A 288,358-nucleotide genomic window follows, 5' to 3' on the forward strand; every position below is an offset into this window, starting at 1 on the left:
AAAGATCTTTATTAATTGCATTTGAAATTTGTCATTTCAATGTAAATACGCAGGTCATCTATGTACCCATGGTGCTTTTTATCTCAATCCTCTTAAAAAAAAAAACAGAAAAGGCTTAAACTTCACAACATTCCTGTGAGGCAGGTAAATCTTTTCATAAAAGGATTATTTCACCCTTTACTGAGATACAGGCACCTCCAGGGTGAAACACTGTGGTTGTTTAACTGCCTGTAGCCACACAACACAAGAAGTGAGGGGACAGGAAATGAAAACCATCCTATCCAATTTAATTTTAAGGAGAAAATAGATAGGCAGAATGTAAGGTTCACAGCTGGGATTTCACCAGAGTAGAGGAAATAATACACCTTAGAGAAAAGTGGCACAGTATCTTTAGTGACTGTAAGTAGCAGACTCTTGGTTTTATACTTTATCTGGAAGACAGAACCCTCTGCAGGTCATTGCTCCTCACGTTGTCCTGTAATATCAACATGGGAATTAGCGTTAGAAGGGAAAATGCAAGCTACTAAATTACCATTTTCCCTTCCTGAGGAATCTAGATATTCCTTAGAGCTTCACTGTGCAAATACCGCCTGGGCATCACTGATGAGTTATGACAGTATCACAGTGCAAGGTGGCAGAATGCAGCAGATGTTTGAAAGTGCCATTGCAGAAAAACGCCAGAGGAAAGGTTATCTACCAAAAATGTTTATTCCTTTTCCCTAGAGTCTCACAACCCATATCTGCTGGTTTATCTGTAGTTCTGTAGTGACTAGAAATGTTTAGATGTCTTAGGAACATTTGGGTAATTCTCCCCATCTGGGAATGGGCTTTTGCATTCAAGGTACCAGCTGAGGATGGAGAAATGAGAAATTACACTTTACAGCCCTGAAGGGGCCCAAAGGTGTAAGCAAAAGTAAAAGTAGCAGCAACGGGGACAAAAATACATAGTTTGGTCATGGTTGATTGAAATGGAAGAAACTGGAAGGAAGACGAGGACAAAGAGTAAAAACTTGCTGCATTTGGGTTGCACTTGTCTTTTCTGAGAGTTACCATGGAGCTGTGGCCACAGAGCAATTACTTTTTGCAGCTAAAGAGAGAAATAGCTGCGGCTGCGAGCAGAGCCTGTCTGACGAGGAGGGCCTGACTGCTGGCAATGGGGATGGGATGGGGCAGGGGAGCAGAAACAACCAAAGAAATCCTGCCCTATTACAGGGGTGTTTGATTGCAAGAAAATCAGGATTTCACTCAAGGCATATTTTTATGAGGGGGAAATGAGGAGGCAGGGTGTTTTGTTCTCATTTGTATACTTGTATCCTTTTCTTCCACTAGGTGTGTATTTGGCTTTAGCTTTCAGCGGTACAGTCCTTCAATAAATGGTTAAGGCAATATTTTGGACACATAAAAGGAAGGATGAAACTCATTTATGGACACTCTGCTTTGTACCCTTTCTTTATGGTTAAGTTTGAAAGGAAACCAAATGTCTTCTTCTGTAAACGATTAATCAGGAGCCACAACAGCTACGTTCAGAGCTTGAACGACCTCTTTTTCTGCACACCTTTTCCATAAATCATACATTTATTTCTGACTTCCCTGGGTAAACCCAAGCAATCTGCTGTGCTGTTTGTGGGTGGCCTTCATGCCTCCCACGTTAAGTGACAGCTATTTCCAAGCCTCCCCAGGACATTCTTCTTAGGTTAGGAAGTCTGCAGGGCTACCGGGGACCATGGCGAGAAGGTGTGTGTTGTATCACACATGCAACTTCTATGCATTCCCAGCAAGAGGAAATGATTTTAAACAGCATAGTCTGCTTGCTTTGTATGGGCATAAAGCTGTAAAATGTTCTGCAGTTTAGAGAGGACAACAGCTCTGATAACTGTGGAGATTTCAAATAGATATTGATTTCGGAGTTATACAGAGAAGAGCCAGTGTTATTTATTTCCTGCTCAAAAGAAGTGAGAGCTGAAATACCCATTGGGTGATGAAAATAAAATCCCCTGAGGGTGCAGGCACAAAGACATTGACCAAGTCAGTCTCTGCGTTGCAGAGGAACATTCAGTTGGCAGCCATGGCAGCAGTGCCCACTGCAACCGGGTCAGCTTCCCGGGCCCAGGGTCAGTCCTGCAGCAACAGAAAGTGGTGAGGGTTAGATACGACTAAGAAGCATTGAGAGAAGCAATGGCCAACTTGCCTTCCAGTGGTCAGTGGTGAAGGCCTTCACCTTGCCTATGAAGTGAGAAGCAGATGGAGATGCGCCAAGAGAGGGGGAGGAAAGGGAATGGTTCTGCTAATCCCTGAATTAGCACAAGAAGAAACAGAGATGTGGCCTTGAAGCAGAGAGGATACCGAGTTTAAAATGGTGGAGTCCAAGATGTACAGTTTTCACAGGACTGCCAAAACACGAAAGCTAAAGATGTGTAAAATTATATGTGTTATCTGTAATTCAATTTCAGTATTATATACTGGAAATTAGTGATGATATAATAGCCATGGAAAGGTCTCCAGCAACTGGGAGTGTAAAAAAATTAACTTAGCTGTCTTTCCTTTGATTTCATAAATGCCAAGGTCTGTCATATAATTCTCTAATAGATAGAATACTTGTTTTGAGTCCATGATCTAATGCTCAGAGGGGATACTTGAAATCGAGCAGCTGAGACAGTGAGAAAGGAGTCAGTTTGCGTGAGAAACCTAAAGTGATTTCAATGGAGTTTTGCAGAATAGACCAAGCTGGTGTTTCTTACAGATTAGTCAAGTGATGCCTGGACCCAGCGTGAATCAAATCTTCTCACAATTTCTTTGATTTATAGTCCCATCTCCTTCTCTGCTTTCCTACTATGTGAGCTTCTTTATCTTCTACTCCGTCTGGTACTTTGTTTGCCTTCTCTTTAGAGAGAGAGAGAGAGAGAGAGGAAAATGGTCTGAGGACTCATTACTTTATCCCCAAGGCAACATTGGAATGAAGACAAGGGACATCATTGTTGAAAGACAGTAAAATGATGGGATGTAATGAGAAATACACTCAGGGAATGCCAGCTAATGCTCACAGCCCTCTCAAGATAGTTGTAGCACAGAGCATCTTGCATTTGTCACAACCAATCATCCTGAAATCATTATGGTACTTAACAAATGAAGAGTTTATAGCAATGCATATTTTATTATATGCTCAATGAAGAATGCAGAAATAAGTACTGCAAAGGCAAAAGAAGTTTCTGATTAAGATCAATAAAAAATTCAGAATGTTAAAATAGGACTGTGGATAACCTGAGATGTTGTTTCATATGAGTATCACTTAGTTGAGATAACTAGGACTCCCTTCTAAAACAGATCTTTTGAAGCATATTGACCAAATACTAGCTTCTTTAGGAGTTTTATAGGTCACTTGGTTTTACTTAGTTTTTTTTAGGTAGCCAAACAGGTGCTGTCATCAGAAGGTGTAATGTGAAAGAGTGCTGTGATGTGTTAGCCTGGAGCCAAAGGGAAAAGGCTCAGCAGAGGCACACTCAGTGTGGTCAGGACACAACATCTTACATCTATGCAAAGGTAACCAAGGGGTATTTCAGATCATTTCTCAACTGGGAGCACCATGGGAACTTAAGGGATGAAGAGAAAAGCAGAGAGGTTTCAGTCCTGTGAAGGACAGAGAGGGTCTCACCACCTTTTCAGTACAGCACAGAAGTAGCTAACTGACACAATTAATACATTTTCTATAAGGTGCAAATACTAGTGACATTTCTGTGTTTTTTTCCTATTATTATTCAGAGCCACACTACCCAGCAGCTGCAGCTTCCAGAGAGTCCAGCTGAGGCTCAGCACTATGAACTAATCTCAGTGTACCTTCAGGCATCGTTTTAGCTAGCATCTCTCATTCTTTTAGCTTAGCTAAGACAAAAGACTGTCTTCAGAGTCTGGCTCCCCTGTTTTATGTGGTTAGGAACATGCAGGCAAACTTATACTCATGAAGAGCTACATGACTAAGTGACAGGATCTGCAGACATTGAAGCACCTGCTGTTCTGTCAACCCCTCCTTTGGGATGAAAAAGGAGAGGGGGTTGTTTCAGTCGGACTTCCCAGCTCTGCGGTATGAGTAGAGGGAGGCAAGAGAAAAGGGCAATCTGCAGGCTCCCCTAGACGGTCTGTGTATCCTCTCCTGCAGTCAACATTTCGCTTGCTGGCACTTCCTCTCCCATGCCCCTTCCCCATACATCTGCTCATACAGCTGCTTGACTGATCTTACCTACCAATGCCTCATATTCTTACCACTGAACTATCTAGGAGGCAATACTGCCATTTGCACAACTTTGCTTATTCCAAAGACATTTATAGTGTTTTTCTCTTACTAGTTACTACTCTTTGTTACTCTTTCACTTTCTTTATCTTACTCTCTTACTGCTTACTACTCTTGCGCTTCTCTTTGGTTAGAATTTAACTGAAGTTCAGTCCGACACCCAGTAGCAACCCGTGTAACAAGATTTTGGACTACACCTGAACCCATGCAGTCACTTGCCAGCTCCCTCAGACTTTCTTCAGTAGCCTGATATAACTTCTTCCCATGGTTTCGCAGATTGACCAACTCCAAGACAACGTCTCTTCTCACTACCAGCATCATTGGAGACGCACTGCACCCCCAGCCACCTCTTTTCCTAAGCCACAAAGACCAGTAGTGGTGGGTTGAATAACTTGTTTTCTTAGGAACGTTCAACAAACTCTTGCCCTTTGATTTCTTGCAGCTCTTTCTTCATGGCTGCTTCTTCAGTGTGCTCTGATGAACAGGTAGCATTTTTATATGGGCATACAGTGGCAGACACTTCCCTATGGCTCACTAGCTCTTTGAACAGTTTGGCAGCAATTCCATACATGTGCTAGTCTTTTCATTCACTCTTTTTTCTCCTGTTTCTCCTTGAGTAATGTCATTTTCATATAGTGTTTCACTAGCAGCTCGTCTAGCATCGGCTGATACATAGTAGTACAGTATTTCCATTTTCAAGAACCTATTGCTGTATATAATAGGAATCCTTTCATCACACAGCATTCTCTTTCATCTTTGTCAGTCCCTGATTCCAGTCCAGTGACCTTTTCAGTTCCCTTTACAATGAGCCTGTTTACAATCATAAACCATTTCTTGCTTTCATCTCACTTGCCTCATCCATTTCCAATCTCTTCCCTTGCAAGGACAATGTCACGTCACATCTCGTCGCTACGTTGTTACCTCTTTATTTGGAACTGGTCTTGTATTTCTTTTTTCTTTTCCTTTCACCCCTACACACTGGAACCTACAGTAGGATCACTGTGAAATTCAGAATTTTGGCACTTCTCCTCCCAGTGGAAGAAAGCACAAAGCTAGGACAACTGAAGCTCAGCCAGAATCATGCTACCACTGCAGATTATCGCTACAGTGTTTGATCCAGTGAGATTCTTTCAAATTCTTTTGCAGTGATCTCTCAAACATGCAAGTTCAATTTTATGTAAGTGCTAAATACAGCTGTGACTTCTTACTTTTCCTTTTAGTCATAAGCTGTATTTCACATTCCTGTGTGGCAAAAAGGAGATTTCTGATTGAAGAGCAGCTCAGCATGTTGTTCCTGTAATTAACACAGAAGAAAACTCAAATCTTGGTTCAGAAATGCTTGAATGCCTTCAAACACAGGGATGTTCTGACAGCTGGGTATCCAGTGGGAATTTTGGATAAGAAATAGATACAAATGGAGTCATTTTTCTTCAGGCTTTTGCTAATTAGGACAGTGGATGAGTGAAGCGGGCAGCATATAACTCAGCCAAATGGTACACAGGTCTTTTATTTATAAGTTTGCTTATTGGCAGCAGTAAAACTTCGAGAGAACATTGCCAGCAGAGCGACACACTGAATATTAATCTGTTAATCTATTGATCTATTATTCCTCTTCTGGAAGAGGCCAAATGCTACATAAATTTGAGTTGCTGCTCCACCACGCTGATTTTTGCCATATTAGAATCATAGAATCATAGAATCTTCATGGTTGGAAAGGACCTTTGAGATCATCGAGTCCAACCAAACAACCTACAATCTCTGCCACTAGAGCATGCCCTGAAGTGCCACATCTAGACATTTTTTAAACACCTCTAGGGATGGTGACTCAACCACCTCCCTGGGCAGGCTGTTCCAGGGCCTGACCACTCTTTCAGTAAATTAATTCCTCCTAATACCTAATCTAAACCTCCCCTGCCGCAACTTCAGACCATTTCCTCTGGTCCTGTCATTATTTACTTGGGAATTTGTCTTGGCATCCATTTATTTTGGTGCCTACCAGGGCATCTCAGTCTAAGAGAGTGATGAAGGCCCCAAGACAGAAATCCAGAAGCTGGGGACTTCCAGGTACTGGTTTGCTGCACCATCAAAGGTGGTATCTAGAGTAGGTGTATGACTACAGTCCTCATCCACTTAAATCTTTGTGTTAAACACTGAATGAGAAATTGTTTTGCCTGGAATTAGAATGGCAAAGTTATCCCTGAAGTCTTTGTGCATGTAATATTCATTTATTTTTAAATGGGTGTCTAAGATTAGCCTCTTAGCAGAATAGATTGCTGTCCCAGGGAGCTTATAAAAAACCCATGTATTTACATTAAGCAGCAGGTGAACAATTCCACTGCTGAAAGCACCTTGGCTGCGTTTGAAAATAACTCCTCCTTTCTGACAGTACATGTTCCTGGTTCCTTCCTTATATACATCTGGTGATATTATGTAGATGCCTGTATCTGAACAGATCTTTACATTACCTCTTGGCTGGTGACTGCTTAACGTTTGTATAGGTGAAAAAGCAAAAGGCTTTGAAATTTGACCTTCAAAGTGGTTTCAGATTGGTGTCTCAGGCCATTTTTTTTTTAAAAAACAGCTTTTAATTTTGACCATTAAGTAATTGGGACTTTAAGGTTAGGATTTTAGTGTCTGGATGATGTATCTGGAAGCAAAGTCAGGCAAGGGGTTGTGTAGATATCAACATTTAAAATCCACAATTAATGATTCCAGCAAATTAAAGGACACAAGAAATAGGTTTCATTCTCTCTGACTTTAGTTGTCTGAAAAATAAGATGTAATCTATGTTGTCCTGCCTTCTTCAGTCAATGGAGAAAGATGGCATCTTCAAAATGCAGTGTGCTCTGACTAAAGTACATGACTAATCGGTGACAAGAAGTTAAATCAAATGTCAAAATGCTCTAAAGCTTCCCGTCTGAGTTAGGCGAGATGAATTGCCCTCTGGAGTTTCCTGCCCTAGTCCTTTGACTGTGAAGCCTAGATAGGTAGCTAGCTAAGTCTACAGGCCAAATTTTTGATGGTTGCGCTTAAGTGTGATGAATCCTTATCAGAAATTATAGCTATGAAAATACTGCTCAAACTAGATCCATTTTGTGTATCTGGCTCTCCGTACTGATAACAGCATCTAAAAGCGAGAGATCAACTGAACAGTCCCTCTGAGAGTAATGGCTCCTGGTTCATGCCCAAAGTGCACAGTGGGATGTGAATAATATGAAGCATTTTGCTTTGTGTCACAAGCTCAGCAAAACCTTTGGAAACTTCATCCATAGCAGCATCTGTTGGCATAATGAGGCACCAGGTTAGTTGCTTTCAGCAAGTCCAAACCATGGTTTAACCTTGAGGGTGGAACTAGTCATAGCTTTATGTTGAATAAATTAGAGTTTGATTTTCTATTGAATTTACAGTATATTCAAGCCCTTACGTTTTCCAACTTGCAATTCCCTTGCATAACCAAGCGTCTCTGCTTCAGTTATTGTTGTGAGAATGAGTTGTTTAATATTTGTGAATCTCTGTACATGCTGAATATTGAAACATATGAACACCTCGCAGAGTTGAGAGTGAAGCACTGAGCATTACATAATTCTGTATTTAAGGTCTGTTAAGGTACTGTCATATCACAGACATAAATACACCATCAGTTGTGGCTGCAACTACATCCTGAAGGCAAATTACTTCTGCAGAGGATTCCATGTTTTCCATAAATAGGTAAATAAGTAAAGTCCAGATGATACTATAGTTAATCCAAAGTGTAGATACAATTTTGTTCATAGCACTTCGCCCAGTCGGCAGGGTTCTAGAAGGATGCCCAGCCTTCCTTTGGTGAGAAGACACCAGAAACAATCTGGGATATGGAAGATTCCCTTTTGGGCTTACAGAGTGGTCTGTGCAGTGCCCTGCTTAAGTGAACAGAATTAAAGCAGGTGCTTAACGGCCCCAGATTAAATAGGGATCTAAAAAACTTATCTCTTCACACAGAGTTGTATTAAAGAATTACATGTTCTGAGTGAGTCTGCAGAAACATCCCAGAACAGCCCACCAGCATTGCCCACAGGGTCACAACAAACCCCACAGGGACAACGAGCAACTTTTAGCTAGAAATCTTCAAAAAGCAAAATGCTGCTGTCAGCCTGTCTCCTCAGATAGATTATCACTAATTTTAAAATAAATTATATTACTTTCCCATCTCTCTGTAAATGGACTGATATGGTTTTGGTTCTGGGAAGCTGAGCTGTGTGTCAGCTGTGTGCATTACTGAAGACTAATCACTGCACACAAAATTATAACACACAATTAAACTTTGAATGCAGTAGTAAAACGGTTAGGTTGTTCTTGCCTTTTTTCTTTTTCTTTTTTGGAAAGCTGTTTTATTTTCTTAGTGCTCTCCTGTGCTCACGTATTCTTTTTTTCTTTGCAACAGTGACTTTTGGGATGAGGCCTGAATCTTGCTGTAGTGGATCTTCTCTTATACACTTTGCATTAGCAATTTCCTGCTTCACTGCTCCTCCACTATGAGACAAGCTTTAAGATTTAGTGATCATATACCAGAGTTGAATAACAGCACTTCCATTTCCTTTTACAAAAATTGGCATCTCTCTTGCCTTTGGAGAGCCTTAGTCACCCAGATGCACCTAAACAAAAATTGTAATGGAGAAAGGAAAAAGTGGCATCAGACTATTTAATGGCGGCTCTTAGGCATCTGTATTTTTAGGAATATAAGAACAAAGAAGTTGATGCATTTGCATTCAAAGGGGATTTTTTCAGCCACAGTAGTTCAGTAAATATCACTGGGGTTTTTTTGCCTTCCTCTCTTGGGTAGGTGTTGTCTGCTTTTTGCAATTCTGCTTTACTAGGGGAGGGATGTAGGAGGGTGGTGGTGCCCTTCATCTCTCCTGTTCTCGTCTGGAAATTCACTGCAGTTGTGTCTTTTTGCCTTTTACTTAGGTTTTAAACATGGGGAAGCTTTTTATGGCTCCTGGAGACTGCTGGTTCAACACATCCTTTCTGAGCCAGGCAGCTGCTGTTGGAGGCCTGTCCTTCTGAGAACTGGACTCATTGATTCAAATGGTTTCTTCTAGTCATGTTTTGTGCACCTGTGCTACTACAGTATAAGGATGACTGGCCAGATAAAAGATCTGTTTAGCCTGAAAGTCTGCCTCTGACAGTAAATACTGAAGGAAAGTGTATAAGAACAAAGTTTCCCAGGTGCATGTAACCAGCGATTTAAACACTGACTGACCTAGAATGGTGCAGCTGGGCTATTGTCGCTATTTAATAGCACCTGGTGTCTCTGTCTTCCATAAATTTGTCTCTTTTTCAGTCCTTTAAGATGTGCAACCTTCACATCCTTTGGTCATGAGCTCCAGAATTGACTTATATCTTGACTTTCACTTGCATTCAAAAATACTACCTTCTCAGTTCACTGGGTGATCATTTCTTCTTGAATTGAGAGAAAGATTGCAAAATCATTGCCTGCTTACCTTCTCCACATCATTTTGTTCTTTGCCATTGGTTTTACTAACAGAGGAGGTGGTTTGCAGAGGCTTTCTTTATGGGGAAGCTGTAATACAGTGGTGATCTTATCTTTCTCTGCAGCTCTCCTACTTCTGTTAAAGCCATTTGCAGATAGAGTGAGCAGACCTGTGCACAGTCAACGATGGGGACATAGTAACCGTTTGTGAGTGAGGTATTCAAGTTTTCTGACTTCTTTTCTCTTTATTTAAAAAAAAAAAAAATGCTTAAGGTCTATTTGTCTGCATAATTTCCACTGACTGTTAAGCTCAGCTTTCCACACACCTCTTTCCTGAGTGGAAAGAGCTAGTTTAGAGCACATGCTTAAATAAGGGTCTGCCTTTTAATTTACTGACATTGAACTGCACTTTACATTTTATTACCACTTTATATGCAAGCCACTCTGTAAATGAGATCCCTTTGCAACTCTTCACTGCCATCTTCATTTTTTCCTATCCTGATTAATTCTGTATTATGATGGCGTGTAAATCTTGGCACATCACTACGATGATCCTTCCAGACTGTTTGCAAATATGTTGAGCGCTGCAAATGCCTGCACAGATCCCTATGAGCCTGATGGCTAAATGCCTCCATTGTGAAAAGTTTGAATTCATAGCAGGACCTCCACCTTCCTCCAGGCCAGCTTAGTGTTTTTAAAGCCCTTACAGAGAAAATTTGACAAAACTTTTTCAGAAAGCCACATACTCCTACTGCACGCAGTATTCTTGTCGACATATTAATTGACTCTTCAAAGCAATGTAGTAGATTTACGAAGCATGACTTCCCACCACAAAAGCTGTACTGGCCCTTTTCCAACATATCATGTTTATTTCTGCATCTATAAATTCTGTTCTTTAATATAGTTTCTACCAATTTGCCTATGATGGAAAACAGATTCCTAGGTTCATGTTGGCAACTATTTAAAAAAATTTGCATCACACTTAACATCTCTGACACTGAGACCAGTGTATGTTTTAAGTTACGAAATGGAGTTGACTCTTCAGTAGTTTCATACATTAATTTCTTTAGGAGTCACAAGTGAACGTTATTTAGTCCTGGAACCTTATTTGTTACAACTTATTTTATAATTTGTTCTGAAATCTTTTTTTTCTAACATTTCAGTTTGAGACAGATCATCATATTCTTCCCCCATGTAAAGCACTCTGGTGCCTGAGCCTCCCTCAGATCCTCCACCATGAAGAGTAGTGGAAAAATTCATTAAACATTTTCAGCCTTATCTTCCATGAGCACTCCTTTTACATCTTGATCATATATCTGCCTGACTAACTAGCTGGCAGGCTTCCTACTTCTGAGGTGTTTAAAAAGAGTTTTTTATGAAACATTTTTGTGCCTTCAGCAAATTGCTCCTAAAAATATTTTGGGCTTCCTTATGGTTTCCTTCAAACTTGCCAGTTTTTATGAGCTTCTCTTTTCCTCCTTGGATGAAACTTCTTTTTTTGTTCTTTTTACTTTTAAAATCTTTCTTCACATCCTGTTGTTTACTATAACTGACTTGTGATTTTGTTCCTTTTAAAGTTTTTTGATGGTTGTTATTGGCTTACTAAGAGCCTCTAACTTGGCACCTTAAAACAATTTCCACACCACGCAAAAATGTTTACCCTTTTGCCTGTTACCTTTACGCTCCTGTTCCCTAGCATTCTCTTTTTTAGGTAGGTCCCTTCTTGAAGTCAAACACCATTCACGTTAATTCTTTCAACTCTTTTGCTCCTATGGGCATAGTCACTGTGCACGTAATATAAGGATATATGATGGCCCTTTTGCAAGCCTCTTTGAAGCAGGCCAACTGCTTGGAGCTGGGTCAATAATAGCTTTTTCTGGTGTGGGCTCTCTAAGCTGTTATGCTATGCAGTCACAAGTGGGCAATGTCTGCTGTTTTCTAAGGCAGTCCTGAGGATAGAACACAGCAGGTACCTCTGACGCCCTTCTGCACAACAGCAGTTGCCTGGGACCTTTGAGCACCTCTAGGAAGGTTCTTCAAACTCTTAACAGCTCACTGACCTGGCTTTATCACACACAGTATATGACCCCATCCTGCCACTGTACTGAAAGGGTCCTGCTTGATTTATCCACCAGAATTTTGCAGCAGAAGGAGGGAAAGTCTGAAGTGAATGGAAATTCAGGAGCAGAAGTCTTTCCCCAGGGCATCAAGTCCAAAGAGGAAAGAGTTGTCATCAAATGCCAAACATTTATTCCTTACGACTCCTAAGAAGGAATCCTTGTTTTTCATTTCCCTAGCTGTGGCCATGAGCAAAGAACAGACCCTCCCAGTTATTCCCTGAGAGCTCTGTGCTTTCAGGCCTTGTGTTTATCAAGGATGTTCCAAAGCTTTGGATGCTCCAGCTCCCAGCCCATCTCAGGATAGTTTGAAACTGGGCACTTAGCAGTTTGCTCTCAGTTCTGGAGTGGGGCCTCATGTCATGGACAGGGGTACCTGCTGCCTGTGAAAGGACTGGGAAATTACAGGTAGTCTGGGTGTTTGAATCACCTCGGCGTGTCGTCATGGAGGTGAGGCAGCTCTGCCTCCAGGGGTTGTCAATGCATATAGTCCTTTCTTAGTGAGAATTTATGAGTCCTCTGAGGGACAGAGGGGAGAGAGCATCCCTTCAAATAGCATGGCAGTCAGATAGATACCTCATGCAGTGGGAGGCTCAGGTGCCTTGCCAGAGCTCTGGACTTGGTGAAGAGGAATGCTATTTGTTTGGACAGAGAGAGGCATAACATTACAGAGGATTGGAAAGAGTATGTGCTTTTTCACAAGCGTTGACTTTCCTTGAGTTTTATTTTAAAAGTTCTTTAGAACTTTTTAGATGAATCAATGACTTGATTCTAGTTTGGTTTTGCTTTCCTTCTTATATAGAATTCAGCTATTCCAAAGAGTTCAAAAAATTAACCTTTTTGCCTTTGCTATTTTGTCAGCCATGCTTTTAAGTGCACCTTTTCTCTGGCTGTGAGCATGGCACTGGAAGTATTTTAGAGTACACTTTAGTCCCCAGCCTAAAAGAATACACTTTCTCACTTTGACATCTATACTGTCATGGTCCACAGCTACCATATCCTCATTGATGTTGTATAAGAAACTGTAGAAGCCTTCAGAGGTCCAACACTGTTACACGTGGCATACAAGTCATTGGCCAGTTGTCCATGGCATCAGAAACTGGATTATCTGCATGCTTGACAATTGAATCTTTCTGTAGCGTATCTTCTTTGCAATGTAAGATAAAATTCCTTGTCCTCTGACTAATATCCTTGGTGCAAAAGAATATGTGGACATCCTACGGTCCAGGGAACCCATTTACTGGAGGTGTTCACTGTTCTTCAGATGGATGCTGCCCTACCATAGGACTGTTTAGTAGCACAGATGCTGTTAGCACGCAGCTGAGATTGCACTATGATGTCTCTGTGAGTATTGGTAGTGCTCCTCTGTTTCCCCAAGTTCCTTCCATTTGTCACATTTACCAGGCCCAGAAGCTTGGTTGCTGTGAGCACGCCCCATCTGCTCAGAGGGCAGATAATTGTACAGATGATACCTGTGCATTAAGTGAATCAAGTAGCTTCCTCTCTCCTTCTGGTCTCTTTAGATAGTTTGCTCCAAGCTTCTACAAAGGAGATAGTTAATTAAGGGTAATTAATCTACTGTTGCAGTGCCCAGCACTCAAATGGAAAACAAATAACTACCTATTTCTCATTCTCTCAGACCAGCTTTATACTGGATCCAGTTAAACATTATTAAATCTGTGGATTTAATTCACACTAGGAGTTTAAACTACCATCCTCAAGGATTTACTAAATTTTAGTCAGCAAGGGCTTAAACCGAACAAGTTCTAAAATTGTAAGTCTGTTTTATCTAAGTACACTCTGCCATGCTGGCAATGTTTTAAATTTAGCTGAACTTAAAACCTAATTGAACTATGCAATTGAACCCCACCTTAAATTTGAAAGTAATGCCACCTTAGGACTAGCTGATCTCTGGAATCCAAATGTACTCAATGTGTTTTACTGCAGTGTTTGAAACTAGTCAGCTCAGAAAAGCAGATTTTATTCTAAACAGTCTGTTGTTATGGCACAATATATACTATATACTATATATCTGAATCTGGAAATATCCAAACTTGAAAAAAATAGTGCATCCAAGTTCTTATGTGTACATAGATGCCTATTTAGTTAGCATGTGCTTGGCTAAGAGGATCATCATTCATCTTGAGACTATCCTCCAGATCTGTAAAGACAAAATGAGATCTGCAAGCCTCAATTTACTTGGGGAACTGGAGTGATCATGGCCACCTTGTTAGATTTAAACACCATTGCTGTTTAAATCAGGCCTCTGTCAGCATCTGATAGTGTCCTTAAATCTATATGTGGATATAAAACCATGGACACATCTTATGTCCTCAAGAGGAAGATGAATCTTCTGAAAATGTGCTTCTTGCAATTATGTTTTATGATCCTATTACCTTATGAGTGGTACACTACATAAGCTCAGCACCTTTGAAAACGGCATAATATATACTATCGACAGATGACACGAAACAACAGATTCGTCAGCACAGGTCTGTAAGGAGTATAGGCTGAAAAGTAAAAGATGGATCTGTCAGTAAGGTAAATGGTTGATTCTCCAAAACAGGAATCCCGATTTAAGGCCTGCTGTAGAGCACTTGGCTGGCACTGCATGATCATCTGAGACGTAATTATCCAGGACTGATTTTAATCTCAAGATTATTTTCATGCACTTGTCATTTGTGAGTTTCATGGATTTTCAGACTCACGGAAATTGATCCACTTGATTCCCCTCGGTTTAATTTTTGATGTCCTCCAAATGTCTTTGCCATCACTGCAAGCTGAGATTGGCAGTTTCACAGTAGGGTGTGGGGTGAGCCAGACTGGGGAACTGGACTGTCCCATCCATGAATCACAGTTCATGGTACCAGTCTGAGTGTGAGCTGATCTGCAGCTGTTGCTGGTGTCACTGCCATTGCTGCTGACATCCCTTTGCCCTGTGTACTTTTCCTTCTCAAAGGTATGCCTTTCCTGTTCAAAAAGGTAATGTTCTCTGGGATATGTGTCAATGAAATGGATCAATTCTATTTCTGGATGGTGTATATTTCTTAACTTCCAGCTTTAGGAAGACCACTGATCTGTTGATGGAAAGCGCCTACCACCAAGGTACTAGGTGTATGTGTGCAAGGTGGTGTTCTTGTAGCAATGCGGAAGGGCTCTGCTCAGGAGCCATGATGCCATTGCTGTGAGTGTGATGTGATAACATAGCCTCAGATTGCAGCAAGGGCAACCCTGGTAGGCTTAGGAAAACAATTTTCGCAGTGAGAGTGGTCAAGCACTGAATAGGTTCCTGCATGTGGTGATGCACTTGGTTACATTGTGAAATAAGAGCAGTGGTTTAAACCAAAAAGTATGTCCTTGGTGCTAAATTACATGGTGTAGACATAGAGCAATGGTAAAGTACTTTGACATGGCCTGTTGCAAAGCCTGCCTGGGAGTCTTTCTGCGTACTGCTTTGGGGCATATCCTTTGAGTAACACCCAACTATCAGCATCAGGTGTGACGGGTGCAACTCTGTACCAGCAGAAGCTGGCATTTTGTTGTGGCAGGGGCAGAGGTTGTTCAATATATAAGATGAAAAACTCTCTTCCTGCTCTCAGTTTGTTATCTTAACGTTATAGGCTGCTGCATGCGTAATTGGCTGCATATCTTTGGAGAATGTGAAATTTAATGTCGGATGTATTTTGCAGTATTATGCTAAGCCACAAGGTGGCACTGGAAGATTGTAATAATCCAGTGTAATTAAGCCCCCGCGACGCACCCCTCGTAACTCTGACAGAGAAAGCATGAATTTTTACATTAAATCCTGTAAACCATGGGAACTGGTTATTTCTCTTTCTTCTGCTTTTTGGCTTCACTTCCCAGCAATTTTTTAGTAAAGTTTTCTCAAGACTAAAATGGAAATGCATCTGTGTGCAGTATACCTATTGCAACGCCACAACAAAGTAACTTGACAAAATCAACACCTCTTTGTTTTTAAACATGTATTCATTAATACTGATGATCCTGACAGCTGTCTCTCTTTTTGTAGCTAAGTATTCGTACCTCAGCAGCAACTGCATGCAAAAGTAGGAATTTCATTTCCTCTGTAATTTCTTTGATATGTTGCCTGAAGCTTTCTCTTGTAAAGATGAAAACCTATTTCAGGTTTTCATCAAAGGTGAAAGTTCTTCCAAGATTTGTCCATTTCTAACAAAGGTCTCACAATATTCTAGTCCAAAATATCTCACTTTGTTTCAATACCAAATGTAGGCTTGTGTAAGCAAAAGCAGTTAACTATTGTGTTGCTATTACAGGTGAAATTTGACACGTTTTCACATGGTTTTACAAAGTACATAGCTCCTTCCCATATGCTCACATTTCTTTTTTATTCTCTAAATACTGAAAATAATTGAGCTGGTTCGTAGCTGAGTAAAGTGACAGGATGCCATCCCCTTGAGTGGGCTGATGTGCGACTGAAGGGTGTCCTTTACACCTATGAATGTCTGAAACACAAAAAACAATAATGAACAAGTCTGAGGGAATTCTGGTTTTACTTTTGCATACAACAAAAATGCCCTAATTACTGCAGGTGCAATGTAAAATCCTGAGCCTGAAGTGCAAACAGCCTTGAATGGTTTTAAAGATATTCGTTGCTGGCCTTAACACCTGACCACATGAAATCATTTGCTAGATGAGGGTCTTAGACAAAACCTGTCCTTAAAAATTCTTGTAATTGCAAGAGATATCCAAGCAAGACTTCTCACAAAGGCTCATCTCCACCTATTTTGAAGAGGCCTCAAAACTTTCATTTATCTGAACGGGAACAGACTGGCTGCCGAAATTTAAAGGTCTAAAACATGAAAGGCAGAGTTGTTTCTGAGTTTTTTCCTGATATCTCATTTTACCCTGTAGGAAAAATGATACTAAGTTATGTCATTATGCAAGGTAAAATATCCCACTCACTTAGGTTCTGCTACTCACTGAGCTCCTAGCAAAATCAGTGGGGTAGGTAGTTTACAAGCTCACCACGAAGTAAGAACAATCTGAAAGGGTGCAGAGTTCCACATATTGCACTGAATACTCTCCCAGGAGCCCATTTCTTCTTAGCTACAGCCAGCAGCAACAATATTTGGCATGAAGAGTCCAGTGTCTGAGCTCAGCTCTCAGGCTGTTCTGACTGAGATCATTTATCCCTTTATCAGCTGGTTCCTTAAAAGAGAATAAGCTTCCTTTTGGACACCAGCAATTCTAGTCATTCACCGCCTGTGCTCCCCTTCCTGATGTCAGCAGAGCTCTGAGATTCTTTATTGCAATGTGTAAAAGCTGTAGCCCCAGTCCAGCTCCCTGTGAACAGGTGAGCGTGTAGCAGAAGACCCAGCACCATTGCCTGTCGGCGTTGCTCGAATGTGCTTCGCCGAGGGAAAGACACTAGATCTCTTTTCAGTGACAGCAACGCTGTGTCAGGGAGTTTATTCCTGCTCATGATACAGAACAGGTGACTATGCTGCTTCAGAAGTTGTGGCAACACAGTGTCATTTTGGTACAGGTGATATAGAGCCAGGATGTCCTACCCTGCCAGGCTTTCGGGGAGAAGTTTTGCCATTCTTCCTAATTCTCCGTGGAGTGGCCTTCTGCCCTGAATGCTCCTAGTTTGTCCAGCTTTGGACAGGGCTCAAGCCTTGATGAGCAACGTGCTCTCAGGAGCCCAAGAGAAGCTGTTCCAACAGTGCCCTGGGCTGTGAGCATCCCTCCTTCCTCTGGACCTGCAGGCAGCCCAAGAAGCCTCTGCGGACTTCCCTGCTTTCTTCCTTGCCATCACACAGAAAATGAAGACAACTGACCTTGCAGACACTCTCCCACATCAATTCCTACTTCAAGACAATTTAACTCTCATATTTTACCTCTCTTGTATAAAGCCTTCCCAGATGACATTATATGCATTGTGGTTTTTTGCAATTAAAAACCATACACATGCACACAGAGATTTTAATAAAACTTTTGTTATCAAGTTTTATTATTTCAACAAGTGTTGCTGTCAGCTAATAATCCCTAGAGTGGACATCATGAGGTATTCCAATAATTGGATTTTAATTAAGAAATTCACTTAGTCCTACACTATTTTTGAAATCTAATTATGTCTTCAGGAAACTCACCCAAGTTGTGGTATTTTGTGGGCAATGTACAGACTCAGTACAGACTCCTTACATAACTTAAAGTTCTTTTTTTTTTTTTTTCTTTTCTTATGGGTATTATTAAAACTCTTCTATTTCCTGTATTGCCACTGTAGAAAATTGTCAAGATCTAATGGATGAAATAAATGTGGAATGCAAATACAAATCTCTATTATACACATTATGTTAGAAAGGAAGGTTAGAAAGCTTTTTTACTGATTATATTCTTGATGATCTTGAGATTTTTTTCCCCTATTGGATTTAAAGGCATTATTCATGAGAAAATCCTGTAGATAAACTTGGCTGTAAATTTTTTTCATATAGACAATAATTTATGTCTCACCTCATCTCAAGTATTTTGGGAAAAATCCTGAGTATATATGTGCACACTGAGTGTCACCTGGAATGAGTCTAGTGAAGCCTGTAGGCTTGCTTGTATTTATATCACAGAAGACTGAGTGATCCAGACACTGCTGTTTGTACGTTACATTTTAGTCTTCTTTGATACTGAACGTCACATCTCACTCCAACGTTGTGCGAGTTCTGATGACACAGCAACAGGAGAAATAATTAAGACCATAGTGAATTCAAGGCATTTCTCTTGAAGTGGTTGGAGTATTCCTGTATTTTTCCATATGGAATACAGAGTAACACCACTTCATGGTATGTCTTTGACTGTAAGTAGGCAGAAATCAATGTAATAAAAATAAAAGTCTCGCAGAGATATTTTTATATTTAGAAATATGAATGGTACATACAGTCATATTCTGACCTTGAAAGAATGGAAATAAAATGTGACAAGAGACTCTTTGTAGTAGTAACCATAAAAATACTCTGCTCAAACATGAAGATTTCCTTGAAACAAAAGAAATCTATTTAAAATGTGAAGAGGGGAAGGGATAAGAAGAGAAGGTCTGATGAATTAATGGTTGGCAATATGAAGAACATTTCAGTAAGATTATTTACATGAGTGATATGAGGCATCTGGCCTGTACGCTGTATAGTACAAATATAGAAAAGCTGTGGAGGCCATAATCTGTCATTGTAGTGCATATGCAACTCCAGTTGAATTCAATAGTACTTCAACATGCATATAGATGAGATTATATTTGCTTATAGCACAGGCTGATTTTTTATTTCAAGGCAGCCATTGCTAATGTCTTAATATGCACTTTACAGAGATGGGGCAAAACTTTCATTGACTTTAACAGAGACAAAATTCCCAACTGAGGCATTGGCTGTAACCCTGAAACACTGAGAAAAAAATCTGTTTGAAAGGAAACCAAAAAATGGTGGTTAAGATGTATCAGTTTTTCATCTTAGACTTGCTTCAGCCCTTAGTACTCTCGCCCACCTTTGCTTTCTTTGCTTTACTTTCTTTTTTCCAAGCATTATTTCCAAAATAAGAGACATGGCTTATATGAATAGTATTGCATGGATTTCAGTTCTATTTACTATTTTTATTTCATACATAACTGCCCATGTTTAGGCAGGTTAGCTACGTTGTGCAGTAAGTTTAGCACAGTAATTTGATATTTATCATTGCAGCATTGTATTTTCTTCTAGTGCCTCAAGCAATTAAACCATGTGCCCATCTTCTGTTGGAACCTGTAGCGATTATTAATCACTTGCCATTGTCTTTGGCTTTTCTGCTTGTGACCCTTTCAGTTCTGCAAGCCAGGAAGATATCTTCACAGTAATAGGAAAGATGTCTAAAGGTTAGAATGTATTTCAAAGCTTTAAAAATAGTCCACTTGCATTTCAAAGTCTAATTGGACTTTTTAAAAGTCCATTAGTAAACCTGGAATTTGTGATTCTTTAAAACTGCACTAGCTGACACTACCTTGCTGGGGACCTTATTGCTGAGATTACAAATGGCATCCAAACGGTTGAAATTAAAATTAACTTTGAAAAAACTAATATTCCACTTAAGCTGCAGTAGCAGTATTACAGAATCAGATAAAAATCAAAAGACTGTGTCCGAAAATCCTGAATGTCAGATTTTCATAAACATTGCATTCCCTTTGAAAAAGTATCACATGTTCACCGCTGGGATACTTTGGAGCCTGCTTTTCTTTTCTTTTCTTTTCTTTCTTTCTTTCTTTCTTTCTTTCTTTCTTTCTTTCTTTCTTTCTTTCTTTCTTTTCTTTCTTTTCTTTTCTTTCTTTCTTGGGGAGGAAATTTTAGTGGGCTGAAGTAAAGAGTAGCCATGCTTGTGATTCCTGCAGAGCTGGGATTTCCTCCACAGTGCTTCCCTAAATGAGATGTAAGGATCTGGATGAGAAAGACTGGGAGGACCTCCTTCTATTTGACCAGATGAAGGAATAATTCTTCTCCAAGAACTACTTCCTTGTCACCTCCAATATGAAGACATTAGTGATAAGACCTTGGAGAAACTGAATCAAGTTACACAGACCATAGAGTTGAATCATTCCTTCTTGAAGAGCAGATGTTTTCCCTCGTGAAGAAATGATGTCTTCCTCAGGAACATGACCCACTGAAATCTGGCAGACTTTGCATTTGCTTTTCCTGCTCCATGTTAACCTGGCAATCTCATATCTAAGGTAAGGGTAACTGTGCTGGGTCTAAATAGCAGCTTATTGCAAAGGTCAGCAGTACGCTCCATGCCTCTTATGGCAAGTTTGTTCTACAAGAAGAGGGCAACATCCATCTCTCTCTCAAAGCATGGACAAAGGCCCTCACTTGCAGGGAAGTAAGACTGGAATAGATAGGAAGGAGGGAGTTGAAAGGGAAAAGTCAGCTGTAGTTTTTTATTTGTTACCCATTTGAAACAAGAAGTCCCTAGGCAGGTTGAGCCTGCAGTGTAATGCACAGGCTGTCTGGAGGGGCAGGATGACAGTATGATTCCTTGCAGGCTGCACGCTTCTGTTCAAAGCTGTGACGTGAGCATTCCACATGTCTAGCAGAGTGATGGTGCTGGAGACATATGGAGGTGTCCATCTTCCAGGTGTTTGGAGCAGAAATGGCCATGGGGGAAGCTCTGGTGCAGCTCTTTCAAAGAGTGCTCGTTACCTTCCCTCTGCTTTCCCCCCTCCCCTTTTATTACAGTGTTCCAAGCTCAGACCCCCCAAATTAAAACAGTATTTTACAGCTTGGTACTGAAGCCTCAGATTGCAGATATTAATTACCAGTACGTGCTCTGAGGGAAGCAAGGATCTGGCAGGACAACTGAAGTCCTCTTTTTCTCTCTCATTTCCCTCTCTGTACAGCACACTGGCTTTCTTCTTGGTTCCCCTTTGGGAGGTGATAAATCTGAGATTTGCTATCGAGCCTGGGCATCTGGTAAGGCTACCCTGTGCTGTTGGTATCCTCCCCTTCACCCTGTCCCAATGTCACACTGGTAATTATATGATTTGGGGGATGGAAGAGGGTAGGAAAAACCCCCATAGGACTCCTTGTAAAGAAGAAGGAAAACAAGGTCGATGAGACCTTTCCCTTTGCATGACAGCTGGCGGGATTAGCCACAGCACTGGGCAGGCATGAGCTTTCCAGCTTCACTCCGAGGGACTGTCCAGCTACAGGTTCCTGCTTGCGGGGGAGAAGCAACCCTTTAATCCCAGAGTTTGGCTCCCGCAGCCGTCACCCAGCTCTGCTCCAAGATCCCGCCGCCTCAGTGCCCGGTTTGCGGGCGCCCGCTGCCTTCACGGGCTAAGCAGCGCTGTCGTTGCACGGGACACCCCTGAGGGAGGTGGAAAAACTAAAATGAAAGGAAAGAAAGCGGAAAGAGATGCTCTCCCGGGCTCCTTCCAGGCGCTGGGCAGACAGCCGGCTCCCGTGGGCTGGCGGAAAGGGAAAGGGGCGGCAGCGCGGGCAGCGGGGCAGGCAGCGCGGGCAGTGCCGGCGCCCCAGCAGAGGCAGGCGGCAGGGCGGGCAGGACAAGCAGCCCGGGCAGTGCAGGCAGCGCAGGCAGCTCGGGCAAGGCAGGCAGTGCAGGCAGCCCGGGCAGGGAAGGCAGCACAGACAGGGCAGGCAGCGCAGACAGGGCAGGCAGCGCGGGCAGGGAAGGCAGCACAGACAGGGCAGGCAGCGCAGGCAGCGCAAGGCAGCTCACGCCGCCCGGGGAGGGCTCTGATTCATCACCCCTTTCAGAGGAGAGGATGGGACGCCGCTAAACTCCCCTTTCTCCCTCCTCCCTTCCCCCCTCGCCAAGCAAGCCCCCCCTCTCCTCCCCCCTCCGCTTGCTCTTTCTCTCTCCCCAAGCAGTGAGGCTCGGACAGTGCTCGGCTCCAGCGCTTTATTTTAAGATGATCGGCCAAGGTCTTTGCAGATAGATTTTATCTGAAGTTAAATAGCAGGCGCTCGCCGCTCCCTCGCCAATAAGTCATTTTTAATAGAGACAAATCGCCCTGGACGCCCCGGAGCGCCGGTGCCGCCGCTCCTGCCCGCGCCCCCCGCCGAAGGCGAGCGGGCAGCTCGGGCAGCTCCCTCCTCCCGTAAGTGTCCTGCTCGGCGGAGCCGGAGCGCGGCCGTGTGCGGAGAAGGGGAGGCGCGGGGGGGAGAGCCGGCCAGCCGCCCCGCTGCCCTGACAGTGCCTGCGCCGGATGCACAGCGGCCGCGGGACCCCTCGGTGCGGAGCGCGGCGAGGAGATGCGCAGGGGCGGCGGGCTGCGCCGCGGCGCTCAGCCCCTCTAGGCTCGCCCATGGAGCACCCCGCGGAGCCCCGGCCGCCGTCGGACCCCCCACGCCGTACGTATCCCCGCCGCGGCCCCCCCGCGGCGGCGGGGCTGTCCGCGGGGCGCGGGGGCGGAGGAGGGCTGGGGCCGGGGATGGGGGTCGTCGCCCGTCGGGGCGCCCCGGGGCTCGGCCCCGGCCGGGGCAAGGCACGGCGCACCTTATGAGCGGCGGAGGGAGGTGGGCGCTTGTGGGGGTAGGCAGAGCTTGCTCGGGGGTCCCGGAGGCGAAGCTCTCCGCCTCGGCTTCAAGCGCCCAGGAGCATCCGGAGCCCCGATCCCAGCGTCTCCTGCCCCTTCTCCCCGCTCCGGCGCCGCTCCGCTCGCCAGCGCGCTGCCGGGGCTGCGCGGCGAACTGGCGGGCGGCTGCCGCCCGGTCCCCGCCGAGGGCGCGCAGGCAGGCAGGCAGGCAGGTCTGGCGGTGGCACCCCCGGGCCGTCCCAGCCCACACCGCGGGGCTCTCCCGCCCAGTAAAAGGACTGAGCGCCGGGGAGCGCTGCCTACAGGCGCTCTGCAGCCAGCCCGGACCGTGCGATCACTTTGCTCTGACGCTGGATTAACTCGATTTTAATCGTTTTTTGTTTCCCCCACCCCCATCCACACACCCCATCTCCTCCTTCTCTCCCGCCCCCCCGTCCCTACACACCTCTCTTCCCCCCTTGTCTCAAGCCTAACCTTGTCGTGTGGTCATGGGGTCTATAATTTCATTTTTGTCTAGGCTGGTGAGAGCTCTGCTTGTTCTGTAAAGTGGATGTCAGGTGGATCTATGTTCTGGAAGGAACAAAGAGGCAGCGAAGGCAGCGCGGGGGAAGTTTGAGCGGCGAGGATGCAGGCTGTGTACTGGTACGCGGTCCTTCTGCTGCAGCCCACCCTCTACCTGGTGAGTGCCCCCGGCGCCTCGCACGGCCCGGGGAGGGGGGAGCTCGGCGGGGAGGAGGGCACCAGCCTGGCGGAGAACGAACAAACTCACGGCAACGACCGGCGCCCCGCAGCCAGCCCTGCCCCGTCCTCCCGGGGTCGGGCCGCGGCCGGGAGGTGCGGGGCTCAGCCGGGAGCTCTCGGCGGGGCGCACGGCGCGGGGAGCAGACCCGTAACTTCTCCTCCGCGAGGAAGGGGTGCCCCGCCGGGCTAGAGCAGGGTCGGGGGCTCCCCAGCCGGGTCTCCTGGTGCCACCTCCCGGGCCCGGTCCCCTGGTGCCTGCGGGTGCACCGGACCTCCGCCGCGGGGGCGCCCGCCCAGGCTGTGGGCTGGAGGCAACTTCTTGCCCTCTGCTCCCTCCTGAGGGTGGGACTCCCCCCTGGAAGGGGACCCCGCCAGTGTGCCACTACGGGCGCCGCGGCACAGGCGTGACGAACACAGCTAGTATTTTCCGCGTGAAGTGTCATTGACTTTCTTAGCAAATCTCCTTTAAGATTACCGGGGGAACACGAGTAAACAGCGGCGTTATCTCCTTTAACACACACTTTATTCCCCCTGCGATGGCAAGGAACAAAAAGCAGGCAGGCTGCTCCTTTGTAGCCCGCACCCTCGCTCCCCAGCGACGCATCAAGCAGGCAAACGCTTGGCGGGACCTCGTCCCGGTGGCGGCGGGGGAGGGAAAAGCCCTTTTTTTTCCAGGTGCGCTGCCGAGAAAATCACCCCAGCACGGGGGCAGGCGACGGCCCGGCCGCGGCTCCGGCTCCGCGGCCGCCGGGCGCTGCCTGCGCCGCCGCTGCCTGCGCTGGCGCGGCCTGGCCGCCTGGGGGCGCTGCGGGGCAGCGCGGGGCGGTGGCGCGCGACCGAGCGGCGGGACAGCCAATAGCGAGCCGGGCCGGGGAGGGGCGGGGCTCGGCTGCGCGCGCGCCTCCCGCGGCAGCGCAGCGCCCAGCGCGGCCGCGCAGCGACGGCGGGATCGCGCCCGTCCCGTCCCGTCCCGTCCCGTCCCGTCCCTTCCCTTGCCCCTTCCGCCAGCCCCGGACGTGGCTCCCGCCTGGGGGCCTCTGCCCTCGCCCTGCGGTGCCACGTCTGCCGCGGACCTCTCTCCTCCCCGCGAATTTTATAGCCGGGGGGGAGCGTGGGGGGGGTGGGTTAGGGGGAGAGAAGGGGGGAGGAAAGCGGGGAGAAAAGTGCGTGGCAAATAATCTATCAAAAAGCCGGAGCGAGATCGATACGTCGTGTTAAATTTTAAATGTGTTTGCTGGCAGTTAAACTGCTCTCGACTCATTACAACAACAGTGCTGGATTTATTCTAATGCGCTGCAGTCTGAACAACAAGCGCATTAATTCTCCTTTAATTGTAAACTGGGAGCATTTGAAAACCATTCAGTGTGCAAATTATGCTGATTCAATTACCGTTTAGTTACAGACTTCATTACCTGAATGCTTTTTTTTTCTTTTCTTTTTTTTTTTTTTTTCCGAGGGCTTGGCATTGCAGAGTAAAAGAGATGATTTTCCAGCTTCCCTCGAAACAATGCGAAATATGATGCAAAAAATAAAAGAGAATAAAAGACAGGCTAGGAGGAGGGGATGCGCTCTTCCACTGGGCTGTGTCTTCTGCCAAAACACCCGGGGGGGGATCCAAAGGATTTCCCTGTCTAACCCGATTCTTCTTTCCGAGTCAATACTTCCACGTTTATGCCAATCTCTCCCTATTCTCTGTGTTTAGGGAGTGACTCCGAAAGTTTGCGTTAGGCCATCGCGTGATAATAAACTGTTTATTAGCATCGAAGCATGAAGTTTTGATTAAAGCTTTAATGCCGTGCCACAAACCAGCAAGGTGCAACACTTTGTTGCACCCATCCGTGTGTGCGTGTCGCTCTGTGTGGGCTAGAGCGGTTTCAATTAGGAATTAAATTTTCAGTTCCTAACCTGTTAGGAAGGGTAAATGAAACAGGCAGCACAATCAGCTTCCTATGGAGTTTCTTAAAAAATCCTTTTTTTGAGAGAGGTCAATAATATAGGAGAGAGGGAAAATAGGCTGTTCCCCATTCCGCTTGAATTAGGCGGGATTCAGTAGTAGTGAACAGCCGCGGCGAGGCTGCCTCGAACTTACTCATTTACAGACACTCGCTGGCTTGTAATTTCTCTTCACCCAGCAAACCACTGCTCCTTTCCCCCCCCACCCCCTCCCGTTAAACCTCTTCGTAATGAAATCTTGGGAAAAAAAAGTGCTTCTGCTTTTCTCTCCCTTTTTAATAGAGCCATATGCCATCCAGCCTTATTGCCTGAAATTTATAGAGGTCACGGCCAACCAGAATGAGTAGGAATTTTGCTGGGGTAGAGATGGTTCGTCGTATTATGTTTATTGATAAGAACATTAGTTAGCCTCTGTGAGACGTGCATTTTCTCCTTGTTTCGAGCTGTGCAGTGTATTGAAAATGTTATATTTGATTTGCAGTGGGAGTGCATTTCCTTTGGCCTAAACGGATAACATAGTACTTATTCGGTAGAATTAGGAGTTAACCTTTAAAGCCTTGCAGTTATTTTGTTTCTTCAGATTTAGAGAGCTGCAGAAATTGTTCAAAGAGCTACATTCGGTCTTATTTACCACAAGACTCCACTTCACCGCTGTTCTTTCAAAAGCATCTTAGTCCTATTCTAATGGATAATGTTTTCTTAACTAACAGCGCTGCGCCGAGCTCAAAATCGTCATTAAGGAAGCATGTAAATATTAAGAAAGACAAAAAAACCCGGAGATGGTAGACTTTTCTAGGTTTGAGCTCTGTCTGTTTATAAGGACACCGGGGTTTTACACTACTCCCTTAATGGAAACCTTCTCTTTTAATTCCTGCCTAGTTGCCGGTGAATTTCCAGTCCGACACCACAGGACAATAAAACGCCAGGCTGTTTCATTTCTTTCTTTTTTCCTGAGTGGAAGCAACATGCCGTAGAAGCGACTACAAAACGCGCGGGCTGCTGGCAAAGACGGCAAGGATCCTAACTACTTATTTCTCAGTGGGACAGGTCGAGCATGGTCCAAAAGGAGGAGGCAGATCGTTTCCGTACCGGCTGCTAAGGAGCCCCTTCCTGCGGGCGGGGACCGGCGGGCTGCTGTCCGACAGCTCCCGGCGGCGGCGGCGAGCGCTCGCCCCGTCCCGCCGCTCCCCGGCCGACGGCCGGATCCTGCGCATCCCGCCGGCTAACCCAGGGCGCCCGGGCGGCAAAACGCCTTGCGGGTTGCAGGATTTTACCCTCCAACATGTTCACAGGCTCTGCCTTTGCATGCTCTAGGGGGAACTTCCCGCACGGTACAAGGAATGATAACATGCGCCTGTTTTGCTGGGATCGCCCTGGTTTGAAGAGACTTCATCTCACTACTTAGGTCCTCCTTACCCGGAGTAGCGGGTACGGAACTAAAACAGTCGGAATTTTGCGTTGCGTGCTGCTAGGGTAAGGATCCCTCTCCCTCTCCCCCGCCCCCAACCCCCCCCGGATCGTTACCTTTTCCCAGTCAAGTGTTTCTTTCACCGATGGGTTTGTAAATTAGGATATACACCAGCGCTGACTGGTAGAGGGTTTTAACTCCGTGCGGAATTTAAGCAGCGCAAGAGCAAATGAAGGGGTGTTTTTCACACGCCCCCCCCCCACTCCCCCCGAGGAGGGCTGCGAGCAGGTTGTTTCGCGGGGGGAGCTTCTCTGCGCGGCGCTTTGTCAGAGAAGTACAGCTGCGGGGCTCCCGGGGCACCTTGTTTTACAGGGCGATGGCTTTGACAGAGGGTCTTGGAAACAGCCTGCTCACCTCCTCCCCGTGCCGGGATGGGATTTTAAGGTCTGTTCCACACCGTCACTGTAGTTTGGAGGCCTTCTGACAGCCGAGCGGAGCTTTCCTGCAAAAATGTTGTGAATAATAGAGGTTTAAAATTGTCCTCAGCGATGGCACACTTGGTACGGTGTTTGCTGAGGGGGTAAACAGGAGGTTGGTGGCTCCAGAGTTTGTGTACATTTAATTTCGCTTTGTGTCGCACTGTTTGCGGTCATTTCACCCCGGTTAATGAAAGCTATGGAGAACGTGAAGAGATATCACGTGCCGGCGAAGATAAGTTGATTTATTTCCTTCTTTCTTTTTTTAAAAGATAGTTGCTGATTGTGTCCTACTTTGTCGTGGGAGGAAAAAAAACCCCACCCTCTATAGGCAGCGAAGATAAAAGAAACAAAAAACAAGAGAGAAGGCATTGCCCTATCATAATCACCACCCACAGTATTTTCTCAGAGGCATTTGGTGCTGAAAGCATTCTGGTATTGCTTCCCCCCCCCCAAATAAGCGATTTCTTGCAATTTTCAATTTGACGTCGAAGGCAGGGAGAGGAAGGAGGGGCGGGAGAACGCTTGGCATGGAGGGAGAGAAGTGGCTTTTTGTGCGAGAGAGTTTACGTAGCCTTGAGATGATCCCGCTCCCTCTTTCTAAAAGAGTTTGAGAAACGCTTTGACGGTGGTGTAGGGGGAGTAATTTACCCTTTCGGAAGGTAAAGCACGGGAATAGTAACCGGACTCGGAGCTCATTGAGGCGAAACAAACTTATCTGCGGTGTAGGTTGCGGTTTTGGTTTTTTTTTTTTTTTTGTTTTGTTTTCTTTTTTGTTAAGCGGAGGATGGTGCAATCTTTTCGGGGCTTCCTTCCTTCCTGACCACCAGGGACCTGTGCTAGGAGTTTAAGAAGGGGTTTCCCCGCACTGAAATTTCTTTTTCTTGGTGCTTAGTACACACTGTTTTCATTTTTTAAGTCGCTGGAGAAAGCAGTCTGGAACAGATTTCACTTTTTAGGGAGGCACCTGAATATAATCCAATATCCCCGCCTCCATTTGACTAGCCAAATCTTCCAAGTCGGTACCTAGAGGTATCCATTTTAAGCTCTTTAATATTTCCCTGTGTCTCTAAACCGCCATTTTAATTAACAAAAAGCCAATTTCCCAGTCGTCTTGGAAAGTGCGGTGAAGCAGGTTAAGAAACCAATTGCTCGGAATGGCCAGCACTTGGAGAAAATGAATGTGTGAGCCATCCTTCCCTCCCTAGGATTGGCTTCTGTTCTCCCGATTTGGCTTGGGTGAAGTTATGCTGTGATTTATCAGATAGTTTAACACCCAACTCGCTCTTCTTGTAAGTCAGCATTAAACCACCTCCTGGGTGCTTTGTAAATACAGCTTTAGCATTTTTTTCATGCAGCAGATTGACATGTTGACGATTCTGCTTTAAGGAATGTGACAATAAAGTGGAAAACCAAAGGCTGGCAAGCACTTCATCAAGGATAAAAAGGTTCTGCTGTAAGGATGTCACTCAATTTATTGTGAAAGTCGAATGAATTACGTTTAATGAAAGTGCTCCCCAGATGAATATTACCAGCAATTTCCTGAGTTGGCTCTGTCAGATTGATATGAGGAAATGCCAACCCATATCAAAAAAGATCTCCAATCTCAATTACTATGCAAGCTTTCGAAGAGCTCCTTTTTATTGATATGACATATATTGGCGGGTTCTCAATGCTGTGGAAACTGCTCTCTGTTCATCAGGACAGCATATTTCCCAGTTTATTGTTTAACCCTACTTTTTTCTGGCTGTTGTTTAAACTTCTACGAGTGCCCTTCTTTTGGAGGGGAAACACCTCCCATGCTCTTTCGCTTTCTGTGACCTAGAGAGACCAAAGTTGTGTGTCTGGCAGAGAGCAGGGGCGATGCTTATTGCAGGAAGTTTGTTCAGCCTGGATGGACAAAGCCGAAGGTCAAGAGAAATAACTCGTCTGAGACAATGGCGTTGGATCCCCTCATTTTCTAGGCGACAATCCAGAGCACGGTACTATTTGTTAGGACTAGCAACCCAGTATTCCCGCCCTTTCTTCCTCATTCCTCTAGGGCTTCTTTGGGCAAATTAGAAATTCACTAAGCCCGCGAAGAGAGAGAAAAGCTCTTACGTCGCCTCATCTACATAAGAATCGACTTTGTGAGAGGCTTTTCTGTTCTATTTTAACCACTATGATACCGGCTGCTTCTTAGGAATACAGCTTCTTTTCCCAGAATCCATCTTGCTGGGCTTGCTTGTGATTAAAGGAGGGAATCCGTCAGCTTTCCCCCTTCTCTTTCAATTTTTAAATCGCAGAGGAGAGAGAAAGAGACGGTATTGAAGGATAACCGGGAGGTGCTCGGTACTCTGCAGCAGGACGGGGACATTGGCACCTTCACGCGTGGAGATGCAGCATTACAGAGGAAGTAGAAAGAGCTTGTCCTTGTCACATGTCGGGTTAGTTTGGGTTCCCATTTTCCTCTTTGTCACTGGATCCAAGTCTAAAACTTTCTTCAGTGCACGATTAGTCCACGTGATTTTACATTTTTTTTTAAGGTGTGTCTTTTCCCCCCTCTGCCAGAGATGCTGAATGTTTGAGCCGCAGAAGGCTAGTGCAAACGCTGCGGGGAGAGCGGACAAGGGCTTGCAGACGGACTGGGACACGGCTGACTTTGAGGTGCGCTGCCCCGCGGCTGCCACCCCGGCCCGGGGCTGCCGCTCCCCGCTTGGTCCGCCGCGGGCAGCCCCGGCCGCGCTCCAGCGCCGTGCAGCACCCTGGAGAGCTCCCGGAACTGCAGGGCCGCGACAGCAGCACCGCGGACAGCGCCCGGCCCCGCGCCTCGCCCCTCCCCGCCCCGGCGTGGGCGCCGGTCGCTGTGCGCTGCCGGGGACCGCGCCGGCCCTCGGAAACTCCTCGTTCATAGCGCCCCTGTCTCGGGCTAGTCAGTGTTTCGGGCCGCTGCTGCTCAGACCTCGCCCGAAACTCGCTGTGGGCTCGGGGTTTTGCTGCCTGCGTTAGTTTTCCTGAAAGAAGAAGCAGACGGGTGGACAAGCAGATCGATGTATTTACTGTTGCTGCTGACTGGCTTTCTTTTAATGGCGAAGCAGCTGCTTTATTTTCTGTGGAAAAAATTACCAGAGGGGCAATACATGAGTGTGGAGGGGAACAGAGATGTGATCTTGGCAGGACCAGTCTGGGGATCAGGAATTCTGTTCTGGGATGCTCGGGGTTGTCTCATTCCATCCCAGGACCACAGCATCCTCTCCTGTTGGAGGAAGACCAGAGACATCTGAGAGCATTAGAGTCAAAATGGTCTGTGGGACGTGGCTGACACTGAGACGTGAGAGCAGGGAGTGATTAGTTAATAATGACATTTCCCATCCTGTGGGTCATGGCAGGAGTGTCTCTCAGACATGGTGTAATTTTTGGGGTAGTGTCACTCTGTGAGCCAGATCTTGCTCCTTCCACTTGCTTGTGTTCTTGCAGCCAGTGCTTGGGGTATCTCCCAGCTCCCTCCTTACTTTCAAGAGGAGATAATCGCAGGCAAGTGCCTCCACTCCTGTAAATCCCCACTCACTATCGACAGAGCTGTCCTCTAGAGGTCTGCTGCCTGAAAAGCACTTGTCAATGAAACACTGACTTTTGACAAGGCAGGTGTAAGTGGATGACTGATGGAGTGTCCTTCATTAAAGGAATGTGATGGGAATTGACTGGGCTGAGAGGAAAAACAAGCCACAATCCCCACTAACCCTCCAGACAAAACCATAAGCCATTTATTCCTGATCCATATTCTCCCATGAATATCAGTGGGGATTGTGATGCTTTTGCTAGACATGAACATTTTCCAGTCCCTTTTGATTACACCATGTCCCCGTGCATGGTGCCTGGAAACTGTGTTGTCTGCTTCAGAGATATTGCTTTTATCTTCCAAATGCCACCCTCATTAATGTCAGTGTCTCACAGTCCAACTAGTGACAAATGTCTCAGGGACATTCATCTGCCTTGCACACTGCATCCATCTCTCCAGGTGCCTTGCCTTTTCCTCTCCAAGGAGTGGTTTAGTAATATTTTCTTCCTTGCCCCCTGTGTCTGCTGTGAAATGATTTCTCCACTAGTTGGTCTCTGTCCTGTCCGTTTACGTGTTAGTTTTGGCAGTGCCCTCTGGGGTATCACCTCTCCTGTTAATCTGTTTCATCACTTTGATGACAGGTTAACCAGTGGATGGAAAGATAATCTGCTCTTTCCACATCAGCAGATTGTTGAAGGGGGAGGAATTAGGCTCTTTTGCTTTCTGGAAGCCTACAAAATTATACCAGTGCCCTATTTTCCTCAATTTTCATTTTCTAATCCAGGCTTGATGCAAAAACTAAAGAATGAAGAGCCTAGTTGTTTCTTATTGTGTGTGCTTGTGATTGTTCTGTTGTTTTTGTTAGGTTTTTTTTTTCCTGAACTTTTGAAAAGCTGATAAGTAAAAGATACCTGTGCTATTTCTTTGTATATTTCCTTAAACTTTGGTGATAGCTGGACAGGATCCCAAGGATCTTTTACCAGCAGAGCTGACAGCCTAAACAATACCAGGAAAGAAGTGATCTAGTAGCCTCAGTTCTTATATGTGTTTAAGATATATTAAATTAATATTATTTATTTAGAAAGAAAAGTAAAGAGTCACTTAAAATCTGACCAATACAGCATCCTCAATTGAAAAATGGAAGATGCTACTTACCTTCGTAGTTAGGACACCTGATACTTTGATCCAGAAAGCCCTGAACTTAGTGATGATTTCTAACAATTCCAGTAGTTTTGGATCTGGCCCTGTGAGTACAGTGATTCTGCCTGGTACTGCATACCTATGTCAGAAATAACATAGGTAACATTACAAATGATTAGGGGCTAGCATGTCTTACGCCTCTGCCCCTCCTGCCGGCGCCCCCCTCCCCCCATGTCAGCCCTGCATTATGTGGGACTGAATTTTCAGCTGTCAGTATTTCCTGCATTTGTCTTAAGGGTGCGTATGAGCCCCTGGGCAGATGGAAAAAGGAAAAAGAGGACACACTCTACCCATATATTGAGGCCACCATTGAAAAACAAAGACAGATCCTATGGCCCGATCCTGCAGTGTTATACAAGGGAGGATTCCTATGTAAAGCAATGGTTTACTAATGCAAGGAGGACAGATTCTGTCTCCTGTTGAAGATTAAGTAGACATTTCTATCACTGAGGATTGCTTGTCATTATTCAGATGCCACTTCAAATTGAAAGTGTAATTGGAGTTCTTAAAAATTTTTAACTAATGGAATTTATGTTATGGGTAGTTCAGACCACCTGTACCATAATCTTTATCTGCACACTCATTTTTATAAGCCATTCTTGATGGAACTTTAGAAAAACAATTCTTCTGCTAGGCTATTTTGTCAAGAAATGTTGTCATAGGCCTTCAGGTATATAAAACTGCTTATATAAAATTAATGGACTGCTTTTTATATTTACAATCTCATCCATAGCATTTGAGCTCTTGCAAAAGAAGGCATGGGCTTAAAACAGGAATAATATTAAAGCTGTGTCCTCACGGTTGTTGCACAGTCAATAGCAATATTGTAGAATATTGGTCTGTTTAAAATCAGAATGTTAGTCCATAATTTGACTCTAATTTAGAGTAATTTCTGTTGTCACTTTCTGCAGCTACTCTGTATTGCATACAGAGTTTTTTCTTAATGCTTATGTGGAGAATGCTTTGCATCCTGAGAAGATTTTGTAAACAATATTGCTAGGTAAAACATAGCAAAAATACTGTCGCTTTATGGAGGACAATTGCTGAGTGAACAGATCTTTAAAGAGCAGGAAAATAAGGAGGAGCACAACTACAGAGATGCAACATAAAAGATGTGCATTATAAATAGTACATCAAAACCTTCACCATTAAAAAAAGATGGGTTCCATCCTGCTGCCTTCCTCTGTAATCAATATTACCTTAACAAGGCCCACCATTTTACATTCCTACTTATTTCTTCTAAAGCCCCATTTACTTAATTGGCTTGCTTGTAGTAGATGGTAGTGTAGTACCTAGAAGTGCAAGACTATGACCCTTTAGTAACGCTACTTTTTAATATGTGAATTATAAAACTTTGGGATTTTGAGTAGTTAGTTGCCCAAAACATATCCTTAACTTCAGTGGAGCCACTTCTGTGAGTGTTCACTTGGAGTGAGTAAGGAACGATATTGTCTGGCCCTTGATAAGACAGTGTTCTGTGTGAATCATCATCTGCTGTATCTTCAGCTTCTTTGTACTGAATCAAATGGTGGTACCTCTTCCATGTACCTCCTTACTCTGTGAACAGCTCTGCTGGCTCTCCTAGCGCTACTCATTGGAATAAAATCCTGTCCCACAGAATTATAAATATATCAGAATGTAGGTTGTGTTTGCATCTTAGATGCACAGAATATTTGCTAGCTAGAGCAGAGTGTGAGTCTTGGGAAAGTTATTGGGTGGATTAGCAGATTGTAATGATATGGTTCAGTCTTGCAGTGTAATGCAATCCAAATGAATATGGAAATGTGTGACTAAGTACATTAGAGGAGGTGCGAGTGCTGCTTTTATTCTTCACAATTTATGGAATATTCTAAAATTGTGGGGTTGTAGCGGGTACTACAGAGTAGATACCAATGATTTGTAACCACTTTTTAGAAGAAAACCACAAGCTTAACTGAAGTCAGGAGACTCGCTCATATAAGCTTCAGTGCTTTACTGAACTAGGACCATAAGCAAGTGAATACAGTATGGTTTTTGCACTTTTGTTTTTACCATATAAAATTTTCTTCTTCCATGTCAAAAAAGATCATGCATCTATATCTTTATGAATGTTACAAAGTAATATTTTTGCCAAGAACTTGCTGAATTTACCTCTGTGCTACTTAGGATCTATTACAATATTATGCGTATAAGTAAGCATTACACTACCTGTCATCCCTTATCCTAAACATATTTTCCTTATTATTTTCACAATAATTATTGGATAATAAAAAGGATCCAGTAACTATTGGGTAACAATTATTTTTTTGCTTAATTCTGAAAATTTGGAATAATGATTTGTGACTTTGAACACTGATTCAGCTTCTTAAGAAATAGTGTGCAAAAAGTCTTTATCTTTGAAATGAAACCAAAGTTACGCTTTTCAAATAAATAGTTCTTTTTTTTTTTAATGTGTTTTTGAGGTATTCAGGCACCACCACTTACTGTTTTCTAGAATTACAGAGAGATGCAAATGGTGGCATATCTGAGAAAGCCATGTGTGGCCTGTATGCGGTATTATATCTGTGCTCTAGATTTGAAGTCTAACTGCTACTGATGTACATTTTTTGCAGACCACTGCAGATTCTTTTTTCCATTCAGAAGAAAAAGGTACTTGAATGTTGACCACATAAGGCAAAAAACACACCCTTATTTATTCTTCCATGAGAAACTTGCATGTTGATTTAAGACCATTCAGACTCATGAGAACTTTGCCATTGATTTCTCTGGTCATAAAATGGTGTCCTTCACTTGATAAATATTTCAGGTTTTACAAGGTAGTTGGGAATGATATTTCATTACATTTTAGCTTGAGTTTCTTTGTGTGAATTGGCTATTCATAGGTAGCAAAGGAAGGAAGAAGTAAGCATTTTTAATAAATGGGAAAGAAAATGTGTGTATGGGTATCTGGTATTCGTTGCTGTTGGTCTGAGCAACTTAGTCCCCTGTGAAGTGAAAGAGAGCTGAGTGGGCTCTATACACTTTAATTTCTAGCATTGTTTCTGTCATTGTGGTACGCTTTAGTAAATTTACTGAGAAGAATGTCGTCCTATTTTTGGTCTGCCATGAGACCCATCCTTTAGATCCAAGTCCTTTTGTTCTCATGGCTCAATGGCTGTAGTACTCCTTCACCTAGAGTAATGACTACATCATTTGTCCCTAAACTTTTATGTTTTGTTTTATCCAAGTGGCACAGTGTTAGTAATCTATGTCTGGCAAAAAAATGAGTCTGTGCTGCCAGCTGTTATAGGTGGATGATTTGCTTTAGCTCAACAGGTGGAGCTGTGACTTTGCTAGCCTGTTGATTCAGGCTAAAATTCAGCTAGCTGGACTGGTCCCTGACTCAATTTTGCTCAAGTATTTTATATTTCCTAATTTTTCACCTGTGTTTCCATTGCTCATGGAAAGGTTTTAACCTCCTGACCTGTAAAACACTTCAAGTAATGAGAGGTATATGTGCTCACGTATTCATCAGGAAAAGTTGTTCATTGGTGGAAATGTGATGGTTCCAGGGGGCTTCTATGGAAGTTTATTTATACCCCAGCTTTGCATATTAATGGAGAAATTAGACTAAGTCTGAGACAGTATTTCCACTTAGCCCTCTTTGACTATGGGTCACTTTGCATGATTTATCTAAGATTAATTCCTGAATTCTAGGAATTTTCTGTGCTCTGCCTTTTTGTTAGGACCTCAAAGACTGTAGAAATGTTTGGAATAATTCTCTCTTTAGCATGTTTAGAAAAGGCTGGTTACAGTGGATTTATGTTAATAACTTATGTAAAAATAGCAAACTCATTGCTTGTACATCCCATAATTCTCGTCATAGACTATTTGCATCTCCTATGGGCCATGGTCCATGCTGCCTTTTTTTCCTTGATTTAGCTGCAACTGATCATGCGGTGATTGGAGTAATGTATGAAGGCTCATTCTGTGTTGGGAAAACGTATCACAGAAAAACAGGAGAGTGACTTGAAATGAGTTGAGATAATAGCACGAGGATCCACCTATAGAAGTTCTTACTCCTCAGAAGCTTTCAGCTCTCCTCTATTCTCATCCTTTTATATTTGTTTTTCAACATACACCTGTGTAAACTTGTTTTGTTTGATGAATGTTTAGAGAAGGATTGTTTCCATATGGATTTGTGCATCCCTTGGTAAGTCAGTGATTCAAACATAATAGTAGATGTTCACTAATTGCATCAGGAGTGTTCCTGATACTACACTTACAGTGGCAAAGTCAGTTAGGGGAACAAAGACAATACTAACTGAAGATTTCAAGTCACACCATCGCCAGTAAAGAAATAATTATTGTGATTAGATGAAGCAAAGAGCTTCCAAACAAATTCCAGATTAAAATATGCCAAAAACATTCACTGCATGCTCATGAATACAAAAAAGCAGAAATCAAAATGGAAGAGGCTATTTCATGAACAGAAATGTAGGGTAAATTAATCAAATAAATTGTTTGCTATTAATAATGTGACCGGCTACAGTCAGATTCCAATAAATATTCCCAGTGGGGATGGAAAATCTACCCAACTGAAATTACATTGATAAATTTATCCTAGTTTTCAATGCCTTCTGAGTATGCGTTTAGGAAACAAAAGCTGTCACAAAGATAGCCTGACAGAAAATGGACTCAGCTATTTTTTTTTAATTGAGATACTTCTCTTTGACAATGGAAATGATTTTCAGGTTACTTAAGGACATTAAATGTATCACTACTTTGGTAGAGAATTCTTAGCAGAAATGTCACCATAAAAGTGACCTCCAATGGTTATAAAATAAACTTGAAGTTATGCTCTTTTGTTTGTTTTCACAATAAGCAAATGTGATATGGGAGCTACATTTTTGAAAATCATATAGTCTAACCTTTTTAGTACCTAAGAAATGTTTACTATGGTCACCCCTACTTTTGCTAGAGGACTTGTTGGGAGTAGTAGGGAATGCATGTTATTAGTTCTCATGCCTGAAGAAAGAGGTGGTTCATCTTTAATGAAATCCTGTTAGTTCTAAAATATGAATGAGTCACTGAAGTTGCATAGAAATAAGTACAGCATCAAAAGGCAATCCCAGCACAAATTCCTTCTTAGAAATCAAAACAAAATCTGAAAGAAAACAGAATCTCAATAAAGATTCATCCTGTACCAATTGCTTAGCTTTCACAGTCTTTTCTCCTTTGATGTCTATTTCTACAAAACCCTGTATCCTCTAAGCCTGGACCTCTATTTCATTCTTGGCTACTTAAGAGTCGTTTACAAAGCATCTGGCGTTATTAGTGACTGAGTCAGTGTTACCCACAAACCTAAGACTCTGACTTCAGTCACAGGCTTGGTTCAAGGCTGAACTCTTCACTTAGGGGCTTTTTTTGCTCTATTCCTTTGAGCACAGTAAAGAAACATTGCAAATGTCCAATGAAATGACTGTGCAGAAAGTTTCTTTTACATGCAGTATTCTTTATTCTTCTTTGTTGTCTGCTATCACAGCTTCTAGCTTTAATGGGTTAACTACTTCATATTCAATTACTTCATAATTACTTCACATCAACCATGCACTCAAGCTCTAGCTTTCTTTAGCGTGGTGATTTCAGTTCATGACAGTCTGAATATCATCTTCAGACATTTTTCAGTGTGCATGTTCTCCCTGTACAGTACCTTTTCCATAGCTGATATGGGACCATAGCAATCTTGTTTTGATCATCCTGGGCTCAACTATCAGCTTCAGTCACACATTCAAGCATCCCATTAGTCAGTTGTAAGAAGCTAACAACATGCAGCTAAGCTCTGCTCCCAGATAAATGACTGTGCCTCACATTCAGCTATCACTTCACAACAGAATTAGTATCAGCTGTGATAGTTAGACTTCTGGGTTATTTTTGAGCTTAAGTGCCACCACTGCAGCCTAAAATACCATAACTTCTCTATTAATCATGTTCTTGACTCACAGAGGCACATGAAAGCAAAAAATAGAGCAGTACTGGCCACTGGGAAGTAGTTGGGTCTGTAACACCCTAGGCTTACAAAAGAGATGGTAGGGTCATAGGACTTTTCAACTTTCTATTTCCTTTGTCCTCCATCCGTATTTTTTTCATCAGTCCAGTGGCTGAAGCCCTTGGTATGGATTTAAGAGATTCAATTTCTTCCTCAGCTTCAGGAAGTGTGAACCCAAGCCTCACAATTCTGAGGTAAATGCTTCAACTACTGCCTGGTGGAATAATCTAGGTGATTTTCCTGATTTTACTTGTTCATTGTATTCTACAAGGATCTCCTTGTAGGTAAGTTCTGAGACAGTTGTAGTATTAAGTCTCTTTCTCTTGCTCCTTGACCTTATGAATGTGAGTTCATTCATAGTGGAAGCACTTCAGTCTTTGAGAGCCCTTTATCAGAAAAAAGCTTTATTCTGATGTGAGATAAATTCTTGAACCAGAAAGTTGAAATTATGTTGTCTTACTGACTCCATTCAATGGGTGTATTAGCAACAGTAAAATAAGGCGTATAATTCTAGAAGTAGTTTATGTCTTAGAAATGTCAGCAAGTGTTTAAGTTAATTCCTTGTCTTCCTTTGATTGCTTGGTTTAGACTGTTTAGTAGCTTCTGTGAATTATGCTTTCAGAAAAGTGGTCCCAGCAGGGATCTGGGGGTATTTAACTCCAAGTTTTGAACTGTAACAGGTCCTTGGGACAGAGAGAGTGAGCATTTCACTGTAGTAATTATAGGCGCCTTCTGGATCTAGCCTGGAGGATCTTCTAAAATTGCTGATGATAAGCATAAGCACTCTTGTGCTTTCCTGTTTTTAATCTTTTTGATGGACCTCCTTTGTCTTCACGGCTACATCCAAAGCCAATTCTTGTCCTTACACTTTAAAAATCCCCTGTCAGTCTGTCATAACACAATTAATTAATTACTTCTACAAAAGTGTTTATGTGCCCAAGATCCTGAAGGCTTTTTTTTTCCCTAAGTGCAATACTCATGGTTAGCCATGGATGTATATTGTTAACTTGAAACAAGTTAACAATTTGCAGGCCACTAGCCTCGCTCCCTGTCCATTATTTTTAAGCTTATAATTGGCTTTGTTTAATGATTTGTATCTATTACTCCCCATAAAAATCTATGAACAAACTACTGCGTGCTCTTTTTATCTCTGGCCGCCTCTTTATCCTCAGTGCACCGGCAGGAACTGTCAGCAGAAGGGTAGGAGAACTTGGCTCCCGCATTTTATGTTATTGGTCTAGGACATCAGGAGCAAGGATTGCAGTGATGTTTTAGCTTGGTGTGTCTAGCTCTGTGGGCTGGAGAAAGGGAACTCTTTTTCGGAGATGAAACATATAGAAACACAACTAGCTCTGAAGGTTGAAGCATGTAAAGAATACTAGTGATTTTTAGCTGTAAAAACTGAGGTGTTTCTGGGAAGAAGTAGTTAAGACTTGAGATTAAAAACACCCAACAAACTAAGCTGGCTTTGAATGGGCATTTCAGGAATTGTAAAAATTATATACCTGACAAAAAGGCCATGCCCTACCGCATTTCAAGGGTTTTTTTTTCTCAAAAAAGGCAATATTAGGACTTCTCAAAGAAGAACTGTTTTTTTTAAAGCAAGGTATATTTTCCTGTAATCTTGTTCTCTAAACCATTTTGTGCTAAACTTTCCACAGAGACTAAACAAATATTGAGGCAGATATCTTGCAGGGAAAATTTTGCTCCAAGTGGTAAGAGTTCAGCAAACTTATAAGCAACTGAAAAAAGGTCTTATTATGGGAAGTTTCAGGCAACCTTAATCATAGCCATTGCTACTAGAACCACCTATAATTTATAGACACATGTATGCTCATAGGTGCTCTGTGTGACAGTACTTTCCAAAATGGTGTTATCCTTTAAATACCTTTTGTTGTTTTTAAATGTTGTGCTTTGGAGAAGCTTGAAGAAGAATGCAGTTATTATTATTTATGATTTCTTTAAAAACACTGCCTACTCTATAGTGGTTACAGAGCAGACTTATTTAGTAATAACTTTTTCATCATGAGGTGCATAGAAAGGGCAGCGGAAATGCTGGGATGTAAATTTAGATTTAAAAATATATATACTTTTTTTTTAATTAAGAGTGGCAGATAGCTATGTTTGGTATGTATAGAATGAAAAACGCTGTTCTTTAAATACGTAGATGTGCAGATTGTATCAAATTATACATAGATTTAATTATTTTCTAAATATACTGTTCTAGAAATATAGACATTATAGTGCTGTTGGTCCCAAAGAGCGCGACATATTTATTTTCAAATAATGCTTTTTCACCCTGCCATCTCTTTATGGGTAGACTTTTTAAATCTGTACAGCTGAAACATGTAGCTTGTTATAGCAGCTCAAACATAATTAGTGATCAGTTGGTGCAGAAACAGCTAAGGGACAAAAGAAACAGTCTTATTATTTCTTATTTCTCCATCTTAAAATAAGGAGATTTTTTCAACTGGTAAATGAAAATAGATCACCAGTGCCACCAGATCTGGGTGAAATGTACTGGTAGAACCATTAAGAAAGTCTTGCTTCATTTCAGGCTACATGTGACCTTGGGAAATCTCAGTTATGCCTTGGGACAAAAGAATTTAATGTTTCATTTTGTAGCAGTACCATCTTTCACCTTTATGTGGATTTAAAAATGTAAATAAAATTGCTTTCTGTCAGTGGTATATGTGAAGGTCACAGTCATATTAACCACAAGAATTCAGACTGCCATTTGACCCATCATTGGTTCAGTAGATAACAATGCACTCCATTCACTTCCAGTAATCTAATTTGTAAGCATTTTATAGCCCAATATTTTATGCCTAGTTGCTAAAAAGTAAGAAATAAACCTTTAAGCACTTCATTGCAGATTTATTTACAGAATAACTCTGTATCAAAAAGGGAATTTTTTTTTTTAGAATGCCAGGACATCTTGTATTACAGTCTTACTTGCAAAAATGGCAAGACTGTGTACTATAAAAAATAAGAGGAATGACTAGCAAAAGAGTTCAAGGGCTCTTTTATAATTTTACTCTTAACTTCTATGTGCTTATCTCATGCAGTTCTCTCACAGATCATCTTTATGGCAGCTTTGGCATAAGTTGTATTCTTCTAAAACTGAAAACAAACAAAAGCCACTGTGCCTTCCATTTAGAGGTGGGGATGGATAAGAACCGTTTGAATTTAGATGATATAGTATAAATGGGATTTTTTTTTTAGTTTTGGCAATGCAAGGCCTGGGAATGAGCGTGAGGTTTGTTTGCCACAATGCAGACTACCCAGGTGCCTGCAGATTTCTCTCTGGATATCTGGAACATTTGTTGGCTAGAGCTTCAGCCAGTATTAAGTCCGGATGGTTCCCTTGATCTGGCCATATGTGACTATACATACCTTCTGCTATTGCTTCCTCTCTTGGCTAGCAGACCAATTGTTCTGAGAGTGTGTAAGCTGTCATGCGTTGAGACAGAAACAAGCCCTTGAATGTGAAGTGCTGGCATGAGACTTTCCTACATGCAACTGATTCTGCTTTTGCTCAATACAAGGACTTGATATTCCTTTCATTGGAATGTGAACAATATCTTATTCTTAAACATTTCTATGCTACATTATTTAGAGCTTCCTTAGAAACACCTGATATTTGCCATAGGTAGAATCAGAACACTAGTTGAGGTAAACTGATTTGGCCATTAATTTGTTTCTGTATCAAGCAGAACACACTGAATACATGTTACCATGAGATTATCTCCACCTATTTGAGAGTAACTGGTGAAAGTTAACCACTGTTAGACTCTACAAATGCATTCTGGCAACAAAATTGTGATGGAAACCGCTTCCCAAACTCCCCTGGATATCTCCATGGGTCTCTAACAAGATCTGACTTGTGGTATTCAATGAAGATGCTGGGGACTAAATATTTACGAAAATATTCTTAAGTCTTCTGTGGTGGGATTTCATATAGATTCTTATATTAGGAGCAGGAGGAGTTGTCACTATGGCTAGTAGTGGGGAACTCAGCACCTCTAATAAAATAGAAGAGACCTCTGTAAAGAGTTATTGTAGAGAACATACTTGTGGCTCTTTCTTAAAATACAACTGCATATCCAAAATACAGACAACTAAGTGCTTGGTTAGCGTATCTTTTAAGCTAGGGGAACCGGAAGCATCCCTAGTCCTGAACATATGTAGTCGAGTTAGGAATGACGGTATTTGAGCACAGTAGTCCTGCCTTTTAAATGGACTGTTAGTATGGGTGTAGCTGTGCACAAATGTAAATGATTTTAGCTTGGAAATTGCTCACATACAGGCAAAGAAATGAACTGTAGTTGACCACACAGATAGATTCTTGGTGAGTTCTGTCCTGAACCTCATCATAAATGAAGAAGGTGAATTGTTGTATCTGAAACACAGGAGTAGAAGATCCACCTTCCTGAAATTGCCTCATCCTTCCCCTTGTCAACTGCTTTTTTTGATCTTTGCTTACAAAGGTATTTCTAGGTTCGATAAGGGTTATGAAGGCAGTGTTTATTTGTAGTATTCACAGTAAGTCTCAGCTTGAAGGAAAATATGTGAAAGCAAGCCTATGGGTCTAAAGGAAATAGTTCTTGTGTTTATTAACCAAGAGAGGATATTTTTCAGAATGGATGTGTTTAAAAGGAGTATCCTGTTAACCTCAATGAGATCTAAGAATATGTGCTGACTATAATAAAGATTACTACATGGTTTGGAGAAGTAGAGCTTATTTTTTTTCTTTTGCCTTTTTATGTCAGCCCTTTAAGGAAAAGCAGAAGCAGAAGAGAGCCCTAAGGGTTTTAAACTGTACTCCCAACATAGTATAAAAGGCAGTAAATGTGGGAAGAAAAATATAATAGTTGCCTATGCTAGACATAGTCTGATCTAAAGCCCATCAATGGAATAAGCGGGCATTTTTCCCACTGCCTTCGGACAAGTTTAACAAAGTCTTCCACCCAAAGATTTTGGAGCTTTGTAAAAAGTAAAAAACTGCTCCCCTCTCTCCTCACTCTCTCCCTCAAACAAAAAACCTCACAACAAACAAATCAGAAATGCAGGGGAGTAAAAGGTGCTACCAGTTTTGGTCACCTCTAGTTTTAGCTGTTCAGTTCCTAATACCTACCTCACTTGTCTGACTGACCAACCACAGGGACACTGGTGGTAAAGTTGGAGGTGGAAAACAGTTCTCTGCAAGTCACACACTAACCACAGGCACTCAACATAAAGAGTGGTGCTGGATACTGAGAGGGACATCACACTACAGCTATGTCTCTGTGTGAGGCAATTGTCGTATCTGCCATAAACAAGGACCTTCATCTATAACTAGGAATATTCCACCCATTCAGAGCAATTAATGGTATGATAGCTCAACACATTTAGTCTTTAACTGAAGTTGCAGACCTTATGAAAAAATAAAACAATGAGTCAGAAATAGGAGAAAAATATATTGATTTGTCAGTAATGGATTTTTTTTTTTCTTTAAAATAACCCCATGAATCCTGCTCTCATTATGCCATCTCAGATTGATGTTTTGGGATATTATGTGTTTTTGCAACTAACTCATCTGTAATAAAAGCCCCAGAGCAGAGAAATACGATGAAAAGGATTTAAAAGCACCAAACAAAACGGAATTCCTTGTGATTCCTTAGAAAGCTATTCATAGCTCATCATCGTTGATAGAGGCCTAGCAGAAAAACGATGTACAATCCCCCTTCCTGGTATTAGCAGAGCTGTGCCATAATCTTTAGATGCCAAAAGCTTTTGCTGTGTCTGACCTAGCTTGAATAGCTGGGCTGAGCTCTCTGCAAGTCTTTACACATTACTTATGTCCTTTACATATTATTTTGAAGATAATAGCAGATAAACCAAAGGCTCTTTGCACGTTTGTCCATTGTATCATTGCAAATATATTCAGGCTGAAGTTTAGTGTTAATTATTGAACTGTTCTCTACTATGAAGAAGAGGAATTGCTTGAAGTCACTTTTTTCTGATGCGGAAGCCCTGTTAGTTCCAGCCAAGCAAAACACCAAAGCATGTGCTGAACTTTGAATACACAACACAGGTTGCAGTGAGACACTTCACAAGGTTAAACATTTGATTCTGTCCTCTGCTGGATGGAGGCATATGTCCTACAGGAGTATCTCTGAGTGCTGTAAAAATGGGCTTAAGGCTAAATTCTTGTACTAGCAGTGAATTAATATTAAAATGAATTAAAATTTTCTGTCTGAAAGATTACTTTGCAATACATTGCTGTCCTGGTTTCAGTTGGGATAGCTGCTATATTTTGGATTTAGAATAATGTTGATAACGCATATTGTGTTATCTGTTGCTAAGTAATGTTTATAGTAAATCAAGGCTTCCCATAAAAAGCCGAGAGGGACCATAGGCAGGATAAGGTGGCCGAAGAAAGATTCCATACCATAGACATCATGCTCAGTATGTAAATGGGGGTTGTCCGGGGGGACAGGGGTCTGCGATCACTGCTCAGTATGGACTGGGCAACTGATCATCAGTGCCCAATTTGTGTTGCATTACTTTATTTTGTATATTCTTTTACCATTATTTTTATTAGTATTTTTTCAGCTCACAAGTTTTGGGTTTTTTTTCCGCTCCTTTCTCTCTCTCTTCTCCCTACCCTACTTGGAGGACAGGGGCAGTTAGTGAATGGCTGCATGGTCCTGGTTGTGGCTGGGGTTAAGCCACAATAATTTCTTAATATAGTACTGCCTCATTTTTCTCCACTTAGGATTAAAAGCTAAACACCTGAGCAGTGCCAAAGGTCACATGACAAACCACTACCTGAATTGTGTACAACTCTTGAGGAAATAGCCTGAGGATTTAAATTAGAAAACAGATCTAACAAAGATTACTGTTTATTGTTTTATATTGTGTCTTAGATCCTTGTTACCTAGCTTACTGATGTGTATCTGATCGATAAGAGACAGTGATGATTTTGTATGGTACAAAAGCTGAAGATCTTTGTCCTTTAGCAAGTCCCACAGAAGATTTAGGTACTATCCGAAGCAAGGTTTAAGTCGGATAAACAAATGGTTAGGGGTTGGCTTTCTAGCTATTCTTCACTTATACTGGATACTGAGAAATAATTCAGCCCTCAGGTGCTTGGAAGTAAATACTTGTCTGGTATCAGTAAAACCAGCTGTAATATAGCTTTAGTGCTAAGCCTATTGTAAATTTTAATCTATTGAAAAAACAGAGAAAATGGTGGAATGACCTTGTGTTACACATTGGCTTCTTTTTGGTCAGAGTTCTGTTTGGCTATTGTTTTTTCTAATGTAAACTCTGGTGCATATTACAAAATAACCCTGCTCAGTGCTGGAGAAATCTGATTGTCTGCTACTTGGTAGGAGATTATGAGGACAGCCCTTGGTTACACCCCCCCGAGTCTCATCAGAGATTCTATCTGATGCAGCTATAGCCTACCTCATCCCTACAGTTGGACAGGGTGTGTCTGGGGTTCTTGGTTTAGATGGAAAACGTGTCTTTCTGTCTTGCATGCTTTTGCTGCTGATGCTGGCTAAGTGTTGAGAAAAATGTAGCCCAGATTTGCCTACCAGCTCTGTTGCAAACCCTTGACATCAGACAGTTACAGTGGCTTTTGGTGGTCAGAACAACGTGCCTAAGCAAGCATGGCATCACTTTGTCTTCCCATAGTTACCATACAGGTCTGGGGCTTCTTCTGCTTAGTCCTGCCTCTACTTATCTCGCATGTCAAACAGTGGAACCAGTCCCAGCTTTATTTATTCATGCACCAGTGTTGTCCATTGGCAGTCTGCACCCACACTTAAGTGAAAAAAATCAACCAGGAGCTTGGCTGCATCTCCCTGCTGTGAATCCTGTCCAGCTCCCTCCACGTGGCTCCTCTCCCCGCTTCCTAGGGCTTTAAGGAATACATATAGAGTGATTTAGTTGGGTACAGTGGAGGACACTTATGTAGGGAGTGAATACATTCTACATGTGCATATTTGTACCAATTCCCATATCAGTCTGTTTGCTTAGCATAAATAGTCATGCAGAAGACAAAACGTGAGTGACACCTGGAAACGTACATGACCTACTTGGTCTGGTAGTAATGATTTCCCTTGTTATACAGAAAGTTCATTGTGATGATGGCTGCTACGTCTCTGCTTCTGTGATTATCCTGGTCTCAGTTACTCTTGCACATTCTCTGAATCATCATCCTTGGCTATGACTATGCATCTGGCAGCTGAAGGGACTAAAAAATCATGAGTATAAACTGTGAAAGATTATCAGGTATGCGCATACTTGGTTTGGCCTTGTTCCTCCCCTGTTCCAGGTTCTCTCACCCTCTCTTGCTTGCTCTTGGAGAACCATCTATTGCTACTCTGTGGGGCCATCATCCTTGCTTTGGGATGCCTTAGATTTATCCTCTCTTTTGTTGTTGTGTTGGAGAGAAAGAACTCTTCCCATGACTTAATCTGTCCAAATGAATCCTACCAAGTCAGGTGGTTGCTGTCCTGGGAACAGGCATGTGAGAAAAGGGCTGCCTGTGAGGTGTCTCAAGCACAGGACCAAATTTGAAATGGCTCAGGTATTGAGTGTTGGAAGGATGTGGTGGGTAAGTGCAAAGATGAATAATTAAGGCTCTATGGCTTAAAGAATGTGTTTTGATGTGCTGTTTTTTATTTGTTACATCTTATTTGAAAGTGGTCTGCATTCTATTTTTTTTTAAAATCCAGATTACTGTGCATAATTGCTTGGTCAGATGGCAATCAGTTTTGATTCAGAGATTTGCCAGGGAGGACAGGCCTTCTGTGACTAAAGATCCGTGCTTCTTTGGATCAACATACATGCACACATGAATACATACAAATATATATATGTGTATAATTGACAATTAGCTTGGCCAACTTTTGTGAAAGTCCATACCAGGAGAGGATTCTTAGCATTGCCTGTCTTTGACAGACCCTTCAGGCTGGAACTTGGTCAGCTGAGGTGTGGATCCCCATGAAACTCCATGTTTCAAAATATTACAGGGTGGGCTAAGGACAGGGTCCTTGCGACAAGTGCTATACTTGCCTTACAGATGAACCAAGAACAGAGAAAAGCACTCAGGGTGCTGCTTCTTGAGACAGTGCTTTCAGAATTCATTCTTTGTGAAGAGAGCAGTGTGGAGTGAGGTGAATGAAGGTCTTCCGTCTTGGACAACAATAAAGGTTTTTGGAGGAATAAAAATGGTGTGATTTGTTTACATGTGGCTCATCTCCTGCCTATATGACTTGCAGAAAGAACCTTGGCCTTGGTAGTGTCTGTTCTCTTACTGCCTCTGTACTTCTTTGTGTGGACTTAAACATGTGTGGTGTGAGCTCATGTGTGATGTGAACTCATACAGGTTGGACAGGAATGTGGATAGCTGCCTACAGGGCTGTAGTATGGGTTGCCCTCAGTGGGAGAAACCTAAGCAAGTGATGTAAATAGCATTGTGGTGTTCGATTCCAAGACTGTGGGCTACTTATTTTAATGGATTTTGTACTGCACATCAGCCAGGCTATCACTATGGAATATAAAGGTTATTCATTTGTGTATTGTCCCATTGGCTGGAGGAGCTTAATGCCCATTAGAAAGCACATCTAATTGTACTCCTTTTAACAGAAACCACATCAATACACTAACCCTTATCTGTTAAACGTTTCTGTGTTTTTTTGCTCAGGATTTGACCTTTGGTTTGTGGAAGTCCAACTCATTAGATAATAAATAACAAAAACAACAACAAAAATCTCTATTTTTTAATAATCAACATTTCACAATACCTACACTTTAAGAAGAACTTGTATTTTAGATTTCTACATTTTGAAAGGCTGAAAGGCCCCATCTCACTCTTTTGAAAGTCAAAAGGAGATTGCCACTAGGCAGTAAGCATGATAGATGCATAATTTGCACTTACATCCATTTTCTATCTGATCTATTTTTCTCTCTGCTATTTAAAAAGTAAATGAATGAGGAGATCAGAACTACAAAGGAGTTAACACACCAGTCTAGGGTAAAGCTTTATCTGCCTACCAGGCTGCCATGGCTCACAATAAAGTGAAGCTTCTCTTCTTATGCAAACAGTTTTAACAATCTGGAAGCCTTTGTAGGCCAAGCTGTGCAGGGATGCAGGTATTGCCAAGCAGAAATCTTAATTTCAATCGTATGCAAGGCCTACAGTGTTAATATTCATAAGGAGTTTATGAATGGGAATCAAGAGGAAATTACTTACTTCTTATCAATAGTCACTATTTCCTCTGTCTGTCGAGAGGGTTGGGGAGAATATTTGGTATCTTTATTATTAATATGTCTAGTTATTTCTTTTATAGACTTTTGGAGTGCATGTGTTGTATTACAGCACAAAGAGTGCATGTCCTCTGTGCACAAGGAACACAAAGTCCGTTATACTTCTTAATGCTACCATTATTTGGTGCATGGAACAGAAATAACCAGCATTCCCAGCTTTCTGCAGATAGAAGGATTGCTCAGCTCTCCCTAGTCCTGGGGAGGAGAATCAAGGGGTAAAGTACAAGGTTTGCAAAGGAGAGATTTGTAGGAACTCTATGACTGCCTACCCCTAAATGCTGGCTACTCTATAATGGCAAAAGGAGAGGGTGGGTCCTGGACTCTCCCTGTCCCCTGCAGTGATCACTGAGACAGGTTGGTAGCTAGGCCTGATTTACCTTCCGTAGTCATTTTAGAAGGATGCAACATGCATAGAGTAACTCATGACTTACAGCAGTGGAAAACAAAGGAAGTTTTGCCCCCTTATGCCTTCTTGAGATCACACATCTTCAGGATTTTCACACCACTTCTTGCCAAGGCTGGTGAATTTAGGACACAAATGAGCCCATTCATGATTTTTATGAAATAGATGTAGCTGTTGGTTTTCTGTATCTTAAATTGCCTGAGGCGAAACAACGGGCAGTGTTTTCCAGAGAGAGTATGTTCTGCCTGAAGGAGATCTCTGAGCCACAAATGATTAGAGGCTGGAAGGATATTCTGAGGAAATGTCATTACAGAGTTGCCTTGTTCTTATACTCTTCCCTAAGCACCTTTTGTTTGCTGGTGTTGAAAGCAGACCTTTGGTCTCGCCTATCTGCTTGTTCTTGTGTGCTTATGTGAGTGGTGGTGAATTTGCTTCACATAATGTTAGTCTCCTCTGACTGGTGGAGGAAGGAAAATGGTTTTCTGTGCCACATCCTGAGACAGAGTACAGCTACTCAGTCGGAGTCTTCTGATGTCTGCATCCATCCCTTGAAGCAGTAACAAGTATCTGAGCTGCTGCAAACTAAGTATAATCAACTCTTTGCAGACAGTTCTCTTTTCTGCAGCTAAAATATGCTCACGCAGGTGGATAATCTAATGCAATTTGACTATATTTTCCAACTTAAAGGGAGCAGGTGTCTTATCTAAGAGACATCTGCCTCTACTCCTGAGATTAAATATTCTGGTTCAGCTGATAGAAAATAAAATTGGCAAGCTCTAAAAAATTAACATTTTTCTATGACAAACTTGAGCTTGAGATTGGCCACCTGAAAAACGAGAAGCTCATTGGGACTTAATTTTCATTTGCCTTGTTCTTTTGCTGTTCAGTCAGCTTCCTTTCTTTAAAAATATTTTTAAAATGTGTATTGCTGAATAATCACTGACTCGCAAATTAGAATTATATGTACTCTATTTTCAGACAGCTTCTCGTTTTGATATGTTGTTCATCTAGCAGATCTGCATGGTATCTACAACCTCTGTGGGTTTCTAAAATCACTGTGGGAATTCTGAAATACACAAAGTCCTATTGAAAAAAAAAAAACATTCATAAGATGGTATATATATTTTAAAGCTTGAAGTTTCATCCAACTTCATAGAGAAGTTTCAGTGTGTAACTGTATTCATGACTCTTTCCCTGTTTTCATGTTCAGAGGGTGACATATCATAAAGAAAATTCAACAAAATAGAATTCAAATTCAGTAATAATTAAAAATTCAGATTTCTTTGAAACGTGCCTTTAATTACATTAAAATAGATGGATCTGATCTTCTACTGTTTAACACCGATTACGATTTATCCCTTTGTTGAACAGAACAATGATTAGAAAAACACCAGTGTATTACACTTACTTCGTTGAGCATAAATGACCATCTGAAGCACAGAATGATAAATCAAGGTCAGTGCTTATCTTGCAAATAGAAGACTAAGGAACAGCTGGTCACCATGATTGAACGCAAGATGAGATTCCTCAGTCTGTGTTTAAACAGTTCAAGTTGTAAGAGGTGGTGAGAATCCAGTATCTCCCATTTTCTACACTAGATACTTATGGGTGTTTAGTGCTTTTGAAATTAAAACAATTTTTCTAAGTACCTTTTAAAATCTAAGACTCTCAAGGGATGGGTAACTTTTCACTTTATGTTGGTATTTTAGTACTCCTTGCAAGTAAAAGATAGTCTTTGAGTCTATTTTTTGATTTAAAAAAGAAAAAACCCCTTGCTTTTCGTAGCATGGAATTCAAGTTGGTTTTGTATACTTTCATTTCTGAACACATCAAGAACACAAAAAATATAAACTTTAGGCTTCGGGAATGATCTTGTCTGCATGGGGATATGGCACTTCTACAAGAAGCATATATTTGCATTTCTATGCATTTAAAGATCTGTACTGGGTAAAATCTTGAAAATTATAAAGACAAGGAACACAACCTCTGTGAAGGTGAACAGAATAAAATGTTAGGATGTGATTTTATTTTTTTTTTTTGCAGTATTCACAATTTATGAATATAAGTATCAGCTGCAGCTATTTGATCAATTTTTGCTTCCTTCACTTCTGCTTATTAAAGGTAACTTTAAAAACATGAGCAGTGTATCTGTAAAATGCTCAAGATGATGTCAGGACATGTTGAGTGATCACAATGTTCATGTGCACAAAAGTATAGAAGAATTTCTGCATTTTTAATGTTGGATCCCTCGATAAATGTTGCTCCCCTTTAATTGTCCCAGATGAAGAGACTGAAGTGGAAAAGACTTTTCTTCTCATTATCCCTTTCCCCTTCTTTGTCTCTTTGTCTCTTTGTCTCTTTGTCTCTGTAAATAAAAAGGTATGAGAAGTGAAATATTGATTTTTATCATGTGTACAAATTATATTTTCACAAATTAAAGTAAAAACATTTCATGAAAATTATTAAAGATGTGACAAACCTACTTATACTCCATTAATTTAACTCTGTTGGGGTGAATCACAGATCTTCAATAATAAAACACAGAATTAACTAGATTTTTCAATAGTGTAACTACCTCTTTATCACCAATGACAACAAATTACAGTCCTGGTGTTTTCACAGGGTGTTGGAAACATAGCTGCGAATTTTGGGGCCAAATCTAGCCATTTCTTGTTGTTCACAATGAGAGGGAGACCAGTTTTCGCTGCATCAGCAGGTTGGGATAATGAGAGGGAAGTGTAGTTTTGGGTGATCAATGGGTTCGTGAATGGGATTGTTTATAATGAGGAAGGGCTCTGGAAGGGAAGAGCAAGTAATTTTTACTTGAATGCGCAGCATCCAATTGTACATTCTAGACACCTATGGTGAATGTGGCAGACTGTTTTGAAGAGTGTCTTATGGTGTGCATTGCATCAGAGACCTTCATGTCTTTGTGCTGACCTGATTGCTGAGTGAATTGATACACGGATGTGTCAAGAATTGTGGATGTGACAAAATTATTTGCTGAACAAGGGCAAATGGTCTGAAGTGTTCATGGAAATGTATGTCATGATTTCCTCCTCGTGTAGTCTTTATCAAATCTGTGGAACCTAAGAATGACTTCCCAGCTTCTGGATTTATGTGCTTGACCTGGCCTTTTCCTGATTTGTCTTGCACCAGTTTTATTCTTCCTCTCCATTCCTATGCCTTCACTTTCCTAGAAGAAAGAGCACATGGGCTTTAGAGAAACTTTAATCAGCTTTGGCTAGGTCCCCAACTAACTAATTGTCAACAGATACTATGAGGCGCATCCTGGAGCGCATGCATTGCGGTCTATGTATGGTCTTCGGGTGGAAGCCCTTGCTTTTCAGCTGTGCTGCTGGGATGAACAGCACAACTCAACAGGAAAAGGAGGTTGTTTTAAAGCACTTCTAATCTGTAGTTTTGGAGATTGCATGTTCCCTTGACATCCTTGTCCATCTCCACAAGGTCCCCAAAAGCCATTGTTTAGTTTAGGGATGACCTTTTATTCTTTTCATTTCCTTTACTCAGGTTAGGAGAATAGGCTAGATGCTTTTCTTTGTGTTTCTGGAAGTTCCCCATTTTGAATAGCTGCAGCAGAAGAAGACTGTGTTGTCTTTCGGCATGTTTTGCACTAATGGTGTGGCAAATGCTGTTCAAGTACAACTAAGGATCAGGGCCATATGCTAACTGTCAGACATGATTATGTTTCAGGACTATACCCACAGAAGTGAGTCCTTTGATCATATCCCAAAGGCAAGAGCAAGAGGTTCTCTCTGGTCATATTAATGTCATGCTGGTTTTCATTTATTTTTCAACCAAGTTTTTTCATTACTATGGTGAAAATCCTTATAAATAAATCATGGCGCATTAAACGACTCAGTACGCACTTAGTATTGAAAGCCTTTTAATTTTAGAATGCTTTAAAACTTTTTTAGATGACTGTACTGGAATTATATCAAGTGTTCAGTGTTCAACAGCTGTGACGTTTCTGCTGGTTCTTGTCTCTGCTGAGGAGATGCCTGAAACAACACCTTCCTGGAGAATTAATTTCCATAAAGAAGGCTGCTTACTCATGAATACCTTCTTCTAGGTCATGGTGTAACTCATCAGTAGATCAGAGGGGGAGAACTTCTACTTTAACTACCTGCAGTTCTGTTGACACAAAGATAGATGGTGTCTAATTTTGGTTATTATACTATAAGCCCCCCCATGACTGAGAAATTTCCACTTCAGAACTTTCTCTTGTGACAGATATGGAAGGAAAATACTCCTATCAGGGAAAATATGGTGCTGTATTTAACATTAATACATGTCCTGTGATTGCCCCAAAGTCAATGACATGAGCAATTTTTGGATTAAAATTATGAAGTTATGAGTAATATATACCCAGTTAATGTGCTTTCTTTTTGTAAAATCTGGAAATATGGGAGAACTCTCCATCTACTAACATAAAATCTTTTCTCTCCTTGGAAGAGAAAAGAGAAATATGTAGTCTGAAGGTAGTAATGAGTAAATAATATACCTATATGGCTCCTGAGCAAAATAAACTCTTGGTGTCTGTATTTTGAAATGGCTGCCAGCAAGTTAGTTGGAGCACGTTCAAAATCTATATGCAGATGAAGTAATGTGTTGTGACGGTCTCCCTAGTTGGATAAATACAGCTGGATGAAAGGTTTTCCGTGTAATTCAAATGGGTGCATCACCAAGAATGCTTCCAGAAGATGATGAGACTCTGGGGTGGAGTGATGCGTGTTACGGCGATATAGGCTGGATCACAGGTGTTGAGTTTTTTGGGTTTTGTGCTGAGTACAATAGGATTAGAACAATCACATCACCAGAAATGGTGCTTCCGTGAGAATATGGACCATCAAATATAGAGGGAGATTGAAACTTCAGTCTTGTAAATATCTGTACGTACCTGCACACGCAGAAGTGCTACCAAAATCAACAGCATAGGATGTAGAATGTGGATGCTCATGAATTTCTGTGAAATATACCGACTGTGATGGGTAGCATGAACCTCTTACAGATTAGAAATCAGTAAGATAACAACATGTTACTGTTATGGCTTTGTAATTTTTTTTTCTTTTCTCTTTTTTTCTTTTGTTTCACTCATTTTCATTTGGAATTTGACTATTTTTTTAAGGACTTTTACCAGTATTTTATATTCTGTTAGGTTAATTTATCTTTTTTCTTTCTTCTCCAATCTAATTTTCTTCCTCTAAAATTTTTTTCCAATACTTTTTCTCCTCATTTTGTCCTTTTTGCTGCTATTTCTCTCTTCAATGTTGGTTTTTGCTCTCGCTTTCCTAGTGTTCCTGTTTCACATCTATGTATTTGTCTTGGTTTTATGCTACTTTTTAACCATTTACAGTCTATTTTTTTTACTCCCACTTTCTCAGTCTTATGTCATTCTACTGTCTATGGCTTTTGTCCCAGGTTTCGTTATAGGTGTATGGGAAATTACAGAAAAGCAACATATAGCAATCACTGAACACAATCAAACAAGTGTTTTATGAGGGTCCATATATTTCAAGAGTACAAGTAACAGATTGCAGTAACACTAACAGATATTGCCATGATGAGGAAAGGAATATAGATAGATATGGTTTGGGATTTTTATTCTGTTTAACTAAACAACTTTTTCATAATTTATAGCTATTAGTCCATAGAAAGTGTAGTAATTGTGTACTAAAACATCTAATAAATAGGATTAACTTGATCCAATTATTTAAGTCTACAAATTGCATTAACATAGAGGAGAGTGAGACATTTTTCAAGCTGAAGGAAGAATTGCTGATGAAAGCCCTTTAATGAGGTTTGAAATACACATTCTTCTGATTTGCTTTACTCTTGCGCATTTTTTGCAGGGCTGGTTAGGTGTGAACTACATCATTAGTCTTTAAGAAATGGTCAATTACTGGGAACTGCAAATTACCTCTACCTGTCAGTGTCTCCAAAGGGAAAGCTTTGCTCATCTGCAATATGGGAAACAGGAGGGAAACTGAGTGCCATGGGAATCTCTGTATCAGCTGTGACAACAAGCAAATCTGTCTTCAAAGAAGATCAAGCCAATAGCCCTTCCTGCCAGAGTGAGGAATTTAAAAGGAAAAATGGGCAAGTTCAGAAGAGCTGCAGGATAAGACTTTATTAACAGGTCAAAGGAAACGAAATGGTAGAAAACAGATGAACTAGACGAACTAGGAGACCAGCCTACCTCATAAACTTAAGATGAACCACAAGTTGTATTCCTAAACTTGTTTTGTCTGCCCTTTCACTAGCCACTCTCCCAAACATCCTTCAAGGGTCCATTGCCCTTGTCTTCCCCACACTGTTTCAGAGTGACCCATTGCGGTACAGTTGTTCTACCTCATGTTTGGTATCATCTGGAGGCAGAGATCAGAGGCACTAGGAAAATCCTAGGGCCTTTTCTCATTTTGGCAACCTAAAATATTCTAACAACAAAACATATCCGCATGGTGTAGGAAATATCAGTGTTTTGACTTCTAGAGTTTTGGCTAGACTAACCCAAATAATTGTAGGTGTCTATTTCAGTTTGGGAGGGATTTCCTGAGACTCCACTGATCCTGTAGGCTAAATCTCCATCAGCCACAATGAAATCTTAGACACTTGGCTCACATGCACAGACCTACATGTAGCCACCTAGGTTGAGTTCAATATCCTCCTCATTCTGAAAGATTCTTGTGAACATTTCTTATGTCGCTTAATTTGGCCATTGCTGGTATAGGACAAAAGCTTTTCTTGTTTTGTTACCTGTTGGTGATTTCTTCTGGGCTTTAATGCAAGGTGAACAACTGGGGAGGTTTGTTTTGGGTGTGACCTAACACCAGAAGAACAAGTGACACAATATTTCATGTCCACCTTGCTGTTGCGGCAGGCAAAATCAGATAAGGACAGTTTTGTGGGTGAAGTACTCTGACTTAATTAGGCCAACGCAGCAATACCACTTCACACTGGCTGAGGAACTGACACAGGAGAATAGCAATATTTTCAGCAAGTCTCATCATTATTGTGGTTCCAAAATTTTTAAGAATTGGGACCTGGAGAATGTTCAGCCCTTAGCCTGGGATAAATTTTCTCTTAGGAATCATGAATTTGCTTGCTGGAAGAGTGCTGGAGTAATAGAAGCTTGTTTGTTTCCCCATTGAAACAAAGGCCCTTTTTCATGACTCTGTCTAGGGAGATGCTGTTACTTTGAAAATCTTCTTGTATTAGTCAAATATTCAGCAAAAACTCATTTTCCATACTTGGAAATTATGCTGAGTATGATGAAGAGTTTGTCTTATGGGACTGAAAACAGGATACAGCTTTTGTAGGACTGTGGAGAAAGTAATGGATGTGTTTAAAAAATAACAGAATCCTCCTATTTGACACAATATGGTATGCTAGAACAATAGATTTGCACTCCCCAAAAACATGGGAATGTTTCGTTTCTGTACTGGATCTGGTTGGGATGGAGTTAATTTTCTTCAAAGCAGCCTGTAAGCTGTGTTTTAGATTTGTGATGAAAACAGTGTTGACAACACACCATTGTTTTAGCTATTGCTGAACTTGCACAGTGTCAAGGTCATCTGTGTTTCTCACTCTGTACCTCAGCGAGTAGGCTGGAGGTGGGAAAAGGTTTGAAAGGAGACACAGCTGGGACAGCGGACCCTAACTGACCAAAGGGATATTCCATACCATGTAAGAGATACTCCATGCCATATAAAGTCATGCTCAGCAATAAAACTGGAAGGTAGTTTTGCCAAAGTAGTCATTGCTCAGAGACTAGCTGGACATTCTTCTGCTGGTGGGAGGTGGTGAGTGATTGCCTTTGCATTGCTTGATTATTTTTTTTTTCTTCTTTTTTTCTTCAATTAACAAACTGTCTTTCTTGTGACCCACGAGGTTTTTCTTGCTTTTGCCCTTCTGATTCTGTCCTCCATCCTTCTGGAAGGAGAGAGTGAGTGAGTGACGGGGTAGGGACTTAGCTACTGGATGGGGTCAACCCACCACAATTTCTCATTAGGTTGCAATTGCTGATCAATATTGAATGAGGTGTGAGCACTATTATCTTAACTTATTTATTTTTTTTAAAGTGCTTTTTTTTTAGCTTGGGTATGCTGCAGCAGATTACTTCCTCAACCACAAGTAATACTGAAGAGAGAGACTAGGAGCCTCAAATGCTGGAAAAACAAGATCCATCAGCTATAAGATTTTCATTTGCCTAAAGGAAGTGTCCCGCAGAGACCCATTGTAGAATGATCCAGGAAATGATTAAGAGCTTAAGCCTAGTATCATGTTGGAGAAACGCTGAAGTTGTATGCAGCAAACTGCAGGTGAATATAGAGTATAGCTAATGGTATCTTTTATGAAAAAACATATTTCTGCCTTTCCCTTTACTATTTTGATCACTAGAATTTGCAGAGATCACTGTTATTATGGTAATGGTACTAGCCACTAATTTGCAGTTGTTTCTAGAAGCTGGTTTGGCACCTCAGCAGGATTGAAAAGAGAAGGTATGTGAAGAGATGGTCTCTTTTTGCTGATAGCTTACACAGTAAGGCTAGGCATGGAGTCAACAGGCAAACTATAGGTATCTGAAAAAACAGAAGATGAGTCAAAAAAGATTAATATGCTCAATAGCAGTCCTTTTCCTTAGGACAGAGAGGCTGGAAAGTTCCCTGAACAGTTCCTCAATATGTGAAAAAATGTTTTTGTATAGGAATGTTGGGAAGTTGCTTCTTTATAGTAGCTTGTTGTTATACATTTCTGAAGTGTTGGGTGTCTTTTAGCTCATCGTTATATAGCACCATGCTTACAGGGATCCCATGGCTGTTATCTTGCCGTAGGAATGGAGGGGCTAGACATCATCTTAGGAACCTTAAATTTCCTAAAAGGGAGATTTGCACCACTTTTTTTTGTCCTGTGACACCAATAATTTCTGTTGAATAGATATGGAAAATTAGGCTAGAAAGCTAAATGTCATGGCCAAGGTCAAACAGAAAAGAATGGTAGAGCTGGGATTTAAACCCACTTCTCTCCCAGGTGTCTTAACCACAGATCTAATCTGACATTCTTTGTCTTCAAGGTAATTTATTTTGTAAGTCAAATTCTCGGTATATTACTCCTAAGATGTAGCAGGGTAATAAAAATAATTAAGCAGATGTTCGAATCACTAAATGAGTGTCATTTTTTGTTTAAGGCTATCCCAACATGAACTCAGATTTTAGTCTCTGGTGAAAATTTCCGATACAATGTTAGGTTTTAACATATTACCAGAGAGAAGACTATTTAGCTACCTTCAATGTATTCAGCTATTTGATTAATTGAAGGGCTCAGCAGTCAGCGGACATCTCATTAGCCAATTCACGTAGGCATGCTGTGACTATTTTGGATCACATATCCACAATTCAAATTGACGGTAAAAGTCCAATTAAAAAGTAAATGTATTTTCATACATTGTAGCAGTGGTGTTGTCATGTGGCTTGAGTTTTTCCTTTTATTCCATTCCAATTACTCATTTTAATGATGTGCTCCTGAATGTGAGAAACTAATATTCTTATTTTGAGTTCTGCTTAGAGAAATTGTCAGGCAACCTTTACCATACTGTTCTGCTCAGCTGCTGCAAAGTTGTGTACTTTGACTACATGTGCAGAGGTTATTGTGCCAGATGGTGTGGTTGTTTCTGGGATGTGAAGAACCACAGAGAGGCCCCTGAAATATATCCCTTATGTCATAAAACATCACTTTAACTGGCTTTTCAGAGATGAGACTTATAGGTAAATTAAGGTGCAGAGAGCCAAATTATATCTAACACTGAATATCAAAAAGGTCAGCTGATACATTTCCAAAGGCATTCAATTTATCTCCAGTATTAGACTACTTTTTAGCAAAATGTTCTTTACTGACACCAGTTTCTTGCTTTAGTCTACTGTTTAAAAGACTGAATGTTAATTTATCTATCAAAATGATAGTTTAAGTCTCTAAATGATGTATTTTGTTATTCATTATACATAAAGCAGAAATTATGAAATGTATTTGCTAGTACTTCAAACTAGATAGATAGAACTATACAGTTCTACTGAAGTAGTGCAAAGTTACCACAAGCATAGGTTTAGTCTGAATTACATCAGGGACAAAGCAAAGAATTAGGGAACTGTGGCTGGATTCCTATTGACCTACACCCCACCACCAAGAAAACAAATAAAAAAGAAAGTTTTCTAATGGCTTAGCTCCTTAAGCAGCCTTTGAGTTGTATGAAGCAAATGTCAGCGCTGGAATAAAGTAGTGGGCAGGAGAGGGGACCCTTTCAAATGTAATCATCGGTTCTCTTGACTGAAATCTATTATGAATCTGACATCCCCCCATGCCCCCTGTGAGAACATGCAGAGGGGAGTACAACATACTTCCATGACCAGTGAACTCTTCTAGCTGCTGTAGGGTGGGGAAATTTAGGCTCCTGCAAGTCCCTTTCTGCTTAATCCAAGGGTAGCATCTGAGCCTGCTCACCTGCAGGTGAGTTCTTGGCCTTCCTCAAAGGGCTTTGTGAGCCACACATGAGATTCCATTTCTCCATGGGTGCTTGTGTTCCAATGCCCAGCTGAGCTTCAGGATACCAGTGAATTCAGTTTTGTGTAGGAACCCTTCTTGCTCCAAGTGACCACAAACAATGCCTGTCAATATGCATATTCTACTTTTTTTTTTTCTTCATGTATATGATTACCTTTTCCCAAAGACACCTGGAACAGCACTTAGGCATGCCTACTTACTGGGCTCTGAGAATATCCACAACCGTTGAATGTCAGGGAGGTGGGCAACGAATCTGTGTGGGCTAAATCACAGCCCTGTGGGGCATATACATTTCTTAGATTTCAGTGAATAGCAGCTAACATCTGATGTAAGCTGCAGTTCTCAGAAACTATTGTAGATCTTTGTTTAATCTAACTACTCAATGTGTGGACTTGGGTGTTCACTTCAGCCTATGTATTATATGAGGAAAAAAAAGGAACAGAGAAGACTTGTCAGTGACTGCAGACTTATGAGTACAAGCTTTTTCCAATCTGTTCTGGAAATTAAAGCCTTTTTTCTTGTGTCAGTTTGTAAGCGTGTGTAATTCAAGATCCTCACATTTAGATGTTGGCAACATGGTTGCTACTTCAGTATTTTTGATGTTTCATGGTCAGCTTCTTTCATCTTCAGCATACTTCAATTACTGGCAAAAACGGCACATAAGTGCTTTGAGTAGTAAAGTTCCATTTGTAAATCCCCACACAATGAGGAGATGAACATGGATACTGTGACCAGAGTTTAATGAGAAGCAGTAGACTGATCCATTCACATTGATGCAGACTTTTGAAGTTCATCATTCAGTGTCTAAAACAAGCATTTTACTAACTAACTTGTTATATAGATTAAACTAAAAGGTTATTTTGATTAACTTTTTGTCATTTGTCATTTTGTCAGGTGAGCTAAGAAAATATCATTTAAATTCTACAGATGTTTATCTTTATTAACATCTCAAAATTTACCAGAGGGTTACTTTATTTTTCTGTGCCACATAATAATACCTTGCTGCTTTGAGGTGCACTGACTAGTCAGTCTTTTGTGTCTACCCAGTATTCATTTAAGTACCATTTATTCATTGTGATTAGTAATCAGATCTGGGTAAGAGAGATAAAACAAATGTAAAAATATTCCTCTGTCGCCGAATTATTTCTTGCTTTTAAGGCAGAGGAAAAGTAAAACAGGTCATCAAGAAATTAAATACATAAAGATCAGGGGTGAGATAATGATCTCATTTGCATTGCATTCAGGATTTGTTTTGAAGTTCAAAACATGAGATCATAAACCAGTCAGCATTTAAATACTGTCAGCTATATGAAAGACTAAATCAAAATTGGCTTTTTTTTTTTTTAATATATTTTATATCCTCTAACAATTATTTTCTGACTGGATGTTTTGTCTTTCATTTGGTGGTCTCCGAATGTGAAGTTCTGTCATCTATGTTTTAGTTTTGTTTTTTTTTTTTTTTTTTAATTTAAAAAACCCACAACAGCCAGAAATAATCCCCAAAGTCTACTGTAAATAGCAGTTAGGGGAGAGTAGAAGAGCAGAAGAGATATTGGGCAGGAAACAGAATTGCAGGTGCTAGGTTGTTCAAGGAGCTGCTGCTTTAAAAATGTTTTTCTAGTGCAGTTCAGGGCTTGACTTTGGGCAAATGAGACTTGTGCTACATCAGAGAAAAACAGAGTGGAGGTAACTGACCCCAAATACAGGTTTCCTGTCTGTTAGAAGAGATATTTTATAGGCCTTTCACAGTAGTGTTTATATCTAGTCATTTTACACACATAATATACTATTCAAACTTCTGTGAGGGCTGAAGGAAAAGAAACTTATTTTTTCTAGATTGTGGCTTTACAGTCTGACACAGAATGGTGCAAAATACACAGGACAGCTGTACTTGCCCTACACCAATAACAGACCAAAGAACAATCTGAGCCTGGTCTTAAGATGGTAGAGTGTGTGTTGGCACCTATGTTAGGAAGTTGCTAGTAAGATTTCCATCTTTACCCCTCTATTCCTTCCCCATTTAATTTCTTGGTAGAAGATAAGATTCTTCACAATGTTTTGCTGACGAGATTATTCCTCTTATCCTTCTGGTAAGGCTGGAGACGGGTTGTTCATCTTGTAGTTCCCCTTTCCCAATTACTTGGGTGAAGCCTTCTTGCTCTTTTCACAACAGAGAAATTCATATTCTGGGCAGATCCAGGCAAGGACCTATGGCTGTGTCAGGACTTCCCTTTCCTGTGTCTCCCCGAACAGTCGACCGAGGTGGTGACAATTTTAGCCTACTGTGATAAATGATAGCTCAGACAGCTCATGACTATAGTGGAGGAGGGAGCTTAAAGATATAATAGGGTAACCTTTCAGGGATGCACAAATTTGCTGAAATAAATAAAATCAGGAAAGGGCACCATATTTTTCCTTCTTTTTTTTTTTTTTTCAATGTCCAAAACTAACCCATGCCCTAGCTACCACGTTACTGTAAAGTCATTTGATTTTCCTTTATCTAGGTCATCGGTTCAAATTCGGTCCAAGATGTCACTTGGCCCAGTCTTCTGTAAATTAGACATGCTTGACTAGGGGTACTGTCAGATACTCAGCGACCATAAGTGGACACACAAAATTACATCTCTGCTTTGCCAGTATAAAAATGGAGACAGAGACAAAAACCATAGAGTGATATGAATAAAAAGCAGCTCAGGTGACTTTTTGCAGAAAGCATAATGGAGTCTCCAGTCAGTCCCACTGATAAAGCTGCTATTCCTGCTTGCAATCTATTTTCCACTGAATATAATCAGCCAAACAAACACAAAATAATCTTGTTTGGTGCAGACTGCTCTATTGGCACCTGAACAGCACCTAATGTGCCAGCTGCTGCTTTGTTTTGTTTTGTTTGTTTGTTTGTTTCTTGCTGTATTAATGGATTTTACATCGCTTTTATTATCCAGTGAAAATATAATAAAGACCATTCAGGATATGTGGATGCCAAGGTGGTTTTGTGGAGAAATTTGGATGCATAGCATCTATTTTTGGAATAGGTGATCTTTGTATGTTTTCACTTGATTACACCTGTCCAAAATATGTGGCCTGTTTACTGCTTTGAGTGGGCACCAAGGATCCGCTGTGGATTTTGTAAGGGTGCCTGCACACTACGCACTGCATCGGTTTGCAGCAGGCACTCTGCTGAATTACTGCCACCGCTCTAAAGAATCATTCTGTGCCTCTATCATAGAATCATAGAATGTGATGGGTTGGAAGGGACCTTTAAAGGTCATCTAGTCCAACGCCCCTGCAGTAAGCAGGGACACATTCAACTAGATCAGGTTGCTCAGAGCCCCATCCATCCTGGCCTTGAATGTCTCCAGGGATGGGGCCTCCACCACCTCTCTGGGCAACCTGTTCCAGTGTCTCACCACCCTCACTGTAAAGAACTTCTTCCTAATGTCTAATCTAAACCTACCCTGCTCTAGTTTAAAGCCATTACCCCTCGTCCTATCCCCAAATCACCTGCTCCCTTTCCCAAAAAACCTGCTTTCAAACATGCTAAAATTTTTAGGGAGAAGGTGAAAGGAGGAGAGCGGTTTGTGTTTTTAGTTGCATCAGCATTTCATGTAATTTCCTTTTTTTTGTTTGCTTTCACCTTCTCGATGGGCTACCTCAGGTATATCAGTACCTTCCATTCCTGGAGAGTGAAAATAGCGTGAGAAAACCAAATGTTATATTTTTTTGTCCCATAAGAGACTAATCAGAAAGAAATACTCATAAATGTGAAAGCCAAGATATTTAGGGTTCTGTTAAATTTAGTTGGACAGGCTTGGTTAACAAATCATTTACTTTCCCAGGTGAAATTAGTGCTAATTTCAGAAGCAGATAAGGGATGAATTTTAGGACTTGTAAGAATTTTTGAATAGTTGTGGAGGGAAATATCAGAGAAAATATCAGATAGCTAAGCACTGGTTATGCCCTTTTGTGCACAAAATGACTATTACTTATCAAATAATCCTCATAACTTTCACATATACAATAAGCATAGATCTTCACGTACCCTTTAGCATTTACAATGTCTGTGGGGGTTTTAAAAATCATACCATAGTAATTTAGATGGGAAAATGTGATTTATCTTGATTTTGTGTATTGCCCAGAGACCTTCCCTCAACTAATAATCAATTTCATATTTCTGATAAAAGAGTCATGCAATATGTATGGGCTTTAAAGAGTTTTAGACTGGAAGTGTTTATAAAATACTTTGGAAAAATCCTTGTTTAAAAATGTTGGGATAACAGCTGTCCATAAAACCACTGACGGTATTAAAAGAACAACATAACATTCAGACTGTTTTTATGTCTGGTAGCCTAAGCCATACAACTTAATCACAGCTACCCCAATCTCTCATTCTTTAAATTTTTAAAGTAAAATACATTTCAGGAATAAAATGGATAAATGGTTTATGATATGTGCTTAAACATGAGCAGTAATGTGAAGTGCATAAAATATATAGAGCACAAAAGTATATACAATGGTGTGTCAACCTAGGCAAACAAATAAGCATTCGAGTGCATATGCATACATGGCTTTTTGATATATTAGGATATGGAGCTTTAAAAATCATTATTACCAGTGTTTACCACTTGCTTGCTTTCCAGTCTGCATGGCTTATTGCATATTATAATTTGAAAAGATTATCTTACTAGGGTAATGAACAATAAAAAATTTGTAATTCATCCTAATAAGCTTGAATGGTAACCCACATGCCTTGGACATTTCTAGCCAGGCATAATTTATCCACATCTTTGGCTGTGAAACAGTGTGGATCTTCTTAACTGAGTCCCTGACAGATGGTTTAAGCTTTTTCAGGACTACATTTCCAATCATTTTGCCCATATTGCAAAATTGGCCTTGAAAAAGGGTAAAGAGTTGTTATGCTGCATTAACATCTCTTCTGAATTGCTTGCTGTGAAGGACATGAAAAAAGGAAGGAAATAAGAAGAGGAATGTTTAAAAAAAAACACTTGAAAGTTACAAATGTTAGACACTAGGATGATCTTAAATTTTATCCCTCACCTCAATTTGAATGTGAATGTGGTCACATTATGTGTGATTATGAAAACACAACTTTTGGTTACCTTGTTTCATTAATGATTCAGATGGCATTCATGGTGTAAGAAGTGTTAAAAGTGCTGTAATTAAAAAGACTTTCTACAGTTTTAAACCCTGCTAATGGACAGCACAATTGACTGCTCTTAAATGAACAGGGATTTCTGTGGCGCGTTTCAAGATTTGTGCTACTCTGAATGGATAGGCTCAAATATCTGCATTCATTTCTGCATGAAACATGGATTGATCCCACGTACTATGCCAAATTTTCATTTTCTTTTGCAGCTTCAGCTGACTGGCTTCTTCATATAAAGTGCTGCTCTTTTCTTCTTGCCACCTTTTAGTTTATGATAAAAATCAATGAAAGCTGAAGCCTTCCACAGCCATCTATAAAATGCAATTACTGTATACAACACACAGTAAAACTCCTGTGGTGTATATGTTGAGACATAATTTATGCCACTTACCTCCAGAGAGGTATTGATCCTGCTCTGTGAATATCTTACAAAAGGGCTGTTGAAGGCAAGCTCAAGGAAATAAGTGGTTATTGGCTCTGATCTACAATTTGATTAATAATGACCTATTTGTTGAACTCTGCTCCGTAGTGCACTGTTTTCTGTGACCGAACCTTTTACCTTTGAATATTGCCCCTGCTGATCTCCTTCAGAGGCCCACGCTGCCTTGCCCTCCCTCACGCTCACTGTGGTCTCTGTGATCCCCACCAAAGGAGCCACAGGAGAAGGCTGAAACGACCTGACAGATTTGGTTGTTATTTTTTAAATGGCTGGCAATCTTTGCTAATCCTGAAAGTGGTGGTTGCTTGTCACAGCCCACACCCATTCTGTGATGGGATCCAGTTTCTTAGATTCCTGCTGTGTATAGGAAGGAAAAGCAATTCTGAATAAGTAGTCCAGCAAGGATTCTCCAAGATACCGGGTATAAACTCCAACACTTATTTCAGCTCATGGTTTTGAGAGCGGCAGTCTAGCATATAAAATGCCAAGAAAAACCCTCAAGAGTGATACAACAGAAAGCGGGTAGATTTTACGCGAAACCTTTCAGTGTTCTGGTGTTGGGTGCACAGTGAATCACAAGAATAAACCCCTTCTGCAAGAATAAATCTCTGTTACTCAGCATCTCGTCTCAGGTAAATTCCTCAAATAAAGAATTGTTGAGTGGTGTCTCTGACCTGACAGTTTCCATTTCAAAGTTCACGTTCCTTGAGATGCTGCAAGAATGTTAGCAATTTGCTGTACTATGTGAAAAAAACATTGTGTATTCGTAGAATGAGAGTTCAGGAGAGTTTAATTTGCTTTGGGCAGAGACCTGGGTAGCAGGGTAAGCTTCTCTATTATATGATTACAGTAAATAGTTCAACTTTTTCTGACATAAATGCTCTGTTTTGGGATTTGACAGAAGTTAATCGCCTATTGTGATTGCACTGTAGTTGATGAATGCCATAGTGGGACATGACAAAATAATATTTATTGAAAATGAGAAGAATAGCCCGTTAAAGGAATAGTAGCAACGTAATTTAGGCCCAAATTGGCCTAAACTAATTCAGAGTAGAAATACGCATAATAAGGGACACCTTCTTCTCCATCTATTCATTGGTGGGGTTTTCAACAAAACATAAGCTTATTTCATCAGTTCTGGAAATGTAAAAGTGATGCTCGAATAGAAACTGAATAAAAAGCAAAGTAAAGCACAATAGCCTCATTACATACAGAGGAAAAAAAACCACAAAAACCCAGGCTAAGAAAATAAAAACAGAAACCGAATTTGATTATAAAATGCCTTTTGTTTTACTAATCATATTATTATGAGAACCTAGTCTCAGTTAAGTCAGTGCTGGTCTGTTATTGCATTCCTCAGAGCAAGGATTTCAGCCGTGATTTCTGCAGCCAGCACTGTTAGTTCCTGCTTGTGCAAAGTCTCATCGTGGTTTCCTGGCTCAGTTTCCCCATCTATGAGATGCTTTATGTCTTTACTTGAAGATAAAAGACAAAATTGCTTGACAAAATATCTGTTGAGACTATGGCATTTGACTGTGTATTTAGTAAGAGATGAAAGAGTCACTACAGTTGGAAGCAAATCAATTAGTCTAATTTCTTAGCGGATTTATTATTTTTTTCTTGCACTGTATTTTGTAAAGTTTTGTCCACTCTAGTAAGAAAAATGGCTTTTTAATATTGAAATGATGTGAATAAAACAACTGACTAAAGTTCTTCATCCAGACCGGTAGTCCAGCCCAAGTGTGGAGTGTAAGTTCAATCCATGTAGGGCTTTCTGTAAAGCTCTTAACACCATGAGTGATCTTGAGTTTTCATTTAAAAAACAGAGAGGAAGGGTAGTGAAGTGAACATTTTTAGAACCCAGCCACTGCATTTAGGAACGAATAACAAGAATTTATTTTATAAGCTGGAGAAATCATATTTTGGAAATTGCCGAGGGAAGGAAGCTTGGTTGAATCAAATGATCACAGATCGACTGACATCTGCCAATACGATTTAGCCATGAAAAAGGTCAAATGTTCCTGAGGCAAGTTGGTGAGGTATTTCTAGTGATATGGGAAATTATATTACTGGTACTTTATCTGTGAAATTATTTGCAATTCTGGTAATTCATATTCGAGGAAGGAATAAATGACTCTGGGAAATGCCAGGCTTTTTTTTTGGAGAGGAGACTAAAAGATGGCTTGTTAAGCCTACCAGAAAGGGGTCTGCTCTGTATAAATACACCTAGGGTAAATACAAAGGAGACAGTTTCTTCAGCTAAACAGCAACTTTGCCATAAGAATGAATGCCTTGTGATTGCCCATGAGTAAATTCAGGCTAGAAGTCATCTAGCCATCAGAGAAGTGGAGTCTGCAGCACCCAGCCAGTTGGAAGAGTTGAATGAAGACCTTAATTAGCATTAAGGTGGATTTTGATCAGCTTCTGAAAGACATGATGGGAAGTGGTGCTTGTAGTAGCTCATCAGGGTCCTTCTTTTTTAACTATGCCTTTTAACTCATACGAGCTAAATCCACCCATTGAAATTGATGTAATGCTGTCGACTTCAGTTTGACAGCATAGCCATAAAAGCACAGCAGCACGTAACCTAAAATGTAACTGATATTTTGCAGAGAGAACAGGAGATTTAAAAAAACCAACTTAATTACAACCAGGTCTGATGGATTCATCTGAACTCACTCTGTTTGGTGAAGGCCTAAGAGAGGGTCAGGGAGCTACCTGTGATCTTTCTGATGCCAGAAATTCAGCTAGAACAGCCTGATGCTAAAATCTCTTGAGAACATTAGATGAACCAGAGCTTGAAAAAATGCAGCCACGTTCCTTCAACAACCTTTTGACTTACTATGCACGCTGCCCAGGGAATGCAGGAGACCGTGCAACAATATCCTGTTTGGAGATTTCCTATTAATGGAAGAAATACTAAGCAGCTGGTTACATGTGCCACCTTTTCAGCTTCTGGAATGAGACCAACCTAACTGTACTTGCCAAAGTATATTCTAGTTTGGTAAGTAAAAAAAAAAAAGAAAAAAAAGACTCTATTATTACACAGTAAATGCTGAACACCTGTTATTTAGCGGGTAAGTTTGCTCTGTAAGTTTTCATTCATTTGCATCTGAATTCTGTGGTTATCAGCTGTGGTCAATGTTAGGATGATACTAAAGCATAGTTTGGTTTAGCTTGAGTGTCCCAGAAGGGCTCAGACAACCAAAATGGTGTTTATCCTCAATTTGATGAATGGCTTCTCGGACTGCCTGGTCACTGGCATGCTGCCTTGTCTGCCACTGAGATTTGGTGTGTTTGATCTACAGGATCACGATACTGGGAGAATGAACCTTCACAGTATCTAACCAGTGTCTGGCCAGCAAAGGGTCTTGATCAGGTAATTACAATTCCTGACTGGGAAATTAAATCTAATGGGAAGTAATGCTTTACCTACAGCATATCAAAACTTCACATAGGCAGAGGAAAGACAAATGGTTGCTTTGGTCTGTCATTGTCCTTCTGCTTTCCCATTCCCTGTTTCCTGACTATTGTTTTAAATTTTGGCAAAGGATTTGGATGGCAGAGCTGGGAACTGCCACAGGAGACAAGGAAGCAGCCTCTGCCAGCCTGGTATCTGTCACGATCCCCCCCCGTGCAGAGGCAATCTGTAGGCAAAGGGGAATCCTTGGGGGGCTCTGAATGCACTTTGCAGCTTGAACGTACCTCAAAGAACATTAACCCTATACTTACATGCTAAATATTACATACAGATGAAATACACATGGAGTCTGTACTGCCTGTTTCACTGGTTGGAAGTTCTACCATATTTCCCTACCCATGCTCTGGGAGTTAGACTTTGGCTACTAAAGCATACTAAGACTAATTAATTTGAAATCTTGGTCTCAGACAGGACTTAGCTTTGTGACCTAGGAAGCACCTGGCACCTGCTTTGAACTTCTATTTTTTAAATTCCATAGGCTATATATATGACATGGAATTTAGACCTTTACAAAATTTCTTGGTCTTTCATGATCTTTGTCTACCAAGTCCTTATTCATATTAATTTATGTCCTATCAGTTTCTATCTCCCATTTCAAGTGCAAAAACTGGATTTAGAGAGTATTCTTGTGGTTTATAACAATGGGAGGTTGTGATTTTGGTCTGCATTCACGTAATGGCGGTTCAGGCTAGTATGTTACTTTGATTCATCCAGGCTTAGGGTATTGACACAGTCTGTTAGTTCCCATGCATCTGCTGATGTGTGATAACTTGCCAGAATCTTAATTTTATTACTTTCAATTGTGTGACTGTATACCAGAAATCTTCTGCAGAAACTGGATCAGAGAACAAAACAGGTGTAATAACTCTGTCTTGTTTCTGAAGAAAAGGCTCGGCAGCCCAAATACAAATGGTTTGTACATCTCCCAGCCCCATTGTGGCAGACAACAGTTCCCAGGGGTCTTTAGAAGAGCGTTAGGCCTGTGCTTGCCTTAAGTACAAGATGCAGCCCACTGGGTTTGTTTGCAAGCATAGCAGCTTCTATGAAACATATTTTTCTCTTATCAAGGTTGACTCAAAGGAAAGCAGCCACCAGGATGCAAAGGGAGTCCAGCAGCAGACTGGCCCTGCACCAGCCTGAGGGCTGTTGCGCCGCTGGGAACAAAGCCAGGGCAGAGGCTAGAGAAAGGGCTGGTCACAGACGCAGGTGCCAGTGCTCAAGAAGTATAATCTGGAACTTGACAGCTGCCAAACTAGACCTCAGAGTAGCCAAGCTACTCTAGACAGAAAGTGGCCAAAGGGACCAGTAATGGCAATTCTCCAACTACAGGACAAAACCAAAGCCAAGTGAGTATTGTGATTGTACTGGTGTTTTTTGGAAGAAGAGACACCATCAGTAGAATCCTAATTCAGACACTCCCTGTTGTTGCATCCACACATTCTGAAGAGCCTGAGATTAAATGTGAGAATAAAGTGGAAACTTTTTCTTAACTCCACCCCAGTCTGGGGCAAAGGCAGAATAAAAAATAGACACCCCCACTTTCCCAAATCTTGTAATCCATGAAGGAAGATGTTCTTCAAATTAGCAACTCAGCCTTGACTGCTAAGGCAGCTGGGCACTGGCCAGATGGGTCACCCCCTTTAACGGAGTCCACTTGCTATTACACAGCATAAGGTAGGAGGTATCTAGAAGCAAACTGCGACAGCTCGGCACTTCCCTGGGGTTCGTATTAAACATTGCTAATTCTTTCTAACCTCCCTTTGGTCTGCTGCTGTGCCCGGTGCCCGCAGCTGACCTGGCAGCATTCCACCCTGCGGCTGCAGACCGACCTCTCTCAGCCGCGCCGTGGGAGGTCAGGGGCAGAGGCCTCTGTCCTCAGCCTGAACACCTCTGGTAGCATGCTCAGCTAATAAAGCTCCTGAATTGTTGTGCTGCTGTCCCAAGGGGAAGATTGACTCTGCCACCAAAAGAAGCCAACCTTTCTCAGGTTTAGTCAGGTCTCTCTGCAGCCCTTTGACTCAGTTAAGGGTGAGAATTCATGGGAGCAAAAAGAGATAGAAAGAGAGAGACAGTTTGAAGTGAGAGAGATGATGTTTTTGAAGTAAGAAAAAAAAAAGTCTGGGGAGCAGACCAGGAGAAAGATTTCCTATTTGAGAAACAAATCTAGTGTGAAAGGAGATTGATTTCTGGGGGAAAGGCAATATGAAAGCTGTTACTAGAATTGACTTTTTTTTTTCCTAGTACATCTGAAGAGATCCTTTCCACTTTATACACGCAGGACGGACCATGTGTCAAATTACAGAATCACATGGGAGCTGAACAGATCATATTCCTATGACCATCTTCATCTATCATATGTCCTTTGTCAGGCAGTTCATCTTCTTACAATTGAGCCATCATCTTAACGTGTTAAAATCAGTGTAGAAGGGAAAAGTTTCCTGCTTCCACTCCTATATGTGGAATTTACTCCACAGTAGCCTCAACCAAGTACTAAGGATGGACAAGTTACAAGCATAGTTTTTTATATGCAAAAGTGTCACTCCAGAGTGCTTTATTTCAAATCTTGGGTTACAAAAAGAGTAGTCAGAAAGCTGAGATTCCCAGTTGGTGGATCATCCACTCCCAATCCAGGAGACAATGAAATATAGCTTATATTTTTATACCTTAGTAAGCCAGGTGATTCTCTGCCTAAACATATCTGCTTCTCTCCGTTGACTACAAAGGGAACCCACTATGACAAGTTCAGTTATAGATGTTTACTTTGTAGACATCTTTAGGTAGGCTGAGTCACACTCAACAGAGTCTTTATGGCTTGATGGGAGCCTGGAGTTGAGACCCCAAATTACTAGCACAATCCTTTTCTTAGGACTTGCCTACAGCTCAGTGGGTGGAAGACTCAACTAGTTAGAGACAGTGTTCTCATTGCTTGAAAAGTTGAGTTTTACTGCAGTTTTACTGCATGTTTTACTTAGAGGGGAGCTGCATCCTGGGGTTCTTTGTTATAAAATACACAAGAGAAACATGGTGTTATTATTACAACTGTTATCACAGAATCTGATAAAACATGTCTGGAACCTATTCTTAAAAAATCCAATGATATGGATTTTACGGTCTTTTCAGGCAATCTGTTCCAATGCTTTTCTCTCCTCGTGTTAGAAAGTTTTTCTAATGCCTAATATAAAGTTTCCATATTTCATTATTTCTTGTTCTAATCCCTGTGGACATGGAGACCAATTGATTCTGATTCCTCAGCAGGATACTGTTGAAGTCTGTTATGTCATTTTCTCATAAGTGTTTCATTCTCCAGACTGAACAACTCTGATTTTGTTCAATCTTTGCTTGCAGATCACTTTTTCCAGCCCTCTAATCCACCTTGTTGCTCTCCCTGGACTGCTGCAAGAAGTTCACATCCCTCTTACAGCATAGTGCCTAAAGGTGCATAAAGTACGTTAGCGGCTTGCTAACTCTGGAGTATCTGCAGCCAAATCTTACACATGATCCTGCCTATACAACCTGTGCAATAGTTTTTGCAAGGTGGTGAGATTGTTTATTTCTGTGCAGCTTGTGATCCCCCCCTAGACCACAAACTGTTTCCTACTGACTCATTTTCCATCTTCTATTTGTACAGTTGATTACTTCTACATAAATGTAGCACTTTCACTTGTCCTTACTGAATTGCATCCTATTGATTTCAGACCACTTCTTCAAATTGTCAGGTTCATTTTTAATAGTGAAAAATGAGGTCTCCTACCTCAGAGCCTGTCTGTGCATAGTTCAGTACGGTAACACAGGAGGCAGGAAAGAATCACAGACTTTTCTCCACTTGTATTCCTGTGGGGTGGCAAGGCACAATGACTGCAGTTCTCCTGGCATGAGTCCATGCTTTGGGATAAGAAGAAGTAATCATCTTTTGTTACGGTAGAGCCTGAAGGCAAGACAAGTTTATCCTACTGTTAGAAAGTGTTTTCTAATGCTTCACATAAAGTTCCTCATTCCGTTACTTCTTGTCTTGGAAAAGGAATAGAATCATAGAATCATAGAATCATTCACGTTGGAAAAGACCCTTGGGATCATTGAGTCCAACCATCAACCCCACTCTACAAAGTTCGCCCCTATACCATATCCCCCAACACCATGTCTAAATGACTCTTAAACACATTCAGGGAGAGAGAAAAATTTATTCCCATTCCTCAGCAGGACCCTTGTTTTAGGTACTGCATTCACACGAATCAGTAAATGATTCTTGTCCTGCTAAGTTTGTAGCCTAAACAGAAGAAACCAGGAACGGAGGCAAGGACCTTAACAGGTAATGGGAAGGTGGCAAATGATATGTTGATTTTTTGGCATTTCCTAGGGAAGGGCTTAGTCAGGTGTTGATGAGAGAAATGGAATACAAAAACACAGGGGAAAAGTACACTGAACTGAAGCAAAATGAAGGGGACTGAACACGCTAAGGGCAACAGAGAGGGAATGAAGATAAAGGGGGGAGACTGTAGAAAAGAGTCAGACAAAGACAAGCCAAGAAAGTCCAACCTAATCTCTGCAGCATTGTCTGTTAAGAGATCCCCATTTTGTCTCTGTCAAGCAACACATCCGTATCTATACTCACTCTAGAATTTGTCTTTAAGGCCATAAAGCAGGAGAGGAGCATGCAGAGGAATGGAAAGGAGAGATACTAGTTAGACATGTTCTGTCAAGAGTCTCTGTGTGGAGATAAGGGTGTGTGGCTCATAAGCACAGTTTGGGAAAGTGCTAAAAGAACAGGTGGAACCTTTGAAGCTACGTTCCACACTGAGTGACGTGTCTGGCACTGTACAGCGGGCTCTTCACAAAAGAAATGCATCCTGTAGATTGGAAGAGGATGATGACACAACTATGTTTTTTTTCCTGCTGCAGAGACAATGCCTTCTGGAACACTTGCTGTGGTGTTCTTCCACGATGTCTTTAAAGCATGGTCCTTCCGTGCACCTTTAAAACTCTCTAGCTCAGTGGTTAGAAAATTGCAGTCTATTTTCAGTTGCTGACTAGTTCACTGTGAATTAAAATGGGGTGTTCAGAAGGGTGAAATCAGAACCATTTATAATCCAAGTTCTTTCTTTGTTTTTTCATTTCTTCTTCCTCTCCCCTCTCCTCCCAGACATAATTGGGACACATTAGCTTCACTGTCTCAGTTCATTAGGTCATTTCTGAAAATCGAAAATCACAGTTTTGTGTTTATTGGTGTCTTTTTACTGGTAGGAAATCATTTGCAATGAAACTACTTCTAAATTTCCCACTGTGTAGAAGACTCCAGAGCTGTTTGCTTATACTTCATCAGAAGAACTGCTGGAAATAATAGCTCTGAGTTAGGGAAAGATGTTGCCCAAGGACTATAGCTTTGATAATTAAAAATGCCGGTCCCTCATGGTGTTGAAAACCCTCAGTTCTCATGGACTGCAGAGGGTCCTCAGTTCATTGAAACATCAGGACCTAATTGTGAAGTGGTGGAGTAAGTTTTTCAGAATATGCACAAGGGCAAGTTTATTTCTGCTGCAGTATCAAAAAAACAGTGCAAGAACAGATGAACAGCATCTATGGGCTATCCAAGGGTAGTTTCTTTTAACTAGGTTGTACTGATGATGCTCTCTGCAGCCTATGATGTTTATAACAGCTAAGATCTGGTCTGTTCCTATTTACATCCAGCAGAAAATAAAAAGAATCAGAAACTGAAAATTTTAAAAGATGACCTGTAAAGAACTGACAGTTTGCCTGAAGGATGCTTTTATTGAATCTTTATACGGCCTTTACAGACCAAGAAAAAATTCAGGATTATCTCTACCGGAGAAACAGTCCAGTGATTTATATGTTAGAAGATTACAGGTAAAGGGGAAATCTGTTAATTTTGCTTTTCACAACCTTTTTACCCCAGCTTCACTTCACTCTTTTCTTTCTTCTTCAGTTCCCCTCATTCCTTTTCCTGTCAATGGTATCTCTTCCCTCATCTTTCCAAGTTAAACCTTAAAATGTCATCCTAACTTGTGGGAATAGTAAGCCAAATTACTCTATTTTAAATGGTGTCTTTGAGTTCAGAAGAACTTGCACATTTTACTCCTTGTTTAAAGATATTACCAAACGGTCACAGTGAATTTGCATGAGAGGCTGTGAGATGTGATCCTGAGTAGCAAGCCTTTAGCTAGGGCTTGTAACTGGAGAAACTGAGGACTACTCTGAACTTTCAATGTGCAGAACACTTCTGCAGAATATTTGCTTCATATTCCAAAGCCAGCCCTTGGCTTACTTCTAAGACTGAATACAGCCTGAGTAGGAACTGTGTTTGATTGCTAGATATGGCTTTGAAAGTAAACGCTTTCATTAGGACTTCTGTAATGGACTTGGAAATCTTTTAATCCAAAGTTTTGTTCCTGGAACGATTAGTTGCCTGTGCTCTAGCCTGAGGGAAAGTGCCACAAGGGAAAATGATATGAAGAATGGATGTAGATGGAGAACTGTGCCACTACCACTTAAAATTCTGTTGCTTGTCTGTGATGTTTTCAAAGAATACAAAATCATTTAAATATGCAAAAAAATTAAAATGTGCAATCCATATCAGCCATAATAAATTGGGACTCCCTAAAAGAAAGAATTTGGAAAGATAATTTGCACATTTTGTTTGCTCATTCGTTGTAATTTGTTTTCTGTGGAAAATTTCAATGGTCTCAGCAGTTTCGACTAGACTCTCTAAGTGGTGAAATTGTTACTCCTGTAACACAGGAGATGGCGTTGGCAGTGGGAAATTCAGTTATTAGTCTGAATAAGTCACTTACTGGGTAGGTGATGTTTGGGAAGGTACGTGTGACAGGTATCAAGATGGGTTATTTCCTGAGGTGTCCATAAAGTTCTGGCAAAACCTGGGAGACTATTCTGGTCACGGTCTGAACTTTTACCTATGGATTTAGAAGTCGGAAGGGAAATGAGTGTCTTTGAAATTAAGATTAAATTACCAGGAAAAAGATGCACCTCTAAGCAACAGTTTCAGTTTACCGACACATGCAGCATGGGGAAAGTATTTAAAACCTCAGAACTGTGGTGGGAGACCTGACGTAAAGACAAGGGATTTAAATCTACTCAGAACTGTAGAAAGGTTTGAAGAACAAAAAGTCGCTACAGAAGGTGATGCTTCCTCTTTGCCTAATAGGGCTAAAGCGCTACCACAGAGAAGTGACAATGTTTAGGGAGATTACTTAAAGCAGGAGTGGGAGAAGGCTGACAGGTGCTAAAGAGCATTCAGGTCAGACAAAGACATCTGCCAAAGACATCAGTCATACGAGATAAGGAAAATTACAGTTGAACTAGGGGCGGAACAGGTGCTGCTCACAAAGGAGTATCCTGGAAAGTTAATGGTATGTCAGAACACAAAGTTAAATAAAAGAGTCAAAAAATTAAATGAAACCTATACATCTTTGTGCACAGCTGAGAAGGCTAAGAAGGTGGACTTGACTGCCTCGCCGTGTGGTAAAGAGACTCCTGAAACATGGAGGAATGAAAGGTATAAATAAAATGCTTAAAAATCTGTCTTTTGCTATTCATAATGAGTAGATTAAGCCATCAAATGGTTGAGTAGTGCTACACCTGCATCATTCTGTATTCTCCAGGGAGGTATGCTTTCTTAATACATGGAAATACCTACAGGAATACTGGCTTTATCTCACAGATTACTACATTTATTACATTACCAGCATCCTGACCAAGCTATTTTGTATGAAAATACCAAAGGAGATCAATAAGATATCAACTGGTTAAAGGCCACAAAAGGGGTGACTTTGGGTATCTGGCTCTAAACTCCAAAGAATAAAACATACTCTTTTTGTAATATATGAGACTTAGTCCAATTGGAAACAGCTGAGATGCCAGATGTGACATTGATATAATTAAGCCTGATTTATTAAGTGACCATGGAGTTGGAGGCACAGTATTGGAGGCTACGTTGGACAGCTTGCTATAAATCTCCACAGTAATCAGCAAAGAGGAATAATATAACATGGAAGAAATAGAAAGATATAATACCACCACTTTATTAACTCTATACTTTAGCTGAAGCCATATACATATAAACGAGAAGAGGCCAATAGGTACACTGCAATAACGGAAAGAAGCATGAAGCAATTTTAATCTGAGGAGAGAGATGAAGTAATGAATTTTAGAAAAGAAAAAGACACGGTGAAAGTATACAAGATAGTGAATATTAATAAGAAGCTAAATCTGAAGCTTCTATTTACTTTCTAAAGATTTCATCAAAAAGGGACTTCGGTTTGAAATTGAAAGCCTCTGCAATTAAAACTGATAAAAGGAAATACATTTAAAGATAATACTTAATTAACCTGTGTCATTTATGTAGAGAATGCAAACACCCACAGTACATTAAAAAGGAAACAACAAACAAAAAAATAATCAGAGACTTAAGCCCTCAGATGTCAGCATGTTTGCTAATCTGGGGGAAAAATCTTCTCTGTGGGCAGGTTATTTTAAAAATTGCCACTTACGATTTTTGGTTTTTACTTTTTCTTGCACCCTGGATGCTGTCTAGGTTACTGGACTATCTGTGGGTCTTTTTTTAGAAAAGAGGTGAAAAGTTAGATGAAAAAATTGCAGGGGGTCCTGCAAATTTTGCAGTAAGTACTTTGATTTGACAGATGCTCTCTGAAATATCAGATTCCAAATCTTACAGATAGAATATTTTTAAAGCTCTGCTAAACTTGTATTGGGGTGATAGTGTGTACTTTTGTATCATTTTCTTTACTAAAAAATAGAAAATAATTTGCTATCCCAAAGCAAAGGACAGTAACGATGTGTACTAGTTGCTTTGTATCTGTTTTCATCATTCTTATATGTGGGCGAGGGATGGAATGAAAATTGAAAATCCTATACATATTTTGTGATTTCTTTGGGAAATGTGCCAACACGGAATAGAAAGGAATGATGGCCCTGAACCGTCTTCCCTGAATCTGAGCGTTGTTTCAGGTTTTGAGGTTGCGGCTGCTGTTAAGGATGACTTGCTGGGCTGGCATGATTGAAGCATACCAATAAGAGACAGGAAGGTGATGTGATTAGTATCTTATCTGTCTGTCCTTGAATTCCCCACTCCTGTGACCTAGTCTGCATTCAGGTAGCTTGGCTGGGGAAGTGTGTGTTGGGGGAAAGGCAGGAGAGATTACAGCAGAAGTCCATAAGGAAGTCGACTCATTTCAAGCACAACACCAGGACGCTCTTAACTACTCTGCTTTTGTGTCCCATGATGAATTCTCTAGTAATGTCATTTCAGATGATTACCTGCTGGCTATGGCTTCTTTGGCTTAGTGACATTTGTGGTTCAGAAAGCATTTTTAATGAATTTTTTTTTTTAAGACCATGTTAATATTCCACGTCCAAAACCAGATTGCCATTTTCATAGGTATAAATATATTTTAACAACTATTCTTTCAGATTTGGTTAACACCCTGCAAACTTATTTCAGGGACCAGACATAATGCACTTTAAAATCACATCAGTGTAGGTCATCATTTGGCTCTGTGAGGATATGCAGAGGACCAGGGAAGTACAGGAGCCCGTGCCCACCTCAGGTATAGTGGAGCAGCAAGCACAGCGGGCTGCTGCCTGGGTGCGAGCAATCTGGAGGTGGGGAAGCCTTAGTTGTTCTTAAGGGAGAATCAATTTACAAAATATAACTGACAGGAGATGTGTGTGGGGAGGGAGGAGAGGGAAGAAGTGATCTGCATCCTCTGAGAGCTGTCATCCCTGAGATGGAGGAGGGATTAGAAAGGGTGCTGTGACTCTTAGGCAACACTATAGTGGAGATATAGCAGCTAAGATTTTCCCCTACACTGTCAACGAGAGGAAATTCTCGGTTGGCCCTCAGCAGAGTATTTTTCTTATGAATGCATTTTTTTAGTGCATTCTCTGAATGCTTTCAATGCCAATAATTACATGTCCCTGATCTAAGAAGCTAATAATTTACTTTCGCACAGGGTACTCTAAGAGGGACAACAAAACAGTGGGATGGGGAAGACCAGAGCACCAAGGCTAGGGAGATTATTCAGAGACGGTGTGGACACAACATGGAGAAAGACTTTTTTTTTTTGTATTTACATCCATTTTATGACTGCTTTACACTGCTAAGGTAGCATAAAGAAGCCTCATGTAAATGAGTCAAACCTACATGAGTAAGTGATTAAATAGGTTTTAGCTGGCACGTGTTCTTGTAGCAATTATGGCAGAGTAGTTTTAAAGAGTGGCTGAAGTCAGTCATGATATTGGCATTGACAGCCTGGTTTGATATTGCCATGGGTTGTCAAAGGGATTTCCTCTGAACATGTTTGAGACTACTGCAGCAATTCACAAATAACCATCCTCCAAGACGGCCGATGGCTGCTCCAAAACCATTAGCCTCATGAGGTTTCTGTTACCTTGGACGTTTTGTGGGAGAAAGCAGCAGAAGCCTGCTGAATGTGGAAATGGGACATATTTCCAAAACATCTGTTGACATTATATATGCCGAGTGATTTCATTTCAAAATTGTCATGTTTTTCAACATAGGACATCTGTGCTAGTAGGCAGTATCTGTGCAGTGCAAACAAAAATGGAACTAAATGTACAATAAATATGCTCAGACAAATAATACTTTTCAGTAGGGAAGCAAACATGCAGTATAACTCCTTTATCAGCTATTCCCTTTTCTCAGGGAATTCACTTCCTCTGTTCAACAGTCTAACAACAGACCAATATATAGGTTACATGCCTCAAGCGATTCTGGGACTATAAAAGCTTTCTAGCTATGTAAAACAAGTTTGTTATCCAAGCCCTAGTTTCTACACTCTTTGGTACTTGATCTTTGCTGAACAAGTTGAATTCATAACACCAAAGGTCCACACACACACACACACAGAGCGAGGCAGGGTAGGTGCTTAGTCTGGGAGTCACAAAAGCTCACATGCTAATCACTGGGGTAGTTAACTTAGTAGGTTATGCCAAAAAATTGGGGTGTCACAAGCAACACTCCTCTATCATGCCAGGAATCAGAGCCTGGAATTGCTGCGTGCACTTAGGTATCTCTGTGACACTAGATGTTGCCCTCTCATTGCAGGATGCTACCTAATAAATAGCGTAATATTCCTAGGCTGTGATTAAGTCAGGAGAGCTCTCACTTGGACTGTCTCTGTGGATTCTGCATACTAGGCAGCACCTTCAACACTAGCTTTTTGGATGAAAATACTCTGTGCCCTTTCTGTTGAAGCTGGGCAAGTGCTTCAAATGCTCCGTCGCTATGTAAGAAGTGAGTACAATCCACTGCCATGGCTTTTCATGCAACTCAAAGCAATCTGAATGACTTAAGTTTGGTCAGACTATAGCTAGAAATTGAGGCTCCTCTGAGGTCTCAGACATTAGTGCATCTTTCTGAATTGTTAACGAGAAATGACGTATCTAGGCAGCCAGCTCAGTAAAGAGAAAGATGCCCCTGAGTTTCCTCAGTAATACATCTATAATTACCAGAGAGGCTTTTCCTTGAAACCTAAGTGGGTTAGGTAGGGTTTTCCTCAATTGCTTTTCTGATTTTAGTGACTTCAATTTTATCTGTGTTGTATTTTGGGTTCAAAGGAAGTCTGCCCATATTCCATCAAAGGCCGTGTTCCAGCTATCACATAGTGCCTCAAGGAAGGCACATGACAAGTGGCTGTGAATACAGAGTTCTCAGAGGCTTAGGCAAAGTTTTTTTTCCATCAGCACTGGAGCTCTGGCTCTGCCGCACTGTTCTGCAGGAAAGAGAGGAACAGTGAATGGGGGAGAAGGATGAGGGCACGAGGGAGGTTGAGCTACAGAGAACTAGGTTTACCCGTCTTGCTGTCACAAGCAATTGCTGAGGTGGGGGAGCCTCTTCCACTGATGAATCATAGAATGTGTTGGGTTGGAAGGGACCTTTAAAGAGCACTGCCTGATGAATTCCCGCTTGTCCTTCTGCAGCAGCAGCAGCATGTAGCTTGTGTTTCCAGGGCTTTGCAGTCGACAAAGTAGATAGAGAGGTAATGGATAGTTTTGTTGTTCTTGCCAGTCTGTTGACCTAAACAAATGCCCACTTGGCTTTTACCTAAAACAAGCCTGCCTTTGACATAGTAACACATTTATTGAGCTGAAAATAAAATGTGTTCAAAATGTGATTGCTTTGGAGGCAAATGCTCACTCTTTACAAGTATGGCTTGGAATTAGGACCAGTTTGAAAAGAATGCTGAAGCACTTGCTTTATGACAGCAGCATTTGAGCGAAGCCTTTCTTTTACTGCGTGTATAGCAATTCTCTGAAACCTTTATACGGAAAAAATGGATATGATCCATTTCTTTGAAAATCTTCACACATCCTGTGTTGACACATCTGAAACACAGAATTTCAACTTTTCACTTTGAAACAATTTTTGCTTAGATATCAAATGTATTTAAAGGCCCATTAATGTCTGTATTTAAACATTGATTCATGAAGACAATTGGAAAAAAGTTCTTGGAAGAAGATTTCAAAGTTTTGCTTCCCTGTATCAATTCAGGACAACAGGAAGTTTGAAATCTTGCAATATTTCCCAGGCTGGCAAATATAGCTCACTCTTTGCCTGACTTTATAGTGTAAAATTAAGCAAAAACCATTAAGTTTTGGTCCCCTAATTTAAATATTTAAGCAATTTGAAATGAAACCACAATTTAGTAAAGTGTACAGACTATTGTGCTGGAGGAAACTGTTTGAAAAATACAAGCCAAATATTTTTCACTTTCTTTTCTCGATCAGCTTTGGAGATCTAACCATGGTCAAAGAATGAACCAAGCAAAAAGAGCAAGAAATCAGCCTTTAGGCCTGATCTTAACAACTTGATTGATGCCTCATAGCAAACAAATCACATTAAATACTAAAAGTGAAGTTGATATTTTGGAACTGATTCCATCATCTAGCATTACAAACATCAGGAAACATATTTTATGCTGCTTGTGCTTTATCAGTAATTTTTTAGTAATTTCTTTCCTGTTCTTTAAAGGGGTTGCATTTGAGTGGACATGCTTTTAGCTAAGCAGGATAGGTTTTGCATCCTGTTTCTTGTTGGATTTCTATGTTCTTCACCTGCAGGTGAGTATCAAGTGACTTGGGACTGTCCCTTTTCTATGTCTTTTGTGTCTCCTGAGTTTTGGGTGTCATTTGCCTATTTTTGTTCCAGTTCAACAAGACTTAGAAGCAATAGTGATAATCAGGTTAGCAACTTTTTTCTAACCTTATTGCACGTGTTGGTTTTTTTTTCTGTTTCACCTGCTCTGACTTTATTGTAATAACTAGCAGATACCACTATTATATTGAGAATAATTGGTGAAGACTTACTGGTAGTTTGAGCAAGACAGATGCTTAAAGTTCATTATCTTTGTAATCTTGTGCTTTTACAATGGAATATTATATTGTAGACATTGTCCATTTCCAATGGAAATTTTGGTGAATTTCATCACACTCTTTATTTGGTCTCCTACAGTAATTTTGAAAATTGATACCCCTGTATATTGAGAGATGGGGTTCACAAGATCACTTGGACAGTTTTCTTGTTTAATGCTGTTGAAATCCTCTCTTCTCCGTCTTTACCTTCCTTCAGCTTCTCCCTAAATCTAAGAGATCACACCTCAGTCTTTAAGTCAATTAAAGCTGCTTTTGGACATGCATGTTTGAAACCTGATCCAAATGAAGACCAAGTATCATGGATGGAAATATTTGACACAGTTATGATTTAGTAGCAATTCAAAATTTATTAATGATTTGAGGTAGATCAAGAGGTTAAGTTATAGCAGCACTTACTCATTAACCAATTTAAGGATTTACAAGATGATTTAAGAAAATAATTGAACAGCGAATTAATTACAGGTTCGAAAATGGCAAGACTCACACTGACTTACTATAAGGTGTCCCAAATGAATACAGACACACATGAGCCCAAACATAGAAACACACACCACTCAAGGGGCCACACACAGCCCCACCCCCGAGTTTTTCACTGCTAGGACCAAAGGTCCCTTTGCAATAAGTGACTCCAATGAGCTGACCGGTGGCCCTTTTTACACGTGCACTGACACATATTTGGATCCAGTAAAATATAAGAACACCCACACTCACAAGAACTAATGTGTACATATAGAAGTGGATGAAAGAGAGGCTAGCCTATAGTTAAAATTTCCCTCTTCGAGTTTGGGGTAAATACTCACAGTGCATTGGCACTCCTCAGCAGGTGATAGGTGATACTTGAGGGGGTTTGACTCACCCTGGCCTTTAATCCTCAAGGTGTTTGTCTGAGCGGCATCCGAATTCAGGGGAGATGCTGGTCACAGCCCTCTGTGATCCAGAAGAGCTCAAACGGTCTCGCTAGAATCGCTGCTTATAGGGTCCGAGATAATTGACTTTCATCAGGTATTTTTCAACTCCGGCCCAACTCGGACGATGGGATATTCTGGTAATTTTCACCAGTTATGCAAGTCCAGAACTTGCCAGATCTTGGAGTTGTGCTATCACCCCTCTTTGGGCCATGATCCAGATACAGACGTGCTAGGTTGTCAAGGAATGATAGATGATCATTACTGTTTCCAAGTGATAGGGGAAGCAGGAGCCAGGCGCATTAAGGTCCTTTGTCTTTCTCAATCCATGCCTGACTTCTCCTACGTTGGTTTGTGGCCCAGGGATGGGGAATCGCACTAAGCACTGAGTAGCCAAAAGAGGCGGGGAGGGGGGTTGCACCACTGCACCAAATATAAAGCTCATACCTACAGCTGAGACCAATGGAAAAGGCATTAATTTGCTTGTCTTAGCTGAAAGGCTGACTATTAGATAAGCTGTGAAGACTGAACATATATATACACAGATATACATATACACAGATATATATTCTTTCCTTCAAAACAGGGCTTTCGTATAGATTCATTTACCACCTATGGAGCTTACCCAGACTATGGGAATCCAGTGCTCAGACCCTTGCTTGCTGTCCTTCCTTAAACATGCATGCTTCACCTCTTCAGAAGGGGTCTGTTGCTGAAGTTTTGTCTTCAGCGTCTCCTCTGTTGTTGATTGGGATGCTGTTTTTATACGTTGTATTCTGGGGTGCCCAGTTTGCCTTTGTATTGCACAGGGAGTCTGGGTTCCTTTGGACTGTGATAGGACAGCCAAAAAAGTAAGCAGGTGCTTAGACTCGCGGTGACTATTTCCTTTGGTAGACCTGAAATATTAGCAGAATATTAGCTGAGATACATGAAACAGAAGTTCTCAACTTGTGGCCTGGTCTACAGGCCCTGGATATGAAGACTTCCTTTCCTCCAAGAAACAGCTTTTGTTTTCTTTGTTTTCTGGTTCTTTTTTTTTTTAATCTCTTGTCACTAGCTTATTGCTCTGTTGTAAATATAATTACCCTCCCTAAGCAGTGTGAAACAGCTGAAAAAATTTATCAGGAGCTTATTGCAGAGAGTATTTTACTGCTTCTTAAGAGAGGCAGGAATGGTGATTTAGGTATAGTTTGAATAGCTGAGGTAAGTGATGTTTCTCATCTGAAGTACCTGCACAGCTACAAGCATTTTTTAACTTGTGCTATAAAGAAACCTTGCCACTAGTAGTCAGAGAAAGTTTGGGAAAAGTCATATTTACCTTGGATAGAGAGTATAAATGTCATAGAGTGTGCTTTAAGTTTCCTGTTGCCACTGCATAAAAACATTTACATTCAAGATGTGTTCTATTACCTGCAGTTAGGATCATCCTTGAAAATATATTTGTTAGCATAACTCTGTGGTGTACTGTATGTCAGGTTTATTGATGATGAAGAAAATGCCCTTGATATAGCATTTGTTCCAATTTGCTTAGGTATCAAATCAGTTTGGAACCTTATGTTCCAGATTTGACATAAATATATCTGCAGATATTATAGAAACGATCCTGAACTTATAGTTCCCAGGAGTTGTTTGTGATTCAGTCTATTCGACAAACAATATTTGTCTATGAAGCATAATTTATTGGGTATAGCAAAGACTTCCATGCATCTTTCACTGTGTTATGCTATTCATTGATAGTGCGAAACATATTATTGATTGCTGCAAGGTATTCTGGTAGAGTACTGTGCAAGGATTGAAGTTTACAGATTTATTATAGTATCATGCAGCACATTTATTCTTGGCATAATATCTACTAATCGTATATTATTTAGAAGACAAACATTACTTTATGAGTGTGAAACAAGACACTGCTTTAGACAAGTGCATATAAATCTTTCTATGGAAGATACCAGCTATTGGTATAAAAGGGATTTCTTTTCATGCATTCTGGAGAAATGATGTTTATCAAGGATTATTAAGGTTGAAAAATCAACCCTTCAGAATGGTAGAAAATACCAAATTGTGTATATACTTCCGAAGACCTTCAATCTTTGTAATAAGTTGCAATGAACTGTGGTAGAATATACTGATATGTTGTAGATGATCTTCAGTTTGGGATTCCTTTGAATTTTATTGAGAGGCAAAATAAGTCACGTTAAAAGAAAAATAATAATTCAAAATTTAAAATGGACTCACCACATATTAAAATGCTGTTCAGATTGTACATATTCTGGAGTGAGCTTCAGAATTATCTCAGTCATTACAAAAACTGTCCATGGGTCTACAGACCATGTCAAAATTAATGTTATTCAACTTTAAAATATTCATTGCTAACCATTTTTTTCACACTTTCCCCTTATTCTTCAAAAGAGAAAGTGAACTGTTCAATGTAGGGAAAGGAAACTCCCTTTCTTAGATCTACTGGAAGGAATGAGCCAATTTTGAAGGCTGCTGATGAGGAGCTAAATTTGCCAGCACTCTAGTCCAAACCTGTATTACAAGAAGATTCTTGGCAAATTGAATATCTGTACATGTGTGGTTTTTCGCCTGTAATGCCACACCGAGACTTGCTAATTTCTTTTCCAGTAACGGGTGAAACAAATTTGATCAGTAATTTGATTTGAGAAAACTGACTCAAATTTGATTTGAGTAAAGGAAAAGATTTTTGAAATGTAAAAAATACTAATGAGAAAGAAATTTCAGACCTTTAAGTAACTGAAAAAGAGAATGGAGATCAGAACACCCTCTGTGCATAAGAATATGTGTATCTACCTATCTTTGCTGCCCAATGAAGCAAATGAACTTCAAGTGCTGGAGATCTTATGATATACTCTGTAGAAATAGTGATCTATGGATAAAATAGTAAACAAATTTCATATATACAATAATGAGGCACTTCCTGTTGTGACATTTCACATTAAGTTTGAAACTGACTTTTGCAGCACTATGCTTAGGAAGACCAGAGCACTCTCCTGCAAATATATACCCTGTATGTAACAAAAATAGTAAAAACTTACCACCTAGTATTTTAAGGATTTAGCATAAAGTGTTTTGAAGTTTCAGCATATTATTACTGGGAACTATTTTTGGCTTCACAAGTTTTTCTTTAAAGCTTGTTAAAATGAAATCCTCTTTTCCTTCATGTCTAAAAATAAGTATAGGTAAACTCTGATTTTCTGAAGGTCATGATGGATGACTGAAATCCTCATAAAACCAAGGTTAGTTATAAGAAATTTCAGACTTGACGCAATTTTTGAGTACAAGGATTGCTATGAATTTGAATACCAAAGACGTTCAGGGCTTAGCTGCATTTCCTTCCTCTACATGAATAGTAGTGTTTATTTTTTATAAGGTGAAATTATCGTGCTTTGTCCAGTGGTCTTTGCTCTGACAATAACTATTATAAAGAAGATCCAGGCATTTCCATCCCCTCAGCAGGCATACAGAGCCTGAATAACAGCACAGTGTATGTTGCTTTGCTGCATGGAGTGGTTAGGGAATAGTCAACAGAAAGCTCATGCAGAGATGGAAGTGAGGGTCGTGAGTACTTAGAGCGGTGCTCCTAAGGTCTCTGTTTATCTTTGCAGAGGGAATGAGGGCTTTAGGGACTGGGAGAAAATGTGGTGAATGCAGACCTACCAGTTAACCTCCTGACAGTGAGTGAGTATATAGGGAGCAGTTGCTATGCAGGATTTAATCATAAGCCTCCAAAAGAGTGTAGCAGGCACGGTGAAAGCAGGCTGAAATTTTTGGAAGAATTCACAGTCTAACAGAGGTGGTTAGAAATGATTATAAAAGAACAACATCTGACAATGTTTGCCTGGCTTCTCCAGTGAATTACTGAACCAATAGATAAAGATGTGGCCATACATGCTGTTCAACTGCATTTCTGATAAGCGTTTGGTGGCATATCAGAAATGAGCTGATCTGTAATACCACAATGTATAGCTTGCATGCTTATGTCGAAATGAAACATCTTCCATGGGAAAATTCAGGATGAGAAAGTGTAAGAGGCAAGAAATTTTAGCAAATCTGATTCAGGTTGTGGTAGAGTCTACATTATTATAAAGGTCATAAAGTGTACATATATAAACATACTTTGAGAAAAATCTGATTTAAAAAGAAGTTTAAATAGCTGGATAATCAATTGGATAGAAAAAGTACGTGCAGGATGTCAGTTATAAACGTAGTACATATATAATGGTGGTCGGGAAAAAGCTGGGTATTCTGATGTGAATATATTTTGCCACATACATCTATTGTAATCGATGTCTTTGATTAAGCATCAAATACTGGGTTGTGGGGAAAAACTGTGTATGATCTTAATGAAATGTATGGTTCCAAGATCGAGCCTCAGACACTAACCCACCTGCCTGCACTGGCAAACTGTGACTGGGAAAGAGTGTTAAAAACTTTTCTAAGGTTCTAAAAAACTACCATATGGGCAAAAACTCTCCTTGATCACTGGTGTCCAGAGTGCAGATGAGATTTCTGGGAACTCAGAAATTTTGGGTTGTAGATTTCTCTGTGTTTGAACAGAAGCAGCAGAAATTAAAAATGACTCGAAGGTAACAAAACACAGGTCAAAAAGATTTATGAAATGGCAAGTAAGTTTCTAAAAAAATTAAAAAATGTAAGGAGCTTAAGCGATGGTAGGAAGGAAAGAATCAGCAATTGATGAAGAATGTTTTGAAGTCAGATATGAAAATCATCTGGTAGGGAATAAACCTACTCTGGAATACCGGATACAAACCATGTACTGATCTTGAATGTTGTTCCCAATGTTGATACTGTTTTTCAGTATAGATCAAAAAGGTAAGGAAAAATGGGGTTAACACAGAGGAGAGCTAGAAGTCTCTTGAACATTCAGTGTTTTCTGGTTAAGCAAAGCAACTGGGAAAAAAAGGGGATTGGCTAAGACACTATTTGGAAAACTTTCTCATCTTACTATATTTCAAGGGATTCAGCTATTGCTACTTGAGAAATTCTGAAAGTTAGAGGAATCCCAAAAAGCACATTTTAGTATCACATCTCAAATGATTTTTTTGGGAGTTGATCAATCAGGAGGAATTATAAGCTTATGCTCAGTAGTGACACCTTTTATGCTGCTGCAGAACATAGTGCCAGAAAAAATGGGTGGGTTGCCTAGCCTTGTTTTTGATACCTATAGCTGTTGTTTGATGCCAGCTATTTGTGTTATCTAGGGCTTCTTGAAGTCCTGGAGAAGTAAGAGCAAGGGATTACACGTGTCTCATCAGAGAATCTAAAGCTGTTGGTGTATTAAGCATAGCCAGAAACAGACACAGATCCCCAGAGAAAACTGAAAATTAGTATGTATTTATACCTAACTAAGTGTGTATTTTTAAAATTAGCATCTGTGCATAGAAGATGATGAAACATTTTCACAGTGGAATTTTTTTGAGCATTAGATTCTCTCTATGTGGCAGAAAGAATACCCGTTCTTTATGTCCAAGATGTATCATGAGCCCTGTAGGTATAAATATGTCTAGTGTTCATGATGAGAGAAAGGGATACTAAACTGGTGTATGAAATGCCTGAGATACTTGGAAATAAATTAAATTTAGTTCCCAGGACCAATAACCTGTGCAGTAATGCAAAAGTAGAAATCCATTTCACTAAATATTGGTACTGTGAAGATTGCTTGTGAAGTGCTTTTTATAAATGTAAAGCCAAACAGGAAGGCACATCAACAGCTCCTTCTGAAAGGTTCATTCCTGCCAAGGAATAAGCAGAAGCAGAATAAGTGGAAGAGAAACATTTCATTGCAGATACTTGGTTTGGTGTATGTGGACTGTGCAGATAATGCCCTAAATAGCAGACCAAGATACTGTGCAGGAGGAGGTGGAGTAGTGGAAGTACCTCTTTGATGTTCGAGTCTTAATCTGGAATTGGTTTTGATTTGATGCTTTGAGTGGCAAGACTAAGCCTATGATTTGCAGAATTGTAAAATCTATATTATTACTGGACTGTAATAGAAAAAGAAGCCAAACAGGTGATTCTCCTCTCAGCTGTACATCAAAACAGTTTAATTTACATTTTGTGCTCCTTCTCATTTAAACTAGTGACAGGTACGGGACCTAGAAGAGGAATTTGCCATTGGACACCATTTTTGTATTTAGTTGCGAATCAGGTACCTAAAAGCAAGTGTCTGCATGTCAGCTGGGAGTCTAAGATCCCAGTAAAATCAGCGGGGCTCAACTTAGTTACTTACACATAGTTATCTAGTGCCATTTGTAACTCAGATTTCCCTGCTGCAAGCTGTTGGTCCAGAAGGGCTTCGGTTTCCCATGTGTCTTATGTCACATTTACCACATTTGTGCATCTGGACAGACAAAAGCACCAATTTTAGGCAACTGAATTGAGCCTGCAGTAAGTACCGTTACTGGACCATAAAAATGCATCAAGCTGATCAGCTAGAAGATGCCTGGTCTCCTCTGCCTGTTTTCACCAGCTCTCTGTTGACTTCAATAGAAGCCTAGACACCTAGCTTGCATGTAGACACCTAAAACTATGCGTTTTAATTCCATGCAGAATCCTAGCCTGTGTGACTGGAATGGTGCTTAGGGGCTTAGTTCAGTTGCCCACACAAAGATGTCTGGTGCCACTGGAGACACTGTAGACATCTGTGATATCAGAGCGGCTTTGGCAGAAATGGACTAACAGTAGACCCATGCCCTTCTGGAGCAGCAGCTGGATGCAAGGCAGGCAATCCAAGGCTGTCCCAATGGCAGTAAATATCTATTTTTAGGCAAATGAGTATTGTTTTATCTGTGACGGTAGGAACAAGAGGCTAGCAAGTACCCTAAAAATGTTCTGTGTTAGGGAGCTATACAATTCCTCCCTTTCACCTGTTCCAGAACAGAGACAGGTTATTCGGATGCTCCACTTCTTTTTTAAAAGGATTGGTTTTGCTGAAAGATTTAGCTGACTGTCAGATCTACTTTTAAAGGAAGAAAATTAATACAATACTAAGGGTACATGGTGTTTAAGTCCATATAAAAAAGGAATCCGAAGACAATCACTCTGACAGGATTCAGCTCCAGATGAATGAACCAGAACAGTGCAGGTTCAGTCACTGCCAGGGCTAGAGCTGGGTTTGGACCAGCAGCAGCGCCCACCTGCTTTAAGGGATTCAGAACCAGAATTTTTTAGATGGTGAAAGCACTAAGAGAGCAGCTGTTCTTATGGGATTTTCTATTCTCCTGCACTTAAATCTTGGCAAAAATGTGTTTTTACTTTCATGAGGTCTTAAACAGAAGGAAAATTAATTCGTGTCCAAGTTGGCACCTGGCTTAGGACCTTAGAGTGGGTTCAGATCTAGGCATTCAAAACCAGGCACCCTGCAATGCACCAGGATGTGGGTGCATTTAAAATTCTGGAGCTGACCAATTCCTAACTCTATGTCATTTTATAACCAATTAGCATCTGTAAATGTATTATATAAAAATAATGGATAAAGCTGAATTTTTAAAATTTATTTTGCTGATGCTGAGGTTGTAGCTCATGATTATGACATCCTATATTCGGCAGTCAAACTTTTCTATGTGTGTGATATAAATAGAGGAGAAGTTTGAAATAGTGTCTCAGTCAGTGCCTTAAACTGTGGTCTCATGATTATTTTGTACGTGTCGTAAAATTTGCTGCCTTGCCCCAGATTATCAAAACTCCAAGACATATGCTGAAATAAGCATTAATACTGTGCTATCTAGAATAATAATAAAAAAATCAAAATTGCATAGTTATAACCTTGCATGTATTAAAAACCACAGTGTTACATTTGCAATGATGTTTCTACTGATGCCAAGATACAGTATTTTAATGCTATCAAGCTTAAGGAATGTGCAAAGTACATCCTCTTATCTCTCATTGCTAGCAAAAATGGCACTGCTCTAAGATCTCAGAAGGTGATTGCAGGATATCACCTGCAAGTAGGCAAATTAAAAGGTGGGAGACAAGCCAGGTTGAAAAGTCTTCAGAGGTCCCTGCTGTCAGTATGAAACTTCCAGATAAAGTTGAGAGAAATGAAATCCAGTGTTTTCTGTGGATATAAAGCCAAATTTCATCTGATGGCAAGTTTCTTTTATCAGGTGGCTTTAGCAGCTTTCAGACCTTGGTTCAAGGAGAACTGAAATAATCTGTAAATTATGCTGTAGCTATTATGGCCATTTATTCATATGGTAAAAAGGCAACATTATTCTGTCAGTAGATCACAGCATTCTAGAAGGGAGGGAGAAGACCTTGAAAAAGCAAATATATTTTCAGGAAGAATATTTCTCTCACTCTCCGCGATAATCAATAGGTTAATTAATGGCCTATTAAAAAAAGTAGAAAGATTCTATAATATTGATTGTTTTCATAATTAAAACAAAGCAAATTCTAAATATCAACAATTTTAGTGGAAATGGCTTCATTAGCATGCGGCAGAGAACATACGCCTACATTGTTGATACCATTTTTCTTGTTTAATCCATGGCAGCTATGCAAACTGGCAGCACTTAACATGATTATGTCAAGATCTCACACAAGTTAGCTCACAGCCAAGGGCTGACATGTAGAGTCAATACGCCAGGGCTAATTATGTTGATGTCAAAAAGTTACCTTTCTTTGTGCATGATAAATGTTTCATGTAGATTAAAGCATGTTTGTGTACTGTGAATTTTACCCAAAAGATTGCACCAAAAGGTCAGCAATCTTTGATGCAATTTAATTACAATATTGTTGATTATGCATGCCTTGTAATCTGATACTCTGATCAAAGTCAAGTGTGGGATTAAAAAAAAAAGTATGTATTATGACTTTTAATCATCATTTCTGCTCAATGATTATGCCTGGGAGGACTAGTACAGCCTGCATGTTAACCTTTGAAATGAATGCTTTGACTATATCCATTGTACTTCATTTTTAGTAGTTCACAAATTGAAGGCATTATCATATTTTTTTTCTGTGAGATTTTGTGTGGTCCATAGCATGCACATGTAAGGAGGAAGAGAGCTCCCAGAGAGCTTCTCACAGACTCCAGGTTCAAACTTTCTACATGTTATTGTAGTAAAAAAAATGTCCGGGGCTTCCAGCTCTCTGTTCTGATTTCATAACTTCCCCTTAACGCTAATGGAAGGCACGTTGCTTATTCTGCAGTACTTAAACTCCCTTTTTTTCTTCTCCTGCGCTACTTAATAATTTTAAAATGAGCACAGTTATTTGGTACTGCAAGCGTATGGCTTAGCTCCTGGGAGATGCATCGATACAAGTACACCAGAGGATAAACTTCTGCCTTTGTTTGTCTGGTTTGCTTCAACCTTCCTCAAAATTGCACAGCTTTTTGGCTTACCTTCCCAGAGGGAGCACCTCTGGGCAAGATAATCCATAACCTTTCCATCCTCTTCTATTATCAGGATGGCTGCTAGTTTATGCAAGTTGTAATAGTAAGGAGAATTGATATGAAAATACATCGGATGTCCCACGAGTACCCTTCAGTTTTTTCTTGATCATATTTTCATTTTGTGAGGTGAGAATGCAATTTCAGTAGGTTCATATAGTGCAAAATTGCTGATTTGTCCCCTTTTTCTTGCTGTCTGCTCCTAGTGCAGACACAGTACTAATTTCTTCTAGGAAAATGTCTGTCAGAGATTGACAACATACAAGCCGCCCGTATCTTGTGCTTGTATTTTTTGTATGGTGGAAAGGGATGCATATACTGTCAACTGGCGTGCACACCTTGAATGTGTGCAAGATAACTGGTATTCTGGAAACAGAAAAGGCGCTTTATCTGGTGTAAGTTTATCAAAATAGATTAATGAACTATTTTTTCTGTCCATGACTGAGAAACCAGTTTTTTATCCTGTTTTGATGGATAAGTGTGTTGTGGCACAGCTGAATTCTTTAATCCCTCTTTCCTTTCCTCTCCCTCCAAGTACATTTCTTCACTAATGACAGTTCACAGAAAAACTCTCCAGAGGGATATAAAATCTTGGCATCTGTATTTCTTTTTGGAAGCAAGTATTCTGAAGAGCTATCCTTTTTGCCTAATGAACCAAAACCCCAAACCTTGGATTTCATTATGGTTATGATTCCTTAACCCACTAGAGTCTCTCATCAAAATGTGGTCTCATTAAGTGAAAGAGACACTGTGCACCACTCCATTAAAAAGTGCTAAGCTAACTTGTTGTCTGACGTGAGATGAAATGAAATATAATTATTTCAGAGCTGTTCCTAGTGGACTGTAGCATACATCATAAGCTGGAAAAATATGTAAGACGGTTTAGTATTGGTTCTGGAGGCCCAAATCTGAATGCTTGTGTAAAGTATTGAAGCCAGAGAGGCATGGTCTTTTGGGTAGGAAACTGGAAAGCCTGTGTCACAGTCCAGATTCATTCTGGTGATGACTTCTGTTGCTTTGAAAAACATCGCTGCAGCTTGCATTATGTCTGGTGTTTGCACACGTATCCAGGAGGTTAGGGAGAGAGGAACCTTTCTTCCCATACATGTCCCAGTTTACGGACCCCGGGCATGAGTGCAGGCTCTAATTTCTTTCACATGAAGGGACTGTTCCTTGCGAGCGACAACCGGGAGATCTACAGAATGATTCTTGTGCTTTTGCAAACAGAAAGATCAGGTGAGCTGCAACATGCTTTGAGATAGATAGTAAGCAATGTATTTGCTCCAAGGAAGCTGCAATAAAAATTAAAGAGTGGGAAGGTGAAGAAAATACTTGCAATAGAGTGACTGAGGTGCTTTGGGAATCTGTTATCGAGGGAAAATCCAATAAAGACCAGATTTACAAACAGAAAGTCAGGGCTTTGAGTATGCAATTAAGTACCTAATTTCAGTGCAGAATTTCTGTAACTGGGGCATGTAAACTTAACTCATAAGTGGGTGTTCAGCTTGCTATCTTAGATATAAACTATATGAACATATATGTGTAGTACCTGCATATGCAAAAAACTTCATATTGTTCTGGACCCTTATTTCATGCAAAGCAAATATGGCTTTGGATTTCTATAATGTGCTAAAACTCAAAATATTCCTCCATGATTTATTTGAAAAATTGTCAGAAAAAAAATCTTGTAAATTACTTTGTGGATTTCTTGATGCACTAACGATAAAAATTGAAAGGGCATAATAGGATGAGATCTTTGTACTCTACTGCTTGCCTACCTCATCTGTGAAGGTGATATCTGAGCACTGCACACAATTATTAAAATTTTCAATTGAAGTCCTCTGTAGTTGTGAATCAGTAAGTTGGTTCTATTGTCCTGTATTACGTTGTGATTACTGTCAGCATGGTGGGGAATATCATGAGAGCATATGAGAAAAAAATGAGAATTAGCATGGCGTGTGGTATTAAACCATCTCATTTGGACTGCTGCTTATCAGAAGTCAGGAAAACATGCTGGACTTCTCTGACAAGAGTGTTCATGTTGACACAGGCATCCTATGGGTCACTGAATACTCGAATAATTCTTGAATATTTCAGCACATTTAATTCCTCAAATGCCACTTTAAACATTCCGCACAAGGTTGATACAGCTGCATAGTCAATTCTCTTTTTTCCTCACTCCAAGAATTAATTTGACTCTTCCTGTGACTGAGAACAGTACTCCTGTTTGGCTAAAACTCAAAGATTTGCAGGAAAAAGAGGAAACTGGAGAAAGAGTAATGATTTTTAGAAAGCTACAGGAGGTCTGAGTCCCAAATCCAAATGTGACATTGCTTACAATTACATAAATAGCGTTCCCATGCATTTATCTCAGCTATAACCAATAGCTAATAACAAATTATAGAGGCCCAATGTGATTTACACACAGAGGTTTCTATACGGGATTTCGTGTGAATAAAAACTACTATTATTTCTTTTTCTATTCAAAGAAAGGAATCAATCGAATTCTTGTGGAGAATATAATTTTCTTCCATTTAGTTTTAAATAGCATTAGCACAGCAATCAGATTTTGATGTGAAAGATAAATACTTCTGGACCTGGGTCTGAAAATGTACAAAACATTAGACAATAAAGAGAACAACCCCCTTGCCTTTGTATTTCAAAGGGCATTAGCATTTTGCTGTATAGGCGGATAGCTTCTCAAACTGTTTTGCCTCTGGAGTGACCTCTTCCATTATTTTTAAACTGTGTTAAATGACCTCTGAATGTTTACCAAAAAGCAGAAAGATTTAAACATTAAGATTTTATCATTATTTTAAAGACACTTTGATACCACAGTATAATAACACTACTAATCGATGATTGCTTCTGGTGGTGCTGTACCTTCCACAGTTGAAATTTCAGAGATTATTGTAAATGTGTAACAGTATGGAGAAAACAGTCTAGCGCTGTCAGAAGGGGTATGTAATAGCATTAATCCTTAAACTACATTTGAAAATACACAGGGAGACCAGCGTCCTGTAATTATAAAAGGCAGCAGTAACGATGTGACAAAGACAACCCCATGCGGTCATCTTCAGCGCTTAGAAAAAAAGGGAACCAAATAAATAAGGGCAACAATCCAGTTCTCAGCGGTGGAGGAAACATCTGCCCGTGTGTAGGTAGGCAGGGGAGTGGGCAGCGAGGGCAGGTGGGGAGAGCACCGAGAGGATGGGGAAAAAAAGGGAGAGGATGGGGAAAAAGGGGGAGGACGGGAAGGTCTGGGCATGGGGCCTGGCTGCAGCGGCCTTAGACGCTGCACCGCTGTAACTTTCGGGCTCTGAATGCTGCGTTGTAGGCTTCATTCGTCTCATTTTGTAGACGGAAGGAAGATTTCCTTTTTAATCAGGGCACGCCGCAGAAGCCAAGATGAGATCATGGCTTCTGGTTCATGATTTTTATTTTCTAACAGAGAAGGTTATCTTGTTTCTTTCTCATCCTAGGTCAGAGCACGTATACAGCACCTCACATGTCAAGTGGCTTTAATTATCCTTCTACAAGAGAGTGATTAGAAATAAAGCAAGTAGGGTTAAATCTTTGGGCTGCTACTCAGGTTCCCCCAGTCTTTCATTGGATAGATTCCTCTGACTGCAGTGAGAATATCCCTGAGAAAAAAAAAAAAAAAGGAATAAGAGCCTTTGGTTATACCTTTAATTACAGAACAGAGCTACGGGAGAAATCAACGTCACATTCATTTAAATTTGCCATATTGGAGCATACTATTGGTCTCGCTAAACCAGTGCCCTGCCTTTGTTAGCTGTGGAGATCTGAGGCGATCTTGCTGATTTTTTCACTGTTTCCTTACAGGTGGATTGCTACAGTTCCAAGTAACTGCAAGACGTGGCAGCAGCTGCTGCTGTTATTGATAAATGGGGCAGCCAGTTCGACTAGGACACACTGAGGTGCCTTTGAGGTAGTGAAATAAGAGGATTTAAAGGCGAAGCCCTAGATAGAGTGATGTATGAAGTACTCGCCCTGGTTGTGAATGGTTGCTTTATGTTGATAGCTGTGCTATAATGCGTTCACAGTAACGCGTTACTGAAGGCAACGCTGCGTACTTTGAAATGCCTGGGCAAACACTGTATAGCTGCACCCCTCATCAAGCAGACCTTAGGGCAATATCTCACCCGCTTCCCCCTCCCATTTTGGGGAAAAGATGAACTTTTTTCTGTTTGTCAGGGGACAGCTTCTTCCCAGTGGTGTGCTTGCTTCGGTTTGGTCTCCCCTCCTTCCCTCTGTCTCTTTGCTTACTGGGAGACCTGGGTTTGCTGCCCTTGCTCTTCCTCCTACAAGTGGGGTTAAATACCAGCAAGGCTCGTTCTCTTTATTGCCCCGCATACTCAGAGCTGTATCATATCGTCTCACTGGGACCCTTCCTCCAACTTTCAGGCTTTGTTATGGGCTTTTGCTGCCCTTTTCCTTTCCTGTCACTTGCAAGTAGATGTTTTTTCCTCTGTTTTTATGCTTTTGGATCTGAGGCGGAAAAGATCAATAAGACGTTCAAATAAAAACACAGTGAAAAGGAAAGAAGGAACCACACACAGAGCCCAAGGATGTGTGCTCTTTTGGTTGTAATATACTTGAAAGGCCTTTATATTTCTGTGTAAGAGGGAATGATTGCTTTTGAAGGTATATTCAAGGATATTCACAAAAAATGCTTTGTGAATATCAGAGGATGAAGACTTACATTTATAGTAGTCAATGACAGAAAAAAACTTGACACAGAAACAACTTTTCAGCTTACATGAGCTACGAAAAAGCAGTGCTGTATAAAAACATACTGTCACTGTCTGATTCAGGAGATAAGCACGGAGGAAGCAACTAGCCACATTGAAAAGGCAAACATTAGGATTAACGATTAGAGAAGACGACCATGCCATTTTGCTAGAATACCCAACAGGCTAGTTTGTATGCACTTGGTAAAGCAAAAGCTTTTGCTGATATTGTCACATTGTTTTTAGCTGACATTTTGAAGTATGCATCTATGATAAACATGTAGGGGAAATAACCTGTATTGAGATGACAGGAGATATGATTAGATCACGAGAAATCCAGATCCCTCAGCAGAGAGACGATATTCAGAACAGACTAAGATGCAACTAGACAGGTTGTGAAGAGATTAAGGTTTGCATGACACAAAGCTGTGAGCTGGTTGCACAGCATGATAGGGGCTTATAAAGCAGGCTTTCCTCCCTCCTTCCAGGAACCTTCAAATCGCTCACCCTGAAAGGAGATGATTGCTGAGAATTTAGGCAGGGTGCCTCCCATGCCTACGAGGTCGTGGCTGACAAGTGGCAGAGCAGAGCACTGATGTTGCAGCACACGATGGTAGAGTGAAACGCGGTGGGCTGGAGAAAAGGAAGTTACAGTGGGATACATAAAAAACATAAAGATGCAGGATATTCTGTTTTGCCAGTAGAAACTGATCTAGCTTGTAGACTCATTTACAGAGAGTTTGCCTTGGAGGCATGACAAAATGTGCTTGATCCTCCCCTTTTGCACACAGAACATACATGTTCTGCCGAGTTGCTGGGACTGTAGCATTCACCATGACCCATGACACAAGGTACCAGGTTGTTTGTTGTCAGTATTTCTTCATCATCCTGAATTTAAACATGACGTCTAATATTTCCCTACTTTGTTTCTTTCAGTTATGCTGCATGGACTGTTTATATAAGAGATTAAAAATAATCATTGATGCTCTCAGAAAAAAAAAAAGAGTTCTACAGTCTGTACATCTGTGTTTTGTATCCCATGTTTACTTGACTGAGATTTCAATTGATGTAAAATTTGTGCAGAAGCAATTTGATAGAGACCTGGGATTTTTATTTACTTTTTTCTCAAGTGGTAGAGGAGTTTTCAACAAAAAAAAAGTCCTGAGTGTCTATCGCTATTTAAATATTATTACTCAAATCCAAGAGACAAGATATCTCTGCAAGAAAAAAGATATTGCATTCAGTTGAATTAAACATACTTCACATAGTGAGAACCAGTGGATTATTGGGTGATATATTTATAATCATAGCAATCTCCTCTCTGAAATTATTAGGTCAAACTGCATTTTAAATTTAGGGTCCTTCGCTATGTTTTGGTTGTCATGACTCTTCACTGCCATCTCCAGATGTCTCAATAATTGGAAATAGAGTAAGGATTTCACATCATTCCTACAGGGGACACAGATGAAAGGATCAAGGCTGAAGGGATAACACATGAAAAGAAGCAGAAGGAATTATTATTGCCAAGTCCAACAAGCATTCAGAGCAGGGTGTCAGAATGGATTGACTTCAATAAAAAAAATTGCCTTAGTAACAACTGAGTTCAATGTATGAGTAAGGACCTCAGGAACTGGACTATTGTTTGATATTTCCGCAATCACTTTGCATGTCAGTCAGCATTAGTGACTGTCTGGGAAGCTGACACTGTCTGAAATAGTTTGGTTGTTAAGTATTGGCAATGGTCTGATTAGCCTTGTTTTGAAGGAGCATTTGGGGTGTAGATTACCGTCTTTATCCTTGGCTTGTTGAATGTTATGTTCTACTATTTCTCACACTTGTTGCAATCCATTTTGAAGTCTGCTTTGAATATGAATACTTTGTGGTAGTGTTACCTTCTCTAACAGCTCTTCAGCACACTCCATCCTCATTCATAACTTATTTAATGATGAATGGAAAACATTCATAACATTTAATGATGAATAGAACACATCAGTAGTACTGGATGTAGCCTGTGAACGTATTTTTTGTAGGTCTAACAGCATGTTTGGGCTTCTACAGTAACTGATAGAGTCTGAAATTATTGAAAACTCACTCTTGGATATTATGAGTTTCTTAACCCGAGTTAATTCTTTATGAGCTGCACACCAGGAGCGGGCAAGTTAGTAGGTGGCATGGAAAATTCTGCTTTTTATTAGTGTGAATATATGGAGTCTCTATTCTAGTGCAGTTGTGTTCTAATAAGTGACGATGCAAAATATTACTTTCATAAGCATGCTCCCACTCTGCATAAGCTATAGAGTTATTTATAATAATGACATTAAAAAGAAAGAAATCTTTCCTAATGGCAAAGGGAGTCCTTGAAATAGGACAAGTGATATATAATTCCCTGGCACTAGGGTTTCCCTAAGGTTGAATCAGGTTTGCCAAGATGTTGGCAGCTTATTAAGTTTCTGAACCATGGCTGCGTATGATTTCAGTCCCTTTCTCTCGCCAGCACTACAGCAACCTTTCCTTGCATCAAAGGCCACATAGGACCTTGGCTTCCCAACCTCCTCTGGGTCAAGGGGTGGACCCAGGGCGCCGAGAGGTAACTGTGTCCTCCCACTACCAGTCTTTGCAGCAGCATTTGTTCACCTCTTCTGCCTCATGCATGGCTGTTCTGTGGAGACAGCATCCGCCCTCACCTTTATCATTAGACATAAATAATTGAATAAGCTCTCTGGTTTGTAGGAGCTCTTCTGCCATCCCTCTGGCAAAGAGCTGTATCTGCAGAGAAGGGATGTGACCAAAGCCCAGATAACAGCTGGGTGCTGCAAGCTGCGCTTCAGTCTGGGAGTGGTGAGGAGTGCTACAGGAAGACCAGGCCTTTCACTTCAGGTCCCCAGATCAAAGAACTGCAAAGGGAATTTAGCTGCACTTCTGTTGTCATATCACAATTTTTCAGGGAGCTGACCATGATGGAGCACTTAAGATGCCGTCACAAAGTAGAGTAGTGTGAGTAAACCCCAAATCAGTGCATTAGCTGTGGAAACAAGAGATCTCTGCTGCCAAAGATTGTTGCTGTTGAACTTTGGAGAAGCAAAAGGCAATATAGTGCCCAGCCACCGGGTAATTTAACTCTGAATCATAGTACATCTCTCAGCAGCTGATTCCTATTACTGTCAGGAATCAAGAAAAAATTAAAACACTGCCCGTTATCAAGACACACTGTTCAGCAGAGCTTGTGAATCTAGCCATAAGCACCATTCCCTCCCTTGTGGCAGACTACAGTTACACAGGACAAAAGGTAGACTTGGATAATTAGGCAGACCATAGAATAAAGCATTGCATGTGCCTTCCTGTTCTTGTTTGCCAGGTGGATCACTTCACAGCCTTGAAATGTCTTTTCAGAAGTTCCTTTCCTTTTCTGGGCATGATCACATTCTTGTTTTAATTGATACTATTTGAACTATAGACAGATGTTAATTAGGCAATGATACAAAACCTAAAGGAATTAGGTGCCCAAATACAAACCTATGTCATACAGAATGTCTCTTTTCTGGGTGGGCTTAACATATCACACCTCATGTTTCACCACCCCATTGAGGAATACTTTCTGGGTTATTGATAGATGAGGAAAGAAGAGGACAGCTGGAGTATTGGACAATATGTCCAAGCAGACATTTTTCTGGGGAAAGGTTTAGGGAAAGAAGCATTCAGATTATATAGGCACTCAGACATGCAAGTAGCCAGCTTTGACACATAACAGTGAGGTACACATATGTAAATTGTAGTGTATTTTATATAGGAACTTTATTTCAAAAATAAGTCTGATTTATTTTTTAAGAATCAAGCACTTTAACAGGCTCCCCCACATCCTTTCTTTTGCAGTATTGCCATATTTTTTCTGCTGATGTTGCAACACTTGCACTTAATTTCTCAGCTCTTCAACACAGTTTAAAAAAGAGCTTGCAAAAAATACCAGAAGAAACAGAGTAACATGGACTCCTCTGTTTCCCCCTTTTCTCTGTCTGTATACTTAGATCTGTCTTTTCCATTTACACCTTTAAATCTTTTTTTCTGGAGGAGGTGGTGGGATTTGAATGTTCTACACAAGACCTGGCTCAACTGAAAGGACTGCAGTGAAATAGGGACACCTATTGGGAGCCTCATGTCCTAGTCACGTTTTATATGTTGCATCTGTACAGGTCAGAGCACAAAAGCTGTTACCTTTTCAAATTGTGCTTTAAATGTTCCCGTACTAGTTCAGACATTGTCAGATACCACTTTGGTTTAGCTCACATAGAAGGTAGATTCAAAAGGGCTGCAAGTTTGGATGTAATTTGTGGAGACACAATTTCAACAGATTTCAATAGCTTCTGGGTAGTTTGTGTCTTTACCATTTTTTTCTGCTTGTCTAGCCTGTTGACAAAAGCAATCTGGATTCTGGCATGAGAAAAACATCCTCTCTTTGCCTTTGAAAGCTCAGACAAAATCTGAGGTGGGTGTCCTTGAGTAAAGCAGTATGAGAACTAAGAGGAAGCTTAGTGAGCAAATGGATTAGAATATGCTTTTCTAATTTTCTTGGCATTTTACAATACACCAGAATGAATGGGGATGGCCCTACGTTTCTTAGGCTTACTTTATGGAGATGCTTTAGCTAACAAAGGACACTAAAGCACCCAGCTTTCAGTATATTATCTCCCTCCCTTCTCTGATAACTCTGCTGCTGTTGTGAAAGTCACACACCTACATTTAAGATGTTATTCCGGTGTCACCTGTTTTCTCACAGAAGATGAACTTTTCTTTCATGTTTGCAACATGCCAACCGTAGCTTAGAGATTTTAAAATGGAAACAAAAGTGACTGTGTTTTCACTGATATTTATGCTGCAGGTCTGGGGGGCAGCAAGGAAGGTAGAAAAAACATAGTGAAAAAAAGGTATGCCTTTAATAGTAATTTTTTTTTTTATAGTACAGGATGTGTTCAGTAAATAGTATATGTGAAGATGTGACTTTTATTTTTTAAAATCTAAAATTTGGATAATTTGCTACAGTTGCAGGTAGTGACTGAGGCAAATGGTGTCTGGAGCAGCACCAAGTGAACTGGCGTATTTACAGGATGGAGTTGTTCTGAGGACGCTGCTAGGAGGGGAGCTTTGCATATACATACCACAGAAAATCATAATTCAGAACCTGTGACTACTGGTTAACTCTGATGGGATAGTAAAATGGGCAAAAAAAAAATAGAAAAGCAGAAAGAGAATGTGATTGCCTGAAAGCACCGTTCCTTGCTAATGGCTTGCAGTCACTGAGGAAAGGAGAGCACAAGAGCTTCCTACCCCAAGGGCCCTGAAAGCTGTGGCTGGAAGGAAAGGCAGGGCAGAGCCCAGGTACCATGAGAGCCCTGCTCTCTTCCTGAGCCAGCGAACCTGCAGAAAGGATAGGGATGACGAGGCATCCCCCAGTGAGCATCACAGGACACTGGGCGTCTGGCCTCTTTGGTGCGTCCACTGGGCTGGGCCACCCTCTGTGAGAAACGTCTGAAATGGCTGAAATGAGGTCGATCTCTCATTTTCCACATGCTCCAGTTCTACCTGGGAATCTACTTAGTTATTTTAGCTGCGTGTCCAACAGAGAGGGTTGATACACTCTCACTACATGAACACGGGAGGTAAGAAAGGGGCTGAACACCTCTCCCCTCCATAACTCTCTGGGCACTTTCCTTAACCCCACAATGCCTGCTTTATTTCACCAACCCATTTGCCACAGACCTATTTGTTAGTGGGAAGAGACAGCTCTCTCTTGATCTACAAAAGCATTCACTGCTGCTCAGATAAACAGATTGCATTTCAAACGAACTTGAAACATGAGAAGATGACAGTTTGGGAAATGTAAAATTGAAATATGAATGGGTTATATGCTACTGTATGTGTGGGGGAGGGAAACATGATAACTGAGCATTTTAAATAGCAGGGTTCCCCTCTGTTTCTTTTCTTCCTAGTGCTTGTGGTAAATTACGGGCTTAGTACTCAGACTCCAGTGCATATTTTACCACCTTGTTTCATAAGTCTGAATACAGCATTTAGTGGGAGGACAGCCTGTAATTATGTTGTAAGTTATCAAACAAACTGCAGATGTATAAATGTGAGGGTAGGCTTAACTACTTTGTTTTGAAAGGGAACTTTAATATTAAACAAATGTGTACTTATTGGAAATGGCAGTGTTGAAAGCCTGCATTGTGAGTCTGACTTAATAAACCTAATCTTTCCCTAAAGCTCTGTATATTATGGAGGAGTAATAAGATATCTTTACTAACTTATATATTTCCTTTCATCTTAGAAAAAGGACCCCACTCCTAAAAGTAATTAATTGTCTGATTTAAAGCATCCCATGTACATGACTAGATTTGTAATGTTACCTGTACAGATACGATTGGTTGCAATAATGAGGCATGTGCATGCACAGTAGCTAGTTAGAACGTGTAAATTAAATGTTTGCATGCATTTAGAAAAAGGAAAAGTAATATTTTCTTGCATCTTTTTTTTAGAAATCCTCCTCGTAAGTAAGAATCAAGCTTTGACAAACAGACTTAGATATGAACCAACTAAAAATTGCACCTGAACCTTAGGCAAATATTTAATATTTCTCATGACCTGTGCTTTGTATTTCTTCACTTTTTACTGCCTTCTCTTTTCCTTTTTTCATCTAGGACAGAGCAGAAATGGGGAAATACCACATGAAATGCACAATTTTTAAAATAGTTCTAATCAATCTTAAAGGATGATGTGCCCTGAACCTCAATTTTTAGTCCACTTTTGTAGACACAGTAGGTTTGTATCATTCATACACACACCAGTTGAGCATGTGGATAATGGGCACTTCTGTGGGCCAATATGAACTACTCCCAAATCTTTTCAAAGTTTTCCTGCTTTTTACTTCTGAATATGAATGGGGTGCTGACAGAGGTACTGTACAGGAAATGTGCTATGAGGATAAAGGTTGTGTCAGTTGTCTCACAAAGTAGTTTAAGTGGATGAGAACGAACAGTTAGACAAAGTTTATCTCTTCTAATTACCCAAGTAACGATAATAAAAAGTCCATACATTTAAAACTTTTCTGGTATGGACAAATATGCAGTTATTGTCAGCAGGCACAAACAGGAATCGGCATGAATTATCCTGCGTTGGTGATTTGGCTTTGAAACCCAGGTCATTACTGTTCCAGTGGATTTATTTATTGTTGGCTATGCGTATTTAAGGAGCAAGGAAACAGAAGATAGCTGAGAAGATAAGTTGTGAAGAAGCAGTGTATTGTTTACAGTCCTGAGGAACAGAAGAAAGGAATGAGAGAGGACAGGAGGGGAGCAGGGAAATGGGAATCTTGTAATTCACATATCTCTCAGTGGGGAGACTGTCTAGAGACCAGGGGTGGTGGCAGATGGACACAGGGAGTCCATTCACAACTTGTACTTGACGTATTTGCTTTCTGCTGCAGTTTGACCTTTTATCTGAACATGTCAAATCACCTGCTGTGGAACCAGCATCCAGAGCTCTCATGGTCCATAAGGCTATGGATATTTTTTGCTGGTTCAGTCACTTTATACATTGTTTAATACATAAGGCATGCAAATTGTCATTACAGCCATCTGCAATTTTTTGCAAAGGTTAATGCTTTTAAAGGAATTTTATTTTTTTGATTAATCCATCCTACAGCAAATAACATGACTACAGTTTCTTGATGGAACATTTCCAATGCTGTTAAACGGACGTGATAAAGCAGGATAAAGTGCTCTCCTATTTTCTTATTTTTCTATTAGATAATAGAGATTTACAAAGAACACAGTTAAGTAGAGCACTAGTGCATGACTGTATTCATGGTTTACAAAAGCAAAGAGTTAAGGACTTGCCACAACAGCAACAACAAGTTCTAGGGAGGAGTTGGTTGCATTGCTCAACGCTTCAACTGAAAAGTAGCTCTATAAATTGGCCCTTTCTCAAGAGACCAAACAACTGCTCTCAGCTGACTGCTTTATTCATGCTGAATTCAGCAAAAATGTATTTTAATAGATGTACCTGATTGCTTTACTGATTGGACCAAGTTTCACCTTCAGCGCCTGCGGCTATGGGAGAAGACATCAGATTTGCCAACAACACCAAGAGAAATTTTCTATGGAGGTCTCAAACCTTCTCAAAAGCCTTTGAAAATTCCCTTTTCCGGTGTGTGAGAGTGAGATCTCAGAGAACATGCTCAAAGGCACGGTATAATGCAGACGAAAGAGCACGTGGCCCTGTGCTGTGGGAGTGTTAAAGACAGGGTGTGCAGCAAGGCCAGACGTAGCAGGAATCTCAGCATGTAGGATCCGATTCTGGTGTAATTTGTGACTCAGGTGCACACTATGAATCTTTTAGGTCTCACGCTGAATTTGAGGGGCTGAAAGGTTGCGAGATAATAACCATATTTGTATTAATAAACCCTTGATATAACAAAAGAACAAGACAGCAGAAATATTTTCATTTGAAAAACTATGTCATGTTAATTACACTTATTCAGTTAGGTCCTATGTGAGTTAATAGTAAAGTTCCAACAGATATCTACGGGCTTTGTATTGAGTCCTGGGGACCTGGTACTGATCCTACGTGCTTTAGTGATCAAAAGTCATCTGATCAACAGTCACAGCTGGCATACGTGTTTTTAACCTACCCCAATGGCAAAATAATGGGATTTATATTAAAACTCGAAGGAAAGTCTAAGCTAAGTGTTGTTATGCTGGATTTGAGGTCGTCTTAAAGTGTGCACATTGAGTGTTATGATGATTCAGGTGATAGTTGCTAACTTTATAAAGCTTTTGTAGCCTCTAGGTCTTAGGTCTGCACCCTCCACTTCAGTAAGTTTTTGTAACTGACTCAAAGGTAGATATCACACTTGTCTGGAGTCCTGTGTAAGAGGAAGTAGGTAAAGTCTGCTGCTTGTGAAAATGTGGTTGAAAACGGGAACATATGCCTAAGCGTGTTACTGCTAAAAAGATCTGCTGTGTATTAATATTTGTATTTTGACAGAAAGTAGAGACCTCAGCCCTAGAAACCTTTGTGTTAAGTGCTGTTCATGAACACAGCATGAGACAAATTTTGTTCTGAGTTATCTTGTGATCGGAACACCTGGTTTATTAGGAAAACTCTTCATTACTTTTAAAGAGAGGGCATAAAATCAGATATACTACAAATTTTCATGATAGAGAACATTTTAATAACTTCCCTCTGTAGCACATGGAAAGTGAAATTGTCCCTTGAAATAGCTTGCCTCTTATTTTAGTGGCAGCTGTGCAATAATTTGGAAGAAGTTGAAAGTACTACTGTATCCTTTGTTTCACTAATAGATGCATTTATTGTGCTTTTATGTTTTTATTTATGAAGATTTGATGAAATGAGAAGCAGGACTAGAGAAAGTAGGAATTATTTTTTTTGTGCAGAGTACAAATTGGGGACCAAAACGTATTGCAAACATGAATCCATCAGTGACAATCTAATTGGATCAGGATGTCTCCGAATGCATGAGACTGGCGACAGCTGCTCCGTTAACATATATTTCTAGCTATGTAGATACTGAGACACAAAAACGGTCATTTACAATCCATGAATCCCTCAATGCAGACAATGCAATTGCATTGATATCTTTAACCTCTTTCCCAGTAATCATGGAGATATTTCCCATATGGCCAACTTTCGGTATGAAACTTCTAGTAGTAAAAGTCATCCGCATATGCCAACAATCTCTGTAAGTAATAGGCCAATAACATGCAGATGCAATCACAGCCACCAACAGAGACAAGCACCACTACTGCTAGCGTAATGAAGAAGAAAACTTGATGGACATATCAAATGTATTCCTCAGAAGAACACATATTCATTCCCGAGAGGAAGGGAAAAAGAGAGAAGGCTGGCTGAATGAAGAGTTTTGGAGAGCTATTTGTACTACAGCATTAAGAGGCATTATTTATTATTACGCTATGCCACAATATCTGCAAGTAGCAGGGAAGAGAGCTGTAAGCATGAAAGTTCAATGGGGTCTGTGCTTTGTAGCATCAACCCCACTGTTGTTCTGAAAGAAGCAAGGAGAGCCGATATTGCAGAAATAATAATTGGAGAATCTGCCACTGTGGGCCAGGAGAGTCTAATTCCACTCAGAGGTCTGAAGGGCACAGTAACCAGTGTATTGAAAACTGCTAGTGGTGCACGAAATAGGCATTTTTTAAAGTCAAAAGTATATGGGGAAAGGAAAAAGATGTCAGTCACTGTGATGACTCGGCAGCTGCCCAACAACCAGTAACTAGAAATGTGTGGGTCAGCATTTGAGAGAAGTTTGTGAAATGAAGTTTTATTGGCTCTTCAGAAAAATTCATCTTGCCAAAATAGTTTTCTTATTTACTTCTCTTGAGAAACTCAGTACTTTGTCTGTATCAGATCCAAAAAAAATTGAACCCACAATCTTCCACAGCTGAATGGCAGTGGCTTTGAAAATCATAGTGTCCCTTAGATACAGTCCTGCTCCTGTTATAACTGGTTGTTCTTAACAGCTTTCTAGTGAGAATGCTCTTCTTCCTTCTAAAACACAGAATATCCTTCCACAGAGACAGAATATGTAGTCTACAGACCTCATTTTATATTAGTTCCACGTAAAATTTAATTGTAATTGATAGGAAATTTGGTCTTGGTTCTACCTCTCTGAAGTGACTGAAAGATTTGCTACCTTTTCAGTTCTTTCAGGTACCAGAGATCTTCAGATTTTCGTTTGAAGCAATTACACCCTCTGTATGTACAAAATCTGAAAGGAGCTTTTGGCAGCTTTATGATAATCCACTAGAAGGAACCTAAAATTCCCCTGAGCTTTTGCAATTATGCAATATGAATTTGCAAATTACAAAGTTCTTCTGGTTCAAAGGAATTTAGGTAAAGATCTGGGCAAGAAACTGGCAGAGATGGTAAATGTTGGAAGATTGCCCAACCTACTGCGTTCTGTGTACAGTCTATGTTCTTTCTTCTCCAAGATTGCATTGAGTTCTAAAGTTTGTAAGCACTTCACAATTAGTAATCATTTGAACTCGGAGTGAACATATTTTCTATTTATAAAATTTTCAATAGAGTGCTGTCCCATGCTTATCTTTCCTTCATATCCTAGAATAATGAATTAAAAATGTAACCTTTACATTCTGAAAAATCCTCTATAGGAGTTTGATATTGGTTGTGAGCCTGTTACATCTGAACAGTTGGGCAGATTTGGAAATTGGCATTCTGCATACTTTTTTGCCCATACAACTTTGATTCAGGATGACTTACAGAAAAAAAGCACAAAAAACTAGAGGTAAAATGTTTAAAAAAATCAAAAGGAAATGAATAATCTAGTGTATGTTTGTCTGTATCCATCCAACTGTTTCTGCAAGACACGGGGCAAACCCAATTTCAACTTTTTAAAAATCTGAAGAGGGTCTTTGCAAAACCAGGGAGAATTGTCTACCATGTCCTGTTACTCAGACTGTGTGTGTCTTGAGTTTTGAATTTTCTGTGGGTATAGGAATGCCACTGCACTTCATGCTTGATGAAATACTAATCTTCTATCTGTTTTTGGTTTTCTCTGTCAACTTCTAGGTGATTTGTATGATTTTCACTGAGATTTGCTTTTCTGCCTCCTTTGGCTCTTATTAAAATTCCACCTTGTACATAACATTTTATGTATCAACATGTACTGCAGGTCCCGTTCTGTAGAGCGCTTTCAAACCATACAAATCCTATATGATCCCCAGCACCATTCCTGAAGTCGTCAGCACCTTGTCATATTAGGCGCTTGTGGTCTGACAGGCAAGTTGTGTTTTAAAAGAAGAGAAAAGTGCCTCATAAAACTAAACACATTTGATCTTTTCAACTATTTTTAGTTTGTGTCAATCTTCTATGGCCCTGGGCAACATAGGCAAAATGCCAACCTTGGCAATCTTTTCAGACACTCTAATATGCCAAGTTCTGGCAGCAGCGCATTTTTATCAGAATTGTTTTCCAGCCTCAGTAAACTGCTTCAGATGCTGGTGTGCCTGTTATGGATATGACATCCGTGGAGACCACAATGATTGCAATCAAAAAGTAGTGGAGAAAATAGAAAGAGTTAGTGTCAGTTCTGATTCTCAGTATCCCCTTCATCATGACAATAAATTAATACGGCTCAGCTTCTGCTCTGTTAAGCCTTTTCCATAAGAACAAGGTATTAGAATCCCAGTACTTTACATTCACAGTGAAATATTCTGGGGTTACAAAAGTATTGGAAGTGTAGTATGAAATGCAAAAAAGTATCTCTGTGCAATGTCATGATAAGAATGTACATGCACAGAGGAGTCAAGGAATTCAAAGTGATGATTCTCACAGGAATTTTAACTTAGTCCCCTTTTACCTTGCAGAGAATTTCTAACACTTTGGCAGGTATTTTCAGGCCTATGTGCAGTGTGAATGTTGTATTTGCCACAGGAATCATAGCTTTGAATTGCTTGACGTTTTGGTGAGTGTGAATTTCTTAACCTAATGTCACAAAAATATTCCTTTAAAGGGTGGGGGTTTTTTTTGTCTTTTTTTTTTTTTGAGAGTACTTTCCTTCCTTTAAAAATGTAAACACATAAAAAAGCAAAAATAGTAAATTGTCATGTGTAGTATGATATTTTAAAGAAAATGGCATGGCGTTGGAGTTTTTTTAAGAACTAGTTGAATGTCTAATCAATAACCTAACCACATTTGTGTTTGCATAAGGGTAAGGTTTGATCAGAAGTACTCAAAAGACAAGGAAATTGTTTTGATTATGTTACACACATTTCAGTACTTCCCAAGATGCCAGGATGCATTTTCTACGTGTTAAGTACTTAACGCAGTACCCAGAGACTTCTTGTTGACTTCGTAGAACTTGATCAGTACCCAAAACCTCAACTTTGTAGTACCTTTAGAATACTTGTAGTCCTTTTACATTGGAGCCTTAAATCAGGATTGTTATAAATATCATGTTCTACATACTCCCATAGATGTGGCCATGACTTTTTTTCTCGAATATGTTGTTTTTATGTGTGAATGCATTTGTTTCTTATCTGCTACTTCCAACCTCAGTCAAGTATGAAATCTTCCCTTTGCCTATGTACAAACAGCATCTGAAGCTTGCCAAATAACTCTTTTTGGACTAAACAGTATGCAAAAAATGACAAGGACATTTTCTTTAAAGTACAAAAGGCAGTTTTACATGAAAAATAGCCACATTTCACTTTATTCATCATGAAAGGTGGTAAACTGTGGACTGAGCACAAAAATGAAAAAAACCCAGCTCAGATGATATTTTTGCTTCAGAAAAACAAAAACGAAACACTCAAAATAGGATTTGGCACAAAATTGCCTCTATGCTTATATTTGCTCTTCAGTTTGCTATAAAAATATGATCTTTTCAATGTTTTCTCCTTGGGAGGAGGCTCTTATCTCCTGTTTCCTTTCCAAAGGAGATTAGCGCATTAGTACTAATGCATCCTTCCCCTAAAAGAAGCCAGCAGCAGGACCAAACATGATTTCTTCCTTCACTAATCAATATGGTGGTACCATGCTATCAGCTGAACTCAGAGAGAAACAAGTCTACTCTTTGGTCCCCAGAACAGTTGTCGCAATGAGGAAACTGAAAGACAAAAGTGGACTACAGAGCCCACACTAATATGCTGCAAGGCACAAATATCTAATTTGTCAAGTGAGGTTTGGCCACGAAATTTTTGGGAACTTTTTCTCTAGGGCTCAGTAAGCAATAAATAATGTTGTCTACTCTTAGTTCCAAGTATCGGTTGTTATTGGATACTCTTGTTTGTCAGGGGACTTCAAGTGCAAGATGAACGGGCCATCCAGTGATATTCTGCTTTAATGAGCTGACTTCTCTCTCCCTGAAGGACAACCTCTTGATTCTATACAATCATGCAAAGTAAAAGAACAGTACATCTGGAGCAACAGGATACAGGGCAAAACCATGCGGGTTCCCCACCCTTTCCCCCAGTGAAGCCAAAAAGAGAGAGTGAAATATTAATGCACAGTGATATACCTCTACTAAAGCTGTTGAATGTCAGTAATCGGTGAGGCAGGTTGTTGTTCACATATGCTGTGCTGAGGGAGGGATAGAAAATTGTCTTGGCTATTCTTTGCTGGTAATCTTTTGCAGATTCTCAGATGCATGGCAGGGGGCTTGGAACTAGATGGTCTTTAAGGTCCCTTCCAACCTAAACCATTCTATGATCCTACGTTGCCGACTGGTAGATGAGCTAATTTATGGTAACGCAACACTTACGTCAATGTAGTTGAAACTGTTATACTCACTGTATACTCACTGTCTGCCCTGGAAAATTAATACTTGAGTAACTTATTGAAAACAACTGAATGTCCTGTGCAAAGGTGTATTCTCTTGGCTTTGCGGTTAGAACCAGAATCATTTGGCATTTCTCAAATCTGCTTTTAAGATGCAGCTATGATTCTTGTAGTCATAATCCTTTGTCAGATATATCAACTTCAAAAATTCTGTTTGACCTTAAAGACAGAATTAGGGCTTGATTAATATTCTGTGTATGCTTTTCTTTTCAGATTTGCAAAATTAGGAACGTAAGAAAATCTTGAAAGAGAGTTTTCATAAGAAAATCTTGTAGCAAATAAAAACACACTATAAAAGAAATTGATGCTTTGACTGTCAGAAACTTCTCATTTATAAAATACCTTTGAAGTCAACTAATGGTAAACAGAAATAAAAGTAAGTTTCAGTTATTCCAATGTAAAGCATAAGAAAGCAGACTTTATGGAGAAGTTCTCCATAATACTTCAGAGTGTGGAGACGGGAGAGCCTTCCCCTTACAGACCAGTAAATTCTAACATAGCTTCTGAATAGCTGCCATTTTATCTCTGAAGATGCCGTTCCTGCAGTACTTCTCCATGGTTGTTTAGAGCAGACAATCTTTCCTGCTCAGTTTGGCCATAGCTGACCTAACATCTGTCCCTGCTAATCTACCTGAAGGTTGACACACTTCTTCAAGCCTGAAATCTCCAATTCCTGTTTTTTGCAAGTTGCACTGTTGCCTCATAGCTCTGCAAAAGAAAGACAAACTAATATGTTGTTTTCATAATTAAATATATTCCACTTCTGAAAGTAAAGCATTTTTAGTTCCAACATACTGTAAATGTGGTGAGATGCAAGTGGTCCAAGCTGAGAAACAACTTTGCCTAGAAATTCCTCAGCTTCTGGTAATGTCATACTTAAGTGAATAAATTAAGATTAACTCTCAATGTGGCATTTGGGACAGGCTAAGGACATTAAACCTGTGTATCTCTACTGACAGTTACTACCACAGGTCAGCTGCTCTTGGGACCCTTACTAATTTTCTTCTATACTGAAACAGCTCTGTTTGTGATCTTTGAGTTATGGTGCAGTGCAAGTTGCTGCAGAGGGCAGATATTAGTGTGAATCATAAGATGTCCAGCCTGTGTCATACTGTGTCAAATTTAAAGGTAGCATCTGCCCATATAGAGAGTGACCAGATACTTACAAATACCTAAACCAAGCATACAGTGATGCCTCCCCAGAACACATCTTCACTCTCCAACAATTCGGAGCTCGAGGGCTGCCCCTGGCAGAGGATACAGAATGGTAGTTTTATGATACAGGGACAGAGCTAGGACAAGCGAGGTGACTGAATCTTCCTGGTGGATGATGGAAACGATGACCAATTCACCAAAAGGTCTAACTCCAAAGCAAATAATTTCTTCTGCAATGAGATTTAATATAATGAAAATCCTGAATTTCACATTGTTACTGTTGTTATATATGATAAAGATAAATAGACTAACAACAGTCTACACAGACCTTCCTTAAGCATATTTTAAAAAAATCAAGCATTCAGTTAATGAAAAAAAAGCACAATCATTTTATGTTTAACCAATGAGTAAATTCAGTAAATGCAACACTCCAAAATTAATCACTTATGTTTCTTTCTATTGTTTGTCTCTTTAACATATCAAGCTGACTCCCCTTTTGTATTCCATGTTGATGACAGCACTACAGTTAGACTGTCATTCTGACAACACAATGCACAGTTAGGAGAAGTCTGGAATATGGAAATATCAGCTGCTGGCTTGGCTAGGAGAAAACCCTCCTCTCTACTAAGGCCCAACTGTTGCAGACTGATTTGTAGACTAAAATAAACACCTTCACTGTGTAATACTCCATTTAAATACTAATCAAGGTCCGTCTTTACCAAAATTCTCTTATGGGGTGATGTTGGCAAGTGTTATAATGCATGCCTATAAAGTTTCTGGGAAATGAGATTTTGAAAACCTTGGCACTTAAAAGGGACTTTACTGATGAGTACCTTTGAAGAATTAGCTTACATACTCCTGAAAAAGGAGCTGAACAAGTAAGAAGCAAGGAAATATTTGGGAATAGAGAAAGCACAAAATATTCTCTAGTTAATTTCAATATTCTACCTTTTAATTACTAAGATAATTAAAGGAAAGGAAACATTTTCATGTTCTTTTGCAAGGAGAAGAAGAATTTGTTTTGGAAGGTGCTGATGTTTTGCATAAATGAGAAAATCCCAACACTGATGCCCTGAAAGCTTTCTTGACACTGGTTTGGTGGAGTTCAAGTGGGGATGTACGGGCATTCACTGATTTTGCATATTCTGTTTGACTTTCTTTCTGACTTAGTTCCAGCAATCTTTTCCATAGTCAAGACTTGGGATTTTGCCATCTTCAATGAAATGTGCAAAGATCTTGCTGCTTGCTGTACCTGTGATCCTCATTTTCCTCCAAGCCCTGCAATTTTACCTGGAAAACCTGAGTCCCTAGCTGTGCAAAGAGGTTGAATGGCTTATGGTGATGTATGGCCCACAGGGACCTAATAGCTTCCATGGCCAGAAAGAGCAATAGCCTCTGGCTTACAGAATACTCTTGATTGCTCTGAACATTTTTACTGCAGGCCATCTAAGTTTTACTATGAGGTGGCACTGACTGCTGAAACATCAACAAACCTTTATATGCAAACTGCTAACATCTTTTGCCAGAACTATTCAGAGATGGAAAATCACTGATATTCCACAACCTGCAGGAGCACTCAACTTCTGCCTCTTCTTGGTCCTCATCCCTGGAAAGAAGAGCTGTTCTTGTCTGGTGGAAGAACCCTTATTTGAAGCTTTCTGAAGTTGTGAGACCCTTTTGGTCTCCCCTGCACTTGCGTGATCTGGGCATTTGGCAGCAGCTCAGTTCCTCAAGGTTGTGAAATGACAATCAATTCTAATCATTGGCTGATGTTGTAAATATGCACTTGGTCCTGGAGGATCTGAGATTCTGCCAGAAATTACAAGCATTTAGTAGTCCCCTGGTTAGTGTAAACACTTGCAGCTACTAATTAACAGTAACTTTTCACTTCCCTGCTCCAGGGAGAACTGAACTGCTGCTAAGTGACGGTGCTTCTTCTAAGGCAGTGGTGCTATGTTCATCTTATGCTAGTCTATGACCAGCATGAAGAAAAGAGTGGTCCTGCCTTTCCCTCCAGCCTTGCCTGCTTGCTGTGCTGGCATTAGTGAGCATGTGATTGTGGGATGGCTTGCACTGAAAACTAACCCTCCAAAAAGCAGAAGTTTTCCTTTGAGTCAGTAAATTGATGTGACTCACTGTGTGGCTCCATTTACTGTTAGAGCTGACGAAATGGAGGAAATAGCAATCTGAGGCCACAGGAAGGGGAATCATTCTTTTTGACAGCAGAGCGATCTTGGATTGGCTTAAACCATCCTGGAATGACCCATTCAGACTTTGTGATCCTCTCTGAATCATTTCTTGACTTCCAAGGGACACACAACTCACAGTTTTAGAGCACAGTCAGGGAAGAGAAAGGAGCAGATGTGACATGATGAAAAGATGCAATGCAAGAGCGGTTCAGCAGGCATGGGTGGTTTAATGTCTCTTTGAGAATCACTTGTAGAATTAGTGTGAACCTGAGACTACTTCAACTTCTGCAAACTTTCTTCCGGCAACATTTTAAATTAAGCTGGTGGATAAGTGAGGCACCTTCCTCACTCTTTCCAGCCACTCCCAGTGGTCCCATAGTTCTTGTGCTTGAATACATTCCTCTTTAAACAGAAAAATGTCTTGTAGTATGTAATTGCTATAAGGTTTGTTGCTGGTAAAAAGTAACTTCATTTATGGTGTATCTGTGGCAGGGCTGTGTGCGCAGAGCAGTTTGACAGAGCAGACTGGCCTATTCTAACAGCAGGTTTTTTTTTTCTAGAGGAATAATAATTCCATAGTCATGGAATTTTTGTTTGGTGTTTTTTCAGTCATTACTGGAAAGAGTTAAAGCGTCTTATCTCTTGCTTTCCTGTGCAATGGCAGACTTTGTATAGAGCATCTGTCATTTGCTCAGTCTTTATTGCCATTCATATTGAAGGCAATGATGAATTGCTGTTTCAATGTCTTCATCAGATGGTGCAGATATTTTCTTTGAGCAGCTACCCATTTATCCTCAAAGGACAATCCGGATGGTTTAATTGATGTAATATAGCACAATGGCATGTGTCAATCTACTAGCCAGCCCTTTCTTAATATCTCACTCCTGTTCTTTTAATTTCACTTCGGAGAACTTCATAATGAATGAGTAATAACTACCATAACTCATGATTCTATAGACGTATCAATCGATTCACTGTGTCTATTAGGGCCTCAAGATCTTTCACAGAGTTAAGCAAGCAACATGCTTCTCTATTTTTTAAATAACTCTGCATTTACTAAGTAATTTGGGATAATTTTTGCGACTGTTGCTGCAGGCATGTCTGGTTTCACGTCACCTCTCATGGCCATTGAAATTGTGCTAATACGGTTTTCAGACTTTTGCCTGTCACATAGTCCTACAGTATGGCATATTTGTTGGATGCAGCTTATTTTATAGGCTTTTGCCTAACTTTTAACTGGTGGGGATCACAGTAATTCTTCTGATAGAAGCTTTGATTCTGTTTCAAGAACTAATAGTGAAGTCAGTATTTCATCTTTTTGTGCGTGAAATGAAGAAACATAGATTCAATATCAGATCAGAATGAGAGTCTGGATGTCAATCAGGCTCAGTTAACAGGACCTATTTAGTGGTCTTCAGAAAGTCTGTATCTGTACTAGGGGATTAGTCTTATGTCTAGTAGCCAGCTGAGAGAGTTGAAAAAAACACTAAGCTGAATTTTGCATATATGTTTATGCAGTAGTCCCAAAACCACAGAGTGTACGCCTCTTCAGACTAGCAGTATAAATAGCCTTTTTTTTCCCTCATGTATTCCCCAGACAGACTTTCCTCTAGTTGGCTTCTGTTATCTTCTTTGTAGCTTCTATCACATTTCCCCTTCACCTAACGTGCTCTCTGTACTTAGAGCTGCGGATGATATAGTTTAGTGTCCTTTCACATGAGATAAAGGCTTTTGTCTCCAGGTTATTCCCAGATGGATGGGGGAAATAGTGAAGAGCAAATCAGCTTCAAAGTCTAATGAAACTATTAGACTTTTTGTCTAATCGAGTACTTTGCATTTTGACTCCACAGATGGCTAAATAGTCTGGATTTATAATTTTCTCTAATTTGGTCCAATTTTGTATCCTTAGAAATCACAGCAGATTGCCCGTTGCACATTTGTGTGGCCATTTCTCCAATCTTTGCACTCCTATGCTCTAGTGGAGATCTCAGTGAAGGTTCTCAATCCAGCTGTGCTTCTATCAGTGAAGATGGCCTGTAGCATTACTTTGCTTGGCAGCATTTTGAGTTGTCTGTGGCTTTGCATTTAAATATGAAGAAGTTGTGTGCAGCATGTTAGAATTTATTTTTACCCTATCCTATAAAAATGACTACAAAAAACCTGAAAAAGACAACCTTGACAAACATTACACTAAAATGTTCTTGGTTTAACAGAGTGACCTCTAATTCTTCATCCTCAATTTTGACTCAAGAAATAACTGTAGCTGGAATTTTTCATCTGCAAATAATTGCAGATACATTTTACAGCACTTAGCCTGATTACAGTTCCCACAGAGCTATGGTGAAGTGTGAGTTGTGTGTTGCTCTGCTTCCATTATGGGGTCTGAGTTTATCCTGCATTTTTTCTGATCCAGCTGATTCTGAAGAATTACACTGCTCAGGCATGTTTTGATGAAATGGTGTGTCTTAAAAAATGTACCAATTTATTGAAGCAAAAATTTTGCACAATAGTGTAAACATTTCAGTAAGCCTAATTGAGAGGATTTCTTTCCTCCAGTGTTGAACAACTGATTAAAAACAGTGAGATAGACGGAGAGTGAGCTGAAACCCAAGGGAGCTACTATCTCATCGTGCATTAATGCGGGGAGTGTATGAAAAGGAACTGAAAAGGATTCTTCACCATATTGGGGGCTGATCGCTTTACTTCTCAATATATCAGCTTTTCTGGATGCTCTATGACCGCTTGTTTTCTTTTGTAACCTCCCCAGCAGAGAAATCACCTCCCATATTTTGGAAAATCAAGTGTTCCAAAAATGATGGGGCTGAAAGAAGCAAGCCACTCTCTTCTATCTTCTGCACTTTTCATCTATTTTAAAAATTAAAAACTTGGATAATAATAATAGGGAAAACATCGATGAAATGTGCAGACATATTGGCAAGCTGAGAAGGAACTGGGAGGAAAATCAAAAGAGGATCCTGGCCATGGTTCCACGCATGTTTTAAAGCATCTTTCCTCTGCTGCTCAGTTTATGTAATTTAAGAACTCAGGGTTATAAAGATGACATGAGAGTCATCTAGAGTCTTGAATTAAGCAAACTGAATTAGATTTACAGAAGCTGATTTCTGTTGCTGTAAACCTCTTTTCTCTCTGAGCAGTCAATATGCTGCTACATCAGCAGTCTGCAAAAACAGGGACAGCAGTTACAGTTTGTAGTACCGCCCCTCTACAGCTGAAAACTGGAGGACTAATAGTAAGCTTTGGTTTTGTTTCTGAAAGAACAATACAAAGTGTTTAATGGTTAGGGTGTTTGCTGGGGCACCATGTTCTTCTGCTTTTTTGTGAGTTCAAGTAATAATAGGTTCTTGATAAGGTTATGAGTTCTAAGCTACTACAGTTTTATTTTAATATAACGCTAACAACTGTGATTAGTTGAGTATGGAAACGGAGGTGGTTTGTTGGAAAAAAACAGGCTGCATTGTGGGTCCTGCGGTCTGCCTGGAGGTTGTGAAATTGTGTTTATTTTTCTTAGTATTGTTTGTGTTTGTAGGTGATGCTTTTTTTGCTACACATGTTTATGGCTCACATGACTTTTCAGAAGTGAGAAATGAGAGCTTTTGCTATTAAAAATTTTGTAAGAACCTCCTTCACACTTGGCTGTGTTCGTTCTTCATTTAAATTCACTACTGTGACACCCTTACTTAAAGTGGCTTTCTCGGCTGAAGACGATAGATTGAGACATTATCCTCCATTCAGCTTGTTTTTACGGACTGGAGAATGAAACCATGGTGTCACAACTTTTCCAAAATAATAACCTCTGAAAATAAAAGTGATGCAGATGATACACTCCAGGCATAAAATTGTGCAGGAAATGATTAGTATGAATGTTCCCAAAAATCTTTTCATCCTCATATAACAATCTTTATCTCTTGCCATCCTTTCCTAGTCAATCCAATCCAGGCAATGAGTATCCACAAGGTCTTTTGGTGGTTAGCTTGCTATATCTGTTAGAGTTCTCTTCCACTGACTGGATTTCCTGTTGAAATTACTCAGTACAGTGCTTTTTCTTGGCTTTTTTTCTTTTTAAACTGATGGTCACATACTGTCTTTGAAGTAGTCACCACTAAAACCTAGCATTTGCCACCAAGTACCATCTGAATTTTACAAAACCATCTTAACCATCTGTGATGTAACAAGTGATAATGCATAAGTGAGGATTTTGTTTAGAATGATCTCTTGTATGGCAGGTGCAATGGGAATGCACATACTGCTGTGGATGACACAGCCTGCTCCATCAGGCTTGTGACTGATGAGCTCTCTAAGCTCAGGGAATTTCTGATATCAGAATATTTTTAGCCCTTTTTATCTTCAAAGGGACTTGAGTCTTCAGAAAACAAGAGAAACTTTTATGGTCTGAGCTCTGGGCAGTCATTCCTGGTATTTGGATGCTAGGACACTTCTGATGCTTTGTTGTATACGAGAGCAAATATTGATATTTTATAAGGATAGGTCTATGAATACACTAATTGTCCTGCAGTGTATTATGCTAGTACCCTACATTACCTTGCACCGAAGACTCTTTACAGGTGTTGATTGCAAAGTAAAAAAAATCTGTTAGGATCTGGATTTGAGACTACCAGATCTTAACATACGCCAGTGCACACAGTTGCATCAGCTTTTCCTGCATGCATATCTTGCAGTGGTGAATATTGACTGCACTCCCCAGCTCTACACTCCATGGTGTTTGGGTGTCAGTGCTTGAACTACTTTTATTCTGTCTGACCTGTTTTCTTAGTAATTACTGTCTCTATTAACACTGTTTTGTGGAATTCCTTGGGATGTGTGGAAACATAAGAGCTACACAAATGTATACAAGTGTAGTATGGTGACACTGCTTATGTGTCGATTTTGGCACAACGGCATGCCAGTTGGGGGAAGGCAAAGGCTAATATTCAACAGATGGCAAAGTCCTAAACCCTATAATAATGGCTGCAGTTATTTTCATTGCTGTCATTTGATGACACATTCAATAGTTGGAAAAGACTTGAACTGGGTAATCACAGCAAATATACTCCAAAGGACCAGATGCACTTCAAACTATCAAAATGGTGATGGATGTTCAGGCTGAGTGCCACTTCTGTCCATATTCCAGGTATATTTACTGCTGAGGACAGAAGCCACATTGCTTGCTGTCATACATAGGGCTGGCATTTTTCCCTTCTGTAGTAACCGGGAACAAAACATAAAAATTGGCATCTGTTTGAATAGGGAAATTATTCTATATTGCTGATATGTCTGTGTACTGTTATCACGTACATAGTGACAGATATTAGTTTGCAAATTTTTCAACACGAAGATCAAAACATTAAAAACCAGAAAAGGTTTGTTGTGGAAGCCTAAAGAATTTTAAAAATAGATCATAAGCTTCTCTGAATGGTCCTGATAAAAATCATACCAGTTTACGGAAAAAAAGCATCAGACGATTGTATCTCAAAGTTTTACAAAGTTAAAGGTATTTTTGTCCTTCTAGCTTAAGAAGCCAGTGAACTGTTTGTTATTATCCTTATAGAGGACTTCCGTTTCATAATTTGAAGGCTTAATGATTTAGATTTTTATGATTTTTCTTTCTCAAATTTGAAGGATAAAATTATGATAATCTGCTCTGACAAAAAAAGACATTGGCTTTTAGAAAATTAATTAGATCATATTTGAATATTCATAATAGTACTTTGCATCTGTGTAAAAATAGTTCTTGTTGGTTGCCTGGAGATTTAGGAGTGACCTACTATGACCCAATTAAAAAAGAAGTCCAACAAAGCAGGCCTTCATGTTTATTTTATTTTTTCTAAAAAAAGAAAAAGAAAGTAAAATCACATTGCTTTATTTAACAATTCTGTTCAAGCCTCCAAACACTATAACAAAGCCGGAATATTTCACAACTGCCATCAGTGATCTAACACTTAATATTAAGACAGCTCCTACTGTGACATATTTTAAACTGTTTCTTCCCTCTGCTGGGCTAACAACATAATAGGGATCAGGAAAACAGTTCTGAACATGGCATTGCTAAAATCTCTGCAAAAAATTCCAAGTTAAGCCTTCTTTCTGAGCCTACCTTGTGTAATTGCTGCAAAGCAGATTGAGAGAACCTGCAGAAAAAATCTTGTTAAATCAGACCGCTCTTTTATCAGCTGATGTTGAGCTACTTATATGAGGTCCTTGGTGCAACTCCTGATATATTCATGGCTTCTATAAAGTGGAGGATTAAGAAAGCCATAAACAAGGGGGGAAATCCATAAATCAACCTGAATGGGAAATTGAAATTATAACAAGACTTTTACAAATCTCCTAATAAAATGAGAGAGGTTGGTGTAGTAGTTGTTTTTTTTTTTTTTTTTTTTTTTTTTTAACTCCACAGCCTTGAAAGGTATATGGAGCACATGCATCTGGAAAGGATTTTCTTATTTTTGCAAGCAGGTTGTGTCTGCATACTTGCTTTGATATCTGTAGGAAATCTATCTGATATCTATAGGAAATCACTCCCCAGTGTTTTCGGTCCGCCTTATGTCAGGCTCCTTTAATTTTAAGCCCTCTGCAGAATGAAGCTGGACATCATCTGAGACCAGCCTTTCCAATTGATTTAGAGCCAATCAGGAAAGGTGATATCGCAGCCAAAGGTATAGGATCAGGACTCAGGAATTTAGGATTTTTTTTCTGTGATGTACCATGTACACTGGGGAAAGTCATTTTGCTCTAGATTAGAATTTTAAGTACCTGCATCAGTAGCTCTGAGATGCTGCACATTGGAAGCAGAGACCACCTTTGCACAGTCCATGTCCAGCATCCTGCCTGCTTCAAGGGTGGAGAGCGAAGTTTTTTGCTGATGGGAAAATTAGGATACCAGTTGCAGAACAGAGGTACAAAGACCCATCTAGCCCGGGTCTGAAAGGGTATTAGAGTAGGATTTACCTGCCTATTTGAAGCAGTTTGCTCGATGTTATGAGCTGAGGAAGAGCAGTTTACTCTTCCTTTAAAACACTGTGGAACTATACATTCCGAGTTTCAATCTTAATAAATCTGCATGCAATTCTGACACTTTTACTCAGTCTGGGTGGTCCCAGTGATGATGCTCTGATTCTGCACTCAATGACAGAGCATCAGGTCTGTACTGAGCACAAGTCAGACTTGAGTCATGTGTGTCTCCATCCTCCAGCTGTGCGATAGGATAAATGATGCTCCCTTAATTATAAAATATTCTGAAGACAAAAAAATGATTTCAAATAGCTTGACTACTAAGGCTCTGTGGTCCGTATTAAGTAAACAGCCAGACAGCCAACCTGACGCAGAGTAGCACAGGCACAAAAACACCAGCCAACCATTCAAACAAGCCCTCCTCCCAGCTTATCTGAATAGGTCTGAGCCTCAGAAGTGTTGTGGGCAAAGGTTATGTACAGATTTCATCTGAACTCTTTTTTTTCCTGGACTTAATGAGTACCTTTGAGCATTGCAGTCAAGAAAGCATTCCATCTTGTGACAGCTTTTGTACAAATGAGAAAAAAGTACATTTTAAGCAAACTTCGTGCTCAAATGGGGGGGTGGGGTTTTTTTGTTTGTTTAATACTCATCTGATTTTGCATAACTTTAGAAACACCGTTTCATATTGTACAGGTCCAATACAAATTAAAAATTGTTATTAGGCTATTAAGAATATATTACTGCTATTGGTTATTGCCTCTGTTAAACTGAACGTTTTTGTACTGCTTGGAAAGATCCATAAGAACTCTGAATCTATAAAAACTTTAATAATATTTAATAATATTTTCATGGAAAACCTGCTGACCTTTGTTCCTAGTTTTTAATAGATTGACATAATTGCAGATTCACTTACTGTAGCAGGCACAAAATTAAAAGCACAAGGAATTGTCATGCTGATACTGGAAACCTGTGGCTGAAAGTGCAAACCTGTCTCTATCCTTTTAATTTGTATTGTTGAATAGGATAAAAATCAGATTTATAAGCAGAGGTAGTGTGTGGGAACCATGCTAAACTGATCCAGGGGCATCAGCTTAGATTCTGAAACGTAATTTAGAAGCTCCAAGTCCTGTTTTGATGCTTGCAGACTCACTGCAATCAACAGGAGTTCAGGAGATTGGAGCACTGTTGTGGAACTGGTTAATTTGATGCAATTTGATTCTGAGCTTACTTCAAAAGCTGATCAGCTGAAAACAAACTAATACTGAGGCTGTGCATAAGAACATCCTCTCCCTAAGGCAAGATTAAAGTGTAGAAATCTGGGCTGTCAGACATCTTATGAAGCCAAAGAAAGTGTTGCATGAGCAATACTATGGCCCTTTTATTTTGTAGTGGTGTTGCTTGGACTAGTTTACCAAGAACAATCCTGTCCCACTCTTCTGCCCATAGCCCTGGACACTGAAAGACCTTCACTGACTTGTCTCTCCACTCTCCATGTCCATTTTCTTTCTTTCCTTATTTCTTTTTTTCTCCCTTTAATCTTCTTCATGTGAACTTCAGCGGTGACAAAAATTTGTGACTGAACCAGATGCTTCTTCCAGTGGCTAGATGGGGTTTCAGCACATTTATGGGGTTTCATCTCCTTGTAAACCTTGGAAGTGAATGAGGTCTCCAGTTCTGTCTGTATGTAACCTGCCTCTGGAGGTATCATGAGTTGCTTTGATGGAGCTACTGATTTTATATGTTTTTAGTTTTAGAAGTACCCTTCAAATGAGATTGAGGGCCACATTGTACTAGGAGCTGTGTACATAAAGACTAAGAGACAGTACCTGCCACACCGAGCTTGAAGTCCAGGTAGCATAAGGCCAAAAGGGGAAAGCCAGTCGTACAGTACAAATCAGAGTAGCCAAATTGGAATTAGTTTCCTAATCCCTGAAATTCAGTCCACTGTTACACACTGCCTTGCACACCAAGAATACTCTTATATGGGATAAATGGATGTAGTTTTAGGGACTATCAGTTGCTGAAACAATCAGTAAAGCCACATATCTTATCACCTGACCTGTGGTTATTGCCCATGTGCTCACTCTCACCACAGTCTATGCCAAGCAATGTGGGTTTTTTAGTCCTCTGTCATTAGATTAGTATCCAGTTATCATCCCTGCGACTAATGATACCTGTGGAACAGGGTTAATGAAGAACTACTTCAATTATTTTATCAATAGCTTTTTCTTTTTAGCATCCTCTGAAGGATAATCTGGTTTACCATCTGGGACTATTATAGAGCTGTCTATAAAAGATTGATAACATTTTAAAATTCCAACTAGAATTGCCATCAGCCTTTGTTACACTAAGGCCATTTCCTTAAACCTTTACCTGAAGTGAATTTTTAATTATGAAAGTCAGCCAAAATTTTCATCCCAATTACAGCAGGCATACCAACAGCTTAATATCAAAATAATATCTATTTCAAATTACTGCACATAGGCAGAACGGGATTTCAGTTCTCCACAAAATAAATCGATAATGAAAGAACTTATTTATAGCATTTCCTTTTTAGTCACATTGCGTGACATTATACTTGTAGAGCTGAAAATTTAGTTTGGTTTCTGTGTTTCTGTATTGATGCATCCTGTGTTTGACATACGTAGACAAAAGATAAAACTTTTTTGCTTGTTCACTTAGGCTATTATTTCCACTGGAAGGGAGAATTTCCACTTTTTAGCCAATCTGTGTGTGATGAATATTGCTGAAATTCATGGGAACCTTTCCAGTGATAACTAGAGCAAGCCCTTCCTAACTAGCTGAAGTAACTGCCTCTGGGCAGGCAAACCTCTTGCGTAGGGTGCCAAACTTCTGAAATTTCGGGCTCTTTCTTGAGAGTGGACAGTAAGGTCTCATTTAAATCTTGAAAATAAGTCCTTGAATATCTGAATTTAAACTCTCATACTGATGCATTTGAAATAAGTGACTACTATTAAAAATGTACATTTGCCTACCAAAAGTGTAGCTAAGCTATATGGTACGCTACTAAAAGACAGATTAGGTAGAAATGGATTACATAGAATTACTGGAGTGTAATCACAAAGTTAAGAAATAGAAAAATGTTATTGTTAATATTTCATTGTCACATTAGGTGGTTAGATAGTCATATCCTGCACAGTTCGGCTCTTTTATTAATGACTTACAAGTGGAATGTCGACTCTGTATGTACATAATGTCATTAGAAATAGAAAATACCTCTCTGCATCTTTATATTGTACAGAATCTGAACCTGCTCAATACTTTTTAGTTCACACTATTTAGAGAGTTTAGAGTTGTCCCACAAGGGAGCAAACAATTTGCATAAAGCGATAGGAAAGAAATAAGAACAAATTATTTCTCTGAATAGATAGATTTTAAATCCATTGTTTGAAAAGCTCTTTTATCATCAGCAGAGTGATGGATTATTTCTTTAAGGGAAAATGTCAGTAATTAGTTATAATACCTGAGAGAACTCAATAAATATTTGCTAAATTAAGATTATTTATTATTTGTATTCTAGGAGTGTCTAGAAGACTCCCGTGAGATCAGAGCCCCATTGTTATAGGAACCGTATAAGAACAGCTGCTATCCTAAACGGCATACTGTTCAAAATAGATGGCAGGGAAGACAGGAAGGGAAACAGAATCGCAAAGAAGCAAAATTAATTGCCTGAGGGCGCAAAGTTAGCAGCAGAGCTAAGACTGTGATCAGGCAGGTCTCTTCAAAGCCACCCTGGAGCTTTATCTATTGGAGCAGGTACCTCCCATTCTTATCCTGTCCCCTTTGACTTCCAACCCATCTCACAGTGTAACAACTGGCCTCTGATACCGGCCATCAAGACCGTACTCAGCTCCTCATCTTGTGGGTACCTCAAGCCAAGTCTTTTACAGAATATTTCCGTTTTCTGAGTGTAATGTCAGGATAATCTTCATTTCCTTTGAGATGGTTCCTCTATCCACACCCACAGCTCATCCATTATACTTAGATAGGACAGCAAGTTTGCTTTAGATTTCTTGATATTTCTCACTTCTTCTCGTCACTGATTATACCTTCCGTTTTCTGCCAAGTTTGCTACTGTATCTTGCTGGCACCCTGTTCTTCTTTTGTCACTTTTTTGTCTTCTTCACCTTCTGAGGAGAAAAGAACTAGGAAATCCAGCAAGTTAATATACCCAAGAAGGAGGCAAAAACATGTGGACACCCATGTCCTGGATAGTGTCCTCCACATTCTGTTTCTTATGTACGTCCCAAATTTAAAAGGAATTTCACAAATTACTACTCCAGGCAGCTGAACCAATGAAGTGGTTTGGGGCAAAGGCAAGTGGGTGCAGAAAGCCTGGACAGGGAGCTCAAGTGACCTACCCAGGCAAGAGCAGTGCTCTGCATGGAGTCTCTTCATCTTGTGTAGATGTCACTTAGGAGGCAGTGAAACAGGGTGGAGGGAGAAGAGTTCTGGGAACAGTGGCTCTATTATAACATGAATTTTCTGCATTTCCTCCACCATTTCCTCTTAGCTTATACATCTATGTGAAATTTATCTTCACTTTAGTTATTGCTATGACGATTGGCCTTCCCTTCTGCATAGGCTGCAATTCTAAATCCTAAGACCCTTTGGTTCAGGTACCGCCTTTGTTCAGCAAAAGTCTCCAGAGACCCAAGGTAGGCTGTGTTAGTCAGGAATTCTTCTCGGGAGCACCCACTGACCAAGATCTTCTCTAATCTAGATAGCAATTGAAACAGCCTCTGGCCCCGTGTCATAAAAGATTATTCTTTCTCTTCATCTTACCTTTAAGAATAGGTCTGTGGGGGTTCCTTCCTTACTTAAAGCTGTGCACTGATTGAGTTATGCAGCTGATACCTCATGTTGGCCTTTTCTGTGCTGCTTCTTCAGGGTGAGTTAAAAAGCTAAGTGATGGTAGCATTAACCCCAAGGTTTGAGGGTTTTGTTTATGTTACGGTGGTGCATGGCCTCTGAACAAAACTAAGTAGTAGTAGAGATATTCCTAGAGGCTGAAATAATTAAAAATGGTTTCTGTGGTGAATATTCCCTACAGGTGCCCTGTTGGAAAGTCTGGCTAGGAAAGGCATTCAGCAGAAACTTCTAGGGTTTACTCCAATTTTATCTTAGCACCATGATTCACCTTTACCTGTAATATAGAATCATAGAATCATAGAATGGTTTGGGTTGGAGGGGACGTTAGAGATCATCTAGTTCCAACCCCCCTGCCATGGGCAGGGACACCTCCCACTAGACCAGGTTGCTCAAAGGCCCATGCAGCCTGGCCTTGAACACTTCCAGGGATGGGGCATCCACAGCTTCTCTGGGCAACCTGTTCCAGTGCCTCACCGCCCTTACAGTAAAGAATTTCTTCCTGATATCCAATCTAAATCTAGCCTCTTTCAATTTTTTATGTTCCACGCTAGAGTTTGATCTTGATATCATCTATAGAAAAGCTTTTGTGAGTTCATAAGATAGATGAATTGGCAGGTATACGTTCAGATTTTTGCTAACAGGTCAGCCTACTGGGTTTTTTGCCTTAAGTGTGTGATCCTGTTTCTACCAGAGCAACTGTGTAGTTGCAAGTTGAAGTGTACATTGGTGTTTGGTGCCACAAACTGATAGGAATCTGTTTACAATTGATTTACAATTGAGGCAGCATCCAGGAGATTATAAAATGAATTTCTCCAGCTGAAATAATGACATAAGCTGGCACTGAATGGATTTCCAAGATAAATTTCTCCTTTTCAGAGATCAAATTCTCAAGAAGAATCATAGTTTCTGATTTGGCAAAACCCTCAAACTGTTGATTTGTTATGTATTAAATCTAAAGACCCATAAGTTTCCTCTGTTCCTGACCCAAAATATCTTGTAACTGGTCCTGAGAGGACCAGGTCTGTGATTGAATCCCTAGAGCAGTGCAGACCTGCTGCAATTCTCTATGGGAATGGAAATACAGTCTGTCATACTTAATTGCAAGATCAAGACTCTAAGTAAGATACCCAGCATTTGAACAGACAAGAATCACCAGAAACAGGGTTGGGAAGTCTTATAAGCTCCTGGTTATTTGTGATGATTTTCAAAATGTTTATGCTTCAGCTGAAACTCACGGCCCAAGTAGCTTTAGTTAGATGAAGTGCATCAGCAGGACAGTGTGGGATATATGGAGCTTGTTGACCAGGTAGTTGCCCTGAGACAGATTCATGTATCTAAATTTAGTTGCACAGAGTCATTTTTGTTGCCTTAGGTTATCTGATATCTTGGATAACTTAGAGTATCAAAAATGACACTAGATTGCTATGTTTAAGCACATAATGTATCTGTTTGACACTTTTGCATTGTTTCAGATGGATTTGGCAAGCTTCAGTTAGCTCTATATATTCCTGGTTACACAGTTCCTGAGTGAGCATGCCTTTATATATCTGAATGGTGCATTTGCAAATTCTATGAGAGGAGAGTATTTCAGGGAATGGACAACAACCAGACATACAAGTTATCCCATCTTCTATGTTTTGTTTTGTATTTCCTTCTATGAAGTCTTGAACAAATGATTTTGAACTAAAAAGACAAAGGCTTTTTTATGTGCTTAAAGATATGGTTAAGTACGGTGGGATTATCAGACATGTAGGTGCTCATTTTCTTTTGCTTTCTGAATACACATCTTCTTCACACCTTAGGGCACAGATACTTTTGAAAATTTAAAAAATTCCAGGAAGCTAGAATCTACTTTAAATGCCTTAATAGCTTGATAAATGTGGGCCAGCCTTCCCAGCTGTAAAAAACAGGTAAAAACACTTTGTATGTTTCAGAGGTATTATGAAATGAAATCCACTAAAGATTTTAGGTTCTTTACAATATGCAGCAGGGACATCCATGTTAGTACGGTAGGGTATAGTTGCAATCAGTACTATATAACTGTCCATATGACCTTATCACACAGTTATATTTGACATGTAACAAATTCAACCTCTATATCCGATTTAGAAATAGAAGAGAGCTCCAATGTCCTCCATGGCAGTCATAGACATAAATTACACCCTGCGCTCAAAGGAGTCCAGGCACTGCTGCCTTGACATGTTAAACCGGACCAAGAAGAGAGAACAGTGTGCTGTGTCATTCTTTTGTCAGTCAGAAGAGTCTTGCAAAAAGTATGGAACTGGAAAGGAGGTTTCTCCTGAAGTTCAGCTGACACTTTGATGACAGGCTAAATCAAACTTAAAGTTTGGAGCCTTTCCAAAGTCGGTGAGCCTTTCTCAAATTCTCAGTCTCCCTAAATGCAGAGCCTGTTATGTGTAGTTACCAAACCAATGAAGTTATTTCTTCTTGGGCATATTTGTGTGACATCAGGTGCAATATTGCTTCAGAAACAATATTGTTTGCATTATATTTATTTCATTTGCTTTGCATATGTGTAGGTGTGTATACACTGTTATGCCAGTATTCATGAGATATCTTCTGTTTCTGTTTCTCTGGGGAAGTCGTAGCTCCAGGTGATATGATCTTATGATGTAGAGATATGAGTACAAAATAGGTATAAAGAAAGAATAAAGAAGACAACTAAGAGGCAGTCAGAATCTAAATGTGAAGAATATAGGAGGATCTCAAAAATCAAACTCTGACAAGTCGTTCTCTTCGTAATTCAGCTACAGCTGTCCTTTGGCACAACTAGAGTTGTTATCCAAGCACAAATACTTGACAATACAGTGAAATTACATAGTGATGACATAGAAACAATGGAAGGTGGTGAACATGTAAGGATTCTACATGTATTGTAGTGTCAGTGAGTGTGTTTTTTTTTTTTTTTTTTTTTTAATTCAAGTGCTCAGTGATGTCAGATGCTGTGAAAACTAGGCAGTCTTTCCTAAAATTCAGATTTGACTAATAGTACAGTGATGGTGTTATTTGTTTAGGTGATCTAACAATATAGCTGCATAATTGTGTTTGTTTATAGATTTGAACTATACCTTTGAATTTCTAGGCTTTGGGTAGAGGGAAACTTTTACTCTTTAAATCAAAACATACCAAATCCTTGGATGGACAGAGGGTTTTTATTTAAAGCATTGGATTCCTTCTGTCTTAGCATCATCACTGTAGTCTGCCAGTTAGAACAAGTACCCTGTAAGTGACACTCCTTTTCTTATTCAGGAATAGGTCATTTAAACAGAGTTTAAACAGAGTTTCTTGTTTTAACTGAGTTGATTCTCTCAAGAAATTTATTTAATTTTTGTTCATAAATGGCACTGTTCTTTTTCAGATGCCGATCTTACTAGTACACAGTTGTGTTCTGATCTTTTTTTTTTTTTTTCCCCTCTTGGCTCAACAAAGACTAGATGTGTTGAACTGTATGGCATTCTGTAAGTTGATCTATACATTCCGTATTTATTTTAAGAAAGGACTAGAAGGAGCTGAGTTCTATTCTGTTATTTCAAAAGACGTCTCAATTCTTTCCTTAGCTGCAATATTCAGTTGTAATTTTCATAACACAGTAGCCAGACATTAAGGGAAGGAAAAATATCAAATAAATAAAAGAACCAGCACAGAGATTTTTCAGTTATGACACTGTATTCAGGAAACGTTTGTAAAGATCATTATATAGCCCTAGATAAATGACACTATCTTCAGCTAATTTTTCTTGATTAAATAGCTATTGATGATCTGTAAAAGGAGAGCAGGGGCAAACTTTGCCTCTTGAAGAAAATCTCATAATAATGAAATGCTACATGATAGCCCTGGTTTCTACATGTGATCTTTTTCAAGGTCAATGACCTATTTACCCTTCTTTTTGCTTAGAGATGTCAATTTGTAGCTTTCTTCCTATTAGAAGTTGTTTATTAAAAAGGAACAAGAATAAGAGATTTTCTGTAGCAAGGTATGCTAATCTCCAATAAGAGTATCTGGTGCCTCTTCTACTGATTTTGAAATAACAATATGACTTGTCAAATCAAAACTAGTAACAAAAGAACTCAATCTAACTGGATCTAACAACTGCCTAGAGCGATAATTACTAGATAAAGAAGAGGGGCATGAAATGGTCATTGAAAGCAAAAGGGAAGGCAAAAATGATTCAGGTAAGTAACTTTAATTAAATCAAAACAGAATAAAGACAAATTACAGTTGCATCATGCATATGAATATTAAAATCAGCCATCAGCAAAATTTTAATGTAATGAAGTACAGTATCAAGTCAAGTCTGACAATAATTCAGAAACATACCTCAAACAAGGTAAGACTCCAAGGGCAGGCCATGAATAACAACCATAACAAAGGAAGCTCTAGCTCAATGAATAAACACAACTCACTACTGAGTTTGTACTCAGCCTGACTCACTATTGAAATTATACTCATGAAACTATCAATTTCAACGAAGGCCAGCTGTTATAACTGCAATATCACTGTGATGAATCAAGCTCAGATTCTCATTTCTCCTCTTTCATCACCTTGACATTAAAGATTCTTAGCAGCCCTTGCCGTATTTTACCGTCTCCTCCTTGGTCAGCATTTTACATGGTTATGCAATAGTAGTATAAGAGTGGTTTTCCAAGAGATTTGTGACTGGAATGTCTTCCCAGAGTTCTGACTGAATGCTTTCCTATTGAATTTGCTTGAGACCTGATTTTTTTTCTACCCTATGTTCTTCATAAACTTCTACAGGTTCCTACCGGACCTTTCCACACATAGTTTTACCTTTCATAATCCCATATTGCTGGCAAATTCCATAGGAATTTCCCCTGCTATAGTCTACTTTTCAATCTTATAACACACAATTGTACCGCCCTAATAGTTTTATTAGGCAGCTTTTTCACTGCAGTACAAAGACCATGTTGGAAAATGCTATCACACAGTTCTTAAAATCTATTTAAAATATGTATGCTGATCATACTACAATTTTTCTTTGTCACTGAAGCATTGAAAAGGTCTGATACATACAGATGAGATTTATGAAATGTTATATATGCCTGGAAACATTTGCATTCTCCTATTGTTTGTTGCCTGTAAGGGCAAAATCTATATAAAAGTCTTAAAGCTATGTTCCCATGAATCATAATAAGTAGAGAAAGCAGACTGTCTCTTCACATTTTGTCTTCCTTTTTGAAATTAGAAATATGCCTGCTTTCTTCAGTTTCTTTAGCATTTTCACAGACCTCCATATCAAACAAATTATTGGTTGAGGTCTCTAAGATGATAGCTTCTTGTTTTTAACATTTCAGCAGCAGCACTGTCGACACCTGGTGCTTGTTATTCCTAAGAGTTCTGATTGCCTCTTGAATCTCTTCAAAATTTGGCTCAGCTGCCTGGAAAGTGGCCATTTGTTGTTAGCCTTTTCATTCTCTTTATGGAGCTTGTCTAAGTACTCCTACCATATTTCTGTGGTTGCATTCCTTGTAATAAAATTATTTCCATTTTTATCTTTTATCAGACTTTCTCATTGTTGGCATTCTTTCCTTCACACTTTGATATTCTGGTAAAATTCTTGCACAGTCTCAGCCTCTCTAAACTCAATCATCAGAAGCAAATTCTCTACATACTATAATCCTCTGAATGGGCCCAGTCTTGCCTGAGGAACAAATGTACAATTTGCCGGTGCTCTCCATCACACCATAGCAAGTATCTCCTCCAAAGGAACCATTGAATAACAATATATTTCACCTATCACATCAAATGCTCTCATGGAAACTGAGGAGCAGTGTTGGTTGATATTTTTTTTTAGTTAATAGTTCACATTTGTATGCACAATTTGGATTATCTAAAGACCATGTCTTATACATGTACTCATATATTTTGTATTTTCTCTACTGTGCCAATTTTTTTCTTACATTTCTCGTCAAGATAGTCATATGAGTTACAGTTGCCTCCCGTTAGGTATTTGATGCCAAAAGACAAAGATTTCTGTCTTGACTTAGTAAGTGCATGATCAGTGTAGCCGATAGTAACCCCATCTGTGCTGTTCATGGATGTTTGTGAGTAGTTGTAGCAGAAAATGCAGTACTCTGTAAAGGTACTTTACAAGGTCTGTTCAAGTTAATCTAGTTTCATTGTCATGAAACTCTTACATTCTTTCTATTTTTTTGCTTCTTCATTTCCTGTGCTAAAACTGTAGAAATTGTAAGACATCCTAGAACTGTTATGATATTCAGAAGATCCATCATCTGATAATTATTTTTCTTCAGTGAAAGTAGATATTTTGGTGTATTTGGTTTGCATGGCAAGGTTTTGGTAGCGGGGAGGCTATAGGAGTGGCTTCTGTGAGAAGGTGCCAGAAGGTTCTCCTATGTCCAATAGAGCCAATGCCAGCTGGCTCCAAGATGGACCCACTGATGGTGAAGGCTGAGTCCCTCAGTGACAGCAGTAGTGCCTTTGTGATAACGTATTTAAGAAGAGGGACAAAAAAAATCGACTGGGCAATTTCAGCAGAAGAGAGGAGTGAGAATATGTAAGAGTGACAACTCTGCAGACACCAAGGTCAGTGAAGAAGGATGGGGAGGAGGTGCTCTAGACGGCAGAAGACATATTTTCCTGCAGCCCATGGTGAAGAACATGGTGAGGAAGGCTGTTCCCCTGCAGCCCATAGAGATTAACAGTGGAGCAGATATCCACCTGCAGTCTGTTGAGGACCCCATACCAGAACAAGTTGATGCCCTAAGGACGCTGTGACCCTGTGGAAAGCCTGTGCTGGAGCAGGCTCCTGGCAGGACCTGTGGACCTATGGAGAGAAGAGCCCACACTGGATCAGGTTTGCTGGCAAGACTTGTGACCTCGTGGGGGACCCAAGCTGGAGCAGTCTGTTCCTGAAGGACTGCAACCTATGGAAGGACTCATGTTGGAGAATTTTGTGGAAACTGTCTCCCATGGGAGGGACCCCATGCTGGAGCAGGGGGAGAAATGTGGAGTCCTCTCTCTGAAGAGGAAGAAGCAGCAGAAACAATGTGTGATGAACTGATCACAACCCCCATTCTCTGTCCCCCTGTGCCGCTCAGGGGGAGGAGGTAGAGAAATTGGGAGTGAAGTTGAGCCCGGAAAGAAGGGAGGGATGGGGAGAAGGTGTTTTAAGATTTAGTTTTTATTTCTCATTACCCTACTCTGATTGATTGGTAATAAATTAAATTAATTTTCCCCAAGTCAAGTCTGTTTTGCCCATGACGGTAATTGCCGAGTGATCTCCCAGTCCTTACCTGGACCCACGAGCATTTCCTTATATTGTCTCTCCCCTGTCCAGCTGAGGAGGGGATTGATAGAGGGGCTTTGGTGGGCACCTGCTGTCCAGCCAGGGTCAACCCATCACATTTGGTGAAGTCACTACTGAGCTATCTCCTTTTAATTGCATGTTTTTCCACTAATGGTTTCAAAGGTATTTCTGTTGGTAACATATTTTACTGTTCCCATTTCATGTCTTGTAGTATGTCTTCCATTGTGAATGTAGATTCTTCTGTACTTCTCTGTATTTCATCTCTGAGAAGGCTGTGATGTGTGTACAACTCTGCTTTGGTTATGCTATAACAGTTTGGGGAAATTTTGGCCTATGTTAGATCAGATGTTCCACATTTCTAATTCCTAGTCTTTTCCAAAGCTGATGGCTTTTGTTCATATTATTATCTGTGTTTTATTCTGAAGTTTTTTGGGATGTCTCCTTAAAATTGTGCTCTGCTGTAAATCAAAGAGGCCATTACTAAATTTCTGTTTCCCATATACGTTCTTTTAAGCTGTAGATCATATCATTCCTAATCTTCTGTAAAAGTATGTAGCTCTTGGAGTATTAAGCTATGAACAGATCTTCTGATTTGCTAAGCATGCACAAGGCTCTTCTGTGAACTGAGTACAGCTTAACAACATTTCTCTTGAAATGTAGACAGCAGATTGGGGAAATATGTTCTGGCAGTGCTTAGGCCATTGCCAGATATACAAGGTAGTATTACTACATTTTCGTTGAAATTTCCTTTTCCTTTAAAATTCCTAAAGATGCCACGGTGGTGGGATTTTTCACCTGATTCGTTCTCCTCTCTACCCAGTGGTTCCAGGCACTGTAGTACATGGTTTGATATAAGATTCTGGCAATCCTTTTTTCATAAAATCTGTCTTTTTACTTGGCTTTAGAAAATCTCTTCAGTTGCTTTTGCCCAATTTATTAAACTATTCCAGTGGTTTTGTATTGTCTAGTTATCTGAAGGTTTGTACCTATTACTTCCTTCAAAATATAAGTAATCAAAAGCCTTTATGGGTGATGATTTATGTTACTTTGCAGGTCAGTGACAGAAGTTTGTAAACAATGTGGGGCCACAAAACCTGCAAATTGAATATATCAGGTTTAGCATAAATATCTTGTCTTGGGCAATTTCTCTAAGTGGTTACGTTTCTTCTCCTCTTCATCCTTTATTTCTGTTGCAGCAAAGCTCAGAATAAAACCCTCAAAGGTAATGAACATTTATTTTAAGTTAGGGCTACATCAGAGAGTTTGACATTTTATACCTATTTTACTTTTCCTCAACTAAATGAGCACTGGTAATGCATATATTTTGTGTACTGGAACAGGTCATGTCCCTTTCTGTCACAGTCCACCTTGTTTTTTGATTGTGCACCCTTGGATGCATAATGGAGATATGGCTACTTGTGCATAAAGAAACATAGCTTAAATGAACTGTAAAGCTTTGTGCTTTATTGGACAGCACTTTTTGAACTTTTTTCCCCTGAGTGAATTATTCAAAAGATCTTCGTAAATGGTGCATAACTTTAAATTGGGTCCATAGACTGTAGATCAGGTAATTGATTCTCCTCCTTAACTTCATTTGTTACATGATCACATTATTGCTTTTCCTTTTTTGATGAAGGGGTTTTGGGTCTTTTTTGTGTTCATATTATTACACAAATAACCTAAAACAAGGTCTAATATCTTAATCTGTTGTTACTTTACATTTCTTCAGCTTACTTAAGTTACCCTTCATGCTGTCTTGCAAGGTCATTTCTTGCTAAATCAGAACACAATTTCAGGTGAAGATGTCTGCTTGAATTTGGAGAGAGATTGAAATTGATATTGATATGAGACACATTGAAAGCGATATTAGGAAAGTGATCAAAACCCACTGAAGAAAATCAGAAAAAGTTAGAGGAAATTCTGGAAGATTAGGGTTTGTTGTTGTGGGTTTTTTTTTCTTTTTTTTTTCCTTTTCTTTTTTAATTTCTTTTCTTTTTTTCTTTCTTTTCCCCAAGAGTATTTAAGTTTCTTCTTAAAGTGGCTCAACGTTTTAAGACAGAACTGTTTGCTTTGGGTAGCTTTCTGAAACCACATGGGCTGAGTCAAAAAGTTTGCTAGCAAGATTTGTGTGAAAAGAAAGTCCTTAACACTGTGAGTTGTCAAAGCTGAGCTTCTGCTTTGTTTATATCACAGGAACCGTTTTGTATACATTGCATGGGGTGAAAGTCCATTCTTTTATAACATGTATCCATCAGATTTGCCTAGCTGGTAGTAAAGCACTAGCAGGTGTTGACTATAGGAGCCAGAGTTTTCTGATAGGCTGCATTATTCATTATTATTTTTCCAATATGTTTCTGATGTGAAAGCTGTAAAGAGTTGAATTTCTCTTGAGATAATAATTTACAATTAAATGGAGACTGGTTGATAAGGCTTGACACAATGTTGTCAACATGAAATCAAAGGGGGGACAGTACATTTGCATTTGCTGTCTTTATAGAGTGCGATTATGCTAACAGCATGGAGCTGCCTCACTCCCCTCGGAGCACCAAGAAACTCCACACTTGCAATTCTGAAACGCTTCTTGAAGAGGTGAAGATTACACCTGCTCCATGTTGTCTCCAAACTGCTTCTGTGCTAGAATACCCTCTGGCTCTACCTACTGCTTGAGCTGCAGTTCCAGGCTTACCTCCCATGGATGTGCTATGAGATTAATGAACTCCTAAATCTCTACGACTGCTTAAATTCTCATAATTAAACCATTTTCCCATAACTCAGATTGATTAAAAGGATAGGATGCAGTTTATTCTTTCCTGACCATAACTAATATAATTTCTCAGCTTGCATTATTAGTTGTCTTTGTTTACAAAATGGAAACACAGAGGAGAAATTTAGGGCTAAGTTTTCCCTAAGCCCTATATCACTTGAGCAACAAAGTCTGTGACTTAGTGTGGTTTTGTCTATATAGAACATATAGATGTCAAAGCTGACTGCTCACATGCAAAAGTGAGTAATCGCTGTATGATTCGTATGATTGATGTCTGTGGATAGTTTGATAAATGTATACATTTATAAATTTTTCTTACCGGTGTATGTCTTGTTAGAGAGGTACTAAAGTTCCTCTCCAGGTGATAAACAATTATCGGCTGAACACATTAGTGAATTGTACTTCTGTACAAAGTAATTTCTACATCTCTGGTAGTATCCTCAGTGATAGTGTGTCAGACCGCAGAAAGAACTACTATCCTTGTAAACTGGGGTTGCTTGCAATGCATGACTGTTAGATTAATCTGGTAAAAAGGACAAAAAGAGATAAAGTGTAAGAGGGAAAATACAGTGGCTAAGGTCATATTATATATATAGAGGACTTAAAAGCCAAACTAGGAACATCATCCCTCAGTGTCACTCTGAGATCCATGTAGAGGAGGTTCGTTCCTAGGAAGGGCTCCTTTCAGTGAAGGTGCAGAGCTGTTTTGGGTATGTGCATTATGGAGGATTACAAATAACTTTAAGTCTTGAGCGTGGAAATAATGTTGAGCTGAGAGGCTGTAAAACATGTGATGAGAAAAATATTTGCCTTTCATTCTGTTCTCCCTCATCAGTGAGAAAAAAAATTTCTTTCCCTTCCTAAAGGAAAACACTTCCCTTTCCATGGGAAGTGCCAGAGCAGGAGTGTGTAACTTCAAAACCAGCAGGACTTGGACTGTACCCAGCAAGCAGTTGCACTCAGGGAAGGAAGAAAGGAAACTGCTAATCCACAGGAAAGACCTCGTCCTTTCCTTGAAGAGAATCCTATTTGTTCTGTCCTAAGGGGCAGGAACAGGATAGCGAGAAAAGGGGGTAGAGCTTCTCTGTCCTCTATGGAAAAAAAATGTGCTGAAACGTGAGCATTTCCCTCTTACCCATAGTTCACTTTTTCAAATATTTTTTATGAACAGAGGATGAATTAGTCCCTCACTTGTGTGTTCCCTTCTGAAAAGGGAGAGAGTACTTTGAGATTATATTATAGTGCTTTCTATAATTACTTGCTAGAAACTAACACAAAAGGGAAGTGTGAACATGTTTTCAGGAGCTAGCAAAGTATAATGAGAAGGAGAAGCCTTTTCTTCTGCTTATTATTTATATTATCAGCACCAAAGAGCTCTAAGTCATAAACCAGGACCACATGGGGAGGCTGCGATTCAAATAAAAGATAAGAGACAACGCATGGATCCAGACAGCTAAAGGAGCACAAGGAAACAATGAGGCAATGTTGGTCAGTATGAGAGAAAGCGTCTCAGTGCATTATTAGTTTAAACATTTTCTCATGTTTTTTTGTAGGCATCACAGCAAGAGAGTTTTAATGAGGGATTTGAACGAAGATAATGAGGTTGTGTGGCAGATGCTTGGAAAAGAATCACAGAGGAGCTTGTTTAAAAATATCTGACAAATGGGTGATGGAAGCCAACAGTGTGGTCTAACTGGGGACAGAGCTCGCTGGAGATGATAGGTAGGATAAAAATGAGAAGGAATTTGAAGATGAAGGCAAATAGCTTATATCTGATTCTTTAGAAAATCATGAACAGGCATTGGTCAAAGAGGCTGACACTTTTGTTCCATTGGATTCTGTGTGAGGGGATCAGAGTTCGCCAGAGGAACAGATGTTATGATGGTGGAGATTTGAGGTGGATATGCCAGACTAGACAAGACCTTTGGCTGTGTGGGTGAATATGAATGGGCATTCATTAAAGACGCTATATAGGAACACGTACAGAATTTAGACGTAAGTGTATCACATAGGACATTGACTTGTTTACAAAGGAGATTATGTGATCTCAATTTCTAGAGGCATGTGAGACAAATTTTTATAGGTAGAAGGGAAGCACCGGCTGGTATCTGGAGGAAGTTCTGTCAGTGGGGCAGTCTGTCCCTCTTTGCTAATGTGGAAAACTAAGAATCTTTTATCTGAATGAGGGCAATAAAAGAAGTTAAAAAAGAATACCCATGCATACAAATGCATGCGCCTGCATACAAAAATACGCGTGAGTAGCCATAGTGACAGAAGCTCACTTCTGTCTATTTTTGTTGGACAGATACTTATGCCATCCCATTACATTTTTTCAAAAGCTTTAGCTGGTTACTTTGAATTTTAAATAATCCTCACCATTAAAAGTTCTGTTGCAAGACTGGCTATATCAAAATGTTTGCAAAAAAAGGTTAGGTTTAATATGGTTGATCAAGGCAATTACCACATGCCACACTTGAGACCAGGTAGTTAATAGGAGATTTGGAAAAAATTAGTGCACACAAGAGGTTTCTTTTTTAGCTTTCATAGAAGAAGGTGGCAAATGTGTGTTCTTTGTTGGAAGCCTAAGCCTATAGAAAGAGTCAACATAGGAGAAGACATGCTGAGCTGTTTTGTGAAGTCATTTTAAAGCATTTTGCATGAGAAGTCCATAAAGGTAGCAGGAATGAGAAACTAGCGTAATTAATGGACAGAACTTCTAGACATTAAATTAATGATTTGCCTTAACATTCACAAGAGAGTGGGTGACAGATGCTAGAAATGGATGTAAATTTCCTACGAGAGGAAGAAGAAATACTGAGGGAAATCAAGACCATACCTGAACAGATGATCAGGATATTAGAATGTCTAAAGACTAGCAAAGCTCCAGGGGCAGATGGAGTCTGTCCTGGAGATGAGAAACACAAGAACCTGAGCAGGTATAGGGAAAATCATATTATAATAGAGGGAAGATGTTGGTGGACTTAAAGGCAGTGACTAGAAACTGGGAGACAGGAAATTACTGATATTTAAGCATCTCTTCTGCTCTTGGGGATAGTAACAGCTCAACATCCGCTTTCAGAAAGGTGTTATTTGGTTACAGGCAGAACTCACTCAGGAAAGGAAGACATTTAATTATTTTAAATAGTGGTCTACCTCAATTAGATTAAAAGTTAAGTAGAGGGAGGGAGACAGAGATGTAAGTGCTGATGATTTTAAGAAGCTTTATTTATAGCATGTTCTAAAACACAGACCAGACATTTGAAGGTTTTTCTAGTCAGCCAACATGTCTTTGCATGTATATGCCCCCGGGACTTTTCAGTGCTGGTGATTCCTTGCAATATGTCTGAGGGTTCGGTGGCACCAAGAGGGCTCTGCGCCCATCAGACCCACAGTACAGTTGGTGCCAGTTGGGGTTAAATATTGGTCAGTGTCAAGTGCAGCAACTACTGAAAAGTGCAGCTTATTTGGATAAGGGAAGAAGATTAGTTTCTGGAGATGAAAGAATCCTGGCAAACACAAATGAAAGCAAATTACTTCAGCCATTTTGCGAGGATTGGCATAATGATAATTTTCATTTACTAGAGCAACACAAAGAAAGAGACACATAGGTGAGTAAAATGATGAGAAGTAATGATTTGCAGCTGTGAAGAATTTGGCATTATAATACAAGTAAGCAAAATAATTCACACTTGCCTGGGATAGCTCAGGAAGATGGTTCAACAAACTGGTTTGTACGTAGCAGGTAGAAAAATTTAAGAGAACTGTAGGAAGAACAAGAGAAAAAATATATAAATGACTAATCTCCCATAGTCACATGCAAATCAACATTAATCAGGAGGATGATCTAGATGAAAGAATGGTAGGCATATAACTAATTTTTCTATGTATTGTGCAATAGCAGCAAACAAAGCAAGCAACATCAAGGATACATACATACAGTTATTGAATATAAATTATTTTAGCATGCTATAAAAAACCACGACATCTGTGATGCAAAGGTCTCCATTGTCTTTGCCATTTTAAATCTTCTATTTGTATCTTGATACATAGAGATTGTCCATATAAAAATACATGGGCTAATAATTCTTCAAAGGAATACATGGATCTGTGTTTATTGTTTCCACAGCATTTATTTCTAAAATGAAAATAAAAATATATGTTTGCCATCACTCAGGACAGCAATCAGTCAAAAAAATTGGTGACAAACAAAACATTGTTTATTCCATGCTTATTTGTCATTGACCTGCTCTATTTAAATATAAAACTGGTTACTATAATCTAGAAACTATGGTATGACTGTGAGTACATCCCCTGAGTTTTTCTTGTCTAGTGGAAATGTCAAGATTGTATTTTTTGCCTCTGTTTTTCTAGTACAAAACCTCTCTACAAGACCTACAGTTCTTAGCGGTGCTGATTAATGACTTAAGTCCAGACTCTGTTGAAGTTAATGGAAAGACTTCGTTGTCTTTTTGATCAATCCATCTGTCTTCTGGCATTTTGGACTTGTGGCTTTTCCATTCAGTAAGAAACGATTTCAATTGTTTCGTCTTTACAGAACAAGGGAGATTTACTTTTAATCAGGCTTCACCAGTGAAGAATTTGTTTCTCAGAAGACACAAACCCAGTTTGCAGAGTCAAAGAACATTTGAGGAGTCTGGGGGAGGAGGAGGAAAGACCTTGCTAGATGCCTCAGAGAATTTGTGAGACAGCAAGCTGAAAGACCTTGCTTCATTTTCTGTTTCATGGTTCTGGAATTTGAAGGACTAAACTAGGAGGCTACAGACTTTCCCAGGGAGGACTGATCATATATCACAAAACTTGAAAGCTACAGAGTCAGTAGGAACGACTGGAGAGATTACTTCATATTGTTTCTTAGTGATGAATAACAGGCTGGGAATGCTGCGGTGGGTTGCTGGTGCGAGTGCAAAAAGTCTCCCCATTCATGAAGGAGCACCTTCTTCCCAGAGAAAAAGCTGATAAAAGTCTGCTACCTTGCCACCCCTTAATGTTTCTGGTGTAAACATTTCTGCTTCTGCTACTAAATAGTTGCAGTAGCTTCCTAGAATAAGCACTTTTTGCCATCCGATTGTCATCGCAGATATTAACTGATCACTGATGCCAGATCTGCACCCTTTAAATCCTCCAAGTCAGACCTGCTTAGTTTGCTGACAAAAAGAAATTTCCCCATTCAGAGCTGTGGAGTCAATAAAAATGTAGCTGTGGCAGAGCAAGGTGCATTCTGTTCTCCCTGATGTACCATAATCATCAAATTGTAAGCTAAGATACAATTCCAGCAATAACGTTGCACATAATAGTTGATGTATGAAGCAGAAAGAACATAGTTAATTTGCAGATGTGAATTTGAGCTTTCATGTCCATCAGACAGGAAAATCTGGTTTTTAATGAAGACTGAGAACATTTTAAACGGAAGCCACTGATGGAAATACATATGGAATGCGAAAAAGTGCTTGTATGGTCAATTTTCTATCTAGTTGAACCTTCTTATTTCTTCCTGTCAGCTTTACTGGGACTTTCTATTAATTTCCTTGCTCCTTTTCCTTGTACATTTCTCTGACTGTAAATTTTCTCATGGTTTCTTGTTTTTACAGACGTATTCTATTTTTTGTTGTGCAAGAAATTGGCACCCCTTTAACGACTTGATATAGGGGTTACCATCCAAACGAAAAAAGTGTGTGACATTTTCATTTCTAATCCTAAACATTTCAATTTCTAATTCTTTCTCTAGTTGGTGTTACTGAATGGGTCTCTCCTCATAGAAACAGCTATTCAGGACAACATTTAAACACTAAATATAGTTTATGATTTTAAGATACCTTCAGGATCTGTACCTTAAGCTGCATCCCTGATGGCCAGCTAGTGTTTTTTTAGGATGTAGGAAGCTTTATTGCAGTAGAAGTTAAGGTGAAATCTTGGATATTCTGTAATAAAAATCTGTGATCTTGCTTTTTTCTTGTGATAACTTTTTGTTTTTCTTTATGCACAAATGACCTTGACCCACGACCCACCTTGAATTTACTCCATGCTAAGGACAGGCATGTGGGCTCTTACTATAGAACAGCTGACATACGGTATCTGAATCCTTTATGACTACTTGTTTAAGTATCAGTGTGAGCACAGTAGATACACAGCTGGAAGTGTGCCTCGCATATGGCCACATTTTGTTGCGAGTTAGATATTTGTACCAAGATGTGCCATAGTATCTTCAGCTGGTACTTCAGTATCAGCATATGTCAGGACTGAGCCCTGGCTAACTGGCTTTGCTACCTTGACACTAGGTTCCTTCGCATTTTTCAGAAAAGGCTATTCTTGGAGGTTAAAGAGGATATTTTTAAATGTCGTTGTCCAGCAGCAGTAGATTTCAGTGGTCTGTGAATTTCTTGGCAAAGTTTTTCTTTATCAAGACTAGAGGATATTCAGGGGGAGGTTTAGGTTAAATGGGAGTGAGGGAGGTTTAGGTTTTCAGGGGCAGGGGAGGTTTAGATTAGATATTAGGAAGAATTACTTTACTGAAAGAGTGGTCAGGCACTGGAACAGCCTGCCCAGGGAGGTGGTTAGTCACCATTCCTGGTGGTATTTAAGAAACGTGTAGATTTGGCACTTCAGGGCCTGCTCTAGTGACAGAGATTGTAGGGTGGGTTTTTTTTGTGTGTGTATGGTTGGACTCGATGATCTCAAAGGTCGTTTCCAACCACGAAGATTCTCTGATTCTATGATTCACAGAAATTGGCTTGGTGAGTTTGAGATTAAAATCTTCTTAAACACATTTGTTTAGTTCAGAAGGAGCTTCTTTATTGCAAACAGATGAAAGAGGAAAACTTTTGGTGCAGGGGCAGGCGATGGTGATAATCCCATCTCCATTTACACAGTTGGTTATTTTTTGTTCTTCCAGTACAAATCTACTTAAATCTTGGCCATAAACCTTGGCTGCATTTTAATATTGGCTGTGTACTTGTGATCTTTCTCTACTGATGCTTAAAAAGGGCATTGACTCTTCCTTTTATTTGATTTCTGTCTGCAGTTATAAAATTAATCTCCCAGCCTCATGCTGCAATGAGCTGTGTCAGTGGAAGAGAGATAAGTTTCATTTTTTTTGCCTTAAAACTTCTTCCAAAGTTACAAGGAGTTTAGCACATTTACTTTCTCTTTTCAATTTTAACAAAGCCCTTGTCTTTTTTTCTGCGTTTCTATTTTATCCATGTCATTTTGGTTCTTTTGTTTTATACTTCACATTTTTTCCACACTCTTTTTTTTCTTCCCTTCAAGCCTAGTTTATAGTCTCTGACAGGATTCTTTCTATGCTATCTGCCAAAACATCTGTTCCTTTTCTGAATAAAAAGCTTGCTTCTCCAGAAAGTGTCACACGGGTCCACACCAACTATAAACCTTCATTTCTCTCTGCAACTTTGCCAGTGATGGACCAGTACTGGGAAGCTTTGTATTCTTGTCTGTCTTGTCTCATTTTTCATTATGCCCAATTCAGGTAGTTTATTGGGGGGAAAAAAAGCATCATTTGGATTTCAGTGTACATGTTTCCTTTCAAAATATGCTATTAGTTATTTGTACTTTCTATTTTTAATCTTGCAATTATTTCCTGAATTTCTGATCAAAGCAGGTATTTATTAGCTTAAAATCGATTCCACTTAAACAGATTCTTTTGCCTGTTCTTTTCTGCTAGGACCACATTTACATTAATACCCTCACCAAAAATGCAATGTAACTGTCCTTGATTCTTCTTGGATTGATTTTTGGTGATGCTACAGTTTTGCAGTCAAAATGGCATTCAGAGCAATTTTGGGTTCCCCTGAGGAAGTTGTGTAACTTTCAGTACTTTGGTTTTGCCATTTATAACTTTTAATGATTAAAATAATTCTTAGGTAGTAGACAGACTTGATTCTATTGTAAAGTTCTTTGACATCTTTAGGGAAAAGTGCTGTATTTGAACAGGATATTATTTTTATATTGTGTTCCCACAGAATAACAAAATTCATGTCAATATTTATCATGTTACATTTTATAATTGTACTAGCAATGAATCATTTAAATATTTCTCCCAAATATGGAAAGAAATATTTATTGGTTTCTATGCTGCAAAGTAAAGGGAAAAAGTGGTTTCCATATGTGTTTGTCTGTGTATAATTTCCTGTTCGTATGTTGCTGAGATCATTATCTTTTGACTATATTAATAACTAAGAAGAAGAGGGTTTGCTGGTGAATGGTTTTAAGTTCCTGCAAACATCTGAGCCTTGGTGTGGTAAATAATATGAGAGAACAATGGATAGAAACTTCCCCCTGGATTAACTGTAGCTGTTTCACTATTTCAGTCCACTGAAGTTCTAATCAATTTTCACAGAAATGAATGAGGATTTTTTTTTTTTAATTTTTATTTTTAATCTGCCAGAAGTTTCTTCATCTTCTTCCCAGGAAAACTATATATTTCCATTGTAACAGTTACTTAGGGGGTTCCAGTGTCAATCTGGTATGGGGATGGGGAAACCCGCATTCTGCTCCATTGTTCCCTCTCTCTGCTAGACACAGAGACACCTTCTCCAGGTGGCAGAGATTTGACAAATGCTGGGAAGCTGTGTAAAGAGAATCACTAAGGAAATTGAATGCAACCCCTTTCCATGCCTCGATCCCCCCTAGAACAGGTGGCCTGGCACGCTGTCCACAAGTTCCTGTTGACTGAGTCCATCCACTACCTCAGTCCCCTTGTGCAGGGGATTTGTTTGTGGAAGCTGGCAAGCTGCCTTCCTGGAGGAGCTGCAGCAATAGGAGGAGGGCTGGGAATGGTTCAAAAGTCCTGTGTCTTTCCATGGCTCTTGCTGTGTTTTGCTGGTTCTTTGAAGTGCTTAAGAGAGACTGGTGTGTGATTTGTTGTATGAAAGTTTGAAAATTCCTGGTCAAGGAAATATTTGCAACGCAACACAAAACATACTTTCTCAGTCAGCTTTCTGTGGGGACTTGTGTGTGTCTCTTGCTGAGATCTTAGGGCAAGACTTGTGAGAAAGTTTTTTCCTTTCTTGGCTTAAATTACCCAAAATATTAATTTAAAAAGTAATTTTTGTTACCTATGTAGGCCTGCCCCAGTATGACCAGGACATCAGGAACGGGAAAATGTTCTCAGTCCTGACAAACATTAATTTCTGATTTCAATGAGTTGATATTGACTGGGCTCTTCAGTAACTGTGTGGAGCAGATTAGAACTTCCATCATGCCAGTGTAGTTCTGGAGTAACTCCACTAAAGTGCCGTCAACTTATACTATACATTGTTTTTATTTGTATGCTAGAAAACCAATGCTCTCTTTTTGTCCCTTGAGGTGCAACCGAAGTGACCGGTAGCCCATCAAACTTGGAGGTACCTTTCAATGCGTCCTTTTGTGTGAACTACCTAGTGCCTGCCAAAGTCATCGTGCAACTGGAGCCTGAAGCCTGAACTCAGTTCATATAGGAAATTACTCACTCTAGTGAACACATACAACTACCGTGATTTGTATTTACTTTGGAAGATTTACATTTTTCTATGGATAGAAATGAAGAAAATTAGGGCTCTGCCAATACTGTGCAATGAATACAGTGCAGTCCTCTGAGCTAGAGCTGCACAAGCTATCTCCTGAACCAGAAAGCGTAGAGCTGCATCAGCTAAGCAAAATGCCCAAGTTAATAAGCCCTGCTAATAGGTGGGTCTAATTAATTTCTGCCCAGCATCATGTCCAGACAGTTTGTCTGCTTTGAGGGACCTTGCTAGTATTTCTGTTAGACATATTAATCAGAACAGTCTCAGGGCAGTAGGCTCTGCGTTCCAGTTTGCAATGGTGATGTGCTCTAAATATTACAAAAAAGTAAACATAACACATATAGAGAAGTCTTCAATGGGTAGGTTTAAAGCAGAAATATGGTTCTAGGCTTAGTTACAAATATGATCTTAAATCTTGTAAATAAGCAATATATATTGACATAGACACGTAAGAAGCATGAACCTGTGTGACACAGTGAAACATTGTTAGGCACTGGCATTTACAGGAAAATTAATATCAGTTTAATGACATTTTAATCTGGCAGACAATGTGCAGGTAGAACTCCATGTTCTTCCAATTTTAAATTTTGCAATAGGACCTGGCCGCATGGTAGAACATATTGCCTCTATGTTTCTTCTCTCTCAGTTAGTAAATGTTTGTCTGAAACATAATTGAATGTAAATTTGAGAATAACCAAGGAAAAAGATTAGATCTGGAGATAAGCAACTTAGACTAAGATAATCATATTCAGAAAAAAACTCAAAGAAAATGCTCTTCATGCTGTAGCTTGAAATTTTAGGAGGGGAAAACCTTTTGTTCATCTCTTTGCTGTATGATCCTTTTTACAATGAAATTCAACACAAAGTGAATCTCAGCTGGTTTGGAATTATATTACCATCTGGGGGAAGATTTTGAAACAAGCCAAAACTAACAGATTTTCAACCAGCCCCTTAAGAATTCTAATTGCCAGGAGTTGGGCATATCTTAGGAGCAAACTGACAGTGCAGTAGCGTGAGTCTGCAAGATCTCCTTGGCTGGAGATGCTTTTTGATTCACATAGAATCACCTAGAGCTTGGCAGATATTTTGAATGTTTCTAGTTTGACAGTTTCATATGTACTTTATCTTGAAACTATGGCCAAAGCTGTAATTAACGTTGTCAAGTTTGAGCACACTCTTGATGATGTTGTTGGTTAAAACCAATGTTGAACAGAGGGGGTCAAGCTGCATGCATCAGGGGCTCTATAGTGTACTTCAGAGTCCCTCAGTAGGGATTAGCAATTAAACTGCTAGTTCAAATCCAGGAAAGGTCAAGAGTGATTAACACTCTTTTGTCCCATTGGTTAGCGGGAAACAGATGTAAAATGAAGTGATGATCAAAATCCAATTCCTAGTAGATATTTTACATCATAACCACCAAACTCCTCATGATCCCTTGCTGGCAATCTGATTAGAATGGGCAGTAATTGAACAGGCACAGAGACTGCCGTGCAACCCTTACTGCCATTCCCTCTAACAAAAAGTACCACCATTTTCAGACTGAAGGACAATCTGGAAAATTGCAGTCTCTGTCTTTTTGTGTTCTTTTTATATGTTTGGAAATCTTTCATCCTGAGTGATATCAAATCATATTTTGGACTGCAAATATAGCTGAAGATGAACTGCTCTGAATGCAGAAGAACCTGCAATTTAAAACGATCAGTTTTTTGATAATTTTAAATACACGTGGTCGATCCTCAGCAGGATTAATCTGACGTAGATCTGCTGAAAAATTCATGAAGTGGTAGTCAATGAAGCTTGCAAAGGATCTGGTTCTGCATTACTCGGAGTACATGATCATACTTGAAAATGCATGAGTAGTTTTAGAGAAAGTATATCGTAGCTAAATTTTATGCATTATGCATACAACCCCTGCCCTTCTTCTACTTATTAGGCACCGAATAGGTTAGAGTTAGGGTTAGGTGAGAAGTTGAATGTTAGGGGCTTAGAATGAGGAGTTAAGGTTTCGGGTTGGGGCTTAGGCTTCAGGAATTTGGTTAGGGTTACTACTGTGATATAGCAAAACTGTGAATTCCAAAGCTTGATGTTCTCATACTGTCCTGCAACTGGTCAGTGATAGAATGTCTTTCCTGTAAACATGATGTCTTTTAGACCAAATCTGTGTATATGCTGTTCTCCACGGAAAAACTGTTCTAAAATTACCAGAAAATATAGTCTATTAATTCATCCAGGATATTACTGGATTCCACTAGATGAAAATGCTTCTGTATTTTAGCAACAAAATCCATAAGGTGAATGCACAAAAGATTTTCAGGAGGTGGATGAAATGTTTGAAGGGTCTTGTAACAAGTACCAACTAGACTTTTCTTGATGCCCTGCAGATCTTTGTCTTACTGATCTATACAGCAAACTAAGAAAGAAAACACTTAAAAAAGCTAAAAGTGTGAATAAGGTGAGTTAGATGTTGCTGATTTTCAGTAAGTTTATAAAAATTGTATCATTAGAATTTCATTAAGTAAATTTAAAACAATGGAAAATATTCTTGTTGTTCGCTAGGTAGCTGAGGGACTAGCCAGAGCTGCTGCTGACTGAAAGCTGAAGGATAAAGGAGGAATTAAGGGATTCACATTTTGGAAGACAGATTATATTTGTATGATTACTCTCACTATGTTTTTATCAGAGAAACAAGTCAAACATTTCTCACTACCAAGGACAGGTGTCCCTGCTCCTGGAGAAAATTGTGACCTCTTCATGCTCTGCAAGTGGTTTTTAGGCTTCTTGATGGACTTAGTGAGTCCTATTTGAGTCAACCTTTTTTGGGACATCCTGGATATGACATTGTCCAGAGATTTGTACCGACTCTTAACTCTGCAACTAAGTTAGAACATCACCAATATTTCTTCTTTTAGCTTTGCCTTTCCCAAATCTGTTTCAATGAGAAAGCTCTCTAGGGCAGTGGCTATATTTTTTTACTTTCTAGTACACCCTATCTGTGACCACAGGGTGGTCTGTGATCATTGCAGTAATAGTAATAATAAATAACACTAACTGTGGGGTTTGAAAGGATGTCTATTCTGCAAATGCATTTCAAAGAAACACAAGCAAAAGTGTCATTTACTCCCTGAAAAATGGAACTGCTAAGCATTTATATTTAAATTAAATGCTCTTATGAGTCCATTGAATATTATTTAGCAAGTATATTATAGCAAAGGCATGTTACCTATTGCCTTAGAATGAGGATTTTATTGCTTTTTCATAGTTATCTTTTGTATCAGCATTTGGCAGGTAACAAATGAAATTTGCTTGCTAAGGTTAAATTGTTTTGTGCTGCTGCTCAGCCACACAGATATAGAGGATGAGACAATGGAAAAAAGTTATTTGCTTTTTTGGGCAGACATAGGAATATATTAATATACGGTGATCTTGACCTGTCTTTGAAGAAATGTTTATTCTCTGAAAAGCAAAGAACTTAATTCCTGTCTGAATCACTCAATTGAAATCCTGTTCATGCAGGAGGCTGTACGAATGGAACTGCAGATAAAATTGGCCCAAATAATTCAGTGCAGTCAAGGTGGTGATGCTCAGAACAGTCTGAGGTCAAAGCAGAATGGACTGGAAGTATCAGTCAAAAAAGATAAAGGCTCTCTGGATCTTGGTATGAAAAGTTCCTGGTTCTCTGTCCATTTTCAATACCACTGCATCTCCTGACTCGGGCATATCTGGGAGAAATAATGCCTGATTCTCCCTGAAACCTGATTTTCTTATACTTTAAGAATATGAAAATATGTTGTTGGGTAAATACTAAAACCCAAACTTGTAAGGATTCCAGCCTAATTTTTTGGAGTCCAGAGTTGGTTTTGTTTTTTTTTTTTTAATTTCAAAAAACTTCTGGAAACCATGCTTTACAGGTTTTCCTTTAGTCTAAGTCCATTTTGATAGGCCAGTTGAATTTTTTCACATACCTGAGGAGTCCTTGTGATACAAGGTCAGAATAATAAATTTTATGTTTTTATTCTTTATGTAGGAAAAGTAATATAATGCCATCACTACTTTATTACTCTGCAGTCATTCTGTTACTATGCAACTTAAAATATTTCAGCCATCAGCATTTGGAGAAAGTTCATAGGTGTAGGGCACTCCATTATAATTTGCTTTTAAAGACTACATTTCTTCTAGTCACCCTGCCTAGAAATGCAGTTATGGATCAAGACGCTGGAGCTAGTTCTGAGGTGAGCTGAAGAGGTGGTAAACTGAGAATGCAATGTATTTGCACTAGTGTAACCAGTGGTCTAGGGCTCCGGTATTTCTGTTTATAAGTTGAGTTAATATTTCTTGCTAACTGGAAATGTTTGGACCTTTTCTGAAGACTGGCAAAATCTCTGAAGGGTTTGTGAAACTGGTACTCAAATTTTGGTCAAAAAAAGAAAAGCCTTTCTGTAATTTGAAGGTGCTCCGCAGAAGTCAGCAGGCACAAAATAATCCCAAAGACATCCGTTTACTAGACCTTGAACTATCTTGTATTCAACTGGCTTCAGTACATCTTAATATGAATTTAAAACAATGTATCAGAACTACATTGTGGTCCTCCACAGACAAGCTCACAGCACTGCTCATCATCCTACAAATCGGTGTGCTGAAGCAATGTTCACCTATTTTCTTCCTAAGTTTTTTTTGTTTCAGTGTGAAAAACTTAGCAATGAATAACCTCCTTCAACTTATGTGTCAGTGCCCAAAGGACTCTTAACTCATCTCAATTTAAATTAATGACCTTAGTGATAGCACTAGCAATTGGACCATGGCTCTCATGAGCCAGATATTTGCATATGGAATTTTATTAATCCTTCTGGCTATTAATTTTCACTTTTAATTAGGTGTGATACTATTGCAGGAGGAAAATACAAGACTACTATCAGGCACAGACAATGTTGATTTTCTACTGGATATTCTATTCTGTTTTGTTTGGCTGGGCTAAGTTCCCTCACTATGTCTGGATCTATTCAGAAAGGTACCATAGACCTAAAACCTGATCTGTGCAAGTTTGGGGATAATCACTACAAGGAAGTACCTTACTGAATGAACATCACTAGTTTACAAGAGATAGAGAAATTGGTGTGCAGCATCCCTTTCTAGTATTCTGTAACTATATTCCTCTTAATGGCACAATAGGTCTCTGGACCTTTGTTCAGAGTCATGGAAAGACCAGCTGTGTGAGCAATTGGGGGTAGTACTTTTTCTGAGGCTACTTGGTCTCCCCACATCCTTACTGAGCAAATGTACACTGATGGTAGAGTCCTGTTCAGGTTTGGATTGAGAATAAATTTTGCCTGGATCTTGTAAACACGTAACATGTGGTGTCACCTAGTTTCCAAAAGGACAATTGGTATTTCTTTGACATCTTTGCATTAGGGAGCATTGCAACACGTTTGTGTACATCATAGCCAGGAAAACAATGTGCAGGACTTGGCTTGCCCAGCAGAGCTGGTGCCCCCGTGCTGAGCAGTCCCCTCTAAGAATTAGCAGACCTTGACAAAACCGCCAAGAAAATTGAGTACCCTTGCAATAGAACAGCTGTTTAATGTTCCCCTTCCTTACCAGAACAACATTAAAGAAACACACCTCTTTCCTCAGAGATGGATTTTAATAGACTTTGATATCCATTGACCAAATGAATGAATGATCAATGCCTATTAAACAAACACAGTTAGAAAGGGAATATATTGCAGCTTCTGGTTGAAATTCAAAGAGAAGAAAACTTTCTTCTTTGTGATCACAGAAGACTTCTGGCAAGGGCATAAGGTGAAGATGAAGGCATAAAAGTTAGCAGGGATATGCCAAATTTGTATTGAACCTTGGAATGGCTCATCTGTGCTTTTAAAATGCCTTTCCTGAAATATTTTGCTGTTTGTAATAAATGAATAACTCATAGTGAGTGGCAGGCAGTTTTAATGAAACGAATCTATACCTTTGCAATATAATTTCTTATACTTATGCAAGCCCTTTTTTGCATTTCACAAGCATCTCATACAGATATACAATTTCTTTGTGTGGAAACGTACACACTTCCAACATCAGTGGGAATTAAATCTCCTCAAAAGACATCTTGGTTCAAATTCAGGTTTCTAGAATGCGCCCACAAATATCTATGTGGAAAGTGACTCAGCTGTATCAACATTCTACTGCTTTTCTTTGGAAAAATATGGTATCAGATATACAAGCAACAAATTATTTGGGTAAAATGTGGGAGTATTTTAAATTTATTAAACTTGTACATTAACAGTGGATGACTGGAAACTGTATGTAGAAAATAAGTAATACTAATAGAGCATGTTTAGAGTGCACAGTGGCTTTGTCCATTATATAGTACTGGGATGTCACACATTGTGCACTTTTTCACCTTCTTCAGAAGATATGTCTACCCATATGAAAACGGGCATTTTCTTCAGTGTGTTACATATAAAGCAAACTACAGTGCAAATTTTGATTAAAATGTTGCTCTGTGGCCTTTCATATAAAATCTAATTTTATTTAATATTACTTTCTACATGTATGCAGAAAATGGCAAGCCAATATTAATAAAAGAAGGCTTATAGGAATGTGGAACAAGAACAATAGATCCTTGACAAAATTTATTTACCTAGCTAGACTTTCATTTCAAAGTTAGCAGCACTCTGTGGTACTGGCATAATACAGGGGTCTTAAAACTCTGTTAGACATTTTTAACCCACTTTAATTTATTCCATGAAAGTTTAATCCCCTGCTGAACGGAGATGGGGTGAATTTTCAAAAGTCATAATCCACTGAAGTAAAAAATCTTTAATGACAACATAGGCAGCAGGCTTCAAGAGTTTAGTTTAAATTCTTTCTAAAAATATAAAACATAGGGCAAGAGTTAATAGGATATTTCATACAGTTATATTTCAATCCTTTTCCAAATCTTTATAAATTCACTTGCATCTCCACCATTAGAAATATTTGGGCTGAATTCCTACTCTTCTAAGGCAAAAAGCAGAAAGCTGTAAAATTGTAATGTGAAGATTTTCACAGCGTATTGTAACTCATTTGGTCCTTCAGTTCACAGACTATTATGTGGGATAGTATAGTGTTTTCTAAATTGGAAGAGAAATGATGTTTTACAAACCAAACACCTTCCATTCTGCTTTAACCAGGCAAGAAAATGAAAACAAGATACATAGTACCACGCTATGTTCATCTTTCTGCTCCTCTAGGATTTTTACATTTGACTTTAGTGGTGGGTCAGGATTTCGCCCATAAATTAAGCCGAGATATCCGTACATATCCTATGCATTCCAAACCCACAGTTTTATGCTGCCCCTTGACTACCACCTTTGGAGCTGCCTAGTTCTGGAAGTACCTGTAACTCAGACAAGACCTCCTTTTTTTGACCTGGAAGCTTCTCTAGTGCCAGCCATAAACTTTTACAGCTTTGTCTGGCCTGCGCATCCAGGCACCAAGCTTCTGCCTGAACCCCACAGGAAAAATTATGCTGCTGCCTTGCTAGATTTTGTTGTGGTTTGCTGGACAAGAATTTGGGTGGCATCAAATGAAGCTAGGAGGTGACTTGTTCAAAACAAACAGGAGGAGAAGGTTCCTCAGGCAGTCTGAAGTTAAGAGGTGGAACTACTGGTTGCAGGGTGTTTCAGATGCTGGAATTTTCAGAGAGAAACAGGCAAGTTGTAAGTGGTATTTGTTGAAAGTTATTAAATTCATAGCCACAAATCCAGCTTAAGAAGTCCTTGATCTGAAAAGGTTTGAAGATGAGAAAGATTTTCTGGTAGAGTAGTATATTCTTTCCCTGATGTTGGATTCTTTGACAAAAAACAACTTTTAACCTTTGTTGGATACATGGTACAAGACTAGACGGACTTTTGGTTTGACTCGCTAATGTTCTCAAGCTCTTAAATTAAATAGACAATGGCAATCACTTCCTTTTTCTCTAGGAGCTGCATCTTTTAAGGAAAAACAATGAGATTCCTTCTTTGAAAGACTAGTAACAGCAGTTCCTGTCTTCACCCCTGCCTTCCAGAAAAAGGGTGGAACGTTTCTTAGGGTTGACTTTTCATTGCTTCATGCCATGAATCTGTGGTTTTCGTTCCTCGTTCAAAGTTCCCAGTCTTCTCCAGGCATGTAGAGGAGCCTGGATGTTTAATTCTGAGTCTGATTTCCACTCTGGAGGTTTGTGAAAGGAAAAAGAAAGTTATAGGTTCTTACAAGGAGCAGTACTGCCACAGCTGAGAGGGCAGCACTGGTAGAGTGAAGCAGAGAAAAAAAGGAGAAAGAAAAATATCAGCTGGGGCAGTGCTACCAGAAGAAATGTCTCCATAATTACAATCTAAGTCTGATTGATTTTGAGTGCCTAGTTTTTCAGATTCTAAATACCTGTGAAAATTACCCTGATTAAATCAAACCCAAAAGATAACAGAATAGTACAAATCTACACTGTTTCTGAAAGGAAACCTCCAGATGGGAAATTTCCTATATCTAATAGGAGGAGTAATACTAGCAAGTCTGCACACCTTGCTGTATGAGTAACACAGAACTAGCTTGAGCGTGCTTCCAGATTTATAGGGAGCAGTGGACTTGAACATGACTAGAGCATTTCAGAAAGCATTTAGATAGAGCAATCATTGCCCTGCTTCCAGCCTGCAGCCTTTGTGTTCTCTCCGTGGTGTTCTTTCCAGGGAAAACTCTGCACCATAGGTCAGATTTTTCTCACTTATCCTTAGGCATCTAAATGAAGAGCATTTATGCAGTCCTTGAAGGTTCATCAATATCTCATGGAGATAGAGGAGTTAGGTCATTCTGATTCTCTCTCTCTTTCTTGATTATGGAATAAGCCTAGATGAATATTTTAGAGCAAGCTCTGAATTTCAGGTGAATGAGGTGATCAGTGAGGTGATTCCCACCCTAGATCATGGACTGGACTGGCACAGAACATGTTCTGACTCTTTCCTGACATGTGGTGGCAGGCCGCCTCTTTCTTTCATCAGTCTGTTACCATTCATGGGACTTGCGGCAGTGTCACAGCTTAGCCCACCATCAGCACAAATGCAAGGGAGAGGAAATGAGACTCAAGCAAAATTTGACATGGTAATTCTTAAGCATTCTCACTGGAAAACAACCATTGAAGGTGCTTTATCACCTTTGCATTTCCTGAAAATTATTTGAGACTTGCTAGTTTTCAATTAATTTATAACAGGCGACTTACATTGTGTAGAACACTGTAAAACTGTAACTTGAGCTAGTTATTTTTCTTTTGCAGAACATCCCACTGAAATAGCTTAGTATTTTATGATCAACAACTGTTAAGAATTATAATGTCTCTAAACAAAGCGGTGTCTCTACTGTTTTATTAGTGCCCTCGTCTTTCTGTGGGTACTACAGAAAAATGTAAGGAATAAATTTTCTAATTAGTCTTTGATTCTTTTTCAGATCTGAAACAGATATCAACTGATATAGTCACTCTAATTTCAATGATGTTAAATTTCACTAAATTTATATCAGCTGTCATCAGCTGAATTTATATCAGCTTCTGGTCTTGCCTAGCTTCTGTTATGTGAATGATGAAAAAAGCTCAGGTAGACACATTTCCTTTCTAACGGGTGCCATTCGGAACAAGCATGATAACTCATAGATTCAAACAAGAAAAATACAGAATTTAAAGCTGAACTGGGCACAGTTGATAGTATTAAGCTGATATTATAAATCCCAAGGTATATCTACACAAAAATTGCAGTAACAGTGTATATTAAGTTCAATTTCTGAACTTAAAGACAGTAAAAAAATTTATCTTCTATCTGGTTTTTGTGTCACAAAAAATTCTGTTTTTTTATGCTTAAGTGAATGACCCCAAGTGATGATTTAGCAAAATATTGTTGAAAACTTCAGATGCTTCTTTTTCTATGGTCAGTAATGGAAGGAGATCACCATAAAAATTCTGCAGGGCTCTGTGCAAGGGCCTCTGCTGTTCAATATATTGGCAAATAACCTGGGAAAGGTTCATGAGAAAGTTTGTTGGTGATGAAATACTTCAGAGTAGAAAAGATAAGGGCCAACAGTGAGGAAACGCAAAAATATCTTATTGGAATTAGTCAACAGGCAGTAAATTAAGGAATGAAATTCTGTAGTAGTAAACGTAAAGTGAAACACATGATGAAAAAATAAAGCCAAACTTCATATATAAATGAGGTTGAGATTTTAGGGTTATAACAGTTCCATGCAAGCATCAGTTTAGTACTCAGTGATCAAAACCAAATAAAATATTCTGAATTAGTAGAGAAAAAAGAGTGAACAACTGATAGGAGGCCACTTGCCACCATACAAGACCATGATTCTGCCACATCTTGAATACTGTGTGCCATTCTGGTCTCCTCATCTTAAAGACAGAACTGGGAGTATAACTGAGAAGGCTTTAGAGAAGGACGAAAAGGAAATTCAGAAGTGTAGGTGCAGAATGGCTTCCATACAAGGGATTATACATGTGACCCAGGACACTGGTAGTCAAGGCTAGAAAAGTGATCAATACTTGTTTACTACTGTGAATAGATATGTGTGAGGCATGTACTAGTGGACTAGAAGTAGGCTTCTTTATATAGCTAGAAATCATCAAATTTTTCAGTCACTGATATTTGTAGAAAAAATGTGTAAAGAGCAGCAGCAAAGAACAGTGAGGAGCGGCATGGGAAATTCGGATAGGGACTGAGTTTTCCATTTGGAGAAGGAAGAGCTCCAAAGAAGGTGGCAGGAACCAGGTTCAATACAAGCAGTAGGAGGGAACAGAGCTGTGGAACTCATTGCTGAAGGACGTTAAAAGTTTACAAAGGGTCAGAGTGGACAAATGCACAGAAGGGCAGTCTACTGAGAGTTACTGAAATAGAAAACATATACAGAAACAATATCTATCATAGTAAACTAGAAATATTTGGCAGCTGGGAAGAAGTTAGGGGATTATCATGTGCTTGCCATGTTCTTGCTCTTCTCCAGGCATCTCTTAGAGATGCTATTTGAGACAGGACGTTTTTCTAAATGAGTCTTTGGTTTGATCCTGCGTAACCACTTTTGTGTTCTCATTTGACACATTAGATCAGGATTTACTGTTCCATTTGTCAGATTCATCTGAGTTTGCATTTTTTGATCGACCAACCCCCATCCTTATTCTTTTCATGTCATGTAGCAAAATGGCATGTAAGTTAAAACCAGAGAGGTCTGTTTCTGTGAAATATTAATGTGTGTGATTTTCTGTGTTTGTCCTCCCTTTCCAAAGTGTCAGTTTGCAACAGGTACAAGTCCTTCACTGTGTTTTACTCCTGCCTGTTATAATTGTACCTCCATTAAATTTCATTCTCGGTTTCTTTGTTCGTGGTCAAATTTCTGTAGAATATTGGCTTTGACTTGTCTGGAAATTATTCACTGAATAAAATATTTCCATGCCACTAGTAACTTTGTACAGTGTGTAGACAGGTATAGGAAGAAAAATTGATCAAAGTAGAATAGTAAACTAGGTGCAGATTTTCCTCCATCCGTTGCATAATCAGGATTAATATGAGTAAAATGGATCCAGCTAAAATTTTCTGAGTGATGTCCTGCCTTGACAATGGTCCAGCTTATAGTTATGTCTTCTACCCATGCTGTATCTAGAGATAGCTGACCATGGAAAGAAAATTCTGAAGTCTTTTGTACAGAGCATATGCAAACACAGTGCTGCCAAATTCTTACAGTGCTATGCCTGCAAAAATGATCTTGGTTTTGATTAGTTATTTACCTGGAGAGAGAGATTTTCTACCTTGAGTATTAGATTGTTTGTTTGCATTTTCATTTGCCCTCAAGTAGTCCTACATTCAGAGGAATAAATACATAATTTCTAAACCAATACTGTAATTATAGCTAATGAACTGTAATAGAGCTAGAATAAAAGGAAAAGACTGAGAAATCAAGAGGCATTCTGTACCTCTTCGAATGACTATTTTTTTAAATCTCAAATTGATCAGTCTTAAATTAATGTTAATATACCTATGGTTGATTTTACACTAAGAGGGCCTAAATAACCACTTGAGGCCTTCATGGCTTCCCGAGATCCCTTTCTAGCTTTGTTTGTTTTCTCTGCTACAAATTTTCAGGTTTGACCTGACAAAGGATTCAGGGCTTAGTGTCTTCAAAGAGAACTCCAAAATTTCTGACACAAATAAACTGCTTATCCTTTAGTAAGTCCTAAATGAACTGCACATATTCATTAAAATACATTTAATGATGTTAAACATCACCATAAAAAATTCTTCACCCTCAAAAAGGAGGATACAGAATGGATGGAGTATTCCGTTTTAATGGAGTAAAAACTGAATTACAGATCGATTCCTGTGTCTTTTTTAATGACGCTTTGGGATATTGTGCCCAGTGAAACCACTGTCTTTGCTCCTTCCTAGAAGCAAAAGAAGAAATGGAATAACAATTTGTCATTTTTCATTGGAAAAGAGTTACCAGGCAGTCAGCTCCTTGTACCTTTTTGATATCAGTAAACTTTACTAGGTAGTGGAAATTCATACTTTCCATTAAAAGTACAAGACCGGAATAAAAAGGTCAGTCTGCCGTGCTTACTGAGTGCTTTTCCAATGACATTTGTAGCACTGGATAAGCATTTCTAAAGCTTTTTGCTCCTTACTATTGTTCTATATGGACTCTGCTGACATAATCATTCAAAAACACTTCTAGCTATGCAGTCACAGAGTAAATCCCCCTCCTCAGCCCTTTTCCAACACTGATGTATCGCATGGTAATGGTGTTGTGGGTTAACTCCGGTGGGCAGCTAAACACCACACAGCTGCTTGCTCACTTCTCCCCCATCCCCAGTAGCACAGAGGAAGAGGATGTGAAGAATAAAAGCAAGAAAACTTGGGGGTCAAGATAAAAAAAGCGAAGGATAAGTGGGAGAAGAGGGAAGAAAACAAAACAAAAGTCATGCGAAGGCAACACTCACCTCTTCCCATGAGCAGAGCGATGCCCAGAGAGGTCCTGGAGCAAAAAATGGCTAACTGCCCCTAAGCCCCCCTTTTTTCCTTTTAATTGCTAAGTGTGATATTATATGGTATGGAATATCTCTTCGGTTAGTTCAGGTTATCTGCTCAGTTGTGTTACCTCCCAACCTATTGTCCACCCCCCCAATCTATTCACTTGAGGGGCCGAGAGAGAAACAAGGAAGGCCTTGATGCTGTGCACTGTTCAGCAAGAGCTAGAACATCAGCGTGTTACCAGGGTTTTGGTCAAAAATCGTAACCGCAGCACCATGTGAGCTGTGCTGAAGAAAATTAACTCTGTCCTAGCCAGTCGCAGTACAAGCGGGCTGAACTTTTCAATGTTTCGTCTAGGAGTGGCACTTGGCTGTGGAAAATAAAGCGAGTCTGCTTATAGTGAACTAATTGATAAGGTAGAGCATGGAAGTTTCTGAATTATATACAAATATACTCAAGAAAGAGGACAAAAAAACCACCATGGAATTTGGGCTGCTCAGTGTTTTATCTCTCTATTAGCCATTTAAAAAGCGCTCTTTTTTCATGCACCGCTAAAATAGGTCTACGTTTCAGTAAGCTAGTTTTCACACTACTAAGTGCAAAATCTCATGGATTTGCATGATCTTTCCTGTATTATTGCAGCCTTGTGGTTGGAAAGAAGAGAGATGGAAGAAAAGCGTGGATTAGTTCATGTGAAAATAACTGCTGCATTTGCAGAAATTCTATTACACAGCAACGCTCCGTATTATTGGGTGTGCGAGTCTCTGAGGATACATATAGCTACTTTCTATAGCACATAGTATACTAACAGTATATGAAAAAGCAGTTGCCTGGAAAATGTTAGTGAAGAACAATGAATTCTAGAGCTTTTTTTATCAACCCTTGTGGGCTGTTTTTTCTAGTGCTTACACAGACGCTAGACTAGGGAGGGTAGCTTCGGGCCTTTAATCATGAATGCAGCCAGTTACCCACACTGCAAATCACACACAGAGGTCTTTGGGCTAACTGCATGACCAGAAGTCTTTCATGTATTACAAAACCAATGGCAGTAACAATCAATTGTATTTGTTAGATCAGGTATGAAGCAGTATAGCATGCATGGAATCTGGATCATCCATTTCCATGAAATATACTGCCTTTCAAAAAACTGCATGTATTGGATCAGTCAGCAACTATTTCAGAAAATACCTGCTTCCTTTCCTTGGTGTTCAGTTTTATACATCTGAAAAAAAGAGACCTTCCCTTTAAAAGGTTTTTATACTGTTACATCGTATTACATGTAACTTGTAGTGTAATCCTATGAAACGTAAATCATTGGATGCAGAAAGGAAAACAAAGGAAAAACAAGCTGTGAGCAAAGAAAAATATAGTGGTAAGCAATCTGTATCCTACCTACAGATTGCAGGTATACTAGCTCTGCTAGCTAACTGCTTAGATTCATATCAGGTTGACAGATTCATGCTAGACAGGCACATTTTTCCTTTTAACCACATTTCTCTTCTTATTTTGCACTTCTTCCCCATATGCCACAGCAAAATTATATTCTGCGTCTCTTTCGCTCTCCCCGTGACATCTTCATTGCTGCTTCATTAACCAGTGCACCATCAGTGCTTTTCATTACAGCTTCTCTCCTGGCTCACTGTGTTGATGCTAAGATGCAGCTACAAACTGGCTATCAAAATGCTAGTCTGTGTTTTAATCCTTCCTTCCATTCAAAAGAGGAGGAGGTAGTCTCTTTGGCACAATTCTAAACAAAACACATATTTTATCTATTACCCTTAATGTCCCACCAACCTGAAATGCACTGGGGAGGTATAGTGTGGGATGTGACAGATTTATTTACCTATTTGTTTACTGTAAAAGGCTGGGGGCATACCTCCTATGTGATCAGTGTATTAAGACAATTTAGACTGATTTTATGTACGTGCCTTCAACTGACCTTGAAAAAGTACTGAAGTTAATGAAAGCATGCTTCAATTTCATGATTGTTAGGAAATGAAAAGGCCATGCTGTGATAGATATCCTCCGTGACATATAACTCCAGTTGTACCGGTAGGGAGGGGCCATGATTTAAATACTAGCTGGTTTCCAATGGGTTTCCTGGGTTGGGAATACACTCAATTCATTTTTAAGTGAAGAGACAGATATAACTGCAAGTATGACAGGAGCACGTAAATCAGTGCCAGAACATAGAGGAACAAAACAGGCATATTCAGAATCTCCTATGTAGCCATGAAAAGGGAAATAAGAAGCTTGTTGGCCTCTTCAGAGCAGTCTGAATGTTACAAAATGTGGCAGTGTGTCTGGTGCGAATTTTTAGGGTGAGTGGGACTAAGGGTCTTGTCAGTCCCTTCCCCTCCACCGGCTGCCCCCTGCCAATTCCAGCCCTCTCTGCTACGCTCCGTCAGAGCTCTCTACCCGTGCTGCACGTTAGACAGCTGCAAGGCTGCATCTGTTCTCTGTTTTCCACACAATTAAGGCAAAGAGAAAAAAATATAAATAAGACAAATTGCTCTGACACTAAATTCTGTGAAAATCTTTGTCTGAAGTTTATGATTTTGTGGGAACTTGGTGCAAGATTTTGTCCTTTTTAAAAATGTGATTTTGCAGGATTTTTTTATTACTCCTTTTAAATTGGTGGCCCTATTTTTTTTGTAAATACACAAATGCCTTTCTGTCTTGCACAGATCACCTTTTGTCTTGGGGAGGAAGGTGTGAGAAAAGAAGTGAAGTGAAGAAGGAGAAATGCATGTCATACTAGATACAGACAAGGCAAATCTGTAGCTAATCTGTAAGGGACTGTAAGAAAAGACTGTGACTCCTCTTGCATTAATTGAGGTACAGCACACAGTATGTACAGCTGTCAACGCAAAACTCATTAAAATTTTCATTATTCTATTATTTATATTGTAGTTGTGACTGAAGGTCCCAGTCAAGAGCACAGACCAATATGTACTCATAAAATGAGTGGGGAAATTATATTACTATTATTATATTTATAATGACAGGGACTCTGAGCATGGTCAGGCTGGCACCACCAAGACAGCACCCTGACAGTGGGCTCCAGCGGCAGCAAAAATAAATGAACGAGACTGATTGTGGAAGACACAGTCACTTTGCAGAGAGAACATTCAAGCAAGAGTATTTCACTCTGAGATGAGAAATGGCCAGTGAAAGCCACATACAGATGGGGGGATGACGTTGGCTGTGTACCTTACTTTTTGCAGTAGCTCATTACATGCTCATCATTTACAAGCATCATAACAGAAGTAGTTTTCAGGCTAAAGAATAAAGTGAACAGCTGGAATTAAATCTGAATGGCAAAGGAGAATTAAGTAATAACTACTGGGAAAGAAGAGGAAAATAGTTGTTTCTGTTTTGTTTTACTGAGTACAAATATACAACTTAATTTCTCCAAAAAAATGTATTTCCATATGATTTTGAAATAGGGTAGTTTTGGTCTTAGGTGGGAACAGCGTGTTTTGTACCATGTATCTCAATATATCCTTTCTTTCTTCTTCCCTTCTTTCTTTTTCAGGTTACCTGTGCAAATTTAACAAATGGAGGAAAAACAGAACTTCTAAAATCAGGAAGCTCCAAATCCACACTAAAGCACATATGGACAGAAAGTAGCAAAGACTTGTCCATCAGCCGACTGCTGTCACAGACTTTTCGTGGAAAGGAAAATGATACAGATTTGGACCTGCGATACGATGCCCCAGAAACTTATTCTGAGCAAGATCTCTGGGACTGGCTGAGGAACTCCACAGACCTGCAAGAGCCTCGGCCCAGGGCAAAGAGACGGCCCATTGTCAAGACTGGGAAATTTAAGAAAATGTTTGGCTGGGGCGATTTTCATTCCAACATCAAGACTGTGAAGCTAAATCTGTTAATAACGGGGAAAATCGTTGACCATGGCAATGGGACGTTTAGCGTTTACTTCAGGCATAACTCCACTGGTCAAGGGAATGTATCTGTGAGCCTAGTGCCCCCTACAAAAATAGTGGAATTTGACTTGGCACAACAGACAGTGATTGATGCCAAAGATTCGAAGTCCTTTAACTGTCGAATCGAGTATGAAAAAGTTGACAAGGCTACCAAGAACACACTCTGCAACTATGACCCTTCAAAAACCTGTTATCAGGAGCAGACCCAGAGCCACGTGTCATGGCTCTGCTCCAAGCCCTTTAAAGTAATCTGTATTTACATTTCCTTTTATAGTACAGATTATAAACTAGTACAGAAGGTGTGTCCTGATTACAACTACCACAGTGACACACCCTACTTCCCATCAGGGTGAGGACCAACACGTCTCTGAGACTGAAGCCTGGGGAATAAAAGAGGTCGTATGACAGGGCTGTAACCTCAAGGAGGAAGGCCACATCTATTGCCTGGAATGTGTCTACCTGCTGCTGCCGCTGTCAAAAGGCTGCAAATATGTTAGTGGAAAACAATCTAATGTAATTCTTGCCCAGTCAGCTCCATGTATCAATCTAGTTGTAAATCACTATGGATTTGAAATAAAACCATACACATACACAGAGACACACACTCTTTTCAGCTCACGTCTATTGAGATTCCTGTTAAGAGAGCTTTCATTGTCTGATATCTAAGGTTTCAGGATAACCTATCATCAAGCAAAATGGATTAACTAGACAGAGAATGGTTTCTAACACAGACTGTTATGGAAATCTCTTTGAAAGTCCTTTGAGTACATGCCAATCAATATTCCCCACTCATGCATTCTACTGCTTGGAGTAGCTGTACTGGTAAATACTACTGTAGGAGTAAATACTTGTTGAAATGGGAAAAATGTGTGTCTAGAGTTCAGTATTCCTTATTATATGATCACAGCAAAGCATCGTGACTTTTTTTCCAGCATACAGTAGGCACATTCGAGGTGGTGTTAGGTGGCTCTTTTTCTGTGGAACGAGCCTGTTACTAGTAAAGATGGGCAAACATTTGGAATTTACATGTGGGCAGACATTCTGGTTTCATGTTTCTCTGACTCTTTAAGCTCTGATTCTTTAAACCTGATTGAGTTTAGGCCAGCTAAGCTACTAAAAAACTCTCCAACTGATCTCTAAGAAGGACAATGCCTGGCGGAGAACATGTAAGTTATAAGTGGCTGTCTTATCTTTATTACAAAATATTGTAACAAATTCAATATCCTAGTCTTCATTTGTATGAATGGTTTGTATTGTACATAATTTAACCGGTGTTATTTGAGCTGCTTATTAATATTAACTTGTAATTGTCTCTCTGCTTGTTATTGGTTAAAAACAATCCAGGAAATGAGGAATCCATTTTATCAATGTAGCTGTAAACTCCATTAAAAGACAGAACTATGTACAAAGCATTTATTCAGCTAAAGTATTGTTGAGAGCTATACATATACAACATTACAGTCTGTCTGTATTTAGATATTTTATTTCCAGAGAAAAAAAATGAACTGTACATAAAAATAAAAAATCTTAAAGTTGAGTTTCAATATGTACTGTGTAGATAGTAGTTTAAATGGTTCTGACAAGTGGATAACACTCCAAGTCTGACATGGTTTTCAATCTTGTCTCTTTGCATATGTGTATATATATATACATATATTTATAAATCTCTGTGTGTGCATGTTTGTGCGTGTATATTTACGTGTGTGTGTGTGTGTGTGCGCACAAATACATATAGACATATATGTAGAGTATATAAAAACTTCTCGGGCCCTATTCCTAGCAAGCAGAATTCATTACTGAAGGGTCTTGCTAACTTGAAAGGATGCCTCCACTTGGATAAGAAACTACAGGAGCAGGGCTTTCTTTAAAACGATTCATTATCATTTAGAAGTGGGGAAACATGGAGCCACTCTCTGTGTACACAGGCCTGCCTTTGCCTTAATTCTAGCCTCCTCTGAGGCACTGATCTCTCTTTATGGAATGAAGAGATCCCTTTTTATGGTACGAGGGAATTTTCTTCCTATAAACAAAAAGCTCATAGCTTTTATATTTTTTTTTATGTATAGTGGCACACTTCACCCCCAGCTTCAAGATAACCAGCAACTATAACAAGTCCATGCCTAAAAGAAGGCTGCCCAAAGAAGAACTCAGTATTTCATCTCATATCTTTCAGAATTATCATTCCTAGCAATGCTTCCCCCCTTCCCCCCTCACCCCCAGGTTCTGTGGTCTCATGTCAAAGCTGTAAACACAGATATGGTTCAGCTTCCAAATATGCACAGCATCATGAACAGCTTCTCCAAAGTCCCAGTAAACACTTCACTAATGTTTCAAGAAATTAGAAGTTTGAAACAACTTCCAGTTGTGGACCTCTCTTGCTGAAATATGCAGAACATAAATGAGAATGAAACAAAGCCAATGGATAGCTTTATTGATCAGCGAATATTTTCCCATTGATGTACGAGTAGGAGAGGAGACTTCCATATTATTATTACTTTGGGTCCGTTGAACAGATATGCTTGTGGGAATTTCTTCATTTTATATGACATTTCCAAGGACAACCTCGTGACCCTGGACCCTGCATAGATTTGGAGAAAGAAATGGTCCAAGCCATACAGTCCAGATTCTGATCTCATTCAGGAATATGCAGAGATAAAATAATTTTTTTTCTTTGACAGGAATTGTGATTATACTGGTAGTGTTTCCTCATTTGTGCTCTATGGAAAGTAACTGTTCTGAATATATACCATAAAGTAATTTGTGCTATGACCAAGAATAAAATCTTGGCTCTGTTAAACTTAATGGGAATTTTGCTATTGAGTTCAATACAAATTTCCATTTAATAGTAGGTAGAATTCCAGTGTTAAATATGATTAGAAATATTAGCAATCTGTATTATGGGTGAGCATTACACACTTTGTGTTCTCATTTACATTTCTGAAAAATGGATGTTAAATGCTATTACTGTTACAGTTCCGTTATTTCCTTTCATTTTTAAAACTTCCCATAAACATATGAAATATATACATTCTGTTCATATATAATATACTTATCAACTTTTCAAGTAACATCAATACGAAAAAGAATTATTCATCATGCAATGTTTTGATCCTTTTAATTGTGGTAGTTAGTACTTTGCCTCTGTCACAGTTAGTCATATTATTTTTTTGTCTTAAGCCATTGAAGAACTTGCTATTCTTCATAAACATTCTTGAGTTTGAACTTGGAAGAGTTCTTTTGGTGATCTGGTTGTGAAACAGTGATCTAATATCAAAATATATAATGTGTTACTTAGGTGTGAGTTCATTGCATTTCATTTAATCTTTGGGGAAATATTTTGTGTTTGCTAACTTTGTTAAAAAATGTTTTTGGTTCACCCATTTGAAAAAGGAATATAATGAACACGAGCATATGAACTCAGTTAAACAATGTACGGATGGGTATCTAGGTCTTGCACATGAACAATGCCTTAACGGAGTGCGAGGCCAGGCAAATGTTCCCTCACTATAACTCACTAATTCTAGATGTAATAAAGATGTATATCTCTAAAGGTGTATTTTTAGGATTAAAGAAGGTTGAGTTATTTATTTGTAAGAAATGAAGAGACTGGTTTTATTCACTTTTTTTTTTTTTAATTTAAACATCTAAAGCATGCTTTGTGTCACAAATAGGGATATTTTAATGAAACCAATTATTGCTGGTGCAAAACTGCATGGATCATGCACTTGAGCAAATATCAATGTATTAAACTTGCCTTGGGTGGATCAGTGATAGAACTTAAGTGTCAGCTTCTGTGCTTTTGAAAAGAGGAATCCAGGATATAGGAAACAGGTGGGTTTACGTCACAAAAATCACTGATCAGAGTTCTAAACAGTGATGGAAAGCTGCAAGATTTTCACTTGTTAGTTTTGTCAAAATACTTCAGTATGGGACAGAAAATATACTTTCTTCCCACCTTATGAAGTCACTCGTAAAGTTTTAGCCCTTTCTCCCGTTGTCCCAGGTTTGCGTGGGTAGTAATCAAACTAATAAATTAATGTTTACAAACCCCTGGTCTTTCAAAGTTTCCCTTACTTAAAAAATACGATGTCAGAAATTGTTGAAATTTATTGTACTTATTTACAATGAACTAAGAAACATTCAAACTTCATTTATAGGAGAGCAGAATGGAAGTCTTGTAGTGTTCTGGTGCATATTAGCCTAGAGATTTAAGTAATACTACTCAAAGGATTTAGTCACAGAGCAGTTTTACTGTGATTAAATCATTACATACATATGCATTCTCTGACTCCTATAATGTAACTTGGAATCCTGAAGGAATACCATAAACTACTCTGAAAATGATGTGTAAGAGAATTGTGGAGAAAAACAGGGATTACAAAATATCTGCTACTTTTGCAGCAAAACCAATCTAAAGCTTAGGCATCTGATCTAAAGAATTATTCTTCACCAGAAGACAATGAACTGCATTCTTGGCATTGTATTGGTCCTTCATGTCCTTCTGTGGCAGAGATGGTCAAATTATATCCGACTGCATTTAGAAATGGAAAAGAACCTTATTTGTGGTGATCTGTACCTAACTGTGTATCTAACAGTGCAAGAGACCTCAAATAGCTGCATCAAAGATCTGTTCTAGGAGCCACGTGATACAGAAATGTATACAATACCTATTCAGAAATAGTTTTGATGCCAAGAATTCCCAATTTTTCAAACCAGTGTACCACAGAGTTCTTGTATATTATGTATTTATAAATTGCAGCCATATTGTGTATAAAATTAGATTTCTTTTAAAAATATGCACAGTTCATAAAAAATTTCCAATACTCGGATATACATCAATCAAATACAAACATTCCTGACCCTTTGCAAAACTTTTGATTCCACAGTCTGGAATCCATGAGAAGTAAACCAGCTGATTCATTTTGTGCATGAATTAAAAGATTGAAACCTCGATTGTCATTTATGCTAAAGTTCTTTGATGAGTTACCCTGTTACGGCTTTAATGTATGAGTATGAATACTATTTCCAAAATCATTTTGACAGTGGAACCACATACTATTGCATAATAAACAGTCTTTATCTTTTTTCCTTTTTTTTTTTTTTTTTTTTTTTGGAATAGGTACTATCTAACTGAAATTATGCTAAAATCCACAGATTAATTAATTTTCTAGATAAATTTGAGGAAGTCACTATCCATGGATAAGGTTAACACTTTTTGCTGTTTTTGAAAGGAGAACACACGTAGGGTTTTTTTGTTGGTACTTTAAATCAGGAGCAAACCAATGACTCACGTGAACTTTTAATTCTGAGACTTACAGTCCCATTGCCAAAGATAGCATTTGAGAAGATGGTGCATGTGTGAGATTTATTCCTAGTTCAAAGTATACCTCAACCATGTAGCAAGTAGAGATATTGCTATGAGGAAAGGCTTTAGTGGTCTGTGAAATGAACTTCTGCCTATTGTTAACAGGAAATTAGAGGGACCAAAAAAAATTTATAAAGTTGGAACAGTTCATACACATCAATGAAGAAGTGGAAATTAGCCACTTCACAAAGTAAATCAGATACTTTGTCCAGTGTATTACGGAAGCACTATTGAGTTCCTGGGAAAAGCCCCGTGTACTTACAGAGTTGTTCATCACAGAAAATAAGTAAAACCAGATTTGGCAGAGGCATAAATAACATGAGACCTTCATTCCTCATCTAGGTCACGGTGAACGTAAAATGAGATGCAAAAGCCTACTTAGGAACAGGTAACTTGAGAAAAATGAAGTCACTTACGGAATGTGAATAAAAAGTCACATTAATTGCTACAGTATTCAATAGCTATACTTGTGGCGAAAATTATTAAGTCATATTTGTGAAGCATCTTTGAATTTCTCGGAGGAAGTAGAATTTTGATTAGCCATAGAGCAGGGAGGTCTTGAGAATAAAGCTAGATTTTTTTGCAAGGAAGTTTCAACAACTGCAACGTACTCCCTCCAGTCGCTAATACTCTAGACTCCATTCTACCGGCTACCTTTAGAATCCAGAACCATTACTGCTGATAGTGAACAAAACAGAAATAATAGTTTGACTGGCAGGGGTCATGGTGATCTTGAATTCATGACAGTTTTATTTGGTTGGGAGCTTTTGGTTTTGTTTCTGTTTCTGCTTCTGTTTTTGTTTAGGTCTAGAGGGATAGGAAAAGCATTTACCTAGCAATCATTCATTTTAACGGTCCAAGTGTGAAGTTCGCTCATAAACTGTATGAAATGGACTGATACATAGCCATGTGACATTAAGCAGACTAGTCTTTATTTTGCCAATAGGTCATGCCCAGTTAATAATGTGGTCAGTCAGTAGCAACACAGTTCGTGTGTCAATGAGGCTGTAACAAGGTGATTCCCAAATGACTCTTCCATGAGTTAAGGACAACTAATGAAAACTTTTAGCTGATGAGGTTCAGTAAGCTAGCTGTAGCCCTTTGGAAAAGAGGAGTAATAATGCCTATTGGATATTTGATGCAAATTTTGGACTGTTTTTTTCTTAAGAACTCGCCAGTATTTTCCAGTACCGTCCTCTATTATGGGATGATGATATCTCCTCTGCATATCAGAGACTTATTGACCACCATTTCTTTAATCAAAACTATTACCATGAGAAACATTTTATTAAGTAATCTCTCCCTTTCCCAATAAAGTATTTTCTCAATTTTTCTACCATTGCTCTACAAGTGTTGAGCAAGTTTCTACCTTTTTTCCCTGCAGACTATGCTGTTACTGAATTTAGACTCCTGAAGGAAGGTTTTTCCTCATATTGAGGTAAAAGCATCCCTTCCATTTATTCATGGGAATCTCACAAATTTTCTCCATTTAGATAATTTTGCTAATTGCATAAGTACTACCTGTAAAGTTGCCTCTCATTAACCACTCCAGAAGAACTTTGTTGGTCTTTTCAGAAGAGCTCCCATTTCCTCAGTCTTTATTACAGTTAAACACAACAAATCAATGCAATATTTTAGCTGAAATCCCAATGATAAAGGGTCTCATCACCTTTGTCTCATAAATTTTCTCCATGTTCATAGTTACAATGCTCTCTTTCAGGTCTCAAAATACAAAAAAATTGCTTCTAATGAGCTCCCCACTATTATTTCTAGTTGAAAAGGCAAGTCTTAATTATACTGTTTTCCAGGGTTTTTCTCATATGCCATTTGAGTTTTGAAGTAGCAGTCTTCAGATATCTTAGTAGCTACTTTCCTACACCACTATTTTCTGCAGCTCTACCTTTTTAGGCCCATTTTTAATACACTTCTGACCTCCCAGATATAAGAATCACCTGTGAGCTTTGTCAGCAAACTACTTAGACCTACTTCTCGATTTCTACTGTGATGTCTATATAAGAAGTAGTTTATTGTTCTTTTCTGTTTCTTTTCTGGTGTGTCTTTTTCCCTGTTTGATGTTTTTTTTCTTACTCTACTTTTTGTTTGAAGTCATTTTGTCTGTTTCAGATCACATGTATGTGAGCAGTGCTCCACACTAATGTGTTTTACACATAGGAGCGGATGAGATGTATCATTTCATATTTTGCTTAATTTGAGCTAATGAAATGATTGCATTAACCCATTTAGAAAAAATAAGTAATAAGAGGCAGTGGTACTTATAATTAATCCTCAGGTAAAGATTTAAGAATGCCGTAAAAAAATAAGTAAGTACTTTATTAATAGGGCTGAGAACCGATATAAAGAAAGTTGTTGTCTGTGTCTAAATATCACTGAAAGGCAAAGTGATTTGCTTGGAGGCAGAAAAAATCAATAATAGAATTTCACAGTATTTCTAGTAAATTCACACTATTTCTATTTAGTTTCCTGTTATTCCTTGTATGTTTCCTGGTAGTGGGCTAATATACTGTTGTAATTACCAACCTGTAGGCTTATTCTATTCCTTCCACTTGCTCACATTCTCCCCTAGATAGGTCTCTCGCTCCTAGAACTGGCATGTCTTGATGCTAGAAATGAAAGTAATAAACCATTTCTGCTTGCTCCCTCCCATTGCTGACCTGCTGTTGTACCCCCCAGATTGGTATATCTCAATGCTTCCAAAATGCTAGTATTGAAAATCACCATCACGAATGAAGCAATTCTATCCTTCCAAACCTCCTTGGACTGAAAAAATAAACAGGAGGTTCTTTTATAGCATTCTTTTTCATCTTTGAAGGCTGTTACCAGACTCAGCCATCAGCCATAGTTTTTCTAGACTAAGCCGTCTCCATTCTTACAGAATGTTTGAATGCATTCCTGTGACTGCTTTAGGCCTTGCCTACCCTTACAAGTGTGGAACCCCAAAGAAAACAGACTGTTCTGGCTGATATCTTACCAACAGTGAGAAAAGCAGAATATGAATAATTCTCTTCTTTTTCTTTCTATATACTACTAACAGTGTTGTATGTAATACCAGTATCATAGTTATTTTTCATCATTTGTCACTGACTATGCTGGTTATGCTGACTACAACTTGCTTATGCAATAATGCTGTGTAACCTGTAATTCCACACTTTCTATTTGTGCATTTGACTCTTTTTCTGCCTAAGGGAGCATTTACACTGGTAAATTGCAGTAAGATAGGGTACGAATTTACAGCACACTAGCTTCTCTATGCCAGTTTCCCCTGTGGATACTTGTAGACTGCACTAATGCCGGCTCTGTGCAACATGTGGAGTAGGCGACACCACGCAGAGCTATACTTACTGCTTAGCAAGAGTGTCAGCACGAAAAGTTAGTACGCAGCAGCAAGTGTACTGTAAATTCATGCTTTAGTTTGCTTTACTAACCTGCTTGTGCAGACGAGCCCCCAGTGGAGTTCTCTGCACTTGTCTCTATTGAATTTCCTGTTATTGATTTCAGACCATTCCTCCCATTTATCAAGATGATTTTGGTATTCAATAATGTATCCCTCTCCTCCCCTTTTCCCTTTCAAAGTTACAACATCAGCCCTTCATAGTCTTTAATGATATTGTAAATCATTGCAAGATGGCACTGGTGGGGTCTTAAAATTGCCAGAATAACCAAGATAGCATTTTTACAGTTACAGTTGTTCGACTACAATCACTCAAGTTTAAAGAAATTATTATTTGGGGACTAAACAGAAAACTCACCAGATTATTCACCAAAAGAGATAACTTTCATGTGTTGAGGGAATGAGATGCTTTTATCATTTATCTGCTTTTGGGAAGAACGTAGGTCATAAACTTTAAACCTTAAGTATATTTTTGTGTGTAAAATCAAGGCACAAAAATGTTTCTCTTGGAACTAGAGAGAGACTGTTCTTAAAGGCCTAATTCTTTCTCATACTAATGAGTGAAATAATTCCCCAGAGGAGAATATCTGTAGCCTCTTTGGGATTTATGCTCACAGTTCCTAATGGACTACAAGTAGCCCTTACCCCTGGACTATTACTATGTATGCGTTACAAATATAATCTTTGTCTGGATCAGAGGTTCCAGTCTGGGGGAATTGCTTTTGTATAACTCTAAGACAAGCTCCTACATTTTAATGGGTAAAATAAGAGAGGCTATGCAAGGTTGCATTATATCTTAATGCTACCTTTTCATCAAAAAAAGACTTTAACCTTTATGAATACTATTTGATTTTGATCATCATTAAATTTTGGTCATTTGGTTTTAAACTGGGTTTGATCCTTCTTTGTAAAATTTTCACTGCAAATGTTTGGAAGACAAAATTCACCTACAGCTACCCTTTACACTTTTTTACTATTAGCTGCCAGCTCTCTGTTTACCTCTGGTTCTACTGTGTCTGTTATAATGTGTGGAGTATCTTCATGTGAAAACAAAGGTTCAGGTCTATTTGGTTACTTGCAGGCAGAGACAGACTTGGCCAGTGCTCTGATCAGAATAGACATGAAGAGGTAGCCATATAGTTGTGTTAACACACTGTCCTGTGCTAATAAACCTCTGTGACAGGTTTAAATGTGAGAACGTCACTGAGGTGATAGAGTTGCACAGCTTTTGGTCTGGAGGGATGTAAAATCACAGGATAGCCAAAGTCGATTGGAGCCTGTCTGTAAAAAAACCCCACAAACTAATTTGTGGAGCCTGGACTAGAATTTAGGAAGAGATTTCATTTAACACCAGTCTGCAGATTGCTGGTAAAAGTTTTCTGTTTATTCTTCTGTCCTGTTGTCTCCAGCCACTCAGTCTTATCTTCTCTGAATCACATCTCATGGCAGCTGCAGCATAAGTTGAATCAGCCCTCAGTTTGTTCTTTCCTTCAAAGAACTGAGCAAAGATTTTCTTTTAAAAATATATAGGGTTCGTCCTCACCATTCCTATGAGAACCGTGTGGTTACAACACTTGCCTAGAAAGTGGAAGATGTGAATTCAGTTCTCTATTCTGTCACCTTCCCCACTGTAGCTGAATTTTCTAAGACTACAATTCCCCTATCCTCTTCTGTTCAATGTGCTCTGAAAAAGTCTACCAGATCAAATGCCTCCAAGGATTTAGGAAGAGAAATGTCTCAGGCTTAGGTATATGTTAGCTATTCAAATGTTCATTGTGATCAGTACTTAAGCAGAGTAAGAGCTTTCAAGTATCCTGGAGTTTTATTGTTAAAAATTGTGAGAAGTGTAGATTTTGCCTCCTTGCCTGATTGACAACAGCTGAACAAGGGCAATTTTGGCCTGAAGTCTTTTGGGGAAGGGGGTCTGGCTATTCAATGTGACTATATGGCCAGTCAACAGTTAAGCAAGAATTTTGTGAAATTTTGGGTTCAGGGTCATAAGAACAAGCTTGATGGGCTTCAAGGTGCATTTGTCCTTCTGTGAACCTAACCTCTACAGCTTAATTAAACAGAGGAAAGATCATTTACATTGCAATGGAGGGCAGTGTCTCTCTCTCTATTTACTTATTCACTGATTAGTCAATATACTCAGAGTTTATTTGCAGTGTTGTTCACTATTAGAACAAAAATACCAATTATTCTCTGTTGCCTCACAGCCTGACTAGCATAAATTGGCTCATTTCCTGCAGACATTCTGTCAGAGGTGGGTCATTCCCTTCTTCAATTATTTATATTTCTGTTGTTGTTAGTCCTGTTAACCATCAGCGCAAGTAAGGGCAGAGTGGACCCTCGCCTTTCCAAGGACTATGATGATGGGAGGAGATGATGACTACTGAGCAGCTCTTCTGTGTGGTACCGCATCAGCTCTTGCATCCATATAGTCTCCTCACTCACGCTGCTTCTTGCTGTTCAAGGAAGGAAGACAGATCTGCCTCCTTTTCCTACCCATGGCCGTTTCTGCATGTCCTGTTTGAAGATCCCCACACTTCCCTCTGTCCCCTTCACCACTACTTTAGACAATTATGGAAGGGCCTTTATCGCACATATGCCACTTGAAGAAAAGCCATTCTGCTGAGAGATGACAACGTTTCTTCATCTACAATTACAGATCATTGTTTTGAAGTTTCTGAAAAGAGCTATTGAAGAGCATCATTACTGACAATCTTTTCTTTGTAAGTTTGAACTATCAAATGCCCTTAGTGTATTGAAAAAATCATGTACGGACAATCTGAATCACGAAGAGTAGTTTGGAAGGTCTGTGGACTGGAAATAAATTGCTGGTTATAAGAGATTTGACTGTAAACTCTGTCTGTCTGCCAATCATTTGAAGTAACCTAACTGGACATCATCTGCAAATGGGTACGGTGTGTTCGATTTAAGAGTTGATATTTTCTTTTGTGCGTATTTTCAACTACGGAATGAGATATCATGCTGTAGCATTTCACTGGTCAGGCAAGTCACATTGCATAATTTTCACAGAAGTCATACTCACAAGACCAAATTTACACTCTGAGGGATTCAAGTCTTCTAAGTATTCGTGTTGGGTCAAGTTTTGGTCTGTATTTCCTGTCATTCTTTGCTTAAATAAAAACACTGACATGATTTGAAATACTCAGTTTTGGAGCAGTCTCAAATGCATATCTGACTGTTCATGTGATACCTAACTTCAAGCCCACTGAAATCTGTGACAAAATTCACATTGGAGTCACTGGATTTTCTGTCAGGATCTTAGTGAATACTACCACAACCTAAAGACGTCACAGGCTACATAAAGGTGTAACTGTCTCATAGACTAACATTACTGAATCTTCTCACTGAGATGGACAAGACAGATGAATCAGTCTTTCCTTCTGTTTTTGAGAGGCAAGATCTAGTCAGTGGATATATTACCTCATGGCTTGTCTTCCTCATCTTCAAAACTAAACACCTCTTCATCCCACTCCCAGGGAACACAAACAGTGTGATCTTGATACAGCAACAGGAACAGTCCTACAAAAGGTCCTGTCTCCCTTCAGACCATTGCAAGAAGAGGAATGGAACTATTGCTTTTTGATGTTTGTCAGATGGTTACTATTTTATTGCTTACTATTACTTAAAATGTACTTGATGTGATCTGTGATCTCAGACATTGTGACGCCAGAAAAAGAGACAGTCCCTGTCCCAAAAACTAGCTAAACTGAGATGGGAGCTTGAAAGTGCGTATTATGGCTCATAAAAAGGAAGGTTAGGGAGGAAGAGGAGGAAAAGGAGATATGGAGGTACCGCCTCGTGTCTCAAAACTGTCTAAATGCTGCTGCACCCTCTTGCTAGGAAAAAATTTATATCTGATAAGTATGCTCTGAAATGGTCTCATCAAGCACCTGATACCTTGTGGGCTTGTAAAGTGAAAGCCTTAAGGACAAGCATAGAGGTATACAGTATAGCAACACACAAGAGAAGAGCAATAGAATAATTGTGAAAAAGAAATACAGCATGAGAGCAAGACAGAAAAATACATAATAAATCCTGCCATCCTATTCCAGTAGCTACTGGGGAGATTTCTGTACTGTGCTGCATTGTGTGGTGTAGATAGACCCTTAGTTTTAAGCCTCTCTTTGTTTCCACATCTGTTTTCTGTTCCCCTTCACCTGACAGGTCTTCCTGTTCCAAGAGGAAGAAACGTCTGTGTGTGTCACATTTTTTTTTCCGTGTAACTTAATTACTAAATGACCTGATCTCATCCTGACTGGAAGCTGAATTTAGTTTTGCTGCAGTAAGGGACCCTGCAGAACACTACTGCCCATATTGCAGATTCAGCCTTATTCTCTCTGCCACAGTACACGGCAGTCTTCTGAAATCCATTTCTAAGATGCTTAACCATATCTTTGCACCTAGCTAACGTGTAGTTAGGTCTTGCCACCAAAGACCCCTAAAGGCCAGCTCAGGGTTATATATTTGCTCTGTTGAGCACAACAGTACCTCGGAAATTGCCTACATAGTCAGAGGCTGCCACTTCCACGCAACCCTTCCAATGCTCTGAGCTGGTCAGACTGGCTCATACCAATAAATCCATTTGAGAACCTAGGATTGTTAGCAGGGACACAGTCACATACAGACCTATCTAAATGGCTCTAAAGCCTCAGTTAGCTTTGATGACTCTGGCTTGGACCATGTGCAGAGCTGGTGCCTAACAGTCACTGCCTGCCCATGGAGACAGGCCATAAATCTTAAAAAGCTGTCCCTAAGGATTTATGCAGTTGAAGAACAGAACTTGCAATGTTATCTTCTGGAGCACCTTCTGTCAGCTTCCAGCAATGTGTCATTACCCAGGTGAGATATTAAATGGTTTCATTGCCTTAAATTCCATGGAGTTGCCTTTAGCCTATAGTTAGTAAAAAATACTCTACTACATGAAAGGACTTATGATTATTTTTTTTTCAGATCAGATATCTGCTACCAAACCTGCTCTTTTTATTGACAGACAGAAGCTCCATGAATTGATAAGCAACTTCTGTATCTAGGAACTGCTGGATATTGTGTTTCACTGACTACTCGAGTTATACTTGGGAAATTTGGCACTTATCATGTAGAAAACACAGTAAACTGCTCACTCATGGTTTTGCTAGTTGTTTTTTTTTTTTCAGAGCAATGTAATTTTCTTTTCTGAATTCATTCTACTTACAGTAAACTTGCTGTCTATTATCCATTGCAGTCCTTGTGATTACCTGAATTTTTATTACATTTTGTGGCAGAAACCATTACAAAGCCTGAAAACATTTCCATCATTTATGTATATCCAGACAACTTCAAGTGATTTTCTTCTAATGTGAGTTTTCTCTTTCACAGCCCTAAATAATATTTGATATGCTTTCGACAACATACTAATTCTAATGTGTAGTAGAAGAGCTGCTGTGAGTGAGCACACTGTCAGTTTTGTAAAAACATTCAGCACAGCCCACATTTGGATCTGTATCTTTGATATGCAGAGTCTAAATACTCCATTTCCATTGAAAATCCTCTTTAGAAAACATATTTCAGTTCATTTCACACTGTGTTAATTGTGTAACACACTGTAACCATTACCTTTTACCAGACACAGTTGCTCATCTAATGGGAAATGATGACTTTAACAAGGAATTATTAGATCTGTTTGATCTGAGAATGCACATGTGGACAATGGGGGCTGCTGGCTGGAACATGCACCATTTTATCCCCCTATGAGTACATAATTGAATTACAAGTCTCATTTTAGGAAGAAAAAAAGTGTCAGTAAGCCTTATGTTCTGCAGCTAGCCCTAACAAGTGGCAAATTTTATTTAACATTACTAAATAGATAATGGGGCATTTAGTGCTACCACAAGGGTAGTTTAAAATATGTCCGATTTTCTAAATGGAGAGCGGATGGGCAAAACTGTTTTTATTGTAGATTAGAAACATTTTTTGGCTATTTTTTCATTATATAACACTACAACTTTGAAATTTGATACTAGGGATCAGCATCTCGGAGCTTTACTACAAGCAGGAGGAACACGTGCAAGTATCAGAAGGTAAAGTTTTACACTATCTGAAGGGAAAACAGTGTTTTTTCAACAGTGTAGCTTTAAAGATGTTTCTGAATTTGTTGCTCAGGGAAGTGAGAGACTTACAGTCTCACTGTGAGACACATCTCATGGGAACGTAAGCTCTGAATGTACCATATTTAATTCTGCCATTGCCGTCTACTCTTTACTGGTGGAATTGTCATTACTTTTGTTCTAGAAATTGAGAGAGAGAAGTGAAATACCACTCTAAAATGACTTGGGAACCTGAAGTCCTGTTTTTGCAAGTCATTGAGAGACATAGGAGTTTTGGGATATCTACCCTGCACAGCTGTGAGCACAAAAGACAGCTCTCTCTCCCAATTGAAGTTTCTCCCATTCAGCAGCTATGCCAGTCTCAGCAGGGTTCTTAATCCAAGCAACCATCCCATTCTGAGAGGGTAAATACACTTATTGGAGTGGACTTGAACTGATGTGACTACTCCACTTCAGGACCTCTGTGAAGCATCCCATCACAAGCTATAGATAGCTGTAGCCCTAAGTCTCCTTGACAGTAATTTCCTAGGGCTTTCAAAATAATTCAGGCTCCCAAAACAACAGATTGGTGCTTAGATTCATCGTATTGGCACTGCTGCTGTTTTCAGAGCTATAACTACAGCCTAACCTCCCAGGTGTCCAATTCAGTTATGTATATAGTCTCTTGCAACTGGCAGCCTCAAAGCAACCAAGGCACTGCTGCAACTTTCCCTACTGATTAGGTGCTCAGAGTGCTGGCTCCAGCCTTGAGGCCTTGAAGACGGGCTATTATAGAAACTGGGAACATCTAGTATGCGAATGATATATAACTCACATAAAGTGCCTAACGTTTTCTGTCCTGCAAACTCTGTAGCAGAAGGGCCAGATTAAAGTCCGTAACAGCTGGAACATCTGCATAAACAACAGCCGAGTGGCACCAGCTGTGTCTGAAAGAGGTATGGTAAAAGGGAATAGAGATTGAGGAGTCGTAATTTCATGTGAGATCCACAGTGGGACAAGTTATCTATCTTGGTGTTATCAAATCCAGCTCCTTAGCCCTTCCACTCCCTGTTCACACTCTTCCCATGACCTCTACGTGGTGGATACCTACATAACAGCTTAACATAAACCCACCTGGGACCACTGAGAGTATGTTTGATCAGCTAACAGACCCCTAAATCCTTCTAAAAATGGGGCCCAAAGACTTTTATAAAAGATCGTGCTGCCACAGATGAACACACCCTTAGGTGGCCCTGTGGATGTCTTTTGGGATAGGCGTGAGGCTACCTGTGGCCTGCAGCAGCTACTAGGCTTTCAGGTCAGTGCAGCTCATGGAAGTGGTGCTCAGGGCATGAAAACCTTATAGCATCATGAAGTCCCAAGAAGCCAAGTTACACATGTGAGGTGGGATGTAGCTGAACTTGGGCATTGCAGACCCACCAAAGGATGGTACTGCTGAACTGTGATCCCAGTTCCTTGTGACTCCTGTTTTGTCATTCTTTCCACTCCCCTGGTTTCACGAGCTGATATTTGCCAAAACTGGTCTTGAAAGTCCTTATATATTTCAGATACTTTCCAAAGTGAATGTGGGATACCTGAGTCACAGAATCAGAATGACCGAATGGTTGAGGTTGAAGGGACTGCTGGAAGTCATCTTGTCCAACCGCACTCATGCAGTCACCTAGAGCTGGTTGTTCAGGACCAGGCCCAGATAGCTTTTGAATATCTTCAAGGATGTAGAGTACACAACCTCTCTGGGCAACAGTAATAGTGTTTCCTGATGTTCAAATGGAACCCTCTGTGTTTCAGTTTGTGTCCATTGCCTCTTGTTCTGCCACTGGACATCACTGAAAAGAGCCTGGCTCTGTCTTCTCTACAGTCTCCATTCAGAAAATTTGCACTTTGACAAGACTCCCCCTGGGCCTTCTTCAGGCTCAATAGTCTCAGCTCTGCTTATATGAACAATGCTCTAGTCCTTAATCATCCCTGTGGCCCTTTAATAGACTGTCTCCAACATTTCCATATGTCTCTCGTACTGGGGAACCCAGAACTGGACGCAGTGCTCAAGGCGTAGCCTCACCAGTGCTGAACATAGGGGAAGGATCACAACCCTTGACCTGCTGGAAATGCTCCTGATGAAGCCCAGGACACTTAGCCTTCTTTGCTGCAAGGTTAAAGTCACTTACGTTCTTAGAAAAATGTAACTAAAGGTACACAAAATGCTCTGTTTTTTTTTCACTCCTTGCCTAATCTTCCAAACACAAATAATTAAATATTGTGAATAATTTTATTTTTTAATTTCAAACCAGCTGAACTAGGTCTTGCACTCTGTGAAGAGCAAGAAGAAATCAAAAGTTGTGTCGAACTTCAGACAGTACTATGCTCTAGTGCACCTTTACATGTGAGAGTGGTTCCATTTGCTTCAGTGGGACTAGCCTTGTATAGATAAGGGCTCCAGAATACAAGCAGTTACTCCATGCTCTCTTAGCCCTCTTTACCTAGACCTACGTGCAAATAATGATTAGCAATGCATTTTGAAAGTTGCTAAATGATTATCTGAATCCTATTTAAACCTCAATATATTAGTGTTTGCAGCAGAATTTGACTCATTTCACCACACCTAAAATGACTACATGTGTTCAGTAGCAAATGCTTTGGATTTTCAGTACTCCAAGACATGCATGCAAAATGAAAGCTTGATAGAAATATAATCTATGTATCTCAACAGTTTATTTACAAAAGTCTCAATTTAGATATCTAAAATTATACATTCTGATATGAGGTCTAATTTTCGGTAAGGCAAGGGTTGCACGCCCACCTTGTAACCAGTGTTGGAGGTTACTGATATTAATCATTCATGAAATGCTTTTCAAAAAGAAAGTACCAGACATTTCCATATTCAGCAAAGGCAGGATTTAGTGAAGTCAAGCTACCTCATTGTTCTCTTTCAAGGCTACTATGCTATCTTTTGAATATAAAGACAATATAAAATCTTTCTGAATACAGTAAGATATTGTATTTTCCTCTGAAAATTGGTATTATTTTGATTCCTCTCTCACTGTCTGCATTGGCTTTGAGATTCACTGCCTCTTAGAATATGCTATCAGAAATGTCATTGCATTTCTGGGTAGCTTAATGGAAATATTTTTTGCAGCTTTGATTTTTCTTCATTACACTGTTATTTATTTAGCTTATATGATGGAACACCGATAAAATGGACTTTGCTCATATTCCATATCACATTGGTTTGAATTACAATGCCCAAACCTCCCAGTAAGCAAAAGCAAAACTGGAGAGATTACATCTTTGATAAGACTACAGTCCCCTCTTGTAAGTAATATTAAAATTGACTCGCTGAATATAATCAAGAATTTGTCCAGTTATCTTTAATTGATCTCCCTAGAAAGATAGTACAAACTGCAAATGAAATTGCAGTACATTACAGATCAAAGCAATAATATAAAATCAGAGAGTAAAACAAAATGGCAATTTGTGCCTATCTTGGACCTTAAGAGTTATAACTTGCCTCTAACTGACAGGAGAAGTCATCTCCTGTTTATGGAAACAGTAAGTACAGTGAGACATCTAGGACAAGACAAAATGACATTCAATGTCAAGATGTTGAAAAACGTTTTCCTTCTTTGTGGATGTGGTTAGGCTTAATAAACCTATGAGGAAAATCTGGAACAAAAGTAACATTTCCATACATGTTTTTTTAGGCATTACCAATCACAGTGGATTCATTGCCACCTTTATTTGAAATCAATACTCTAATTTAAGCCTCCTGCTGCATTTTCTGCAAGGCGATAGGCTAGAGCTCCAGCTATTAAAAATGTTTAAATTCTGTTAGACCAGTGGCTTACAGGTAGGTGTTTGGAAAGTCCCTCAAGTTCCTTTCTTTATGAGGTATGTGCACAGTCTTGTAGTGTTTGCAGTCATCACCTTTCTGAATGTGGTTCACGATACACAGTCCGTTGTTGATTCCAGCATGCTGGTGGCCTTGCACAGCTTAGGCCAGCTCTTCGTGTTCTCCATTCATAATTTCTTATAGATTCAACAGGACTTCTGGTCACTGGAGTGTACCAGTTCTTATGAGACTGTCAGATGCTACAATTCAGCATGCCCTTTTAATCTTTTCAGCCTGGTGTTTTTCAGTGTTATTTCTTCATCTGTACCCATAGATACCTATAGAAATTCACACACACTCACACAGAAGGCATGATACTTTTTTTCTTCACTAAAACTTGGCTACTTGGATAAGTGCTTATGAAGAAGATGGTGAAGAGGTTTTCCTCTGCAGCCTGCCAAGAAGTGATAACCAGGTTTATGAAATAACTTTCAACAGTATTGACACTTTCTGCAGATGCTCTTTATGTTAAATGTCTCCAGTGAAGTCACTGACACGTCAAAATATATATATTTATAAATAGTTCTAGCTGTTTATTTATGTTGATATTCCTGTGACTGCATCTTGGTAAGTCACTATATTGTAGGTTATGAAATAGTTGCTTCAATTATTTTATGTCATTGTCATATGTTGTGTGTTGGTGTACGTGTAGGTATATAAGAGTATAAGGAAATATGTGTAAATACATGGTGAAATTCTCTTCGATTATTAGTACATTTACAATGATTAAATGCCCTGTCTTATTGTAAATAAGTCAAAATGCTTAAATGCTTCATGTGGTATGCTTAATATCATTGTTCAGGATCTATGCTACTTGAGCACTTAAATTCCCCCAGCCCTGGTACCCTACTGTATCAGGTATTGTGCGAACCATCAGATCAGCTGAATAAGAACTTCTTTTGCCCACATACAGTAAGTTATATTTCTCCAGGGATAAAAAGAGGAATATGTGCTCTATGTATCTACATACTATTACAAGTGCAACGCAACCACACAAATAGCTCAATATCATATTCCATATTTCTGTTAGATATAAGATTAAAGGGTCATTGGAAAATTGAGGATGGAAGGAGCCTTCTGCTCATGGTTAACTATGAGCTCAGCCCAGGATACTGGGGATTTTATCCAGTTGGTTCTTGAAAATCTCCGAGGACAGAGACTACCAACCTCTCTGGGCAAACTTTTCTATTGCTTATGTGCCCTTATGGTGCAAATTTTTTTCCTTACATCTAGGTTGAACCTCTGCTATTTCAAGTTATGTCTCTGCCATCATTCCACCATGCACTTCTCTGAAGAGCCCTTTTTGATGCCCTTCTTGTATGTTCTGGCATTCAGGTTCCCCAAAGCCATCTCTTTCCCATGCTGAACAAGCCCAGTTCCTTCTGAGACAGTAAGCTGATTTTTCATGAATAGTCATGACATTCTTGTACAGAAATCTGTAGAAAATATATTTTTTATATTACTTGACCAAAAAGTCAGTTTTTGTTGAGCCTGTGTATGCCTGGTTGCTATGAGGTTCATATTCACATTGGATGCACTGTGCTGCTGAAAGGTCAAATATTGCTTGAAAATTATTTGTCTTGATTTTTTTTTTTTGCAGTAAAAAGAGAGTTGAGGGAGAAGTTTGGAATGGTGAGAATGGAGAGTTCTTTGTTTTATTGCTTCTTATGGTTATGAAAACCATGAAATTACAGAGAGTAGCATGGCTGACAGCTATGATTACCATACAGAAACAACAAAGTGATCATTATAATATTATTCTGAGTCATAGGAAAGAGGTGAAATCCATACCTGAATGGCTGACAGCCATTAAAGGTCTGTAAAGTCCTACAGCCTCCATGATGGAAGAACTCTTTTTAGATGCAAGAAACAGCATTTGCCCCCTTTCCTCTATGAGACTCCCCCAGGAGAATTTTGAGACCAATTGCAAACTACTTGGGCTGGTCATATTCCTTTACAAATCTTTTCAGATTCTAATCTAAAATGATTATTCAGCAAATGTAGTTATTCCTTTCTGATTCACTAACAGACAAGATAACATTGATTATCCAAATCAATTCATAGTTCTTTCAAATATTATTTGAAACAAATTACTTGATGTCCAAAACAATTTTCAGTCTGTACAAAATACACAGGGAAAACAATCTCTGCCTTGAAGAGGTCAGGATCAAATCTAAGATGGGTCACAACGAATGCAATAAACAACAAGGCAAGGAGAAGAAAAAAATGAAAGGATAGGGGTGAAAAAGTTTAATAGTTTCATGGCTTGCCACACACACACACAGAGCTTGGTAGTTACAAATCATATAGAAGTTTTGCCTTGTTTTATGTGCCTAGCCAGAAGGTTCATTTCACGTCAGTATGTAAACAAACAAGCTGATCCAGGTAAAAGTGCTACATGTCAATCCAGAGGTTCTGGATTTCAGGTGTGAGAAAGGTGTTTCCTCACATGCACTGGACAGCTGTTGTTGTTTTTCCATTTGCTACGTTGATAAAGCATCTGACTAGATGAAGCCCTGTAAAGGTTCTCTGTGTTAACATCCGGTACAAATCGTAGAATTTACTTAATGCGATAAAAGTACTCACATTTTTCTCTTTCCATCTGCATTATTCTAGTCATCTGTTACATTGGACAACTTTGGTTTTAATGTTGTCAATATCACACTCTACAAACCCACAGCTCAATGCAGTTCTGGTGTTTGTTCTCATATTTAAAATTTGCTAGGGTTTGTGCTTTGAGACCTATGTAATGTGTGAGGCTTTTCCATTCAAAGTGTATTAAATTAGTTTTGTATCCTTAGTTTGTCAATACATTTAGAAAGAATATTCCTCTTTTGCTTGGAAATCTAGAATTTCAATGAACTGTTTGTAGAATAACCGCTTGTCAAAGAAACTTTCAAAGCAAGTGATGACATTTTTATTTTGTGTGTTAATCTCACCCTTTATCAGAAACCTGAAAGTGTACACTCAATTAAAGAAGGTGAAACACACTACAGTGGACACTCCAAACTGCTAATGGCAGCTGCTATGTCCACAGTTTAACTCAAAAAAGCAACAAAAAAGTCTTATTAAGACGTGCTTGCTGTAATCCCTAGAGGACAAACAATACAAAAAGGAGGGAGACAATAACATTTAAGGTTTCCGACAAATGGCTGGAGTCAAATTAGGCTGAAGGTACACCCTTCAATGGGAACATTACGAAACTTTAACTTCCCTGTTACAGTGCTGCTAAAGGCAGTCAGACCTGTATATTTTTTCATGTGATATTAACGGATTTTTTAACCTAATAATCATAAAAAACAGCAAAAGTGCACCTAAAGATCTTTTAGGAGATTCAGTTAAAGAAGGTGATTCAGTAATAGTAGTAATAATAATGATAATAATAATAATAATAATAATAATAATAGTGTAAACAAAACCAGGTTTACGATTCATAACATTGAAGTCTGGAAGCAATCTGTACAGAAAAATATCAGGAACCTTAGCATCTGCAGGTCAAAGATACAAAAACTGTCTTGTATATATAGCTTAAATGAGGAAAAAAACCCCCACTATAGGAAAAGGCTAAATTCAGGTGCATATGAATGAATATCATCTCCAAGAGTGGAGTGAATGCATATTGTACAACAGAAAAATTCCAGTTGTAAGCATAAAATAAATCCATAAAAAAGGACTGGAGAATTACAGATATTTTACTCCACGTATCACCATAGTTATGAAACAAACTGTTGACTTGCTGATACAATCTCAAGAGTGTGTTGTATAAAAGATTTTAGGAATATTTTAGAGAAATAAAAACTTAAAGATATGAAGGAAAGCAGAAAAAGGGATAACATATTGAAAAGAACTTTGATGATGACTAGGTTTGTGAGTGCAGAGGAAGACTGGATAAACTTGAGAAGTCTTGACTTCTCTAAGTTTAACTTTGAGGCGCTAAGAATACTAGTTAGTGAAGTCATTGAAGACAGAAAATCTCATGACAGAACCAGAATCTCTAAATCGAAGAATACCGCATTCATGAAAGGTAAAATTGTACTGGAAAAGGTACAGAGAAGGCTATTAGGATGAGCAAATGAATCAGAAGTCTACCTTACTCCAGATTATCAGAGGCTGGCTAGTTTGGTATAGAAGATGAAGCTTGAGAGGCACATAAATATTTTCTATATTTATTTTGGGGGACTAAAAGCCAGAGAAGGATTAAAATGATTTAAACAAAAAGAAAACAGGCAAAAAGCCTGTTCTTGGAAGACGTCATTTTAATAGGTGGCAGGCAACACTAACAGGTTACTCTACCAGTGCTAGCCTGTTCAGTATACAGTGTAGATACATCACAGAAGAGATCACGACAGGGCTTATATTTCACTGCACTGTAAGGCATTTCAATGGTAATCAGTGATGCAAGAGAAACAGGAGACACAAAGGATTAGTGCAACATTTAGGACTGATTTCAGGTTTGACTCGAATATGTAGTTATACCTAAGGATGCAATGGTATTCCAGATAGAGTTTTTACTGTGTCTTCATTGAAAACATCTGCCAGGCATTGGGTCATCCTTCTTAGTCTTTGGGGTACGTTTGGATGGATAAAGAGGCTCTTCTGCTTAATTGTGTTAGTTCACTTGATTTTAGCTAATGTCCTTGCAGAGACCGGCTAACGCATCTGAAGTCATGTTAATTGACCATGTTGTCATGTCCCTACCCGTGATGTTTTCTCCTGAGGCTGACTGAGCCTGAAATGCAGTAGCCTATTTTGTCAAGGGTTTTTAATTGGGTTAAAGTATCCTGAACAAGCACCATGGAGAGTTTCAGTTATAGCCTCAACAGAGGGCTTAAATAACGAGTGCAGAACTTTTGCAAACCTTTTGGTACTGGATACATGTCTCCTTACCAAATCCCCTTCTCAGCTAAAAAATTAAACATAAAAATGAGTCTTCTGCTGATTAATTGTATTTTAGAATAGCTAGTGAGATGCAAATTGGTTTCAAAAATTAGGATTCTGAGGGGAAACTTTGATTAAATCCCTAGAAACAATAAATCAGCTATAAAAATAAGCAAAGTAAGACAGGGACAGGGTTTGTTTTTTTTTTCCTTATGGATGTCCTCTTGTGTGGGAAGTAACACAGATATAATATTGATGTAAGACAGAAATAACATTTACAAAATTACAGCAGTACTGTACGAATGCATATTAAAATAAATCAGTTGTTTGTTGCACTCTGAAAATGACAACATAAAGAAAAACTATTCCTTTAATTTCAAGAAGCATTATCTTTAGCAACAGTAGTTCAATTATTTTGTTCTTATTTTTAAACAGCCAAAGTATATGGTAAATGATTGATAATGCAGATGAAGGAAAGATATTGTAAAGTGATCTCTTCATTTTCTGTGATAGAGCAGCTCGGAGGTAATGCACTTTTGGAAGGTATCTAATAGTTAGCAGCCATTTTCAGTTGCATCTAAACTAAATCATGTATCTTCACTAATTTATCTGTTAACCATTCAAAATTGCATTTTATGCAAGAACACCAAAATCTGGAATCACCTGTGAGTCATTATAATACCATTCACATACATTTTATTAAAATCAGAATAGCCTTCTGCTGTAATGACAAAGATGACAACTATGGATAAGGTAATTACAAAAGGCATAAGAAATTTATATTTTATTTTTGGTTCCTTAAGATTACTTTTTATTTACAGTGTTCATTAGGATGTTAAATGCTCTTTGCCAGCAATGGAAATATACTGAATGTTGGGCAAAATGAAGAAAATAGTTTATTTCAAATGTCAGGCTCAGATTTTTTTTTTTCTGTGATGGAACAAGATGTGTACAACATGGTCTAGGTCATGAACATAAATCTCAGGTACTCCTTTATCACAGATTTTAGATATAACGGTGATCATTTGTAAAATAATTGATAAGGTCTGGAAAAAGTCCTGGTAAACCCATAACAATAATTTCTATATGGGGAATTATTTATCACATACAAATCACACTAAACTTTCTATCACATGATGCAACCAAGATAAATATAAATAGTCATATTTAAGTAGGCATATTTTTTCATGCTCCTTGGTATTTGACACTAGGTTTTTTGTTTCTACAGAGAATTTTTTTTTTTTTCTGGAATCTTGCCTATACTTGCCTGAAGTGCTACTATCAAACAGATTTGTATTTAAGTAATTTGGAATTTTCTGGAAGAAAAAACTTCCTGTAATCAATACGACAAAGGTATTTGTATTACCTGTAGCTAGGTCTGTCACATGAGCTGAAAATTGTAAAGATGCTGTAAAAAGTGATCTCACCAAAACTGACAGGCTCAGTGAAATTCATTTACATAAGTGGAATTGAGGGAAAATTTTCTTCTACTAAGAAATGGAGAACAAAGATCTAGAGTGGACTGGAAACAAGGACAGAGTAGAGATAAAAGAATAAGATCATTAGGTCAAGTCCTTCAATCAGCTAGTCTATTTTTCAGACCCAGACTAACTCACTGACAAAAGTACGTTATTACTCTTCAATCACACCTCAAGTCTGCAAGCCTCTTGATGTCTAGAAACTTTGAATTGTTTTGCATGATTTATGCAGTCACATTTCAACTTAAGAACTTTAGTCTGCTCAGCAGCCATTAGCTTACAGAAGAAGTAGATGCTAGGGTTAAAGCCAGACCAACGTGATTCTATTTTTCACATAGATTTTTATTTTAATTTCTGAAGTCTAATCTCTTTGTAGAAGAGGTAATATAAAAATGCTATGTGAAAAAATTATGTAGACAGAACCAAATCTGCATAACAAAATTGAATTAATTAGAAAAAGCCTTTATACCCTACACTAGGATTTAATATGACTTTGAGGATATGTAATCTCTGAAAGATAAGTTTTGAAAATAGGAGGATTATTTTCTAGTTTGAATGCGTAAAAGTCTTATAAATATAACTCCTGCTACCCCCACAAAATGACAGTCAACTAACTGGTGATATATCTGCACATGTATGGGGTAGAATGAGACAAAAAGGTCCCTCTGCAGATCCATTGTCCGCTCCCATTAGTCATCTCGTTTGGCAAACGGAATGTGAATCATTTCAGTCTGGCAGATCTTAGGCAGAAAAGATCACAGCAATAATATAAGATGCTGAAATGCTAAAAAGTCATCTTCCCAGGAGGGTTTTGCCAATTAGGAGAGGACTGAGAAGCCTGTGTTACAAGAGGTAACTCAGTATGGTTCAGGATCAGAAATGGGAAAGAAAGGTGGGAGGAGGAACAATAAAGAAAAGGAGCAAAAATACATAAGTGGAATTTGAGACCAAAAAAAATCTAAAAAGCTTTCAACACTGGTCTAGTTGGTTGCATGAACTGAAGTGCAGAAACTGCTTCTAAAGATCGTGATTGTTGGGTGGCTGCACTTTGTGCAGCTGTGCGATGTGGGGATTGGGCTGATGTAAATGAAGAGCTATGAGTAAAGGCACTGAAGAGAGGAGCCCATAACAGGAGTATGGTGTTGAGCCTCTATTGAATGCTCTTTCACAGACTGCTACTGATAGCCTTGTATCTAAATGCTTCAGAGTCTCATGTGGATGATCTGTCAAATATTGTGAGATAGCAAAATAACATTATTACCCCTTCAGGGAAGACCAACACAGACAAAAAAAAAGGATAATTGGTACGTCTAAGGACATACCGACAGTCAGTGGCAGAGCAAGGAGTTGATTCCTAAGCTTCTCCAGACATGGATCATTCTCTTTTTCTGGATTTTCTGTCTTGTATCTTGTGACAGTGAGGTACATATTTCAGAAATCTGCATTTATGTCTGCTTTAGAGTGGAAAATGATAACCTGGTCCAGGCAATAAAATTATTGATATTGGTTTTTAGATAGATTTTTAATAAATTCTTGTGTGGAGACATTTCAGTACAATAGCAAAAAATTCTCATGGATGAAACTGAATGATTCAGATTAGATGGATGTAACTAGACCTCTGAATATGCAGTCAGTGTACTCTAAGCTTCAGACACTCACCAAAAGCATAGCAATTTGGAATCCATGACTGTATTTATATGTAATTACAAGAATTTCCCTGAAGCTGTTAGAATCTTGATGGACCATGGTGACACAGACAACAAAGGAGTTGCATCATGTTACGTACCAGAATAAGGGCAAGACCAGGGCAAAACTCAGGCCCCTCTGAAGACTCTAAGCACATAAATCATGCTGCTTTCTTATTCAGTCTTGAAAGTGAATACAATAGCTATCCAAAGCTTTACTGTCTTCAAAATATGATTAAAATTAATGTCAGAACAGTGGCTGAGTCCTCAGCCCAGAATAAACCAGCTCCTGGCAACTCTAGTGACCCAGTATGAGTTTATCATAGCACTGACATCTATGTGTATTTGGACATTAAGTTTATTTAACTATAGAATTCTTAACTAGTTGCAAATCTGATTAACCTCTTAAATGTTTACTTTCCAAAACTGGAGCATTAAGGTCATGCCTCCTTCTAACACCCAGTGTTTCTTTCATATTGTTACAAAAAAAAGAAAACTGTTTCTTCAAGGACTCAGTTGTGCTTTATTACAAACTATACAGGTTGCTTACAACTTCTGGAACTACCCCGGATTCCCTTGTTTAATAAGAGGTACTATTCTATAAGTGATAAAGGCAAGCTGTGAAATAGAGCATTACCTGTTTATGAACAAACAGTTTGAAATATTTTTGTGAATGATTGTGGTAAACCTGTTTCCCCTTATGATGTTTGTTATGTATTAGTATTTAAAAAGTCATTGTTTTCCCCATGAAAACATTGCTAAATCTAAAAGTTGGGGCCAGACTTCAATGGGAATACCCCCTTTTGTATCTGAGGATAGTCTTTTCTTTTTTTCATTTGTAAGTCCCCTGCTTAAACTCCTCTGTTGTCCATTCAAGGAGCATGAACTATACCAGGAATCCTGGATGAAAAGTAATTGTGTAGCAGAAAAGATGATATAGTTCAGGCATTACAGTGGGTGACAGTGCTACATGTAAAAGCATTTTTGAAATGGTTTTGAATAGCAAGAACACTCTGTCAGACCAGGATAGGTTTATATGCAGTTCACAAGACCCTGCCTAGGCTACAGCCATGGCTGTGGATTACTTTACCTAAGCTTATTGCCATTCTTGCTGTAAGCTGCCCTCCTTATCTAGTAGTAAAAGCTGCAGTCCTTCTGTGGTGCTTAGACAGTGTGCTAAGCAGGCAGGGAATTAGTTGGGAATGTCAGATGCCAGCTTTTTCTTCAGTACTGTAACGCTGGGGGCTTACAGGTGGCCAATACGCACCTACGGTTCCCTTCTTCCCGAACACACAAGCACAACATGCACTGCTGCTTGTGTGATACAAGCTCACTCTCTTATGCGATGCGACACTAAGTTGTATGCCTGCCAAGTGATGTGACAAAACCATGTTTTCCCATTGTATGGCCAAAGTGGGAACACAGTTACATCCAAGGGATGTGAAAAGGAAGGTTTTAGGTCTTACATTGATTCTGTCTCTGTGCTTCTGTTGGAGACAGGCATTTGAACCCTGTGATCCAGCACTACCCTCCTTTAAGCAAATCTGGCACAACTTTGTACATTATCCATGTGGTCCAGAGGTTTCTTTGCACGGCTCTTCTACAGACAGGAAGCCTGATGAAGAAAGAGCAGATGAAGCTCTGAACTTGGCACACCCAATTCTTGTTTTCTTAGTCCAAAATAAATCTGCCACATCATTTTTTAATGTTTAAAGATAAAAAGAAAATAGTTAAGCATTTAAGATACATATTCCATCAAGCTAGTCATCTATGAACTAAAAACTCTCCTAACAGTATGTTCTGATGAATTCCTGCACCTCCCAGGGGACTACCAGAGGATAAGCTCATAACACTGCAGACTTCCAGTTCTCCAAATATGCCTTGCAACAGCTCAAGTCTCCAAAGAAACCAGAAAGTTATTATTTCTCACATCACGTAGAGGTGCATTGTCAAACATGATCAATATTACATTTATTTGTGTTGCATAACTTAACTGATATAACATGATACAAATTGTATATATTTAGTCCTGGTTCTGCTGTTTGAAAATGGGGGCTGTTGAAATAGTGCAGAATTGGATCTTGGGGAAAAACTCCTTGTCTCAAAGGAAGTGAAATAGAATATTTATAGAAAAATACCCAAATAAGATACATTTATGGCAAAAACCCCTATATTTGCACAAAGTTTAGATGTCTAGAAACTGGATGTTTAAGTCAGAATTAAACACTTGAGACTTGTTTATAGCAAATATAAACAAAAATAGGTACTCACAATTAATTTGATCCATCCATGCCTGTTTTAGGGAGAGAAATTATTGCCTAGAGGTGTATTTTTTGTCTCCAATGGCTATAGCAGGATCTTGAGGTGACTAGCTCGGCCTCAGAAACTAAGGTTTGGGTTTCTTGGTAGGGGGAGAAAAATTGTCCCCATTGATGAGTCCTCTAGCTGATAACCTGAATATAGAACAGCTTCATTGCCCTCTCCAGGCTCACTCAAATCAACAGAAGTTGATTTGTCTCAATTCCATAATGCTGAAGCATTTTATTTAATCTTACTCACTAGAAAGGAAGAAAAAAACCCATTTGTTGTGAGTTTTTCTTTTCTTTTTTCCCTTTTCCCTTTTTTTTTTCTTGGCAACACTAAAATATTAATTTGAAAATAAAGTTATAGCAAGATAAATTTTTCATATAGAGCTGATCTAATTAACTTCAAATGGCAGGGGCTTATTCTTTTGGAGAAGAAAATCCTATGTCCAATCCCTCTTTGACCAAAAAATAATGAATATCCTAGCTATGCATTGTGGTGGCAGCTATGAAGACCTACTTTGCTTTTTAAAAATCAAAATTTCAGTCTTTCTGAGGGGGTAAATGCAGAAGAACAGTAATCTCTGGTCTCTCACAGGACTTTCACTAAACCTGGAGAAATGTATTTGGCTTGTGTCTTTTTCTTATCTATTACTGCTACTCAAAATTATCAAGAAATACCTCTCTAAATTAGGCATCGAAGAAGAATGAAAAAATGTGTAACCATTTTTAATAGTCATCATTGTCTCATAAATTATCTTGCTTTTCCAATAGAATATGGTTATTTCTATTTAAATATTTGCTGGCTACTGAACCTATAGCTGCACTTTGCTTTTCAAGTAAAACTTAAAATGCAACAATCGTTGTCATATTCAGGGAACTTGCAAGCTAGTTGGCCAGATCCTGCCTTTTTTTCTTTGCTTTATTGTTCTTTAGGTGCCAGTTATGGTCAATCCATTGTGTTTAAATTGTTGGCCATCACTGTCTCCCTCTTTTTCAATTGACAGCACACAGCAGGAGAGAATTTCAAAATGTCTGGCAAACTCGTTACTCCTCATAACTACTGCTGTGCTCAGCTAACTGGAGTTGTGGCAGCATAAGCCTTAAATGGCTGACAGCATACTAAACGTCATATTCATTAGCTTTCTTTTTTTTCTTTTTTTCACACTTCTTTTTTCTTTTTCTATTAAAAACTGGTCTCAGAAGAAACTTTCAGTCACTTGAATGAACATCAAGTCAAACTGTAAGGTATTTTAAAGGAAAAAAATTAAGGTCACAGAATTTTTTTACATAAAAATTTCTCTACGCAACATGTTGCACACAGTAGAAATATATTCTTACACTGGCAATTTGTTTCTTCCCAAATGCTAAACAACACAAGATTAACAAAACTGCCTATGCATCAGATTTTGGGATAAGAGTAAAGGAGAGACACAGCGTCTCCCTATTGTGATTGCTTTATGAAGTGATGTGCAGCTGATATACCTCCTAAAGGTAAATCCCAAGATCTCAGACGTACCGTGAGTCCTGTCCTGCCCATACACCAAACCTCATTGCATTAGTTAGATGCTCATGCTGTTTGGATTTTTTTGTGGTGTTTTTTTTTTTTTTTTTTTTCAGAGAGTCAGAGAGGGCTGACTATACCAAGAAGTCATTAGGAGTGCATCGTCTGTGTTTTCTATGGAATGTTTTCTGTGCAGTACAAATGAGGAGACTTTTTGACCACTGGCAACTGCATCCTGACTCCCTGCCCGAGACTGTGAACATGGGATGCAGACAATCTCATTCATCATCAGAAACTGCCAATGTGATCGTGGAAATTGAAGGTGGATTGGTGGGACTGAGGAGTTTTCTGTCACAACCAGCTTTTGGAGACTTTTATCAGGGAGCCCTCTGAAAACAAGTCCTAGAATTAGCAGCAGAGACATCTGAATGGACTAATGCTGATGACCATGCCGTCATCACACCGTCCTTCCTAAAAAAGATTTCCTATTTTGTGCCTCATACTTGGTGGTTTTATGAGCAATTCTCTATGTCTGAATTTTCTTTTCTCCTCTCCAAGCTACATTGCTTCTCCCAGTACAGAACGCAACACTCAGGAGACTGCGTATCTCTAGTTTCTCTCACTGAGAGACCAGGATTTGGTAGTGCAGGTGATAGCACCAAGTTAGGCTAAAGAGAGCAAAAAACCATGCCTTGTTGAAGTTCCTCGTGCCAGCTAAGCATCTACCACACTTGGTAGATTAGCTTCGCTTGAAGGATGCTCTCAGCAAGGGCATTAAGGAGACATTTTTGAAGTAATGTTGGTTTTCCATTTTTCCCCATATTTCAGCAGACTTGTTATGAGTTTATATAGTGATGCTTAGGCAAGTCTTTGGCATTTTGGAAATGTCTGGATGTTAAAATTTTAAAATTTTGATGTTAGAAAATGGAGAAATTCCATGAAGATTATTACAACTGAATATACCTACATGTAGATATAGACATAATTTAGAGAACTGGAGAGAGATGAATGTTTAGGACGCTTTAAAAATAGGCTAGTTCTGGGCTTTAAAAAAAAACATCACCAAATTCATTCACTAAAATCCCCACATTTTATGCCAATGGCTAGTTCTTAACAAATTATTATCGCTGCACCTACAAACCGCTAGTCTTTAACAATTGTTTCATAAACCAGCTGTAAGTTACCTTCTTGTATATTTGGCATTATATCCTGCCTATTTACAGTCCCTTGTGCTTATTTTGTTCTTTACTTACAATTTCTTGTTACCTAGATCCCTCCTACATTCAGCTGCACACATCTTTGCCCCCTTGGTGTCACATTTCTCAGACACTTATGTAAAATGCATGTACAGTGTCAGCCTATGACATTGCAGTTTTGCAGCCATTGTTTTGGCTGCAAATTGAAGGAAGGGGCCTTTTACCAACAAATTCAAAAGGGATCAGATTTCTTCTGACACTTCTGTTTGTGGTTGATATGACCCTCTGTCACCTCATCCGATATCAATTGTCTCATTTGTCATTAACAGCAAGAAGCTGCTGCTTGCTATTGCATGTTTGTGCAAAACCATTATAGGAAGCAAATCTTAATAAAATGCAAAAATACTTATCAATGAAATAATTAATTTTTTTTTAAATTTGTGTTATTAAACTCTTGCTTGTGTACTTACTGACTTGAGGAGACACTCAGTTTTACATGATACTTAAAGAACATGAATATCATGGTATATAAACATCACTGGGCAGTCTTTGACTGCCAATTTACTGAGATCTTCAGGGACTGCTAAAAGACTCATATTTCCTGCTATCCATGAAAAAAAAGAAAATGCCAGGGAAGATAGTACTTTGTTATTCCAGAAAGTTTTTACTAAACATGCATACATTTCCACATTTTTTAAACATGTGTTAGAATTTACCTTTCTAAATAACTTAGCTGCATTTTAGGAATATGTATATGAACTTTGATTATTATGATCCTTCCTTTGCATAAAATACTTATCAGAAGTATCTGATGGTGGATGGTGTGGTTGCAGGGGTGACCTCCATGGGAGGAGACCAGGGTTGTCCCTGTGCTGGACACAGACAGTTACAGCCAGCTTCTCAGTGGATCTACCAGAGGATGCCACTGAGCCCATCAGCAAAGCTGGTGTAGCCTCTCTGAAAAAATATTTAAAGGAAGGGCAAAAATGCCAGACAAAGAGAGGAGTGAGGAAAAACAGTGAGAAGCAGCAGTATGAACATGAGGGTCAGAGAAGGAGGGGGAGGAGATGCTCCAGGGCCAGAGAAGAGATTCCACTGAAGTCAGCAGAAGAGACCATGATTGAGCAGGTATTTCACTGCAGCCCATGAGAGGACCACACTGAAGCAGATTCACATTTCATGGAGGACTTCACATTGGAACATGTGAATATTTCCTGAAGGAAATGTGGTCCATGGACAGTCCATGTTGGAGCAGGTTTACTCTGAAGCACTGCAGCCCATGGAGAGGCCTCACATGGGAGCAGAGGAAAAGCATGAGGAGAAAGCAGTAGCAGAGAGAAACTATTATGGACTGACTGTAATCCCCCCAATTCCTCATCCCCCTGTGCTGCTTGGGGCAGGGAGGAAGTAGAGAAGTCTGGAACAAAGGAATGAAGTTGAGCCTGGGAAAAAGGAGGGATGGAAGGAAGTTATGTTTTAATTTTATCTTTATTTTCCATCATACAAATCTGTTTCAATTGTCAATAAATTAAATTAATTTTCCCAAAGTCAAGTCTGTTTTCCCCATGGTGGCAATTGGTAAGTGATGTCGCTATCCTTATCTCAACCTGCAGTCTTTTTTCATCTTTTTTTCTCCCCCAGCAGAGGGCATGGGAGAGGAGGGGGAATGAGAGAGCGGCTGGGTAGGTATCTGGCATCTGGACAAGGTCAAACCACCATAGCTGGAACTGACAGGTTATAAATCTATTTACCACTTTGGTGAAAAGGCAAGCAAATTGTAAGCTCATACCAAAGCAAACAATTCATCTTTTAAGATACCAGTTAAGATACCAGTTACTTATCAGTTACCTGTAATTCGTCTTTTAAGATGCCAGTTATTTATCTCACAGATAAGTATAATCTTACCCACCCAACAAAATGAAAGTGACTTAGCAGACCAAACAAGAAAAATTCCATTACTTACAATAATTCAAGGGGGAAATTCAGAATAAGTATTATTACCGGGTACTAAATCCAAGTCAGTTACCAGGCTTTTTCTTTCTTACTTTTGTCTTTCTTTTATGATAAAACTTCATTTTACAACATAATAAAACTCTTAGTTTAAGCAATTTTTATAAGAACGCCAAAGGATTTAAATTTAAGACAACACTGATTGTTAGGATATGTTTTACAGAAACTCATTACTTTTAACTTATTCATGTTCTTTCTCTGACGGAAACTTTAATTGTTTCTCAACTATTTAAGATAAGGCTCTTTTGAAATTTGTAGTTAAAAATACCATGTGTCTAAATGTAAACCATTGCATAATGCCTTCCTGATTCACTTGCTGTGTGAATAGTAAGAAAAATTACCTACAATATAACAAGGTCATCTGATGCTATAACTGCATAACAAAGTAAAAAGCCATTTAAATGTAAAAAAACCCCAAAATCCCAAAACTGAAACCCAAACAACACTATCATTTGGGGAATTAATTAGGAATCTGGCAATGCTCAAGCAACTTCCTTCCCAAACTAAAAAATAGACAAAATTCATCTTTCAAAGATGAAAGGTAAATGAGAAAAAAGAATGCCTTCTCAATTGTCCATTTAAATATAAAAAGGCCACTTAGGGACAATTAAATTTTTAAAAAAAAACCCTATTTGGAGAACAGAGAAAAAAGGGTGTTTGATTTATTTGAAACAGAAATTCAACTCCTAATGGAGTCTGGGGGAAAAAAAGGGAAATATCACAAAATAGACTAAATAAAAGGGCAAGACTTCTAACTTTAAAAAGATCGTCAGAACTTCCTGCCAGATAAGCAAAGGCAAAATGGCTGTGATGGTGAAGCAAACTATAATCCTACTACATAGATCACCTTTTCGTGAGTTAAAATTGCTAACAAGGCAACCTAAAAAGGTGTTAAATGAATGAAAGTACGACAGCATTTAATTCTGAGTCTGGGGAAAACTCAAAGAGGCTTTCTTTCCTTCTTCCCTGAAGCTATGGAGAGAAAGGGATATAAAGCTCCCTGAAACGAAAACAAAACACAGTCTGGTTCTATCTTTAGCTTCACAATGATCATCACAACGGTCATCACAACCACTTATGGCTGCTAAGTCCGACTCACAAACAAGCAAAAAAGAGTTTACAATAAAGCATTGTTAAATATCATGAAAAACTGGGATAACAATATGACTGTACTTATATGACTTTGATGACATGTACTTTGGCTGGAAATACATCCAAGATTTCATCATGAATTGGTAAAATTAATTTGAAAGACAAGTTCAGGGAATTAGGTTGAAATACTGTAAGTGAAGTAATCTTTGTCATTCTAACAGTATTTTGTTTTCATTTTCTACTTTTTCATTAATGTGATCATTGGTCATAATTAAGACAGGTCACTAGTCATTGTCTTTAACATGGTGTCCTCAACATCCAGTAAGTGACCTCTTTGTGACTGAAAAAACAGTTTTTAAAAGGATATCAGAAAATTGAAATATAATTTATTGTCTTAAGACTTCAGTTTCTTTCTACAGAAAAGAACTTGGCACTCAGCAAAGTGGAAACCTGCTGGTCACATGGACTGTTCTTGTCTGGTTCTACTTTATCAGCTCTCAGTTTCAGGTCACCAGAAACTAAATCCTTGGTTTCTGGTGTTTCAAAGTTCTGGGGTTTCAAAAGGATGGGTGCTTTTTTTGAAGTGTCTTTCAAGGTAACTAGGTTAGACCACAAGCTACTGAGAGAAAATGCATTGCATTCTTTAAACTCAGAGTTTAAAATCCAGAATCCTGTATCAGGAGCTTAGGTTATACAGGAAGATGGTCAGACACCTTCAGATGAGATCTAGGGCAGCTAGCTTTCTTAGCTGCCAAGAACTGATTGTGAGGAACATAGAATTCAGGGTACTTCTGTAACTCTTCAGGGAGGTTATGGATCAGGGCTGCTAAGAACTAGAGTACCTACTATTTCAATTTACATACGATGGAGCCCTCTCCTAAAGATAGTTGCTTCTTATCTTACCCCTTTTTCACACTTCCTGTTACTACACCTTTGTGCCCTTCCTCCTTTCCCCAAACCATTTTAGGAAGCTCTAGTTTTGAATATGGAGATGTACATAGAGACTGGAGTTGGATATATAAATTCCCAAATGTCCTGCTTAATGTCTCCTTTTGAACCTGGAATCTGCCAAATTTCCATAATAATGCCAGTTGAAATCCAGAAACTAAAGAAGTCAGAGAAAACTCATCCTAGATTTCTGTAAAACCCAGATTTCACCCAGGTATATCCATACCCGAGTCCTGTGGTTCTGGAATACATTCCTAGAATCCAGAACATTTTAGAGCTGAAACAAACCCATTCTATTTAAAATGTCAGGTAAAACCTCACCAGTATCTTTAATTTTCTCTTCAGATTTCTTTGCAGAGGAAAAAGAAGAAATCTATTTGACATTTTTCTCTATCTGTACAAACGACAGATTTTACTGCTCCTCCTATTTAAAAACAGGGGCCTGATATTGCTCCTGTCTCATCCTTTTTTTTTCCCCAGGGTAATTTCATTGCTGTTAGATGTCTCACCTTCACTGGAGTAATACATTGGTGACTGAAGCCTCAAAAGTTAAACTGAAGCTGTACAGATTATTACATTTTGAAGGACTATAAGATAGCTTTAGTACTGAAAACATGTTCTTTGCAATTGTATTACAGATTAAGAACATCATACCACATCTTCCGAAGATCAAATGCAATGTCGTGTCCTTAACTGATGTAAATCTTCATATCTTCAAGTTATATCAGTAGTACCATTCTGTTTCACACCAGCTGAGAATGCAGCTGCTGTTTCCTCATGATCACATAAGATTTTCTTATCTGGCCAAAACACTTGTCTAATTCCTGTTCAAAAACAAATGTGCAGTACATTAGAGATGAACTGAGACTAGAGTTGCCTTTTCTTGCTACTAAAAATTCTCTTTACTCATTGATACTACAATGTTTGTAGATCTGTCATGCTTTTTTACCTTGCTGCCATAAAGTTTTCAATGTAAAAGGTGATACTGCAGCAGCACAGATGTCACAGGGTATTCTAATCAGTAAAGAGCCATTGTGTGATTTCTTTTCCATAAATCTGTTTTATAGGACAACACGTAGGAATTATGTAATTCAAGATGCTAGCAGCTATTTGTTCTGGTATTGATTGATTCATTTCTTCAAAATTTTGATGTACTCAGTCACAGTATATCACAACTGAAGCAAAACAAGATCTCAGTCCTCCTTACGTTAATGTTTTGCCCCCGTTTTCCATGGGAACAGGGTTAGAGTTTTGATTCAGTCATTCTTCTTCAAAGGAAATCTGACTCCTGTGTTTGGCAGAGACACATATAGTCCTGGAATTCAGTAGCCAGGGAAATGGAGATCTGTTGTATCACTTGATAATTTTGAGCCTCAAGTTCCAGATTTTGTACAACAGAATAGAAGCAGAAGTGTTTGGCAATGGGGACTTTGACTCGGGCGTTATACACGCCAACTATATCCCAACTTTATGTTTACATTTGTATTACTTCATAAAAGTATTATTTTCTGTTCCTCCAAGGCCCATTTATAGGTGTGTGCTATAGGGTATACCTTATATTAGTAATTATTTCCTTGGCTAATCTTCAAAAAGGGTAGAAAATTACTTAAAAATTAGTGACCTTAAATTTGCCCCTCCAATTGCATTCTCTATGACATTTTAGTCTAGTACTATATTTATATCCTCTTTTGGATTTTAAGTTTTTTTGCTATATAGTATTTTAAGTTTAATCAAAAGTCAACTTAGAAAGGCCATTCTGCCTAAGGGATATTTTTCCATTAAGTATTTGACATATTGGTGGCCTTGAGGGATTATTGGTTTTTGAAGAAATATTAACAGCTGGAAATTTGCATTTTAATACAGTTCTCCTCAACTACTCAAGCAATTTTATTTTTAAGACCTGTGACAGGCTTCAAAGCCTTAGTCCTAAAGCAATCTTGCCAAGTAGTAGCTGACATAATTTTACTACAAATGATTAAGTTTCCTAATAGGTTTTCCTTTTTAAAATCTTGTTTGAGGTGTCTGTGAAATCAATACCAAAACTTTGTGATTTGCACTAGAACTAGCATTGCTAATTTGGCTGAACTAGAGAGAACTGGAAAAAGAACTCCCCTCACAATTCTCAAACCCAAATTAAAAACAAAGTGAAAACTAAACCCAAACATCACAGTCGTACCATAATTATGTTCTCTAAGTCTAAGGAGGATGAGAACATCTGTAAATCGGTATGCATTGATGTATTTATTAAAATTATGATTATATAAATAGCTTATCATAAACATATGTGTTGTTTACTGGTAACTGAGGCTTTTAGGTGAATCAGATGCAGGAAGAGGCATTTACAGTGAAACTGGAACAGACTACACACAATGGAACTGCCGATACCATCACCGCCCAGCTGCCATTCAAGTGAAAATGCCCATCAACTTCATGTACTTTGTGTCAACCCAACAAAGAACTTAGAACCCAGTGACAGTTTAAAATATGGGTTGGACTGAGTTAATCTTTCCTGACATGCTAGCGTTACTCGTTGAAATTAAACAGACCCAGGTTGATCAAATAATCATACATTAGAGTAGGACAGATTTGTTTTGAGAATGAAATTAGAGGGCAAAATTCGGATGATATAGGAGTTTAGCTAAATCTTTAAATTTTAGGATATAGTTAAACCACAATTGGCTGCAGTTGCAGAATGGAGAAAAAAGGCACTAGCTGGGAAAAAACATTGCCAAAGTTTTCAGTAAATCATCATCAAATCTAGTGTAACTGCTATCTTCAATGAACTAATTTCAGAGGAAAATATTATGTAATTGCTCTTTCAGAAAAAAAAAACCCAAACAAAAAACACATAAACCTGATCAAAAGTCCACCCTAACAGTTGGGAGTTTTCTCATTGTCATTAGCAGATCTCAGATCAGGTCTGAAATTTACTATTAGAACCCAAAGTATTTTAAACAGGGAAAGTAAGCTTTCTGCTTACTTTACTGGTTTCCATAGTAAGAAAGGCTTTTATTCATAACAGCATGGATAACAGTCATGGTCTCATTGCAACTGAGAGTCCGTCAACTGATTGTTCTGTTATGTTCAATAGTTCACATATGAATATGGAAGAGCTTCACCGGATATCACCATGGAAATTCTACTGGATATTTTGGAAGAAAAAACCTCAAAACACTACAGTTCCAAACCAGAGATTCATGAGTCAGTTATCTTTTGAGTTTACTTCCGAAATAATGAGAGTATTTGTTTTTAATGAATGCATTTTTTGTGTGTTTGCCTTTTGGTTTCTGAATTTTAACTTTCCATTCCTGGTATGAAATACTTAACATTGCTTAATTATTTAAGTGATTTTCCTTTCACCAATGATTGCCTTTCCACATTCTTTCCTCAAACTGCCAAATTAGTTCTGGACCCAAAGGGCCCACAGTAAATCTGAATTCAACCCCCGTATCTGCCCATACCCTCAAACCAGCATCTAGTCCGTTATTCTGCCCCAAACTTCCATTTTGATTTTTCTGTTTTCTCCTCCTCTCTAAAAAGCCTGCGTGGCCTTCAACAAGGGAGTGCTAGCATACAGATTGATGTTGCATTGAGTGTATTTTACCAGTCTGCTGGTTGCCACTTTCTAATCCACATATAGACTGAATGTCTGCAGTGAGATGAAGAAACAAATAAGGAAGTAATCCTTAGAAGGGTTAAGATGCTTTTAATCCTGTTGGTCCCATGTAATGGTATTCCCTGGTAGAAGCACAGGGACATTTACTTTACAGCATGTCTCAAATGGTGACTGGAACTGTATGCCTCAGAGGGATGGGTGAAGAATACTGTAGAAATAATCTGGATTAATTTGTTCATCAAGTCTTTTCTTTCAGGTGTCCTCAAAAATTGTTTTCTGTCTAAACAAAAAGGATTCTGTTTCTTTTGTGTATCTGTTACTATGTCAGTATCAATTTTTTCAAACTGTAACAGCTAAATTGTGATGAAACTGGTTTATTCTTAGGTTTCAATGTCTTTTGTATTCTATAGGCTAATTCAGAACTGTTAAATGACAGGAATTATAAGAAGTGTTTCCTTGCCTCAGTTTTAAGTGAATTTTCTCCTCTCCCTTGCATTTAATTTCATATCCAATTGCACTATCATTATTCAGAGCAAGGTCAGAAAAAAACCCCTCTTAATTATGCAGTCAAAAATTGTTCTGAAAACTGTGTGGATATGAGAAATTTTAGGATATTTGGCAAACTCTCACCAATTTAGAGAAAAAGAAAATCTAATTAAACAGGTAGAGGTGAATCCATTTGATGTAATGACCTATAAAATACTGTTTAAAAAGAAATATGATTGTCTACACTACCATGGGCTCTGTAAAAAGCCCTCATTGATGTGCCGTGAATTTGTACATGGGGACCGCAGTTATACTTTGAAAGTTATGTACATATCCCTTTGGTATATTTCCTAAAAAAGAATAAGTTTCAATGTACCAGTAACTGAATACATCCCAAACCCCAAACACTTCCTTTTAAACTGGTAGTTATGTAACAAAATATGTATTTTGTCAGACTTGATAAGACCAGTGTGTTGATTCAAACACCTGAGGCAAATAAGATACACACATAAGAATATGGTTACAGCTAGAGGCTGTAACTTTATTAACTTAATTAACATAATGATAACTGGGGACATGCAAAACAGCTATTTCGCCCAATATCATTACCTAACAGGAGTGCTCCAGAGTGCTTTTACCAAGGATATATCAATCAAGTTCAGAATAAAACAGCAAACTTCATTTACATTTCTCAGCAGCTGACAGCTAAACCCTTTCCCATTTTCTTCTCGTGTCAGAGATCAAGGTGAAGGCTGTCTCAGCCTTCGTTTAAAACTTCCCGTATACTAGGGCAGGTCAGCCACTAACTTGGAAAACACTTGAGACTGCCTGAAAAATTTTCCCTTGAATCACCTTGGACCTTGTACCATAAGGTCCTCTATTTCAAATAATTGGCAAAAACTGCAAGAAAAACACGTTCTAAACCAGTTGCCACTATAAGCTCCTCTGAGTCTGCCAAGTTTCTTGGGTGTGTGAAACATGAGGAAATTTACATTGCAGAAAATGAATTTCTAGATACAATAGAAGACAAACAATACACAGTACAACAATGTCACAAAACTCAGGAATGAGAAATGCAGAAAGAACTAGAGACCACAGATTTGTTTAGTAAAAGTTAATGGTAACATTGAACCCATGTAATGGTTTAGTTTACACATGTAGGAAAACTGGACTCATGACTGGACTCATGGACTCATTACTTTTATGTAATAATCTATAGTTGAAATATCTTTTATCACTAACTCTAGGCTTTTTCGTATTAAGGATATTATTATTAAGGAAAACCTTTATAATGGTCAAAATTTTATTGGTCTGAAACCCCCAGGAGGTAAGTAACAGAGCTTATAAAAATTATACTAGAAAATGAGAGGGTTTTGGTAGAAAATGCTGAAGCATTGGAAGGGAACTTTTCACATGAATATACCTGTTGGTTTTTTTTGTTTTGGTTTGGTTTTTTTTGTTTGTTTTTTTTTTGTTTTGTTTTGTTTTTTAATCAGGAAAGATTGCTCTTATTCAGTGTTTAATTTCTGTCAAAACTAGAAAAAAGCAATCCTGTCATTGCCAACAGATAGCCATGCACTGGCAGTATGAAAAAACAGACCTCAGATCTTTGCTCTGATTAATTTGGAAAGAAGGACTTGAAATTGCAACTTGTATCCCAGGGGAGCGGCACTTTGCTACTGCCTCTTCTGAGGAAAGGCTCTCTATTTTTTCCACAAAAAAATCTTCAGAAGTCTCAGTTTTGGCTTGATGTGGAGTCACCACAGGCTAAGATAATAATTACTACCTGGTACTTCAGTGCTTATGCCTATGAAGGATATTTACCAGCACTCTTCCTTAAAAACTAGTTAATATTTACAAATTTATTTCATAGCCAAGTCTAAACTCCCAGAGTCAATTGAAGTATTCTTGGATTTAAAAACCAATGCCATAGGCCTAAGAGGTTTAGCAAGTCCTGAAAACATAGGTGACGATTTGTTTTTCCATACACAGGCAGATGAAGTGGTTTTCTGTAGCAGAGTTTAAACCATTCTGTTGCAATGCTCCATATTTCTATCCTCTTTATCCATGGCCACTGTAGCCATGTTCTCATCTGCCTTGTTTGTGTAGGGACTGATGCTCATATGGTCCTACTTAAGAATCTAAACAAGGTCAGTTAAGAAAATCAGATCAGCAGTGGAAAAAATGGAATTGTTTAGATGTAACTGTTTGTCTCCTTTCTTTAAGTAAAAAAATTTAAGAGGAAATCCTTGTATTGGTTTTGCATGGCAAGGTTTTGGTAGCGGGGCCTACAGGAGTGGCTTCTGTGAGAAGCTGCTAGAAGCTTCCCCTATGTCCGACAGAGCCAATGCCAGATGGCTCCAAGAGGGACCTGCCACTGGCCAAGGCCAAGCCCATCAGCACCAGTGGTAGCACCTGTGTTGATAATGTATTTAAGAGGAGGAAAAAAATTGCTGTGCAACAGCAACTGCAGCCAGATGAGAGAGGAGTGAGGACCAGGCTGGATGGGGCTTTGAGCCACCTGGTCTAGTGGGAGATGTCCTTGCCCATGGCAGGGGGCTTGGAACTAAATGATCTTTAAGATCCCTCCCAAACCAAACCATTCTATGATTCTATGATTCTATGATTCTATGATAATATGTAGAGCAACAACTCTGCAGACACCAAGATCAATGAAGAAGGAGGAGGAGGTGTTTCAGGTGCCTGTGCAGAGATTCCCCTGCAGCCTGTGGTGAAGAACATGGTGAGGGAGGTTATCTCCCTGTAGCACACAGAGATAAATGGTGGAGCAGATACCCGCCTGTGCCCACAGAGGACTCCACACTGGAGCAGGTGGATGCCCTAAGGAGGCTGTGCCCCCATGGAGACCCCATATGGGAACAGGTTTTCTGGCAGGACTTGTGACCCTGTAGGGGACCCACGCTGGATCAGTCTGTTCGTGAAGGACTGCACCCTGTGGAAGGCACCCATGCTGGAGCAGTTAATAAAAAGCTGTCTCCTGTGAGAAAGACTCACATTGGAGAAGCTCATGGAGAACTGTCTCCCATGGGAGGGACCCCACACTGGAGCAGGAGAAGAGTGTCAGGAGACCTTCCCCTGAAGAGGAAGGAGCGGCAGAAACAACGTGTGATGAACTGACCACAACCCCCATACCCTGTCCCTCTACGCCACTCAGGGGAAAGAGGTAGAGAAATTGGGAGTGAAGCTGAGCCTGGGAAGTAGGGAGGGGTGGGGGGAAGGTGTTTTAAGATTTCATTTTTATTTTCTTATTACCCTACTCTGATTTTGATTGGTAGTAAATTAAACTGATTTCCCCGAGTAGAGTCTGTTTTGCGCATGATGGTAATTCGTGAATGATCTCTCCCTGTCCTTATCTGGACCCACTAGTGTTTTGTTATATTTCCTCTCCCTTATTCATCTGAGGAGGGGAGTGATAGAGTGACTTTGATGGGCACCTGACATCCACACGGGATCAACCCACCACAATCCCACACTGGCATTGCCTAGCCAACCTACATAGTATGGTTATGGGTTTTCTCCAAGGTTTGATGAAAAACTTTAAGACCATTTTGCCTTCTAAAATAGAATTCAGTTTCCTAAGCTATCTCCTTTTTCTTCTGCTGTCTTTTTCTACATTTAGGATAATTTACTGGACTTGCTCTATGACTTAAATGAATCATTTGGTTCAGATAAGCTTTTGGATTTGTCCAGCCTTTTATGCCTTTCCAGAAGTTTGAGAACAATATATGCTTGTGACTATGAGGTCTAAAGTGCATTTTTCCATAAATGATAGTGTCTCCGATCATTTAAGTAAGTAACAATTTTCTTACTATAAGTTTTTATTACAGTGTTTAGAGTATCAGTCTGGACACTCATTGCCTTAGACACCACAGTCTGCATCCGTCAAAAATATCACTGTCCTCAGTCTCCTCATTGTCTCAGTGTATAAAATGCAGTTACGTTTTCATTGGATGCAAGCATCTGAATCTCTACAATTAATACCATGAAAGTAAACTATAATTACAAATACTGAAATTAATCCTGCTAAAGAGCTTGACTATTCTGAATTCCTGGGTGCTGCGTAACTAGAGACATCAAACTTTAATTTCTTTATTTGTGAGTATGTTTTCCCAATGCTTTCTTAGTTTGAGAACAGCAGACTTGCATGGAATCATAGAATCATAGAATGTGTTGGGTTTGAAGGGACCTTTAAAGGTCATCTCATCCAACCCCCCTGGAGTAAGCAGGGACATCTTTAACTAGATCAGATTGCTCAGCGCCTCATCAAGCCTGGTCTTGAATGTCTCCAGGGATGGGGCCTCCACCACCTCTCTGGGCAACCTGTTCCAGTGTCTCACCACCCTCATTGTAAAGAACTTCGTCATGTCCAGCCCTTTGATCATCTTTGTGGCCCTCCTCTGGACCCGCTCCAACAGGTCATATGATCATAGAATCATAGAATCATAGAATCATTCAGGTTGGAAGAGACCCTTGGGATCATTGAGTCCAACCATCAACGCCACTCTACAAAGTTCTCCCTTACACCATATCCCTTAACAACACATCTAAACGAGTCTTAAACACATTCAGGGACGGTGACTCCACCACCTCCCTGGGCAGCCTATTCCAGTGTCTGACCACTCTTTCTGTGAGGAATTTTTTCCTCATGTCCAGCCTAAACCTACCCTGCTGCAGCTTGAACCCATTCCCTCTTGTTCTATTGCTAATTGCCTGTGAGAAGAGACCAGCACCAACCTCTCTACAATGTCCTTTCAAGTAGTTGTAGAGAGTGATGAGGTCTCCCCTCAGCCTCCTCTTCCTCAAACTAAACAGTCCCAGCTCCTTCAATCGCTCCTCATAAGATTTATTCTCCAGGCCCTTCACCAGCTTCGTTGCCCTCCTCTGCACTCACTCCAGCACCTCGATATCTCTCTCCTATTGAGGTGCCCAGAACTGGACACAATACTCAAGGTGTGGCCTCACCAGTGCTGAGTACAGGGGGACAATCACCTCCCTCCTTCTGCTGGTCACACTATTTCTAATACAAGCCAGGACGGCATTGGCCCTCTTGGCCACCTGGGCACACTGCTGGCTCATGTTTAGCCGCTTGTCAATTAGAACCCCCAGGTCCTTTTCTGGCAGGCAGCTCTCCAGCCACACTTCCCCAAGCCTCTAGCGATGCATGGGGTTGTTGTGGCCCAAGTGCAGGACCCGGCACTTGGCCTTGTTGAAGCTCATACCATTTCTGAACTGAACCAACCAAACCTCACTGATTTGGTTGGGAGGTCTATAGCAGACTCCCACAGCACTATCAGCTTTATCAGCCCTTAACCTAATCCAAACAGTCTCAACCCCATCCCCAGTATACTTGATTTCTGAGATCTCATAGCATTCTCTAATATACAGGGCCACTCCTCCGCCTCTCCTTTCCTGTCTGTCCCTCCCGAAGAGCTTCTAGCCATCGATTGTGGCACTCCAGTCATGTAAGGCATCCCACCACATTTCTGTGATAGCCACTATGTCATAGTTTCCCTGGTTCATGTCCTTCTTGTGCTAAGGGTTCCAGAGCTGGACACAGTACTCCAGGTGGGGTCTCAAGAGAGCAGGAAGAGGGGTAGAATCACTTCTCTTGATCTGCTGGCCACAGTTCTTTTGATGCAGCCCAGGGTGCAATTGGCCTTCTGGACTGTAAGTGCACATTGTTAGCTCATGTCCAGCTTTTCATCCACCAGTACCCCCAAGTCCTTTTCCGCAGGGCTGCTGTCTATCACATCATCCCCCAGCCTGTATTGATAATGAGGATTATCCTGGCCCAAGTGTAGGACCTTGCACGTGGCCTTGTTGAACTTCATAAGGTTTGCTCGGGCCCACTTTCTGCAAGCCATATCTATGATTCACGCAAGACTTTTATTTTAAATTCTGATAATTTACAGTTCCTCTAATTGATTCCATGTGTACATGATAACACTACTGTGTAAATAATTTTGTGATCTGTAAACTGAAGGATGTGAAATTTCCCAGAAATTTTAGTAGAAGTCTATGGTATCAGCAAGTCAGTTCTGACAACCACAAGTGAGAGTGATTGAGCAAGTGACAGTTTCTGATGCTCCACTCTACGACCAAGATGAACAACATAAAATTATTTAGAGTTCTCTTTCCAGGGAGTTTACTAGAATTACTTTCTGTGAAAGGAATCCAATTCAAAAAATTAAAATTTACTCCAGTTTGATTTTCAACATCTCACAGTGCAAATTTTGAAAGTACCCGTGGAAGTTAGAAGTACAAATTCTGAAAACTCAGCACTCATTCTCCTAAATACTTCAGCTGCTTACAGAATGTCCTTAATGCCCTTAGTGAGAAGGAGGAAGGAATGGACATTCTACCACTTCTACTGTGTCCATAAGCAATGATTAGACGTTATCAATCCCTGTATGTGATCAGAAGCTGGCTACTTTACAGAGTGTGCTTATAAGAAAATCATACATGTTGTGGATGTTATCTTATAGGAAAAGAAATGAAGTATGTTATTTTTTCTTATGAGTACATTACTATTCTATGTTAAAAATATGAAGCATTACAGGAAAAAACACAGGTGGAAAAAGAGGTATCTTCAATAGACATTTGTAAAACATTCTGTGAATAAAAGAAGACGCATAATTTACTGCAGCATCAGGGTAGCTATAAATTATATTCAGACAAATCACTATTTGTTCTGTTATTTTAGCGAAAAGTTCTCCTAGCAACTACCATGCTTTACTGTATCTGTTAGTTAATATACAGAACAGGCTTTCTTAAAAGAATGTACACAAATGGATGACAAAGATCTTTATCTTTTCTGTCAAAGCCCACAAGGTAAAATGGTTAATTTTCAGCTGAAAGAAAAAAGAAATCTTTTCGTTTCTCTAGACTATTTGGATGAAATGGTAGAAAAGTAAGATGTAACTTGTGTCAAAAAAAAAAAGGAAAGGGCAAGAAAAGTGCAAAATATCAATAGAGGAGAAAACATAAAACAACTTTTTACTAGATGAGAATTAAAATATAAAAAAATGAATTTAAAAAGTGATAATACAGCCTGAAGTAAATTATTTGAATCATTATATAGAAAAATAAGAAAACAAAACTAATGTAGCTAGTGTACTGTATGCCTTGGAAAAATAAATTGGTACGATGAAGAAATGATTGTGTATACTTGTTATAGGTCATCTGACTTGGAATGGAAAATTCCTACATCAACTCTTGAAGTGTTAAAAACCAGAAGCTACTATATTCATGAGGGACTTAACAATAACCATTTTGAAACCCATTAGGTAATGAAGACAGTAAAACATGAAAGTAGTTCCTAGAATACAGAGAAGACAGCTTTATGATCCAGAAAGTAGAAAATCAATCCAGAGGAGAAACTGTCCTGGATCTACTTCTTCAATAGGGAGGAACTAATTGAGAACGTGAGTATAATACAGAGCTACTTGCATTACTCACCATATGTATCTGATTGTAGGAAAGTAAATCCTGTTGAATAAAGAAACTGAAGAAATATGTCACAGCAGAGAAAGAAGATGAGACAGACTAGAATATGTCTGTGCCAAACTATTAACTCTGCCTTGCAGTCCTAGGGAAAAGAAAGTGTACAAGCTCTAGGAACATGCAGAAAGTTGCGCTGCACAGCAATGATGTTTGGCACATCGCTGATGAACCAATACTAGTGGTCACCTCTTATCTCCCGAGTTGTTTCTCTCCTGCAGTTTGCAGCGTTGTGTCTCGATAGTAAAGTTAGCTGGTGGTGAGTTAAGTGGAAGAAAACTAGTCAAAGCAGAATGGAGCATAATGCAAGCTAATTTATCTGGTTTTGTAATATAAGCTTACTTGTTTTAAAATAATATAAGATATATAAATTTATACTACACAGAGTGCAACATAGAAAGGTTTTCTGCTGTTCTTGACCCTCAGGAGGATGAAGACGGCAACAGAAAAAAATAGAAGTGTAGAGTCTGGAGCACTCAAGCTCCTTTGAGCTATTGCTTTCTCCAAGAAGGTCTCTAGCACTGATTTCAGTCTTCATTGGCTGTTTGACCGAGTAGTCTATCCTACCCTGCCTGTTTTCATCTACACAAAACTCAGCAGAGTCAGACAGGACCATGAAGTACTAGGGCCAGATTATAATCCTGCAGTACCAATAACTGATGTAATGACCATGACCTTTGAGGAGTGAAAAGTCTCCAAATTAAGATGTAAATGTAGTAATGTAGTTGTGGAGGATGGCAGTCCAGCTATTCAAAGCATCAAGATGTAGTTTGCTAATCTCTTGAACCATACAGTGTCACTGTTGTGCTCTCACCAATAGCACAGATAGTTCTCATCTGTTGCTGATCTACGGAGGTAATCAGTCCAGGCAGGACAGAAACAGTGACCTCAGTGAATAGGACTCAAGAGGGAGTGAAGGTTTAGTTGTGGACTCAAGAATTGGGTTAACTTGTCAATTTAATTTTTTAACTGATTCCTCATAGGAATGTTGGTTTTGAAAGTGACCTCAGCAGATCTCTAGTCCAACCTCCAGTTCAAAGTGGAGTCACCTATCAGGTCAGACCTGGTCGCTCAGGGTGAAGCCAGGTATTGAAAACCTCCAGGGATGGTGACTGCACAGCCTCTCTGAAAAACTTGCTCCACTGCCAGACTGACCTTATGGTGAGAAAGTTTAACAGTGCACCCTGGTTGAATGTTACCTGTTTCAAATTATGCTTGGCTTTCTTTCAGCCAACATGCACTGCTGTGAAAACCATGTGTCTGCCTTCTTGGTTATTGCTTTGTAGGCCCTGAAAGGCTGCTTTTAGGTCACCCCAAGCTGTCTCTTCTCCAATATGAACATGTGCAGCTTCTGCAGTTTCTACTCACAGGGTAAGTGCTCCAGCCGTTGACCATCTTGCTGGTTGTCCTGTAAACTTGCTCCAGTTTATTAGTGTCCTGTACTGGGGGAACAAAGCTGGACACAGCATGCAGATGTGGTGTAAGGAATGATGAGTAGAGGGGAATAACCATTCCCCTTGAGCTACCAGCCGTGCTCCTGTCCATACAGTGCAGGACGCTCATGGTCTGCTTTGCTGCAAGGGTTTACTGTGGTCTCACACCCAGCTCACCATCTGCCAACCCCTCCAGGCCCTTCAGCAGACCTTCTCCCCAGCCCGTATCATTACAAGGTGGTCTGCCTTTCCATGTGTGGGACTTAGCATTTGACCTTGCTGAATGTCATCAGGCCCCTGTGGCCCATTCCTCCAGCCTGTACAGGTCCCTTTGGATGGCAGCCCTGCCCTTGAGCCTGTTGACTGTCTCCTACAATTTGTTGTCATCTGCAAACTTGGCATCATTTTTTCTCTTCCTCCAATCTTCTTTCTTTTGAGTAAATTCATTCAGGTAAGGGCTGTATGGCATTGGAGAGGTGCCTGGTTGAGAGATCTTAGAAGGCCATCTTCTCAGAGACCTCAGGGCTTTCCTGTTATATCAAGAACGACAGTATTTGTTGGAGCACCTATCACCCACTTGCATGCTTAAATCCCTGACTGAAAACTCTGTGGACAGATTATGGGAGAGTTGTGCTGTGTTTCAGTTCTTAGCCCAAGCAGTGACTCTAGACATTGTGAGACTGGACTGAGGAAAGAATGTATATTCTGAGGAACTACATACAGTGAAATATTATGAACTGGTATTATTTAGTCCAGCTTTGCAATGGAAAACTTCTGTAGACTCTATCATAGTTTCTTATTTTAAAAAAATCTTGAATAATTTACCAAGCATTAAGGCCATGCTGACTTCTTATTTAAATAATTTATTTTTTATTACTCCCAACCCATGATGTTTTAACCCTGTCAAAAATTTAACCTCATTATTCAGCTGGTTTCACTAGCTAATTTGGAAGAGCAAATGTGGCAGAAAAAAAGTGAAAAAAAAAAATCAGCCATTTTTCACTTTTTGCCTCAAGCATGTAACTATGAATGATTCATAGCACTTCTTGCTCTGTGACAGATTCATTATTAAAAGTTTATTTAATTATCAATACTGTGCTCTACTCTATTAAGAAAATAATATTTTATATTGACTATTACTTGTGAATGAAGTTATCAGTGTCATTCAATCCGCTTGGAATCCTGAACATCTGTTTCATTAAGCTGATAGAGTTTGTTATCGACATGTTTAATGCAATATATTTTCCAAGGGCGTATTGGCAGTTTCTCCGTGTGTTAAGAGAACTCTCTGGTGTAAACTAGCGTATATAATACTGTGTGTCCTGTTTCTTGTTGTGTGGATGTTTGGGGTATTTTTTAGGCTCAAAACCACTGAGAGATTTTACTGCAATGCCCACTTCAGTAGTGCCAGATTAATTTATTTCATTGCTATTTTCATTGCAAATGTGTGACAAGGAACACAATGATCTCAGCATGTAAATTATATCTGGACGTACAAAATAAAGGGATTTATTATCTGCTGTTAATGTCAGTTATTTCCAGTTTGCCTAAATACATTAAAAACATATTATGATATTATGGATATTATGCAAACACAAACATTAACATATTTTAATGTGTGCTTCTGTTTTTTCTTCATTCCAATTCAGATTAATATCCATTACCATTATCAATGTTTTATCTCTTTTGTGCTGGAAATTGAATTCTGCATTAGAGAAGGTGGATAATGTTTAATAGGAAAATTAGAAATATTCCAAAATAGAAAAGGTTTATTTTGTTTTCTATTTAAGATTGTTTTCATGCTCAAATGATATTTTCTGCTTGTTTTCATTATTCTCAATAATTTTTACGTTGGAAAATACCCAGGTGAATAATTGGCTTTTTCTAAACAGAGGTTCCAAATTTAATCCAGAAGATTTCTTTAAAAGCATGTGATATCATTACAAAAGAATGTGTTTATTTATTTAAAATATAAAAAGCAAAGGGAAATCAATGATCTTTTTGCTCACTTCATTGGACTAGATCTTACACTGATTTCAGTTGGCAAAATATGCTACATTATGAGGAATCAATATTCTGTCTATATTTAATGTTGATTTCCATGCCAAGCCAAATTTTGTATCTTGCCATTAAGCATTTTTCTCTCTCAAAGTTTATACATATAACTGTGGCTTAGCAAGTGCTGTCATAAAGTAGACGCCATTTTAGATAGGAAAATGAAGTAGAGAAAGTATTTATGATATTTTGAAATGTTTACACGTTTCAAGTATTTTGAGGTTTTGTGTGTTGTTTTCTTTTTCTACTTTTACTGTACCAGCTTTGGAAAAAGACTGTATTGCAATACAGACCAAATTAAAGACAGGTGAATGCAAGTCTTGATTTTTATTTTTATTTTTTGTGTAGTCTGCAAAGGATTAGTCTAGTAACTGGCAGAAACATAAGGCTTTGTTTTCCATGCATGAGTAATTCTTATGATGAATCAAGTGACTGTCTTTAAAGTATGAAGCAGTGTTTACGAATAGTGACAAATTAATACGGAGTTAGAAACACATACAACTTTCTGTCTTGATCAGTGCAGCCTAAACTCAGTAAAAATCAAGAAACAGTGCTTATAAGAACTGTTACTGCTATTGACTGTTCCCTCAACTTTGATCTTCCTCTCTCCGGGTCTACTGAAGAAGGCAAATATCACTAGAAGGTACATTTTTTTCATTAGAATCTTCAAAAATGTCAATTTTAAGACACCCACTCAACCTCAGTGGATGAGACAACTCTTCCCCTGATGACTGTTTACCATATCCCTGACCAGAGATGATAAGAAAAATTTCCCTTAGAAATGAACTGCTTTGAGGGACTGTACCAGTATGGGAGATATGTTCAGAAATGTGCATGAAGATTCTTTGGATCTAAATACAATATTCAATCAAAATTGAAGAAATTCAAGCCACAATAACAGATAGCGTAGAACAATGAAAGAATAAAACTTGTGAATATGATCCCAGGTCTTCTATAAGATAAATGTATATTATAATTCATGTCTATATAGACAATCCTTGTTCTGGTATTGGGACAGTGACTGTTTGTAAGCCAGTCCAGCATCTCCCAACTAAAACTTTTGATGGATTCTCATTCTACCTATTATTCAAAGCAAAAGTTTTCAGTTTGGTATCTCCCTCCAGGCAGACTTCTGTGAATACATGTGTTTATGTGCATCTGGTGAAAAAAGATCCCAAATTACTATATATTTTCAAAGTAGTATGAGATTAAGCAATTAAGGATTTAATCATAAAACACAAAGCATCACACTAGCTATCAACTTTATTGTATTTTCTAATTTCTCAATGCCTTAATACCGTCTACAAATTTAGAGCAGAACGTAGAAGCCAAACAAGTTCCAAACACCACAGACTCTATAGTTCTAGTTTTCACATGGTGTAACATAAACTAATCTATATGATAATTCATTGAATGATAGCAAATGATACTGGGACAAGGTATCTTAAAACACCTTCCTCCGTTTCTCCCTCTTAAAAAGAAAATTCAATTAATTTTCACACCACCTTGAGCTTGCCAAACTCACCACAAGAGCCAAACATCCACCAAGATAATATCATATGGAACCAGACCTTATCAGAGCAACAATTGGCAAACCTGTCCAGCGCAGCCAATCCCTTTCCCTAGTCTCCCAAAGGGAACATCAACATTCACGAATGCAACATATGCTTCCTTCCAGTGGTAATTCTGTGCCTAACACCACATTGAAACTATGCAGATGAAGTAAAGCAATCACCTTATGTCAAAATGGATTGACTTGGTCAACCAACACTCAGTGGGAGAACTCTGAAATATACTGTGATTTATGAACTTAATGGTGATACTGGTTTTCAGATACTTTCCAGTCTCTTCTCTTTTCTTTTGTGGTTCATACTTCACTATTTTTTACCCGATGACTAGCTTGTCCTTTCAGAACATTCAGTATAATTGTTTAACTTAAATCTGTTTTTTCAAACTGTGATTTATTTTGAGTTTGCTGATATTTTGTTAACCGTTGGGAAATAATTGAGCTCTAAAGTCTGTCTGCTATTTCCAGCTACTTCATCTGATCCACTAGATGATATTACTTTCTTCTAAAAATCTTTCCTGCCATGGACTTACTATGTAGAGTTTTTACAGTACTGGAAGTTATTTTATACCACTAACAATTCAAAACTGAGAAAGAGATATCAAGAAACATCAGTCATAATCAGTCATAAACTAGTCAGTAGGCAACTTGTCAGAGTACTGTTTTGTAACATGAAGAAAGATATCCAAGTTCCTGGTCTGAATCCAGAAATGGCTTGAACTTAGATCTCCCAGCATTCAAATATTTGTTCCAATAAGCATAATTTTGACTTGATTTACATCATTTATCTTTGAAACATATTGAAGTTTTCAATATAACCCTAGTGTGGAAGAGGAAGGGAGAAGAGAAAGAAATGAATTATTTCTTTGTGCTATTACTACCTGAGTCAATGTATCTTTTTCCCGCACATATTTGCTGCCACTGGGAGAGGCAAAGTCCCTTTTCCAGCAGTTCAAAGCGCATAGGTAGATATTAAGTGTGAATATTTCCTGTGCCAGAAGTTTCATCTCACAGCAGCCTCCACAATGATACCCTGCAACTAGTGGGATGGATGGCTATTTGCAAGTGGGAGGTGGCTGAGGATTCAGCTGGGGATTAGCTATTCTCTCCACAATATATTTGTTTCGGGAAGGTGCGTGCTTAAAAGTTCTTCTAGTTGGTAGTTCAGAAGTCTAGAAGGTGGAGAAACTATGTCCCTGTCCTCCACAGCGCACACTCTCTGCACAGTTCCTCGGTTCCTCAATTTTCCCTGGACAGAATAGCAACCCTCCAGACCCAACATCCAGCCTCAGTAAGTTTTGCTTATTATCCATATTTCTGTGTCCTCCCAGACACTTTCGTAATCTTAACCCTTATATTTATTCAACCATAGTTTTTTTAAGAAAACTTTCACAGATGTCAGGGCCTGGATTTGCTGTATGCAATGGCTCCTGACCCGTTTGCAGTGCATACAGACTGGACTGCATACAGACGTTGTCAAGCTTATCTTGAAGGAGTTATTTTTAAGGATCAATTTATATTACCCATTTCTATTACAAGGGGGGAAAAAAATCAACTTTTTTTTGCCGTCATACTGTATTTTTTCTTGATGATTTATATTGAAATTGAGTTTAAATGCAATCAAAAGCAAGGAGAAAAAAAAGCCCATTCAATTAATGAAGTATGTGTTGAAGTAAAATATGTTCCAAACTGACTTATTTTATAGAGGTTGATTGTTTTTTTTTTCTTCTGTATATGAGCTTTTTGTCCTCATGGTTAGATTTTGCACAGTGGAACTCAGACACAGCCCACTGAGAGCACTAACTGTGTTTTAAAATAGTTAGACTGTTTAGAAATGTTCTCTAGAATTCTCCTGGGAAAAAAGTAACGATAAGTCTGCACTGGTATAAAACAAACAGGTGAAAATATGGCAAAAAAAAAAATCAGTTAAATGTTCCATCCTTTTTGTCAACTTTTACCTAGAACCTGCTTTTTAGTCATATTTTAAGAAAAAATATAAGATTTTCCTGAAACAATATGAGTATAACCCTCAGGTAATATTATTTTCCATTGAGCTTAGCATAAACAAAATATTTATTTTTATCTGCTGCAAATGAACTATAAATATCCCTCTCTCTTCTTCAGCACTAAAATTTTCTTTACTATGGAAATAAATAAATAAGTAGTTTGCACCACAGGAAATGATTTCTTCAATTACTTTATGATACAGATATGTTTTACTAGAACAACCTACAGTTTGGTCTGCTGATTCAGCATAGCATGTAGGGTTAACTATATGTTTTGCTTCAGTACATTTATACTTATTAAACCTTCACTTATTGCAGTGAGCCATTTTTGATTAATGTTGCTATTTCTGTTTGATGGCTTTGCCGCAAGGTTCTCACTATTTTATGAAATATATTGCTGCTTAAAGTTGTTTGATCGAACAACTCCCGTATGAGACAGTTATGACAATTTACAATTAACTTTTATTTTGGACTTCTAAATACAGCTGATGTGTTCTTTACAACCGGTGCTTAATTTGTGAATTTACTGTCATTTTCTAAATATTGACTTGCTCATGTTATGTTCATAGAAATTAGGAATATAGTATGGTACCAGGAAAACGATACAGTGGGCGGCCAGTTTAATTTTGGGAAACGTAGTTAAAGTTTGTGCTGTACTTTCTATGGAGAAGTACCACATGTTGCACTTGCAAATTATTATGATGAATTAATTAATTTGTGCGATGAACTGGTGCTATGCAAATTCTAATACATATTTCTAGGGAAAGTAAATAACAGATGTAATCTAGCAAACAACAGAGAACTGATTTACTAATCTTACATGTAATGGAAACTTTGTTCAAAATTTCAGAATGACTGCAAGGCAGGAGCTCAGGAACTAAAGGCTGCAGTAAGCTCTACTAGCCAGCTCCTGGAGTAAAGATAACCCAATACCACAGTGTGTCTAACATTCTTGTGAACGTGATAATTTTAAGAGAGGTCACCAATATATTAGCAGAAGTAACTGAATTGCTTTCACTCTTTTTGGATTCTCTAACTGTATAATAAACAACAGAAATGTTATAAAGCCTTCTTACTGAGATGTTCAAAGCCTAGTTCAGCAGCATCCAAACTATGAACTGACAACCTGCAGAGTTAAAAATTCATTAATTCCCAGAAGGAAAAGATCATCTCATTTTTAACTTTAAAAAGTGGGGGAACTATTGCTACTCTTTATGGAAGTAAATGATTTCTTGAGAGCAATTAAAAATGGTTTAAAAGTGTTTGACCAAAAAAAAAGACATTCACACACAAGTAAATCTGTGTTGATTTACTTCAGCAAGTCCCAGAGAAAACAGGAGATCAGTTATACACAAATACAGCTGCTAACTATAAACTATCACAAATATCTTAGAGATAATACGGAAATAGACTGATAGTGATAATTGGTATCATTAAGTCAAAATCAAAGATGTCATGAATAATTTCTTCCCTCTTCTCCTCCTTCCCTCCAAAACTAAAATCTTAGCCACCTTTTTTTGTTTCTTTCAAAGATAATACATTAACCAAAAAGCTGATAAGAAATTGAAATGTTAATAATGGCAAACATAAAGGATTTGGTCAGTATCTCAGGAATCTGAAACAGTAAGAAATAAACCAACCTCTACATATATTTCCCCAGATGGTTTTCATTTTCTCGTTCAATCCATGAATTTTATGGGCCTTTCATACCCTGCTCCTCAGCCTACATGATTTATTACATTGTCCTAACATAGTTCTTAGTCCTCTTAATGGCTGCTTTAATGGTTTCCTGTTTTCTGTTAGTCAAGCAAATTTCAACTAAGGTATCAACTGAACAATGCTGATGCCCTGCAAAGGCAGTTGTTTGGGGATTTTTTTTGTTGTATTTTTTTTTTTTTTCCAATTTGGTGAGCATTTGCTAATACTGGTCAAAGGAAATATATCCAGCATTGACACGGTTCTTTTCTTTGAAGATGATACGAGTCAGAGACTCTCTTACATTCTGTGGTGTTCATGCTCCTAGAGGGAAAAATGCTTTTGGCTGGTAAGTCTATTAGCAGACTAATGAGCACATTTATGTTAATAGCATATATTGCCAAAGGTTGAATAATCTATTGATTTCCCTTAGTTGAACTACTTATTTTTCCACTTATATCTCTTACCAACTCTGTGTCCTAGTTTGTTACGCTGTTGTCCATGCTGATCGCACCTAATTCAGAGAGTTGTTCCTTGGAATGACAATGAGGTTGCTGGTAAGGCACAGGATTACTGAGAGTAGGGAGCTGGGTTGCAGTTCAACGCCAGGAGAATTTTGAGTCTCCAATGCTGGTTTATCAAGTCTCTTTAAGCACCATATGTGTCCTTTCTAGGGGATTCCTTTAGTGTGGAAAATGTGTTGGGGGTTGCATAGACACCTCCTATTGCATAGGGAAGGGAGGTAAAATAGCGTGAGAAATTACCTTAGAGTTTCTCCCGGCCTCTTAGTTGTGGGAAATGCTGCCTGGGTCTGTGCTGCAGGACCCAGGTCCTTTGAGGTAGGTACCAAATTCCTGCTGCCACGAACAGACAGACTGAAATCCTCAGTCTCCCTGGTTTGCTTTGCAAGGAAAGTTAGATGCGTGTGCAGAGAGGAAAGAAGGATGCTCTGTAGAAAGCCCCGTGGAGGCACTGAGCAGAGTGGTCAGGGAAAGAATTGCCCTGGAAAAAAGCCAAAATCCAAGTGAGTACCACTTGCCAGATGGGATTATTATTCCTAGAGATTTTTGTGAGACCAGTATTTTGTCAAGAGAGCTTGCAAGTATTGAGTAACATGCAACTGCTGATGCATTGGTTTATCTACAATTATGATCCCCAAAGCCACCAATGTAGTAGATTTTAAAATATCATCCTGAATTAAACACGTGACTCTTGCTTATGCTTATGAGTAGAGTACCTGTAGCCTTTATATTGGATTATATAATTATATAATTATATTATACATATAGCATTCCAATTAGACAACCTTAATGAAGTATTTCAGGGAGAACATGCACACATCCTCATTTTCTCTGGTGTTTAGGAAGCAAAAGAAAATAGCCAGTTGCACAGTATCGTGTAATATAAGCTGGCTATTTTAAGTATATGTTGTCAATCTATAGTTAATATATATAAATACATAAGACTTACTAAGCCTGAGAAAATAATCAATACTGCATTGTCACATTACTTGTCTGAGATTATGCTTTATGGGATAGATTTAGTATTTTGAAACAGATCTGAGAGAGAAAGCTCAGGAAACTGAAGGTTACTATTCAGCTGAGGCTTTGATATTAATTTTTCTGCCAATGAGGAGCATATTTATTCTGTTGATCACTCAGCAGCTGGGATATTACAACATCCTTAATCTCCTTTAATTTTTAAGGGTTAATAATAAAATGTTAATTTCCAATACAAAGCAAATGGAGGCTACTGCCAAGTTGGGATAAAATGTTAACATAGGAGGGATACAGTGTAGAAAACACAGATTCTGTTCTTGATGCTCTTATTTCTTGGGAGGGTTGACAGGATAACACATGTGACAATCGGTTTGAGTGATTTTCTGAGAGGGCAGGCTATTATTTTTCTTATGGCATCATGAAGGGTAAGTGATTTCTCTTGTAACTGCAGGGCAGGTTTTGTGGAGATACATGACCCAAACCATAATAAGACTCAGTGAAGGGCATCAGTGTAGGGAATAGGGGCTTTTATTTTCCAAGTTGCGCTGGATTAGAGATGGCTGGATTAGAAACTTTTTTCCGATGCAGTGCTTACAGGTGATGTGTTTTACTTGCTGTGCAATGCATTGAGTGAGAAGATAGATTTGTTTTTTAGTGTGGGACACTAAAAGTGATTATATCAGTCTCAATAGTTGTGAATTGCTTCGAACTCCTAAAGGAGAAGTCAATGCTAAGCCTACTATTCCACAAGTATTTTACGCAGTGAAGAATGACAAAGAGTCAAGATTGAAGAAATGTGGCAGATGACAGTAAAGACACTATTAACATGCTTGATTAATTTCTTTCTCTACAAAATTACAATATTTTTAAATACACTTTCCTAAAGGAGTATTTTAAGGCCTAGCAATTTGTCATTCTTTTTAGAGTGTTTTTAAAACCTCAGGTTAAATTCTAAATACACAAGATTATCGTTATTTATTACTCCTATTTTTCAAAACATCATTGCTTACCTTGCTAATTTTATTTTCAGTCTGGTCAAGAAATGTAATGCTTATTAGTATATTAAAACCATAGCACTGAAGCTGTAAATAAGTCATCACCCCCAGAAAAAAAAAAAAAAGAACACAGATGAAAACAATATGATACAGTTTGTAATCAAAATAAATTACGCCTTAGGAAAAAATGTAATTTGCACAATTAGGTGATACAATAGAATGTTCCATAATTAGGTGCAATACAAGTGTAACCATCCTTAATATCAGTAGTATGCAAGCCTTTCAGGCTTCATTAAAGAGTTCCATTGGAACATGTGAATAATAGGATTAATATAGCCATGGGCACTGCTGGGTCAGCTGGCAATAGATCAATCCAAAACGCAGAGCATATTAAAAGGTTTATAGATTAGCAATTAGATGGCTTTTTCACAAGCAAGGAATAGTTCCTCAAGCTTTGCCAAAGGTTAACAGAGATAGGATGTCGATTTTTCCAGTTTATAATCCAGTATGAGCCTTAAGGTGCAGGAAGTTATGGCATTTTCAGGATGATAAGAATGATATGAACAAAACATAACAAACTTTTCAGGATCAGTCGCTTGGCTTTACAGGGAAACTGTTCTTACACAAAATGTAGGATATAAATATGTACTCTTGACAACTACATCTCTAAGAGAGAAGATTTCAAGTGAACTATCTGAGAGGTCAGAGACAGTTTTTAAGCCCTTATCTATATCATTCAGTTTGAAAACATTTGTTGCATTTCAGAGAGTACATAAATAGGTTCTCTAATTCAAACTCTACAAATCAATGTTGAGTATTACCAACGCTATACACCATTGGAATTATAGCTCGACACTTCTAGTTTGTCAATAACACAGATATCTAAGAATTTTTTGATAGCTTCCTGATGAAATACTAGGTGGCAATATCGGTATGTTTTCAACGGCATAAAGAGAATGTAATGTGTGGAATCAATATATATTGATCACACTGGGAGCTGAGTCTCAACATTTCTAAAAATCAGGTCACTCATTTGGATGCCTCAGTGTGCTTTTACTTCAGATGTCTATCTCTGAAAATATGGGCTTTTGTATAAAGGGAGACAGTAAATTTATTAAAAAAGATGAAATGGTCATTCAAAAGGGAAACTGATCAAGCATACCTGGAAATAAAAGAATGATTAACAGTGAATTTATTCAACAAATGTAAACATTTATGTCTGCTCATGAGTAAGTTTACCTCCCTTGTTATTCAACTGCCTTGTTATCTTTCTGCAGAAATTTGGGACAGACGTCTGACTGTTAATATTTTGCTGAATCTATTTGTTACTCTGTAAGAAATGTGTTGGTGAGTTTCCTGGGATTAGAGATAAGCAAATTGCAATAAACATTTGTCTGAATAATGTCTCTGCTAAGGAATAAAGTTTAAGTTTTAAGAAGATTTTTTTAAGAAGCAGAAATATTTGTGCAAAAAAATATCTAGGAATTTGTTGAAAAATATATTCTTTTGCAGTATTATGTCTCATGGTTGTCCAGGTTACATGGCATTTGGACTAATTAGAAATACCTCTTAATAAATGAACGAAGCCAGTTGCAGCTGCAAACCTTTACAGAAATTCCGTAATATTGCTATAACAACAGCCCCTGTAGAGATCTGTGGGCTGGGTGAAAGGTTTAAAACCCATTCTCCCTCCTTATTCTGCCCCAAACCAGTAGCTTTGTGGGGGCTGTAGCTGCATCAGGTAGTTTTCTGGATTATTCTCTGTTTTTTAATGACAAGACTTTCTGGTGGAATCTGTCTCTCTCAGGATCTGAAAACCTATGATGCAAGCTCAGTCTCTGATTCTGAATGCCTCTTTAATGTGCCCACTACATTTTATTATTTCTATGGTAAATGCCTCAACTTTATACATAGAAAAGACTTAAGGGATAGAGGATTATATGTAATAAATACATGATTTTTAAAAAAATACACGGTATTACTTTCTAATGCTGGGGATATACAGCAATATTTTAATCTCAGCTAACTTCCATTTTTCATAATCACTCCTGGAATTAAGAATAGCAGAAAAGGCAATATTTTCTATTAAAAAAGTTTGAAGACTGCATTTCTGACTGAAATCTGTATAATTACTACTTTGACTTTAGCTAAAGTATACTGGAAATTCTGTAAAGTAGGCATTTCTAATTACACTTTGATTTAGTTGAATTGTGACAGCTGCTCTGATTTTGACAGACAAGAAACGAAGTGTTTGCAATGCAATGACAGCAACGTCCACGACACTAATTGCAACTTTTGTTGGAAAATGTCATGAATTACATTTTAAATAGGATCCAAACATAAGGATGGCACACCACTCATTTTACTTTGCAACAGAACTCTAGGACATTAACATTATTTTTGTCTTAGACTAATAACTCATTGCAGCAACTATAGACACTGATATGGGTAGCAGCCATCAATGAACACTGAAACAGTCCAGTTCACTCACTGGCTTTATCAAAATTTGTTTGGCAGCTCCTGCCAGAAGAATGGTGTTATAAGTCTAATTATTTTCTATTCTAATACAGCAAAATAAGTGGAAACAAGCAAAAACCTCTGTGTGATCTTTTTCTCTTACAACTGTTTCAAACATCAGATGAGGTTGCAATTATTTCTAGAACTGGGGCATTTATATATTTTTTTTGTCAAAATCAAAAAGTGACAGTTGCTAAAGGTGGAATTTTCTTAAGCTCGTAAATAACATAGGAACAGAAGGCCCACTGATTTTTCCATGGGGTGTGTGCTTCTAAATTCACTTTAGTTCAGATTTTTTTAGAGTGTTTAAATACCTTGAGAGTTTTATTTCACATTTTATGCTTTTTAGCTTAGGTTTTGTTATTTTAATCCACCATTAAATTGGATGCTTTTATAAACCTCACTATGAATCTTACTCTTCCTTATGTGCCCACATATCCCGCATAGATATGGCCTTCATAGAAAATCCTACCTTGAATATGCTGACGTCTTGCCCAAGGGAATTAAAAATGGCAAGGAAACATACCTTCCCAAGCCCAATATTACTGCTTTGTGGATAATTGATAATTCCCTTCAGAGTCCGAGGAAATTGTATTGTCCCTTCTTTATAACATTTGTCAACATACATATCAACATTTGTACATACTAGATACTTGCAAGAGAACAAAGTTGGAAAAAAACTTGCAGGAAATAGAAAATTGGGATTTTAGGTGTTCAAAAAACTGTCTTTGAATTGGAATAGAATTTACAGAGCATTTTTATCTTGGGAAAGATGAAGGTGGGGAAGGGAAAATTGGGTTAAGTTTCTGAAACTGATAAAGAGAGGCAGAAATGGCTTTCACCTGGAGTCAATAATCAGTGCATTCTCCCGAGGAGTGCTTTGGCAGGACTTCCTTCTGGACACCCCAGTACTTGAGAGAATTTGCCAAGCCTGTCTGCATGTCCCATAGCGTCCAAGCACTCTTCATGGTCATCCCCATGTTTTCTACCTCACAATAACTCTGATGTTATGACTGGTTACAGTATTATCATTTTTCCTGTGCTATGTAGCATCTCCATATGTTCTGACCGAATCAGGTCTTTCTGATTTATGCCTTCTGTAATGAACTGAGATTGCCATAACTGCTTGTTGCTTATCTATTAATGCATTATATCTCAAGACCTCTGTCTGAGTTCATAATTTTCTTCCTTGCCAGCTCACACAAATGTCTTTTTAAACTGTCACCTGACATTGCTTAAAGAGTTCAGACCCACAGAGATGAGCATGGGAAACTCCCTCTCATACCTTTCTGTATCCCATCAGCTGACATGAAACTTCCTTTTCCCTCTCCCTTTTCCAAGTACAGCTTCTGTCCTATTGAAACACAATGGACTAACATTGAATAAAGTCTAGACCTTTACGCTCCTGTATCTTAATCTATGCCACAGCAGCTGGGTAATAGAACTGTAAGATAAAGTTTACAATTATCAATTTGTGGGCATGCAGAAGCACAATTAAATGCTCCCCCAGTAATCAGCACATTTAATTGTGCAGATAAAGGTTTCTCACTGAGGCTGACTATGTGACGTTCCTCCTTCCTTTACCTAATGAGAATTACAATAGCTACCCAACCTGCTCTCCAAGTCCTTTTCCACCAGCACTTCCCTTAGGGAAGGCTCCCCTTTGCAGCACAGGATCCTGCAATGCCCTGGCCTCTATTTAGAGCTCTTCACCTCCACACAGCACCATGAAGTCACTCCTGCTAGTACCATAATAGTCAAGAAGTTACTTCTGCTCAGGTTGCAAAAATCCATAATCATGTTAATAAATAAAGAGCAGTAATGTCCTGTGAAAACTTGCTCTGTAAGCGGGAATAATCAAATCGGATTTCCTTTGGGTTTGGGTTTGCAGTTGGATTCTGTGATGTTTAATAAGGTGAAAATGGCAACTGTAGCTTTCCTCCAGCTGTGAAGCTTGTAATGGCTCTCAGCTGAACAAAATCCTAGTGACCAGCAACAGCTGAACACCAAAGCAGCCCTTATCCTTTCGTCACTTTTCACAATGCTGTCTTTTTCCTCTCTCAGATACCTTAGAGACCATTACCTTTTGTCCAAGGTAGGTGAAAATAGCAAATAGATTTGAAAATCCATACTGAGGGCTGTAGATGTAAGCACACCTGTATGGAGCTCTGCTAAATAGCTCCTCAAGATATACGAATTTTCTTGTTTGGATATAGACAGATGTTAACACCTCTGTTTCAAAATCAGTTTTTCTAAATTAATTTGTTTAGGCTTTTTTCTACTTAACATAATGTGCACTTATTGTTATAAAGGGCTGTTTTGCCCTTCATTTATTTACATGTTTCTACTGCTCTTAATGTTATGGAAAACTTAAAATTCAATAGTAAGCTTGTAAGTAATATTCTGAAAAATATTACCAATATTTATTCTTCTAACTTATACACTCTGGATTTTTTTTTTTTTCTTCACTTGCAGGTGATAGGGGACAGAGTAGTATCTACCTACACGAATATAGATGCCTATATCTTTTTGTAGTTACTGACCTGTATGCGGAAACCTGTACGTCTATAGATAAGTCTACCTATCACGTGGAATAGGTGTTTCAGTTGATAATGATATCTGAGAGTAACTGTACCAAAATAGCATACAGAAACAGCTCATTTTTTCCTTTCTTTACAAGAAAGACTTTTTGAGAATAATACATACTTTATATACTTTCATGGAGGTTTCCCTGGGAAAATGCCAATTTCATAAAAGTTGCTAGAGAACAACATGATTACATGTTGATTTAACAAAAATATTTTTTCAAGTTATAGGGTTTTAAGAAGGTAATGAATTTTGAGGGACTGTACAAGTGTGGTCTCCTTTTTCCTTTTTAAGAAAAATAATTAAATTATTTTATAATAAAAAAAGAAACGCGGGAAGTAATTTTCTGGTATTATTTCTACCTAAAGCCTGTTTGCAAGGATAGCATGCCTATGAAAAACATGTCTTGCTGTATTGTGTGCACTACTGTTAGACTATTACAGGAGTCGTATATAATCTATAATATGTAACTCTATAATGTCATATTGTAAAAATATCTCAAGCCAGAGACAGCAAGTTTTGCATGATTCCTTCTTAGCCAAATGTACAGTATTTTTCCTGTGTTTAATGTCTTCCACTTCAAATTACCATGGACAAACTAAGTCAGATTTGCTGAGAAGCTCAGGGCCTTATTTTGGCTTTGAATATATTATACTTATGTGTAATGTGCTGAAGAATTTCAACATGCAGGTAGAAAATGGTACTGTAATTTCATAAGTGCTGTGTCCATCACAGGCTAAGTATAACTGTTCTCTTTCTCAGAGTGGATCACTTCATGGCCTGTTCATCTAATTGAAGGGTAATATTGAGTTTCCTGATGATGCTGAGAAACCGCCGCTGATCAGCCATCCTGGCCCATCTTCTTAAACAAACAAGGTATACGTCTTGTAGGTCACAAACCCCTTGATAGATCCTGTTGTAGGATACTGATATAATTGATTGTACCTGTTCACCTTCCTTTCATAATATATCTCCTTTGGGAATAATTTCAATTTACACAGGCTATCACTGGAGGAAGCCTAGTAGTGCCTGTCCTTTTCTCTAAAGACTCTGACTAAATGTTTCCACACCTCTTTTCATTTCTAGGCTGACTGCAAAGTGCTATCTATATGGTGTCCTTCTCCATCTCATTGGCAAGTTGCATTTATTTGCTCATGTGTTACAACAAAAATGAGCTCCACGAGTGGAAGTAACAATGGGAAAGTAAAGATCTGGACAGGGAACAGACCAAAGAAATAGCAAAGTGCTGTAGAGCATAGGGATCTGAAAAAGCAGAGTGGGCATTATTGCCAGCAGTACAGAATGTACATGGTGGTGGCAGGTAATCATAGTTCCTACTTACTACTCTAATATAGGATCAAAAATGGGAGGGGTGTGTGTGTGTGTTGTATGACCGTTGAGGATGTGCCTGGAAGAAGACAGAAGTCGCATGAGGGAAATCTCCTTAGCGGTTACAGAGACACGGACAGAAGGCGGGAGTATTGCTGTGGGAGATTCACTGCCTGCCCGAGCAGCCCTGCAGCCCCTCTGGTGCGTGTGAGGCTGGAAGTGCCCCGAGCAGAGCAGGGCTGCAGGCGTCTGTTCGGCGTTTTCTGTTGTCATTACAAAGAACAGTGCTTTTCATCCTTCAGTCTTAACTGCCTTTGCTTCTCACCTGCTTGCTGGCCTTGTTAATAATCAATCACGTTTTATTCACTTAACCTTTGCTCGCCTGCCCCCTGCCTCATGCTTCTTCTTGTCACAGTAGATGGCACAACTTCAGCTGTTTGTTGATTAACAAATGCACACTGTATGTGCTGCAGCCATTTTAACTTCTTCACTGAGCGTTGTCCCGTAGCCACTTTAGCTGCTTCTTTGCATATTGATTGAACACTGCTCGCATTGAGTATTGACTGCCACAGACAATGTTCCTCACTTACCATTATCGCCCTTGTTTCTTTCTCCCTCATCACCATTCCCGTAAACATTGATGTTCATCCAGTTTCTCCTGCCCTTGTATTTCTTCACCATCTGCATCTTTGTTTCATTCTCATACTTGTAAATTAACGACATACAATCATTTCTTTTCTTTTTTGCTATTGCCTCTGAGGAACGTTTCTCCTAATCGTCAGTACAACCAATCTCAGGAGTTCAGCATTCAGAAATCATGAGTCAGCCTCCTTTTTCTCTCGGATCAGGATACTGATCTAATTTTTTTTTCATTTGTTTCCTAGGAAAATAAATACAGGCATTCATCCTTTTAAGTTGCGGAAGAAACCTCGTTAGTAACATGAAGGTATTGTTTACAACTCCCAGGAAAATAATTTTGTCTTAATAATAATAAAAATAAAAGCAGCAGTTATCACTAAATAGCAAAAGTCTAGGTTCTGAAGATAAACGTCAGCTAAGATAAACACAGGATGCGGCAGAGAGGAATACAGACACTGCCTGATGCGGCAGGAGGTGATATTGAAGATCCCAGCTCTGTAAGCCAACAGTCATATAGTGGAACGTAACCTTGGCAGCAGGGAAAGAAACAGTTTTAGGGACAAAAAGAGAACAAAGAACAAATATCCAGTATATCTCCGGCACTCTGGATATTGTAAGTTTGCATGTAGCATGGAGCTGAAGAGCACAACATGAAAAGGTGCTGGAAAGTGTTGAGACGCAGTCCCAAGTGGAGGAGGAGGAGAGCATCAACATCATGCTCCTTCTGGCAAAGAGGAAGAAGGTCTATCACCAACATCCCTTGCTTTGCTTTGCTCCGAGTGAGAAGCTGGACTAAATGACCCCCATGGGTCTCTCTCAAGAAACATGTCTTTGACTCAAACAAACTTTTAATAAAATTGTGAAAATAGACACTTAAACCTGTTTTCCATCTATATTATTCTTCTGCTTTTTTCACAGACTTTTTTATTTCTATCCTCACAGGAAGGACTTATTGGCAGTTTTCTGTCAAAATACTTTCTGGCATATGGTTGCTACAAGGAGAGATATTGTCAGTGTGAAGATAGGGAACTGGTTGAGCATTTTTTCCTGTTTAGGAACATCAGAGGAAAAGTTGTCCATAATTGAAATATCTTCATTTTTAAATGCAATGAAGAAATTTTATTTTGGGACAACAATCACTACACCTTTGCAATTAGGGTCTCGGCGCTTCCTATTTCTAGTCTCACTGGTGGCTCAAGTTCTTTGTATGGGCCACATTTCTCTTAATGTATCCCATTGACTAGTTTCCAGGAATGCACTGGAAACCCTATAAACTTGGTCTATTATGAGAGATGTAGTTCAGCAAAAAAGCCAAGCTCATAGAAGAAAATATAATTGGGCATCCAAATAGAAATGCCTAGTAAGTTTTTGTCAAGCAGATCTCAGGATGTAACATAAAAAAGGTGGGGGAAGTGCTAAAGATAGGGCAGGAAAGAAGAGATCCAGCAGGATTTCCCTACTCATGGGGCCCGGGGACAAATTTGCCTGCTAAATCAAGCACAGGCGGTGAAGTGATGGGGCAGCAGGAACTGAAAGCAGGGTTTGCTGAAGACGAGTGAGATAGAGGCAGCTGTACTGGGCAAATGTACAAAATTAAACCCTGTGCTACACAGTCCCACCTAGGACAGTGAGGGGGTAGACAGAAACTGCTCAGTGTCATATTTAGCAAACCTTCCCCACCCAACGCAGGTTTTCTTTTTGTTGTATGGAATTTTTACTCACAACTTATTTCCATGTGTATTTCTTCCCCATGCTTTTCTAGATCGTTACAGAGCACATAGCCAATTTTTCTTTAAACACTTTTTGTTAAAATTGAAGAAGCTGGCATGCTCCTTTGAATTACTGTGAAAACATGAGCGTTTCAACTTTCTTTTCTGAAAAACCTTTCCCATGCCTCAAGGTTGTGAAATAAAGCCGAAGTATTTGACTCATACATATCCTAGGTCCAATAAAGTAAGCAGGGAAAATACGTATTTGTTTATTTTAACCAATAACCTGAACTTTGAAGGTCTGAATAATCATTTTTGAACACTACAAACAATACTTTTATATTAAACGTTGCATTTTCTATTTCTGGCTCAGGTTGTTTGCTTAATCTCACTTTGAACTCTTTGATAGTCCTTGAGAGACTACTTGCACATAGACACTTTAAGTCTCTTCCCGTTTCAGGTGCTTTCTTGACTCTGAGCTTCTTTGAGCTCACCTTCCTAATTCTTGGACTTCACTGTTCTTTCAGCTGATGTTATAAATTACCCCTTTCTTCCTGATTTCTCCACTGTCCTTCACTGTTACATTTGCCACTGTCACTCTGTCTTGCCCTGTTCCTCATTCTCTGACTCCTTTGGGATATTATTATTTTGCTGATCACTGTGTGTTTTCTACCACTTGAAAATAAGTACCCTACTCTTGAGTGTCTTACCCTCTCTTTTGCTCTCAAACTTTGAGGCAACCGAAATTCTTTACAATGAATTTTGGTTGCCTCAAAATTAGGCTCATGCAAGAAGGCTTAATGCCAGCCAATAAGTTCTTTAAATGGTTATACGGTACAAAGTGGGGTGATACAGCAGACATAGTGGCAAATCGAGAGAGTGCCTGGTGTTTTGATTTGCTCTGTCATGGATGACTGTGAAAATGAAGGTGATGACTCCCACATACATGAGTGAAAGGTTCTTGGCCTTTGGCAATAATACCATAGCAATACACTTAAACAACTTTAATTATAATTATTTAATGACTCGTTCTGTGTGGAATGTGCTAAACGACTTAATGTGTACTGGCACTTTTATATTCTCTTTCCCATGCACTTCTTCTGGGAGTGTTCCAGAGTGGAACTGAATTTTCTTATTTAATTTCATTTTGCTCAGACCTAACTGCTTTTCAGAGACTAACTGCAGTTTTGATAAATGTTCTTTCTAGACTAGTTAATTTCTTAGGCTGATAAAAGCTATTTTAATAAAAAAATGTAGCTTCCGGCTAGAACCCAGATTTCAAAAGATAAGAACATCTAGTTTTTCTTTTTTCTTTTTTTCTCTCTGAATTAGTTACTTTAGTTTAAAGATATTTTTTTCTAGACTGATTAAGAAGAAAAACTGACAAATTGAACTTTGGATATACTCTTTCACCAGACTGATACAAGAAGCAGGTAATGAGATCAACTCATTGTTAGTCACAAAGAGGTTTCTTTGAAATGAAACTTGTCAGACATACTTATCTCTTTAACAGTCACAGAGATTGATACAAACAAAAGCAAGACACTTAGGCCTACAGTTTCTTCCATAGCTGTTAAAGCAACTAATGTGTATCCTTACAGCTTCTCAGAGGTTCTGGTAATTTGGATACCTATTTGTATTCTTAAAATTGAATTTCTTAATAGCAATTTACCAACAGTATACCGTATTTTTTTTGTAAAGCTACTATTTGGTGTTGTGGACCTTTCATCTCTCTCCTCCCAAATACGTAAAACCGCAGCTCTTATTTTTCCTGAAGACTGATTGTTTTTTATGTATTAAATGTAGGAATAGCAAAGAAACAAAACAGCAGGGTTCAGTACTCTCAAGTACTCAAACTCCAGAGCCAATTGACCTTTCCTGTGAGCAGAATTTAAGGATGTTAATGGAATGTGCTCATTTACAAAAGAAATTTGCCCCTTCAGTACTGGTCTGACAGATTATACTTGTCTGACAGATTATAAGCTTATATCCCAAGATGAGGAGTAGAGTCACATTGTATGGTTTTCCCAGATTCAATAAGACCCTCCAGCCTTGGTATGGGAGGAAAATGAGCAAGTAAGGATACTATACATAAAACAGAAAGCAAATCAGGAGATAAGAGGATGGTGTGGGAAGAACTAGTTGCCTATTGATAGGGATGGTCACAAATAGTTACTATTGATGTGGATGGGTACAAAATTTTAAGAGAAGATCTTTCACTGATCTTTCTTCTGCCGCATACCATTCAGTGCTATAGGAAGGAGACAGAAGGCGGCCAATTGCTAACGGAGAGAAAGAGGAGGGTTTATACTAATTTCTCCACTATGAATCATCATGGATAGAATCAGCACTCCTTTTCCACCTCCTCCTCACACTCTCTCCTTCACACATGAAAGATGATGTTCACAGCTTGAAGGAATATTCCAAGAAAAGCACAAAAAAGCTTCTGTCAACTTACCAAGGACAATAATTTTGAATTTTGCATGAAAAATATCTAATTTTACTAACTTTTCCTGGTTTTGCTTTACCAAACAATCTATTTTCTCCAGCCACCAAGAATTCCTTTCTCACCTAAAACAAATTCCTCCTGTTGTTGTTGTTTGTTTTACTGATTTCTGCCTCTCTCTCCTTCTGAGAAACCTTGTTTACTTGCATTCCCCATGGTACTCACAGCACTCATACTTCTGCTTTTCAGCAGAGGAAATCACATCTCTTTTTTGGGTGGTATCAAACTCCCACCAAAAACCAGACAAAGTTGGTCCTTTTTTTTTTTTTTTTTTTCCAGAAGGAGTAAGAGTAAGAGAATAAAATCCAGCATGTCTGAGGAGACCTCAGAAAAGCAGGACATCTTCTTTACTATGTGCACATTTTAAAAACCCTTCTAAAAATGAGTTTGATTTTGGTAGTTGACAAAACTATGCTGACCATGAAGAATTTGGGGAGCAAAGTTCTGATGATGTAGTCAGTTGTGGTTTTTTTGGGATGTCCTTTTGGGGTGAAGGGTTGCTATTCAGCAAGTCATCTTTACTATCATGAATGAATGAGTTCATCTTATTCCAGTCCTAATGCTGCTTTCTTGAGACATGATCTATCAGTCCTGCTACGGGAATGAGTGACACTGCCCATTATGTCAAAATCCACATCTGCTTTGCTCCTACAGGGACACTCTTGCAAAGATAATTCCCAGTGGCAGATAAACAGTTCCTTATTCCTCCCTTCCACTGTGAAACCATAAAAAGCCAGAGCATGTGAGAAAATCTGACTCGACATCACTAAAAATATCTTTTTTTTTTTTTTTAAAGCAAGTACAGTGTGCTTTTATTTCCATTTTAGTATGAAATAGTCTCTGTTTCTCCCCCCCACCCCGGGATCAGCTGATTTCTCCTTCCTGCAGTCTCTGTAACTTATCTGAAACAAAGCAAAGCAAAACAAAACAAGCAATGTCAATGTAGAGTGAGAATCCACCAGCTGCTCCTACGTGATAGGCGGCCTGAGTATTTCTAGCCCTTCCCTGCAAGTTTTGTGTTCTAGATTTGCTGGCAGTTGGCTCAGTGTGCTGTTCCTTCAGGAAAGTACACATTAAATGATGCAGTACCCAAGGCACTTACGTGACGTTTAGAATTGCTATGAGCAGCAAAATTTGATAGTGACATTTAACCATGTTGTGTTATGATGTGTTTATCAAGAAATTAACTTTCAGGAAACAATGACTCCTTCTCCTTCTCTCCTTCTCGCCTTCTCCTTCTCCTTTCTTTTTCTTTCTTCTTTTTTCTTGTTCTTTATTTCTTTTTCTTGTTCCTTTCTTTTTGTGTGCCATTACTGTCTCCTTTATCAGTTTTTCAGCCCTGGAAAACCATATCAGTTTCTGCAGTACTACCAGTAAGGGGTTTGAGTATGTGTGGAAAGTACTCAAAGGGCAGTACTTTCAGAAAGTACTTTTAGAAAGAGGCAGCACCTGCCTCTTATAGATGTCTGTCCTCAGTTCCCACCTTGCCTGTTCCCTACTACTACAACGAACTCCAAACCTGTCTCTCTGGGTCCTTTCCCTCCAGTGTACACAAATTCACATCTTCTCTGTCCCCTAGGATGTCTGTTAAGGCCCAACTGCTAGAACAAGGAGCAGTCTGGCCTCGCTAGACCCCTTGGTCTTGCAGGAACAAAATTGAGTTTGTCTACACTGCTGAGAGAAGACTTCAGGGCACTCTGCCCTAATGTACTGTAATTCTTTACAGATTTAAAAGATTTTTGCTGCCCTCTCGAAAATATTTACATGGTACCTGTATATAAATACAGTTTCGGTGAATTGGAACAATGTTTTACAATTACTTAGAAATATTTTCACTTCATTTTTTTTTAATTAGAAAAAGCAAGTAAAATCTGAAATAAAGAGCTCGCTCAGATAAAACCACACACACACCCCCCTCTCCCCCCCTTTTTTTACATAGCTTTTCAAACAGAAAGGCAGTTGAAACTGAAACTTTATAAATTTATTTTCTGATGAGTCAGTATTTTCACACAAAATTGTATTTCCCAGACAATTTCCTAAAAGGCTGTAGTCTTGGCTAAACTGTGGATGCAACAAAATGCCCCTTCCTCAGCATTGCACTGCCTTTTAGTTTCAACCCACACATTAGCCCTCAGGTTTAGCTGTAGAATTAATGACAAGGGAGTTTCCTTGCAGGTTTTGAATATATCCCATTTTCAGCACTCTGACTATGGGACCTTTTTTTCCTAAAAATAAAATTGTCACTACTAAAGTCTATGCAGATGCTAGTCAGTCAGGGGAGTTCAGAGTGACAGTGGGATGATACAGGTTGATGTGGCAGACAGTGGTCTCCACACTGCATCAACCTAATGGTTATCAAGCTTTTCCAGTCATTTCAGTAAAGAAGATGTTTGAGAGGCGGCAGTGCCCTAAACATCAGGCACGGGTTGCCCAGGGAAGCTGTGGAGTCTCCATCCTTGGAGATATTAAAAAGCTTGACTCTAGGTGGCCCTGCTTGAGCAGGGGTGGGTTGGACAAGATGACCTCCAGAGGTCCCTTCTAACCTCAGCTATTGATTCTCATCCTAGTAGTGATACTAGGAAGGTGATGAAGGGTGGGCTAATCAGGAAACTGGGGTTGAATTTGCAGTCTGTTTTGTAAGATGTGGATGGACACAAAGGTTCTAATTCACTTTCAATATTATGGGGAAGGGGGAGTTAGTGAGTAGTTAGTTAGTTAGGGAGTTAGTTAGTAGAGAGGTGATATAGATAAAGCTATGGCCCGAGGAAGTCATCTTAATGTAACAGAGTGGATAGGGAGCAGATTGCAGAGGGAACTGCTTTGCCACAATTACAGAAACAGCTATGACAGCATACCCTTTCACTGTACTTCAGGACATTCACGGTGAAAATATTTAAGGTTCAAATTAACAGAAGAATTTTCTGTAGACACGTTACAATGACAGTTATAACCAAAGCTGATTTACTAATTAGCAACAACCCCATTGCCTGTTTTTAATATGTCTGTACAGTAGCACTGTATATTTGAAGTTCTCTTCTATCTAATTTGTATATACTGTATTTTGAAGTTTTGCTCTTTCTAACATGAATAATTGCATGCTGTATGGTAATACATCTACAGACGTTACTCTGTGACAGAAATACACCTTTTTATTCCATATAACTGTGACTATATGTTTAAAACAATAAGAGAAGAATTTAAGTAGTAACAAAAAATCAACTTGTTCATTTTTAACACTGGAGGGTTAGTAATGATACAAAAATGGCTTGCTGTGTCACCCCTTTGTGCTGGAGGCCTGATAGGATGCCGTGATGAGCTTGCTCTTTTAAGCCTAAGGGCTTAACATTAGCAGCATATGACAATTTTCTTATCAGAGTCTGCTTTGCAAGGCACACAGGGACGAGGAAGTAGACTGGATGCTGTCATGTATGGGGTGGTGTGGTAATTAAGCAACACTGTTCAAGCATGGAGAGAGCAAAAAATCAAGGGTTTCACTGTTAAGCGTCTTACACAATTGCAAAACATGCCAGTGCAAAGCTTTTTTGCCTTGCAATAAGGACTTTTTTTTTTTTTTTGGGGAAAAAAAAAGTGCAGTTATTAAACTCAGCATGGAGACAATCTGAAACAGGATCTTCATCAATCAGATTAACTGCTTTCCAAGATGAAAGTAGACGAGGCACAGTGTGAGCCTGAGAAGATATTTATCAAAACCCATATTAATAACCACTTTCAGCCTTCTCCTGACAGTTTCATCTTAGCTTCCATGTTTAACATTTGAGTATCATATGTTTTTGTCAGGATGAGGCTGCTAAGAGCATCAATTAATTAATTCCTCTGAAGTATGGTTTGGAAAGGTAATAAAGTAACATCCCCTAAGGCCAGGACCAGTAATGGTAAGCAGCATTCTGGTGCTGTGCAATTTGTTACTTCAGAAAGAAATTAAAAGCACAGAATCATTTCCACTCTTAAAAGCAGAATATATTCAACTTTATTTTAATAAAATTACTGAGAGGGATCCATTTTTTTAAATAATATTTTCAAAGTAGATAAAGGATGTTGCTGCTTTTTATTTGTTTTATTTTAATAGGAAAAAGTAGTATGCCTCTGGCAAAAGAAAAGGCAAAAAAGATGACTAGAATGTGTCTCAGTATTGTTATTTATTTGTTATCATTATCGTGATTTGCCTTGTTATTCCGGTCTTACTGTTATGTTCTGGAATTTTCGCTGTGGGGTGAAGGAAGCCTGCTGACAGCACAGAGAAATTAACCCTCTCCTTGTTTCTACTGTTGTCACCTTTACACGAGGAATTTTTAATGTACCATTAGTCTCTCGATCCTCTCCCATGTTTAAAGACAGTGAAATTCTTGTTTCTTTTACTCTGTAAGAAAGTAGGGGTTTTGCCTTGTATGTAGTGGAAGAAAAGGAAAGATAAGGAGCTGTTTGGTGACAAAGGAAAACATCAAGATAGTATTTTTTGGTATTTTTAAAATCATAAGCAGATAGTGGTTAAATCTGGATACCTTCCTTTAATCTTGCAAAATATATCCACACTTTTATTTCCACATCCTTTTAGTCCCGCCACAAACAAAGTAATACTTCTATGCAAAAAGATATCTTATATGTACGTAAACTGTTGATGGCATCTCTTTTCTCGTTGCCTGTGGGGAATGTCAGCCTATATAATTAGCGTGTCCTAATTGCATGAGTCAGATCAAAATACACTGCTCACCAGTCACTAAATAAAGTCTCCACACACTTTCTATGATGAACTGTATTTCAGTCTGGTCTTGTAAGAGAATGAGATCCAGGTGGCCATACTCTACGTCTATATGTGTAGTGTGCAAATGTGTCCCTGTGCTACCTTTGCCTATCAGTTCTCGTATATAACTTCTGAGTATTTTGGCCACTCGCAGATGGTTTGGGATAGTTCTGAAGACATTTAGGTTCATGGGAACTAACTACTCTGTCCCCCAAGAGAGCTAGCGAGGCAACCAATCACTGCAAAACAGTCTGAGAATAAGAAACTTGGTGAAGTTTTTATGAACATAGGCAAGGCAGTGACCTTTTTTTTTCCCCCACAGGAATAGTTCAGAAAATTGCTCCCAAACTTGAAATGCTCCTGATGTTTTATAAGGACTCTGCTGATTTATGTTCCTATACTACATATTGGAGCTTCATTTGGACACCATTATTCAGGGACAACAGACCGAGTGAGTCCTGTGTAGCATCACCTCCTTTCCCCAAGAGTGGAGGCCGGAAGACTGCAAACTGACTTCCCACCAGCTTCTTATAGAAAGCTTCTTATAGAAGCTTGAAGAAAAAAACATGTTATCTGTACTCAGCTGTGATTTTTTCACTTATATTCTAACAGTCCATATGACCAGTCATGAGTGATTTCTGGAGATCCATTCTGCAGAGATCTTAGAGCACCACTAGGAAAAGCTCAAAGCATATTGTGGGGTCTGCAAAGAATTTGCTATGTCCTAACTCTAAGAAACAGCTGAGCAAAGCATTCAGCGTTTGCAGCAGGAAACTCAGACTGGAACAGAGTACCTCTGGCAAGTAGGGCTCTGTGTAAACTCCCCTGACCATGATCAATCTTATAACGTGATGTAGATGTTGCTTGTTCCTAGTGTTCTGAAAGTTATTCCCAAGTGGCCCATGATTGCTGATGTTAATCATCCTTGTTTTTTTGCCCTTATGATGGCACTCATGAGTAAATGCAGCAAAGGGGAGAGAAAAGATAGGAAACAGGGTTAATTGAATGCAGGATTTTCTTACAGAAAAAGTTCGGCCCACAGTGTATACAAAGTCCATTAACCATTTTCTGAGCTGTCGAATGTGTTTCCACTTGGGTCTCTCTCATTATTAGTTGATATTGCTGAGGATTTATCCTTGTTTGGTGAAAACAAAACAAATCTAATATTTTTCATCTAAAACAAAGAAATAGCCTAGCACAGTTAGGCTGTGTTTGTATTCAAGGTCAGGGGTAGGGGACAGACATGAAGGTGTTCTCTGGCCTATTAGATGAACTGGTATGAATCAGATCCAAAGTCCTGTGGAATTCCTCTTGGCTTGGAGCCATACCCTTCTCCAACTATAAAATTGTTATGGATGTATTCAAACCTAAACATCTTTGCAGGAATATACAAGTCTGAAGGGGTTTGGTTCAAATTCTTTGCACCATGCTCTTTTCTAAAGTTTAAGGTAGCTATAAGTGAATTAGGGAGCATTTTCTGTGTAACACAAGGGGACTTTAACGGGAGCGTGAGAAGACTGTATAGCAGCCAGCTAGAATCACCAGCTGAGGTCCCTTGATTTGCATTCAGAGGTTACAGAGCATACAGCAAGAGGGAGGATTATGGAATTGAAAGGTCTTAGGCATAGGCAGGCTGAGTTTATAAGTGCTGTAAAGGAAACTGAGAAAAATCTCAAGAAGCTGGGAATTGAAACAAAACTAGTTTGTCTTATGTTCTAATTCGGCTTCAGAGAATTAAGGGTTGATCTCTGCTAAAACTCAAGAGATTGTGGCTGAACTCTGTGAGCATCAGAAGATCTACTGTTACTGTCTTCCCTACCAGGGTGATTGTTGTTGCTGGATAACAAAGATGTACATCAAAGAAGAAGGATTACTGTGATTTAATACCACTATTCTAATCTGCAATTGTGCAAATGGAATTGATTATTTTGGTGTTTATAACTGTGGAAAGTTAGCATTTAGAAAAGTACAACACTTCTTGCTAAGGTAATGTTAAAGAAACATCATCAAACTAAGTGTATGCCCACATGCTAAGCTGACCCAAAGCTGTGTGACCATGCTGAAAAGTAAATTTTGTTGGCTGGGATCTGTGAGGCATTAAAATGAGTATACTGCTTAAGATCAGTACAAAGCATTGGTGTTGACCAAGAATAGACTCTACACCCTGAATATGGTTAACACCCTGAAGAGGCTTGTTGTTAAAAAAACTCCCAGCCTACAATTTCTGCTACAGCATCCTGGGAATCAGCGACCTTTGAAAACAAATATTTCCTTTCGTGAAGTTTTATGCTGTGCTCCACTGGGTCACTGGGACAGGTCAAAAACATGATCACAAATATCTTCCCTGTTTCTCCTGCTTTGAAAACATTTCCCTGCTGTTTGCTGACTATCAGTTCTGGTTACTTTGTGTTACTCCCAAAGCCTGAGGAATGAAACTGACGATCAGCACAGTGCTGTTAAACACACCAAGACAGACAACTGAAAAAAAAAGAAGAAAATGAAGCATTTCACCAAGTCTCTTTTACTGTTACTGAGATGTTGAGATTATATGTATATTACGTGAATATGTATGTGGGTAGCAGCACAGTATTACCTAGTGGAGCTGCAATACTTAAGACACTGATGTGCCTTTATAAGTAAATGATAACGGTCAGATAGGTCATGATTTCTGCACATAATAACGTAGGCTACAATTCTTTAGAAGATCTGAATGGAGTTATCGTGGTTAGTTTTTCATCCTGTGGAGGTCCACTCAGTTCAGGTCAAGTTACGAGGTCTCTGTGTTTGGGATTAAAGGGAGGGAATCAGTGAAGCTCCTCTCTGAGCAATATCATTCTGTCTGAGAACCTGACAATTGACAAAAAATATGTAATTTTGCTGAGTCAAAATAGATGCTTCCTGGCAAACAGTTCTTTCCAAATACTGGTTAAAAGCCCAGATCTCGAGTGAGACACTCAGGGTGGCCATACTTTGAATAAATATTCTACTTCCCTATTGTCATACCGAAATGCACACTTTCTACAAACCGGGGTTTGGTAACTTCAGGTTATAGCCGAGCACACCTGGCCCCGTGGCCTGGCTCCCAGATGACATCCAGAAAAAGGTCTTCAGTCTTTCCTTACATTTGCATGGGGCTGTTTTCAGTGTTCATGTCCTTGGGCAGACTCTTAGGTCAAAGACAGTATGTCTGGGATAACAGAACTGTAGTTGTGGACCATACAGGGTTTTTTGGCAGCTTTTCTTTCCTCCCTGACTATCAAACTCCGATTTCTGCCTTTCTTTTTATTTTATTTTATTCATTTATTGACATAATTTCACTGCTCAGGATAGTCTATGTAAACCACTTGCCCCCACTGTGGTTTCGTATCGTTCCTCAAAGGAGAAGAAATGGATAAGGTCTGTATTTATGTGTTATGCTTATTTTTAATAGCTTGATATGCCTTTTTTACCTCCCTATGGTTTTGAAAGCTCAGATGGAGTTTCTTTATCCTTTTGCTTCTTGTTTGCATACTGACTGAAGGCAGTTGTGCTTGTTGAAAGCTACATACTCAGCATTACATGAATCCCTTTTCAAAATGATGTAGCTAATGCTCTGCATATGCAAGTTTCATATATTCAAATGTAAAACTACAAAGAATCCCCTTGCTGCCATCTCACACATGAACTGAACGTTGCCCTATGGATTTGGAGAAGCAATGCCCTGCTGCTTACTTTTAACAGTAAATAATGTATGCCTACAGAGGAATAGAATTTTTTTAAAATCAGAAACCTAGACAAATATTTTCAGTAATGAAACCAAAATAATTTAATTGCAATACTCAGTCTAAAACATCTATGAAAGCTATAATTCTCTAGAAAATAATTCTGTAATTGTAATAATTCTGTATTACTGAACTTTTGAAAAAAACTCACTGATTATTCCTTGTTATTGACTCTGATGGGAAGCATAAAATGTAATGTCCCAGTTGGTCATTAGAAATTGTATTCCTATCAGCTAAAGTATTGGAATTAGACTGAACTGTATAACTGTATTTTTAGACAAATTATTTATTGGTCTCTGTTAAACAAACTTTAAAGGTAACAGGAGACCACTACTGATATGTCCTGGCTGAAAACATTTCACCTGAAGGAATTAGTCCATGCTCCTTGGACCCACAATTATAATACCATCTGGCAGATATGATTTCAGCACCAAGTTCTTAATGAGATAAGGTCGAGCCAAACATGGATTCGGGGTACAAAAGTGTTTAATAATCTTTTTAGTTTAATCTTTAAAGTTTAAGGCTTTATTTGTCATAGTGAACATTTACATATACTTTGTGAGAACAGTTCTTACAAGAAACGTTTCACCCCCTAGCATTCTTTAACATATTGTGGCACGTAGCTTTTTCTGAAACATCCATAGTATTTTTATTTCTGTTTTTTTCTATATTTAGATTTTTGTACTCATCTACTGGGATCCAAATTTATGTTAAAATAATTACATTATGTCACACATAACTAAACACATTTTAACATCTAACGCAAGTACTAGTGGAATCCAACATTCTCCTTTCCAATCAATTTAAGGTAGGATAGTCAAACATTTGAAAATTTGAACTCTGATGTCCCTCTATCTCTTGTATTACTGAACTGGGTAAATAGTTATAAGCAGATAAAGGCACAATTTAATTTCCAGAGATGCATACATATGCATATTTACACACATGTCAAAGTCAGTAATCTGCTCAAATTTAGATGGCCTCCCAGTATAGCATTGTTAAGTTACAGGAGTTCTTTTACACCATGTCAAACAAGGAATAGTGGCATCAGCAACAAAGAATGATAGAATCATAGAATTGCCTAGGTCGGAAGGGACATTTCAGATCATCTAGTCCAACCATCAACCTAACTCTTGACAAAAACCATCACTAAACCATATCTCTAAGCACTATGCCTACCCATCTTTGCTCTCAACTTCTTAGCCATGATGAAGGCTGAGGCCAGTCTTTAGTTCAATTTGAGGTGAAACAGAGAGATTTAAAGAAAAGGATCTTGTGCAGGTATATCATGTACACTGTCTAATGTAGCTGTGGGAGTTCTCATTATCCACATAACGGAAAGGCTCTGGTTAAGATTCATCTTGCCTTGGTTATATGTAATGCATCTGCCCATGTTTGAATTAATTGTGTAAGTCCCATTATAGTCAATGGAGATATAGCCAATACGGTCAATAGCATCTAGAGACCAGTTCATCTTGTCCTAAATTTGGTCAGATGAATTGTTCTTTAAACTCCATTAACTGTATTGATTAGCTCTCCAAGACTATAATGCAGTCCAGACAGTAAGTCTGTTGTAGACAGGCTAGATGGTAGACATCTAAAGCAAGAATTTCATGCCCTCTGCTGTTCCTCACTGCTATGAAATCTGGTTGAAATACTAGTGACGCTGGTGTCTCAAAGGCAATTCAATCCAAGAAGAATACTCAGGTTACAAACGAACTTCACAGAGGAATAGTACTTTATCATCACAGCTCTGGCTGTCTAAATAACAAACAGCATTGCAAAAAAATAACTGATTTCTGCTTGCTCTTTCATATTTGTGGAGAGACTCACAGGATCCTTTTCCATCCATAAACTCGTATGGTTGTTCAGGCTGGCATATTCATCCTCAAACTTGAAGGAACTTTGTCCATTGTCTAAAGGTTTTCTCTGTGGCTTGTTCAGATCAAATAGTATAACACTGCAATGAACTCAGTAGGTCATTCACACAAAGCTAAAACCAAATACTTCATTGTCCTTCTCTGCTGACTTGCCTTTTCGTATTGCGTTGTCTTCATAAATTCTGAGCATACAGAGCCCAAAGAAATTACTGTAATCACCAGCCCACCTGACTGGCTTGGCCATGGGATTTCCCTGAACAATAACTGCTTGAACCTGGACCACATCTTGATTTAAAAAACAACCATTGGTGAAAAATCCATCACTGTCATCAATAAATAGTTCTAGCTAAAAATTTCCCCCTTATTTCCCATATGAATTTTTCTAGCCTTTATAGTCATCCAGACAATGTGCTAGAACAGAAATCTCTCTATTATCATGTTTTTCTTCCTTTGGCATATAGTTATAGACAGAACAAGATAAGCAAGGGCTTTCCTGCTGACTAGAGTGCGGTAGCTCCCAGAATGTAGTGTCTTTTTTCAAGCTGTCTTATTGGAGCTGTTACACGTCAGATAACTGATTAAACATTTACCAAAGTAGGGGCCTGTGTCTCTGTTTCTTACCTCTCAAGGGAATACAATGAACACTGGGTCAGTCTTTAAGTAGCTGGCCCAATGGATTATTTATACAGAATGTCACAGTACTAAAGAAAGGGTGTGATAGATCCTCCTTCCATAGCCAGGATACTTAGTTGGGAGGTAAAAAATGTCCTTGTCTGGGTCTGGCAAAGGACCTTAAAATAAGGACCCTTGTACGCGTGCAACCACACAACTACTGAGATACGACTACTCTGGGTGAGGTCTCTTTTCTTTTTCTGTGATAAAAAATCCAGAGTGTACCTAAAGACTCTTTCCAATGCAAATTTAATTCCTGCTGTGTTCATTTAAAAAGTTTTTATGTAGGAGGAATAACATTTTCTCCCAGAAGAAGGGATGTTGAAAAATTTTCAACCTGTTGCTTTCAAGCTGTTGCTGTTGATTACAATCCCCTCTTTACAAAGAGAAATTTTCAGTTGTTCTTCTGTTATCTACTTGGTCTTGTTTCTCAGATGGGGTGCAAGATGGTAGATCAGGGCAGTTTATTTTGTTTGTTATTTTCCAGTCACTTGTCACAGGAATGTAATTCCTTCCCTCTAAATTCATTATTCCTTGTCTCTGAAAATTTTCTGTTTCCAGTGACAAAACAATTTTACTCTTTAAACTGACTTTAAGAGAATTTCTTCTCAGCAGAATGTAAGATGAGAAGTTTATGATTAAAAGCATAATGCCAGCTTACATGATTTTCAGATAATGATTTCCTGTCCCACGTTTTTCCATGCAGATTGGTGTTTTCCCTTTTGGAAAAAAGCTTAATATTCAACAGTACTATTATTTTTCCTTGGAAATATTTGTACAGTCAAATGCTGAAACTGGTACAGGCACAGTATGAAGCCACCCTTTGCCTCAAAGCACTTCAATTTGGGCAGACAAGAGAAACACAAACCTACAGGGACAGTAGTATGCTAAAGCATGTGTAATTATGTGCAAATATACGTCATATTACTATGTGATATTTTACTTTGTATAAATACACATAACTGCTTCAACATCCAGGCATCACTTTGCATTGCCTTTAAAAAAATGTAATACTCCCAGTGACACAGAATTAGGTATCATGTTGGGATTTAAGGGAATAAATGGTAGTAGCTTTTCAGATTTGTTTTATCGGGAACACCTTGGAAGAGGGTAGCTACAATTTATCTCCCTGCCAGCTTTTGCCCCATGCTGCCTAGCTAAACCCTGACTGCCAGTGGGGTACCGAGGAGGGAAGGGACACTGAAGCCTCCCATGCGGTGTCAAGCACCTGCCTGCCTTTGTGGCCATGCTCCTGGTTGTGGGGACATGGGACAAAGGGAGGGGCAGTGCCAGCAGGTAGCCTGGTTTGAGGTAAAACCGAGCCAATTTTCTTTTCAGTAATTTTACTTTTCAGTTAAGTCTTTTCTAACTAACTGGTCTTTCTGGAACTAACAGCATATTTTTCATACAGTGTCTGCTTCTAGCAGATAACATCTGATGGTTATAGTTAATACCAAGGAACGGTATGCAGAGAGGCTCCTGCTTATACTTATTGCTATAACAACCAAGGTCAGATAACTTTGTTCTGTACCAAGTTGGACGGTCAGAAGTGTATGGTTGTGGATGTACCAAGTTGGATGGTCAGAGTGTAGAGGGGTCACACCTGTGTGGAGGAGCGGAAAGGACAGGTGACCCAAAACTGACCAACAGGGTATTCCATCCCATCTGCCCCATGCTCAGTGTAAAAGCTGAGGGATCAAAGGGGTCAGCCTCTTTCTTCAGTGGCTGGTGTCCGAGGAGGACTATATCTGTTTATCTGCCTTTGATCCTGATCTGTGCATTCCTGAATCCAGATCCAGAATCCAGTTCCTGTCTGTCACTGAGTCCAGTCTGGGACTTTCACAGTGCCTGCCAGTGGTGTGGTCATCATCCTGGGATCTTGATATATATTCTATATTTTTGTTTTGTATATATTGTATCTATTTCATTATTTTCTTATTAATATTACTATCTTTTATTTTTGTTATCAATATTTCATTAAAGTGGTTTAGTTTCTTTTCAACCCATAGTCGCTCTCATTTTCTCTCCCTTCTCTTCTGGGAATGGAGAGAGAGAGGTTAAAGGGAGCGTCTGTCATTCATTTAGTGGCCAGCCCAGCCTAAACCATGACAGTGCTGGTCTCCTATGAACAGGCCTTGGACCTTTCGTGGTCATCATGCTCAGGGAAACGCTGCTGAGCGGATTAGGCCAAATGCAGAGTTGCAGCTGCTGCACTGAAAGCTGGAAAGTTTTTCTTTCTGTCATTCTCTACTCAGTTTTACCATCGCCTGGACACCTGCTTTCACTCAGCATGTTTGCTTTGCCTTTCTCAGGTCAGTGGGACCTGATAAAAAATTATTTGACCATTAAAATACCTTGTTACATGAAGTGCTGTGATTCTTTGGAATTTTCTGTATCACAAAAATGAATCCTTTCTTACTTTGCATATTATATTGACCTGTAAAGGATAGCATTTAACATCTTAATTTCAGACCGGGGATATCTTAGTGAGGCTTTCAATGAGGATGGCTAACATACCATTGCTGCTGATGCTGATGATCTGCATGTTACATCACTGCATCCTTGTATGCTGTCATTCCCTTTGCTCTTCATCCCTTCAAGATACTTCTAGCACTTAGGTTCTCTGCTGTAGCATGGTCCTGGGTAAAGATTTCAATTATTGCAAAGGTTTGGTTTGATAAGAAAAGCTCAAAGGGGGTTCTTAAGCGGTATGTAAGGAAGGGTAGACATTAAACCCCTCAGTGTCACTGCTGGAGAAATGAACTACAAAGAAAAGTTTCTAGACAGACTTCAGGTAAGTTTCAATTGCTATTGAATTTCAATCTTTAGGCATCTATAGATAAAGATAACTTTTGTGTTTTTCAAGTTAGTCTTTGTTGGTACATGGCATTAAAAGAGCACTATTTTTACTGTTTATTTTAGCCTTAATTTTGCCTTGGTTTACCGTCTCCCAGTTTTACTCCTGGTTTCCCTTTTTCATATGTCTGATCAGTTTTCATTCTATATGAGCAGTCCTGGGCAAGGCGACAGAAGCCTTTGGAGGAGAGAAAACTACAGCTGAATCTTTGAAGTTTATTGGTTTCTGCCTGTAATGAGGTGGTGGTGGGGACAGCCTGGAGAAGCTGGCGCCAGGCACTTTTGTTCAGTTATCTGACTTTCATGGCAAGGTGTGAGGATGGAACACTGGTAAGAAGGACACATGAAAGGCTCAGTTTTCAGTGGTGGTGCTGAGCTCTGGACAGAATGGATGTTGAGGTTGAGTCTAACAGCAGAAAACCCAGTACAGAATCAAAAACATCTAGACCCTTGCAACCCGTATTGATCAGGAGAACAGCTTTTATGCTGTGTGACTTTCCGATATTTGATCTGAATTAGTAAGTTGTGGAGGAAGGACATGAAAAGATGCTTGATGTTCCCCATCCTGTGCTGGGAGACAAAACAGGAGCTGTACAACCTGCCTAAGGCTGGGAAAGAGTTCTAGAGTAAATCAGAGAGAGGATAAAGCAGCAATAAAGAAACAGCAGAAGCTTTTGGGAATTGCAATGAAAATATTTTGTAAAAGAGAAAGTAAACAGTGAGACATCATTAAAATGTGGTGAAATATCCTGTCACAGTGTACTGTACAGATAACCTTTCTGAACCACTGGAGATCTATTCTAGTTGGTTAAATTTGAACCATTTAGCAAAGCTTAGAGACCAAATAATTAACATTACCATTGAATACCATTTATAAACATTAAAATCAAGAAGACTAAAATCTTTTCATGTTTGTGACATTTTGCCCTTTTGTCACGACTTTCAAAATGTGTGAATATACCCATTTGTTTTAGCTGAATTTTATCTAGTTGGTATTTCTTTTCTCAGTATGATTTAAAAATTCTACTTCTGTTGATTTTATCTATATTAGTATTTTTGTGGTCTCTGCTGTCAAAATCTGAGTAAATTTTGGGCATTCTCTGCTTGATCATTTATATACCTCAAACTTGAATACCAGAATTTCACATTAGCATATTTTAGGAATAACTAACCAGTCCCCTGAAAATGGTAATACTAATAGACAGATTTCAGTTATGTGAAATTGAATATTTTTTGCTTTTCATTGTCTTATCTATGACCTGTTAGAACTTCAGACCAACGTGCAGGCCTTCACCATTGGCTCATGAAGACAATATTTTAAGATGTAATAAGTAGTTATTTCATCATATTTAAAAAACCTAAGTACTAGGTTTGGTATATGTACAAATATAATCTTTTGTACATGCATGAAATTTCAAAATCATTGTTTAATGTTTTGATGGAAGAAGAATCTATACCTTTACAACCCTGCAGATTCTGACATGACATTACTGTGGCCGTACAGAGCAGCAATAGCAGAATGTCAGTACTATCTAGTATGGTCGTGGGCAATGTTAAAATGTTAGAATGATGCCTGCGTATGGTTAGCTGGCTTTCAAGTCTCCAGCCAATGAAGCAGACATTACGCATTCAAGCAGGATTACACATCTGAAGGTCTAGGTAATATTTACAAGGGATCAGACTTGTTTTCTTATAGCAACTGTAACTGAGAGGATTACTAAAGCACTGAGTTGTTGTCAGAAGACTAGGATTTATTCCTTACTACCTATATCACTTTGGGCAATTCACTTAATCTCTGGTGCTTCAATTCCCTGCTCAGAAATGGGGACAATAATGCTTCTTTTATATATATATATATATGTATATATATATATACCTTATAAATACCCTTACCTTACCCTTACCTTACAGGTATTTCAGGAGGATACATCAATTGAGCTGCAGTCCCCCAGACACAAGAAGTGCATATAATAAAGAGCTCATCAACGTCTAAGCATTCACCTCCTCCTAGGTCTTAGCTTCATCATGTAAAATTTTCTCAGTTGCTCTTAAAAGATCTGTGTAGCTAAATTCCAGTCTTTTAAGTCTTTTTGCTTACATGTTCACTCACATACCACAGACCCATGTTGCACCGCAGAGTAGCATTGGGTAGAAGACAGAGTGCTCCTCCTAGCTGGCTGGGGTCACTTGGTGTGACCCCTCCGTTAAGTGCAAAGTCTTACACCCAGCTCCTGAACACCACGTATTATCACAAAGACATTCCCACAACCTCATCCGCCTTCAGGAACCTCATAGTCTTGTTTGAAGTCAGACTTTTAGGAACACCTTATCACTCTACTTTAGTGACGTTTTTGCCTCCTTGATTGCTGAAAGAGGAAGTGCAAAGCCAGTTCTGTCTCAAGGCTATAGCTAAGACACCCTGGAAAGGGGTTCTTTGGACTAATATCAAATAGCACATTGTTGCCAAAATCAGACTATTTTTTGATTCATCTGTCATTAGACAGAAGAGCTAAAATCTCTTAAGTTTTACACAGCCCAGTTAACATATTTATCTCAGAGAGAATTTTTTTCAGTGGTGTCTTTTGAATGGATTGCAGCATACTTTGTGTCTAAATCCTAATAAATTTCTCTTCTATTTTCCTCACATGCCTCATGGGTTTGTCTTTTCAGTAATGCAACTCTTCAGTAAAGTCTTGTTTGGGAAAGGTCCTCGAATTACTGGATGGAAAGAACCTTTTTTGTTATTGTTCTTATTCGTTATTGTTATTTCTTCTTTTCCAAATATTTGTTTACATATACACCTCAGTTCAGCCTTTGCTTCAGCTTGAACTAGGAGTCAAACCAGAAGTCAAGCCTGCATCGATATTTTTCAGGGCTGGGAAGCACAGATATTTCAGAACTGACATTTTGGAACTGAGCATACTACCAGTCATTTCTCTGCCAGTTTGCTGCTTCTTGTTAATCTTATTGTATTTGTGAGTTTACTGACACTGGGCCAATTAAGTACTTAATAAAAACTCCTACTGAAATCAGTGGGAGTTTAAGCTTATATTGAGTGGGAGTTGTAATTGGAGCTTGTGTCATTTAGAATATATTTCTTTCAAAAATTCTCACATTGCATTGTCCTGTTCATTTTCTGCTCAAAGTGAATGATTGTATAGCGGGATAGGAATAGTAAAAAATATCTAAAGACTTAAGTGTATTCTGACTTTTTGTTTTGGAGCAGCAATGACCCTATGGAAGAAATATACAAACTCAGTACGTTACATGCCAAGGAAGTCAAAGTGTTCCCTCATTTGCTTCTAGGGTGTCCCTGAACTACCAGACACAGAAATAGGCACTTCGAAGGGCAGTTCTTCCCACTTTGGTGGGAAGATAGGCACTTCCTCCCACTTTGATGTTCACAGACAATGGGTAGTTGCAAACATGGAGATTTGTTAGCTGTCTTCTCTAGATCTCTCAACTTACCTTTGAGGTGAAAGGTGAGATGCCATACTTTGGGCAGCCTATTGAGCAGGGGAGATGAATAATAGCACAGAAGATTATTACTGCCTTGGCAATGTACCTTTTTGTTGTTTCCTTTAATGTAATGTCGAGGTAGAAGACTGTATCAGGTTGCTATGCGTTGTTCTTTTGATGAATCCATAGGCCAACACAGAAGAGGGAAAGGGGCAATGGAGGAGGAAAACAGAAGGTGAGAACAGGTAAGAAAGGATAATGCTCCGAGATCTGAGAAATTGGAAGTTCTGAGAGTGAATGAGCAAGGAAATGAGGGCCTGAGAAATCTGTGGTGTTGTCTGATGGAAAGACAAGACAGTATAGCCTCCCACAGTCTCTCTGGAGCTGAGTGTCCGGGGCAACGCTCAGCTGCCGTTTTAACAGTGGGAGAAGTAACAGAGACTACTCAATCTCCTGTGCTTTCTGTTGAATCATAGAGAGATCTAGGTTGGACAATCCACTTAGTGACGTGCAGAGGATTGTGACTTAGTGAACTCTGCAGAAAGCAGGGATAACCTGTACTGCCAAGTTTTGAGAACGTCCAAAGACAGATATTTCATAACCTCTCTGTGCATCCTGTTTGCTGCTTTACTATTGTCACTATTAAAAAAAAAGGAAAAGGAAAAAGAAAAAGTCCTTATCTCAAAATAATTTGGAAGACACAGCAGTGGGCATTAGTAGACTTGCCCTGTACAGTCTGGATTTTGGAAAGTTCACTGTCATATCCAGATGTTTCGGATTTACCAAGTGGACATCTTGACTAACTATTCTTGGTGTGGAAGTACAATGAAGCTCGTAAATAGAGCATAAAATGAAACCCGCCTCAATGAAAATTGTGTGAAATCCTCTTGACTTTGATGATACAATGATGTTTTATGAGGAACTGCCTGCCACACTACAGGGAAAATGTAGACACAAGACTTTCTGATGGAAACAGTTTGGTTTATGGAGAGTAATTGTGTCTTTCCCTCACTGTAATGTGAGGCTGCAGCTTTTCTCTCAAAAAAACAGCTCCTATAAATTGTGTAAGTAAACATGGAAATTAACAATAAAAAATCTTGAACAACCGCAGGTGCAAAACTGTGCTCAGAGTTATCCTTATGCTCAAGATCTGCATGAACAAGTAGGCTTGGTAAGCAAAATCTTTTTTTTTTTTTCCATAAATATTTTTAAATTAACTTTTGGTTTAGTAACACTAATATAATAATTTGTCTATTTTAATTTTTCTAGGGGTGAGCACACCTGAGATAGTTATTAAAATATTTGCTTACATCATACTAAGCACTGGTGCTTCTTAATGATTATTATCTCCTGAAATTTGATATATGGTGATTGGTGTCACTTTGCTTCTTTTAAAGACAAGAATTTAAGCAGGAGAGAGTGTGTCTTTGAAATTACTATCTTTCCAGTTGCCCTGCTCAGAGGAAATTCAGACTAGAAGGAACAGCACTGAAATTATACTTTCCTTCCTTACCACCTCCACCTGTTTTTCCGATCTCTAAATTCAGCTTTGGGGTATGTTACTAATTTAAAAATAGATTGGTATTTTGGTTAAGTATCTTGATTCCATCATTAATTGAGGTATTTTCTTTTAAATTGATTGGTTTTGATCTGATGTAATATTACAAAGAATAGAGGTCTTGGCAGATTGCCTTGTCTGTACAGCATTGTATATTTGGGAAGATGATGGCTTTTTCCCCAGAATTATGGGTTAGGGGAAGAGGGCTGTTGTTGGAAGTTTATGTTTGTTCTCACTGCTGTTTGTGTGTCTCATACATCAACAAGAAAGCAAACAGTTTTTCAGAGTTAGTAGTTCAGCTGAAAGCTGGGTGACTAGCTAATAGACCTGTAGTGGGCCATGCTCAAGTGGAATTTTTGATAAGTCCTTGGTTTTATTGGGGAACAATCTGAGAAAAACACGCACAAACTTTATTAATAATGCTTCTTATTTTACTTTTTACTCACAGTGCACATTTATTAAAGACATATAAGTTGGCATATGCCCTTGTTTTGAAGGAAATAGGTGATGCAAAAAAATATTTTCACCCATTCTTTCTACTTTATGAAATGAAACCTATAGTAAATGAAATCTAATTAGCAGAACACTTACACATAATAGGCTTTTCAACAAGACCCCTAGAGAATACATCTATTCATATTTTTTTCTTTCCTTTGTATGTCCTAGTACATTTCTAGTGCATTTATGAAGCAATATCTTATATCACAGACTGTGGTACCTAAAGTCTAGTACCAACCTTAAAGTTAAAGAGCTGAAATACAATTAAACTGTAATGGGTGTGTTCATTGCATGTAACCTATGGAAATTAGAAATAAAAATTTGCACTTGAGGCATTTTTTTGTCATCAGGGCCAAATAAATGAACATTTTGGGTAAGACAAAGCTCTGAATATTCATGTATTATAGAATATATATTAGACATTATGTATAATACAATACATCATGTTCACATACGCTACATACTCATATGTAATATAATATAATATAACATTCATATATTATGGAATACAGAATGCTCAACATGAAATCAAGACATCTGAATATACTCAGATACATATTAGTAAACACTTGCAGAACACTGACAGATAGACTGGTCTTAAGAGTAAGAAGCACTACATTTTCATCTGTGATCTCCTGTCTTTCTATGGTAGCTATAAGGCACCTGACCTACCACTCTAAGGATCTGAGGAGATCCATGCTGCTGCTGTTCTAGGATGCTTGAAGAGAGTGGGAAACTGCTTAGTCCTCTCCACCTCTACACACCTCAGGTGGAGCTGGCTGGAAGAGGGGGGAAGGCATGCTGGAGTACCTAGATGAGTACTAAGAACTAATAGCAATAACGTGATATTTCCTGGCAGCACTTGAATTAAAGTACAGTCCCTCAGATAATGTACATGTTTAGCACACCTTGCAGTGTGGGACACCACTTTCTGTGCCTTAAGTTTTAGATATTAATCAGGGCCAGCCCCACCTCCAAACATTTTTTGAAAAAATGACTGAAAAACAAAGAATGAAAGAACTAAAATTCCACTCACCATCAAGAAACACATCTTCATGGTCTGGGTTTATCAAAACAAATTGAAATTTAAACCAATATGAAAAGTCTTCTCTGTTATGGGCAAATAGAGTTGGCTGGAAGATAGGAACACATTGCAGCTATATTTCAAAATACTGTATGTTTGTTTTTTACATTTTATTTCAATTGGAAAATTTGTCAGAGAGCTAGTCTGCAAATGGAGCAAATTGCTCTGGGATGTATCGCAATACACTAGTGGGCTGCTTCCTACGCTTTGGATAAAATATTAATATTTTCTCTCATTTAAGATTTTAGTTATTTTCGGACACATCTCAGTACATCTATTAGGTTAAGGAAAAAAAGCAACAACTAAAGTGCACTCTAATTGTATGTGACTATGAAGTAAACACTTAATATGTTGTATATGGACTCTTTTCAAAAAATATGCTCATGCCCGATTCGTAAAGAATATACGCTTACATGATTAATTGATGTGAGGTCAGAAGATTGTTTTTATTTTTTTAAAATCTGATCTCTGCATACAAGGGACCAGGCAATTAAACCAATAATGGTTAAATATAAATGGCAATTTATAACCACATCAGCTACATGAGGTATGACATAACTGAAATTATAAAACAGATGTCAAGACTTAAAGTTATGATGAGTATACTGTATCCTTTGTCAAGCTACACCTGCAGTTTATTCCATGTTTAGTTTCTTTAATATTAAATATTTGCTGTTTGATACAATAACTGTGCTGAGGCTAGTTCTTTGGTAAAGTAGTAGTCTCCTTCCTATTCATTACAAGGTGACTTTTGCAAAACCAAACTGTTCTTGATGACAAGTTCAGTTCAACTTGTGGTGATTCTTCAACTTCTCCAAGCTCTTTGACAATGTTAGATTTACATTTTTGATTACTTTATTTTTACAACAAAATTCTTAAGGTGATAAATATTCTTGGTCATATCCAATTAATCAGGCTGGAACTGAAAAAAAATAAATTAATGAAAGATGATTGATTTATTTCACTGAGCTTTAAGTAGTCACTGTCATTTCAACCAAGAGATAATTGGGGACAATTCCTACTTGACAAATAAATTCAGAATATATGGAAATATCTGATTAAAAAACTCCAAAACCCAACAGACGCACCCCCCAAACAAAAACCCCACAACCCACAAAAGGCAAAGCCCGCTTTATTTCAAAATGCATGGTAGTTCTTCCTCAAGGGGAAAGTATCAATGGAAGATTCCTCAAGGCTGGTAGTGCAGGGGAGACTGTCCACAGGGAGCCAAGCCAAGAGAGGGAAATTGTAGAAAGGAGTGGAATAAAGAAAAACTGACTGTGCACTGGACAGCATATTAAGATGAAAGATAAATATTGGAAGTTTGCAATAGGAAAGCTGTATGCTAGTGTTATACCCCTTGAATGGGGCTTACCCCACTGAAATTCAGCTGTCTAAAAGATAAAGATCTATGTAATCTTGGCATCTTCTCTAGTCAGTGACAGAGAACACACATCCCCATGGAAAATTTCCTCCATCCAAAAACTGGACGAATCATTTGGAGGTACTTGCCTTTTCAGTGACAACACAGTGTCTCAACAAGTGGTTTAACTTAGATATCAAAAGTTTAGATAAATGAAATAAAGAGAGTTGAATCCTAGCCTTCATGTAAATCACTATATTAATTCCATGACTTTAATGTTCTTATGAACGAAAAGCACTCATGTTCATCTAGCAATCAGATGAGGGAAGAGCTAAATCCATAATAGATACAGACAATACCATTCTATACAAAATAATGTCTGAAATGGTTTTACTACAACCTTCCTGAACATGGTGAGTGATAGCAATTCTGAGCATTCAATCACAAGTAGATCATTTGCCTTTCAGGAATTGCTGATGACAGAAGAAAACATTCATTTTCATTGAATATACCTTTCTATACTTCTACACTATCAGTTTTGCTCAAAATTTATAGCAGTATGGATTCTACATGCTATGAGCTGCTACTAAAGAAAGGAGAGGAAGTATTCAATTCAATACTTATATAATTACTGTGGGTAAAATTTTTTGTAACCTTACTTATTATTCCTCCAATACTTGCAATAGTTGATAGCATGGAGAAGCTTAGAAGCTTTGATATCTTAAAATCCACTGCATTTATCTATTTATGGAATATATTGATAAAAGAATTCGGTTATGATTGCAGGATTTGGTAGAATATCTACAGGTACCTCGATGCACTAATTCCATGTACCTTCTTTAAAAAAATGGTATATATAAAATTGTCCACATGGAACTGATAATGAAATTTGTCAGTCTGCTTGGGCACATGGAAGTGATAAAGCTGAAGTGTTTTTCCAGATCTCTCTTAATGGCTTAATCCTTTGAACTATTCTGTCCTCCATGAGTATTTCACCCTGGTTATGCACCAACACAGACAGTGGAGTTCAGTATGTGGATGTATTTTGTCAAACAAAATTAAGTTTTCCTTCACATACCTTAGCTTCCTATTTGAGTTCCTAGAAAATGTCTTTCTCTGAGATGAGAGCACTCTAAGGAACTAAGTGTCACAGGGTAAAAGAAGAGAGATTAGCTCCTGAACACATCAAAAGACTCTGGTCCATACATATGTTTTACTTCTCATATAAACTGAAGAGACTAGGCATAAAGGTCCATTTAGTCTTCTGACTGGTTGTTTGCATCTCCAAATACTCAGTGTAGACAATGCAAGTACGGCAAGCACGTTCTTTTGGGCAAGGCTCAGAGGACTCACTGCAACATAAGCAAATGTAAGTGCCACTAGCTGTGGAAGCTAATAAAACTAGAGGATTCAAGAACTGTGGACATTTTAGAATTAGCTTTGATATCTGAAAAAGTGGATTATAACATGTACACGGGAAGGCAAATGCAGACTGAATATCCACTTATAATTACTGTCCACATAACTTATTTAGCAGCAAAATACGTTCCCAGCAGTTTCACAGGTCATATAAAACAAACTAATGAAGCAGATGTCACAAAGAAAATCATAAAACCAGCTAAGCTGACACACCAGCTACAAGAAGACTCTCATTCATTCGATACACAACTATTGTTTTGTGACTAAAGCAAGATTGAGACAGAGTAATAAATACATACATAATTATAGTAGTAGAAAAACTTTCTCACTTCTGTCACCAGCCTTTTTCCCTTTGTTACTTTGATTTTCTTCTGCTCCAAATGCACTTTATCTCTCATATCAGTTGGGCTCCAGTTCCCTGTTATAATACAACTTGGTCCCAGACTCTGTGCTGATAGGTGCCCCAGAATTTCAAGATTAAAATAGCAGATTTATCCCTTTGCAACATTCAGAGACTGTACGTGTTGCTAGGCTGGGGGCAAAGGAGAATCTCTAGAATAAATTTCATAGCAGAGTATGAAATTATGAACAGATCTATGCACGTTTAAGTCGCTTGCAGCTGTTTTACAATTTTGGCTAGCAAGCAGGTGTAAACCGCAGAAGGTGATAAATGCTTTCCTTTCATCGACTTTAAGTTGTCTGCCCTTTGAGGCCACCAGGAGGCTAGGTCAGAAGACAGATGAACAGAACATTATACAATCTCAGGAAATGATGAAGAGCTGCATTTCTAGTCGCCATCTGGTGGTTTCCTGTACAACGGCAAGTAATTTGGCAAAATCTCTTAATGGTTGTTAATCTCTTAATGTCATGAGATTATTTTTAAGGGTTGCACCAAGTTCAAAAGACATTGATGCAAGCATTTTACCGACTTCCCAAGTTGATGTGTCACTAGACATGGAAGAATAGCATCTACAAACTGATCCTTTTGAAAGTATGTTATTATTTTTTTTGCTTCATTTTATGAAGATCTTGTCTTTTAAGTGACTGATTTTTCCAGGTGTTGACATGATTGCTTAGGATCACTTCCCTTATATTTGCATTTACTTGTGTAAATAAGTGTGCACACTATTTCATAACGCTTCACCTTCCATTAGAAAGTGTCTTGGGAGCAGAAGAGATACATTCTGTTGGAGATTACCTTCTCTGTTGGTGTTGAATAGGACAGCCATGTTTCTAGTCTTTAAGAAATGATGAAGCCAAAGGGCCACTGAAAATCCTCATTTCATATAGGTAAGTTGCCAGGCCAAGATATGCAATTAACAAACTGAAGTATAATCACCAGTTGAAATTTTTACTGGACTTTTGGTCCCTCGGGAAAGATTGTGATCCTGGTATTGAAGAGGCTGTGCAATCACTGGTCAGTACCTACAGGAGGAGACTGCTGAGCCATAGCTAGATTATCAATTTACAGTAAATATAAGTAGAAAAGTTTTTCTTCGCCTAGTAGAGAGGGTGAGGGAAACCTGGAGGGGAGTTGAGGATTTGGAAGAGATTTCAAAGAGATTTTTTGGAGTAGAGATTTGGAATAGCCGTAAAACAGATGTGATAGGTCTGTGTGCGATACCAGTCCCCAAACCGGGACTGTTTAGGTAAGGGCTGCATTCAAGGCAAAAGCTAAACAGTAGGAAAATACAAAGAGGATGATGCTAAACAAAATTTAACCACTCCCAGGTGGGAAGTAATGCTAAACATACAGAAAGAACAGGCACCCAACAGCAACCTGCCAAAGAGCATAGTTTCTTCAGATATTCAAATTTATGATTTTAGACTGAAAAAAAGCTTTTTTTGACATATATTTCTGCCTCAGATTTGTGTACAAATTTCCAGGTATTGGTACTCTTATGCAGTAAAGAAGACTGCGAAAGAGCACAGTATCAGAATGCGGGAAAGAGGGGTTTTATGGTGTTCTTAGAGACAATTTGGTTGTTTGTAAATAAACAAACCAGACTCTGTTTATTGTCCAAATATTTTTGCAAATCATTACTACAAGACTTCATCAGTGTAAGAAGTGGAGCAAATAGGTAAAAACTACATACACAGAATAGAACTATGTATGTGTCTCTTGACATCTGTTATCACAAATAGCAAGAAGTTTTTTAAAAAAGAAATACTTAAAATATATCATAGAAAACCAGTCTTTTCCTAAGTAGGCATTTTAAGTAGTGTCAATATACATCAGGCTTGGTATGGTTTCAGTGGAATGAAGGCATATTATTGAACGATTTTTATGCTTGCTCGTTTTGCATCCTAGCATAATTTTTCCTTGAAATCATTTTAAGTCATAATTTATTGAGAGTCCTAATAATCTTTTGCTCTTTCACACTGATTTTAACAAGGTTCTGACCTGAATCCTCATGTGTTCCACATCATTTCCTTCTGGAGATTACCAGGCCAAGCTGAAGAGTAAATGAGTTGTAAGGTCAAGAGATTCTCACTGTGAGACAACTGCTGAATTCCTGGTAGCTATGATTGCATCTTTCTATTACACCTTAATCACTATTTGACAAATTCCAATCAGAGATTCATAAATTAATGTGACTTATTTTAATTAAGGTAATATGTTGCTTCACTACTGGAATATTAAAAATACACAGACCCTGAAAACAGTAAATATGTCTTAAATAGATGGTAAAATGAAGGAGCTTTAATCATGGGTGACTTCTACAGATATAATCTCTGATTTAAGAGTGGATAAAAATCATCACCTAATAATTATAGGAGAAGGAAAGTAGATTTTAAATTAATATTTATTTATTTTTAAATCTCCAAATATTGTTAAGCTTTTAGAAATTAAAAAAAAAAATCACAGAGGAGAATTTAATGACTTTACGACCTTTACTATAAATACATTTAAAAAGCAACAACTTATGTTCTTTTTACTCCTATTATTACATTGCTAACAGTTGACTCTGGTTTACGTGAATCGCTATGTTCTCTCCAGAATAATCTCTTTTGGTGCTGAATAGTCTAGGAACCAAAGAATTGGATTCAGAACCCCCTACTATACACATTATTTCTGGCATTTCTGTTAATCAGAATCAATGATGTCACCTCTTCTGTAGCAGAACCTATCCTAAAAAGAGTAGTACAGTTTTTGTATCACTGAATTGCTTTGGGTTGACTTGAAATATTTGTACATAAGGAAACACCCAGACCAATACATTTTAACCTGCAGAGCTTCAGTCAGGTTGTGCTAAGACACACCAAGTTCCACAACAGTGGGAAGGAGATGGAAAATTCTAATACTTGCAGGCCACTCTAAATGATTAGGTATTCATTTAGCATTCATGTTTGGCAGTGAAAACAGTACAAGTATCTGACTCTTGCCTCTGCATTATTAGGAGGAGAGTATAATCACTCTTTCACCACACTTGCTATAGCAAATGTACCTTAAAATACTTGCACTTCCGTTTACCCATCGAAGCTATGCTTTATATTAAGATCTCAGAGTTTGCTGAAGCCTTAATTGATTCAGTTTTGCAAACCTAATGATCAGGCAGGAAAATATTTGCTGTTTCTATCTTGTAGATACAGAAGATAAAATACAATCTCTACCCAAATTCACGTGGTAGTGTGCAGGAATAAAAGGAATATAAGGATTGCTTTGTCTAGTAATACTTCATTTTCCTAGCAGGATAAACACTACATTGTCTAGAGATTAAAGTAAGGCAACCACCTTCATGAAAACTACTTGTTTTATAATGAATGGAGTTGATTCAAAGCACAGGGCAATAAAAAGATCTTACTTAGTTTATGATTTCACTTAGACAAATGGCTATAAATATTTATATCTAAGGAAAAATTCTGTTGACTTTAGATCAAGACAAACATGGGATGTCTTTAATGCTGTCGAACTTCTTGAAAATCCAATGAGCTGGTGAAATAGTTCCACTGACAATATACACTATAATATCAATTTTCATTCAAGCTTGCTGTAATCCGTGTTTGCTTTAAAGATTATAGACATAGTTGATGTGGGAATCAAAACCCAAGTATAGGTCAGATGATGATTTAAGTTACTAAACCTTTGTATCTCTCTGTCTATCAAATCCTTCAGTAATATGTGAACTCAAACATCTATAGATTATAGTACAGCAGTTGAAAATTAATCCTTAAAAAAGGTGGGCCTAAGCTTGACTTTGATATAAATTTAGTAAGCTTGACTTTGATATAAATTTAGAAGCAGAGTTTTTGTGTAGATACGAATATGATTTCAGTGATTAGAATTCATAGGAGATCCCACTCAAGACCGATCTGGAAAGTGAGCATGTAGAGCATAGTTGGAGGAAGATAGTTATTGAAATAAAGTACATTTTGCAAAATGACTAAAATTTGCCGGTGACAAAAATGATAGGGGATGGAGATATAGAAAAGAGAACTATGGTGCCTTAGCTACACTAAATTTGTAGGCAGATTACCGATACAAAAGACCTCCATTCCAGAAATAAAAATATATTTGCCTGGGAATTGTTTTAGGATTTGCAGATAAGGATAACAAATAGATATGCCCTATGATCCCTGTTATCTAAAATAAAAGATCCATTCTCATTCTCACCCAGGATTCAAACCAAACTCAAAATACCTTCTTCAGATCTCAAGAAAGGCCAGATGAACCCATTAAATGATGAAACACAAACTGTTTGTTTGGTTTCATCAACAGTTGTTGATGAAAAGAGAATGCTGTGAGAGCTCAGAAATCAAGTATACTGGGGATGGGGTGGAGAGTGTTTGGATTAGGTTAAGGGCCGATAAAGCTGATATCGCTATGGGAGTCTGCTATAGACCTCCCAACCAAAGCAGTGAGGCAGATGAAGCTTTCTATAAGCAGCTGGGGGAAATCTCGCGGTCACTTGCCGTTGTTCTTGTGGGGGACTTTAACCTCCCAGATATCTGCTGGGAATACAACACAGCAGAGAGGGAACAATCCAGGAGGTTCCTGGAATGTGTGGAAGATAACAGCTGGTAAGTGAGCCGACGAGGGAAGGGGCCCTCCTGGACCTGCTTCTTGTGAACAGGGAAGAACTTGCGGGGGAAGTAAAGATTGGTGGCCGTCTAGGGCACAGTGATCATGAGATGATTGAATTTCTGATTCTTGGGGAAACAAGGAGAGGGACTAGTAAAAGTGTCACTTTAGACTTCTGGAGGGCAAATTTTGACCTGTTCAGAAGACTGCTGGACAAAATCCCTTGGGAGGCTGCCCTGAAGGATATAGGAGCCCAGGAAGGCTGGACATACTTCAAGAGAGAAGTCTTAAAGGCACAGGAGGAGGCTGTCCCTGTGTGCCAAAAAACAAGTAGGTGGGGAAGGAGATCGGCCAGGCTAAATAGGGACCTTTGGCTGGACTTCAAGAACAAAAGGAGAGTCTATGACCTTTGGAAGAGGGGGCAGGTCTCTCATGAGGACTATAAGGATATAGCGAAGCTATGCAGGGAGAAAACTAGGAGAGCCAAAGCGCAGCTAGCACTCAACCTAGCTACAGCTGTTAAGGATAACAAAAAATGTTTCTATAAATTCATTAACAACAAAAGGAGGATTAGGGAAAATCTCCCTCCCTTACTGGATGCAGATGGAAACGTAGTCAAAAAGGATGAGGAAAAGGCTGAGGTGCTCAATGCCTACTTTGCCTCAGTCTTTAGCACTGGAACCAGCTGTTCCCTGGGCACCCAGCCTCATGAGCTAGGAGACAGGGAGGGGAAGCTGGACGAGGTCATCACAATTAAAGAGGAAGTGATCAGTGACCTGCTACACCACTTGGAAGCACACAAGTCTATGGGACCGGATGGGTTACATCCAAGAGTGCTGAAAGAGTTGGCAGACGTGCTCGCCAAGCCACTTTCCAATATCTACCTGAAGTCATGGCTAACTGGGGAGGTCCCAATGGACTGGAGGGTAGCAAATGTAGCACCCATCTACAAAAAAGGCAGAAGGAGGATCTGGGAAACTATAGGCCTGTCAGTCTGACCTCGGTAGCAGGGAAGGTCATGGAGCAGATCATCTTGAGTGCCATTAGAAGTCATATAATGGACAAGCAGGGGATCAGGCCTAGTCAGCATGGGTTTATAAAAGGCAGGTCCTGCCTGACGAACCTGATCTCCTTCTATGACAAGATGACCCAATTATTGGATGAGGGAAAGGCTGTGGACATTGTCTACCTAGACTTTTGAAAAGCATTTGACACTGTCCCCCATAGAATTCTCATGGAAAAACTGGTGACTCATGGCCTGGATGAGCATACGATCTGCTGGATCAAGCGCTGGCTGGATGGGCGGTCCCAAAGAGTGGTGGTCAATGGAGTTAAATCCAGCTGGCAGCCGGTCACAAGTGGTGTCCCTCAGGGCTCAGTGTTGGGACCATTTCTGTTTAACATCTTTATTGATGACCTTGATAAGGACATAGAGTGTATCATCAGCAAGTTTGCAGATGACACGAAGCTAAGCGGGAGTGTTGATCTACATGAAGATAGGGAGGCACTACAGAGCGACTTGGATAGATTGGAGCGATGGGCCAATGCTAACGGTATGAGCTTCAACAAGGCCAAGTGCCGGGTCCTGCACTTGGGCCACAACAACCCCATGCATCGCTAGAGGCTTGGGGAAGTGTGGCTGGAGAGCTGCCTGCCAGAAAAGGACCTGGGGGTTCTAATTGACAAGCGGCTAAACATGAGCCAGCAGTGTGCCCAGGTGGCCAAGAGGGCCAATGCCGTCCTGGCTTGTATTAGAAATAGTGTGACCAGCAGAAGGAGGGAGGTGATTGTCCCCCTGTACTCAGCACTGGTGAGGCCACACCTTGAGTATTGTGTCCAGTTCTGGGCACCTCAATAGGAGAGAGATATCGAGGTGCTGGAGTGAGTGCAGAGGAGGGCAACGAAGCTGGTGAAGGGCCTGGAGAATAAATCTTATGAGGAGCGATTGAAGGAGCTGGGACTGTTTAGTTTGAGGAAGAGGAGGCTGAGGGGAGACCTCATCACTCTCTACAACTACTTGAAAGGACATTGTAGAGAGATTGGTGCTGGTCTCTTCTCACAGGCAATTAGCGATAGAACAAGAGGGAATGGGTTCAAGCTGCAGCAGGGTAGGTTTAGGCTGGACATGAGGAAAAAATTCCTCACAGAAAGAGTGGTCAGACACTGGAATAGTCACCATCCCTGAACGTGTTTAAGACTTGTTTAGGTGTGGTGTTAAGGGATGTGGTGTTAAGGGATATGGTGTAATGGAGAATTTTGTAGAGTGGCGTTGATGGTTGGACTCGATGATCCCAAGGGTCTTTTACAACCTAAATGACTCTATGATTCTATGAAATCCTAACTGTATGTTGATGCTAGATATATTTTTTTCCTACATTCTGCGTACATTATCTCTACCATAAAAGTCTGCCGGCCAAATTGAAATTTTGATGTCTATTTCATAAAAAAATTCATGTCTAGCACAGTACACAGTGAAATCTTACCGAGAAGGGTTCAGCCCTGCAGTGGCTGGGGCAGCACAGTATCTCACTGTTTGTTACTCTGGGGTATGTTTACATTGCATATGTAACTTGGACCAGAGCTCTAGGCATTTCCCTACTGAAATGGCCTTGCAAGCATGGGTCTCCTTGAAACAAAGAACGGAGAGAGGAAACCAGTGGCAGGTATTTACAGAATGATTTACAAACAGCTGATAAATGGTATTAGTGCTCTGCTACAAAGTCACTCTGTGTTTGCCGTATTTGCTGTCTTAGGCGGTTCAGCTAACGAACTGCTGAGAGATTCTGCAGTCAGCAAGGAGGGACAGTCATTCAGAGGAAGATGGAAAAGAGATGAGAGGCTGAGAGGAGGATTTTGGGGTTACACAACATTACATTGCTTTCTTAGGGAATACTAATGATTCTGTGTTCAGTGCCGTCAGCTCTTTTTAGTAATCAGTAAAGTGTTAAACCTCATTGCCTTGTGCATACCAAAAAGACTAACTTTCTGCTACGTAATAATAAATACTTTAAAACTCTGTGGAAGCTGTGCTTACTTTTTACTACCTGATCAGTCAAGGTGGCAGCTTGTGATGAGGAAGTTGAGCAGCGGTGAGGTACTGGAGAAATCCTGTTTTTCAAAGGTCAGTAAAGGTGGTAACACTGCAATCCTAGGAAACAGGAAGGAGGACTAATCTGAATATACTGAAATTAGGCTGACTTTTGTATGGCAGGGATAGAATGGATTGATCTAATGCTAAATTATTTACACTGTCTGTAGGTCTGAGGTAGACGATGCCTTCCTGGCCTGAATTCAGAGGCCCAGGGGGAGAAGTTCTGATGAGTTGTTTTAGTGTTTTAACAATGCAAACAGAAAGTTTAGTAAGGACTGAACCTAGGCACTACACTTTTCTTCAGTTTCCCCAGTTGTGAATACTGCAGCCAGCCTGGAATCCATATTTTGCATCTAAAAATAGTATTTCAACAAAGTTGGCATTTAGATAACTGAATGTAGTCTGAGCCAGCCATTTTCCACATATAGTTAGGAAGGAGATCCTGTGGTGGTTGTAGTATGAGATACAATCACTTTTCCCCGTATAAGGTGCACAATAGAAACATCCTTAAATTCTTGAGTTACTTTTCCTTCTTCCAGATGATAGAGTGCTGCACTGTGTCATGATATCAATGCACAGACAGACTGAAATTGCATTAGCTTGCTTTTGCTGCTGTATTTCATACTGCTGTCTAAATTGCTTTCCACTATCACTCCTGTCTTGACTGTCTAGGCTTCTTTCTCCCTGCAGAATTTATGTTTTATGTTATTTTGTCCCCATCTAATTGTATTATCCTGAATTATTCTTTTTTTTTTTTCCTTTTTTTTTTCTCTCATTGTATCCTGTCCACATTTCTAAATCTTTTACACTTTCTTTTTTTCCTACCATCTTGTTATTTCCAGTGCTTTCTTCTTGTCATTGGCTCATATATTTGGTGGAGACAGGTAGGAAATTCTTCTACAAAATCATTACCAAGGATCAAAATTTTAAGAAATTAGTTAATTAGTTTTTTAGCATTAATGCGGACATGGACCTTACTGAGAACTGATCATGGAAAAAAGTCTGGGCATGAACAATCCTGAGTTGCTACAGTACTTCGTAAAATGTAAATTATAGAAAAGTAGATGTGTGGGAAAGAGCAAAGCCTGAGAAATGGAAGAAACTTTTTAATGGGATTTACTGAGGAGAAGATGCAAAGAATTTGAACATGGAGGACACTCAGAATTTACCTTACTTGACTTGACTTGACTTTATTTTACATAAATGCAAATATTTTCTAGAGTTTGTATCTCAAACAGAAGGCAATAAACTGACAAAGGATAAATAATGAGTAAAGAATAAAAAACTCGCACAGGCACTAAGAAGAAAGGTACAGACAAATAGTGTAAAAAAAAAAAATGAACAAAGGAGCTTATTCTTGAAATTAAGGGAATTAAGGAATAGAGCGGCAATAGCTAAAAGCTGAGTTCTTCATTTTGTAAATAAAAATAAAAATAAAAATAAGACAGCTTTCAGCCACATAAATAAAAAAGATAGAAGGCACGGTGTATACAACACATTCCAAATACCAAGGATGTATATAAGGCTAAAGAAAGTCTGTGAACCAGAGAGTAAAAGAATAGTTTATTTACAGTTTTGATCTGGATAGTATTGTATATACGGATAGTTGTAGGTACTCATCAAACTGGACACTGATTAATGAAATCTGCCAATCTGTGATGAAAAGAGTATTTGGACTACTAATTGCTTAAAATCTAACCACTTTTTGAAAATACTAAAAGAATTGGAAAATGAATTTGCAAATCCAGTAGTAATGATTTCAGTTAATTTGTTAGTAGGGAACTGGATTTAGGACTTTGAGAGCTACAAATAAAATACTGACCACAGTATCTACTTTTGAAAAAGGGTGCATGGTAGTGAGGTAGTCCAGGAAATAGCTGCTCATTGCAGCCTGAGAATGTTATGTCAAGGATGTAGGTATAAATGGAAAGTAAACTAAAATGTACAATGGTTTTATAGAACGTAATTTCTATCAAATCAACTTAATGCCTGTTAAGATAACTGATTTCTTTGAAAAATGGTAAATTCATTAACTTCGAACAACTATGTTTAAGAAAAAGCATTTGATTTAATGCTCACAAGGAATCATTGAAGTGGAGATAAAGGGATGCATGGAGTTTATTGTATGGTGAATAAAAAAGCTGGACAAGAGAGAGATGATAATTCATTATTACTAAAAAAAAAGAAAGGGGACTGATCACTTGTTTTTTGTTTTGGGTGCTTTTTTTTTTTTTAATAACTTCTGTTTATTATTTTCATTAATGAGCTTGGTAACGTACAAAGTAGAGGTGATACCAATCCGAGCCTTACTACCAGTTTGGTGAAAGATAAGATTACCACGTGGTATAACTCCAAGGGATGGAGTGATAGAATGAGGTAGATCAGATCAAGTACAAGATCACGTATGTTGGAACGGACAGCATAACTTTTGTTTTAAGCAAAAGTAGTTAATCGATGTAGTGTGATGGAAGAACAAACCAAAATGAGCAAGATGATGGTTAAACATCAGCCATGGAAAAAAGGTGGCAGTTTTGCAGTATGTAAAGTGAGATATTTTCGGGAGAAATGTTATTCCAGGCACCATATAGCTGCTCTACAAGGCTATTAGTAGGAGCACAGTTAGAATACAGTAATACTGCGTTAAGCAATCTGTGTTTAAAACAAACTAACAAAATCCTCTGAGACCGGAACAGGAGCCAAGGAGGACTACTTGTATAACTAGAGGAAATGGAGGACTTATCGTACATAAAGAGATTAAAGGGAATTGGTTTGTTCAGCCTAGCAAAATAAAAGTTGAGATGGATATGATTATTTTTCATAAATACATTCAGGAAATAAATGCAAAGGCATATTACTGAAGGATAGTACTTACAGAAAATTAAATAGATACAAATGTATAAATTTAAACTCGAAATTAGAAATAGTTTTCCAGTCAACAAAGGAAGATTTGGAAAGGCTTACATTGCAATGGAGGAATCTAAATTGCTTCCAAACTTGATGAAGCTGATGAGTTCATGGAAGGTACTTGTAATATGACAGGATCAACTTTGATGAAAAATAAAAAATATTTTTGTGTGGCTTTATTTCATTAATCTTGCTTCACTGAAAATGCTTTTATTCCACCCAATATACTAGTTTAACAAAAAAAGACCCTAAAAAAACCCAGATAAAATCATGTGAAGCCATTTCTTGTTCCTCTTTCAAAGTTGTCCTAAAAAGTCATTCCATCATGTCATCACTGAATAGCAGACATAAGAAAAAAATTACAATTTACAAAAAAATTACAATAGTGGTCTGTTGAACTACTGATCGAGCAATGAATTATGATCAGAGGATTCATGAGGACATAATTGAAATCAGACAGTTCACCTTTGTTGAACTCTTTCCAGGTCTGGGACCTTAATTTGTATCATGGTATCTTCCTGTGCAAGTACTTGGAATGTGAAAAACATGTCAATTTAACACTTCTGTTTAAACATACAAGTTTGACTACCTTGCCTAATCATGGAGAGTCCTTATTTGGAATTCAGTGCATAAGGGAAAGTGTTGTCACAGTGTTTGAACCTGACACTTTGGCACAATGCAATTTCGAAGAAGAGACTTCTGTCAGACATGCTGATCAGTCGTTTCCATTATTAGAGCTGACAGTGCTAAATAAAAGGCTTTTACGCAAATCTTAATCATGACAAAAACCCCTGAACAACATGCCAGGCCATATCCTGTCAATAAAGAGTGGAAAGTGGAAGAGTCCATACCCACAATATTGCCTGTCATACCTGCATTCAGAATCAGTAGTATTTGCTGACAGAAGGAACCTTGTTTTGTTTTTACTGGTGCAAATGGGAGTTTTGCTAACAGGACCACAGTGACACTGAGATCTGGAATATCATTGACAAAAATACATGGAAACACAGACAGGTTCATATCGGCTTCTTTGTTGGGCCTTTTTGTTTTCTTCTTCTGCCCTTTAGAATACAGTGTTTTCTTTCATCTGGTAGAGACAGTATAATTTTGCCATTACTTAGCGGAAAATATGCTTCTATGTCCTTTGAAAATGCAAAGCTATTTGGAGGGAATAAATATATCTTTGAACATATGGTAATATGGGTTTTGGAAATCTGAAAGTATTAACTGTGGTTGTCTTTACAGCAAACTATTGCCTTGAAATAATGCAAAACTTGGCAGTTTTGCTTTGCAGGGGTCCATACAAACATTATATTTGGCTCTGATACACTTAGAATAACATCTGCTAATTTAAATTTGAGTTTTCTGCTGTCTCAGTAAAATTCTGACAGAACTCTTGGATTTCTCTCAGTTTTACATACCATCAATGAAAAACTACAAATTTGATATGTTACAAACGCATCACATATTTTCTCAGGCTCAGAGATTCATAAATTCCAAAGAATGTTTTGTTTAAAAAGAGGAGTTTTACACTTCACAAAGTGAGGCAGAGGTGAAAGACATTTTAGTTTAGCCTGCAAATATTACATAGATTTTTGTTGTGAGAAGGAAAGGCCAAGCTGGTAGAAAACATGGACATGAAATGATTTCTAGCTAAGATTAGAGTTAACATGGATTTTCAAGAGCCTAGGTAAGGTTAGGGACACAAAGTCTTAGAAGGATAAAGTTAATACCCACATATGAACTATCAGAAAGTAGATTAGACAAGACAAGCTAGTTACGTGCTTTGGACATCGCTAATTAAGGAATTCTATGTAACTTACCCAGCCTACAGCATCATTGTCCTCATTAGACTTCTGTCACCATCATCATCATCTCCACCTTACCTAACACCAAGGCCTGAGGGATTTGCCATCACACCATTGGGCATCCCATTTCCTTGATTCTTAGATTGCTTTGAGACACTGTGAATCTCAGCTGCTACTCCCCAAGGAGCCTATTTAAAAAGGAGAGCACAGGAGGGGTACTCTGTTGTTGGCAGCTCTCGTGGCTTACACAGATGGTCTACTGCACTCAGAGCCTACTGTGTCTTTTCAAAGTTGGTTTCATTCCTACATGCAGAAGATTAAAGTAAGAAAGTGTCAATCACAGATGTGCAGATTGCCAAATCTGACTGGCTTTTGAATTCCTGGGTAGCAACCACTCGGGTATCCAAAATCAAAGAAAAACTAATTGGCAGAGGATGTATCTACACCATGACCATGCAGACCTTGGAAAAAGAATTCTGATGAGTGAAGAGCAGAGATACCCTTGCTTGGGAAACAACATGCCAGCCAGCCTGGGCCCATGAGCAACAATCCTGTGCTCAAGTTAATAATCGCCTCAGATTTTTTCACTGAGATGTGACAGTGAGAAAACACATTTTGGTTCTTTAAACTTACTGGTTCTTCTGAATGCTGCCTTAGGGGTGCATAGCCTCGTGCACTGTGCTGCATGTGCAGTATTGACTGTTGCAAAGTTCTTTTATGCACTCCAGCAATCCGGCGCGCCCAGTGTTCAGAGAATTATCTGTGTTTACTATTATTTATACAAAAAGCAAATGCAAATATATATAAATAGCAGAGCTGCTGGATTACTCGTTTTAAAATTGTCAGTTCTAAGGAATTATTCCCATTTAACCTGCAATAAATTAGGACCATATCACCAGGATTTGAAATACAGCTCTTACCTTGGATTAGGAATAGATACACAGCTAGTAGTACTTTTTTCCAGGCAATTGTTTTTTAACTTGTAGAAAGTCCTCTACTGGAACTATTTTACTTTGGGAAAAGGTTCATGTGTTCAATAAAATCAACACCTCTGCATCAATTTCATTGCCCTTTTTTCCAGAAAATAATTAAAATGTTTTGTTTTGATGTGGCCAGAACAATTATATTGGTTTATTATATGAGACTTCCACTGTGAATTCTTTTCCAATGTCGACTATGGTATAGCAGAAAATGAAAAGGTGAACTCAAAGACAATTTCGGAGCCTTACTGAAGCAGCATTCGTTTGAAGTAAACACATTTTGGAGTATTTGTAGGAGGAGAAATTTGCGTTTGTTTGTTTTTTTTTTTTTAATCCCAGTTTGGGGAGGCAACTAGACCAAATTGTTTGTGAGAAATTCTGTTTGACCTGCTGTGCTACTGAAGTGGTAAATGAATGCTCTAAGGGAACAGTGACTGTGGAGCCAGTTCTTTCCCTCCTGTCTTTGTAATTTGGATTTAGCCATGTGTAACCCCACACATTATGGGCAACATGTGATGTCAGCAAAAGCAACTGCCTGATTAAGCGCTACCCACTGCAGAAACTGGGCCCTGGGCTATGATCTGTGGGGCAACAGTCATCATAGTTAGATAACTACAGTGTTTACTGTGACTTGGAGGGCATACATAACACTTTTAAAGGCAAGGAGAGGAGGAATGTATGCCTCATTAATATCCACTTGGTAAATTCTCAGAATATATATCTGTATACATATTTGATATATCTCATCCTGTTATCTTCAAAATGCTCCTAGTTTGGATATAGCTCCAACTTCACTCTGGCTTAATAGGGTAAAGCTATATTTCAAGCCTACAGTGTCATCAGAGAGTTGTTTATTTCACTTGAACTGATATAAAACCTCTCCAGTGTCATCTGAGTTATAAAAAATAGCTGGAGTGCCACGTTTAAAAAAAAGAACACAGAAACATCTTTTAACTTGGAAACTGGCATTTTGGATGCTGTTGCTTTACATATGTGATGAATTTCTGGTTTTGCTCAGTAGCAATGGCGATTTTCTGAGAATTAAGGCACAAGATGATGACACTTCAAGTTTGCATGTGGGAATTTAATAACTTTTGTCTTACTGTTTCAGCCTTACTCCCTGGAGCAGGCAATTAGACCCACTGAGCCAAGCAGTACTGTTGCCTCTCTGCCTCCCCAGGTGTGCTTCAGTGAACCTCCTGGGACAGAAAACATGGTTAAACCAGAGTCTGATTGTTCTTTGCCCTCCTTCAATTTTCTGTTTTGCAAGAGGCTGGTGAGGAGGGAGTATAAGAAAGTACACAGAGCCTTCTGATTATGTGCTCCTATATAGCAGACTTGGGGAGACTGCAGTCATCTGGAGGTGATTCCCAGCTACCTAGGGGGGTGTACTCTTCAGGGAATGTGGTTCCACTCCAGGAGAAAAATGCTGTCTGGGTCAGGGCTTAGACGCTGGTAAGCAGCCATGACAGATGCAGACACACAACTAAGCTGCATATGATTTGCTGAAGATTCCCTGGTGCTGTTAATGGGGGGAAGGTAGACAGATCAAGATGACGTGGCAGAGTTAAGGCATCAGTTTACATTTACAAAAGGCATGTGAAAGTAGATATTACAATTCATTGTTATGGTGTCATCAAAAAATTCTGTGTTCCAGTGACTTCAGATGGTCCGTACCTTCAGTGGCTACAGCAGCATAAGAGGATGTTAGTACTACAGGGTGAAAGGAATATATTGCTCTTTCACATGCTACCTCAGTGTTACTAACCACTCACATGCATTGTGTGTTGTTGCTTTTTGTTCATGTGCATTGTGTGCTGTCGATTTTTGTTCGATCTGCATAATTTTGGAGAATTTAAACTCCCATCTGAATAATTCATGCATATGAGTAATCTTCCTGAAGTCCGATTTCTGCATCCAGAAGATCACAACGTGATCTTTTATTAAAAAATCCCCACAACTTTTTTGAAATAATTGTTTGAGTAACTGCTAGAGCTGTGGCGCTTCAGAATCACTTCTGCTGTGATGCGGCAGGACAAGTGCCTCAGTCTCGTGGTTCTACTTTGTGTCCTTGCTGAGAGTGGCTCATGCCAGACCTAATGATGTGCCGTTGGGGCCCAGAGGAAAATTCCTGGTTATAGCCTGCCTGAGAGGTAAATTGTATGTATTAGGGCACTTTTACCTGTAATACTTGTTTACATGCAAAGTGGAGGAGAAAAATGAGTACTTCCAATTTTGAAAAAAAGACAAGAAAAAAATTGAAGCTTCTTGTTGGTTTCATGAGGTCTACAACAAAACTCTCATTGATTTCAGTGGGGAATTTCATTTGCATGTGGCTTGCACTAGCCATCAAGTAAATTATGAAGTCAAAGACATTTCCTCTCATGCAGTTTGAGTATTGTCCATGAGTAACTACTGGCCTTCAGCCTCACAATATTTTCCCACTTAATTCCATTTTTAGAAACATAGTTTCCAAAAGAACCCTAAGAACTGATCTGCCGTTTGTGTATTCACTCAGCCTTCTGTCTGTGATAGCCTACTTGCCTTGAGAAAAGATATGTAATGGTTTTATATGGGATATGAAATTTCTCTTATAAATGTGATATGATCTAATAATTAATGAATGCCAGAAGACAAGGTAGAAAGCTTAAAGTCTAACAACTTTTGTCTAAGTTATTCTATCATCTCACTTTCCATCATCTCAGACTTTCAAATAGGTCCAGGGTTTATAACTAGGTAGATATTAAAAGTCCAAATCTCTTTATATTGAAACCCTATTTCTCCCTTTACGTGTCTCTGCCCGTATAAAGTAGCATCAAAATGACATGAATGTAATGTAATTTATTTCCACTTTATTGTTCCTTAGCAGTGTAAGAATGGCATACGGTGGTATGGGTATTAATCCAGAATCTTACTATATATAAATTAAAGGTAAGTTAATAATAATAATAGTAGTAGCAATATTTATATATTCATTTACATGTGCCTTTATGTATATTTTTTGCTGGCGTGTCTGGGGGAAGTGAATTGTAGGTACTATCAAGTGTGCAACATTTTTTCTGCACAATAAAAATGGAAAGGGTGATTTGGGGTTGAATCAAATATTTTGTTTGAAAGAAATAGGATGCTTTATTTTGCTTAAGAGATTTTAATTTGTATTTTTAATTAGGTTGATAAAAATGATTTATGTAAAAATGGTGAAATTCAGATTTAGAAACATACTGCCGGATGAAAATCAGTCAGCAGAATTTTACAGAAAGTAGGGCTGCCACATAGTCCAAATTATTTTGCAGTTTTCCACAATTTCCCAGAGATAAAATTTTCAGAAGTATATTAAGGAATTCAATAGGGTTTCCAAGTGTTTAAATTCATAAAAAGGAGACATATGCCTGACAAGATTTTAAAGTGCATAATGGGGCTACCACACCTTACTAGCAACTATGTAGGTGGTTGTGAATATTGGCATAACACAGGCTGCCTTTTGTACTTTTATACTTAACAGATAGATATATTTTTGCATTTTACTAGGATTAATCTTTCTGTCTCACGTGTATCAGCTTTCTCTGCTACTACATATTTTACTTCTGTTCTCTTTCTTGGAACTTATATGTATTTTGTTTGTTTTCCCTTTTCCTTCCTGGCCCTTTTTTATCTCCCCTTTCCAGTGTGGAAAGAAAATCTCATGGTGCTTCTGCTGAGGAGACAACATACAGTAAAATGGTTCACTTAGGTAAAGGTCAGCAAAATTGCCAATAACAATGTCCTTGGTCAAAAAAATAAACCAGCAATATTCAGAAAGATTTGCAGCTGGCCATGTGTCTTTGACTTTTTAAGACCATATATAATGCAGCAGTGAATTTCCAAGTAATTTCTTGTATAAAAATAAGGCAAAGGAAGATATAAAATCATTGAAAGAATACATAAAGAGGCTGAAGAAATAACTTCAGAATCCAGTAAACAAGTGCAAGTAATTACCAATAAAGTAGTAAAAAAAAAGTGAAACTGATTTTGCAGCCTGATTCAGTAAGGTGATGTCATTAATACGATCCTAAGTTTAATTATTTTTCTCCTGAAAAGCTTGGACTACTTCCAAATATATACTTAAATTGTTATTCTTATTGGAAAATACAGACCAAATCTTCCCTTTTGTGTATATTCAAAGCCAAATAGAATATTTTTATGTCATTTTAAGAAAAAAATCTTTGTAATTTTTTAATGAAAATAACTAAATGCATAGGTGTTATAGCGTTAGTAACGGTGCATTATCAAATATATGGACATACTTAGCAAATTGGTTTGTCAGACAAATTTCTTTCTTAGTGTTCTTTCAGAATTCAAAGAGAAACATTCAGGATCCATTTTGTTGTCTTCCTTTTGAATCATAAATAAGTACTGGAAATGGAAAGAAAGCTATAGTTCTTGCAATTTAAGCCACTGTTCAGCTAAATTGAGAATCATTTGATTTATTTTTAAAATACTTTCTAAAGTTTGGTGTGGACATATTTATTCCACATAAAACCAAGATCAAAAAATGGAATATGATGCATACAAACTATATTTAGAATAATCCTAATGTAATTCTCAGTTGCTGAATTGATTTGATCTCCTTATCATGAGGAGAAATTGGACTCTCAGATATTATCAACAGCTTCTAACTCCAATCTGATTATTGCTATAATCCTGACAGTGATTGATTCTGAGTAATTATCTCAGAAGCAGAATTAGATTAAAAAACAATATTCCAGATTATAGAAGACTCCAGTCCATTCTTGTAATTAGTTCCATCTTAGAATGTATGATGTTATCACATTTGAATAATTTAGAGCGAATTATTCTCAAGCAGCCTGTTTGACTATACTTTAATAGGAAAACAGATAAACAAGAAACCAGAGTATTTTAAGAAACATTACATTGTAAATTAGCAGCCTCATTGCAATAAAGTTTACTTTGCCAATGTTTTCAGTTTACCATGTAGCTCCTAAAATATTACTGGGTACTAAGCAAAAGCCCAGTGCTACAATAATCAGTGATCATGCATTCATAATGATGATTTATGATTACTGATGGTGTCATTATCATCATAATTATAGGCTATGAATTAATTTTTTACAATTGGCATCTGAATCATTTTCAACCATAGGCCTTTCCTTTGTGAGAAGAATTACTTGCAGATAATGGCCATAAAGAATGGACTCATGGGACTGAACCCAAAGAAAAACACATATTTGAAGTTCTTGAGCAATATTCAGTTATTGTTTTCATTAATTCTGTTCATAGCAGTAATGGCTGAAAAGGCATGAAGTTTCATTGTGCTAGGCACTTTAAAAAGTACATAGAACGAATGGTCTCTGTCCAAAACACAATAGTAACAGGATCTTAATAGAAAATAGAGAAATAAGTATATGTGTCTTATGCTTTGTAATTTATGGAAATTGATGTCGCCATTTTTTTTCTCCTTTCCTGTCTTCCTTTCTCTTATTATGATTAATTGAAGGAGTGGACTCAAAATATTTCATAGTCCAGACATTTTGAAGATCATGATTCCTGTGTCTTCCTTGGAGCCAAAGGTGATGTATTCTGGGCCATCTCTTTTTATCAGGTACCTTGGGGTTTGAGAATAGGTATTTTGTTCTCCAGGCCCATGCTGTTGGGCTGGTTTGATAGACTTTTGACAAAGACACAACAAGTTGTTTCGGGGTTGTTTCCAGCCAGATCCAGACAAGCATGGAGTCAGAAAGGAAAGAAGGAAATTAGTTCAATGGTGAAACAAGCAGAGACAACCAGTCATTGTATCATATATGGAAAACTCTTATGATTCCCAGTATCCCAGGCTTTGATCCTAGGCAGACTTCAGTCTTTAACCTTTTTGTCCTCATGCAAAGCTCAAGTACATGTTGTAAAGGAGGTTTATGTAGGACGGAAAATAGTTGTTGAAAAGAGAAAAGTATTGATCGAATTTGAAGGAAGAAAAGTTGAACAAAGATAAAGGAATTGAGAGAAGGGTCTTGAGTTTAAAAAGACTAAAACTTTTGACCTTTTAATTTTATGCAGATGTTTTTATGAAGGCGTCTCTTAAAACACCAACAGCTTATCATATATGTGGTTGTTTTATTTTAAGTATTTTTATTTTAAAGTATTTTATTTTATTTTTTGTTATTTTAAAGTATTAAATGTACATACAGTAATCTTGAATACGTGATTGTATCAGGAATTAATGGCAAATACTGGAGCCTTGAAGGAAGGTTTTACACTAAATGTAATGGTATGAAAAAAATTTATTAACTATTAATTTTAGTGTGTCACATATCAACTGTCACTCTGATGCCTAAGCACTCCACAAACTTTAATAGTACAAAAGAGCGGACTCTCTGAACATTGTGAGATTAGTGATCACTCCATTTGGATACATGCAGTCCAAGGACAGTCCCTTATTTTGTTTAAAGGATGTAAAAACTGTGTTCACTGTGTTCTCTATCACTGGTAAACAAACAATGTAATGCCAGCACATAACAGATGATGAAAACAGTAATCTGTTATAAAGCCAGGGTGGAAATTGGTGCTTTTCTTGTACCTCTGATTTTCCCACAGGGATTATGTATACTTTGGCCTTTAGTAAAGATGCTGATCTATTCTTGTTTCTTGAAAATTCTTTGGAATAAATACAATGATGTATTTAGATTAGGCACACGAAAGCAGTAGATAAGGTTACTAGAATAGTTTTGTCATGAAACCCCAAATTTAAATCTCTAGAACATGAGTAGTTCTGCATTTGAACCTTCCCTTCTATATTTGTTTGCACTGAAAAAAGTTTTCTTTATAGATAGAGTGAAATATTTTCTTTTTCTACGGCACTTCAAAATGAACAAGTAGATTTCTTTACAGTAAATACATTGTCTCAGCACTAATAGTATTCTGGAGACAAAAAAGATTAAGGTGGGTCATGGACTGAACTAGCGTAACTTCTCTTAGCTTTTTTGACAGTGTTGAATGACAAAATCCAGGAGCTGAAAGTTTGTATGTTTTTAATCACTGATGACCTCTGAAGTTTATAAAGTTGTATTACTCCCTTCACAGTCACATTAGTTTTGCCACTGTTTTAATGAACGGTATTAAACGTATCGGTCATTTTGATTATAACTATATCGAGAACAATTTTTATATTAATAACATTGTTTAGATAAAAGAGTAGAAGAAATAGAGAATACTGGCCCTTAGAATAGCTGAACTTTAAGGCTTTAACCTAAAAGGATATTTCTAGTTGAAGGTTTACACCTAATTCATTTATGCGGTTCTTAACACTGGTTTTGGCAGTGTCAGTTATGTCAGGCTCCACTTGAACACTGCCTGTGGCTAAACAGAGTTTGCTGCAGATGATATTTTTATGTAAAGCTAACTTTGTAATTGAAGCCTTTAGCAGTGAAAATGCTACAGAAACTTAAAAACAGTAACTGAGGACACAGGTGGGTGTTGACCCATGGGTAAGTGCAGCTTCGTAAGCTACTAAGCGATTGCACAGATCAGTCATGTCTGTCATTCTAAGGCTTTTGAGGTGTTCTGCTGATGGTTATGGACTTCCAATCTGATTAAGTTGCTTATTTAATTTTAGAAAAGCACCAGATTTAAAGAGTAAAGGAAAGAAAGAGTTGGGGCTGTGCCCTAGAAACCATCATAGTAATTGTCCAGAGTGTGTTGTATTTCTAATTACACAAGGCAATCTCTAACTGCTAAAGCATGATTCAGAACTCACCTCTGGACTGTAGGAGAGTTGTTTAACCTCTTTACACTGAGAAGCACATAGAGAAAGGCTAGATTGGTGGCCTTCTAGCCAGTGTAAGCTTTTATACTTTCAATCATGCTTGATCCAGTTTTGATCTCATCTATAGATATGAGCTTCAACGGTTACCGAAGGAGAATTAATCACAACTATGCCTGCTTTTGAATGAACTAACTAGCAATGATGAAGTCCATTGAGTATGTTTATCATCTAGCAACGCAGAGGTTGGGACACGCGGCTCAAATGGGTAATACTTGAGTGTTTAAGATATGTGCTGAAGTAGAATGTAGAAAGAGCCTGGTTGTCCATGATAATTTATCAAGGACACCATAAAACTTTGAATTATTTGCAAACTTTAAAAATCTTTTATCTACAAACAGACAGCAATGTGAGGGAAGCCTTGTGACAAAAAATCCTTACTGTGATTTGATCTGAAAGGTTACCTGTTCACCTAGCATAGCCCGTACTAAAACTAAATCTATCAAGATAGGGTCTTCCTCGGTTTCAGAGGACCAGTATCAGAGACCTTCCTCTGAAGGTCACTGAAAAAAAAAAGAATAAGGTAGGTAAAAATCAGAACTATCAGTTACGCGTGAACTGGATTACTCCTCTGAATGCTTTGAAAGCTACCCTGAGTTCCACACTACTGTTTGGGTGACATTCTCATGCACTGACTTAGTTTCATACGTCTGTCCCGTGCTTTTGGCCTTGGTACAGAGTATTTGAACCTTTGGCCTAGGTTCAGCAGTAAGTAGATGCACAACCTCACCACTAGGCAGGTGATGAAAGACCAAGAATAAGTAAAAAGAGCTTTCCTTTACCTTCTGCACAGGACAGCATGAACAGCTGAGCTGGCATGTCTGTTGTAACCCACTTGGGCTAACACTGGCCACTAGCAAAGCACAACTAATTCCCTGGAGGAAAGGGATTGACAGGGAATGACTTATAGCACAGAGGTTGGGTCACAATGACTCCCAGTGTTTCTCCTGAGGTGGTGCCTTTATTATAGTTTTCCTAGCAGTAAGCGTCGTCACTAGCTCAAGGCTGTTCCTGGAGGTACAGACCAGGTTCATTTGTTTCTCATGTGCAGGGCTCAGCTGCAGCAGGTACCTTTATCCAACGAAGAATGCCATCACGTTCTCTCCAGAAGTGAATTACAGACTAGCAGTGTGACTGCATATTTCCAGGAGAGAAATACTTTTCAGATTCTAAGCTTCCTTTAAAAAAATAATATTCTTCTAGTATTTGAGCATAACAATCTATATAGTTCTTATTTGCTGTTATTTAAGAATACGGCAATCTATATAACTCTTATTTCCTATATTTACTCTTTCTTTGTGTTGTTTCTAACAGGAAGGTTTCTTTACATCATTAAAGCAAACAAACAAATCCTCTAACTGATAAGGCTCCTTCTGCTGTCCTGAAACACTTTGAAATAGTTAGCCTCCCACTCCTTTTCAAATTTGTTGTTCCCAGATAAAAATGCAAGCCTGTTCAGGATGTTTATTTTTAGTGAATATCAAACTAAACACCTGTAACAAGTGCCAAATTGTCTACTCTTTTATGTTTTTGAGTGTATAGAAACAGCACTGAGAAAACTCTGTCCATATTAAACCAGTATATTTTGCTTTCTCCAAAGGACAAAAAGACATTATTTTCTTATATGGATTACTTTTTCCCGTCTCTTACTCATAAAAACATGTACCTTTGACCATCAATGTCACTAATACCACTGTCTAAATCTCTTTGTAAGTAAATCTCCATCCCTTTATAAAATAGTTTTCTTATCTTTGTTAGCTCATCTTCATTATAACTAAACCTAATTCGCTCTCTTCTAAAGGGTTTATTTTCTGCCAGTATTAAGGGAATGCCATTTGAAATATTTCCTTTGGAAAACAAAGGAGCTATAAAATCTAAGTATTTAAATCTGATTAACATTTGTTTCTTTAATGTCCTTTTAGCACATGTAGAATGTAGACACACAGCATTTCCCTCCCTTTTCAAAGCCAGTCATATAAGACAGAGCTGAACAAAAAAGAGCCCTCCACATGCATCACAATTCTTTTCTTGCTGCAGCCATTTCTGATACGCTTAGGTGATGCATCCATCCTCATTAGCTATTGTTCTTCTTTATGGGCAGACTATCTTGAACAATCAACTATACTAGACCTTACACAAGATAAAAAATAACGTAACTTTGTTCCTCTAGACCCTTCTACATGGTTTCCTGTCCCTTCTTACAATTAACACCATCTTTTTCAAATCATTAGAGACTTCATATTTAATTTCCTGTGTGTTCATATATGCCAGAACATGCTAAATAACATTCAGTTTGAATAAAATAGTTCAGTTACAATACATGTAGAGAGAGTACGATATGTTCTTGTCTACTTAATCTAGCTGCCCAACCAAATATTTTTTACACAAAGAGTTCAATGAGATGTAAGTATTCTATAATAAAAAATGAAGTATAATATTAATATTATAATCTCACCTTGACAGAATAGATGTCTTTCTATAGTTGATATCAATTATTTGTAAATAAAGCTGTCTAAAATCATTTTCTTTAATATTATATTTGAAATTTAGCAGCAAAATTCAGGAACAAATGTTAATAAGCTGCAAACTTCAGAGAACACCTGATAATCACTTGTGATGAATCACAAAGGCAACACTGAATTATAGTACTAAAGTTTACTGAAAAAAAGCAGTTCTCTGGAAGCACTCAAGTACATGTGTAGATACAGAAAGCATTATCATTACACATGCTCAGGTATTTTGCTTTAATTAAAAACTCATTTTTAATTTATTTCAGACAATTTGTTTGCAGTCTCACCACCATTATTATAATTCATTGTACTTCCATGCCTGGATACTTGACGTGGCTAAACAGAAAAATCAACAAACAAGCAAACAAATCAACATCTGAATAAGATGAATTTTAAGAAAATATGTACTACTCTTTGGCACATATATTTGGAATTACCATTTATTTCCAAACCCAGAGCTACTTGCAATGCATTTTAGTTCTTTTTCTGTCATCTGTAATTTTCCTAAAACTAAACTTAATTCTCCTACACCTGTTTTCTTCTTTTTATGAGGACTCTTATTACTTCTGATATTTTAAGGAAGTATCTTTCTTCTGCTTTTTGTATTTTGGGCATTGGAGTAGAAAATGGCTTTCAGTTTTGATCTCTACTCTGTTGCATCAATTGTAGAGTCAGTCTTCTATAAGTTTCTAGTGCAGTTTGTATCATTCCTGGTTTCTGCTTCTAATCTGTGGTAACAGACTCTGTATTTTGCTAGGGCAAAACATCTACATAGATAACAAATGTTGCTGTAGAAAATTTGTCTGCAGATTTCTCTTCACTCTCACAATCCAGGCTTTTAGTGAAGAAAGCAGAATGTATAGGAAAAATGGTGTGTTTCTTTCTATGGATAGTTGCATAGCTCATATCAAATTAATGGTTTGGCATACACATGAATTTTAAACATGGCAAGGTTTCACCTACAGTCTTTTCTTCAACTTGCTTTAATGTCTAATTAGAATTCATGTCAGGAAAGTTGTATGATTTGTCCTTTTTTCGGATGCTTATTTAACATAAGTACAAGACTATCTCAAGTGACTGTGTATGTCCATTTTTATTCGGCATAGTGTTTTGCATATTGCTACTGGTATGCTGCTCCTAAAGAACACAGTACAGAGAAACCTCTAGTGAGCCTTTTTTAAGTTAATTAACATGGCAATGGGAGCTGTCTAGGCATGGTAGCAGGGAGCACCACAGAGGCTAAATTACCTTACTTTTCAGGCAGTTTTTCATTATATTAGGCTTCACTTCAACTGAACTCTGTGCTGTTGCAGCTACTCTGCTTCTGCATGTCTGAGTAAGCCTGTGAAAATCTAGTTCAGATTATTGTAGTTTTCTATGTAGAGATGCTGAAAATGCCACTGCCTAACCCTTGGTCATTGATAGGGCATGCAAATTTTATTCTGAAAATTTGGATAAAGAAATGAACAAGAGCAAATACCACCACTAAGTTAGCGTTAAACATCGTATGATTTGCATCTGTCCTTGTAAAAACTCTCATGTTGATTAACTTCAAATATCTATAGACCAGATGATATCACGTAGCTTGAAAGGAATAGATTCTACTAGTAAATGAGAAGTTAAGAATTGCTCCTGTACAGGTACATTCCTATTCAATGTAAAGTTCCCACAAGATGGTGTCCTCCTCTATGTATAGTTGCAATTCTCGTTATCTATACAGGCTGGGGGATGATGTGATAGACAGCAGCCCTGCGGAAAAGGACTTGGGGATACTGGTGGATGAAAAGGTGGACATGAACCAACAATGTGCACTTTCAACCCAGAAGGCTGATCACATCCTGGGCTGCATCAAAAGAACCGTGGCCAGCAGGTTGGGAGAGGGGATTCTTCCCCTCTACTCTGCCCTCTGAGACCCCACCTGGAGTACTGTGTCCAGCTCTGGAACCCTCAGCACAAGAAGGGCATGGACCTGTTGGAGTGGGTCCAGAGGATGGCCATGAAGAAGATCCGAGGGCTGGAGCACCTCTCCTGTGAGGACAGGCTGAGATAGTTGGGCTTGTTCAGCCTGGAGAAGAGAAGGCTCCGGGGAGACCTTATAGCAGCCTTCCAGTACCTGAAGGGGGCCTACAGGAAAGGTGGGGAGGGGCTGTTTGCAAGGGCATGTAGCAATAGGACAAGGGGCAATGGTTTTAAACTAGAGCAGGGTAGTTTAGATTAGACATTAGGAAGAAGTTCTTTACAATGAGGGTGGTGAGACACTGGAAGAGGTTGCCCAGAGAGGTGGTGGAGGCCCCATCCCTGGAGACATTCAAGGTCAGGCTTGATGAGGCTCTGAGCAACCTGATCTAGTTAAAGATGTCCCTGCTTACTGCAGGGGGGTTGGACTAGATGACCTTTAAAGGCCCCTTCCAACCCAATACCTTCTATGATTCTATGATTCTACTTTCTCTGTCTTCACCCAAGCCTTGCCACAGATGTGAAGGAGGGTGTGTGGGAAAGCATACGTAAATCAATGCATTTGTGCAGTTTTTTTGTGCAGTGTTTCTTACACTGCTAACCCAGCAGAACCTAACTCCTTGGTTACTGATGACTACTGATGTAGTAATGTAAGTAATGTTAGATCAAGTAGATAATTTACATCAACACCAGAACCAGTTTAAGTTCAATGAGAGTTCATTCTCTCCCTCACAGCTCTTCCCAAGCCTGCCCTTGAAAAATGCATGGAAACAATTGAAAACTGAGGCTGACTTGAACGATTTGATGCATATCAGCAAGGAGTGCCTCCCTGAGGAAGGTGGATTCTTCTGTTTCTAGGCATACTAAATACTTAGATTTTCATATGAAATGAAATTACATAAACTGAAGTTATTTTATGTGATGTGTTACAACAAATTTGGCTAGGACTAAGGCATATGAAAATTCCTAGTGCATTGCTGTTCTTCTGTGAGTAGCGATGTTGGCCCTCTACCAGCCTCTAATGTTTTCTCTTGGGCTTAATAAACTCATAAAAATATCCACTAAATTACTCTAATTTGTTTTCTAACTCTTTTTAGTGATCTTGGACTTGAAAGTATACACTCTGATCTTAGAGTGTTAGTATTGTGCAAATTTCAAACCTTTTAATAATCATTAACTCTGTTATCAAGGTACTTTCTAATTTCTTCTCTTTTGTCCTGGTAAATCTAATTTCTGATGTAGGCAAACGTTCATTGATTTCATTTGTTCAGGCTGTGCTTAAGTAATTGTTTAACATCCTTTCTATTTTCTTATCCTGTGTCTCTAATTCTGTGTTAATCACTCTTCCAAAGGTGACTTTTCCTCCTTTACCAATTCACAAAAGTGGACAGGATATTCTCCTTCTTTATATGAGAATCCCTTCACAAAACCATCCTTTATTATACCTCCTTTTATGGGAGATCTCCTTATTTTTATGTATAACTTTCTTTTCCCATGAAATTGCCTGAAAATGCCCTACTGAAAAATTCAGATATAAATATTAATCATGTTTTTTTTTCATGAAAAAAGAAGCATTAATTCAAATCATGTTTAGAAATGTTTTAGAAACTATGCTGGTAATAGAGTATGAAGAAAGCCTTATGGCCTCCTACATGATTCCTTGATTCTGTGTTAATCTTTATCAGCACCTTAATATTTTTTGATAACTTCCTTTAACTTCACATTGGACGGGTCTGTGGAATTAAGTAGGAAAACATACAATAGAGTAGCCCCACTGCAATTATTTTATAGCAATCAATTACCTTGACTCTGTCACTACATTTTCAGTTTTCCACATTTCAGAGATATTTGTACCAGTGCTAGACAAGCCTCGCCTAAGATATTGCAGAAGATATTAGCGTTAGATATTGCGACCTAAGGATTCAGTACCATAAGTGTAATGAACTCTACCAGACTTGAACTTTGCTAAAAAATGGTCCCATTTGGGCTTACTTGTAAACAAATTGTATCAAGATAGATTTCTGATGAATGCATTCCTTTGCCATTAGCAATCATAGAATCATAGAATCATAGAATTGTTGAGGTTGGAAGGGACCTTTAAGATCATCGAGTCCAACCTTTAGCCTACCCTGACAAGAGCCACTTCTAAACCATGTCCCTCAGTGCCCCATCTACTCTTTTTTTAAACACCTCCAGAGATGGTGAATCCACCACCTCCCTGGGCAACCTATTCCAATGTTTAATAACCCTTTCAGTGAAAAAATGTCTCCTAATATCTAATCTAAACCTCCCCTGACGTAACTTGAACCCGTTTCCCCTCGTCCTATCACTTGTCACCAGGGAGAAGAGGTCAGCCCCCATCTCTCTACAACCTCCTTTCAGGTAGTTGTAGAGGGTGATAAGGTCTCCCCTCAGCCTCCTCTTCTCCAGGCTAAACAACCCCAGCTCCCTCAGTCGTTCCTCATAAGGTTTGTCCTCCAGGCCCCTCACCAGCTTTGTAGCCCTTCTCTGGACACGCTCCAACACCTCAATGTCCCTCTTGTAGCGAGGGGCCCAAAACTGAACGCAGTACTCGAGGTGGGGCCTCACCAGTGCCGAGTACAGGGGGATGATCACTTCCCTAGTCCGGCTCACCACACTATTCCTGATACAGGCTAGGATGCTGTTGGCCTTCTTGGCCACCTGGGCACACTGCTGGCTCATATTCAGCCGGCTGTCAACCAACACCCCCAGGTCCTTTTCTGCCAGGCTGCTTTCAAGCCACTCTGCCCCAATCCTGTAGCGCTGCATGGGGTTGTTGTGTCCCAAGTGCAGGACCCGGCATTTGGCCTTGTTGAACCTCATACCATTGGTCTCAGCCCATCGGTCCAGCCTGTCCAGATCCCTCTGCAGAGCCAACCTACCCTCAAGCAGATCAACACGCCCGCCCAGTTTAGTGTCATCTGCGAACTTACTGAGGGTGCATTCGATCCCTTCATCCAGATCATTGATAAAGATATTAAAGAGAACCGGCCCCAGCACCGAACCCTGGGGGACACCACTTGTGACTGGACACCAACTGGATTTAACTCCATTTACCACCACTCTCTGGGCACGGCCATCCAGCCAGTTTTTTACCCAGCGAAGAGTACACCTGTCCAGGCCATGAGCAGCCAGTTTCTCCAGGAGAATGCTGTGGGAAACAGTGTCAAAAGCTTTGCAAAAATCCAAGTAGATAACATCCACAGCTTTTCCCTCATCCACTAAGTGGGTCACCTTATCATAGAAGGATATTAGGTTAGATAGGCATGACCTGCCCTTCACAAACCCATGCTGACTGGGCCTGATCACCCTGTTCTCCTGCATGTGCCGTGTAATGGCACTGAGGAGGATCTGTTCCATGACCTTCCCAGGCACCGAGGTCAGACTGACTGGCCTGTAGTTCCCCGGATCCTCCTTCCGGCCCTTCTTGTGGATGGGTGTCACATTTGCTAACCTCCAGTCAGCTGGGACCTCCCCGGTTGTCCAGGACTGCTCATAAATGATACCAAGTGGCCTGGCGAGAATCTCCGCCAGCTCTTTCAATACCCTTGGGTGGATCCCATCCGGCCCCATAGATTTGTGCACCTCCAGGTGCTGAAGCAGGTCCCTCACCATTTCCCTTTGGATTAGAGGGGCTTCATTCTGCTCCCCATCCCTGTCTTCTAGTTCAGGGGTCTGGGTGCTCAGGGAACAACTGGTCCTACTGCTGAAGACTGAGGCAAAGACTTCATTAAGTACCTCAGCCTTTTCCTCATCCTTGGTCACTATGTTGCCAGCCCCATCTACTAGAGGACAGAGATAATCCTTAGTCCTCTTCCTATTGCTAATATATTTATTATATTATATATTTATTTATTGCTAATATATTTATTATATTATATTATGCAATATGTCATGCTTACTCAAATTTTTTCTAATGAAACATTAAAACATTAAAAAAGGTCTGTTTCTGGAGTAAGAGGGTTTATATTCAATGAAGCCAAAGTACCTTATGGAAACCTTTCAGTGAACTATCAGCGAGCCATAGGTCAACTTTTGCGGTATTCTGCATGTTTTTTTTCCATGATTCCCCTGGTCCCTATTGCACCCAGCACTCAGGGCTGGAGTGGCCTTAGTCTGTGGACTGCCATTGGTATCTGAGTGCCTACAGAACAAGAACCTGAGACCTGCTGAAGGAACGATTGTGAAGTTTGGGCAGTTTGAGGCAGGTATTGTTGGGCTTCCTAGACTAAAATCCTTCTACTTTGTAGTCACTGAGTCCCAGAGAACTATGGTTTGAGTTGCTGCCCAGCACGTTTTCCTAATATTGGGGGCCTTGGAGGTCTTTCTGAGTGAGGGTACTGTGAGCTGCTGCTAGGTCCCATGACTCTCCAGTGGAGGATTTCCACAATACTAGGAGACTATTTTAACTCCTCCTGGGGAGCTAGAGAGCTCCATGGCTTATTCAGTAGCCAGGGATTTTTGTTTTGTGAAAAAAATAAAGCAGAATTGATTTCTCTGAATGATAATAAAAAAATCTTTTCACTTTGAACAGAAAACCATGAATCTAAGTTTTCGCTCTCAGTTGAAGTGAAAGATTTTTTTGAAAAATTGGAACTTTTTCTGGAATGGAAATGTAATATCAACTCTATCCATGACTGTAGCTATTTTGTTTTTAATTTGGCACTCCCCTAAGTCTTACACTGCTATTACTGAAGCAACTATCTGTCCTCGGTGAAACAGCTCTGCCTGGGAATAACCCTGTAGAGCACTTCAATATACTTACGCAAAGTTTCTGATGAATGCATTCCTTTGCCATTAGCAATATGTCATGCTTACTCAAATTTTTTCTAATGAAACATTAAAGATGTAACACTAAAGAAACATTAGAAACAGACTACAGTCTCTCTCCTGACTCCCTCTTGTAGGTGCTCTTTGATTTTTTTGGGTCCATGTAGGGGATGAATGGCTGAGTAGTAACTGCAGGTATACTGCTCCCAGCACTTTACAATTAGTTAATTTACATGAACTAAGCCTGCTATGCCTTCTTGATAACTTGGTGAATTAATGCAGCTTTTCTTCTCTCCTACCATAAGGGCCATTGATAAAACACAAATAAGAGTTCTGTGCCATACAAGGAGCACATACTGATGACAACAAATAAGATTTTATAATATCTTGAGGGACCAACACTACATTCTTTCCTGATGGCTCCCCAACCTCATACAAGAAGGAATGGTTCCTTCTGTATACGTAGGTGAAACATAACCACATAAAGTCTGACAGAAGCTCTGTAAGATCAGAACTGGGAGAAAAAAGATGTATCCAATGGAAAGTTCAATGAAAAAAAGACAAGAAGAAGTAATTAAAAGGAGGATTTCCCCATGACTTTATGCTTAATATTTCTCCTGTTGTAAGGGGGAAAAAAGGCACTTTGAAGAATATGTTTGTTTGTTTTGTTTTTTTTTTCAATTGGCTGGTGATGAATTGCTTTTTGTTCTGTGTGTTTATTAGACCTTGGATCACATGAGTCCAGATGGAAAGAGAGAACTGAAGCTGACTGTAAGCTGGGCCTGGATGTCTCAGACCTAGTACAGAGTAAGT

General features: G+C 39.0%; 1 protein-coding gene and 1 long non-coding RNA gene across 4 annotated transcripts; both read left to right on the forward strand.

Moving 5' to 3' along the window:
* Nucleotides 1–21,998: 21,998 nt before the first annotated feature.
* On the forward strand, nt 21,999–164,871 carry NXPH1 (neurexophilin 1). 2 transcript variants are annotated; one of them, XM_074574756.1, is made up of 3 exons: nt 21,999–22,475; nt 23,431–23,592; nt 162,926–164,871. In XM_074574756.1, exons 2-3 carry the CDS (start codon nt 23,539–23,541, stop codon nt 163,685–163,687), a joined length of 816 nt encoding a protein of 271 aa, XP_074430857.1. In that variant the 5' UTR covers nt 21,999–22,475; nt 23,431–23,538; the 3' UTR covers nt 163,688–164,871. The 2 variants fall into 2 exon arrangements, with proteins under 2 accessions (XP_074430857.1, XP_074430856.1); XM_074574755.1 differs by having other exon boundaries at nt 22,131–22,728.
* Nucleotides 164,872–226,608: 61,737 nt separating this feature from the next.
* Nucleotides 226,609–230,010, forward strand: LOC141738241 (uncharacterized). Of its 2 annotated transcripts, XR_012585345.1 has the most exons (4): nt 226,653–226,686; nt 227,067–227,150; nt 227,940–228,053; nt 229,391–230,010. It is a non-coding gene; the product is annotated as an uncharacterized LOC141738241 (long non-coding RNA). The 2 variants fall into 2 exon arrangements; XR_012585344.1 differs by lacking the exon at nt 227,067–227,150 and having other exon boundaries at nt 226,609–226,686.
* Nucleotides 230,011–288,358: the final 58,348 nt, after the last annotated feature.

The sequence above is a fragment of the Larus michahellis genome, chromosome 2 (genome assembly GCF_964199755.1).
Source record: "Larus michahellis chromosome 2, bLarMic1.1, whole genome shotgun sequence".
NCBI lineage: Eukaryota > Metazoa > Chordata > Aves > Charadriiformes > Laridae > Larus > Larus michahellis.

Coding starts and splice junctions, on each gene's coding strand:
- NXPH1 (XM_074574756.1), top strand. CDS start 23,539: ATGCAGGCTGTGTACTGGTACGCGGTCCTTCTGCTGCAGCCCACCCTC. Junction 23,593..162,925: donor TGCAGCCCACCCTCTACCTG/GTGAGTGCCCCC, acceptor TTTCTTTTTCAG/GTTACCTGTGCAAATTTAAC.